The sequence below is a fragment of the Lampetra planeri genome, chromosome 76 (genome assembly GCF_965212315.1).
Source record: "Lampetra planeri chromosome 76, kcLamPlan1.2.h2, whole genome shotgun sequence".
Lineage (NCBI taxonomy): Eukaryota > Metazoa > Chordata > Hyperoartia > Petromyzontiformes > Petromyzontidae > Lampetra > Lampetra planeri.
This window is the reverse complement of record NC_136181.1, coordinates 829,322-1,117,679: the sequence shown is the minus strand read 5'-3', so window position 1 is coordinate 1,117,679 and position 288,358 is coordinate 829,322. Positions and strand designations below refer to the sequence as shown.

At 47.1% G+C, this 288,358-nt stretch overlaps 3 protein-coding genes across 6 annotated transcripts in view; 1 reads left to right on the top strand and 2 right to left on the bottom strand.

Moving 5' to 3' along the window:
• LOC144737969 (dual specificity tyrosine-phosphorylation-regulated kinase 2-like) overlaps window positions 1-16,064 on the bottom strand; it is a 21,777-nt gene extending 5,713 nt beyond the window's left edge. Inside the window, exons 1-7 of the mRNA XM_078620884.1 lie at window positions 15,995-16,064; window positions 12,127-12,281; window positions 11,323-11,459; window positions 3,511-3,657; window positions 2,251-2,389; window positions 1,373-1,428; window positions 113-269 (exon numbers count right to left, since the gene is read on the bottom strand). Of these exons, the coding sequence (XP_078477010.1) occupies window positions 113-269; window positions 1,373-1,428; window positions 2,251-2,389; window positions 3,511-3,657; window positions 11,323-11,459; window positions 12,127-12,281; window positions 15,995-16,064 (861 nt within the window). The remainder of the gene's footprint in view (window positions 1-112; window positions 270-1,372; window positions 1,429-2,250; window positions 2,390-3,510; window positions 3,658-11,322; window positions 11,460-12,126; window positions 12,282-15,994) is intronic.
• A 33,239-nt stretch (window positions 16,065-49,303) lies between these two features.
• Window positions 49,304-145,873, bottom strand: LOC144737982 (protein mono-ADP-ribosyltransferase PARP14-like). 2 transcript variants are annotated; one of them, XM_078620900.1, is made up of 19 exons: window positions 145,570-145,873; window positions 136,440-136,600; window positions 134,889-134,937; window positions 117,393-117,548; window positions 115,679-115,933; window positions 114,052-114,276; window positions 109,212-111,505; window positions 98,475-98,588; window positions 96,306-96,539; window positions 94,819-95,040; window positions 92,315-92,444; window positions 89,402-89,551; window positions 73,735-73,797; window positions 73,464-73,634; window positions 72,258-72,464; window positions 67,803-68,405; window positions 67,054-67,214; window positions 56,518-56,704; window positions 49,304-56,417 (listed from the first exon to the last, which is right to left on the bottom strand). In XM_078620900.1, exons 1-19 carry the CDS (start codon window positions 145,745-145,747, stop codon window positions 56,125-56,127), a joined length of 5,853 nt encoding a protein of 1,950 aa, XP_078477026.1. In that variant the 5' UTR covers window positions 145,748-145,873; the 3' UTR covers window positions 49,304-56,124. The 2 variants fall into 2 exon arrangements, with proteins under 2 accessions (XP_078477026.1, XP_078477027.1); XM_078620901.1 differs by lacking the exons at window positions 49,304-56,417; window positions 56,518-56,704; window positions 67,054-67,214; ... (7 more) ...; window positions 96,306-96,539; window positions 109,212-111,505 and having other exon boundaries at window positions 98,506-98,588.
• A 13,500-nt stretch (window positions 145,874-159,373) lies between these two features.
• On the top strand, window positions 159,374-284,036 carry LOC144737983 (protein mono-ADP-ribosyltransferase PARP14-like). 3 transcript variants are annotated; one of them, XM_078620904.1, is made up of 20 exons: window positions 159,374-159,735; window positions 187,662-187,789; window positions 191,643-191,691; window positions 194,649-194,804; window positions 197,852-198,106; window positions 218,900-219,124; window positions 221,979-224,236; window positions 226,583-226,693; window positions 239,936-240,169; window positions 251,244-251,465; window positions 262,313-262,442; window positions 263,687-263,836; window positions 264,559-264,621; window positions 264,718-264,885; window positions 266,157-266,363; window positions 267,081-267,211; window positions 267,566-267,689; window positions 280,611-280,771; window positions 282,435-282,621; window positions 282,831-284,036. In XM_078620904.1, exons 1-20 carry the CDS (start codon window positions 159,564-159,566, stop codon window positions 283,121-283,123), a joined length of 5,424 nt encoding a protein of 1,807 aa, XP_078477030.1. In that variant the 5' UTR covers window positions 159,374-159,563; the 3' UTR covers window positions 283,124-284,036. The 3 variants fall into 3 exon arrangements, with proteins under 3 accessions (XP_078477030.1, XP_078477031.1, XP_078477029.1); XM_078620903.1 differs by having other exon boundaries at window positions 159,383-159,410; window positions 159,513-159,735; window positions 267,081-267,689; XM_078620905.1 differs by lacking the exons at window positions 280,611-280,771; window positions 282,831-284,036 and having other exon boundaries at window positions 267,081-267,689; window positions 282,435-282,563.
• Window positions 284,037-288,358: the final 4,322 nt, after the last annotated feature.

The following is a 288,358-nucleotide window of genomic DNA, read 5'->3' as shown; positions in this document are numbered from 1 at the left end:
GGTTTAGTTAGCAGATTTTTTTTTGGGGCAAGTGCTGTTAGCAGAGAGAAATCAGACCGGACCAGACTGGACCGGACTGCCCCCGACCGCCCCGGACCGCCTGCTCCGTTACCTCGATGCAGCAGGGGAGGTGGTCGTCGTTGCTCAGTGACGGGAAGAGCTCCCTGCCGATAACCATCTCGGCCACGGTGCAGCCCAGGGCCCACATGTCTATGGCATAGGTGACAAGGTAGCCCAGCAGAAGCTCCGGGGCCACGTAGAACCGTGTCCTACCCACGTGTGGGGCTGCAGCAATAACAACTATAAATATATATACAGTGTACGTACATGTGTGTGTGTGTCATCGTATGTCTGTGGCTGGGTAGCAGTGGTGTAGCAGTTAGCAATACGCTGATCTGCGAACTCTGGCGGAGGCTCGAGTTCGATTCCCCTTCATTGCCAGTTACGGTTGTCTGAACCGATCCTGTGCCTCCCCTAGGTCGACTCAGCCTCAGATGAGTACCTGGTGTGGTGTGTAAACATCGCCACTAGGGAGATGAAGTTGGCCGGACATGGTGCTGGCTACTCACCAAATCGTGTGTCGTGTCGGCTTTCATAGGTGCTACTTGCTAACAGCACTTCGTCCTACATTCTGTTAAAGCTATACACTCATCTGTCAGTCATCTTAGTCAGTAAACCGCATGGCATCTGCGGGGTCTGTCCTGTGGCCTCCTGCCAGCGTTGCGTTCAACACTACATTTTGCCTGAAGGTGCATAGCCTGACACAGGCGCCGTGGTGACGTCACCGCCACTTAGTAGCAAATGGTCGTTGTTGTTTTCACCGTGTGTGTGTCTCTGTGTGTCTCTGTCTTTGTGTGTGTGGGCAGAGGTGGCTGTAGCGGTTTGCGCACTGCATTACGAACCCGGTGACCCGAGTTTGATTTCCGCTCATAGCCGACATCAACACTGGTGACGATTATCTGAACCGGTCCAGGGCCTCTCCTAGGTCTAATGAGCCTCAAATGAGTACCTGGTTGCGACGTGTGTAGTAAACATCGCCACTAGGAAGACAAAGGGTGCTGGCCACCCACCCCCTCGTGTGCAGTGCCGGCCTTCATAGCTGCTACTCGCTAACACCGCTTGCCTATATAGTCTGTTTTTGTGGAACTTCAAGAGCGTTGATCAACATCATCAGCACACAGTCACATGTACACACATACACTCACACATAGATATACCCACACACAGGAGACACCCACACACAGACACTCACAGACACACACAGGCACCCACACAAAGACACTCACACACAGACACCCACATACACATACAGAGTCAGAGACAAAAAACAAAGACACGCCACTCACGTTGACTGTACATAAAGAAGCTGCACCCGAAGTCTGTGACCCTCACGGTGCCAGCCACGGTGTCTTTGACCAGAACGTTGTCCTGTGCAAAGAGGAGCAGCAAGGGGATTCACACTCAATAGGTTATGGGGATAGAATTCAGCCAGCAGTGGATCGATGACGCATCATCATGAGTTATGAAATGGGCAATGTTCCTGAGACCCATTCGTAAAGTTGGATTTGTTCGTACGTCGGAACTCGCCATTTAATTGTACGTACAGTCAGTCATAAGATGTGTTGCGGTTCCACAAGTCATAAATTAGATGAAATGTTGTACATTATGCATCAAACGAACGTCAAATCCTTGAACCACCCCTCTGGCCAGTAACAGTGCAAAAATCAATTGGTGTTATTTTCACTTACATTGAGTCGGAATGGTTTCACTGTTGTTGTGGGTCACGTGGGATGCTGAGACTATTTACATCTTTGTATAGGATCGCTCCGCCGAACAAAATAGTTCCACGGTTCAGTTTGCACGTCATGAGTCAGACGTCTTAAGGCGGTCTGTTCATTAATTGCGGACGTTCGTGAGTGTGGACGTTCGTTAGTGCGGAAGTTCGCGAGTGTGGACGTGCGTGAATGCGAATGTACATATCTCGGGGGCTGATTGTACTAAACAGGGGAATCAGACGGAGATAACGCATCGACCCTGCGATCCCTGTGACTGGGATTTCTCTGCGCTACGAGTCCTCACTAGCGACTCGACTCTCCACACTGCGGTTTCGCTCGTACCAGATCATCTTCACCAGAGGTGTATCGTGACCCCTGCCACCCCTACCACCACCTCCTCATTCCAGATTAGCGATTCGACCTCTGCACCCAAGTCACATGAGCGAACCTTAGCGCCGCGTGCGTATCCACTCACCGGCTTGATGTCTGCGTGGACGATGCCCCTCGACTTGACGTGGGACAGGAAGAGGAGGATACCCCTGGTGTACGTCTTCACCATGTCCATGTCGATGAGTTGTTGGCCCGCTTCCTTAATCACCTGATGGAGGCTCGCCCTGCGAGGGGAAAGGCAGCAACGGCAACGACGGCAACGACAGAAACAATTGTGCAGCGTCACTGCCGTCCCCCTGTGGCGCTGCGTCGATTCTGATAACGACAATCTCATGGTGGTTAGGAGATGTTCACTACCTCGTCTGGTATACAGGAGGTCATGGGTTTGATCCTGACCCTGACGCCTGCTGTATATTTTGAGTTTGCCTCTCTCTCCCCATGGTGATCGCGTGGATTTTTCTCTGGGTCTTCCAGTTTTTCCATTTACCACATTTATAATCGACGTCGCATTTTTCGAGTATTTGGCTTCTGTTATGAATTCCCACGCGATGATAAGCCACTTGGCTGAGCTATCATTTGTGATAGCCAGGTCGCTTCTGAAAATGAGCTATATATAGATTCCATGTGCCTTACCTGGTGAATAAAAACAATATATACTTTTAATATATTTTGAGTTTAGGTTAGAATCTACAATACTCCACACAGAAAGGCGCCCGAGTTTTTGAATCGAACCCAGGCCCTTCCCCCTGAGAGGCTCTAGCGTGGCCACCGCGTCTGCAGGTGTGTGTGTTTGTGCGTGCGTGTGTGTGCGTGCGTGTGCATGTTTTGCGTGCGTGTGTGCGTCTGCAGGTGTGTGTGTGCGTGTGTGTGTACGTGTGTGTGCGTATGTGTGTGTGCATGTGTGTACGGGTGTGTGTGTTTGCGTGCGTCCACCGTTGAGCGATGGTGCAGCGGCTAGCACTGTGCTACGAACCTGGCAGAGACTCGCGTTCAATTCCCGCTCACCACCACTACCAGTGATAGCGAATTATCTGAACAAGCTGTCTTAGGCCTCCCCCCAGGACAACTTAGCCTAGAGGCCGTGGTGTGTGCAGTGAACATCGCCACGTGGTGCTGGCTACCCACCCCTCATCGTGTGCCACAATGCTGACCTCCATAGGCACTGCTGCTACTTGCTACAAACAGCACTTACCCCTACAGTCTGTTACAGGCGACACGGGGGTGGGGGGGGCTCCACGATATCACGACACGTGGGTGGCGCTGGGCGTCTCAAAATTATCCACGCTATGGGAGGTGGGTGGGTGGGGTGGAGAGACACGCATACACGTGGTGGTGGTGTGCATACTTCAACAGCTCCAGGACAATGTAGCTGTGCCCACGGAAGTGGAAAGTGGACAGGACTCTGATCACGCCATGGTCCACATCGCTGCGCTCGCTCTGGAGCTCCCGGGATATCCGCAGCTCCATGCTGTGTGACTTCTCGTCCATGGGGCTATGTGAGTGGCGATCACACGCAGAGAGGAAGTCCACAACATACAATGACGGGAATGTCAACGTGGGTGCTACTCGATGAAGAGATTGCCTCCCCCCATCCCTTAGCCGAGAGATACAATTCTGCTTAGGAAATGAATCAATAATTTAACATTCCACGGGATCCAATGGCTTACACCAGTTCCAAAATCGTGCACGCACGAACTCGACTCTCATTGGCCGGTTATCATCCTCGCAGTGGCAGCGGCTCTTGGCTGCTCTCCGCGGTGCTTTCAGATGCTATATACACTGCACGATACACTGCACTATACACTACTATACACTGCTATACCCTACACTATATATGAAACTAAACTACACTATACACGATAATATATGATACACTACGCAATACGCTACACGATACACTGCTATGCATAATTATACTAGACACTACACTATACACTACACTATATACTGCTATACACTACACCATACATTACACTTTTGGCTGACTGTCGAACAAATACAGTCACCGCATCATCATTGCACGGCGCTTTCAAATGTGGTGCTTCTAAGACCGTCTGGAACGCTGTTTCCCGTTCGATATTAGGAAGCCTCTGGGAGCTGTGCACTCATAAATCATCATTTAGATTGACAAACTCAAGTTTTAAGAACTGCTTCTTGAGTGTATTTTATTGTCCTCCCCCCTGCACCTCCAATTAGTAAGGTTGGCTACGTACGGTGCCAAAGAAGTTCAATGTATGTACAGTGAGGGAAAAAAGTATTTGATCCCCTGCTGATTTAGTACGTTTGCCCAATGACAAAGAAATGATCAGTCTATAATTTTAATGGTAGGTTTATTTGAACAGTGAGAGACAGAATAACAACAAAAAAATCCAGAAAAACGCATGTAAAAAATGTTATAAATTGATTTGCATTTTAATGAGGGAAATAAGTATTTGACCCCCTCTCAATCAGAAAGATTTCTGTCTCCCAAGTGTCTTTTATACAGGTAACGAGCTGAGATTAGGAGCACACTCTTAAAGAAAGTGCTCCTAATCTCAGCTTGTTACCTGTATAAAAGACACCTGTTCACAGAAGCAATCAATCAATCAGATTTCAAACTCTCCACCATGGCCAAGACCAAAGATCTCTCCAAGGATGTCAGGAACAAGATTGTAGACCTGCACAAGGCTGGAATGGGCTACACGACCATCGCCAAGCAGCTTGGTGAGAAGGTGACAACAGTTGGTGCCATTATTCGCAAATGGAAGAAACACAAAAGAACTGTCAATCTCCCTCGGCCTGGGGCTCCATGCAAGATCTCACCTCGTGGAGTTGCAATGATCATGAGAACGGTGAGGAATCAGCCCAGAACTACACGGGAGGATCTTGCCAATGATATCAAGGCAGCTGGGACCATAGTCACCAAGAAAACAGTTGGTTACACACTACGCCGTAAAGGACTGAAATTCTGCAGCACCCGCAAGGTCCCCCTGCTCAAGAAAGCACATATACATGCCCGTCTGAAGTTTGCCAATGAACATCTGAATGATTCAGAGGACTACTGGGTGAAAGTGTTGTCGTCAGATGTGACCAAAATGGAGCTCTTCGGCATCAACTCAACTCGCCGTGTTTGGAGGAGGAGGAATGCTGCCTATGACCCCAAGAACACCATCCCCACCATCAAACATGGAGGTGGAAACATTATGCTTTGGGGGTGTTTTTCTGCTAAGGGGACAGGACAACTTCACCACATCAAAGGGTAGATGGACGGGGCCATGTACCATCAAGTCTTGGGTGAGAACCTCCTTCCCTCAGCCAAGGCATTGAAAATGGGTCGTGGATGGGTATTCCAGCATGACAATGACCCAAAACACAGGGCCAAGGCAACAAAGGACTGGCTCAAGAAGAAGCACATTAAGGTCCTGGAGTGGCCTAGCCAGTCTCCAGACCTTAATCCCATAGAAAATATGTGGATGGAGCTGAAGGTTCGAGTTGCCAAACGTCAGCCTCGAAACCTTAATGACTTGGAGAAGATCTACAAAGAGGAGTGGGACAAAATCCCTCCTGAGATGTGTGCAAACCTGGTGGCCAACTACAAGAAACGTCTGACCTCTGTGATTGCCAACAAGGATTTTTGCCACCAAGTATGTTTTGCAGAGGGGTCAAATACTTATTTCCCTCATTAAAATGCAAATCAATTTATAACATTTTTGACATGCGTTTTTCTGGATTTTTTTGTTGTTATTCTGTCTCTCACTGTTCAAATAAACCTACCATTAAAATTATAGACTGATCATTTCTTTGTTAGTGGGCAAACGTACAAAATCAGCAGGGGATCAAATACTGTTTCCCTCACTGTACGTACAAACTACAGGGTGTTATAATAGAGATGGACCCGATTTGAAATCGCTATATCTCTGCAACCACGAACCGCCCATGAATGAAACTCTTACCACTTGAAAGGGCGGGGCATAGAGTTTCAAATGATTACCGCTAGATGCCTCTCCCCACGCACAAACAGCCCCTAGTCTCAGTCATTCACAAGACACACTGCCTCAACGTTGGATAGGTCGCACGGGACTCCAAGACTTGGCGCTACACTCTTGGTCCCCAAGATCCCCAGACATCACACCTTGCGACTTTTTCTTGTGGGGATACATCAAAGACCATTGTTTTTGTGCCACCATTAGCGACTAATATGGATGACCTCAAAAACAGAATCACGGCAGCGGTGACTTCAGTGGAATAAGACACTTTGAAAGGCGTTTGGGGCGAATGCAACTATCGTCCTGATGTTGTCCGTATAGCAGGTGGAGGGCAAATAGAACATTTATAAAATGGTTAGTAAAACGTGATAACTCATTAAACCGTTTGTAACTTTTTGTGTAATTGTAACATGTTGCCATCGTGAAATATACTGCTTTAACATTGGGTCCATCTTTTTGAAACACCCTGTACTATACACTGTACGTTACACAACTATAAACCACCACTATACAATACACTATACACTACACCACTTTACGACACCACTTTACACTACACTATACACTACACCAGGGGTCTCAAACTCGCGGCCCGCGGGCCAATTGCGGCCCTCGGGACGATATTTTGTGGCCCCCACCTTAATATGAAAGTTTAATGTTAGGGCGGCCCGCGAGTTTTATATTGTAGCAACCTCGCTGTTAGCTGCTGTGTGGGACAATGTTATGATGTTCTGGTTTCCTACTGTGTGCCTGTCCAGTGAATGCGGCATGCATGTGAGTGACATGGGGGGCGGGGTCGTGTGTGTGTGTGTTTGTGTACGTGTGAGAGTGAGAGAGAGAGAGCCGGGAGAGAAAAGAGTGGCTTTGGATGTGCGGAGAGCAGGAGGGTGAAATTCATAGTTTTCCGCCCTCTTTCGCGCAGGTCATGATGTATCCTGTGCTTCATTTGAAAATCACAAGGTGCCGGAACGCTAAGTACATATGACAGCGCAGGTACGACGAGCACAGGTCCCGGAACGCACGTAAAACGACGCTTAAAACAGCACACACATGCCACTTACATTGCAGTGGGACTTATTTAGGCTATACTGCAGTGACGGTATCAGTCTTTGTGTCAGTGATTAATAAAGTGGCATCTTGAGCAAAGGCGACTTCTGTGTCCAGCGGAGAAAACGAACGGAACACACACACACAATTTGTTAAATTGAAGGCAAATTCAAGGGACACCACGGCTCCTTTACGCACACGCTGCGCTGTGAGGTTTTGGGAGCTTCTTTACGCAGACGGATTATTCTAAACCGCAGCAGTTTATAACACGTCATTGAGCTAATATCTACATTTTACAGTCTGGGCTGTTTTACATTATTATTTACACCTGAAATGTGTGGATGAATTTTTATGATTTAAATTCCCTCATCCTCTGGTGGTGACATTTACGCACCGAGCCACAGACTGTACATGACGATGTGCATAATTATTTTGGTTCATCTTAGAAGTCTGCATTTGTTATTATTTTATGAAATTGTGATGCTGTTGTTAAGAAAGCTTTATATATAACTTATTAGATTATCTTGTTATTGCGTGGCCACAAATTAGTAATTCATCCACCGATGTCAACATGGGCTCCGTAATTTTCTAGTGATTACATTATATTGTTATATTTTATTTTAATCATTTGTTTAAAAACTTTTTTTAATATTCATATTTTTTTCGATACGAGAGGTACCGGATCTGCTCAAATAAGTCCCGGAACGCAGGCAAGCCAACACGCCGGCACAAAGTAAGCACAAAAATGTATAGAAAAATGTCATGATGTGACTGAAGGCAGCGAAAGCCCCGACAGTGGCCAGCAGCATTTGAACCCCGTTGTCACACAATGAAGCTGCCTCATATAGTCCTCTCCTCTCCCTCTTTCGGCTCTCCACTGTGCGCGCACCGGAGCGCGTCAAAGCGCAGATCCACAGCTCATCCCGGCTCAGATCCCCGTGCTTTGAACAGAGAAGCGTGTATAGTAGCAGCCGCTACAGCTGTGTCTGCCTGTGACTGGGGTGTGGGGACGAAATCTGATGGGAACGCATTACCCCCCCCCCCCCCCCATAATCTACGCACCTGTTGTTACCGGAAAAAGCGGAATTGACGTGCATTTGCGGAAATTACGTCTCCGTGCGTCGCTGGTTGGCTAAACACTTGACTGAAACTTTATTGCGTGAGCGACAGCAAGTGGAATGAATATATATCTTGTAACACAACCCCAATCATGTCTTTTTCAAAGCCTGCAGTGAAGAGAAAGGTTGGTGACGAGCACAGACAATTTCAGGAAAAGTGGGAGATGCAATATTTCTTTGTTGAGCACATGAGCACCCCGACGTGTCTTATTTGTACAGAAAAAGTTGCGGTGCACAAGGAATACAACCTCAAACGTCATTACTCAACTAGACATGCTGAGGAGTATGCAAAATACCAGGGAGTTGAGAGAGCCAACCAGGTTGCCAATCTTAAAACATGTCTACTGAGGCAACAAAATGTCTTCAAGAAAGCAACCAAAGAGAATAATGCAGCAGTCGAAGTAAGCTACGTAGTTAGTGAGATGATTACTAAGGCAGGAAAGCCATTCACAGAAGGCGAGTTTATCAAAAAGTGCATCTTACACGCTGCAAGTATAGTCTGTCCGGAAAAGAAAGGTCAGTTTAGCAACATCAGCCTTTCTGCTAACACCGTGGCAGAGCGCATTTCTGACCTGTCAAGTGACATTTATGATCAACTGCGTGAGAAAGCCAAATTTTTCAATGCATACTCAGTCGCTCTTGACGAGAGTTCAGACATCACTGACACTGCCCAGCACACAATATATGTCCGTGGTGTTGATGACAATTTTGAAGTGATGGAGGAGTTGCTCACAGTAATTCCAATGCATGGCCACACCACCGCTCAGGAGATATTTTTGCCAGCTGTGTGATGCCATTGTGAATGCCGGTTTGCCATGGAAGAAGTTTGTTGGAATAACAACCGACGGAGCGCCATCAATGACAGGGAGGAAAAATGGACTGGTGGCACTTGTTCAAAGAAAACTAGAAGAGGAGGGTGTGGAGGAGGCCATTGCTCTGCACTGCATCATCCATCAGCAGGCCCTTTGCAGCAAATGCCTGAAGTTTGACAATGTGATGTCTGTTGTTGTGAAATGCATCAACCAAATCAGATCCAGGGGCTTAAAGCACCGGATTTTCCGTACTTTTTTAGAGGAAATGGAGTCAGAATATGAGGATGTGCTCTACTTCACCGAGGTACGTTGGCTCAGCAGTGGAAACGTCTTGAAGAGATTTTTTGAGTTGAGAACAGAAGTGAAAGCCTTCATGGAGGAGGATGGGGTGGCTGTTCCTGTGTTAAGTGATCCCAAATGGCTCATGGACTTAGCTTTTCTTGTTGACATCACGCATGAGCTGAATGTACTGAACAAGAAGTTACAAGGCCAGGGGCAGCTCGTCAGTGCTGCCTATGACAACGTGAGAGCATTCTCCACAAAACTTGTGTTATGGAAAGCCCAGCTCTCTCAGACAAACCTTTGCCATTTCCCAGCATGCAAGGCACTCCTGAATGCAGGCACACCATTCAGTGGTGAGAAGTATGTTGATGCCATTTTGAGGCTACAGGAGGAATTTGATCACAGATTTGCAGACTTCAAGACGCACAGAGCCACTTTTCAAATTTTTGCGGATCCCTTCTCCTTTGATGTGCAAATGGAGCTCATTGACCTGCAGTGCAACTCTGACCTCAAAGCCAAGTTCAGGGAGGTGAGTGGAAAAGAAGACAAGCTTGGGCAATTTTTGCGAGAATTGAACCCCAGCTTCCCTGAGCTTTCCCGAATGTTCAAGCGGACCATGTGCCTTTTTGGGAGCACATATTTGTGTGAAAAGCTCTTCTCCACCTTGAACTTCAATAAGTCCAAGTACAGGTCCAGACTTACTGATGATCATCTTCAAGCCATACTGAGGGTCTCAACTGCTTCCTCCCTCAAGCCAAATGTGGCTCAGCTATGTGAGAGGAAGCGCTGCCAGGTCTCTGGCAGCAAGAAGTAGGCAAGAGAAGCCATGTTCAGAAGAACCGTTCATGTTCTTCAATATTCTATTCATGTTCAGAAGAACCCATTGAAGTTAAATAACTGTTAGTAATGACATTTGAGAAGTTTGGATTTTTTTAGCAAAGTTTTTTTTGTGGAATACCTGATGCGGCCCAGCCTCACCCAGATACTGCCAACAGCGGCCCCCAGGTAATTTGAGTTTGAGACCCCTGCACTACACCATACAATGGCCAGGAGCTACTGCAGGGGAAGCGGCATAGACGAACGTAGGCTGAGGTAGGCTGACGTTAGGGCACCCAATTGGATTGGAAGGTGGAGAGCTATTCAAATCTGATTGGTCATCGGGGAAAACTAAATGGTAATGGGTGGGGCGATGGGGGGGGTGCTGGTTGATTGGTTGAGCATGAGCATTTGGGACAATCTATGAACTGCTTAAAATTTTACAGTATCAACTAAAGAACTATAAACTGTTTAAACTGCAAAATATTTTAAATGATAAACTATTGAAGCAATTTTTTTTATTTTACCAGGTAAGGCCCACTGCGCTGTGTAGCTCTTTTGAGAAGCGATCTGGCCATCACAAATGATAGCTCAACGAAGTGGCTTATCATCATGTGGACATTTATAGTGGCAGCCAAACACTCTAAATGTGTGACGTCGATTCTAAATGTCTCTCTTCTCGAGGTCGTCACGTGGCTTTTTCTCCGGGTCCTCTAGTTTTTCCCTCCACATTTAGAATCAACTTCAGAGTAATTTGGCTGCTGCTGCGGCTACTGCTATATATTTCCATGCGATGATGATGATGTCAGGCACTTTGTCGGGCTATCATTTGTGATGATCACCAGGTTGCTTCTGAAAAAAAAACTACAAAGCTCAGTGAGGCCTTACCTGGTAAAATAAAAAATAAATATTTAGTTTTAGTGTGGGCTGCTGTGGGTTGCTGTGGATCCCTATGGTTCTATGCGAGTCTCTCGATCTCAAAAGGTATCTGGTTCTGTATGGTTCTATATGAATCTCTGGATCTCCGTAGGTCTTTGTGGGTCTGTGGTTCTATATGAGTCTCTATATCTCTATATGTCTTTGTGGGTGTCTATGGTTCTATAGGAGTCTCACGTACTTGTAAGGCGATGCCAGTATCTTGACGGCCACCAGGTTGTTGGTCTTGTGGTCGAGGCACTGTACCACCAAGCCCTGACCTCCCTCTCCAATCATCTTTAGCACCTGATAGCGGAAGTTGAGGTGCTCGTGCCGGACCTGCAGCGGTTACGGAGGGAGGTCACACGCAAAGGTCATGCAAAGGTCACGCAGAGGTCACATGGAGGTCATGTGGACATCAGCACCAGCTCCATTGTAAAAAAACATCACCCCCGCCCCGTTGATCCAGGGCTCGCTTGGACAGAGCTGCCACGCATGGGATCAGTCACTTACAGCGACTCTAGTAACAGCAGCAGTGCTGGGTACAGCAACCGCGCATCTGCAAACGTGATCTGTAATGTTGATCCTTACTTGTGCCATTATCGAAGGTTCAATTGTTGATGTACAATTTAATTGAGGCACTACTTCTGTGTTGTTGTTGTCTTGGTGTAGCCGGGGACTGTTTTTGTTGCTGCCTTGCTCCAAGCCTGCAATTGGTTGTTGGTACTTGGGGTGCAACAATAAGAAGCCGCGAATTCCACCACTACTACACTGCCGGGGCCCTGTGACCCCACCTTGCCCACCCCCCTCCCCCAAGCCCTCGGTGTTTGGAAGCGAGTATCATCATCTACGTTGTCGTCATCATCATCATCATCGTCATCATCGTCATCACTGTCATTTTCATCATTGTCATGATCATGATCATGTCCCCAGCTATAGATGATAGATACATGCAGCAGCAGCATCAGCGGTAGTAATCCCCTTTGTGTAAGAGCGAAGGCCTCACCGGCACGTATTGCTCCTCATCGTTGTCGTAACCGCTATTGTAAATTCCCCCTGGTCTGTCGCCGCTGTCCAGGGAAAAGTACCAAACCTCCCGCATGGCGGCAAGCTCCTTACGCTCGCGCTGGTTTAGATTAGGCCCAAAGAGGTTCAGGATTTCTGCCAGATGTGAGAATGAAAACAACAACAAACAGACAACATGATACAGGGACTCCTCTACTTACGAATAAGTTAGGTTCCAGCATTCTGATCGTAAGCCGATTTGTTCATAAGTCCAACTTTACCCCTGTCGATTCCAAACATGTTGTATGGTGTGTACACTAAACACGGGGAATGGCTTTACAAGTTGAATAATCTCCTGCAGATGTAGACGCAACTGGTTCTTCATGCTATGCAGATGTAGATGCAACTGGTTCTTCATGCATAATCCAGGTTTTTGGGTTAGATCGCGTAAATATATAAATGTGTCGTTAAAACCCGCCACCACCCGACATAGCCAACTAGTAAGGTTTGTCACGTAAACAGAACATGCCAATTCGTCACTAGTACAGCACACCGATGTTTTCGAGAGCCAAGCCACATCATTTACAAACTAAGTACGACGTTTCGCCAGTAATTACAACTAGTTAGTGCTGTACTAGTGACAAATTGGCATGTTCTGTTTACGTGGCAACCCTTACTCTTTGGCTGTTTTGGGTGGTGGCGGGTTTTAACGACAAATTTATATATTTACGCGATCTAACCCAAAAACCTCTATTATGGATGATATTGGTCGCAAAAGTCTATGTATTCATTTAGAATACAACGGATATCTATTAACATACCAGTTATTCAGTCTCCAACACACCGGTTAGTGCTGAACAAGTAACTAATTGGCCACGTTTGTGTTTACGTGACAAACCTTCACTAGCTGGCTGTGTGATGCGTGGTGGTGGTGGGTTTAACGACCCAATAGTTATACTTACACGATCTAACACAACAAAAACCTCACTAATAATATTGGTCGCGAAAGCCCAACTACTCCGTGTAAAACGGAACAACAACTAAAACTCTGGTCTGTTCTGCTCGTTCAATGTTCATGTGCAATTTAATTGGGGGGACTGCTGTGTGGTGTTGTTGTCTTGGTCGTGGCCTCGCACTGTTATTGTTGTATCCCAAAGCAGAAGATTAATTGCTTGGACACAGCAACCGCGTCTGCAAGCCGTGATCTGTAACTTTGATCCTTACCCATACGTGTATGTATTTGACCCCTCTGCATAACATGACTTAGTACTTGGTGGCAAAACCCTTGTTGGCAACCACAGAGGTCAGACGTTTCTTGTAGTTGGCCACCAGGTTTGCACACATCTCAGGAGGGATTTTGTCCCACTCCTCTTTGCAGATCTTCTCCAAGTCATTAAGGTTTCGAGGCTGACGTTTGGCGACTCGAACCTTCAGCTCCCTCCACAGATTTTCTATGGGATTAAGGTCTGGAGACTGGCTAGGCCACTCCAGGACCTTAATGTGCTTCTTCTTGAGCCACTTCTTTGTTGCCTTGGCCGTGTGTTTTGGGTCATTGTCATGCTGGAATACCCATCCACGACCCATTTTCAATGCCCTGGCTGAGGGAAGGAGGTTCTCACCCAAGATTTGATGGTACATGGCCCCGTCCATCGTCCCCTTCATGCGGTGAAGTTGTCATGTCCCCTTAGCAGAAAAGCACCCCCAAAGCATAATGTTTCCACCTCCATGTTTGACGGTGGGGGTGGTGTTCTTGGGGTCATAGGCAGCATTCCTCCTCCTCCAAACACGGCGAGTTGAGTTGATGCCAAAGAGCTCCATTTTGGTCTCATCTGACCACAACACTTTCACCCAGTTGTCCTCCAAATCATTCAGATGTTCATTGGCAAACTTCAGACGGGCATGTATATGTGCTTTTTTGAGCAGGGGGACCTTGCGGGCGCTGCAGGATTTCAGTCCTTCACGGCATAGTGTGTTACTAACTGTTTTCTTGGTGGCTATGGTCCCAGCTGCCTTGAGATCATTGACAAGATCCTCCCGTGTAGTTCTGGGATGATTCCTCACCGTTCTCATGATCATTGCAACTCCACGAGGTGAGATCTTGCATGGAGCCCCAGGCCGAGGGAGATTGACAGTTATTTTGTGTTTCTTCCATTTGCGAATAATCGCACCAAATGTTGTCACCTTCTCACTAAGCTGCTTGGCTATGGTCTTGTAGCCCATTCCAGCCTTGTGTAGGTCTACAATCTTGTCCCTGACATCCTTGGAGAGCTCTTTGGTCTTGGCCATGGTGGAGAGTTTGGAATCTGATTGATTGATTGCTTCTGTGAACAGGTGTCTTTTCTACAGGTAAGAAGCTGAGATTAGGAGCACGCCCTTTAAGAGTGTGCTCGTAATCTCAGCACGTTACCTATATAAAAGACACCTGGGAGCCAGAAATCTTTCTGATTGAGAGGGGGTCAAATACTTATTTCCCTCATTAAAATGCAAATCAATTTATACCATTTTTGACATGCGGTTTTCTGGATTTTGATGTTGTTATTCTGTCTCTCACTGTTCAAATACACCTACCATTAAATTATAGACTGATCATTTCTTTGTTAGTGGGCAAACGTACAAAATCAGCAGGGGATCAAATACTTTTTTCCCTCACTGTATGTGTGTGTGTTGAACTTCTTTGGCACCATCAGCAGCCAATCGTGCTAATCTATCAGTGTCTCTGTGGATCCCTGTGGGTCTCTATTGGTCTGGGTGTCTGTGGGTGTGTGTTTGTACATATGTTGAACACTTTTGCGCTATACAAAGCCAACTGTGCAAATCAGAGGTGCTGGAGGAAGGACACCACATTCAACACGACAAAAAGCAGTTCCTAAGAAATACAATCTCAATGTAATATAGCGATGTAGTGTATATTAATATATAATACTAGGGGTTATTCAGGGGAGCCTGCAGGGCTCCTCACAACCATTTACGGCTTTTGGCCAGGAAAGTCACAACAAAAATTGCACACAAACGACGCATTCACGCAAGCACCCTATGCTCCGTTTTGAAGTTTTAAATGAAACATCTTTGAATTGTATTATGTTTTTTTAATTAGATAATTGAATTTCTTCATTAAAAGTTTCTATCATTTTACACGTGGAAGACTTCATTGAAAAGGACATTTCGTCTGAATTTTCTCTCGTCGTTAAGTAGATGGCCTTGCTGGGGTTTCGGTTCGATGCGGAATTTCACCTGTTTGAGATTGCACGATCGAGATAAGGCGACATCGAGCTGGCCGTGCGAGAAGACCGCCGTCTACAGATCGATTCCAATGTAACCGAACGTCTGTCCCTGCGCCTCCGTCGTTCATGCAGGGGGCACGTAGGTTTGTAGCGCCCCCTGCATGAAAACGACGCAAAGTGCAGTGTTAATCACAGATAGATAAAGTTGCGCACTTATATAAGAGTATTTAGTGTATATTCGTGTAGTATATAATAGTGTAGTGTAGAGTCGCGTAGCATATAGCAGTATCATGTGTAGTCATGTAAAGTATGGTATTATTTATAGTAGTTTGTCTGTATGTACGTTGAACTTCTTTCGGACCATACATAGTCAACCACGCTAATCGAAGGGGTGGACGAAGGACAACCAAACTAAACAGAAAGCAATTCTAATGAGATAAGTTCTCAATTTACCATAGTGGTGTAGTGTATAGTGGTGTAGTGTAGTGTTTAGCAGTGTAGTGTATGTATGTTGAACTTATTTTGCAGCCAACATAGTGAACTGCACTAATCAGAAGGTACGGGGAAGGGGGGGGCAACAAACTAAACACAACAACAAACACAACACAGTTCGAAAGAAGCCAGTTTTATGATTGTCGCTGTTCTCACCTTGGGGCGATTTGCTGCGGATGGAGGCCGTGCCAGCCGAGGACAGCGCGCTCCACGTGGTGCCAGACATGGCATGGCTCAACGCCTCTCCAGCTGGGGTCGTCTACACACACATACAGTGAGGGAAAAAAGTATTTGATCCCCTGATAAATTTGTACGTTTTCCCACTGACAAAGAAATGATCAGTCTATAATTTTAATGGTAGGTTTATTTGAACAGTGAGAGACATAATAACAACAACAAAATCCAGAAAAACGCATGTCAAAAATGTTATAAATTGATTTGCATTTTAATGAGGGAAATAAGAATTTGACCCCCTCTCAATCAGAAAAATTTCTGGCTCCCAGGTGTCTTTTATACAGGTAACGAGCTGAGATTAGGAGCACACTCTTAAAGGGAGTGCTCCTAATCTCAGCTTGTTACCTATATAAAAGACACCTGTTCACAGAAACAATTAATCAAACAGATTCCAAACTCTCCACCATGGCCAAGACCAAAGAGCTCTCCAAGGATGTCAGTGACAAGATTGTAGACCTACACAAGGCTGGAATGGTCTACAAGACCATCGCCAAGCAGCTTTGTGAGAAGGTGACAACAGTTAGTGCGATTATTTGCAAATGTCAGAAGCACAAAAGAACTGTCAATCTCCCTCGGCCTGGGGCTCCATGCAAGATCTCACCTCGTGGAGTTGCAATGATCATGAGAACGGTGAGGAATCAGCCCAGAACTACACGGGAGGATCTTGTCAATGATCTCAAGGCAGCTGGGACCATAGTCACCAAGAAAACAGTTGGTAACACACTACGCCGTGAAGGACTGAAATCCTGCGCCCGCAAGGTCCCCCTGCTCAAGAAAGCACATATACATGTCCGTCTGAAGTTTGCCAATGAACATCTGAATGATTCAGAGGACAACTGGGTGAAAGTGTTGTGGTCAGATGAGACAAAAATGGAGCTCTTTGGCATCAACTCAACTCGCCGTGTTTGGAGGCGGAGGAATGCTGCCTATGACCCCAAGAACACCATCCCCACCGTCAAACATGGAGGTGGAAACATTATGTTTTGGGGGTGTTTTTCTGCTAAGGGGACAGGACAACTTCACCGCATCAAAGGGACGATGGACGGGGCCATGTACCGTCAAATCTTGGGTGAGAACCTCCTTCCCTCAGCCAGGGCATTGAAAATGAGTTGTGGATGGGTATTCCAGCATGACAATGACACAAAACACACGGCCAAGGCAACAAAGGAGTGGCTCAAGAAGAAGCACATTAAGGTCCTGGAGTGGCCTAGCCAGTCTCTAGACATTAATCCCATAGAAAATCTGTGGAGGGAGCTGAAGGTTCGAGTTGCCAAACGTCAGCCTCGAAACCTTAATGACTTGGAGAAGATCTGCAAAGAGGAGTGGGACAAAATCCCTCCTGAGATGTGTGCAAACCTGTTGGCCAACTACAAGAAACGTCTGACCTCTGTGATTGCCAACAAGGGGTTTGCCACCAAGTACTAAGTCATGTTTTGCAGAGGGGTCAAATACTTATTTCCCTCATTAAAATGCAAATCAATTTATACAATTTTTGACATGCGTTTTTCTGGATTTTGTTGTTGTTATTCTGTCTCTCACTGTTCAAATACACCTACCATTAAAATTATAGACTGATCATTTCTTCGTCAGTGGGCAAACGTACAAAATCAGTAGGGGATCAAATACTCTTTTCCCTCACTGTACACACGCACATAGACACATATGTAGCGATACTTACATGAGAGGAGGTCCCCACGAGAGGGTGACGTCATGAAGGACAAAGGAGAGAGCAGGTGGGGCAATAGAGGGAGGAGACTCCCCGGAAAGGGGTGACGTCAGCGGAAGAGGCGGGGGATCGGGCCGCTTTCTCAGCGGGAAATTGAGTTAAGAGGATGAGAATTAAGGAACATTGTGCTCACACGATCCCGGACTGGTCTACTCTTTACACATACATAGACACCTACATACACATATACACACATCACTCGATATCTTCTCCAGCCCATGCCGTGCCCATTTAGGCCCCTCTATCCGGCCGAACAAAAGCTGTTTAGGCATACGGTGGCTGGGCATGCAGGCTACATGACCCAGCCAACGCAGCCTTAATTGCCGGAGGAGCTCACTGATGGGACTTTGTCCAGATCTTTAAAGTATTTGTGAGCTCCTCGCACAATCCAGCCTGGTTAAACCCTGTTTAAACCCAGGATGAATTGTAGGCTGCCCAGCCTAAATGTTTATAACCAGTGATGTTCCATTCGGGGGGTCCACGTTTCGCAAGCATAGAGATGGGAGGGCATGACTGTGCCTGAGAAGACCCAAAGCTTCGTGTGGAGCGACAGACCAGTTAATCTCCACACAGCGTTAAGCAGCTGACGAAAAGATAATGCTGCTCGGCTGATTCGGAGTGAGACCTCTGCTGTCAAACTGGAGCCGGTCATGAGCACACTGCCCAGGTATGGAAAACTCTCCAATCTCTCCACAACTGCCCCATCACCAATTGGGAGTTGTGGGGGTGGAGTGTCTTATGGTAGAAAATACCCAGGCAGGTGCTAAGTTTTGCGTGAGCAAAAATAACCACATCATTGGCATATGTAAAATAGTTGACCAATAGGGAGCCATCCCTAGACCGCACCCGGGCATCGATTAGCCTCCCATTGTATCTGTGGAAATTCCTCAGATACAGCCATCGAAGGCTTCACAAACTCCGTGGTCAAAATAAATGTTAAATAATGTGGGAAGGAAAGGACATCCTTGTCGGCATACATAACATAGTTAACCAATACGGAGCCATCCTTTGACAGCACATACACAAAAAATTCTCCCATATAGTCTTTACAGACTTGGGGCAAGTGCTGTTAGCGAGCACCTATGAAGGTCGGCACGGCACACGAGGGGGTGGTTGGCCAGCACATCGCCCAGCCACCTTTGTCTCTCCAGTGGTGATGTTCACACACCACACCAGGTACTCATTTGAGGCTGAATCAAACTAGGAGAGGCCCATGACCGGTTCAGATAATCGTCACTGGTGTTGGCCATGAGTAGGAATCGAACTCGGGTCGCCGAGTTCGTAGTTCAGAATGGTAACCGCTACACTACCGCTCCCCATACATATGTAGGGGTGTTACGGAGGGGTTGTTATACAATGGTATCAGACGGTAAACAAACACAGTGGGTGTGGCTATGTCGGTGCACAGGGGGGTGCTCACAGCGACGTCCGCACCGGGCAGCCTGGGGGGCTGACTCGGAGCTGGGATCCCCCAGGGCCCCAACCCTCAGGGGGGAGTTGGTATATAAGGGGGTGAGCCGGAGGGCTCGAGGCAGAATGTATGAAGCTTAACCAGTGAAGAAGGAAGATCTGCCAGATAGAGCCCTGGACTCCCTTGGATCGCCGCCCTTGTCAGGGCCGACCAGGACCGAGCCAGTGGCGTGGCCCCGAGAGCCAGAGCCGGTGCTCTTGTCAGAGCTGGTCTGGGGACTCCGGGCGCCGTAAGCCCAGTTGGCCAGTGCTGGGCTAGCTAGCCTCCCCTAGCCCGATAGTGGAGGACCCAGAGGTAGGCTAGGGGTAGCCTAGAGTGTGTCTACCCAGTTAGACGGGTGAAGGGGCCGACACCCCTCCCAGTGTTGTATGTCCCGGTCTGTATCGTGCTTTGTACGGAATAAATAAGTGTGCCTCCAACACCGACGTCCAAGTCCTCCTGAACGTTATTACATCTGGCGTCAGAAGTGGTCTTCTACGAACATGGACACGCGACGGACGGCTCGTGCCAGAGAACCGGGGGCGGAGGAAAACGCTGACGACTTTGAGCCCGAGATGGCTGAAGGCGACGCCGAGCAGCCAGGGCCGGGTCCATCCACACCGCAACATCTGGACGGATGGGAGCCGTCGGCTGACGGACTACGGCAGGCTCATTCGCGACTGGCGGAGCTACTTTACGCTGCTGCCACCACACTAGAAGAAATTACGCGGCTGGGGGCTGGTGGAGCGCCGCGGAGCGACGACAGCCGACGGCCAGCGCCGGTTCCCGCCGTTTCCACGGGGCCGGATTTCGAATTTCCCACCATGACTACAGTGGGTGCTGAGGGCGGGGCCGGCCTGAGCCACGCGCCCGACATCGGGCATACAGTAGCCGCCACATCATCAGGAGCGGTCAGCGCGTCACCAGCAGAGCGACCGGCGATGCCACACGCCCTTCCCGCCAAAACCGTGCCGAGTGACGGGAGCGACGGGGGGCGACCATCGACTGCGGCCGCCGCGTTACACCAGCGCTTACCACCTCTCAAGGAGTTCGTGGGCGAAGACGGTGACTGGGGCGGTTTCCAGAGGCGTTTTCTCGCCCACCAGGAAATGGCGCAGTGGACGGATGCCGAAGCTCTCCGCGCGCTGCCGGCGATGCTCGACAGTGATGCCCTCGCTACTCTCACCTCGGCGCCGAAAGCGAAGCGCACCACACTGCAGATGGCGTTTCAACTCCTCGCTGCAGTCTATGGACCACCTTCGGACTGCAGGCAGCTGTTTTATGATCGCCAGCGGGGTGCCAAGGAGTCGCCCCTGGCGTACCGTACGGCTCTCCTGGCACTGGGGAAAACGCGGATGGATGAAGAAGGGGTGGACGCTATGGTCACGGAAAAAATCCTGCTGTTGGCTGACGAGTTGGACATTGTCGTCTTGGTGCAAGACGACACGGAGATGTGTTCCCTGAGGGCCGCGCGACACATCCATGCAAACTTGCTGTCCCAGCGTCGAAAGGCCAGCAAGGCGGCGGCCGTCCGTACCGTCGCTGCAGCCACCCTCCCAGCGGAAGAAATCTGCGCCGTGGACCGCCCGACGGAGTGGAGATCGGGAGTACGACCGGCTCGGGACGGACCGAACCGCCAGGACCAACCAAAATCATCGGGAGCACTTACGCGCTGTTACAATTGCGGCCTCCGGGGCCATGTGGCCTCGGGATGCCGCTCTCCTCGGCAGCGCGGGACGACGCCTCGACAGGACGTCGCGCCTCTTCCCAAGCCTCACCAACAAAACCCGGCGAGTCGCGGCACCCCACATGTTTGGCCCACGCACACACCCGTCGCACACTCACGCACCGCAACGGACGGGGGTCGTAAATTACCTGTCGTCGCGCCAAAACGTACCACTGTGGGGACTGCATTTCAGCCCAGCCAGTGGTCCGAGTTGGCCCATCGTGTTGTTGCCGCATCGTCGGGGTCGTCGGTCGTTGTTGGGCATATTGATGGGGTTGAGGTGCGAATCCTTGTCGATACGGGAGCATCGGCGACTATTGTTTCCGAATTGATTTATAACATTCTTCCCGTTCAAAGCCGTCCTTTGCTTCCCGTTGATGTTCCGTGCTACGCTGCTAACGGGGGCTCACTGGGCATAATTGGACAAATCCGCGCACAAATTTGTATTGGGGATATTAAATTATCTGGCCCAATATTGGTCTCCTCCTCGCTGGCGGTTCCGTGCCTGCTGGGGACGGATTTCTTGGCCAAAATGCCGATTTGTATCCTGGTCGATCAAGGTTGCATTGAGCTTCCATCGGGCCGACGTGTTTCGTTCCTGCCATCCCCCTCTACGGGTCGGATGGCGTTTGCAACAGTACCGGCGCTGGTTGCAAGGACAGTACGCGTACCGCCGGGAGCCCAGATGCTCGTGCCTCTTAGGCTACGTTGACCATTTGCTAAGGGGATTGGGGACCAGGGGGTTCTGCTAGGACCATCTAGGGTCGGGGTTAGCAGACCTGACTTATTACCGGCCCAGACCATTGTGAGAGGGGACGGGGACCCTTTCATCGCGGTCCTTAATGTGGGGTCGCGTACGGCGGTGGTTCCTCAAGGGACCGTGCTTGCGCACGCAACGCCGGTGCCCTGTGAGGAACCCGTCATTAATCACGTAACCACTGCTCCTCCACCGCGACCACATACGGACGGGGATGAAGGGTGGCTCGATGCGCTTTGTGCGGGATCGTCGGACCTGTCCGACTCACAGCGTGAAAAGCTTAGAATCCTTCTGCGTGAGTTTTCCGACGTTTTCAGTCAAAACAAATATGATTTGGGCTGTACAATTTGCTGCGACACCATATTGACACGGGTGACAGCGCGCCAATACGCCAGAATCCTTTTCGGTTGAGTCCCGCCGAAAAGGAACATGTCAAATCGGCCGTTGATGACATGTTAGCCGCCGATATCATTTCTCCTTCTACCAGCCCTTGGGGTGCGCCGATTGTCTTAGTTAAAAAACATGACAGCTCGTTGCGCTTTTGCGTCGATTTTCGTCGGCTGAACAAAATTTCTGTTGCCGACGCATACCCGCTCCCTTGGATGGACGAATCGCTTGACGCCTTGGCGGGGGCGCGATTCTTCTCCACATTGGATTTGCTTTCGGGATTCTGGCAGCTCCCTCTGGATGACGATTCAAAACCTAAAACTGCTTTCCGTACACTGCACGGCCTTTTTCAATTCAACCGGTTGCCGATGGGGCTCCACTCAGCGCCTGCAACTTTCCAGCGATTGATGGAATTGGTCTTGGCTGGGTTGCAATGGGATTCATGTTTGATTTATTTGGACGACGTCATCATCTTCAGTAAAACATTCGACGAACATCTCCAGAGGTTGCAGGCGGTTTTTCTCAAAATGTGGGCTGCTAATATGAAATTCAAACCCCAGAAATGTCATTTGTTACGCGAATCAGTGCGGTATTTGGGACATATCGTCGGACGCTCAGGTATTGCTACCGATCCCGCCAAAACGCAATGTGTCAGCTCCTGGCCGACTCCCACCTCTGTGGGAGAGGTCAGGAGTTTTGTTGGATTCGTGTCATACTACCGACGGTTTGTCGAAAATTTTGCGACGATTGCAAAGCCCTTACATGCTTTGACATCGAAGGGGGTCCGGTTTCACTGGGGACAGGAGGAGGAGGCTGCTTTTCGATCCCTCCGGGACGCTCTGGTGAGAGCTCCGCCATTGATTTATCCGGACTTTACTAAACCATTTTTGCTCGATACGGACGCGAGCAACACGGGAATTGGGGGCGTGCTTTCGCAGGTGGTTGACGGCGTGGAACGTGTGGTAGCGTACGGCAGTCGGGTGTTGTCTCTGGCGGAACAAAGATACTGTGTCACCCGTCAGGAACTATTGGAAATTGTTAACTTCATTCAACAGTATCGCCCATATCTGTACGGTCGTCATTTCACCGTCTGCACAGATCATGCGGCACTACAGTACGCCCTGCGAGTTCAACAGCCATCGGGGCAATTGTCTCAATGGTTGGAGATTCTTCAGGACTTCGATTTTGAAACCACGTATCATAAGGGCATTCGCCACACGAATGCGGACGCTCTGTCACGGCTGCCAACCACCTCCGAATGCGCGTGCCTCCTTGGGTCGGGGCGTTGCAAGCCTCCGAATGACATGTCTGATCCGGTTTTGGCGGCTGCCGCTGACGCGCCTTCAATGATGGGTCCGATTGAACAACAGGGAAAGGATTCCTTGCTGGGGTTGCCTGTTGCTGAATGGGGGCGCCTCCAGATGGAGGACACCTCCCTCCTCGCATTGCGCCGTCGCATTGGGGGAGCCGGTCGGGGGGGGGGGGGGATGTCGACTCGTGGGGGTTGGTTCAGGGTCTGTTGATGCATTGGGACGGGAGATTCCGCCGACACCGGCTGGTAGTGCCTTCGGTTTTGAGGGGTAGAGTGGTGTGGGCTGCGCATGAGCGTTTCCTCCACCTGGGATCTCAAAAGACCCTTGCCATGCTGCAGCTGGATTTTTCTTGGCCGGGCATGACAAGGGATGTCGGGGATCTGTTAGGGTCATGTCCTCAGTGCGCGCAACGGAAACCACCAGCGCGGGGGTCTAACCCACCATTGCAATCTATCAAAGTTTCCAGGGTGAACGAGCTTGTTGCGCTTGATATTCTAGGTCCATTCCCCGCTACGCCCAGGGGAAATAGATACTTATTGACCGGGGTTGAATATTTTACGCGCTGGCCTATGGCCTGGCCCCTCGCCAACCAGTCGGCAGCAGCCATCGCGGAGACCTTTGTCCAGGGATACGTCCTCGACAAAGGTGCTCCGGAGCGGCTGCTGACCGACCAGGGTAGAAATTTTTCGTGTACACTTCTCCACGAAGTCTGCGAGCTCCTGGGAACGAAAAAAATTCGTACCTCCCCATACCATCCGCAAACTGACGGGATGGTGGAGCGTCTGCATCGGACTATCTCGTCCATGCTGTCCCAACAGGTCTCTGACTCACAGACCGATTGGGACCTTCAGATTCAGGGGGTGTTGGCGGCATACAGAATGGCTCCCCATGCGGCGACGGGATTTTCGCCCTTCTTCCTAATGTACGGCCGCGAGCCTAACCCACCTGTTCCGACACAGCTGCAGATCTCCACGCCGCGGGGTAAATCTAAATTGGCCGAACATGTTAAATTCAATATCGAGAAATTAACAGAGGCACGGGAGGCGGCTATGCAGAATTCGGACCGCCGCCAGAAGGCTAATGAGAGACTCCGGCTGGGTCGGACGCATGTACTTCAGTGGAAACCAGGTGACAGGGCGTGGTTGCACTGTCCCCAAGTACCACTGGCAACCTCCTCTAAGCTGGTGCGGCCGTGGCGGGGTCCTGTGGAAGTGGTGCAGGTTTTGCGGCCACAGTGTGTGCGTATCAAATGGGGGAAGCGTCGGTGGTCCGTGCACCCCTCCAGATTGAAACCGTTCGTTGCGGTCTGTGTTCCCACTTCACACACGCATGGCTAAACATGTGAGGGGTCCGCCGACTCCCGGGGTCCGGCTTCGCTGCTCTCGCCTAACTTGCCGTCAACTGTTCCGCCTCCAGGTGCACCGGGAGTGACGGGCTCACGCCCGCCAACCCCTCCTGGGGATGTCGGGGGTCATTCAGCAGCACAGAATGACTCCCTCGAAACCGGACTGTTGACACCTACCATTGCACCAACCGGGGTTGCCCCGTGTGACGGGCCTGCTGCAAGAACGCGCGCAAAAATGCGCAGACTTTTGTGAGATCCTCTAAATTGTATATATGTTGTTTTCCTGAGATTTGTATATGTGTTGTTTTTTTTCCTGAAAATTGTATATATGTTGTTTTTACGGGATTCGGTATTTATTCGGGGGGGGGGGGGTGCGTCGGGTTGTTTTCTCTTCCTGTTGTTATTGTTCTTGTTGTTATTGTTGTTAAACATTTGTAAGGCACACACGGGTTCAAGGGGGGGATACATCTTTATTGTTATTTTGTTGCAGCCGGGACGGCTGCGAGCTGTACAGGGGGGGGGGGTGATGTAGGGGTGTTACGGAGGGGCTGTTATACAATGGTATCAGACGGTAAACAAACACAGTGGGCGTGGCTATGTCGGTGCACAGGGGGGTGCTCACAGCGACGTCCGCACCGGGCAGCCTGGGGGGCTGACTCGGAGCTGGGATCCCCCGGGGCCCCACCCCTCAGGGGGGAGTTGGTATATAAGGGGGTGAGCCGGAGGGCTCGAGGCAGAATGTATGAAGCTTAACCAGTGAAGAAGGAAGATCTGCCAGATAGAGCCCTGGACTCCCTTGGATCGCCGCCCTTGTCAGGGCCGACCAGGACCGAGCCAGTGGCGTGGCCCCGAGAGCCAGAGCCGGTGCTCTTGTCAGAGCTGGTCTGGGGACTCCGGGCGCCGTAAGCCCAGTTGGCCAGTGCTGGGCTAGCTAGCCTCCCCTAGCCCGATAGTGGAGGACCCAGAGGTAGGCTAGGGGTAGCCTAGAGTGTGTCTCCCCAGTTAGACGGGTGAAGTGAAGGGGCCAACACCCCTTCCAGTGTTGTATGTCCCGGTCTGTATCGTGCTTTGTACGGAATAAATAAGTGTGCCTCCAACACCGGCGTCCAAGTCCTTCTGAACGTTATTACACATACACATACATACAAATACAATATCCCCCGTATAGCCTTAACAAACTGTTGGGGTAAATGCTGTTAGCGAGCACCTATGAAGGCTGGAACAGTACATAAGGGCATGGGTGGCCTTTGTCTCCCAAGTGGCGATGTTTACACACCACACCAGGTACTCATTTGAGGCTGAGTTAATAATAATAATAATGCAATTTATAACGCGCGCAAATTTGCGGACGTAACTCCGCAACTCAGAGGCGCGGAGCCAAGCTCAGAGTCGCTCGAAAGCATGGTTATAGAGATGAGTTTCTAAGTGTCTCTTTAAAGAGGCGATTGAGGTGATGCTGCGAATGTGCAGAGGGATAGTGTTCCAGACTGTCGGGGCTGCCACCGAGAAGCGTGTATAGACATGACCACCCTGGATCTTGGTATCAAGAGGAGGTCGTGAGTCGCGCTGCGCAGGCATCTGCCGTGTGCTGAGCTGCAAGTCGTCAATAATGAAGAAAGATACGGTGGGCAGGCAGATGTGAAGGCATGGTGGCAGAGGCAGGCGATCTTGTACTGTATATGACCCTGCTGGCGATGGGTAGCCAATTGAGGGCACGGAGACAGGCAAGTGAGTCGAGACGGGGATGACAGCGTGTGCTAGGCTGTTTTGTAGTCTTTGGAGTTTTTTTAGGTAGGCCAGTGGAGGTCCGGACTAGGACGGAGTTGCAATAGTCAAGGCGATACCCAACTATGCAATATACCAATGTGTTGGCAATTTCAGTAGAGATGAGAGGACGTAGGTGTCTGAGAGCCTTCAGGTGAAAGTTACATGAACTGATGATATGATTTGTTTGACGGTTGAAGGATAAAGTTGAATCTAGGATGACACCGAGGTAGCTGAAGTGATCGGTGAAGCTGATGCTGTGACCAAAGATGTATATGTGTGTTGGGAGTGCTGATGAGTTGAGACATTGCTTGGTACCTAACATGATGGCCACTGACTTTTCGGATTAAGGGCTAGGTTGTATGCAGTGAACCACTATTGCAAGGCGATCGTACATTCCGAGAGCCTCTCAAATCCAGATGCATTGCGAGAATCGATGGCGGTGAATAGAATAGTGTCATCCGCGTATGAGTGGTGCTTAACACCGAAGCTTGCGATGAGTCGGCCGATCGGGGAAGTGTAGGCTGTGAAGAGCAGGGGACCTAGGACGGAGCCCTGGGGAACCCCGCATAATGCTTTTGTTTCAGGCGATGTGGGCGTGCTCACCCTGACTGAAGATTGCCGGTCAGAAAGGTATGAAACTATCCACTTGAGTGCTGAGCCACATATACCGAAGTCGGATTTCAGGATGAAAGTAAGGAGCGAGTGGTTGATGGTGTCGAAGGCTGACAAAATGTCCAGACTTGCAAGTGCAACAATGGAGCCGGAATCAATAATCGTTAAAATGTCATCGAGCACTCTAGTGAGTGCTGTTTCTGTTGAGTAGTTTTAACGGTAAGCTGACTGGAAGCAGCAGTAGTTTGCGGAGGAGGTGATGTGTGGCTTTAGCTGGGCGAGGGCTAGTCGTTCAAAGAGTTTAGAGAGGTTCGAGAGATTAGTGATGGGACGATAACTAGATGGATCATCCGGGTCTAGACTTGGTTTCTTTAACAAGGGATAAACGAGGCCAGATTTGAGGTTGGACGGAAAACACCCCATAGAGAATGAGGCTTTTGCGATGTTCCTGATCATGATGGCGAGTTCCAGAGCACATTGCTTGAACAAGGAACCTGGGAACATGTCGAGTGGAGATGACTTCAATTGAAGTGATTAATTAAAGAGAAAACGTCTTTTGTAGACACCGGTTTGAGCGTAGTTAGAAAGGTGTCTGGGTGAATGCTTACAATTTCAGGAAACTTTAGCGGGGTATAGTGGTGCGATGTGTGGGCAGACGTGCAGGAGTTTGCAATGGTGATCAGCTTGTTGGTGAAGTAAGTATTAAAAGAGGTGGTAAGTTTCAGTGAGGCCAGGGGATCGCTAAGGTGAGGGACCATGGTGCTACCAGGATGTAGAAGATCTTTGAGGGTTTTCCATAGAATGCGCGGTTTTCCGGTTGCTGTTTTGATGCGTTCTTCAACGTAGGAGGAACGTGAGACAATGATAAGTTTGTTAGTTTTCCTACAGACAACTCTGTAGGCAAGTCGATCAGCAGGTAGACCACTGCAGGATGCGATCTAGGGGAGGCCCAGGACCAGTTCCAATAATCGTCAATGGTATTGGCCGTGAGCGCGAATCATAGCACAGCGCACTAACCACTACAATACCGCTCCATACGGAGACACAAACACTCTAGCGCAGGGGTCTCAAACTCGCAGCCCGTGGGCCAATTGCGGCCCTCGGGACGATATTTTGTGGCCCCCACCTTAATATGAAAGTTTAATGTTAGTGCGGCCCGCGAGTTTTATATTGTAGCAACCCCGCTGTTAGCTGCTGTGTGGGACAATGTTATGATGTTCTGGTTTCCTACTGTGTGCCTGTCCAGTGAATGCGGCATGCATGTGAGTGACATGGGGGGCGGGGTCGTGTGTGTGTGTGTTTGTGTACGTGTGAGAGTGAGAGAGCCGGGAGAGAAAAGAGTGGCTTTGGATGTGCGGAGAGCAGGAGGGTGAAATTCATAGTTTTCCGCCCTCTTTCGCGCAGGTCATGATGTATCCTGTGCTTCATTTGTAAATCACAAGGTGCCGGAACGCTAAGTACATATGACAGCGCAGGTACGACGAGCACAGGTCCCGGAACGCACGTAAAACGACGCTTAAAACAGCACACACATGCCACTTACATTGCAGTGGGACTTATTTAGGCTATACTGCAGTGACGGTATCAGTCTTTGTGTCAGTGATTAATAAAGTGGCATCTTGAGCAAAGGCGACTTCTGTGTCCAGCGGAGAAAACGAACGGAACACACACACACAATTTGTTAAATTGAAGGCAAATTCAAGGGATACCACGGCTCCTTTAAGCACACGCTGCGCTGTGAGGTTTTGGGAGCTTCTTTACGCAGACGGATTATTCTAAACCGCAGCAGTTTATAACACGTCATTGAGCTAATATCTACATTTTACAGTCTGGGCTGTTTTACATTATTATTTACACCTGAAATGTGTGCATGAATTTTTATGATTTAAATTCCCTCATCCTCTGGTGGTGACATTTACGCACCGAGCCACAGACTGTACATGACGATGTGCATAATTATTTTGGTTCATCTTAGAAGTCTGCATTTGCTATTATTTTATGAAATTGTGATGCTGTTGTTAAGAAAGCTTTATATATAACTTATTAGATTATCTTGTTATTGCGTGGCCACAAATTAGTAATTCATCCACCGATGTCAACAGGGGCTCCGTAATTTTCTAGTGATTACATTATATTGTTATATTTTATTTTAATCATTTCTTTAAAAACTTTTTTTAATATTCATATTTTTTTCAATACGAGAGGTACCGGATCTGCTCAAATAAGTCCCGGAACGCAGGCAAGCCAACACGCCGGCACAAAGTAAGCACAAAAATGTATAGAAAAATGTGATGATGTGACTGAAGGCAGCGAAAGCCCCGACAGTGGCCAGCAGCATTTGAACCCCGTGGTCACACAATGACGCTGCCTCATATAGTCCTCTCCTCTCCCTCTTTCGGCTCTCCACTGTGCGCGCACCGGAGCACGTCAAAGCGAAGATCCACAGCTCATCCCGGCTCAGATCCCCGTGCTTTGAACAGAGAAGCGTGTATAGTAGCAGCCGCTACAGCTGTGTCTGCCTGTGACTGGGGTGTGGGGACAAAATCTGATGGGAACGCATTACCCCCCCCCCCCCCATAATCTACGCACCTGTTGTTACCGGAAAAAGCGGAATTAACGTGCATTTGCGGAAATTACGTCTCCGTGCGTCGCTGGTTGGCTAAACACTTGACTGAAACTTTATTGCGTGAGCGACAGCAAGTGGAATGAATATATATCTTGTCACACAACCACAATCATGTCTTTTTCAAAGCCTGCAGTGAAGAGAAAGGTTGGTGACGAGCACAGACAATTTCAGGAAAAGTGGGAGATTCAATATTTCTTTGTTGAGCACATGAGCACCCCGACGTGTCTTATTTGTACAGAAAAAGTTGCGGTGCACAAGGAATACAACCTCAAACGTCATGACTCAACTAGACATGCTGAGGAGTATGCAAAATACCAGGGAGTTGAGAGAGCCAACCGGGTTGCCAATCTTAAAACATGTCTACTGAGGCAACAAAATGTCTTCAAGAAAGCAACCAAAGAGAATAATGCAACAGTCGAAGTAAGCTACGTAGTTAGTGAGATGATTGCTAAGGCAGGAAAGCCATTCACAGAAGGCGAGTTTATCAAAAAGTGCATCTTACACGCTGCAAGTATAGTCTGTCCGGAGAAAAAAGGTCAGTTTAGCAACATCAGCCTTTCTGCTAACACCGTGGCAGAGCGCATTTCTGACCTGTCAAGTGACATTTATGATCAACTGCGTGAGAAAGCCAAATTTTTCAATGAATACTCAGTCGCTCTTGACGAGAGTTCAGACATCACTGACACTGCCCAGCTCACAATATATGTCCGTGGTGTTGATGACAATTTTGAAGTGATGGAGGAGTTGCTCACAGTAATTCCAATGCATGGCCACACCACCACTCAGGAGATATTTTGCCAGCTGTGTGATGCCATTGTGAATGCCGGTTTGCCATGGAAGAAGTTTGTTGGAATAACAACCGACGGAGCGCCATCAATGACAGGGAGGAAAAATGGACTGGTGGCACTTGTTCAAAGAAAACTAGAAGAGGAGGGTGTGGAGGAGGCTATTGCTCTGCACTGCATCATCCATCAGCAGGCCCTTTGCAGCAAATGCCTGAAGTTTGACAATGTGATGTCTGTTGTTGTGAAATGCATCAACCAAATCAGATCCAGGGGCTTAAAGCACCGGATTTTCCGTACTTTTTTAGAGGAAATGGAGTCAGAATATGAGGATGTGCTCTACTTCACCGAGGTACATTGGCTCAGCAGGGGAAACGTCTTGAAGATATGTTTTGAGTTGAAAACAGAAGTGAAAGCCTTCATGGAGAAGGATGGGGTGGCTGTTCCTGTGCTAAGTGATCCCAAATGGCTCATGGACTTAGCTTTTCTTGTTGACATCACGCATGAGCTGAATGTACTGAACAAGAAGTTACAAGGCCAGGGGCAGCTCGTCAGTGCTGCCTATGACAACGTGAGAGCATTCTCCACAAAACTTGTGTTATGGAAAGCCCAGCTCTCTCAGACAAACCTTTGCCATTTCCCAGCATGCAAGGCACTCCTGAATGCAGGCACACCATTCAGTGGTGAGAAGTATGTTGATGCCATTTTGAGGCTACAGGAGGAATTTGATCACAGATTTGCAGACTTCAAGACGCACAGAGCCACTTTTCAAATTTTTGCGGATCCCTTCTCCTTTGATGTGCAAGATGCCCCTCCTGTGCTTCAAATGGAGCTCATTGACCTGCAGTGCAACTCTGACCTCAAAGCCAAGTTCAGGGAGGTGAGTGGAAAAGAAGACAAGCTTGGGCAATTTTTGCGAGAATTGAACCCCAGCTTCCCTGAGCTTTCCCGAATGTTCAAGCGGACCATGTGCCTTTTTGGGAGCACATATTTGTGTGAAAAGCTCTTCTCCACCTTGAACTCAATAAGTCCAAGTACAGGTCCAGACTTACTGATGATCATCTTCAAGCCATACTGAGGGTCTCAACTGCTTCCTCCCTCAAGCCAAATGTGGCTCAGCTATGTGAGAGGAAGCGCTGCCAGGTCTCTGGCAGCAAGAAGTAGGCAAGAGAAGCCATGTTCAGAAGAACCGTTCATGTTCTTCAATATTCTATTCATGTTCAGAAGAACCCATTGAAGTTAAATAACTGTTAGTAATGACATTTGAGAAGTTTGGATTTTTTTAGCAAAGTTTTTTTTGTGGAATACCTGATGCGGCCCAGCCTCACCCAGATACTGCCTCCAGCGGCCCCCAGGTAATTTGAGTTTGAGACCCCTGCTCTAGCGTGAGTGCAGATGCACACCAACGTAGACAGGTGGGCACACGCAGAGTGGAGATCGCACGCACACCCATACTTCACCACACAAAAGGAGGGCTCCATACGTACCTCCATGGTGTTGATTGTGAGAGCGTCGTCGTCGTTGTGCTGCGTAGAGCTCATGGCGACTCTCGCGCGCTGCTCCCCAGGGTCTCTGCGTGGATGAGTGGTGGGTGGGGTGGACGGGGGTGTAGGCGAGTGGCACGTGGAGGAGTCAGGGAGAGCTCGACGACACCATTACCCATGTCACAAGGACGCGGATTCGCATCACTACACAGACTCACAGAATCAAGAGGGACTCACATAATCAACACTTACTCGCATTATTAACACAGACTCACATCCCCAGCACGAAGCCACATCCTCACCCCGGACCCACAACATGGACCCACACCATCCCCACAAACCCACAACAGGGACCCACACACTCATCACGAACCCACAACAAGGACCCACACACTCACCAAGAACCCACGAGAAGGACCCACACTCACCAAGAACCCACAACACAGACCCATACCCGCACCATGAACCCACAAGACGGACCCACACTCTCACCACGAACCCACAAAACGGATCCACGCCCTCACCAAGAAGCCATAACACAGACCCACACCCTCACCAAGAAGGCACAACACGGACCCACCCCCTCACCATAAACCCACAACACGGACCCTCACCAGAAAGGCACAACACGGACCCACACCCTCACCAAGAAGCCACAACATGGACCCAAACACTCACCATGCCCATAACACGGACCCACACCCTCCCCAAAAACCCACAACACGGATCCATTCAATAATCAAGAAGCCATAAAACGGACCCACACACTCACCACGAACCCACAACATGAACCCACACCTTCACCATGAACCCACAACACGGATCCACACAATCATTAATAAGCCATAAAACGGACCCACACACTCACCATGAACCCACAACACGGACCCACACAATCATCAAGAAGCCACAAAACGGACCCACACACTCATCAAGAAGCCACAACACGGACCCACACCCTCCCCACGAACTCATAACACGGACCCACACACTCACCTCTTCAAAAGTTTTGCTCGGATTGCTTCAGCAGAAGCTGCTCGACGATGATGAAGAAGAAGCAGCAGAAGCAGCTGCCTCCTTCACGCCTGTCTCGAACTCTGAGGATTCACGTGGCGCTGCGACGTCACCGGTGACGTAACAGATCGAGCGTCGTGGCCACGCCCCTTGTAGCTACGCCCCAAGTGTCGTTAACGCGCGTGACTACGCCCCTTTTCGCACGCCCTGAGCCCCCCCCCTGGCGTCACACCACCCCCCGCTGCTACTTCCGCTTCCGCCCGGGGCGAGCGGAGGCGGCGGGAAAATCTGAGCCGGCTCGCTGGCTGGGCCTCCTCTAGGTCGACTCAGCCTGAAGATGCGTACACGGCTCTCTGTGTGTGAGGCTATGGGTCTCTGTGTGTGAGTCTATGGGTTTGTGTGTGGTGAGTCTATGGGGTTCTGTGTGTGAGTCTATGGCTCTCTGTTTGTGAGTCGATGGGTCTCTGTGTGGTGAGCCTTTGGGTCTAATGTGGTGAGTATATGGGTGTCTGTATGTTGAATATATGGGTCTCTGTGTGTGAGTCTATGGGTTTCTGTGTGGTGAGTCTGTGTATCTCTGTGTGAGGTGTCTATGGATCTCTGTGTGTGAGTCTATGGGTCTCTGTGTGGTGAGTCTGTAGGTATCTATGTGTGAATCTACGTGTATCTGTGTGTTGAGTCTATGGGGCTCTGTGTAATGAGTATATGGGTCTCTTTGTCGTGAGTCTATGGGTATCTGTGTGGTGAGTCTGGGAATTTGTGTGGTTAGTCGATGGGTTTCTGTGTGGTGATTATGTGGGTCTCGGTGTTATGAGTCTCTGGGTCTCTATGTTGTGAGTCGACGGATCTCTGTATGGTGAGTCTATGGGTCTCTGTGTGTTTGCATGGGTCTCACTCACCCACATAACCACCCACCCACACACATCATAACTGGGGATACAAAGGCGGCCGGGCGAGTGTGGTGGTGTTTGGCTTCTCCCTCGTGTGCTAGAGTTCCGGCCTTTATATGCGCTGCTGCTGCTACTCGCTACTAACAGCACTTGCCCCATCAACCTGTGTGGGCTACACGGGGGAGCTTTGTCTCTGAACATAGCGTCCTACAGGAGGGACGGATTTGTCAATACATTGTCCCTCCACCATCTCTACGGACCATGAAGAAGGACCATTGCCCGGAACGTCGCCTGTTATATCTTTATTCTCAGTACTGCGGCCACACACGACTAGTGAGGTGTTTGAGCCCAGCGTGATCACTCTTCCTTCCCCCCCCCTGGATTGTCCTGAGTGGTACAGCCCATCGCGTTCATGCCGGGCTCTGGACAAGTCCACCTGGGAGCCTCTTGGGTTGGGGGGGGGCAAAAGGTGCAGCTCTGCAATTGCTTCCTCACTCCACTGCTGGCGGAAGAGGCCTCTGATAGAGGCCGCTATAGACAGTATTTGGTCTACTCTTCCACGTTGAGCCAGACGGAACAATGTGAGCGTCCCCACACTGTACCCCACACACCCACCTACTGACCCACACACTCAACCACCCACTCGCCCACCCATTCACCCACCCACTGACCCACACACTCCACCACCCACTCGCCCACCCACCCACTTACACACTCACCAACACACTTACCCACCCACATACCCACCGGCATCTCAGCGACTCACTCACCTACCTACTCATTCACTCACCCACTCAACTACCTACCCACTCAACCACTCCTCTTCCTCCGTCTTCCACATGAAGCCTCGGTTCTTCTCGGCCACATTCATACCCTCTGTTCGCAATGCATGCAAGATGTGGAGCCCTCTAAAGGAATATCTGCGCAGGGTTTAAACATTCAGTGCTGGCCCTGCCTATGATCCATCGTGAGTTTAACCAGACTGGATTGTTTAAGGAGCTCAAGTCTTTGAAAGATCTGGACAAAGTCCCATCGGTGAGCTCTTCCGGCAGACGAGGCTGCGTTGACTGGGTCATGTAGCCCGCATGCCCAACCACACCGCATGCCAAACCACACCACATTTGGCTGGATAGAGGGGGCTAAACAGGCACGGCACGGGCTGGAGAAGAGATTAAATTATGCGTTCCAGGGTAATGTGGAGGTGGCGATGGTAGTGGTGTTAATCCCGATGTTACTGCTACCACTCCGCACTGTCTGACTCGTCTCAGCTGCTCACTCACTCACCCACACTCACTCACCCACACTCACTCATCCACCCACTCACCCACATTCAATTGCTCACCTGCTCACTCATCCAACAACTCACTGTCCCACCAACCAATTCACTCCCTCACCCACTCATTCATCATGACACCCACCTATCACTTACCCACTCACTCACTTGATAACACACCCAATCACACACCAACCCATTCACTCACTCATGCACCCACCAACCCACTCTCCATTATGAACCCGCATGACTTTGCCATCGTAAACTTCACCCACATGGCCATTGTGAACCACACCCACAGATCCATCGTGAACTGCACCCACACGGCCATCGTGAACCCCACCCATGCGGCCATCGTGAACAGCGCCCACACGGCCATTGTGAACCCCACTGACCCGGCCATTGTGAACCCCACTGACCCTGCCATCATGAACCCCACCAACCCGGCCATTGTGAATCTCACCGACATGGCCATCGTGAACCCACTGACCCGGCCATAGTGAACCCCACTGACCCTGCCATCCTGAACCCCAACGACCCGGCCATTGTGAATCTCACCAACTCGGCCATCGTGAACCCCCACGAGCTGGGACACCATGCTCACAGTCCAGTCAAAACCCAGGCACCACTCTCATAAAACATTGCAACGTTATATTGAGTTCCTGTGGATTTATTTCAGTGAGTTAACAACAACATACAAACAATAAAACATTCTCCATTATTATATTATAATTTTTTATAGATCTCTGCTCTTAACACACCATGTGGCTAGGCAGCCTCTGGTCATTGTCTCCGGCTCCACTCTGTGGAGACAGACCCAGCATCACAGCAGCGCTCCAGCGTTCCGCTACTAAAGCCAGAAGTCCCAGTTGGTACCCACCACCCTCCCCTCCCACCCTTGTCCGTGGGTGAACTTACTGACTGACTGCGTGGGGGATTAAAACGAAACTCTAAAACTCATCCATAATAGAGGTTTTTTTGGTGGGATCACGTAAATATATAAAAGTGTCATTAAAACCCACCATCATCCATCTCAGCCAACTAGTAAGGGTTGTTCTGTAAACAGAACATGCCAATTCGTCACTAGTACAGCACACCGGTGTGTTGGAGAGCAAAGCCACAACATTTACAATCTTGAGTACGACGTTTCACCAGTAATTACAACTAGCTTCATCAGGCGACAGCCAGATTTGTGGAGAAGGCCCCACTGAGCTATGTGACTCTCTATCAGCGAAGTGACCTGGCTATCACAAGTGATAAAAGCTCAACAAAGTGACTGCTATCATCAGCATTGTCATTTGGGAATTCATAGCGGCAGCCACATCCACTCCTCTATGATCACTGCGAAACCTCTTAATATCCCTGCACCTACTGACCCCTCCATGTTCCACAGTACTACTTATTCCTTAAATGCATTCTCTGCCATTTCTGTCCTGGAGCTGTCCTAATAATCTCCAAAACCTGCCCCACCTTTTCCTCCCTCGGTCCCCTTCCATCTTCCCTTCCATCCATTCTCCCCACGATTATTCCATTTCTTTTGGATTTCTTTTAACTCTTCCCTCTCCTCTGGCATCTTCCCCAACTTTTATACAAACACCATCATCGTGCCGCTTCTCAAAAACCTCTAGATCCCTCTGTCCCTGCACACTATCGCCCTATTTCCTTGCTTCCTTATTTTTCCAAACTCCTTGAACGCTTAGTTCACTCCTGCCTCTCACCCTACATCTCTTCCCACTCACTGTATCCCCTCCATCAGTCTGGGTTCCGCCCTCTCCATTCCACTAAAACCACCCTCCACATCCACAACCACCTGGCCAACTCGCGTCACTGGCCTATCCTCCATCCTTATCTCTCTCAATCTGTCTTCTGCCTTCGACACTCTCGACCACTCCCTCCTCCCCTATCCACTCTCTCCAAACTCGGCATCTCTGACACCCCGCTTTGTTGGATTCATTCCTACCTGACTTCCTGTTCATTGACTGTCTCTTTCAACCACTGCTGTTCCTCCACCACCCCTCTCATGGTTGGTGTTCCCCAGGGCTCGGTACTTGGTCCCCTTCTGTTCTCCATACACACATCTCCCCTAGAGTCTATTCTTTATTCCTTCGATATCTCCTATCATCTCTTTTCTGATGACACTCAAGTTTTCTTCTTCCAATCATTCACCCCCGATTTTTCCCTCCGTATCTCATCCTGCCTGACAGGCATACAAGCATGAATGATCGAAAATGTCCTTTCCCTAAATTCTTCCAAAACCTCAGTGCTTTTCTTTCCATCGTCTCGCTCACCCCCTCGTGCACCCTCCATTTCTCCCCCCCCCCCCCATAATCTCTTCCCAAACTCTACCGCCCTAACTTTCAATGTTACCTTCGATTCCACTCTCTCTTTCACTTCCCACATTGCCAACACCTCTCACAAATGCCGTTACCATCTGTACAACATCAGGAAAATCTGCCCACTCATCACTACCACTGCTGCCAATCTCATACAATCCCTTGTCTTCAATCATCTGGATTACATCAACTCACTCCTGGTTGGTCTCCCTGCTTACGCCGTTATCCTTCTCCAACACATCCAAAATGCAGTTGCACGGACTGTACTCAACCTTCCATGCACATTTTACTGCTCTCCTCTCCTTCAACAACTTCACTGGCTTTCTGTCTATCACTGCTGTCTTTAAAAATTCCTCACTCTGGTATTCAAAGCCTCACCCTACCCCTCTTCTCTCATTTCTTGATATGTCCCTTCATGCTCCCCTCGATCTCAATGTTTCCGTTTACTCACTGTTCCATCATCTCCTTGCGCCCAGTCTCGCTTTCATTAATTATTTATCTCGTCTTGCCACCGTTGCACCGGAACAAACTCCCACTCCAGATTAGACTCTCATCCTCGCTTTCCACCTTTCACTTGGCCCTCAGGTCCCTTCTATTCTCGATTGCTTCTTCTCTTCCACTGCCTCCACCCCAACCGGTTCCTTCACCTACTTGCAGCCCCCCAGTCATCTTCCTCCGACGACCCTAATTCCTGACCCGGCTCTGACATCTTGCTTTTTATGTGCACCTGGCCACATCTCTCCCCCAGCTATACACTGTGCTCCTCCATCGGCTCAACTGTCTGCCTACCAGACCTCTGCCCCTACCACCCTCCACTTATCCTAATCCATGCCCATTTCACAACTTCACGCATGTGCCCCATACCCCACTTCCTCTAATCTATGTTGCACCCCGTCAGACATCCTCACTCACCATCACATTGCACCTTATTCTGCCTTACTTACCCCTGCAATATCAGCTCCATTCCCAGGCCCTGCCCCTCTATCCACCCATCACCTTCCTCACTGAATGCCGTCAGATTGAATTTTAAAGCACCCTCGAAATAGTGCGATAAAAATTCGAATTAGAGACCCACAGAGACCTATACTCACAGAGATCTATAGAGATCCAGACTCGTAGAACCATACATACTCACAGCAACCCACAGAGACCCATACTGAAAATAGAAAAAAAATATTTCACCAGGTAAGGCCCTACTTAGCTATGTTGCTCTTTTTCAGAGAATTTACCTGTCTATCACAGGTGATAGCAGCTCAATTAAGTTGCTGATATCATCACTTGGGAGTTCATAACGGCAGCCAAATATTCTAAAAGCAAGTTTCTAGAGACTCGTAGAGACTTGCAGAGACTCATACTCACAGAGCCCCATACTGACCCACAGAGACCCATACTAGCAGAGACCGATACAGACCCACAGAGACCCACACTCACAGAGACCCATACACACAGACCCATACTCAAAGAGTCCAAACATGCTCGCAGACCCATGCTCACAGAGACCCTTAATCATGGGGACCCATACAGACCCACAGAGACTCATACTCACAGAGACCGATCTTTTTCTTCGTCGTGTCTCCTGTACAACCTATATATATAGTCTCTGTCCAATATTCTGCACAGGCCACCGCTTCTGGTGTTGGCATTGCCAAATTTTGAGGAGTGCATTGTGGTGTTGCAGGGCATCTCAGGAGATGATCCATTGTTTTCTTCTCCTGACAAGCACATTGTTCGGTTGCGCAGAAGCCCCATGATTTCATGAGAGAGTTGCATCTGCTGAAACCCACTCTCAGTCTGTTTAGGCTCCGCCATGTGAGCCATTTGTAATTGGAGCCAGATGCGAGCTCCTCACTGGGGATGCTTCCTCGCTGGCTCCATTCAGAAGTTTTGTCACTTGATTTTTCCCATTATTTTTGCCAGAGGGAAGTTCTAGCAGATTCCGGTGATGTGGTCAGTACTACAGTGAAGCACAAGAAGCTGTTTCTCGATGACAGACGACGGTGTGCTGGCTGATGGCCATGTAGCGGATTAGGACGTCCCACTCTATGACTTGCTGGTCGTGGTCACCTGCTACCTTCCTGCTGATGTTAAGGGACACTATGCCAGATAGTGCATATAGGCAGGGAACAGGGGTGGCTCTCAGGCACCCTGATATTATTCTGAACGTGTCATTGAGGGCGGTGTGGACATGTTTATTGTGGATTGAGTGTCCCGAGGTAGAGAATGCATATTCAGCCACAGATAAACAAAGTGCTAAGGCAGTGGTGCGTAGAGTGGATAGATGTTGCTCCCCACTTTGAATTTGCGAGTTTTCGCAGAATGTATATGTTTCATGTGTTGAGCTTGGCTTTGGTATTTAAAGTGTGCTTTTTGTAGCTGATTATACGATCCAATGTTACTCCGAGGTAGACTGGGTGACTGATGTTCGAGGCTCTGGTCTCTCCAGGTGACATTCAGGCGTCGGTCTGCATCCCAGTTTCTCAGGTGGAAGGCACAGATTTGGATTTTACTCGGGTTGAGTTTAAGATTATTATTTAGGTAGTTTAGAAACCGATAAAGACGCACAGAGACCCATACTCATAGAGACCTGCAAAGATCCAGAGACTCATACAAAACTAAAGGACCCACAGAGACCCATACTAAATCTTAACTTTTTTTATTTTACCAGGGCTAAGGCCCTGACTGAGATACATAGCTTTTTTTCGGAAGCGACCTGGCTATCGCATACTCTAAATGCGTGACGTCGATTCTAAATGTGGAGGGGAAAAACCAGAAGACCCGGAGAAAATCCACATGACCACCATAGGGAGAGAGCGCGAGAGACACGGATTCCAAATATACAGCAGCATGCATTGTCAGGGTCGGGGTCGAACCCACGTCCTCCTGCATGCCAGGCGAGATAGTCAACATCTAGCCATGCAGCAGGTGAGAGAGAGGTTCACCGTGGCTTATCAGCTCCAGAGCCCTGGACACCGCCAGGAGTGGCGGTGATGGTGGCGCTGCTGGTGGTGGCAATGTTGGTGGTGGCGGTGTTGGTGATTGTGGTACTGGTGGTTGTGACGCTGGTGGTGGCGGCGGCGGTCGTAGCGCTGGTGGTGGTGTCACTAATGGTGGTGGTGGCATTGGTGGTGGTGGTGCTGTTGGTGGCGGCGGTGCTGTTGGTGGCGGCACTGGTGGTGGTGGCGGTGGTGGAGGTGGTGCTGGCGCTCCTGGTGGTGGTGGCGCTGGCGGTGGTGGCAGTGTTGGTAGTGGCGTTGGGGCTCCGAGTGGTGGTGGCGCTGGTGGTGGTGGCGCTGGTGGTGGTGGCGCTGGCGCTTCTAGTGGTGGTGGTGCTGGTGGCGATAGTGGCGCTGGCACTCCTGGTGGAGGTGGTGCTGGTGGTGGCGGTAGCGGCCGCGGTCTGAAGGCAGCTGTTGACGCAGCACTTGTTCGGGCGTCATGTGGATATTGGGATCCCATCTTCTTATTTTTTTCTATATAAAAGTCTCTGCGCGCTCGCGTTTGCGGGGGATTTGGCTCTCCAACGGTGGCCTATGTGTAGAAAATAATTTGCCAGGCAGCACGCCCTAAGCCCTGCGGTGGGAATAGACTATTCCGTTTTCCCATCCATAAACTTTAAAGTAGTTTAATTAACACATTTGTGCCGTTTCTATTATTAATTATTTACTTATTGCTCGACATCGACCGTACCAACTGACGCCAATTGCGGGGTGGGGGGGCGTACCCTGCCAAGTGATGCGCCTTCGCTTGAGCTCACGGGGACATTTTCTTTCACACGTTTTACAGGCAATACATACACACAACGCTGTGGATATTTCTTCACAGTGTGATGTCCTCTTTGCCCCCCCAACACGATGCGTCCAGTTTATATTACAGACTCTGTAGATAATAATTTTTTACTGCTTACATAGCATTATTCTTGCACGGGTGGGGGATGCTGGGGGGGGGGGGTAGCGGCCCAGCCCCTAGCCTGGCAACGTGCCAACTCCGCCGCCTCGCCAATGTAGGCCAGGACGGGGGGCTACGCATGCCACAAAGCCTCAACATGCCTATGGTAAGTACACATTTCCTTGCTTCTTACGCTAACAACTGAAGAGCATTGTTTACTATTGTTAAACACATTAGTTGACAAACATTACACTAATAATGTTGGTCTGCTGATTAAAAATCCGCTTCATTGCTTACTATTATGAAACAAATACGTTGCCAGATATAAAAATTTGTATATTTGTATGCACATACCAACTCTGGCTCATTGTCTACTATCATTCAACTAATCAGTTGCCAAATCTTACTATAATAATGTTTTTTTGCAGATAACAAATCTGCTTCATTGTTTACTATTAGGAAACTAATAAGTTGCCTAATATTACAATTATAATGTTCGTGTGCAGAAACTACATGTGTCCCTAAAGTCAATGTCTGTGTGTGTGAGGCCATATGTGTTTGTGTGCGTGTAAGTCGATGGGTTTCTATGTGTGTGGGTCCATGTCTTGTAAGTCCATGTGTGTGTCTTTTTTAAACGGACAACGCCCCATGTGTTTGTGTGTGTACATACAAGTGTTTGTGTATCAGTCCATTTGTGTGCGTATCAGTCGCTGTGTGTGTGTTAGTTCACATGCGTGTGTAAGTCCACACGTGTGTGTCTAAGTGAATGCGTGTGTGTGAGTCTGTGTGCATGGCTCCATCTGAGTGTGTAAGTCAATGTGCATTTGTGTGTCTATGTGTGTCAGTCGATGTGTGTGTGTTAATCCATATGTGTGTATCTAAAGTAGATGTCTGTGTGTCGCAATCCATATGTGTGTGTAGGGCAATGTGTGTGTCAGTGTATGTATGTATGTGTAAGTCCATGTGTGTGTGTCTTAGTCGATACAGTGAGGGGAAAAAAGTATTTGATCCCCTGCTGATTTTGTACGTTTGCCCACTAACAAATAAATGATCAGTCTATAATTTTAATGGTAGGTTTATTTGAACAGTGAGAGACAGAATAACAACAACAAAATCCAGAAAAAACGCATGTCAAAAATGTTATAAATTGATTTGCATTTTAATGAGGGAAATAAGTATTTGACCCCCTCTCAATCAGAAAGATTTCTGGCTCCCAGGTGTCTTTATACAGGTGTAGTGACAGAGAAAGGTCACTACTGTGTCGGCCCGTACGAAGGCTGGGGGCCCCAAGGGGGTGCCTGGGGGGTCACGTGGTGGAGGGATCCGGACCCTCCCAGAGGTGGGGGAAGTGAGGCGTGTCCTGGGAAGGGAGGCGTGGCCTGAAGAGAGCCAGCCACGCCGGGGCGGAGCCAGCCACGCCAAACCAAATATAAGCGTGGTGTGAACGCAGAGCGAGGCGGCTGTTGTACTGTACTCCAAGGTGAAGACATCTTCGGTCGTCAAGTCCCGAGTCGTCGTCCTGGGCCAGGCAGGCCGTTGCCTGCCTGGTCCAGTCTGTGTCGTGTTCCAGAGTGTTAGTGAGTTGAGGAAGGTGGTCACCACCTCATGTAGAGTGTTATATTATTTACCGTTTAATAAATAGTGTTGCCTCCAAGTTACGTGTGTGTGCACCTAATTTGAACCTACTACATTTGGCGTCAGAAGTTGGAAAAATAAATATTGCTAGGTGTTATCCTAGGGAAGTAAAATGGGCACACGAAAAACAAATATACAACTCACCTGGACGCCTTCGTACAACGGGGACGGTGTGACGACCATCCTTCGGACAGCCCCGGGGATGGCAGCCCCGGTGACAGAGAGAGAGAGAGATGGCGCTGCGCGCGGAGCGGCGGGACTGGCACCACACTGCTGCTTCGCCGCCATCGGGAATGGAGCGACGGAGCCGCGGGGAGAGGACACCATCGTCGCTGCGGGGGCTGGCAGGGGAGGCCCGGCCATGCGGGCCACGCGGTTCCCGCCATTTCGGCGGCTGGTCGGGGCGCGGTTCCCGCCAAAGCGCCGCTCCCGCCATTTCGGCGGCGGGAACGCCGCTCCTGCTGCTGAAATGCCGCTCCCGCCGACATCAACGCCTGCAGAGGGGGAGTTCCAGTCTTCAGCTCGAGCGCGAGAGGTGGATGGGTTCGCAAGAGCAGGCCGTGTTCACCATGAAAGATTCTTCGGGCCGTCCCAGTGCTCCACCTTGCCGCCCTCCACTATTCACAGTTTGCCAGGCGAGTCGTGACATGACAAGCACCCGGCCCCAAGAAAAAAAAAATAATAATAATCTTCACCCATCTTACGTGCGCCGGGTTGCGATCGCGTGTGTTTTTTTTTAACTCGCTGGGTTGCGGAGCGTGTTCGTCCGGTTGTGTGCGTGATAAATTGACGCGGCGACCATGGGGGTTTCTGCTTGTAACAAGTGTTGCTGTTAATTACGGCGTCGAGATCGGTATCTTCGGGGTGTAGTTAATGATTAATTCGTGTTGGTGTCCCGAGCTCCGTTGATATCCTGTATGTTGCCGTGTTAATGACTCGTGTTGTTACATCGTTTTGTTGCGAAATCGCCGTTGTTATTGTGTATACTGTATGGAGTTTCGCTCGTGATTGCCACGTGTAACTGTAAGAAACTTTGATCGTCATTGTTGCCAAGGTACAGACCGTATGGAGCTTTGCTTGGAATTGTTAACAGTGTATGGAATGTTGGGTACTTGCTTGTGATTATTTACTATATACGGATTGTCTGGAGTATTGATTGTGTGTGTTGCCATGTGGGGACTGGATGGAGCATTGCGCCAAATGATTCACTGTACGAATTTCATATACTGCATATACTGTATTAATCAATTTGGCGATTCTTGGGGTTTGTGTATAGTTTTTTTGCTCTCAAAATTCGAATGCCCTGAGTCCCATGGTTAATGTTGAAGGAGATTTTGAAATGACAGGTTCGATTCGTTTCAAACTCACTGGTTGGTTCCTGTCCGTTGTTGCACAGATGATGTCTTTTGTGCGAGAATGCTCCTTGTGTTCTACATGGATCGGGGGTCCGTTTCCGTTAATTGCCGTCAAATTGCGTTGCTCTCCACTCGGTTGGTACAGCTGCATGCTGCAATGCGAGTCTCGGAGATGATGTGTACGGATACGGGATGTGATGGTGTTAAATTGTGATGGTGACATGCGGCCAGGGATTTGGAATTGTGCTGCTGGCTGTCACCTATCTTGGGGCGCAGGTCCTGACCAGGATGGCCCAGTGAGTGTTGCGTGTCTAACATGAACGTTGTGGTCCCGTCATGCAATGGCTGACGGCTTGACCTGACAGCCCGGAGATTGAAACACTCCGTGGCATGTCTAGCCTAGTGGGCTGTGCGCTCACATGGCTCGGAGAGTGTGGTCCCGTCATGCAATGGCTGACGGCTTCACCTGACAGCCCGGAGATTGAAACACTCCGTGGTATGTCTAGCCTAGTGGGCTGTGTGCGCTCACAGGGCTCGGAGAGTGTGGTCCCGTCATGCAATGGCTGACGGCTTGACATGACAGCCCGGAGATTGAAACACTCCGTGGCATGTCTAGCCTAGTGGGCTGTGCGCTCACAGGGCTCGGAGAGTGTGGTCCCGTCATGCAATGGCTGACGGCTTGACCTGACAGCCCGGAGATTGAAACACTCCGTGGTATGTCTAGCCTAGTGGGCTGTGCGCTCACATGGCTCTGAGAGTGTGGTCCCGTCATGCAATGGCTGACGGCTTGACCTGACAGCCCGGAGATCGAGACACTCCGTGGCTTGTCTAGCCTAGTGGGCTGTGCGCTCACATGGCTCAGAGAGTGTGGTCCCGTCATGCTGTCTGACAGCTTGACCTGACAGCCCGGAGATCGAGACACTCCGTGGCTTGTCTAGCCTAGTGGGCTGTGCGCTCACATGGCTCAGAGAGTGTGGTCCCATCATGCTGTGTCTGATGGCTTGACCTGACGGCCCGGAGAGTGAGACACTCCGAGGTGCGTTGAAACAGTGGGCTGGAGATTCGTAAGGTTCAGGTGGAGTTGTCCTGTTACGTTGAGACTGTATCCCTCAGTTGTTAGGGTGCATGTTGTGCAGTGAGTGAACGATGGGTCGTCTCGGCTTGGTCGGTACAGCTATATGCTGCGATGCGAGTCTTGGAGAGAGACTGGGTTAAAATCCCCCCCCGATATGGCCGACGCGTGCTACTAGTTGTGACGCCACGTCGGAAAGGCGGTGGGGTGGTAACATGGAAATTCCCCCCCCGATATGGCCGACGCGTGCTACTGGTTGTGACGCCGCGTCGGAAAGGCGGTGGGGTGGTAACATGGAAATTCCCCCCCCCGATATGGCCGACGTGTGCTACTGGTTGTGACGCCGCGTCGGAAAGGCGGTGGGGTGGTAACATGGAAATCCCCCCCCGATATGGCCGACGCGTGCTACTGGTTGTGACGCCGCGTCGGAAAGGCGGTGGGGTGGTAACATGGAAATTCCCCCCCCGATATGGCCGACGCGTGCTACTGGTTGTGACGCCACGTCGGAAAGGCGAGGGGTGCTAACGGGTGACTGTCATTGCATGCGTGATTCTAACGGGGGGGGGGGGGGGGCTGTGCTGGAGCGTAAGTGGGTTAGCCAGTTTTCATGTATATTTTTTGTTAATTCCCCATTTTCTATGCGGTTCCCTTTTTACCCTCGTCGATTCTGTATATATTAAGTGATTGTATTTCTTATCGGTCGCCGGTCATTTATTGATGTTGTTGGTTCGGAGGCACACCTTTTCGATGTTTCACAGTTGTGTTACAGCCGGGGACGGCTGTGTGTTTATACAGGGGGGGGTGATGTAGTGACAGAGAAAGGTCACTACTGTGTCGGCCCGTACGAAGGCTGGGGGCCCCAAGGGGGTGCCTGGGGGGTCACGTGGTGGAGGGATCCGGACCCTCCCAGAGGTGGGGGAAGTGAGGCGTGTCCTGGGAAGGGAGGCGTGGCCTGAAGAGAGCCAGCCACGCCGGGGCGGAGCCAGCCACGCCAAACCAAATATAAGCGTGGTGTGAACGCAGAGCGAGGCGGCTGTTGTACTGTACTCCAAGGTGAAGACATCTTCGGTCGTCAAGTCCCGAGTCGTCGTCCTGGGCCAGGCAGGCCGTTGCCTGCCTGGTCCAGTCTGTGTCGTGTTCCAGAGTGTTAGTGAGTTGAGGAAGGTGGTCACCACCTCATGTAGAGTGTTATATTATTTACCGTTTAATAAATAGTGTTGCCTCCAAGTTACGTGTGTGTGCACCTAATTTGAACCTACTACACAGGTAACGAGCTGAGATTAGGAGCACACTCTTAAAGGGAGTGCTCCTAATCTCAGCTCGTTACCTGTGTAGTGGTGATACGCGCTGGGGTAGCGATCGGGTGCCAGCGCGTAGTGATTGGCTGTGTGTGTGGTGACGCGCGCTGACGGTGAAGGATCAGGGGTCAGCGCGGGGTCGTGGGTTATGTGGTGCTGATTGGCTGTGTGCCGGTGACGCGCTTGAGAGGGAGTGATCGGGTGGCAGCGCGGCGTGATTGGTTGGGTAGTGGAAACACGCGCTGGGGGAAACCGGATCGTAGAGATAGCGCGTCGTGATTGGTTAACTAAGGAGCGATGCTCACGTCGAGGTCCGCATCCGCTCCGTCTCCCGTGAGGAGGGACTATATAAGGTGATGCACACAGGCGTACGGGGAGAGTGTAACCAGCGAAGACTGAAGACGGAGAGGAAGAGATAGGGCCCTGTGGTACCCAGTCCCGCTGTCCTGTGGGGACCGGGACTCTGTGTAACCCAGAGGCGGAGTGTAGTGTGAGCATGCAGTGTGAGCATGCAGCGTGTGTAGCCAGAGGCATAGGGTCTACACGAGACGAGTGATGCGTGTGTAGCCAGAGGCATAGGGTCTACACGAGACGAGTGATGCGTGTGTAGCCAGAGGCATAGGGTCTACACGAGATGAGTGATGCGTGTGTAGCCAGAGGCATAGGGTCTACACGAGCTAAGTGAAGTGTGTAGCAAGAGGCATGGAGTCTACACGAGCTAAGTGAAGTGTGCAGTCAGAGGAATAGAGATCACACGTTGTATCGTTGTATCGTGACAGTAGTCAGAAGAATAGAGACCACACGTTGTATCGTGACAAGTCAAGATTTAATAAAAAGTGTGTTACCCGTCAAGGAGTTTCCTGCCGTCATTTCCAATACTTCAACTGGCGTCAGAAGTGAAACAGTCTTCCAAGCATGGATACGAGGAAGACCCGTCGGACCCACGGGATTGACCGCGAGGATAACCTTGACGACTCGGGCCAGCTGGCATCGGGGGGTGAGGACGAAGAATGGCCCACGCTGCAGGATCCGCCGACGGCGCCGGGCGAGCGACTGGGGACCGATGCCGTGCTCCGCGAGGCGCACTCCCGTCTGGCGGAGCTGCTGCTCGCCGCCGCGTCCATCCTGGCGGAAATCAGCTCGTCGGCAGGAGCGGGGACGGCGGCGGACATTCTACAGGGTCGCCCCGCAGATTCCCGCCAAAATGACTTGGCGATTCCCGCCATTTCATCTGCGCCGACTTTTGGTGGGAACGGCGACCGCCACGTGGCGGCGGTTCTCCAAGCGCGCCCGCTTACGTCATCAACGCGCGCTGCGGACCGCCATCAGACACCCGCCACTGGGGCCGCCATCTTACACACCGACGGGGCGGTGGAAAGGAACCACGAGGCAGAGGACGACTTCATTTTTCAACAGCGCCTTCCCGCATTGTCAGCCTTCAAGGCGGAAGGCGGGGACTGGGGCCAATTTCAGCGCAGGTTTTTGGCGCATCAGGAGATGTCCGCCTGGTCCGACGCTACGGCGCTGCGGGCACTGCCTGCCATGTTGGACGACAACGCGCTCGCGGCTTTCATATCCGCACGGAGGTCGGACCGTTCCACGCTTAAGGCAGCGCTGGGTCTCATGGCCAAGGTCTACGGACCTCCCTCGGCGTGTCGCCATCATTTTTATGCAAGGCGGAAGGCGGACACGGAGACCGCGCTCGCCTATCGCACGGCGTTGCTGGCTCTCGCCGATGCCGCATTCCCTCGTATGGACGAGGAGGGCCAAGATGCGATGGTTTTGGAGCAGCTGCTTAAGTTGGCGCAGGACCTGGGGGTCCCCATCAACACGGCCGACGAGATCGATATTTCTTCCTTGCGGGTCGCTACGAGTATACAAGCGCACGAGGTCCTTCAACGCAAACCGGGGGTCGTCTGCAACGCTGAAAATGGGTCGTGGATGGGTATTCCAGCATGACAATGACCCAAAACACACGGCCAAGGCAACAAAGGAGTGGCTCAAGAAGAAGCACATTAAGGTCCTGGAGTGGCCTAGCCAGTCTCCAGACCTTAATCCCATAGAAAATCTGTGGAGGGAGCTGAAGGTTCGAGTTGCCAAACGTCAGCCTCGAAACCTTAATGACTTGGAGAAAATCTGCAAAAAGGAGTGGGACAAAATCCCTCCTGAGATGTGTGCAAACCTGGTGGCCAACTCCAAGAAACGTCTGACCTCTGTGATTGCCAACAAGGGTTTTGCCACCAAGTACTAAGTCATGTTTTGCAGAGGGGTCAAATACTTATATCTCTCATTAAAATGCAATTACATTTATAACATTTTGACATGCGTTTTTCTGGATTTTGTTGTTATTCTGTCTCTCACTGTTCAAATAAACCTACCATTAAAATTATAGACTGATCATTTCTTTCTTAGTGGGCAAACGTACAAAATCAGCAGGGGATCAAATACTTTTTTCCCTCACTGTATGTGTTGTGTAGTAAATGACGACGCGGAGGCAGGTCTTCAAGTAAGGGTTTGCGCCGATTTATTAACAAAGAAAGTAGTTAACCAGCAGAGTTGGTGTCCTACACTCGGTCCTTCTCTTGGACCCTTAGCTCTCTCTACTGCTAGCCTACTGGCTGTCTCTTTGGGCTCTCTCACTTGAGTCGGGACGGGTGTTCAGCCAACACCGCCCAACCGAGGAGAGCAGCATTTTCTATAACTACAGCCGGCTTCTACAGACTTCTTGAGCTCTACCCCTGGCTGTCTCTTCAGCTCCCTTTAACCACTCTCCATCCCGGGCTCCCACAACGACCCCGCTTTTGTCACGGGGCCCTCCTTAAGTACCCTCAGGTTACATGACGTCCTCGTACCTCACAGCGCGTATGACGTCACGTCCCCATATTACTCCTCTACATATGTTTTGCCAGAAGTATGTGTGGTTAATGCAGACTTGATTTCTTGCAAAATGTATTCATGTGGTATTTGAACATCTTATCACCGTTCCTGTTTTATTTCCAGAAAGGGTAAAGCCTACTCTTATTTTTCATATGAGATCCGTTGTTCGGCATGATGTCCAACGTATCTCTCCAAGAACCAATTAAGTTCCTAAAACTAAACTTAAAACTATTTTTTATTTTTACAGGTAAGGCCCACTGAGCTATCGAGCTCTTTTCAGACGCAACCTGGCGATTGCAAATTATAGCTCAAAGAAGTGGCTTATTATCACGTGGAAATTTATTGCATCAGCCAATTATTCTAAACACGTGATGTTGATTGTAAATGTGGAGGGGGAAACCGGAGGACCCGGAGAAAAATCCACACGACCACTGGGAGAGAGACACGCAAACTCCAAATATACAGCAGGCGTCAGGGCCAGGATTGATCATATCCAGGGAAGCTCAAAGTAATGATAGCGATTTAAACCAAACAAAAATTCAGAAGACACGTATAGGGGAGTTCTTCAACCATCAACCTCCCTGATAATTTTAAATGAAAGCATGAAAATCAATTATGCGCAGCAGTCCAACAATTTCACATACATTGTACGTATGTGTGTGCATGTGTTGTTGAGAGCGGTGGTGTAGTGGTTCGCACGCTGTGCTATGAACCCGGCGACCCAGGTTCGATTCCTGCTCATGGCCAACAACAGGGACGATTATCTGAACCGGTTCCTGGACCTCCCCTAGGTCGACTCAGCCTAAAATGAGTACCTGATGTGGTGTTGTAAACATCGCCACTGGGGAGACAAAGGCGGCCGGGCGTGGGGCTGGCCACCCACCCCCTCGTGTACCGTTCCGGCCTTCATAGGTGCTCGCTAACAGCACTTGCCCTTACAGTCTGTTAAGGATATACGGGGGATCTTTGTGTTTTTTAAATCCTTTATAGTAAGTTCGCTTGCTTGCTTGCTTGCGTGCTTGCTTGCTTGTGTGCTTGCTTGCTTGCTTACGACCGTGCAAATCTTTCGGTCGTTTTTTAACCCACTTCCCGTGATCCAATCGAGCTGACATTTTCCACACAGACTCGTTGTGCGAGACAATTAATGTTCGTGAAAATTTTTTTCAAAAATTTTACACTTTTTAGGCAAAAAAAAATTATTTTACATATATTCAAATAGAACTCATTCATGGCTTTGGCTGAACGTCACAGTATAAGAGCCCGGAGCGTAACCCCTCCACAGGCCGTGGCGGAGTAGCGCAGTTGGTAGCGCCCTCGCTTCCCATGCCAAAGGTCGCGGGATCGATCCCCGCGTCCTCTACAGGCGAATATATTTTTAAATCCTTTATATTAATATTCTCAGGTTTTTTTTCGGTAAAGTCACGTAGGTAAAAACATTAAAATACCTACGTGACTTTACCGAAAAAACCTGAGAATATGAATCATTGCAGTCACGAAAGCTTCAAATCTAGAATCCTTTATATTAAGTTCGCTTGCTTGCTTAGGACCGTGCAAATCTTTCGCTCGTTTTTTATCCCACTTCCCGTGATCCAATCGAGCTGACATTTTGCACACAAACTCGTTGTGTGTGACAATTAATTTTCGTGAAAAATAATTTCCAAAATTTTACACTGTTTAGGGAAAACTAATTAAATATTTAATTACCAATTGCTTAATACTGGCAGACAATCATCTGACCCATAGGTGGCAGCCATCTCAAGCCAGAGGACGAGAGGACTCTAGCCGCCACGCATATAAAGGATTTAGAGTGAAAAACTTTGTTTTTACGGGTTTACTTGTTGCGTATGTATTGAACTTATTTCGCAATGTACATAGCCAACCGTGCTTGAGATGGCTGCCACCTATGGGTCAGATGATTGTCTGCCAGTATTAAGCAATTGGTAATTAAATATTTAATTTGTTTTCCCTAAACAGTGTAAAATTTTGGAAAACAATTTTCACGAACATTAATTGTCTCGCACAACGAGTCTGTGTGCAAAATGTCAGCTCGATTGGATCACGGGAAGTGGGTTAAAAAACGACCGAAAGATTTGCACGGTCGTAAGCAAGCAAGCACGCAAGCAAGCAAGCAAGCGAACTTAATATAAAGGATTTAAAAAGGAGTCTATGGGCAGTGTTGGGTCTGTGATGCAAAGTTTATTCTATGGGCACTTGAGTCTATGGTTCAGTGTTAGTCTATTGACACTGTTGAGTCTGGTGCAGTATTGAGTATGTATTATGTTGAACTTCTTTCGTACCGTACGTAACCAACCGTGTGAATCAGGTGCGGGGGGGGGGGGGACGACAACAAACTAAACTAAACAAGCAGTTCTAAAATAATTGCGTTTTCAAACTCATTCCTTTAGAACTGCTTTATAATAACTATATCATGTATTTATTGGTAAAAGTGTCTCTGTGGCACAAGACTCTGACAAGGCTCTGTTGTAAGATGTCTGGCCATCCACTGTTAAGGATGCTTCCAATATAAAACCCACACGTTATTATAACAATAATGATTACAATAATTGTACAATCTCTCCTAGAGTTATGTGAATCTGTGTTACCCTCTAAGGTGGATTTTTTTTTACAAATTTGTAATCTTTTAATGTCTTTCTGGAACATACAAGGCCAGTTCACATGGGACCTTTTTGCCAGTATCAAAGTAGGAACAATAAGAATAGGTACTCTTTGGTTCTTTCGGTAAAGACACGTAGGTATAAAATAAATCACGACGTTTCAGGCGCAACACAAGCGTCCATCAGGTGGGAAAGCATGGTCTGCTGCTGAGGCAGACTGGTTTAAAAGGTTTGAAATGGGTGAATCTCAAGGGTCATAAAGAAGTGGCCGGGGCTAGTGATGTTAATGTGATAAATTAGCATGTAACTGTAGAAAAGGAGAAGAAGAGCAGCCTCCTCGACGAGGGAGTGCAACCCAATGGGTGTAATCCAAAGGGCCTGTGAGTACGAGAGTGCAATCCAAAAGACATGTGAGCATAAGAGTGCAACAAGGACTGAATCCAGATGTACCAACTTTGGTAAGGCACTGTCTTACCAACACATACTTCACATAGAATGGTACATTCTACAGACAAAATAAGGGTACCCCAATGGGTTCTCCCTTATCGCCAGTGGTAGCGAATATTTTCATGGAAAAATTTGAGACAGATGCCATCCAGACATTCACCCTACGTCCTTCCTTGTGGAAGAGATACGTAGATGACACATTTGTCATCTGGCCACATGGCCTGCCAGCACTGAACCAATTTCTCAACCACATAAGTTCCATACACCCGTCTATCAAATTCCCCATGGAAGTAGGATGGCAAGCTACCATTCCTGGATGTTTTGATCGAGAAGAGACCTGATGGTTCGTTGGGACATTTGGTCTACAGGAAAGCCACCCACATGGATGCCTATCTAAAGTTTGACTCCCACCACCATCCAGCCCAGAAGAATTCCCTCATCAAAACACTACACCATAGGGCCCGTTGCATCTCCGAGCAGAACCACCTAGCCAGTGAGTTGGAGCACGTACACCAAGCCCTCAGGATGAACGGATGCAAAGCTGTATCCCCAGCCATGCGGAGACAACCTTCTGAGGATCCAACCAAAACCATCACTTTACCGTACATCGCTGGGTTTATCAAAAAGATTTCCAAAATCTTAAACAAACACAAGATCCAGGTTGGTTTCAATACAGTACACACAATCCGTGATTTAATCCCATCTGTAAAAAGATGTGATTCCTGAGATGCAATACCCTGGTGTCTACAAACTAAGTTGCCTCTGTGGTATCAGTTACATTGGGGAAATGAAACGACATGTCTCGGACAGCATCCGTGAGCACAAGGCAGATCTGAAACACGGTAGGACCAATACCTCTGCCGTTGCCGATAATTTTTTTAATGCTGTGGGCTCACACGAAATTGATTTTTCCAAGATGGAGGTACTCTGCAAACCTACCGGCTACCTTCAGAGATTTGTTCATGAAGCCATCCAGATATATAAACACGGACACAACTTCAACCGAGAGGATGGGTACAAACTGAGCAATCATTGGAAGGACGTTATTAACCAGGTAAAGTCTTAACTGACTGTGATGTTTTCACCCAACCTGCCTATGTCAGCTGTTATTTCGACTCTCTGTGTCTCTCTCTCTCTCTATGCCTCTCTCTTAGATCTCTCATGCTCACATGTCCATTGCATTGCACCTTAATGCATTTGGATTGCACTCTCATGCTCACATGTCTTTTGGATTGCACTCTCATACTCACAGGCCATTTGGATTACACCCGTTGGGTTGCACTTCCTCGTCGAGGAGGCCGCTCTTCTTCTTTTCTACAGTTACATGCTAATTTCTCACATTAACATCATGCTAATCTCTCACATTAACATAGCCACTTCCGTACCCTCTAATTTCTCACATTAACATCATGCTAATCCCTCACATTAACATAGCCACTTCCGTGCCCTCGTCTAGGCGGCCGCTCTCCTTTCTTACAGCTGCATGCTAATTTCTCACATTAACGTCTCTAGCCCCACCCACTTCTTTATGACCCTTGAGCTACACCTATTTCAAACCTTTTAAAACAGTGCCTCAGCAGCAGACCATGCTTTCCCACCTGATGAGGGACACTTTTGTTGCGCTTGAAACGTCGTGAATTATTTTATTTGATACCTACGTGACTTTACCGAAAGAACCAAAGAGTATGTATTCCTGCAGTCATGAAAGCTACAAATCAAGATTAATAAGAATAGGTTTTACAATTTCTGGCAATAAAACAGGTGGTAAGATGTTCAAACACCAAATAGATTCCTTTTGCAAGCAATCAACAAAGGGTAAAACTTATTCTTATTATTCACACTTTAATCCCGTAATATAGCTCCTAACCCCAAGCTATAAATGTTCTGATATGTGCATTTTCTTTGTACTGTTCACCTTTTGGCGTTATCTGGTCTGATACTGGTGAGACTAGGCCATCAAGAAGGTTGTCTCTGGTGTAGACCAATCAGTTTCAAAGACAATGGATATATTTTTGACTAAAAACTTTCGTGACTGCAGGAATTAATATTCTTTGGTTCTTTTGGTAAAGTCACGTAGATAGAAAAATTATAATAAAAAAAGAAGTGAATAAAAACAAAAAACCCACAACGTTTCAATCGCAACACAAGCGGTCTTCATCAGGAAAAAGGGGGGTTAGCCTCTAGAGGCAAACTGTTTATAAAGGTTTAGAGATGGGTGTAGCCCAAGTGGGTCAGCAGCATGGGCGGGGCAGCTAATGTTAATGTAGGAGAAAACAACTAACCGCTGGTTAGTTGTTTCTTTATAGACCGTTTGCCTTTAGAGGCTAACCCCTCTTTTCCTGATGACGACCACCTGTCTTGCGATCGAAACTTCGTGTTTTTTGTTTTTATTTTATATATTTAGTTTATTTTTCACTTTATTTTTTTTATCTAAGTGACTTTACCAAAAGAACTAAATAATAAAATGGATATATTATCAGAGCATGTTTGTTTGCATGTTCACCACGTGTGGTTAATGCAAACTTGATGCATTGCAACATCTATATCTTTCGTGCTTGACCATCTTAACACCTTCTGTTTTATTGCCAGAAAGTGTAAAACCTATTCTTATTGCTCATTCTCCAATTCACATGCTTCTGCCTATTTTGGGATTAGTTACGTCAAAATGGAGTACCCTGAAACATTTGAATTGACATAAATATGGTGTTTTAGTGATTTAATTAAATGTTATACTATTTTACTTTAATATTATACATGCCAGGTGTTTATAGTATACTATTATTTTAAAAATATTTTTTTGGTATTTGAGGCATGCATAAAAATGTGTCGTTAACCCACCATCACCCAACATAGCCAATTTGTAAGGTTTGTCACGTAAACAAAATGTGCCATACTCTGGTTCTTTCGGTAAAGTCACGTAGATAGAAAAAATAACAAAACAAAACACGACGTTTCGGTCGCAACACAAACATCCGTCTTCAGGTGAGAAAATGATCTGCTGTTGTGGCTTTAACTAAATGTGCCAATTAGTTACTAGTACAGCACACCGGTGTGTTGGAGAGTAAACCCACTACAACATTTAGAACTCCAAAACACCCTGGTATACGGAACTAATAACGAATTGGCACGTTTTGTTTACGTGACAGACCTTACTAATTGGCTGTGGCGGGTTTAACAACACATTTATATTTACAGAATCTAAACAAAAAAACCCGTCGAATATGGATATTGGTCACAAAACCTATGTGTTAAATTAGTATATTATTTTGAAAATTAAAATAAGTGAGTTTTGAGCTTCTGATTAATAAGCTAATGATTACACATATATTATGACATTCTGTGGCTGCTGGACAACGGTGTGTAGACTGTTATTGTGATCTCTATTATAACCGGAACTTAATTAGGTACTCGGGGTAGGCTTGAGCATCGTTGAAGATTACAAACATTGCTGGATTGTTAATGTTATCGGTCACACTGTCGTACAGCATTACGGAGCTCAAGCTAGCGTCTATGGGTGGAGGTTCGATCATGCCAGCCTTCCCCAACGTGTAATTCCCGGACAGGATGCGTGCGCGATAGATGGATTTGATGCCATTGGCATCGGGTGGAGAGTACGTATGGTGAGCAGAATAGGCCGCGCTCACAGCAAAGTAGACTCCTTTCCCATAGACCACAGCTGCAAATACAGAATGGAACAACTGTCATTGAGCCACATACCATCACCTCTGAATTGTGGCGATGCGTCTGTGCGTGAGTGACAGAACGGGACGTCGTACCGTTTCTACCACAGTAGCTTCTGTTGAACCCATTCGTGTTGATGGCCTCGCAGGTCTCGAGAGTTGTCCCGTGATACAGAGTCCTTTCCACCGGTGATTCCTTAAGGGGTCCCTTGTAGGCATTTTCCATCTCCGTCTTGTTTGTTGTGTACACTTTCCAAAGTGTAGGGTTTTGAATGTGGATAATCTGTAAAATAAGAGCAAACGTAGTTACGAGTGGGGACCCTTTTAGATGTAAGTGCTCAAACCCGGGCTATGGATGCTTTATATATTTGCATTGGCGTAGTGCTGTTCGATTTGTGGCGTTGTTCTCTGGTCTAACACCAGTTAGGCCATGAAGGAGGATGTAGCTCTGGTGTAGGCCAATCAGTTTCAAAGGCAACGCATACATTGTCAAAGCATGCCTCAAAGGTTTTTTGGGTTAGATTGCGTGAATGTATGTGTCGTTAACCGACCACCACCCGACAAAGCCAATTTGTAAGGTTTGTCACGTAAACAAAACATGCCAATAAGTGACTTCTTCAGCCCACCGGTGTGTTGGAGAGTAAATCCACAACATTTATAATTTGAGTACGACGGTTCGCTGGTAATTATATCCAGCATCATCAGGCGATTTGACCAATTGTGGCAAAATAAGAGCAAAATGTAATTGTGGATTTACTCTCCAGCACACCGGTGGGCTGAAGTAGTCACTTATTGGCATGTTTTGTTTACGTGACAAAGCTTACTCGGGTGTTGGCTGGTTTAACAACACATTTATATTTACGAGATCTAACCCAAAAACTTTTATTATGGATAATATTCTTTATTTTAAGCTTTCGTGACTGCAGGAATCCATACTCTTTGGTTCATTCGGTAAAGTCACCTAGGTAGAAAAAATAATAGATTACGACATTTCGATCGCAACACAAGCAATCATCATCAGGTGAGACAACTACAGCAAGAAAACTGCTGAAGTAGGCGAGAGAGCTGCCGTGACGCCGTTATTTAGGCATCGGCGGTGGGAGAGAGGGGGCGGGGCAGAAAGTGGGGCTGTGGAGCTGCGTGAGACACTGGGGGAGAGAGATTAGCATATAAATGTGAGAAGGCCCAGCCACCAGAGTTGTGCCAATGACAAACCCCTAAGAGCAAGAGGTACACATGATGAGAGAGAGACACACACAGAGAGTCGGAAATAACAGCTGACATAGGCAGGCAGGATGGAAAACATCACAGTTAAGACTTTGCTTGGTTAATAACGTCCTCCCAATGATTGCTTAGTTTGTACCCATCTTCTCGGATGAAGTTGTGTCTGTGTTTATATATCTGGATGGCTTCATGAACAAATCTCTGATCGCCGGTGGGTTTGCAGAGTACCTTAGTCTTGGAAAAATCAATTTTGTGTGAGCCCACAGCATTAAAACAATGATCAGCAATGGCAGAGGTATTGGTCCTACAGTGTTTCAGATCTGCCTTGTGTTCGCGAACACGGTCCGAGACATGTCATTTAGTTTCCCCAATGGAACAGCTGCCGCAGCCATAACTCAGTTTATAGACACCAGGGTGTTGCATGTCAGGAATCCTTTACAGATGGGATCAAATCACGGATTCTGTGTACTGTGTTGAAACCAACCTGGATCTTGTGTTTAAGATTTTGGAAATCTTTTTGGTAACCCCTGCTATGTATGGCAAAGTGATGGTTTTGGTTGGATCCTCAGATGGTTGTCGCATGGCTGGGGAGACAGCTTTGCGGATTGTACGGTCAGAATATCCGTTCATCCTGAGGGCTTCATGTAAGTGCTCCAGCTCACTGGCTAGGTGGTGCTGGTTGAAGATGCATGGTGTCGTGTTTTGATGAGGGAATTCTGGGCTGGATGGTGGTGGGAGTCTGGCTTTAGATAGGCATCCATGTGGGTGGCTTTCCTGTAGACCAAATGTCCCAACGAGCAATCAGGTCTCTTCTCAATCAAAACATCCAGGAATGGTAGCTTGCCATCCTTTTCCACTTCCATTGTGAATTTGATAGATGGGTGTATGGAATTGATGTGGTTGAGAAATTGGTACAGTGCTGGCAGGCTATGTGGCCAGATGACGAACGTGTCATCTACATGTCTCTTCCACAAGGAAGGACGTAGAGTGGATGTCTGGATGGCATCTGTCTCAAATTTCTCCATGAAAACATTCGCTACCAACTGGTGATAAGGGAGAACCCATTGGGGTACCCTCATTTTGTTTGTGGAATGTACCATTATAGGTGAAGTGTTGGTAAGGCAGTGCCTTACCAAAGTTGGTACATCTGGATTCAGTCCTTGTTGGACCAAGTCTTCAATGATTGCAATGGTGTCAGGTACAGGGACCTTGGTGAACAGGGAGACTACATCGAAACTGACAAGCAAATCATCTGGAGACTGAGATGTCCTTGATTAGAGAAACCAAGTGAGCTGTGTTATGTACAACTGAGGTGGTCTTGCCCGTGAAAGGAAGCAGGGTCTCAGACAGAAATCGAGCCAGTTTTTAGGTGGGCGAGTTAATGGTGGAGACGATAGGACGGAGCAGGGTACCTTCTTTGTGGATTTTTGGAAGGCCATAAAATCTGGGTGGTCTAGCAGCCGGAGGTTTTAGAGAGTGCTGCTTGGTCGGATCGATTAGAGAAGTCGAATTAGTGATGATATTGTTGGTTTTTGTGGCTGGGCGGTTGGTGGGATCTCTCTTGATTTTGTTATAGCTGCCATCATTAAGAAGGTCCTGAATTTTGTTGTAAGTAGTTTTATCAATGATGACAGTGGCATTGCTCTTGTCGGCTGAGAGGATGACAATGTCATATCTGTTTTTTTAATTGAGAGAGTTCAAAATGCTCGTCCTTGCTTATGCTGCTAGTGGGTTTCTTAGCGTTTTTGATAGCAGCGATTTCAAATCTTGCAACGTCTGCCGGGATGTGTCCCAAACCTTTGAGGGCTACGCCGACCTTGGCAATGATATCATCCACTGGGATGTGTTTAGGGATGACTGTGAAATTCAACCCTTTAGCTAGTACCGATTTTAGGCTGTCGGAATTATTTGTTTTTATCCGCAGTCTAGCGCAACCTGGAAATCTGTTACCTCCGTGCATTGTCTCATCTCCCAGCTCCCGCCACCGCTCTTTTGCCACCAGCAGGTGGAGCTAGCGGGTGGGCAAATCTAATCTCCTCCCCCATTACCTCATCTTCATCATCACCATATACTTGAACCCTCAGTATTGTAGTGCCATTATTAGGCGGTATGGTTATAGTCTTACCTGCAGTAGCGGACATGTATCAATAGAGTTTGAGAAGGAAGGTGTGGCTAGGGGTGGAGAGACTCTGGAACGGGTATAAAAGCCGGACCCCTGAACGGGTCCGGCAGTCCATCGTCCACTTGAAGACCTGGAGTCCTGAAGAACCGCTCGGAAGACCTGAAGCGAAGAGCCCAAAGGGTAGAACCCGAACCCTTGGCTAGGGTCGGGTTCAGAGCTTATCAGTCTAGGGTAGAGCTATAACCAGAGTGAAGGCACATTAGTCCGGATAGGCTACCTCCTTAGGGTATCGGTTGTCGGGGCCATTACCCCTTTGTGTTATGTACCCTTAGTTGTAATAAACGTGTTTCCTCCAGCAAGTCTCGTTCTCCCTGCTTACCCACTACAGTATTAGAGGTAGTTCACTGCTATACGTTTAGATTATTTTACTGCTGCTATAAATTTCCACGTGGTAAGCCACTTCATTGCGCTATCATTTGTGATAGCCAGGTCGCTTATGATAAAACAGCTACATAGTTAGGTGGACCTTACCTGCTAAACATTTTTTTAAGTAACATTAATTTTTTAAAATTATGTTATCTGTACGTTTATTGTTTTTATTTTATTTGTGTTTAGTAAAGGAATGGACAACTTAGACTTTTGACTTGAGTCGTGACTTTGAGAGTGGGGAATGCTGGCAGAATTGTTGCTACTCCTGCTCTGCTTCTCTGTTTATCTCGTGTTTATCTGTAATCTATTAATTGTTTTCATGTTTTATTTTGACTTTTAGCTTATTTATACCACTATAGGATACTCAGGGCAGATGTCATGAGCACGGCTGCACGTAGCTGACAGCAGAGCCTCACAGCTCTCCCATTAGAGCAGGGGTCCCCAACCCTCGGGCCGTGGCCTGTTAGGAACCGGGCCGCACAGCTGGAGGTGAGCGGTGAGTCCGTGCGTGGCCCGCCAATTATTTGATTTACCACTTCCGTTCACGCCTCTTTCCCGCACTGCACTCTTGTCTCCGTCACAGCTAACCCTAGCCAAAATGAGTAAATAACAAATGTCGCTGGAGAGCTTCTTTGAAAAGGGGGAAAGACCCAATGATGAACCCCCCTCCCCCAGTCCGTGAAAAAATTGTCTTCCACGAAACTGGTCCCTGGTGCTAAAAATGTTGGGGACCGCTGCATTAGAGGGACGAGCCACTGACCCCATGACGCGTTGGAGGAAAGGCCCTACGGGGGACATGATTGGAGGGGGGCGGAGATAGCCCTTCCCTTGTTGCTGCCTCATGCAGCTCACAGATATGTACATGCTTACACTCACAGTACAGTACATCTCAACATTATACAATCGTGCACTTACATTACAACACACACTATTTGTTTAGGTTTACAGTAATTTGCTCCTTTTACATTACATCAAACACATACATATTTTACATCATACACTTAGACTGTACATTCAAATACTGTATATATGTTACCACCTATATCACAACATATCGCTTGCATTTACCACATCATTTGTACACTTTATTAAACATACCCACACTTATATTCGCACCTCTACTTGAAACATATACTAACATATATTTACATATAACATATACGTTACAATCATATATACTACTAATTAACACATCTCTACATTAAAACATACTTATACATATCAATACACACATACTTACATATTCATTGAACACGAAACATATTTGTTCATTAAACCACACTTGTACACATACATTTGCATTAAAATACAAACGTTAGCAAATACATTAAAACACATGCACTTATATATACACATTTATATTCAAGTACACACATTTACATACACACACTGTTCGTGCACAAACCTGGAAACGGGCAAGTACAACAACAGCTGCTGCCCGCAATGCACAGCCTTTCTCCTACAACAACTGCCTTTATCTTGCCATGAGAACTGAAGCGAGACCAATGCAGGGTCGGGCCTACCAGTCTGCCTCCTGCTCCTGTCGTTTGGTCCTGCCTCTGACCTCTGGGTGCCTCTGCTGCAGCCTTGCTGTGTTGGCTCCTTGGGCCTGTTGGGACACGGGCCCTCGATCACCTCTGCCTGCAGTGGTCCTCTGCTGTACTGCATCTGCTGTCTTTACTCGTGACCAGCCTGCTGTGGCTTGTACCTGGCCTGCCTCGGCTTGTGACCTGCCCACTTTGGCGTGTGCTTGGTTCACCTTTGTGTATGCGTTCAGGCTGCTGCAGCTTACGTCCAGCTCGCCTTGTCTGTAGCCTAGCTTTCTGGTGCCACGGTGCTGTGTTCTACTCCATTGTATTTCGTCACTTGTGAACAGCCTGCTTTGGCTTCTGCCTGGCCTGCCTCGGCTCGTGACTTGCCGACTGTGGTGATGCCATTTCGCTTTGTCATTTTCAATCGGCCTGCTCCAGCTCGTGTCTGGCTCACCTTGGTTGTGGCCTAGCTTGTTGGTGTGATATGACATTACTCAAGTGTCTTTCTATTGTCCCTTCGCTCTACATCCTTGACTATTACTCTGAATCTGGAGGTCAAATTCTGCCAACTAAATATCTTTCTCGATTTAAAGCTTTCGTGACTGCAGGGATTCATCTTCTTGGTTCTTTCGGTAAAGTCACGTAGAAGGGAAATAATAAAATAATAAAAATAAAACATAAATAAAAGCGTCTGAACATTCAGATGCTGTCTTTCCGACAGACCTGTTCTTCACCTGAGGACTGCTGCTTGCATTGTGGCCGAAACGTTGTGAGAATTATTTTATTATATTTTATTATTTTATTATTTCCCTTCTACGTGACTTTACCGAAAGAACCAAGAAGATAAATATCTTTCGTTGGCCTCCCTGCATCCATCGGGATTTCGGGCATGTAAGAAAGCCCGTCACCTCTACACTGGTGGTCTTGTATTATGGTAATTTTTGCAAAAACCTAACTCCACTTTTCCGGTTGCCTGTCGATGATTCCTGCGGCCTCTGTCTGCGCATATTCCGCACAATACATCCCCCGATATGCCTGACAGCTTCACATGTGTTGGCCTTCTTAATGTGCACTCTCTTAGTTTTCGGCTCCTTTGGTTAGTGAGTTGATCACAGATGGCCATCTTGATTTGTTTTAACTCACAGAGATATGGCACCAACTAAATGATAATCTCCACCTTAACCAGGCATTACCCAGCTAATATGCCTTTAATGACAAGCCCCAATAATCTGGCCGCGGTGGTGGTCTTGCAATTCTCCATCGCTCATCTACTCACCTCCGCCCAACTTCTATGTTGGCCTTCCAGTAGTTCGAGCATCTAATTCTGGAATGGAAGGAAATCCAGCATGTGACAATAGTGCCCTTTAATCATCCATCTAAGGCCTCCACTTCTTTTATTGGGGAGCTAACTGAGCTACTTTCCACGCTGTGTTCAGCCTCTGACAGATTATTTCTGCTGGGTGATTTCAATATTCATATCGACTCACCCAAATGTGCTCTCTCCAGGGACTTTGTGCATACCCTGGATTATTTGAATTTAACTCAGCATGTTAATTGCCTCACCCATATTCGTGGTCACATCCTTGACCTAGTTTGTTACCAGGAATTGTCTGCCACCAAATTATCAATTGTTGATCCTGGAACATCCAAACATTGTGCGGTGCCAGATCCGATTTTAGAATCTAAAATCAATCACTCCAGACATGTTTTCGTTGACAATTCAAAAGTGAACACTGTCTGAAGTATACACATCTACTGTGGATGCCATGGCCCAAGTTTACAATACTTAATTAAACAGTATATTGTATAGTTTGGTCCCCCTGAAATCACGCTGTATCTCGGTGGTGAAATATTCACCTTGGTATAATAATGAATTACGTGCACTGAAGGCAATTGTCCACAAGGCAGAAAGGCACTCGACCATACTCACACCAGCTGTCTTTTTGCTACTCTAACCAGTGCCTGGAATAATCCAAGGATATATTTTTTTACTGTTTATAGGCTCCTTCATTCATCTTGTGCTTCTCATTTCTCTTGTACAAAATCAAATGTTGAGCAGTTCTTTCAATTCTTTTTAAAACAAAATTAACACAAATTTTGATTTAAAGCTTTCGTGACTGCAGGGATTCATATTCTTGGTTATTTCGGTAAAGTCACGTAGAAGGGAAATAATAAAACAATATAAATATAAAACAATAAAAATTCTCACGACGTTTCGACTGCAACACTAGCAATCATCATCAGGTGTGAAATCCACAGAAAGAAAATAAAAAAAAGTGGCGGTTTGGCCTAACGTCAGCACCACAGACAGCGATTTGGCAGTTTGCCAGATGGACGAGTCCATCTATGTTCGGAAAAGAGGAGGGGGGAGCAGAAAATGGAATGCGGTCTGAAAGTCACCGTAAGCGTGAACACAATCAATTAAGACCCGAAATGGTTGATCAAATCCTTCCAATGATTGCTAAGCCAGAATCCATCTTCTCGGTTGAAATTGTCTCTGTGTTTGTATTTGTGAATAGCCTCATGAACGAACCTCTCATGGTAGCTAGATGGCTTGCAAAGAACCTCTGTCTCTACAGAGGTTATTCCTATAAAATCTATTCATGATATGTTTCCATCTCTTGTCGTTTTCATTACCAATCTTCTTAACAACTCACTCCATTCTGGTACTCTCCCTTCCCTTTTTAAAAGTGCCACTGTCATTCCTGTACTAAAGAAGAATGGCGTCGATTCAGAACTCTTCAGTAATTATTGTCCAATGTCCACCATGTCATATCTCTCCAAGGTCATTTAGCTTTCAGTAGCCTTACAACTTAAACATAATTTGATCATAAATTATCATTTTGATCCTTTTTAGTCCAACTTTAGGTTTGGCCACAACATGGAAACGGCTCTGGTTAGGGTTGTCAATGACTTGTTGGTTGCTGCTGATGCAGGCAGGCCAAGCATTCTTGTCCTTTTAGACCTGGGTGCTGCCTTTGACACCATTGATCATTCCAGTTTGCCCGAGCGTTCGGAAGGCTAAATGGGGTTTCCAGCACTGTTTTGCGCTGGTTTACTTCCTGCCTGAGTATAAACAGTTTGTCAGCCAGGGAGGGATAAATTCAGAGACATGTTCTGTTCCTTTTGGTGTCCCCTAGGGTTCAGTCCTTGGCCCAGTTTATTTCTGCATATATTTGGCCCCACTTGGTCATATCATACGCCAACTTGGACTTTGTTTAAGTGTTATGCTGATGACACTTGAATTTACATTAACGTTGAATCCCCCCTCAATGCAGAAGCATCTTGAGTGTCATCTTCTCTTATGATTATTAAAGCTTGGATGCAACTTTCTTAATTTAAAAGCTGATAAGACAGAGGTGCTGTATGTTGGGTCCTGTCATTAATTGTCTCAGTCAGTGTGTTAATTGATGGCCAGTATGTCGGTGCTGCTCAGATAGTTTGCAACCTTGGTGTTGTCCTTGATCCCTCACTAACCTTGGAAGCACCCATTAACAAGGTCATTAAGGCTGTCTTCTTTCACCTCAGAAATATAGCCGGATTGCACCCCATTATCTCGTTATCGAACCTTAAGAAGCTGGTACACATGTTTGTCTTTTCACGTATCGATGTATGTAATGCATTATTAGCTGTCATCCCTCTCAGGCTGTTAAACCGCCTCCAGCACATGCAGAATGCAGCTGCCAGAGTTTTTACTCGAACACCAGTTCCTGAGCACATCACCCCTGTACCTGAGTCTCTCCATTGGTTACTGGTCAGGTTCCAAGTGGAGTTCAAGATCCTTCTCACCTACAAGGCCCTCAACCATGCCTTCCTCTCTTACATCAGTGACCTCCACCCATATGTCCCAACGTAAGTTCTTCGGTCGTCTAAGTGTGGGCTATTGTGTGTTCCGAGGGCACACTTCAATGGGTGACCGGACCTTTTCCTGTGTGGTCCCCAAGCTGTGGAATGCACTCCCATCTGATATTCGATCTGCTGAGTCCCTAGGTTTATTTAAATCCTGCTTTATTTGTATCCGTGGTTAAATTCACGAGCTTGCGTGCTTATATTAGGTTTTAGAATTGCGTAAGTTATTTACTTGCTTGCTTTTAGCTCTGTGCAATGCCTTGCGACCTCTGGGTGAAACGTGCTTAATCAGTGTAAATTATGATTACTATTGACGAGTGTTGCCCCAACGCCCTCTTTCCCCTATTTCTCATCAGACCTTGGTATTGCCAACCACGGTGGTTTTCAAGAAGGTTACTGTCGTAGTTGGCGAGGGATTGTTGTATATCCTTCGAACGACACCGTTTTGATTCGGCTCATTACCCCCCTTCCTCCTTCCTTTCCATTTCCCCACTCCTCTCCTAAACTTCTGATTCCGAACTCCTTTCCTCCATCTCGACCATATTTATTACCCCACTTATTCAATATTAACTATATATATATTTTACCAGTTAAGGCCCACTGAGCTACTATATAGCGCTTTCCAAAAGCGATCTGGCTATCACAAATGATAGCTTAACAAAGTGGCTTATTATCATGTGGAAATTTATAGCAGTCAAATACTTTAAACGAGTGATTCTAATTGTGGAGTGAAAAACCAGAGGACCCGGATAAAAATCTACGTGACCACAGGGAGAGCAACACGCAAACTCCAAATATACAGGGGTCGAGAACGAACCCACAACCTCCTGTATACCAGGCAGTTTACTAATATGAGCCAAGAATGTCTGTGTGTAATGCGCGTGACGTCCCTCCACGTCGACCAGCCCCCATCATTAATAATCATGAACAGGAGGGGTCCTCCACATGGACCCCCCCCCCTCCGTCATTAATAATCATGTCGGGGGACGTCACTCCGCATGTAGCACCCCCCCTCATTAATAATCATGAGCAGGTGACGTCACTCCACATCGAACAGCCCCCCTCATTAATAATCATGACCAGGTGACGTCCTCCAAATGGACCCCCCCCATTCATTAATAATCAGGGGGGGTGCCTCCTCCCCCCTCCTCAGCGTCAACTTATAACCCTCACTACAAAGGCAGAACCCTCACGTCACGCCATCTCCGTAACGCGATTGAGACCTACAAGTAAAAAGGACGTCATGATGAACATGGGATTATAACGTTTAAATGAAATAAGTCTGTGCCACCGCGACCTTACAAATTGCACACGAATGGATGCAATGAATATGACGTCCCGGTCTGCTTTTCGCTTGCAAGTTTCAGATTTACTGCAATACACCCATCCTTGGACGGGCTATAGGCTCGCGACCATTTACATGCACATTTTGAATCCTAAATGCGCATACATGAAGTGTTTTCTTGTTCGTTTTACCTCTTCAATCGAATACCCAGACTGTTGGCAAAGTTTCCCCAGGGATTGTTCAAATTCGCGTTTGATTTTCTGAAAGGTTCTCGATCTTCTTTTCAACTCCACAGTGATCACACGGTGGCCCTTGAACTCAGCCTCGTCTGCCCAGTCTGCGGGGATTACATCTGAAAGAGATGTAAACACAACAAACGCTTGTGTCCATGCGTCAATATGATTTGGACTTCAGATAAGTAATCCTTTTTGTATTCCATGTATAGATTATTATTATTTACAGTACAATATTCAATGAGTAAGTAATGTGATTGTTATTTTTACAAGTGATGATCTGTTTTCGAATGCAGTATTTTCCAATACAATCGCAGTATGTTGCTGACAGTATACATTGTGTAGGCACACATCACATTTTTATTTGATACAATTTTGAGATTCCAAAGGATTAAAAAACAACACACTGTGACGCAGCCCAAACAATTCTGTCAACTAAATGTTGGTACAGTCCCAACCTGAAGAGGTTACTCAATGGGCAGAATAAAATGAAGCGGGCAGATTGAAAACTAATTTCTTTAGAACTGCTTTTTGTGTTTTGTTTGTTTATCCCCCACATCTCCGATTTGCACGATTGGCTACGTACGGTGGGAAAGAAAATACACACATACAATATGCTTGATATAATGATAATCTCGATGATGACGATCGTGATGATGATTCTACACCAAAAATAATTGTGACAAATAATGCATTCATTGACTTACCCAAGGCTGTTTTCCGTTTAATTTTCCGTGTTGTGTTTTCAACTGTTAATTCATTTCTATTGAATTCGACATATGCCTTTTTGTCATCTATAGAGAAAATTTGCTGTTTCTGTAAGTAAGCCTTTTCAATAGCAATATTTTCAGACTTGGTGAATGTTACGTACTCTTCATCGCTATCCAGATACATCCATTTAACAGTCCTTGCCAATGCTTCTTCCTCCTCAGCTGTCGCCTTCCTTAGCCTCACATCATTCATTATCTTGTGGAGTTCTAATACAACGTGACTTACGTCTGCGATATTGCCTTGGATTTTTAACCCACCGCTTGCACCTATTTTGATGATAACTTGATGTTTATTTTGCAAATCGTTCATTTTATCAAATTCTTCCGGCGAGAACTCCTGAATAAGGGGATCTTCAATTTCCCTTTCAGTCTCCTCGGTGCTCAGTTTCGTTTCAATCATTTCAAATACCTTGTCAATATTCTCTTCCTTGTTTGAAAACACCTGCAACTGGACTGGCTCAATCTCAACAACCTCAAACGAGGGCTGTATTTGAGCATGCGTTCGACCAGGTATAAATGATGTGATATACTGGAAACCCTCTGTAGATCAAAATGCGTGGATATTACACAGCAGAACACAAAATGTGCATTATAAACCAACACACAAACTCTGGTCATCATCACAGCAGCGGCTTTTGGATTAACCATCAAGCAAAGATGGTCACCACATCATGCGCTTTCAGATGCGCTTCTGCGGCTGTCTGGAACGCTCTACCTTTCGATATTAGGAAACCACCAGAGTCATGCACTTGTAAATCTAGATTTAAAACAAATTTCTTTAGAACAGATTTTTGTGTTTAGTTTGTTGGCCTTCCCCCATACCTCCGATATGCAGGGTTGGCTATATTCAACATACACTCATACATACAAAATACATGCAGAAAAGTAGGCTTTACTGAGAAACTTTCATTGTATATTTTCCATTATTTTTCCGAGATTGCGCTATCAGCATCACGTTATGAGGCAAAGCATGAATTGGAATCTCTTGCAGAGCAATGAAACCCTTCGTGCTGGAGAGAACGGACCGTATAAAGATATATCAGTGAGCTGCTTCTGAGACACCATTAAGGGCCTATGTTCTAGACCAGGGGTCCTCAAACTACGGCCCATGGGCCACATGCGGCCCGCCGAGGACATTTATCCGGCCCATGGTCACTAATTGGGCTGCGCTGGTGAGCACTAATTGGGCTGCGCTGGTGAGCACTAATTGGACTGCGCTGGTGAGCACTGATTGGGCTGCGGTGGCGAGCACTGATTTGGCTGTGCTGGTGAGCACTGATTGAGCTGCGGCGGTGAGCACTGATTGAGCTGCGGCGGTGGGCACTCATTGGGCTGCGCTGGTGAATGGTTCAATGGGCCAATTGACTGGACTTGCCCCCCAGGCCTAAGGCTGCCAGCCCTCCCCTGACTGCGCTTGACTGGCTCTCCCTCCCTCAGCTCCCTCACTTGCCCGTCGGCTCCACTCCCAGTGATATTCCTGTGTGCTGCGATCTGTGAACAAAACTGCAGGTGTAATTAACTTTTTAATGGCACCCGCACCAGTGTGAGCCTGGGGTAAAAGCGGAGTTCCCCCAATCAGACTGCATTGATGGGCAGTGCAGTCTGTATGTCTCTGTGTGGGCAAAGTTATTGCTGGTATATTGTTTTTGTAGTGCTGTATATATATTGATATTTTACTAATAGCAATTTTGACTCCCTAGGAAACAATGATGTCAAGAAAGAGAAAATTTGACTCTGAGTGTAGGATATTCAAAGAACAGTGGACTTATGATTACTTTTTCATGCAGTACAAGGAAAGAGCTGTGTGTCTGATATGCCAGAATATAGTGTCTGTGTTCAAAGAATACAATTTACGTCGACACTATGAAACTCAACATAAAGATAAATATGATTGTTTGGTCGGAGAAGTGAGAAAATATAAAATATTAAAACTGAAAAATACATTAACAACTCAGCAAAATACTTTTGTGAAGCAGAAGCAGCTAAATATTATATCACTGCGAGCAAGTTTTCAAGTTTCCAAGCTAATAGCGTGCACTGGCAGACCATTGGTGGAGGGAGAATTTGTTAAAGAATGCCTTCTTTCTGTTGCCAAAGAGATGTGTCCAGAGAAGGCCGATTTATTTAGTACAGTGAGTCTTTCAGGACCTACAATTACACGGAGGATTGAAGAAATGGGAGACAATTTGCATCAGAATTTGCAAAACTCCACAAAAAAACTTTCCTATTTTTCCTCGGCACTCGACGAAAGTAATGATGTTCGTGATTCTGCACAACTTCTAATATTTATTCGTGGGACGAATGACTATTTCGAAGTTGCAGAAGAGCTTGCTGCACTGCAAAGCATCAAAGGAACAACTACAGGAGAGGATATCTAGGAAAAGGTTTGCCAAACTGTGAATGGTTTGGAGCTGAACTGGGCTAAACTAGCCAGTGTGACAACTGATGGTGCTCCTAGCATGGTGGGGTCTAAGAAAGGAGTAATTGCTCGCATTAACCAAGAGATGGACAAACATAACCATTCTCATCCAATAGCCATACACTGCCTCATCCACCAACAAGCGCTGTGTAGTAAATCACTGAAGTGGGACTCTGTTATGAAAATTGTGGTATCTAGTGTTAACTTCATTAGAGCTCATGCACTAAACCACAGACAATTTCAGGAATTTCTGTCTGAGCTAAATGTTGACTATGAAGATGTTCTGTACCACACAGAAGTCCGTTGGCTGAGTCGAGGGAGAGTTTTGAAACGTTTCTATGACTTACTTCCACAGATTACAGCTTTTCTGCTTTCAAAAAACAAAGAAGTACCAGAGCTCAATGATGCAGAATGGAAATGGCACCTTGCCTTTCTGACAGATGTAACAGAGCTACTCAACAGTTTCAATGTGCAACTTCAAGGAAAGGGGAAGCTCATCTGTGATATGAAATCACATGTCAAAGCATTTGAAGTAAAATTAGGCCTCCTCATCAAACAAGTGAAGGAGGAAAACTTCTGCCATCTCCCCACAACTCAAAATCTGTTAGCGGAAAAACCATTGGTTGCATTCCCAAACAAAACATGTATGGATTCACTGGAAAAATTGCACAAGGAGTTCCAATTTAGATTTAAAGAGCTTCATCTCCATGAACAGGACATACAGCTTTTCCGTAACCCATTTTCTATTGACGTTGAAAATGTGGATACAATTTACCAAATGGAACTGGCTGAACTGCAGAATTGTGACTCTCTGAAAGACGCATTCAAGTCAAGCAGCCTTCATAATATCTATGCATCTCTCCCCTCTGAGACATATCCTCATCTCAGGAACCATGCACTCAAAATGGCAACCATCTTTGGCAGCACTTATGTCTGTGAACAGACTTTTTCCAGAATGAAACATTTGAAATCTCCAACCAGATCTAGACTAACGGATGCACACTTGCATCACTTGTTACGACTAGCAGTGACAAATATGGAACCGGACATTGACCATCTCATTAGCCAAAAGCAGGCCCATAGTTCCCATTGAAATACTGGCAAGTTTGTTGATTTAACTTTACTTGTTCTTCATTTTAAATATTGTATTTATTCCCGTTTTGTTTCTTCACTTCAAAATAAGATATATGCATTGTGCAGAGGAATTTGTTCATAGTTTTTTTTAACTATAGTCCGGCCCTCCAACGGTCTGAGGGACAGTGAACTGGCCCCCTGTTTAAAAAGTTTGGGGACCCCTGTTCTAGACACTCGGGGTAGCACTTTCCCTGCCCACTCTTGCCACGGCAAGTGATGTTTGTCGCATGACAGTCGATCAGATACTTTAAACATTCTCACTGCGAGGCTTTATCTCAATAAAGTGCAAAAAAAATTCAATTTGATGGGTTTATTTGTTGTTTGCAGTCATTGTACAGCGTCTTACTTGAGAATAGTTTTTTTTTATACTGTACTCTTTGGTTCTTTCGGGAAAGTCACGTAGGTAGAAATAATGAAATAATAATAATAAATCACAATGTTTCGATCGCACCACAAGTGTTCGTCATCTTCGTCATCTTCCTGATGACGAACGCGTGTGTTGCGATCGAAACATCATGATATATTTTCATTTTTTTTCTACCTACGTGACTTTCCCGAAAGAACCAAAGAGTATGGATTCCTGCAGTCACGAAAGCTTAAAATCAATAGGTTTTTTCTGGCAACAAAACAGGTGTTAAGATGTTAAAACACCAAACTGAAACCTTTTTCAAGGAATCATGTCTGCATTAACCACAATACTTGTGGTCAGAATGCAAACAAAAACATACTCTGATAATATATGCATTGTCTTTGAAACTGATTGGTCCACACCAGAGACAGATTTCTTTCGACCCTAGTCTCAAATGGTGTTAGACCATAGGACGCCAAAAACGTCTTACTTGTCACTGAAGACATAAAGCCTCTCTCCACCGGTGCCGATTTCTTGCTTCTGCTCAACAACTCTTCGTGAAAATCCTTCAGCATCTCGGCCATGAAGACCACAACCTTCACTTGGAGTAGGCTCCTGGGCTTCCTCTGCACAGAGAACTCAGCCACCGCATCCAGGATGATAGCAGCAGCATTTCGAGGTGAAAGCCCATGCACACCTGTTGATTAAATTATGCATGGAAATCAATTGTATGAGTGAACCGTAATCACCATCAGAAAATGCCTACTGCTTGATTAATTCTAGCCAAAAGCATATCTTTGCTCCATATACCATATTAAACATACATACAGGTCGTATCCTTCAATTTACAAATGTTCAGCGTTACGAAATTGTGTTAATGCAATCGACAAGTTACAGACAATTCTCGATATGAAAAATCTAATTTCTTCGTTAACCAAATTTCACTACGGCCACGTGCCATGAGATCATCAAACGAGAAACACCACCCGGGAGTCTGAGTAGTCATCCATCAGCCACTACAGAGTCACAGTGACCCTGCTGGGTGGGAGTCAGTGTAGTCGGCCATCAGCCACGACAGAATCAGTGTTGTCACGGTGTCCCTGCAGTGCAGCAGCAACGCCTTCACATTGCATTAACCAGTTAATCTAACATGCAGCAGATCTTTTGGCGTGTTCCCTAAAAAGGTTAATTAATGTTGTTTTAAATTAATATTAAATCGTTTAAATATGCATATTTCTTATTTTTGAATTGTGAAAAGTGATAGAGGTGTATAAATTAGGTTAGGAGTAGAGTCGGAATAACTGTCTGAAACACATCGCTAATGTTCGGTATTAAATTAATGGGACATCGTTCCGGTTCATGAAATTTCATTTAATGCATCCCCTGCAAATATCTAGGGATACCTGCATTTAGTTTTAACTTCAAATGGGAATAAAATGTGGGGAATGTGTAAATTGCTGAATGGAAAAGGCAGACAGTTGTGTTCAAGATAAAGATGAGTTAAACTAAAGTTACATCCAAAAAAGTTTGCCAGATAGTTGAAGATATCTGAAGCTAAAAACCCAGTAAAAATGCATTTGTTTAGTGTTTTCTTTCTTTCTGTTAAGCGTTTCATTAACAGCTGATCTGTAAGGAACGTCACAGGAATACACAACATAATATCATGAACATGCAATTTTGACAATATAGTATTTACCTGTTCCAATGGCAGGCAGAGCAATAGATTTCATTTGATCCGCTTCACATGTCTCAAATGCATTGTATAGTTGTTTTGTAATATCTCTCTCGAGACTAACCAAGTGAACGATATATTTGCAATTCAACCTTCCAGGTGGAGTCACGATTATGCTGTTATTATAATTACTATCTGAAAAGGAAAAACGAAAACAACATTTCAACGAATTCTTACGTAAAATAAAATGTCAAGAAATTCAGAAAATAATGTTGACACTTTCACTGTTACCTACATTCTTTCAAAAACGCAGCCCGTACTGTTGGGCCGGCAGCGTCTATAATTGCTTTGGAAACACCTAAAGAGGGAAGACACATGTCCAGATTAGCATGACCGTCGAGAATCCATTATCATAAAGGTTGACTGAAATAATACACGTACAATGTTATATTAAATATCTTAGATAAGGGGCATTCATTCAACTGAAAATGATTGTAATTAATTCATGTGGTGAGACATGTACTGTGGTTTATCCTCATTGATTGTTAGAATTCAAATGTAATCAGTAAGCCTGAAATGGTTGATATGTTCTCCAGTTTTATTAACCCCTTTGTTTAGCAAATATATACACATTTTTGGAAAATGTATTCTAATGTGATTGTAGGCATAGCGGTCTTCAACAATAGGAGTCTTTATTTCTTCAAGCATGAGCCATGTGCGTCTTCAAAGATTCCCTTCACTCCAAGCATCCCAAACTCTCTTGCTTCACCCCGCTTTTATAGCCATCAGGTCCTATTCTCGAAGGTTCCTTGACCTTCCACTTTCCCTCCAGCCAAATTACCTTTCCACTTTTCCGAACGGATTCCAACCGTCCTCCATGTCAAGCATACTCCACTTTGTATTTCTCCTCCAATCCCTTCAATTCCCTGCCTGTGACGGAGGGTAACCAATTCTGGCGTCACATGTAATTAAGTCCATCAGGAGGAAGTATGGTGTGGGGAGGTTGGTGATTGTTGGGAGGTGAGGGCACAACAACCCAAGGCTTACACAGATGTAAGGGTTTGAGCGCTTTATTTTGCTCTCGCCTTAAATAATGGGACGTGTGGTTGTGGCGATGTCGCCACAACAATGACACACAGAAGCCCCGCCTTATTCAAAAACATCCACGGCTTTCAGCACTACCGTACTTAAAGTACATCAATAGGAGTGGCTGTTATTACACCACATGCTACTCACAGCTATATAACATGCACCCAGCCCACACACACACATTCTAGAACCACTGCATAGGCTGCCACACAGCCTCAGTCCGACGCCGAATTGAAGAAGGTTGAGAGCCAGGGTTTGTTATCTCCCCACTTGCTGCTCTCTCCTGGTCCTCCCAACACCCGCTTTGACCTACAGTCGCAGAGCTGCTGCCTCTGCACGCTGTCCCATCCGGGACCGAGCTGGGAGTAAGACCTCTCTTGCCGGTCCCCTCTCGCTGGTGCTGCTGGTGCTGATGGTGTGGTGGAGGGCTGTGGAGGTGTTGCTTTCCACCTCCTCCTTGCCCGACTAAGCTGCCTTTTATATGGAGTCCCGAACCCACCCAGACTTGTTTCCCCTCTATAACTGTTCTCAGCTGGCAGGCTTGTCACACACCACCCCCTCTCTTAAGTCACAGAGCGACTCCTCTGCACTACTGGACTGTCAACTTATAAAAGACATCCACTAGCTGCGTGACATTGTCTCCCCCCCCTCCCCGCCTAGGAAGTAAATTCTTCATTGGCTTCAACTCCGGAGTGTCGTGCTATGTTGTTTTAATTGGTAGGGTTGCGATCTCACTCCTACTGAGAAAGTCTGTCCCCACATTCTCACAAACCTTTAGTCTCCGGATTTTAGAGGGATAGGGTTGTAAGGTCAGTGCCCACCACATCACCCTTCCATTCTCTAAACGTGCACTATCGAAATGCAGAAATGGCTTGTGGTTAGTTTCCAGGGTGAATTCCCTCCCATACAGGTACATATGGAGTTTTTTGGATTCCCCAGACCAAAGCCAAGAACTCACGCTCAATAGTTGAGTAGCGTCTTTCCCGAGGAAGTTATTTGTGACTGGCGTACATCACTGTGAACAACTTCCCTTCATTTTCTTGCAAGAGCACTGCACCTAATCCTATTTTAGATGCATCAGTCCTCAGAATGAATGGTTTGCTCTCGTCCACCAGTTTCATGATAGGTTCCTGAGTTAGAGCTTGTCTCTGTGTCTCGAAGCTCACTGTTGCTCCAATGTTTTGATCGTTTTGATCGATCCGACTCGGCTCTCCCTTCTTTGTCTTGTCCGTCAATGGTTTAGTGATATCCGAAAAAGTATTTATACATTTGCGGTAGTATCCAACAAGACCCAAGAAGGACCTTAACTCCTTCTTAGTAGTAGGTCTGTCTTTTGAAATTTTCTGAATCTTCTCATCCTGGGGTCTAATTATACCTTCCCCAACCTGGTGGCCTACATAATCGATGATCGTCTTTCCAATCTCACACTTGGTTGGGCGTCCAGTCAATACAGTCTCAAAGACTTTAAAGTGCTCTTTCCATGTGGCAGTGTGTACCACTGTATCGTCAATGTAGTTTACCACCTGAGGAATGTCTTTTAGCAGCCTCCACTGGCAGGCGCATTTGCTATGCCGAATTGCATCACCCGAAAATGATATAACCCCTAATGCATGGCAAACGCCGTCTCATGCCGATCCTCGTCAGCCACATGGATTTGCCAGTAACCTTTGGTCAGGTCCAGCCGAGTGAAGTATTGAGACCGACTTAACTGTGGAAAGAGGGCCTCCTGATTTGGATCTGGGTCCACGACTGTAACTCTGTTTCGCTTACATTAGTCCACAGAACCTGACAGTTCCATCCTTTTTCCCTACGCACACCACAGTCCGATGGCTATGGTTTCTACCTGATGAGAACTGACTCCCTCAGGGCAATTTTAAACCGTGCTAGGTCTGTGTTGCCTGGTCGATTAGTCAGCACATGACTATACTGTTTCAACAAGACTCTAGCCTCCTGTGGCTGCACTGAAGTTAACTGAGGATCTACCAACACATCAGCCCATGTCTCCACTAAGTCTTGTGGTAAGGAGACCAACCTGATATCAGGCTCCCCTTCCATCTCAGAGTCCTCGGAGACATCCACCACTCGCGTTGCCTCCATCTGCAGCTGTACCACCCCTGCGCCTTGGACTTCCATGTCCTTCATATTTTCAGCAGGTTAGCGTGATACAACTTGTCTGTGCCACCAACATTCACACTATAGTCAGCCATACCACCCTTGTCGACGACGCGATACAGCCCTTTCCAACGAATTAATAACTTGTTGTGGTCTGTAGGTAGCAGCAGAAGAACGTTGTCTCTGACCTGAAAAGTCCTGTCCTTGCTTTGAGGTCAAACCGTTTATTCTGCTCCCCCGCTGCAGCCTGTAACAATTCTCTCACCAACTGACACGTCTCGTCTAACCTTCAGTTCCAAGACATACTGATATGTGGTTCTTTATATCAGTCTTAGTGTCTTCCCGCATCCAAAGCGCAATCACAATGGTCAATGCACCGAACGACCATGAAACAGTTCAAAAGGTGCAAACCACAAACTTTCTTGTGGAGCTGATCACACATTCGTGCAAGATGTCCTGGTTTCCCACACAGGAAACACTTGCTGGAATTGAACAGCTGTCCCCCTTCAGGTCGTACCAGGGGTTTAACGGGCCCTTCAACCCAGTTGTCTCCCTACTCCCTGATGTACTCCTGGGACCCAAACTTTTATCCTGTGGCCAAACTTCATATGTGCATCCATAATATGTGCGGTTCCATGCTGCTAGAAACTGTTCTGCTAGTGTGACTACAGTGTCAACACTCTTCGGGACTCTCTCCCTAAGCAATACCACCAGATCCCGTGGAGATGCTCACAAAGCATCCTCACAACAGTAGGTCATGCAGCTCCCCATATGACTTTTCCACTTCCCCCAATTTTAACCATCTCACCATAAATTGGCCAAAATGTCACCCTTCTCTGACCTAGCTTCGCAGAATTGAGTTCTTAAGCCTGTCTCAGTGAATGCATACCTCTAACCAGGCTACTTTACATTTTTTGTAATCGGAGGCCTCTTTCCGACTGTGTTGGTGATACACCATGACAACTTTACCACTTAGCAAGGCACTCAAATTAATTGCCAAATCAGATCCAGGCCAACCATGGCACTCTGCATACCTTTCAAACCTGTCCAAAAATGAGTCAATCTGATCCTTTGTCTCATCGAACTGTGGGACCTTTCATACAGTACTTTTCCCTGGAGCTGGCCCCAGTTAAATGGTTACACTCACACTAAGTTTCTTGAGTTCCAACTCAAACTTCATCTGTTCTATTTTCATTATTCTTTCTTCTTAAACCACTTCCCCCTTTAAGCGAGCATCCCTTTATAAGACTTCTTTCAAGTTCTGTGCCTTTCCCTCTCGTTCTCCCCTTTTCCGTTCCATTTTGAGCTTTTAGAGCTTTATTACCTTCCTCTGTTTTTCATCATCAAATTTCTCCCTTTAAAAATAAATTCTTATGGCCTCATTTTCCTTCCACTCTCTTTTTGCATATATTTCATCCCTGAGAAATTTCCCCAGGTCTGACCCTTGCAAACCTGCTGCCATCGCTGCATCCACGACCTCTAGTATCCATGATGCAAGAGGTTTCTTGTTGTCTCACAGCTATATACTAACCAATCACCAAACTCAACTCCACTGGCGGGCTAGGGACAGGCCTACGCCTCGGCCGGATCCCTGAGTAGTTACAAGCAATACCCAACCTATGCTCTGAGATGCATAAGCCCAAGGTATGCTCAATCCACATTCAACTCACAATTTTCCTGATCCCAGACACGAACTCCCATTAATGGGGTGGTGGGTAACCAATTCTGGCTTACATAGATGTAGGGGTTTGGGCTCTTTATTTTGCTCTCACCTTAAATCGTGGGAGGTGTGGTTGTGGCGATTTCACCACACCCCCAGCAATGATACAAGCCCTGCCTTATTTCTAAAACGTCTGCGGCCTTCAGCACCACCGTACTTAAAATACATCAATACGAGTGGCTGTTATTACACCACATGCTACTCACAGCTATATAACATGCACCCAGCCCCCATACACACATTTTGAAACCGCTGCATAGGCTGCCACAGCCTCAGGCCAATACCAACTTGAAGAAGGTTGAGAGCCAGGGTTTGTTATCTCCCCGCTTGCTGCTCTCTCCTTGTCCTCCCAACACCCGCTTTGCCTACTGTGCATTCGCAGTGCTGCTGCCTCTGCACCCTGTCCCACCCGGGACCATGCTGGAAAATAGACCTCTCCTGCTGGCGCTGCTCGCGCGGTGGAGGGCTATGGAGGTGCTGCTTTTCCGCCTCCTCCTTGCCCGACTGAGCTGCCTTTTATAGCGAGCCGCCCAGGAGAGGGGAGGCCGAGACGCCCCTCGCCTTCCGCAGCGCACTATTGGCGCTAGCAAAGGCTGCCTTCCTAAAGATGGACCACGACGGAGTCGACTCGCTGGTCCTCAAGAGATTGTTGGCGAAGGACCTCAACATCGTCCTGCCGGCCGTCAACGACGACGATCTGTCTACCCTCAAAGTTGTAAGATGCATCCAGGCGCACCTGCTCTTGCAACGACATAAGGGGTTGGCGGCGTGTACCGCACCTCGTGAGACGCGTGATACACCTGAAGACGTGGAGCCCGTCCAAGCCTGCGCTTAGGCCCAAAGCGGAGACTGGCGGGGGGACAGCATGGTGTGAACAACTTCGACGGCGAACGACCTCCCCTCGTCCTGGGAGCAGGCTCTTCGTGTGCTTCAACTGCCGCCTTCCGGGACATGTCTCGTCGGGTTGCCACGTGCCACGACAACGCCACCCCGGATCACCGCCATCATCCGCCTGACCATCCTCCACTCCACTATATCCAAAGGCGAGTCACGACACACCACACACTTGGCCCCTGAATCCACCTCACTCATCGCGTTCGGATGGTTTTCATACCTGTTGTGTGTCAGGGCGTGAGGGTTCGGATTTTGCTCCTGCTGACTGGCCGGTTCCGACTGGGTCAGTGGTCGGAGTTGGCCCATAGGGTGGTTGCCATGGTCACAGGTTCTGAGTTTAATTGTTTTTGCAGCCTATTACCGCCGTTTTGTCGCCGGATTTGCCACTATCGCCAAACCTCTCCACACCTTGATGGCAAACGGTCAGAAGTTACATTGGGGGGAGGAGGAGGCCGCATCAGGAAATTGAATCTTTATCCTCGGGGCTCCTCCAGAAACAACAAAACGCCACTACTGATGGCCACGTGGAATGTTTGAACGCTCACTGCGAAGGAGAGGCTGCCACTCCTCTGACGGGAGCTGGACCGGTTCCGCCTGGGTCTCTGGCATTCAGGAGGTCCGGTGAACAGGCTCTGGCTCCTGCCACCATGAGTGGTGGACAGTCCTCAACTCGGGGCAGGAGACTGCTAAACAACAGGGTGTGGCTCTTCTTTTGATCAAAAGAATGACGGGGGCGTGGGAGCGTGGCGGTGAGGTGTGGGAAGCTGTAAACCCCATGCTACTTTGGGCTCGCCTTCCCATCAACTGGAGGCGAGGATTGGTGATCGTGGTTACTTATGCCCCCACCGAAGACGAACATCAGTGGAGGGATGCAGGCAAGGCCGATGAGTCAGATGCCTTCTATGACCTCCTGTCACAGGTGCTGGCTAAAGTGCCCCTCGGGATAGAGTCATCTTGTTGGGTGACTTAAATGCCCGAGTTAGTCATGATGCTGGCACCTGGGCTGGAGTGATTGGAAAGCATGGGCCAGATCAGCTCAATAACAACGGTAGGAGGCTGCTAGATTGTTGTGCAGCCCATGGGCTTGTAATTACCAACACGCTGTTCGGCATCGGCGCATCCACACAACATCATGAATGCATGCCGGGTCAAGCAAGAACATCTGCTGGACTACATAGTGAAGGAGCAGCGGATGCGAGCCCATGTCCTTGACACCAGGACCTACCGTGGAGCTGATCTGCTCTCTGACCATGGAATTGTCATCTGTAAGATGCGCCTGCCATTCTTCCACTCTGGTGGTGGGTGTACACCAAGGACCCCATTCCAACCTAAGGTGGCCTGGTCTCAGCTAGCTGATGAAAGTTGCAAGCAAGAATTTCATCATCGCTTGCGACTGGGGTTGGCATCGTCACCCACTCCTCCTGATGTCGAGGGTAAATGGGCGAGGTTTAGGACTGTGACTCTTACAGCTGCAATGGCTGCTTTGGGTACGCAGTCCAGACCTCCCCAAAGACCCTGGCTGACAGAGGAGGTGTTCAGGATGGTTGAGAAAAAGCGACAGGCCCACTCTAATCGTCTACAGCATCCCACGTCAGAGAATGAGAGGCTTGCCGCAGCCTTCGCTCAAAGGTTCGGAGAGCCATGTGGCGCTGCAAGGATGGGTGGTGGTCGCTGGTTGCTGAGGAGATGGAATCTGCCTCAATGGCCCGTGATCACAAATGCCTATTTAACTCCATCAAAAAAGTAACCTGCAGCACCACATCTCTTACCATCATTAGGGGGGAAAACGGTGATCCAATCTCCGACCGCCAGGAACAGGTTTGCAGATTTGCTGAGCATTTATGTGAAGTCCTGGGGCAGGGGAAATCCATCGACATGGAAAACATCGTGGGACAAAGTGGGGATGAGGCTGTGGTGCCTCAAATATTTGAAGAAGTCACCCCCTGTGAGTGGCTGGCTGAGGTGCCATCTGTTGAGGAAGTACTAAAGGCGATCCAGAGTCTGAGACCAGGAAAGGCACCGGGCAGAGATGATCTCCCAAGCGAAATGCTGAGGGAGGGTGGCGTTTGTGCACAGACTGCCCTACATGACATAACAACAGTCTGGACCACTGGATGGGTTCCGCAGGATTGGAAGGATGCCCTTGTGATTCCCCTCTTGAAGAACGGGGACCGCACAGACTAACAACTACAGGGTCATCTCACTCCTCAGTGTGCGGGGAAGGGTCCTGGCAAGGATTATTCAACATCGCCTTGCTGGGCACGCTGAGGAGAGGCTTGCGGAGCCCCAATGCTGTTTCAGGAAAGGGCGGTCCTGCACAGATGCCATATTTTCTGTCTGTTTGCTACAGCACAGGTGTAGGGAATTCCAACAAGACCTACATCTCTGCTTTATTGACCTGGTCAAGGCCTATGATACCATCAGTAGGCCTGGGCTCTGGGTTGTTTTTCGTGCTTTCAGAGTCCCTGACCTTCTGCTCACGATCATTAAGGACCTTCATGATGGTGAGCGGGCCCGGGTAAAACTACGTGGCTGGGAGTCGGAGTCATTCCCTGTTCACCTTGGGTTGTGACAGGGATGTCCTCTGGCTCCCACATTATTTAACATCTTTTTCGACCACGTAGTCTGTGAAGCCTTTGATGGCTGTACCAGAGGAATTTCCATCTGGTACAGATACAATGGGAGGCTGATCGATGCCCGGGTGCGGTCAGGGGTTGGCTCCTTATTGGTCAACCATGTTATGTATGCCGATGATCTGGTAATTGCCGCTCACTCAGAGGAGGTGTTGGAGGCGCTGCTGCTGAACCTGGAGCGTGCCACTAAGAGGTGGGGCCTTACCATCAGCCCCACCAAAACTAAGCACCTGCCTGGGTATTTTGTACCATCGGGCAACCCACCCACACAACTCCCAATCAGTGATGGGGCAGTTGTGGAGAGAGTGGAGAGTTTCTCATACCTGGGCAGTGTGCTCATGACTGGCTCCGGTTTGACAGCAGAGGTCTCACTCAGAATCAGTCGAGCGGCATTATCTTTTCATCGGTTGCGTAACGCTGTGTGGAAGCTACCTGGTCTGTCGCTCCGCACGAAGCTTCACGTCTTCTCGGCCACGGTCATTCCATCTCTTCTCTACGATTGCGAAACGTGGACCCCCCTAATGGAGCATCTTCGCAGATTGGAAACATTTAGGCTGGCCTGCCTACGATCCATCCTGGGTTTAACCAGGCTGGATTGTGTGAGGAGCTCACGAATCCTAGAAAGATCTGGGCAAAGTCTCATCGGTGAGCTCCTCCGGCAGGTAAGGCTGTGTTGGCTGGGTCATGTAGCCCGCATGCCCAGTCACCGCATGTCCTAGACAGCTTTTGTTCGGCCGGATAGAGGGGGCTAAACAGGCACTTCACGGGCTAGAGAAGAGATGGAGTGATGTGGTACAGGAGAATGTGGAGCTAAGTGGACTTGCCGATGACTGGTACCTGCGGTGTCAAGATCGGCCTCTGTGGCGGAGGCTCATGAAGGACGCTGCTGGGCAGTTGGAGGTAGCCGCCCTCCAACAACAACGGAGGGCGGAGGAGAGATGCTCACAACAACGGCGAAAGCACAGCAAGTTGGCACAGTAGGGGGCACAGGTGGTGCATCAGCCAGTCATCTCAATCCGTTGACCCGTGGCACCTGGGTCTGCCCCGTGACCTCCTGCCAGCGGGCGTTCGACACTTCACGTGGCCTCAAGGTGCACATGGCCTGGCACAAGTGTTGTGGTGATGTCACCGCCACTTAGTGGCGAATGGCGGTTGTTGGGGTAGCAGCCGAGCCCCAGCCTGTCAAGGTGCCACCTCGGCCGGCTGGGCAATCTAGGCAAGGCCGGGGGCTCTGCACGGGACAAGGCCTCACCACTACACTCTGTTAAGTGAGTACTATTGTAGTGACATCGCTGGATGTCAACATGCTGGGTGCAGTGCCGATCCTAGAGGGGCACGGCGTGTGGTGTAGCGACATCATGGATACCAGAGTGATGTGGGTGTAGAGGGGCCTGGTGAGCGCTGATTGATAGCGCAAGATGGCACCACGCTTTGCGTGCAGTGCTGGCCTTCCAGGACAGGGCATGTGGGTGCCGGCCGAAGTATGAGGTTACATTAGGCCATGACACTCTAGTTGACCCGGGAGGACACGTGACCAGTTAAGTCTACAGAGGGGCCCCATGAGGGGTCTAGGGGTGGTCACGTGATTGGGACCCAGATCCTTCCCGAGGATTCTGGAAGGTGGACGTGGTCCCGGTCCGTAGTAGCAGTTACGTTGTAACTAGCGTAGTTAGCCTGGTGGCCACCACCATAGGTTGTTATTCTGTTAAGGGGAAGTTACCCCGTGTATTGGACTGAATAAATGTGTTGCCTCCAAGTCTACGTTTGCGACTCAGTTGAACCCACTACACAATTATAGATTTTGACTTAAAACTTTCGTGACTGCAGGAATTCCTATTCTTTGGTTCTTTCGGTAAAGTCATGTAGATAGAAAAAATAATAATAAAAATAAATAAAAATAAACATTAATGTAGACTGTAGCCTGTTTCTTTATCAGAGTGACTGTATTGGTAGTCTATAATGTATCCTGTAGCAATGGTTATTAATCTGGGTGAGTGTACTTGCAGTCTATAATGTAGACTGTAGCCTGCTTCTTAACCTCGGTGAGCATACTGGCAGTCTATAATGTAGACTGTAGCCTGGTTCTTAACCTTGGTGAGCGCACTGGCAGCCTATAATGTAGACTAGCCTGGTTTTTAAGCTTGGTGAGCGTATTGGCAGTCTATAATGTAGACTGCAGCAGCAATGGTTATTAAACTGAGTGAGCGTACTGGCAGTCTATAATGTATACTGTAGCCTGGTTTTTAACCTGAGTGAGCGTACTGGCAGTCTATAATGTAGACTTATTCTTGGTTCTTAATAACCATTGCTACAGTCGACATAGACTGTCAGTACACTCACACAACTTATTAACCAGGCTACAGTCTACATTATAGACTGCCAGTACACTCACTCCAATTAAAAACCAGGCTACAGTCTACATTAATGGTTATTTGTTTTTCTTATTATTGTTTATCTTTTTTCACAACTTTATTTTTATTATAATTTTTCTATCTACGTGACTTTACCGAAAGCAACAAAGATTACTGTTATAGAGTTAGTATAGATAGCTACTACAGCCAGTACACACTGCTATAGAGTTAGTTTCGCTATTATTACAGCAGTACACATTGCTATAGTGTTAGTATAGCTACTTCTACAGCCATTACACACTGCAATAGAGTTAGTATAGCTACGACTACAGACAGTACACACTGCTATAGAGTTTGTATAGCTACTACTACAGCCAGTACACACTGCTATAGAGTTTGTATAGCTACTACAGCCAGTACACACTGCTATAGAGTTAGTATAGCTACTACTACAGCCAGTACACACTGCTATAGAGTTTGTATAGCTACTACTACATCCAGTACACACTGCAATAGAGTTTGTATAGCTACTACTACAGCCAGTACGTACTGCTATAGAATTAGTATAGCTACTACTACATCCGGAACATACTACTGTAATGATAGTAGCTACTACTGTAGTGATAGTAGCTACTACAGCCAGTACATACTACTGTAGTGATCGTAGCGACGACTACAGCCAGTACACACTACTGTAGTGATAGTAGACACTGCTATCGAGTCGGTAGATACTACTAGAGCTATATATATTTTTTACTCTAGTCAGTATATACTATTGTAGATTTAGTCGTATACTGCTATAGAGTTCATGAGGTTCGTTCCTGAGGCTATTCACATAAAAAAACACAGAGACAATTTCAACCGAGAAGATGGATTCTGGCTTAGCAATCATTGGAAGGATTTGATAAACCATTTCGGGTCTTAATTGATTGTGTTCACGCTTACGGTGACTTTCAGACCACATTCCATTTTCAGCTCCCCCCTCCTCTTTTCCGAACATAGATGGACTCGTCCATCTGGCAAACTGCCAAATTGCTGTCCTTGGTGCTGACGTTAGGAAAAACCGTCACTTTTTCAAATTTTCTTGCTGTGGATTTAACACCTGATGATGATTGCTTGTGTTGCAGTCGAAACGTCGTGATAATTTGTATTGTTTTATATTTATATTATTTTATCTCCCTTCTACGGGACTTTACTGAAAGAACCAAGAATATCAATATATACTATTATAGAATTGGTAGATACTACTGCAGTCAGTAGAAACTACTGTACAGTCACAAGATACTACTATAGCGTCAATAGATACGACTATAGATGCAGTAGATACTACTAGTCAGTAGATACTACTGTAGAGTCGGCATATACTACTATAGAGTCAGTAGATACTACTACAGTCAGAAGATACGACTACCGTCAGTAAATACTGCTACAGTCAGTAGATACTATACAGTCCATAGATACTACTGCAGTCACTAGATACTACTATATAGTCAGTAGATACTCCTGTATAGTTAGTAGACACTACTACTGTCAGTAGATACATCTACGGTCAGTAAATACTAGTACAGTCAGTAGATACTACTATAGAGTCAGTAGATACTACTGTAGAGTTTGTAGTTACTACTATAGTCAGTGTATACTATAGTCGGTAGTTACTACTATAGAGTCGGTAGATACTACTATAGAGTCAGTAGATACTACTATAGAGTCAGTAGATAGTACCGTAGAGTCAGTAGATACCAATATAGTCAGTATATAATGCTGCAGAGTCAGTGTATTCGACTATAGTGAGTGTATACTACTATAGAGTCAATAGGTACGGCTATAAATTCAGTAGATACTACTATAGTCATTAGATACTAGTGTAGAGTCAGTATTTACTACTTTAGAGTTGGTTAATACTACTATAAAGTCGGCAGATACTACTATAGAGTAAGCAGATAATACTATAGAGTCGGTAGATACCACTGTAGAGTTAGTAGATAGTACTGTAGGGTCAGTAGATACTACTATACAGTCAATAGATACTACTGTAGAGCCAGATACTTCTGCAGAGCCAGATACTACTATAGAGTCACTAGATACGACTCACTCTATTGTATGTAGGGTGTGTAGGTAAATATGCCTAAGGGGGGGGGGGTGGTAAAATAGTTTTGTTGAGGGGGGGTCGACAATTTTCGGAAACCTTTTAGATCAACTATTTACCTGCCACTTCCTATTACTTTTGGATTCAGGACTTCTTCAAGCCTCTTATCTATCTTTGTATGATGCATATGATGAAAGCTTGCGAGAGAGAGAGAAAAGCGAGGGGAGGCCAAGGAGAGGCGGCCCACTCTTCTCTCTCTATTTGCCTTCATAATGTTCCTTAAAGATGTTTTCACTTCCAGTAACAAATTATGGACGAGGACGAATATCCCCTCGCAAAAAAAGCGTCGAAAGGCTAACGAACGAAAGCAAAGATGGTTGGCCAAGCAAAGTCAGGAGTTGCTCGAGAGAATTCGTGCAGCACATTGTGAATCTCAACAATGTTTCATCAATCGACAAGCTGCTGAGCAATCACAGTCACGGCGTGAAGCAGATGACGCAGCCCATCGACTTCGAATCGCAGCTGAAACTCATGAACAATCACAGTCACGGCGTGCAGCGGTCGTTCAGAGTCAGCGCTTAAAATTCACACGAAATGTCTTTTCAATGAAGTCTTTCAGATGTAAAATAATATAAGCTTTTAATGAAGAAATACAATTTTCTACTTCAAAACGTAATAACATTCAGAGATCTTTCATTTTAAAACTTAATAACGGAGCATCGGGTGCTTGCGAAAATGCGTCGTTCGTGTGCAAATTTTGTGACTTTCCCAGCTGAAGGCCAGAAATGCTTTTGTGAGGGGGCACCGCAGGCGCTCCTGAACAACTAGTCTTTTTATCTTCTTTTTCTTATATGTAAAAGTCTCCGCGCGCACGCGCTTGCGAAGGATTTGGCTCTCGAACGCTGAGGTTTATGGCGAAAAAAAATTGCCAGGCGGCACGCCCTATGCCCCGCGGTGGGAATAGGCTATTCCGTTTTCTCATCCGTAAACTTTTAAGTAGTTTAATTAACAAATTTGTGCCATTCTTAGTTTAATTATTTACTTATTGCGTGCCATCGACCATACCAACTGACGACAATTGCCTGGGGGGGGGCGGACCCTGCCAAATAATGCGCGTTCGGTCCAGCTCACGGGGGATTGTGTGCAGATAAGAACTCTTGCTTCATTGTTTACTATATTTAAACTCATAAGTTGGCAAATATTACAATAATAAAGTTTGTGTGCAGATAACAACTAATTTATCATTATTAGATTGCTAAATATTTCCTTTTTTTGGTGCGTTTTTATGACGCTGCGACAGTGTACTGCCAGTCTCACGTCCCGCAATTTACTGATACGTAGTACTGCGATGCTTATAGCTATGCCATCATCGGGGATTGCTATGCACGTCGATGTTTGTGTGTGAGTCCATGTGTGTGTCTGTCTTCGAACGGACAACGCCCGATGTGTGTGTCCATACATGTGTGCATGTCACTCCATGTGTGTTTAAGTCAATGCGTATATGTCAGTTGATATGTGTGTAACTCTGTGTTTATTACAAGTGGATGTCTATGTGTGTGTGAGTCCATATGTGTGTGTATCTAAGTCGATGTGTTTGTGTGTGTGAGTCCATGTGCGTGTGTTAGTCGCTGTGTGTGCGTGGCTCCATGTTAGTTAGTGTAAGTCTGTTTATTGCCATGTCTGTTGGTCCCTGTGTGTGTGTTAGTCCATGTGTGTGCTTTATTGACCTGCTCAAGGCCTATTATACCATCAGTAGGCCTGGTCTCTGGGTTGTTCTTCGTAATTTCGGAGTCCCTGACCCTCTGCTCACGATCCTTTAGGACATTCATGATGGTGAGTGGCCCAGGGTAAAACTACGTGGCTGTGAATAATGAAATATTTAAATTGAGCGGTTTCTGATGGGCATGTCTTTAAGTATAAGAAGTTGAATAAAGTTGTCAACAATTTGTATGGGTTTCTTTGCGGAAAAATTAAATTTTTTGAAGTAGTTGTTTGTGTCGGATTGTAGATAAAAATTGTTAAAAATCAAATCAACACTGCCCATGTACATGAATCAGTCCTTCTCCTTAGCCTCCTTCCATTCCTCTCTCTAAGCCTCACCACATCATCTCTATCACCTATTCTATTCCTCTTCCCTCCCCTCACCCCTCCACTCCTTCCCATCCCTCCACTATAGCCTTTCCGTGTTCCCTAAGTGCCTCTTACAGTAACTTATTCCTTGGCCCTTGCCATCTAAATCACTCATTTTTGTAACACTCTTAAACTTTGTTATCAAAAGTGCCTTGAGCCATGGTGCTCTATAAATATAAAATAAGCTACTTAACGAATTTAGGAAATTGCTTTATCCTCACAAAATATGAAAAACGTACAGTTGGTGATGCTTTTCCCTACATTATATATATCTGTAACTCAGACATTAATTTCCATTTCAAATAGTTTACTACGATGCACAGCAAACTTTCGCCCATCACAGGGGTTATGTTCTTGAAAATTGCCGCAATCCGCAAATCAGAAAAACTCAATAGAGTTTGGTTCAAGATTCGTAAAGACACCCTACGTCAACACAATCATTAAACAGGAATTATTGTGAATGTAAGATATGATTCATATATTCTAATGCTAAATATAACTTGCACGATACATTTCTATGCACGGTGCGAAAAAAGTTCAACTCGTTCTAACAAAAATCATCATTCATATTGTAATTTTGGCCGTTAAACAGCCGAGATCGAATTTGTTCATTAATCATTTAAAAAGTAAAGCAATTTGGTGGAATTTCAGAAAGTTCTACGAAGATTATCACACCTGTCCGTCGTGAATACTGTAAATCTACTGAAAAAAAATCACCAAAATGTAATATTACCTGGCCTACATAAGCCACTTGATCTACAAAGCAATGCAAAATAATCTGATCATTGGCAAAGTTCAGACTTTAATATAACGTAGTACAATCCTTAAATATTCCCCATCAGGGCCTTGGTGTTTTATGTATTCCTTCAGACTGTCAAATGCAAAGATAATGTATTGTGTGGTACATTTAAATAGCTCAGTCCGTCAATACATTTCCACAAGTGTACCTGTTTCTGCAGCAAATTTGCTGTCTGTAACATTGATGATAGCTTCCGTGTTCTCCTTGACTATGTTCCCTTGTGTTATGAGCACCTCCACTTTCCCAAAATCCATCTGCAATGATCCTAGTCCAGTCTCTCGAAAATTTGCATAAAAACCTGGAAGTACAACATCAACGAGCTTAGGATTTAAACACGCAGTAGTAGGCTTTTGCGACGAATATTTTTCATAATAAAGGTTTGTTTTGAGTTAGATCATGTAAATATAAATGTGTAGTTAACACACCACCACCCAACACAGCCAGTTAGTAAGGGTTGCCACGTGAACAAAACGTACCAATTCCTTAATACTTCAGCACTAACCGGTTGTGTTGGAGAGTAAACACACAACATTTACAATCTGAATAAACGACGTTTCGCTGGTAATTACAACAACCAGCTTCATACATTTTTAGCAAATCGCTTAATGTTGTGGATTTACTCTCCAACACACAACCGGTGTGCTGAACTAGTAACTAATTGGCAAGTTTTGTTTACGTGACAAATCTCAATAATTGGCTGAGTCGGGTTGTTGGTGGGTTAATGACACATTTATATTTACACGATCTAACCCAAAACCCTTCATTATAAACAGTTTAGAATGAATGTAAGAACATGTAAAAAAAAACTTATGTAAAATGACCAGTTCAGTTCATCCCACTCAGCCTCATCGCTTCCATTTGCTCATATCCAGCATTGCATTTTTTTTTATCAACCTTACACATTCCAAATATGACTGTTTAATGTTTTTGTCATCATTTCATATTTAAGTGTTTGGATTAACGCGTAGGCTTTCGCGACCAATATCATCCATAAGAGGTTTTTTGGGTTAGATCGCGTACATATATAAATGTGTTGTTAAACCCGCCACCACCCGACACAGCCAACTAGTAAGGATTGTCACGTAAACAGAACATGCCAATTCAACACTAGTACAGCACACCAGTGTGTTGCAGAGCCAAGCCACAACATTTACAATCTGAGTACAATGTTTCGCCAGTAATTCAAAATAGCTTCATCAGGTGACAGCCAGATTTGTGGGGAAGTCCACCTGTTTCGTTCCTTATGTAGAGGTGTAGATTTGGTGACCACACTTCTGCGCTCTTGAGTCAATGTCCATTATGCAAGCCCATTGATCTTGTCCTTCCTGTCCATTGTGTGTATTAAAATAGCCCTACCAATGGTAATCCCTATTGAAGTATGGTGGCCTGTATAGGCATGCATTTAAACAATATATAATTTCATGATTCGCTTCCATGCAGCACTAAGTCGGTAGATATCTGAACAGTTAAAATTATTTTATTTTTTTCAATTCCGATAGATTATCTCGTTAGTCTTGGCCAGTAGTATCTAGTTTTGCACAGAACTTTAACATTATTAAAATAAATTGAGTGTCCTTGTTGGCACACATTTTCTGCTACTGCTGACAGTTATATTTGGGAGCATTGAATATTTCTTTGGTGTTCGTTTAGTCTTGTGCTGTCATTTGTCCTGTTTGCCCAAAATAGCATTTGCCACAAGTGCAGCTATTTATTTTGTTTAAAAAATCTTCCATATACAAACTCGCTATCACAGGAGGCAAAAGAGAGACCATTGCTGCTCCTTCCTTTTGTTTACAGAAGTCACCTTTCCACAAGAAATGGGTGTTCTTTAGACAGTGTTCAGCTCGTCTTGGGATATCTTTGGCTAAACCTATGTTCGTTACCATTGTCGATAATTGTATTGACTCGTTGACCGGAACCCTCCTGAACAGAGAAGTCACATCAAAACTTAGGAGAATATCATTAGGGTTAAGCTTCATATCTTTAATAATATTTCGGAGATGTTCAGAGATTTTGATGAATGAAGAGGTCCTACCGATGTAGGGCTGTATTAGTTTTGTTACGTATTGTGCTAGTTTGTATGTGGCAGAGCCTATTGTACTAACTATGGGTCTTAATGGGACATGGTTTGTGAATTTTTGGTAGCCCATAAAGTTTTGGTGGTTTTGATGCCCTTGGTTTGATCAGGTATGACTTGGCAATGATTGCCGTTGTTTTACATTCCAAGGCGTTGGCTGGGTCTCGTTTAATGTCAAGGTAGGTCCCTTCATCGAGTAAATCTTTGATTTTATTATCATAGTCCTCACGGGGCATCACAACAGTTGATCGTTCTTTATCCAGCAAGAATTTGGATATCTTTGTTTGCTCTCAATTCTCTTAAGGCTTTTGCTTCACAGAAGTTAACATTTGTTTATGGCAATTTGCTGTTCTCAATAATTTTGGCAACCTCATGCCTAGTCATCTCAGCTTGATTATGATTTAGTTTTCTTTCAAGTAGCATTGTCTTCTGTTCACTGATGCCTGCTTTATTGAGGGCGATATCGATCCATAATATAAAGATTGATTAATTTATATTCGGTCACGCGATTCACAGCTATAATATAATCTGGTGTGTTTGAGGCAAGGTTATTGGACCATGCAGAAATCACGATAGGCAATGCAGCATGTGTTACCAATCGTTCCATGTTGATTTTAAGTGTACCGTTACACACGCATGACCACTCCTTCATTAATTAAATCGTTGCCTCAACATCACAGTACACGGCCCTTGTGAAGAGGCGAGCTGAGACCGAGTATTCTCGCGTTATTCGCGAGTGATACCTTCTGGTGATGTTCGTAAATAGCAGATTTTGTAGATAACAATGAGATATAAAATCACGACATTTACATATCTCTCAGATTTTTTTATCTGATCACTCTCATCACTTTATCTCTCGTCACTTTCTGTGTCTCTCTCGCTCTCGATGCAGTAGTCATGTAGAGTTCCAGATGCGATTGATTCATGGACAGCCAGAATCGCGGATAGCGAGTTAATTAATAACGAGGTGAATACCATACTCACCATCCTCATAGCTTTGGGATGTCTGTGGTTGGCTTTCTTCCTGCCCTTTCATTCTGGGTTCGTCCAAGTATTTTGACATTGGCTTCGTTGTCTTTTTGTCGTTTCTCTTTTGTAGTTCCGCATCAAAAGCCTGAGTGTATAAGTATGTGCAGTGGAAAAAAACACGCACAAACAACGGCGCTATGCTTCTGTCAATAAAATTTACGTTGAACGCCTTGTGCGTTCCAAAATTCAGCGGTGAGCGGGTCACCCATCCATTGTGCAACTTGCTGTTGTCTCAGAACGGGAACAGATGAAGAGGACAACAAAGGGCACTGCTCTATGAACTCGGCGATTTTATTTCGATTCCCAGTCGCTGATAGCATAAAGAGTGAATGAAATCTGGACTGTTCCTACTCCAAACCAATCCTTCCATTTTACCAGCCCTCACTCACCACCATGGTAAAATAACCGACACGACCTAAAATTGCCGAGAATAAATAATGAGAAACCGGGTTAATATGTACGAATGTATGTTACACTTCTTTCGCACCGTACGTAGCCAACCATGCTAATCGAAGGTGTGGGGGAAGGACAACAAACTAACCACAAAAAGCAGTTCTAAAGAAATTAGTTTTCAATCTAGATTATTTAAAAGTCCATAGCTCCAGTGGCTTCCTACTATCAGAAGGAAGAGCGTTCCAGATGGTCGCAGAAGCGCATCTGAAAGCACGCGATGTGGTGACCACCATCTTTGTTCCATGGTCAGCCAAAAGCCACTGCTACCGTGAGGATGACCGGAGTTAGCTTGATGATGGTTTATGCTCCTTGAGATTGGCAAGATATATTATAATTAAAAGCACTGGATTATTTTTAGTTTGCTTCAATCACCAACATATTGTCAGTGGTCCTATTTTTTATTGTGCAATTCCTATCCTATCCAACTTTCTCTCATTAACATTTGAAGCTTATGGCAGGACCCCAGGGTCCCATAAGCCCCCGGCTCTCGCATAAACTGCGTTGCGACGTCATTTTATGTCTGTCAAAGGCGAACGATACGGCAATCTATTCCTCTCGACGAGCTCTACATGATGCGCTAATCAAAGTTTTTCAAAGTTGTGTTTATGACTACGGCAATTTTGGCAACGATGGGTGCTCGGTGAAGAACGAGAATATTTATTTCTGGTGGGTCACATCGTTTATGTGCGAGGTGGGATGGAGTCGCCATAAATTAATTAATTACGATTTTGACTTCCGTTTATTCGGGACCCCGGGGTCCAGCAATAAGGTTAATTTGCGCATTGTCTGGACAATAGCTGGCATCGTTGCCATCACAACTTTTCAGTATTCGCAGCAGCAGCGGCTTTTGGCTAACCATCGAACAAAGACGGTCACTGCATCGCATGGTGCTTTCAGATGCGCTTCTGCAGCCGTCTTGGATTTCTTCCGATATTGAGGAAGCCACCTGAGCTATGCACTTTTAAATATAGATTGAAAACTAATTTCATTATCACTGATGTTTGTGTTTAGTTTTTTGTCCATCCCCCACACCTCCGATTAGCTACGTACGGTACGAAAGACATTAAACATATATGCATACATCATGTGACCCACCCACTAAGGCCAGTTTTATTACGTGGCTCCAGTGGGAAAATATAAAGAGCTTGGTCTACGAATGATAATAGTTTTTTGGGGGGGTTAAGTCATGTAAACTGGTGCCGTGAATCCTCCACCACCCAACGCAGCCAATTAACAATTAAAGTGTCACGTGAATCAAACTTTTCAAATGTATGACTGCTTCAGCACAGCGGTGTGTGTTGGAGAGTAAAATCACAACATTTAAATTTCAGATCTCGAACTCGAAGTCTGAGCTCCTGTTAACAAAACGAGGCTGGTTGAAATTTCTAGCAAAACGTCATTCATCCATGTTAATGCTTCGAGAGTACTCGTCAACACACTGGTGGTGCGCTGCTGAAGCAGTAATGCATTGGCATGTTTAATTCACGTGACACTTTTATTCATTGGCTGTGTCGGGTGGAGGAGGGCTTCCGAAACATTTCTAAAATACTCAGTTTAACAGTAGGCTTTCACGACCAATGTTATCCATGATAGAGTTTTTTTTGGGTTAGATCGCGTAAATATAAATGTGTCATAAAGACCGAGACAGGAGGAGGATTTCTTCACAATTTTGGCTATCGCCTGATGAAGCCTGTTGTTGTAATTACCGGCAAAATGTCACGGTGCTCGAATTATAAATGTTGAAGTAGGTTTGCTCTCCAACACACTGGTGTGCTGAAGTAGTAACTACTTGTCACGTTCTGTTTACGTGACAAACCTCACTAATTGGCTGTGTTGGGTGGTGGCGGATTTAACGACACACATTTTTACGATCTTACCCAGAACAAACTAAATTAAATTACTTAAGCCAAAAAAGTTAAGAATCATAATATTGGTCGTGAGAGCCTACGTTTAAAATTAAATTGGCCTGCATATTGCAAGAATGTAACTGTGGATTCTGCACTTACTTTGAAGGTGTCTGTGTCCTGTCCGTACACCACGATTCTGATTTCCCTCAGCGTCGACTTTGGATTGCGTTTACTGAAGCGTTTGATTTCGTCGAAAAATGTTTCGGCTGTGACGTCTCTTGGGAAATTCAAGTTGCCCGTGCCGATGGCTGGAATGGCCATGGTGTTATAGTTCGATGCATCGGCCTTCTTAAGGCAACTTGACAGGATTTGCTCGAGAATCTGAGAAAGTAAATGTTAAGTGACACAAACATACTTTGGCTTTGATAACAAGTAGCCATGCTGCATACATACAGCAAATCCTTCCCTCTCGTGGGTTTAGCTATCTCGCCATTTTGCGGTCTTTCACCAAACTGGTTGAGGCAGAGTTCAACGATCACGTGGCCTCTGTGGCTCGACCATTCGCGGTTGACCGTGAGATTCCTGCATGACCCGTAAGTGCACTGCTCTCGATGACGCTGCCATGGAAAAAATACACGCACCATCATCGCCAAGGTGGCTAGATGTTTACTACCTCACCTGGTATTCAGGAGGTTGTGGGTTCGATGCCGACCCTGACGCCTGCTGTATTTTTGGAGTTTGTGTCTCTCTCTCCCCGTGGTCGCTAGGATTTTGCTCCGGGTTCTCCGGTTTTTCCCTCCAAATTTAGAATCGACAACAAGCATTTCGAGTATTTAGCTGCTATAAATTTTCACGTGACAAGCCACTTTGTTGAGCTATCATTTCTGGCCAGGTCGCTTCTGAAAAATCACTACATAGGTCCCAGGTGACGTGGGGTTCCCAGCCTCCAGTGAGAAGGCAGTGAGTTTCAGCTGCACCATTTGTCTTCCTGTTTGTGTACAATACTGTACACGAATACGTGTACTGTACACTACGTTAATTTTGTTTATGCTATACATTCACAAGTTATTTTTAACACGAGAAAATATGAATCCTATCTTACATTCAATAGAAGTCATGTCTAATGTGTTGGATTGACACAGGTTGTCGTATTACAAACTGAGAACCAAACCCCATTGAGTTTTTTTCCATTTGCTCATTTGGTTTGCGGCGATTTTCAAGAATACAGCCCCTGTGATGGGTGAGAGTTTGCTGTGCATCGTAGTAAACTATTTGAAATGGCAATGAATATGTCTTAGCTCAGCATTGTTAAGTTTTTGAAAAGTAATATTGAAATAAAGGAATTATAGGCCAAAGACCTTGGATATATATAAAACGTTGTGAATAAGTATCACCAACTGAATGTTTTTCAATTCGTAATATTGTATTCACATTCTAGAGTGCATTTGTTGAATTTGAATACTTAAGATGAAATACCTCGTGACAAAATTACTTGACTGTATTCAAACGGATATATGTTACATAAATGTGTCGTTTTGTCATCATCCACGTAAAACCATGTTTCATTCAATTAACATAAAACATCTTGTTATGAACATTTTGCACTGCATGCAGTTCTCATGTGGTCACCGATGTCAATAATTTACCTTTTTACCCTGTGCGTTCCATTGACAGCAGACTGTGTGGTAGACCTCCTTGCAAGACAGGTTGCATTTGTGTATTTTTACCGCTATGGTATCTCCATCTAGCGCCGACTTATTTTGAGAAATCTCATTGGTGAGAGTTTGCAAGAGTGGCCCAGCCTTCTTGAGGAGGGCGCCAGAAACGGCACCTTTGGACAGGTCAAGGTCGTTGGAGACCGTGTTCACAATCACGTCCGCCTGTTAGGAACATGCACAGTTCATTTACGAATAAAGGAATGTGTATCACAGAGCTTCAGTTTCACTGTTGCTGAACACACAGTAACATGAGCCTAACATAGCAAGCAGTAAGCAACAAAACCCAGCACAAATCAAGGTGTAATGATAAGATTAATAGTGTTTCTTCATTATGTCGCGAGGGATACGTTCTGGAGATGCTCGTGAAAAGCAAATTTGGTGGATAATAATTTGGGCATTGAAGACCTATCTTTGTAATGAATGACCATGAATACATTCATAAAGAAGATATTAAATAAATGAAAAGCATCATAACACAAACAAATAATTGGTTATAATAAACATAAAGTCAATACGAATACATCTTAAAGTATTAAATCATAGTTTATAAATGAACTTACCTTGATCTCATCACTTTCTCGCAAAACATTCTCGCTCATCACTATATCTCTCATCACTTTCTCTATCTCGATGCAGCAATCGTGTAGAGTTCCAGATGCGAATCGCTAATAGCCAAAATCGCGGACAGCAAGTTCGCGAATACGAGGGGATACCGTAATACGTTCCTTGAACGTTATTATTAACAAATGGCCTCACTTCTTCTCTATCGCCCGTTCTCTTCCCTCCTCTGGCCCCTTCCACTCCTTCCTGTCCCTCCCCTATAGCCCTTTCGTGACCCCCTAAGGATCCCTCTATCGGTCACTCATTCCTAAAACCTTGTAGCACGCCCCCTGTGAATTACATCCCTCCATTCTGCGTCATCGCTTTGTAAGCTAAGTCACAGAGAACCCTGAGTGATTAAGTGCTCTATTGATGAGTATACAATTAGATATGAAAAAACAAGCTTGTGAATCGGGTCACATGATGTTGAGGCACGTGGTCTCACAGTGACTATAGTTCTGCTATTACTATAATACAATTTTTATTTACCAGGTAAGGCCCCACTGAGCTATATAGTGCTTTTTCAGAAGAGACCTGGCTATCACAAATGATCGTTCAATGGCTTATCATGTGAAAATGTATAGCAGCCAAATACTCTGAAACGTGATGTTCATTATAAATGTGTAGGGAAAAACCGGAGGACGTCTTGTAACTGAAAATAGTTAATGAAGTACGGGCCTGGGGAATTTACCTGGAGTTCACCATCAGCGTCGCGACAGTGGTGTGCAGCGTGAGGCCATAGTCTCTGGGACTGTTGTTGTCTTGGTGTGGTCTGGGACTGTTGATGTCGTTGGTTTTCTGCCTTTCCCCAAGCTTGTATTTGGTGTTGACGAATCGGCATGAATGTATGTACTTGTGTGCAATTTTAAAAGGAATTTGGCATTATTTGGACACATTTGTAAGATAAACAGGAAAATGAAAAACGGAAAGAACCAGAAAAAGAGGAAGACCTAAAATAGAATGGCTTGACAAAAGAGATTGGTGCCAGCAAGATGTGGCACAAATTATGAAATGTGCAGTGGAAACCTGATGGCTATCTGCCCATGGATCGCGATGATGATGTGCAATTTGTATTTTTATAGTTTATATTATTTAATATTTTAGAGACTTGCTTAACGTTCCTCTATTTTGCTGTTATATTGTTTTGCTTATTGTTTGTTGATGTTACTCACTGGTACCCATGCCCCTACTGTACATTTAAAGATGGTCACTGCATTTATGTGGCTGTCTGGAATGCTCTTTCTTCCTATTATTAGGAAGCCACTGGAGCTACAGACTTTTAAATTTAGATTGAAAACTAATTTACTTATGCATGCTTTTTGTGATTAGTTTGTTCTTCCTCCGCACCTCCGATTAGCACAGTTAACAACGTACAGTGCAAAATAAGTTAAACATATATACGTACATTTGTGTAACTGAGGTATCTTCAAAGTTGTCGCTAAGTAGCACATAACACATGTGTGTTAATGAAGCACACTACAGGAAACTGTTACTTACCACTTCATTTTCCAAATTCCCTTTGGCAAGTTGCACTCTCAGACCAGACTTTGTTTCGTAAACATTGGGGTCAAATTGCATCTTTGTGCCTACCTTTGAATAATCTTCTTCAGTCTGTTAAAAGAGAAAGATGCAATGTAATATTATGCAAATAAATAACTATTTAAGGAAGTGGTTACATTACGCATGTAAGGGTGTGTCATGTGTTTGCTAGCTGTCCGTGTATGCATGTGAGCATGTTTCGGCATCGGTGCATCATCATGGATGCATGCCTGGTCCAACCAAGAACATCTGCTGCACGATATAGTGACAGAACAGCGGAAGCGGGCCTGTGTCCTTGATACCATGACCTACCATAGAGCTCATCTGCCCACTGACCATCGGCTTGTCATCTGTAAGGTGCATCTGCCATTCTTCCACTCCAGTGGTGGGTGTCCATCTAGCACCCCATTCAAACCCACAGTGGCCTGGTCTCAGCTAGCTGATGAAAGTTGCAAGCAAGAATTTCATCATCGCTTGCAGCGGGGTTTGACATCGCCCCCCCCCCCTCCTCCTGATGCTGAGGAGAAATGGACGAGGTTTAGGACTGTGGCTCATGCAGCTGCAATGACTGCTTTGGGTGCATGGTCCAAACCTTCCCTTAGACCCTGGCTGACGGAGGAGGTGTTACGGATAACTGAGAAAAAAGTGACAGGTCGACTCCCACCATCTACAGCTTCCCACATCGGAGGTTAGGAAAGCGGTCCGGTGATGCAAGGATGAGTGATGGCCATGGGTTGCTGAGGAGATAGAATGTGCTTCAATAACCCAGAAATCACAAATCACTCTATAATTCCACCAAAAAAGTTATTTGCAGTGCCACACCCATCACCATCCTTAGGGGAAAGAACAGTGCTCCAATCTCCGACCTCCAGGAACAGGTTTATAGGTTTACAGAACATATCTGTGAAGTCTTGGGGGAGAGGAAATCCCTAAACCCAGAAAACATCATGGGGAAATGTGGGGATGACCCTGTTCGGCTGCGGTACTTCAATATTGGAAAATGTAGTCACCCCATGCGAGTGACTGGCTGAAGTGCCATCTGTTGAGGATGTACAGAAGGGAATCCAGTGTCTGAGACCTGGAAAAGTGCCAAACAGAGATGATCTCCCAAGAAAACTGCTGAGGCAGTGTGGCATTAGTGTGCAGTCTGCCCTATACTACATCATAATAGTCTGGACCACTGGATGGGTTCTGCAGGATTGGAACGATGCCCTGGTGGTTCCCATCTTTTAGAAGGGAGATTGCACAGACTTTAACAACTACTGCGGCATCTCCCTCCTCATTGCACCAGGAAAGGGTTTTGCAAGAATTATTCAATATCACCTTGCCAGGCACACTGAGGAGAGTATTGTGAATCCCCAATGTGTTTTCAGATCAGGGCGGTCCTATACAGACGCCATATTCTATGGTCAAGGCCTATGCTCACCGACCTTGCCAGGGTAACGGGTGGCGCCACTGGGCCGTTCGGACCTGGCCCTGACAAGGGCCGGGGGTCGGAAGGCCAGGGCGCTATCTAGATGTCTTCAGGTCTTGAGGTGAGTGCGGACTGACTCACGCTGGGAGAGCTGCCCTTTATATACTCCTCTCTCCCATCCGTCTTCTCTCGAGAGGGTCTGGGTCTGACCGTTGCCCCCCCCAGCCCCCTCCCTCAGTGGGCTCTGGCCCCCTCACCTCGGGTCAACGGTTATTATTGTAGTGGGTCGTATACCTGTCACTCGACAGCCCCCTTGGCTGTTCTGTGCCCCCTACACACTGAGGGCGCCACTCGAGGTGAGTGTGCGTGACCCATACAATACTGCTACGCAGGTAAATACACATGTTGCGCGTAACAATGCCGCTACACATTTAGCCTACATGCCCAGCCACCACATTCCCAAGCAGCTTTTGTTCATTCTAGATTTAAAGCTTTCGTGACTGCAAGGATTCATACTCTTAGGTTTTTTCGGTAAAGTCACGTAGGTAAAAAATAAAAATGTAATTAAAATGAATAAAAGTAAAATAAAAATCGACGTTTCAGAGGCAACACAAGCTTCCGTCTTCAGGTGGAACCGTCACAGCATGCTTGCTGTATCAAGTAAAAGAGACATTCCAAGAGCCCTCAGGATGAACGGATACTCTGACCGCACCATCCGCCAAGCTGTTTCTCCCACCATACAGAAACAGCCACTTGAAACTCCGATCAAAACTATCACGTTGCCATACATAGCAGGCGTGACCAAAAAGATCTCCAAAATTCTAAACAAACATAAGATCCAATTCTAGATTTGAAGCTTTCGTGACTGCAAGGATTCATATTCTTAGGTTTTTTCGGTAAAGTCACGTAGGTAAAAAATTTAAATTAATAAAAGTAAAATAAAAATAAAATAAAAATCACGACGTTTCAGAGGCAACACAAGCTTCCGTCTTCAGGTGGAACCGTCACAGTACGATAGCTGTATCAAGTGAGAGAAATTCCAAGAAAACAGTCCTTGTATATATACTGGTTGAGGGTGGGAGGAGCCAAGGTTTTCTTGGAATTTCTCTCACTTGATACAGCTATCGTGCTCTGACTGTTCCACCTGAAGACGGAAGCTTGCGTTGCCTCCGAAACGGCGTGATTTTTATTTTACTTTTATGAATTAAAATTTTTTACCTACGTGACTTTACCGAAAAAACATAAGATCCAAGTCCGATTCAGTACAGTACATAAAATCCGTGATCTAATTCCATCTGTGAAATATGTCATTCCTCACTTACAATACCATGGAGTCTACAAACTGAGTTGCAGCTGTGGTGATTGTTACATTGGAGAAACGAAACGTCATATCTCTGATCGTGTCCGCGAGCACAAGTCAGATCTGAAACACGGCAAAATTGAATCTTCCGCCGTTGCCGATCATTGCTACAACGCTGTGGGCTCTCATGAGATTGTCTTTTCCGAGACCAAGATACTCTGCAAACCTCCTAGCTACCATCAAAGGTTTGTACACGAAGCCATCCAGATATACAAACACAGACATAATTTCAACCGTGATGATGGGTACAAACTGAGTAATCATTGGAAAGATATTATTAACCATGCAAAAAAAATTTAACTACACATATTTGGACCATCTTATTTGACAGGCAACTATTCTTTAGTTACCGTACAGTTTACTGATAGACAGCCAGTTTTGTTTTATCATGTTTAGCTTCTTTTTTCACACGCTGGTTTCCTGATTTAAGTTTTACCCACCCAGCAACATAGCAAGAGGCTGCTTCTTCCTGACCTGCTTTTCTGCTTCTACCATCTACATAACAAAGGCTCAGTCCCATTAGCAGCAGCCGCACCTTAGCAACTCTGGAACCTCCCCCTCTCAACCAGTCTACATAACAAAGGCTCAGTGCTAGCAGCAGCCTCAGCCGCACCAACCTTATCATAATGAAAAACTCCTATCCAGGGGCCTACCCTGGCTCCTCCCCCCTCAACCAGTATATATATGTATTAAGGTTCCCGGAGACTTGACAACGTAGTTGGAGGCACACGCTTGTTTATTAACACCAGCGAGTAACAGGCAACTTACAGTACTTGAAGGGGTATCGGCCCCTTCACCCGTCTACGCTACGGAACACAACAACCTGACTCACATCTAGCTTACAGCTAGGTTACGGCACCCGGAATACCCAGTCCGGCTCTTAGAAGAGCGTCGGTTCTGGGCTCTTAGGGCCACGCCGCTGGCTTGCCTGGTCGGCCCTTAAAAGGGCAGCGATCCCAGGGAGTTCCAGGGCCTGTCTAGCTAGTCTTCTTTCTTCACTGGTTACAGCTTAACACTAGACCCCGAGCCGTCCGGCTCGTCACTTTAAATAGCCATCCCCCCTTGAGGGGTGGGGCTGTGGGGGATCCCAGCTCCGCAATAGCCCCCCAGGATAACAACGCGCACGTCGCAGTAAACACCGTCTTCGCGTACCGATGTAGCCACGCTCATTGTGTTTGTTTGCCATCCGCGGCAAGTCTAAATCCGGCCGTCTACAACGGCTACAACGGCTCTACATCACCCCCCCCCCTGTACAGCTCGCAGCCGTCCCAGCTGCAACAAAATCGCAATAAAGATGCATCCCCCCCTTTGAACCCGTGTGTGCCTCACAAATTTTTAACAACAACAACAACAAGAAGAACAAACCAACACGACGCACCCCGACCGAATAAATACCCCATCCTGTAAAAACAACATATATACAAGAACCGAGGGCGGTCGCCCGCAAGGGTCGCGTTGGCGGCCGGCCTCACAAAAGTCTACGCGTTCTGGCGCGCGTCCTTGCAGCGGGGCCGTCACAAGGGACCCCTCTGGTTAGGCCAGTGGCGGTTGTTAGCAGTCCGGGTGTGAGGGTGTCCGGCTCCGCTGCAGAGCGACCCCCGACCCCCCCGGGAGGGGTTGGCGGTCGTGAGCGTGTCACTCCTGGTGCGCCTGGAGGTGGAACAGACGGTGTTAAGTCAGGTGACAGCAGAGAAGTCGTACTCCTGGAGTAGGTGGACCCCTCACATGATTGGCCACGCGTGTGTGAAGTAGGAACATGGGGCGCAACGAACGGTTTTAACCTGGAGGGGTGCACAAACCACCGACGTTTCCCCCATCGGATACGCACACATTGTGGGCGCAAAACCTGCACCACCTCCACGGGCCCCCGCCACGGCCGCACCAGTTTAGACGAGGTTGCTAGCGGGACTTGGGGACAGTGCAACCACGCCTGGTCACCCGGCTTCCACTGAAGCACGTGCACCCGACCCAGCCTGAGCCTCTCATTCGCCTTCTGGCGGAGTTCAGAGTTCTGCATGGCCGCCTCCCGCGCCTCTGTCAACTTAGCGACGTTGAATTTCACATGTTCGGCCAATTTGGATTTACTATGCGGCGTGGAGATCCGCAGCTGAGTCGGAACAGGTGGGTTAGGCTCGCGGCCATACATTAGGAAAAAGGGCGAAAACCCGGTCGCCGCATGGGGAGCCATCCTGTATGCTGCCAAAACCCCCAGGATATGAAGGTCCCAATCGGTCTGGGATTCAGACACCTGCTGGGACAGCATGGACGTGATGGTCCGATGCAGCCGCTCCACCATTCCGTCCGTTTGCGGATGATATGGGGAGGTACGAATCTTTTTCGTTCCCAGGAGCTCGCACACCTCGTGGAGAAGCTTCCCCGAAAATGTTTTACCCTGATCGGTCAGCAGCCACTCCGGAGCACCTTTGTCGAGGACATAGCCCTGGACAAAGGCCTCCACGATGGCTGCTGCTGACTGATTGGCGAGGGGCCAGGCCATAGGCCATCTCGTAAAATATTCTACCCCGGTTAACAGGTATCTATTCCCCCTTGGCGTAGCGGGGAATGGGCCCAGAATATCTAGTGCGACGAGCTCGTTAACTCGGGAAACTTTTACGGACTGTAAGGGTGGGTTAGACCCCTTCGCTGGTGGCTTCCTCTGCGCGCACTGGGTGCATGACCCCAACAGGTCCTCCACATCCCTTGCCATGCCCGGCCATGACAAATCTAGTTGGAGTGTGGCAAGGGTTTTGTGGGTCCCTAAGTGGAGGAGTCGCTCGTGCGCAGCCCACACGACTCTCCCCCGCGACGCAGAAGGCACCACCAGCCGGTGTCGACGGGATTTGCCGTCCCAGTGAATGAGAAGGCCCTGGACCAACCCCCAGGAGTCGACATTTTCACCCCCCCCGCACGATTCCCCCGATGCGACGGCGCAAAGCGAGGAGGGAGGTGTCCTCCATTTGGAGGCGCCCCCACTCCGCAACCGACAACCCCAGCAAGGAATCCCTCCCTTCTTGCTCGATAGGACCGGCAACGGAAGGCGCATCGGCGGCGGCTGCTAAAACCGAATTAGAGCTGACATTCGGAGGTCTGCAACGCCCCGAACCCAGAAGGCAAGCGCACTCAGAGGTGGGTGGTAACCGGGACAGAGCGTCCGCGTTAGTGTGGCGAGTGCCCTTACGATAGGTAGTCGCAAAATCGAAATCCTGAAGGATTTCCAACCATCGAGACAATTGTCCCGATGGCTGTTGAACCCGCAAAGCATACTGCAGCGCCGCATGATCTGTTGCGGATGGTAAAACGCCGACCGTACAGATATGGGCGGTATTGTTGAATGAAGTACACGATTGCCAATAGTTCCCTACGGGTAACGCAGTATCTTTGTTCCGCCGGAGACAACACCCGACTGCTGTACACAACCACATGTTCCACGCCCCCAATAACCTGGGAGAGAATGCCCCCGATGCCCGTGTTGCTTGCGTCTGTATTGAGCAAGAAGGGTTTTGTAAAATCCGGGTAACTCAATGGCGGAGCCCCGACTAGGGCGTCCCGGAGCGAGTGAAAAGCAGCGTCTTCCTCTTTACCCCAATGAAATTTGACCCCCTTAGATGTCAAGGCATGTAAGGGTTTCGCAATGGTAGCGAAATCAGCGACAAACCGGCGGTAGTATGATGCGAATCCGATGAAACTCCTGACCTCACCCACCGAGGTGGGAGTCGGCCAGGAGCTAACACATTTCGTTTTGGCGGGATCAGTGGCAATGCCTGAACGGCCCACAATGTGACCCAAATAGCGCACCGATTTGCGGAGCAAGAAACACTTCTGGGGCTTGAACTTCAAATTAGCAGCCCGCATTTTGAGAAAAACGGCACGCAACCTCTGGAGGTGTTCATCGAATGTTCTACTAAAGACGATGACATCGTCTAGGTAAATCAGACACGAATCCCACTGCAAGCCAGTCAGAACCAATTCCATTAATCGCTGAAAAGTTGCCGGCGTGGAATGTAATCCCATCGGCAAGCGATTAAATTGGAAAAGGCCCTGCGGCGTACGGAAAGCAGTTTTCGGTTTGGATTCGTTATCCAGAGGGAGCTGCCAGAACCCGGACAATAAATCCAATGTGGAGAAGAATCGCGCCCCTGCCAGGGCATCAAGTGATTCATCCATCCGGGGAAGCGGGTATGCGTCGGCTACAGAAATTTTGTTAAGCCGACGGAAATCCACACAAAAGCGCAATGATCCGTCGTGTTTTTTAACCAGAACGATCGCCGCACCACAAGGGCTGGTGGAAGGGGATATGATATCCGCAGCTAGCATGTCGTCTACGGCCGATTTAACATGCTCCTTTTCGGCGGGACTTAACCGAAAGGGATTTTGGCGGATTGGCGCGCTGTCACCCGTGTCAATATGGTGTTTCAGCAATTTAGTACAGCCAATATCGTATTTATTTAGACTAAAAACGTCTGAAAATTCGCGAAGGAGGACTCGAAGCCTCTCACGCTGTGGACCGGACAGGTCCACCGATCCCGCGCAAAGCGCATCGAGCCACCCCTCATCACGATCCGAATGTGGTAGCGAGGGCGAACCGGCGCTCACCTGAGCAACAACCGGTTCCTCACGAGGCACCGGCGTCGCGTGCGCGAGCACGGTCCCCTGAGGAACCACGGCCGTTCGCGACCCCACATTGAGGACCGCGATGAAGGGGTCCTCGTCCCCTTTGACCAGGGTCTGGGCCGCTACCAAGTCGGGTCCGTTGACCCCGGCCCTCAATGGTCCCAACAGAACCCCCCGATCCCCGACGCCCTCCCCAAACAGTCGGCGCAGCCTAAGAGGTACGAGCATTTGAGCTCCCGGCGGTACGCGTACCGTCCTCGCGACCAGCGCCGGTACCGTAGCAAACGCCGCACGGACAGTGGTAGCGGGGGATGACAAAAAGGCCATACGTCACCCCGACGGGAGTTCAATGCATCCTTGGTCGATTAGTATACGAATGGGCATTTTGGCCAAGAAATCCGTCCCCAACAGGCACGGAACCGCCAGCGAGGAGGAGACCAATGTATGGCCGGATAATTGAATGTCCCCAATACAAATTTGCGCGCGGATCTGTCCGATAATGCCCAACGAACCCCCGTTAGCAGCGTAACATGGGACATCAACAGGGAGCAAGGGACGACTTTGAATGGGGAGAATGTTGTAAATCAAATCGGACACAATAGTCGCCGATGCTCCCGTATCAATCAAGACCCGTACCTCGACCCCATCAATATGTCCCACAACAACCGACGACCCCGACGACGCGGCAACAACACGATGAGCCAACTCGGACCACTGGGTCGGTTGGACCGCACACCCCACGGAGGTACGTTTTGGCATGACAATGGATAATTTCTGACCCCCGTTAGTTGCGGTGTGTGAGTGAGTGGCAGGTGTGTGTGTGGGCCAACCATGTGGGGTGCCACGACTCGCCGGATTTTGCTGGGGAGACTTGGGTCGAGGCGCGACGTCCTGGCGAGGCGTCGCACCACGCTGCCGAGGAGCCCGGCATCTTGAGGCCACATGGCCCCGGAGGCCACAGTTGTAGCAGCGCGTGAGTGTTGCTGATGACTTGGGCTGATCCCGGCGGCTCGGTCCGTCCCGAGCTGGCCGTACTCCGGACCTCCACTCCGTCGGGCGATCCACAGCGCAGATGTCTTCCGCTGGGAGGGCGGATGCAGCCACGGTATGGCTGGCCGTCGCTTTGCTGGCCTTCCGACGTTGAGCCAGCAGGTTGGCATGGATGTGCCGGGCGGCCCTCAACGAACACATTTCCGCGTCATCCTCAGCCAAGACGACGATGTCCAAATCATCGGCCAGCAGCAGTAGCTTTTCCACGACACCAGATGTAGTAAGGATCCCGGAGACTTGACAACGTAGTTGGAGGCACACGCTTGTTTATTAACACCAGCGAGTAACAGGCAACTTACAGTACTTGAAGGGGTATCGGCCCCTTCACCCGTCTACGCTACGGAGCACAACAGCCTGACTCACATCTAGCTTACAGCTAGGTTACGGCACCCGGAATACCCAGTCCGGCTCTTAGAAGAGCGTCGGTTCTGGGCTCTTAGGGCCACGCCACTGGCTTGCCTGGTCGGCCCTTAAAAGGACAGTGATCCCAGGGAGTTCCAGGGCCTGTCTAGCTAGTCTTCTTTCTTCACTGGTTACAGCTTAACACTAGACCCCGAGCCGTCCGGCTCGCCACCTTAAATAGCCATCCCCCCTTGAGGGGTGGGGCTGTGGGGGATCCCAGCTCCGCAATAGCCCCCCAGGATAAAAACGCGGACGTCGCAGTAAACACCGTCTTCGCGTACCGATGTAGCCACGCCCATTGTGTTTGCCATCTGCGGCAAGTCTAAATCCGGCCGTCTACAACGGCTACAACGGCTCTACATATACAAGGTCGGGTCTCTTGGAATTTCTCTTTTACTTGATACAGCAAGCGTGCTGTGACGGTTCCACCTGAAGACGGAAGCTTGTGTTGCCTCCGAAACGTGATTTTTACTTTTATTAATTTTATTTTTTATTTTAGCTTTTGTTCAGCTGGATAGAGGGGGATATATGGGCATGGCACGGGCTGGAGAATAGATGAACTGATGCGGTACAGGAGGATGTGGAGCTGAATGGACTTGCCGAAGACTGGTACCAGTGGTGTCAAGATCCTTACTCTGCCAACTTGCAGAAAGTTGGGACAGTAAGGGGCACAAGTGGTGCATCTGCCAGTCATCTCTGTCAGTGATTCCATGGAACCTGGGTCTGTCCTGTGAACTGTCAGTGAGCCTTGGAAACTTCACGTGGCCTTAGAGAACAATTGGCTTGGAACAGGTGCCGTGGTGACGTTACTACCACTTCATGGAAAATGGCGGCTGTTCTTGTGCTTGCTTAACATTAGCTATATATCTATATATATTAAAGCGAAATGTGTGGATGTGTGTGTGTGTCTGTTCGAAATGTTTAACATACTTCCCAACATGCTACAAACTTGGAATTTGGCATATGGGTATGTTCTATACTGTACACAATGTAAAACGTATAAAAATCGACTTTTGTATTTTTGGGGGGGGGGGGGGGGGGAATGACCATTAAGTGTGTGGCATCAACCCGCAACACACCTGAGTTAAGCGCTCTGCAATGCTTACCCCTACCATATGGCTCTTCGCGCGCCGTAGTTCTAGAGCTGTTAACAGCATGCCAGGAGATTTTAGATGGTGCTTCGCTCCTGGCCAATGAAGCCATTGGCTTCTCGGAGATTCAATACAAATCCGTGCGAAGAACGGGTACAACTGCTATCTTAAATATAAAGCAGAAAATACATCTGTTTGTGTGAAGCAGCAAAAGCTCTCGAACGCTGAGCTTTGACGTCATGAAATTTGCACAGCTTGTGCTGTCTGGAATTTCTAAGTGAACGCATCTATTTTAAGCTCGCCACGTCATTCCCTTCCCGAGTTGCCAAAATCAACCTTACGTATAAAGTGGGTTAGGGTTGAATTTCCTTGAGTGAAAAACATCCGATTTAGTTAAATATATTTGTTTCGGCTTTTTTCTTTCTTGCAAGCATCAATTTTGTTCAGGGTTTTTCAGTGAAATATAAGGGAATATGAAATTAATCCAAGACAAGGATCCAAGTCCCGGGCAAAGCCGGTTAGTAAAGCTAATAGCTATATATAATACAAATGATGCATTAATTAATAATGCATGAACATTTATAAAATATATACCCTAAGTCAATTCATCTCAAAAGCCTTGGTGTGATCCCTTTGTAATCGTAACAGTAATATAAGTTTGCAAAATACTAAGTTCATTTATCTTCACCATGCAGCATTAATAATAAGAGTAAGAGTATGGGACGCTTTTTTTCAACTAATTAATGGCATGTGACCATATTTCTCACCGTATTTTTTTTGCGTTGTAAGGACTCATAACGAAATGACGTATTTTCCTTTACACTGTAAGGGAAGTCACGGGGCTTTGCTTTAGCTTCATAGTGAGGTTCTTCTCGTACTCGTTCTTCATTCTCAGTAGTGAAGAATAAACTGCTACCAAATGAACGTGGATTCTCCTCACCGAGAAAGACTCTTAAATATTGCGTCATGGCCACCGCCGTATCATCATCTGTGGTAGTCAGCTGGATGTTGGTCATGGAAGTTTCCTTCCGCGCGTGGCTATCACAGAATTCCTTGACTGCCATCATAATTGTTTGACAGCATAAAGGCAACGGGAAACCAAAGTGTGCCTCGGAGCTAAGGGCAGGGATGGCGATAGATTTGCATTTGTTTTTCACGGCGATCTCAAGACTTCGAACCACTGAATTTTTCAAGGCGTTCAATTGTGGAGTTGGTGGCTGATCATCATTCCATTTGACGCCGACTACGTTGATCAGGAACTTGCAAGGCAGTGCTCCAGCGCCCGTAAGTACTGTGTCTCCCATGCGAAAGGGCCCTCTGTTTGAGGCCACCTTATTATCTCTCTCGGTCTGAATGATCTGGCCACCCACGTCCACCAGCGTCTTAGATAGGCAACCAACACTCTTCAGATGCGTGTCCACAGTATTGACCATGACGGCCACACGTTGAAGTTGCATTTTCCCTTTCTGTACGGATACTGCTATTCCATTCATATACGTCTTGTGTAGGACCTTAGCCTGGGATCTCTGCTGCTGCTGGTCTTCAGGTGGGTCTAGAATAATGATGGCCTTGTGTGTCACCTCCAAGCTGTCTAGAAATATTGTGCCCCTTTCGTGTAAAAATTTTGCACCTCCAGGTTTTTTAATGCACTTCCTTTTCGACACAATGCTCGTGGAGAGGCCTTCAAAATATTTGATAACTTCATCTTTGTCTTTCACCTTGAGAGTAACCGTGTAGCCAATTGTTTCATCGCTTTCTTCTTTGTTTATCTTAGTAATAGCTGGTATTTGATTGGAAACATCACAGAATTTCTCAACGTAATGCTGGACCCCCTTTGATTGTAACGGTATAAACACGGTTTCTGTTGAGTAATCAGAAATGAATTGTTTAATTTTTTCCCCCACGTCATCAGTGACACCTCTCAACCCTACAATGACTGCTTCCCTCCCCTCCTGCTTATCACAATGTATTTCAAACGATATATCATCTGCTCCAGCAACAGAAACATCGCCACTGTTATTCAGACTTCCCATGAAATATTTCCAATCTGTGTAGTGTTGCTTTATGTCAAAATTATGTTCAAATTTGACGACAGTTTCTGTAATTGCATGCTCAAGAGCTCTAACTGCTGCTATCAGATCTTCATCACTTGCACCAATAACCATGATATCACCTCCCAGTTCTCCAATAGTGGCCTCTATTCCCTGTTTAATGAATGTATTTTGAACGAAATCGTCATGGTTCATGCGAAGGAGGAAAGATTTACGTTTTGGAGAAGCCTCCCAAATCTTCTCAGAAAACTGCATCGTCAGCTCGACAAGCTTGTTATACATTTCTGTACAGTCATCTTTAGGCCCTTCTAGAACCACCGCTCTCTTTCCAAAGTCCAGCTGTATCTTCATGTCTGGGAATTTGTGCCCCATGTGCTTGTCAAAACCATTCTGTTTTATCAAATCAAATTGTCTCTGTTTGACAACTAGTTGCATTTGCTTATTGTTTTGGCTTTTTTCAAACTTACAAATTAATTTATCTTGTAAAGCCGGGAGTTGTTCCATCACAATGTTGACCTCTGATTTTAGACCGACAAGATGCAATTGACTGTTTAACTTGTCCAAAGTAATCTCAATTGTGTCCTTTTGGTCTTTGAGAAGACTCGATGACAAATCATCAAATATCCGTGAATCCACTTTCGCAGATAAGTGGGAATATTTATCGAAAATTTTTTTCATTTCTTCCTGTATAGTTTTTGGCCAATTTTTTTGCACAACGTAATGCAATTCACTTTCAGACATGTCTGGTTCGATTGTTAAAAGTTCCTTCGAGCCTTGGGTGGGCCAATGAAAAGTAGCTTTATTCTGCTTCAAATGTTCATTAAACTCGCCTGGATGCTTCACAACAAATTCCATCACGTGTGCGTCTACTTTGAGAGTCTGAGCATCCGGTAGCTTCATTCCCTCTCCATCCCATGGGACCACCGCCAACGCATACTTCTGATAGTAGCGATGGATGAGTAATGATCTATTTTTGTAACGCCATTTTATCTTGAGGATCTTTTCGACATCTGTATTAACAGTGAAACATACATTTGTAATCGTTAGAATTGCAATATTTATAAACTTATATCAGCAATCAGTGTCCATGTTGTATATGGCGATGATATCATCATTAAGAAATGATCAATGCCATTTATTGGATAGAGGGATCGTCTGCAAAATACACATATGACGCTTTTGAATTATACAAGCCCAAGACCAACATTGGAATTCCAAGTTAATTAAATTGTTATCAGAAAAATATTGGTCAAAGCCAAATTGGTTTTTACATTAATAAAATGCCTTCATAAAAGTCTTACTGGGGAAGATATTTGACGTGTGAAGCAATCGTGCATGTTATTGTAAACAAATTACATTTTCAACATAATGGATGTACACAGTTCCGAGAAAAAGGGTGTGAACCCCAATGATAATTAAGGAAATTCCATAGATTTTACATGATAGCCTTCTTCAATAAAAACTGGTATTTTATTAGATATCCAATAGGGTTTATATTAACCAATTCTATGTCTTTTTGTAACAAAATGATGTATGAATTAAACAAACAATGATTGAGGTTCAGGGTATGTGAAAAAGTAAGTGAAGCCCTGGTTTCATTAACTCAATTAAGGGAATAATTGGAATCAGGTGTTTAAATTATTAGGTAGATCTTTAAGGGTAAGTTTGAGAAGCCCCACCCTATATAACTATCCGAAATGTTGTGAGGTTGGTCTTCACCATACAGGTGTGTGGAAACAAGTCATGCCACGATCAAATTAAACCTCTGAGGACCTCAGAAAATGTACGCTAATCAGTCTGGAAAGGATTACAACTACCATTTTTAAGGATTTGAGGATCCACCAATCCACTGTTAGACAAATATTCAACAAATGGTGAAAGTTCAAGGCCACAGTAACTCTAGCCAGGAGCAGTCGCCCTACCAAAATCTCTCCAAGAACAAACCTGAAAATGATCAAGGAAGTAACAAAGCACCCCAGAGAAACATCCAAAGATCTGCAGGCCACTCTTGCCATGGCTAATGTGAGTGTTTATGTCTCAACTATCAGAAAAAAGATTGACCAAGAATGGTGTTCATGGAAGGATAGCAAGGAGAACACCACTGCTCTCCAAAAATAACCTTGCTGCCTGTCTGAAGTTCGCCAAAGAGCACATCGATGATCCACAAGACTTCTGGAACAATGTTCTCTGGACAGACGAGTCAAATGTAGAACTTATTGGCCTCAATGATAAACGTTATGTTTGGCGAAAACCAAACACTGCTTTTGAACAGAAACACCTCATCCCAATCGCCAAGCGTGGTGGTGGGAATGTGATGGTTTGGAGCTGCTCTGCTGCCTATGGACTTGCCATCATGGACACAACCATGAATTCTGCATTGTATAAGAATATTCTAGAGAATGTCAGGCCATCTGTTCGTAGGCTGATGCTGAACCAAAAATGAGTCTTTCAGAAAGACAATGATCCTAAACATACAAACAAATCTACAAAAGTATGGCTGCAGAAGAAGAAATTACACATTTTACAATGGCCTAGTCAAAGTCTGGACCTAAACCCCATCGAAATGTTGTGTGGCAGGACCTGAAGCGAGCTGTCCATGCAAGGCAACCCTCAAATGTCACCGAGTTGAAGGAGTTCTGTCAGAAGGAATGAGCCAAAATTCCTCAAATCCAATTTGAGACTGACCAACAGTTATTGGAAACCCTTAGTTGCAGTCATTTGCTGCTAAAGGGGGTGTCGCCAGTTACTGAATCTAAAGGTTCACATACTTTTTCACACGTGGTTATTCAATGGAGAAGCATTTGAGGATAAATAAATGTTGAAAGAGTATGCTGTTTTCGTGTAATTTTTTAAATCAGGTTATCTGTATCTATTATTAGCACTTAGATTAAGATCTAATAATATTTTAGGTTTGAAATAAGTTAAATGTTAACTTTTGATTGGCACTATGCTAAAAAAAATCTGTAAATTGCTGGTTGTCCAACTTTATGTCAGCTTGCATCAGTGATTATCCCTCATGAAGGTAGACAAGGAGGTGTCATTTGGCTCTATTTTACAATCCAGGGGGGTCGGCAACCAAAATACCAAGAAAAAAATATTTTTTTCGAATTCGATAAAAATATCCCATCAATATTTTCAAGAGTCGCAATGCACTGTATGGTGAATACGAGACGGTGGTCCATAATAAATATCGCCATGAAGCAGCAGTCCTTAAAGAGCCCCATGTTGCCCACCGCCTGATTCAGAGTTTAAAGAACCGAAATTTTTTTTTTTTTAATAGCTACCCGCAAGGGTTTCGGCAGCCAAACAGCCACAATGGGGTGGGGGGGCAGCCAAAGAGCCATAAGGGGCAGCCAAAGGTTTCCAACCCCTGACCTAGCAGGTTCACTCATTGCTCTTACCATTATCTCCTCAGCGGATTGTTATTAGAAGCTATCATTTTATTTCATATATTTTGTATGTTTTTAGTTGCGTAATGTATATAACGAAGCAGTTTGTACGTTAAGTATGCAACAGTAAGCGTGAAGGCAAAGAGGTTTTTTCTACGTATGTTTACCTGGCAAACTGCTCAAGTATATCATTGCCGTGCTGTCTGCAGTGCTAATTTCCACCCTTTCCACTTTGACATGTTTTCGATCAAAATGCATCTCGAGATCTTCCTCAGCAACCTCCTCTGGTAGATTCTCAATCCGTACGATCTTCGTGACTGGAAGTTGCACTGCCTTGATCTTAGTTTTTATATGAGCCTTTGTCTCACAGCGGCTGATGAATCGCTGTATGTCTGCAGAGAGACAGAGAAAGGGGGAGTACAACATAAATATTGTTTACACATCTCCAATAATTATTATATGCATTGTATTTAGCGTAATGTAACCAGTGTCAATTGTGAGGCTTAGCCAATCAAGGAAATACAGGCAGACCTCGCCGAACGAGGAGGATTACATTCCTGGAACATGCCATGTTGGGCAAAACCGTGTTCCACAAAAAAAAAACCTTACGGGAAAAATAAGGATGAATTCCTGGGTCGGAAATTATCAGCCCCTCCCACCTTCTTTGGTTAACTAATTCTACTAAACTTCTGCCCTTGGTATTGCGCTAAAGGATGCTGAGTCACTCTCCATTTCTTGTATGTGTGTGTACACTTTATTTTTGAATTGCACCTCAACACAAATCCATCGTGTCCATTATTCTTTCAGAACCTCGGCACTCATCTCACACATAGTGCTTGCCACAAATGGCAAGCACTATAAGGAGCATAAACCATCATCACATCTACTCCGGTCATCCTCACAGCAGGAGCTTTTTGCTAACCATCGAACAAAGACGGTCACCACATCGCACACTTTCAGATGCGCTTTTGAGGCCGTCTGGAATGTTCTTCCTGGAGTTATACACTTTTAAATCTAGATTGAAAACTCATTCCTTTAGAACTGAGGTATTTTTTTTCATAAGCGACCTGGCAACAAATGAGAGCTCAACAAAGTGGCCTATGTTGACATTTATAGCAGCAAAATCTACATAATCTCAATGCAGAGGGAAAAACTGTAAAACCCAGAGATTCATCTCGGTACCCGGCTTATATTTTCTGTGGCTTGGCCGGCTCCGCCCTTGGCCACGTCCACCTTCTAGAATTCTCGGGAAGGATCTGGGTCCCAATCACGTGACCACCCCTAGCCCCTTCTTGGGGCCCCTTTGTAGACTTTACTGGTCACGTGTCCTCCTGGGTCAACCAGAATGCCATGGCCTGTCCTGTAGGGTCAGCTCTGCACGCAAAGCATGGTGCCATCTAGCGCTATCATTCAGCACTCACCAGACCCCTCTAGGGCCGGTACTACACCCACACCAGTCGTATCCGTGATGTCGCTACACGACATGCTGTGCCCCTCTTGGGCCGGCACTGCACCCAGCATGTTGACATATAGCGATGTCACTACAAATACAATGCAAGTATCAGAGCATGTATAGCTCTGGTTGAGCAGTTATATCTATGGGATACCTTTTTGCAAAAAAGGGTAAACACCCATTATTACTTTTCCATACTTGTTGGGCAGTTTTACAGAAAATGCATGCATACGTGTCATCTTGATTTCTCTTTGATTTGATATCTAATAAAATAACTCAAATAATTCTCAATCATATCAGTGATCACAATGCACATTACTCTCTCAATATGTTTAACTTACCGATTTCAGTGAAGAAAGTTACAATTTTATAATGTTCATTGTCAGTGTCTTCTATATTGAACTCCTCTATGCCACTGCAGTTTTCAATGTACATTTTCAAGGTGTCTTTGTCCTCTGGTCCTTCAAAGCCACTGAGCAAAACCCTCCACGGGTCCAGAGATTCCACTTTTGGCTTTGCGGATGTGACCACAAATTCAGAGCACACTACTTCAGTGCCCCTGATGATGTGCTTCTGCTTTAGTACCCGTTCAGCCACTAATAAACAAAATATATAATGTTAATAGCACATTGAACATCGGCATGGCAAAGTTATTAAAATCGATAGATCATGTATGTATTTATTTTGAACTTCTTTGAAACCATACATAGCAAATCGTGCACGGGAGACAACAAACTAAACACAAAAAGCAGTTCTAAAAACATGAGTTTTTAAGTTAGTAGATTTTAAAGTTCATATCTCCAGTAGCTTCCGAATATTTGGAGGAAGAGCGGACCAGGCGGCCGCAGAAGCAGATCTGAAAGCGTACGACGCACTGACCACGGTCCTTAAAAGTTTAATATTAATATCTTGACTTAAAGCTTTCGTGACTGCAGGAATTCATATTCTTTGGGTCTTTTGGTAAAGTCACTTAGGTTCAAAATAATAAAATAAGCAAAAAACTACGACGTTTCATCGCAACACAAGCGATTGTCATCAGGAGGAAAAAAGGGGGGTCAATATTAATAGCACATTGAACACCAGCATAGCAATGTTATTAAAATTGGTAGATCACACTGGCAGAGTTAATGTGACCTGTTGATCCATTCGGTTACTATGAGGTATTTTTGTTATTACTTTAATTTGGAGCGTAATATTTATTTTAGAATGTAATTTACGACGTAATTCGATTTAAAATGGCTATACATGTGTAGTGACATATGACGTCACTACTATGTCGGGACTGTACGAGCGTAGGGACATATTACGTCACTACCGTGTCGGCTCGGTATGTGGGCTGTCGGCGGGTGTCACGGGGGTCGTGTCAGGCCGAGGCACTCCGCTTGGACCCAACAGGACACGTGACTGGATAGAGGGGGGCCAGGGGCCTCAGCGGGAAGCTTGGGGGTCACGTGGTTGGGTGCCTGGACCTTCCCGAAGGATTGAGAAGGAGGGTGTGGCCTGAGGCGGAGCCGGCCACGCCGGAGTGGTTAGAAGCGGGGTGTGAACGGGGAGCGGGGCTGTTCTACTCCGGGATGAAGAAGCCATGAGAAGTCCTCAAGTCTCTGATCGTCGTTCGTGACCAGGCAGCCGTCACCTGCCCTGGGTCACGCTGTGTAGTGTTCCCCGAGTGTTAGGAAGGTGGTCACCACCTTATGTATGGTTCTAGATTTGAAGCTTTCATGACTGCAAGGATTCATATTCTTAGGTAAAAAATTAAAATTAATCAAAGTTATGTATAGTGTTCACGTTGCTGTTATGTGTTAATAAATAGTGTTGCCTCCAAGTCGAGTGTGGCCACGTCCATCGAACCCATTACACATGTGTGGGCAATGGTTAGATTGCAGGATTAAGCCATCTTTTGTTGACAAGTGTTAGCCGAGTCTATCCAGCGATAGTATTACTGTTACAGTGTAAACGCTCTACCACTAAAAGTATAAACATGCATTTTAGAAATCTGAAACTAACCTTAGCGTATCCAAATCACTATGAATGTGCAGGACGCGTCTCAGTTACCTGATGGATCTGCAAATGTAATCACCCAGTATTTATCCTCCTCCTCGACCGTTGTGATGTCTCCTCCACCAGACCTCCTCTCACTTTCAAAATACATGGACATGAACTCCGTGTCCACGTTTGCTGTCTTTTCTACTTTGATCTTTGCGAGCAGCGCTGGACAAAGACAAAGATACATACACGCAAAACCCGTCGCATTTTAATAAATGTCAACTCTAAATTTTTTGGTGATCAAGGGTATTTTGCTTAAGCTGCTTTTGTATTTTTCAAAGAAATAAGCAAAAACATAATTTCCACCAGTGGTTCATCTGAATCCGTCGTGAATTGACGCAAGAGACGTTTTAGAAAACGCGACTTGTGCATGTGTAGCACTTGATACCGTAAAGCATACGTCCACATGAAGTGTTTAAAAATAAAGAAAATCGGTGAATTTGGATGTCAATGGGCACACAATGGACGTGGAGACTTCTTGCAGGTGGGTTTCTCTTAATCCGTGATTCCCGCTCGAACCCTCAGCTCCTGTACACAAGAAGTAACACTTTTACTGCAGCCCGTTTCTCACTGCCTCACTGCTTAGCAACAGTGCCCGATTAAGCTAGAGCGGGGCGTGTAGCATATGTTATAAAGGGGCCCTAAATAAAAAAAAACACGGAAATATTAAAACATGTTTAACTTGCATAGCGAAGTAATTGTATTTTTGCATTTGCTATACAGCCAGATACTACCACAAATCGCTAACCTTAAACACCCAGTCGTTCATAAAAGTTGAAGGCGGTCTAGTACTATAGTAATAGAGCAAGTGTAGAATCACTGAACCAGAATTTCGATTTAAAGCTTTCGTGACTGCAGGGATTCATCTTATTGGTTCTTTCGGTAAAGTCACGTAGAAGGGAAGTAATAAAATAATAAAAATAAAACATAATAAAATAATTCTCACGACGTTTCGGCCACAACGCAAGCAGCCGTCCTCAGGTGAAAACCAGGTCTGTCGGGGAGACAGCGTCTGAATGAAACAGCACATGAGCTTGCAGCATATACATAAGCTGGGTTGGAAGGGGGGGGAAAGGGCGCTTCGACAAAAGAATTTGCATATCAAGAGGAATTTAGCATATTTATGGGAAATGCAGGAATGTGATTAGTACTACATATGCCCGTGCATTATGTAGGACGAGCAGCATCAAAGGGAGGGGATAGGGGTAGCATTAATAAAGGGAAGGAGTGTTAATAGTATGTAGCTGCATGAGGCGATCCACATATACAAACACAGAGACAATTTCAACCGAGAAGATGGATTCTGGCTTAGCAATCATTGGTATGACGTAATAAACCATTTCGGATCTTAACTGATTGTGTTCACGTTTACGGTGACTTTCAGACCGCGTTCCACTCACTGGCATTGTATTCTCCGCAGGGAATGGATTTTTTGCTCCGCTGCAAGTTTCCTCCCACAACTCACCCATTGACACGACGGTCAATGGTACAATGTATAATAACAAATAGTATAACATTTATATGCTTAATACAATGTTCAAAGTCATATATAGTATCGTAATTGTATAGTGTATATATAGCAGTGCGATATACATTAGGGTGGGTAGAATAATACATAGTGTTATATTACAATGTATAAGGTTTAGGGTGGTTTATAGCAATACAGTATATAATTTAATGTTGGGTTTGTCTATGGCAGTATATAGTACGGTGTAGACTCGTGTGATGTAAGAGAATAAAGTTTAGATGGAAGCATATTATATAATTTTTACGACGTAGAATTGTAATGTATTACTTACTGTTAGTAACTCAGCTTATTGTAGAGTATAGTTAGTATACTGATGATACTATGTAGTTTATACTTTAGTTGTTTACGTGTTAGTTTTAGTTACTGCAGCTACATACTATTAACACTCCTTCCCTTTATTAATGCTACCCCTATCCCCTCCCTTTGATGCTGCTAATCCTGCATAATGCACGGGCATAATTAGTACTATTCACATACCTGCATTTCCCATATCCCCTCCCTTTGATGCTGCTAGTCCTGCATAATGCACGGGCAAATGTAGTACTAATCACATTCCTGCATTTCCCATAAATATTCTAAATTCCTCTTGATATGCAAATTATTTTGTCGAAGTGCCCTTTCCCCCCCCTTCCAACCAGCTTATATATATGCTCCAAGCTCGTGTGCTGTTTCATTCAGACGCTGTCTCCCCGACAGACCTGGTTTTCACCTGAGGACGGATGCTTGCGTTGTGGCCGAAACGTCGTGAGAATTATTTTATTATGTTTTATTTTTATTATTTTATTACTTCCCTTCTACGTGACTTTGCCGAAAGAACCAAGAAGACATAATTGATAGCTTGAAATAATTTATCGCGGGACCCTTGAGAGTGCGGGGCTCGTAGCATTTGTAACTACTTTTGCTACTAGGATAATCCGGCACTGTTTAACAACATCGCTGCTGTCAATCTGATATTGATTTATTTATCAACCCACTGTTTAATATAAATAACAACAATATAATTACTGACATTCAACACTCAACAGCATGTAACATATTAAACACTAACAATAACCTAAAATCAACACCACGTAGCACATTAATTAAACCCTTTTACAATAACTACAGTACTTTACTCTCATGGAGTAGTTAATTATGTAAATGATTACAGCAGTCACTTTTAATAAAATAAACATTTTACAAATTATTTTCTGGTCTGGTCTAATTCATTCAACTTAATGGTATATTATATTATTGTTATATATGTAGGGGTGTTACGGAGGGGCTGTATACAATGGGATCTAATGGGAAAGAAACACAGTGGGCGTGGCTATGTCGGTGCACGGGCAGGTGCTCCCAGCGACGTCCGCATCGGGCAGCCTGGGGGGCTGACTCGTAGCTGGGATCCCCCGGGGCCCCACCCCTCAGCGGGGGGTTTGGTATAAAAGGGGATGAGCCGGAGGGCTCGGGGAGATATGTTAAGCTAAACCAGTGAAGACCGAAGATCGTCTAGATAGGGCCCTGGACTCCCCTGGATCGCCGCCCTTATCAGGGCCGCACAGGACCGAGCCAGCGGCGTGGTCCCGAGAGCCAGAGCCAGTGCTCTGGGACTCCGGGTACCGTAAGCCCGACTTACCAGTGTCGGGCCAGATAGCCTCCCCTAGCCCGTTAGTGGAGGACTAGGAGGTAGGTTAGGCATAGCTAGCAAGTGTATCCCCAGCTAGCCGGGTGAGGGGGCCGATACCCCCTCCAATGTTGTATGTCCGTGATTGTGCCAACTGACGCGGAATAAATACATGTGCCTCCAACCCCGGCGTCCAAGAGTCCTCAACGATATTACATCTGGTGACAGAAGTGAACAACCACGAACATGGACACGCGCCGGACAGCTCGAGCCGGGATACCGGAGGCTGAGGACACCGATGCAGTTGTGGAGCACGAGACGGCTGAAGAAGGCATCGAGCAGCCGGGGCCGGATGCATCCACACCGCAACATTGGGATGGGGGAGATCCGTCGACAGATGGACTGCGGCAGGCTCACGCAAAACTGGCGGAGCTGCTGTACGCTGCTGCCGCCACGCTGGACCAGATCACACGGCTGGGGGCTGGTGGACCGCCACGGGGCGGCGACAGCCGACGACCAGTGCGCCTTCCTGCCATTTCGACGCTGCTAGTCCAACTTCGAATCTCCCGCCATCGCCGCAGCAGCTGCTGAGGGCGTGGCCGGCCTGAGCCTGACGTCGGACGTACAGTGGCTGCCGCGTCATCACCAGCGGACAGAGCGTCACCACTGGTGCGACCGGAGATGCCATCCGTCGTTCGCGCCGAAGCCGAGCAGAGTGACGGTGACAACGGAGAGCGACCTTCCACGGCGGCCGCTGCGTTGCACCAACGGCTACCTCCACTCAAGGAGTTTGTTGGCGAGGATGGCGACTGGGGCGGCTTCCAGCGGCGCTTCCTCGCGCACCAGGAAATGGCGCAGTGGACAGATGCCGAGGCTCTCCGCGAGCTGCCGGCGCTCCTCGACAGCGACGCCCTCGCCACTCTTACATCGGCATCGAAGGACAAACGCTCCACGCTGCAGATGGCACTGCAGCTGCTGGCTGCAGTCTACGGACCACCGTCGGACTGCAGGCAGCTCTTTTATGATCGCCAGCGAGGTGCAAAGGAGTCGCCCCTGGCGTATCGTACGAGTCTTCTGGCACTGGCAAAGACGGCCTTCCCACGAATGGACGATGAAGGCGTGGACGCTATGGTAACCGAGAAGATCCTCCTGCTGGCGGACGACTTAGACATCGTCGTCGTGGCACAGGACGACGCAGAAATGTGTTCCCTCCAGGCTGCACGACTCCTCCACGCCAACCTACTCTCGCAGCGACGGAAGGCCAGCAAGGCAGCGACCGGGCGTGCTGTGGCTGCAGCCACACTCCCGGCGGAGGAAATTTGCGCCGTCGATCGTCAACTGCAGCAGAGAACGGGGAGTACGGGCGGGCCGGGATGGGTCAAGCCGCCTCGACCATCCATCGTCGTCGCCAGTGCTCCCGCGCTGTTACAATTGCGGCATCCGGGGCCATGTCGCCTCGGGGTGCCGCTCTCCTCGGCAGCGCGGGACGACGCCTCGACAGGACGCCGGCCCTCCTCCCAAGCTCCATCAACATAACCCGGCGAGTCGCGGCACCCCTCATGTTTGGCCCACGCACACACCCGTCACACACTCGCACACCGCAGCGAACGGGGGGCCGACATTGCACACCGTCGCGCCAACACGCACCACTGTGGGGACTCATATCGAACCCAGCCAGTGGTCCGTGTTGGCCCATCGCGTTGTGGCCGCATCGTCGGGGTCGTCAGCCGTTGTGGGGCACATTGACGGGGTTGAGGTGCGCATCCTGGTCGATACGGGAGCATCGGCGACCATCATTTCAGAACTAATTTACAACATTCTTCCTGTCCAGAGCCGTCCTTTGCTGCCCGTTAACGTTCCATTCTATGCTGCTAACGGGGGCTCACTTGGCATCATTGGACAAATTCGAGCGCAAATTTGTATCGGTGATATCAAATTATCTGGCCCGATTTTTGTTTCCTCCTCGCTGGCGGTTCCGTGCCTGCTGGGGACGGACTTCCTGGGCAAAATGCCGATTCGTATTTTGATCGACCAGGGCTGCATTGAGCTCCCGTCGGGCCGACGCATGGCGTTTCTGCCGTCCCCCGCTGCGGGTCGGACGGCGTTCGCGACGGTACCGGCGTTCGTCGAGAGAACGGTACGCGTACCGCCGGGGGCACAAATGTTGGTGCCTCTTAAACTTCGTCGGCCCTTCGCTAAAGGCATTGGGGACCAGGGGGTTCTGCTGGGGCCGTCTAGGGCCGGGGTTAGCGGACCTCATTTAATTCCGGCCCAGACCATCGTTAAAGGGGACGGGGATCCTTTCATCGCGGTCCTCAATGTGGGGTCGCAGACGGTGGTGGTTCCACAGGGGACCGTGCTTGCTCACGCAACGCCGGTGCCCTGTGAGGAACCCGTCGCGAATCACGTAAGCACTGTCCCTCTGCCGCGACCACATTCGGACAGCGATGAAGGGTGGCTCGAGGCGCTTTGTGCGGGATCGACGGACCTGTCGGATTTAGAGCGTCAAAAGCTTAAAACAGTGCTGCGTGAATTTTTCGACGTTTTCAGTCGGAACAAATTCGATTTGGGCTGTACTCATCTGCTGCGTCACCATATTGATTCAGGTGACAGCGCGCCAATACGCCAAAATCCTTTTCGGTTAAGTCCCGCCGAAAAGGACCATGTCAAATTGGCCGTTGATGACATGTTTGCCGCCGACATAATTTCTCCCTCTACCAGCCCTTGGGGAGCGCCGATCGTCCTGGTTTAATAACAGGATGGCTCGTTGCGTTTTTGCGTCGATTTTCGTCGCCTCAACAAAATTTCTGTTGCCGACACATACCCGCTCCCACGGATGGACGAATCGCTTGACGCCTTGGCGGGAGCGCGATTCTTCTCCACATTGGATTTGCTTTTGGGATTCTGGCAGTTTCTTCTGGACGATGATTCAAAGCCTAAAACTGCATTCCGTACACCGCACGGCCTGTTCCAATTCAACCGGTTGCCGATGGGACTCCACTCAGCGCCGGCAACTTTCCAGCGATTGATGGAATTGGTTTTGGCTGGATTGCAATGGGACTCGTGCTTGATTTATTTGGATGACGTTATCGTCTTTAGCAAAACATTTGACGAACATCTCCAGAGGTTGCGGGCAGTTTTCCTCAAAATGCGGGCTGCTAATTTGAAATTTAAACCCCAAAAATGTCATCTGTTACGCGAATCTGTGCGTTATTTGGGACTTATCGTCGGACGCTCAGGTATTGCTACCGATCCCGCCAAAACGCAGTGCGTCAGCTCCTGGCCGACTCCCACCTCTGTGGGAGAGGTCAGGAGTTTCGTTGGATTCGCGTCGTATTACCGACGGTTTGTCGCGGATTTTGCGACAATTGCGAAGCCCCTACACGCTTTGACGTCAAAGGGGGTCCGGTTTCATTGAGGACAGGAGGAGTAGGCTGCTTTTCGCTCCCTTCGGGACGCTCTGGTAAAAGCTCCTCCCTTGGTTTACCCCGATTTTTCTGAACCCTTTTTGCTCGACACCGATGCGAGCAACACGGGTATTGGGGGCGTGCTTTCCTAGGTGGTTGACGGCGTAGAACGGGTAGTCGCGTACGGTAGTCGGGTGTTATCTCCAGCGGAGCAAAGATATTGTGTCACCCGTCCGGAACTGTTGGCAATTGTCAATTTCATCCAACAGTACCGCCCGTATCTGTACGGTCGGCGTTTCACCGTCCGTACAGATCATGCGGCACTACAGTACGCCCTGTGAGTTCAACAACCATCGGGACAATTGTCTCGATGGTTGGAGATTCTCCAGGACTTTGATTTTGAAACTACGTACCATAAGGGCGTTCGCCACACCAATGCGGATGCTCTGTCGCGCATGCCAACCACCTCCGAATGCGCATGCCTCCTGGGGTCGGGACGTTGCAGGCCTCCGGGTCAGATATCCGTTCCGGTATTGGCGGCCGCCGACGACGCAGCGTCAATGACGAATTCGATCGCACAACAGGGAAAAGATTCCCTGTTGGGGTTGCCTGCCACTGAATGGGGGCGCCTCCAGATGGAGGATACCTCCCTCCTCGCGTTGCGTCGTCGCGTCGGGGGTGCTGGGCGGGGGAGGGGTGATGCCGACTCATGGGAAATGGTCCAGGGTATGCTAATGCATTGGGACGGGAGATCCCATCGACACTGGCTGGTGGTCCCTTCTGGGTTGCGGGGTAAGGTGGTGTGGGCCGCTCATGAGCGCCTCCTCCACCTGGGGACCCAAAAGACCCTCGCCTTGCTCCAGCTTGATTTTTTTTGGCCGGGCATGACAAGGGATTTCGCGGATCTGTTGGGGTCATGCCCTCGGTGTGCGCAACGGAAACCACCAGCACAGGAGTCTAACCCGCCTTTGCAATCTATCAAAGTCTCCAGAGTCAACGAGCTTGTCGCGCTGGATATTCTGGGCCCATTCCCCGCCACCCCCAGGGGCAATAGATATTTGTTGACCGGTGTGGAGTACTTTACGCGCTGGCCTATGGCCTGGCCCCTTGCCAACCAGTCGGCAGCAGCCATCGTGGAGGCCTTTGTCCAGGGATACGTCCTGGACAAAGGTGCTCCGGAGCGGCTGCTGACCGACCAGGGCAAAAATTTTTCCGGCAAACTACTCCAACAAGTCTGTGAGCTCCTGGGCACGAAAAAAATTCGTACCTCCCCGTATCACCCGCAAACTGACGGGATGGTCGAGCGTCTGCATCGAACCATCACGTCGATGTTGTCACAGCAGGTTTCGGACTCACAGACCGATTGGGACCTGCAAATTGAAGGGGTCTTGGCAGCATGCGGCAACGGGATTTTCCCCCTTCTTCCTGATGTATGGCCGCGAACCTGACCCGCCTGTTCGGGCCCAGCTGCAGATCCCCGCGCCGCAGGGTAAATTTAATCTTGCTAAATTAACAGAGGCACGGGATGCTGCCATGCAAAATTCCTACCTCCGTCAGAAAGCTAATGAGAGACTCAGACTGGGTCGGGCGCACGTGCTGCAGTGGAAGCCGGGGGACAAGGCATGGCTGCACTGTCCACAGGTACCACTTGCAACCTCCTCTAAACTGGTGCGGCCGTGGCGGGGAAGTGGTTGAGGTTTTGCGGCCTCAGTGCGTACGCATCAAATGGAGGACGTGCCGGTGGTTTGTGCACCCGTCCAGATTAAAACCCTTCGTTGCGGTACGAATTCCCACTTCACACACGCGTGGCCAAACATGTGGGGGGTCGACTGACTCACAGGGTCCGTCTCCGCTGCTCTCACCTAATGTGTTGCCGGCTGTCCCGCCCCCAGTTGCACCAGGAGTGACGGACTCACGCCCGACAACCCCTCCTGGGGATGCCGAGGGTCTCGCGGCATCAAAAAGACACTCACTCGGAGACGGACAGTTGCCACCCGACAGTCCGCCATCCGGGGTTGCCCCATGTGACGGGCCCGCTGCAAGAACGCGCGCAAAAATGCGCAGACTTTTGTGACGGCCGGAGAAATGTACATATGTTGTGTTCATTGTGTGTTGTGTGTGTGGTGTGTTCTCCTACATATTGGATATAGGGTGCTCGTACGGTATTCGTATTTATTCGGGGGGGGGGGGGGGTGCGCCGGGTTAATTCTCTTCTTGCTGTTGCGGTTCTTGTTGGTGTTCTTGTTATTGTTGAAAAAAATTGTGAGGCACACGCGGGTTCAAGGGGTAAATACACTTTTATTGTTGTTTTTTGCAGCCGGGACGGCTGCGAGCTGTACAGGGGGGGGTGATGTAGGGGTGTTACGGAGGGGCTGTATACAATGGGATCTAATGGGAAAGAAACACAGTGGGCGTGGCTATGTCGGTGCACGGGCAGGTGCTCCCAGCGACGTCCGCATCGGGCAGCCTGGGGGGCTGACTCGAAGCTGGGATCCCCCGGGGCCCCACCCCTCAGCGGGGGGTTTGGTATAAAAGGGGATGAGCCGGAGGGCTCGGGGAGATATGTTAAGCTAAACCAGTGAAGACCGAAGATCGTCTAGATAGGGCCCTGGACTCCCCTGGATCGCCGCCCTTATCAGGGCCGCACAGGACCGAGCCAGCGGTGTGGTCCCGAGAGCCAGAGCCAGTGCTCTGGGACTCCGGGTACCGTAAGCCCGACTTACCAGTGTCGGGCCAGATAGCCTCCCCTAGCCCGTTAGTGGAGGACTAGGAGGTAGGTTAGGCATAGCTAGCAAGTGTATCCCCAGCTAGCCGGGTGAGGGGGCCGATACCCCCTCCAATGTTGTATGTCCGTGATTGTGCCAACTGACGCGGAATAAATACGTGTGCCTCCAACCCCGGCGTCCAAGAGTCCTCAACGATATTACATCTATATTATATACTATTATATATTATATGATTGTTAAAATATTATTGTGCTTTATATCTCTTTAAGGAAATTAATGATTTCCCTCAAAACGTTAATTACAGCATATATCCCCATCATATTTGCTTTCAATCATATGCAAACTTACAAACGAGTTTTTAGAATCATGTACGCTACGTAACTATGTTAAATCTGAATGCTGAAATATACCTATTCAATCTTTAATATCCTCTTATAGACTTTATAACAGTTTTCAATACTGTATGTATTCATGTCAATAATGTTAATACAAAATGTTTACCTATCATCTATTTTTTATTCTTGTCACATTTACAAACGAGTTTTGAGATTAACCTAAACGATATTACAATGAATGTTGACATAGATTTGAAGCTTTCGTGACTGCAATGATTCATATTCGTTTTTTCGGTAAAGTCACGAAGGTAAAAAATTAAAATTAAAATTAATAAAAGTAAAATAAAAGAAAAATAAAAATCACGACGTTTCAGAGGCAACACAAGCTTCTGTCTTCAGGTGGAACCGTCACAGCCACGACAGCTGTATCAAGTAAATGAGAGATTACAAGAGCTACCACTCCGTATTTATAATGGTTGAAGAGGGGGAAGGCCCAAGTACGGCACCCTTTTTTTATTAATATGGTAAGGTGAGGCTTAAGACTAAGAATAGACTGCATAACAAAAGACTGAGCCTTTGTTATGGAGAGGTGCGGTTTGTGACTACGCCTAGCCTACATAACAAAAGTGTGAAAAAATAAAATAATAAACCTGGTAAAACAAAACTGGCTGTCTATCAATAACCTGTAATAGTTGTCTGTCAAATAAGATGGTCCAAATAAGTGTAGTTAAATCTGTTTTGCATGGTTAATCACATCTTTCCAATGATTACTCAGTTTGTAACCATCATCACAGTTGAAATTATGTCTGTGTTTGTATATTTGTATGGCTTCGTGTACAAACCTTTGATGGTAGCCAGGAGGTTTGCAGAGCACCTTGGTCTCGGAAAAGACAATTTCATGAGAGCCCACAGAGTTGTAGCAATGATCGGCAACGGCCGAAGAATCAGTTCTGCCGTGTTTCAGATCTGACTTGTGCTCGCGGACACGATCAGAAACATGACGTTTCGTTTCTCCAATGTAGCAATCACCACAACTGCAACTCAGTTCGTAGACTCCAGGATACTGTAAGTCAGGAACGACATCCTTCACAGATGGAATCAGATCACGGATTTTATGCACTGTACTGAATCGGACTTGGATCTTATGTTTGTTTAGAATTTTGGAGATCTTTTTGGTCACGCCTGCTATGTATGGTAACGTGATCCATAAAGAAGGAACCCCGCTACGACCCATCGTGTCAACGATAAACTCTCCTACCTACAAACTAGCCCAGTTTCTATCAGATACTCTGCTTCCCTTCACAGGCAAGACCTCTTCGGCAATACTCAACTCAACCCAATTAGTCTCTATGGTTAAGGACATGGTACTATCTCCTGATGACATCCTCGTCAGTTTTGATGTAGTATCTTTGTTTACCAAAGTTCCAGTACCGGACACCCTAACAATAATTGAGGACTTAGTCCAACATGGATTGAATTCTGATTACCTGCGCTGGTTAGGCATTGCCTCACCAACACCTATTTTACCTGGAATGGCACCTTCTACAAACAGAATGAGGGTACCCCTATGGGCTCCCCCTTATCACCAGTTATAGCCAACATGTTCATGGAAGAAGTTTGAATCAGACGCCATCCAGACATCCACCCTGCGTCCTTCCCTGTGGAAGAGGTATGTGGATGACACTTTCGTCATCTGGCCACATGGCCTCTCAGCATTGAACCACTTCTTGGACCACATCAATTCCAGACACCCATCCATCAGATTCACCATGGAAGTGGAGAAATATGGTAAACTACCATTCTTGGATATTCTGTTTGAGAGGAGACCTGACGAATCCTTGGGACATTCTGTGTTCAGGAAAGCCACCCACACAGATTCCTACTTGAAACCGGATTCCCACCACCACCCATCTCAAAAGAATTCTCTCATCAAAACGGTATACCTCAGAGTCCATGGCATTTCTGACCAACACTACCTGGCCGGTGAATTAAGACATGTACATCGGGCCCTCAGGATGAACGGATACTCTGACCGCACCATCTACCAAGCTGTTTCTCCCACCATACAGAAACAGCCACATGAAACTCCGACCAAAACTATCATGTTACAATACATAGCAGGCGTGACCAAAAAGATGTCCAAAATTCTAAATAAACATAACATCCAAGTCCGATTCAGTACAGTGCATAACATCCGTGATCTGATTCCATCTGTGAAGGATGTCGTTCCTGACTTACAGTATCCTGGAGTCTACAAACTGAGTTGCAGTTGTGGTGATTGCTACATTGGGGAAACGAAACGTCATGTTTCTGATCGTGTCCGCGAGCACAAGTCAGATCTGAAGCACGGCAGAACTGAGACCAAGGTGCTCTGCAAACCTCATGGTTACCATCAAAGGTTTGTACACGAAGCCATACAAATATACAAACACAGACATAATTTCAACCGTGATGATGGTTACAAACTGAGTAATCATTGGAAAGATGTGATTAACCATGCAAAAAAGATTTAACTACACTTATTTGGACCATCTTATTTGACAGACAACTATTACAGGTTATTGATAGACAGCCAGTTTTGTTTTACCAAGTTTAGTTTTTTCTTTTTTCACACTTTTGTTATGTAGGCTAGGCGTAGTCACAAACAACACCTCTCCATAACAAAGGCTCAGTCTTTTGTTATGCAGTCTATTCTTAGTCTTAAGCCTCACCTTACCATATTAATAAAAAAGGGTGCCATACTTGGGCCTTCCCCCTCTTCAACCATTATAAATACGGAGTGGTAGCTCTTGTAATCTCTCATTTACTTGATACAGCTGTCGTGGCTGTGACGGTTCCACCTGAAGACGGAAGCTTGTGTTGCCTCCGAATGTCGTGATTTTTTATTTTATTTTACTTTTATTAATTTTAATTTTTTACCTACGTGACTTTACCGAAAAAACCTAAGAATATGAATGTTGACATTTACAAAAAATCCGTCGTATGTTATTTGAGATTTACCTCAGAATCCCAAAGTTATGTTAAATTCTTAATCACACAACTTTGTCCATGCAAGCTGTAACATCATCCCACTGCTCCCTGCCTCATAGTAGAGTGCATTTACTCTAACCAGTGACTTTATTTCACGTGCCTGAACACAAAGAAGTAAAACTTTTACCTCAGCCAGTCTAACCGCTGTGAATCTGATGTTGGTTTCCTGCCAAAATCCGGGGTGAGAGGGCAGGAGAATGGGGCCTGAGTGGTCTCCTGCTTTGGGTGAGCATTGGCTGGGGATGCAGTTCATAGCATCCTGATGACTATTTCATTCCTGTCAACCCATGTGGTTTACCCATATTCTTGTCCAGGGAAATTGAGTTTTCAGGTCCATACGGCATACAGCCGTTTCAGTACGGGCAAAAAAACTTTTGGCTATTTGTGTTTCTCCCTTGTTAATGGGACTGTGCAGGATTAACGTTGAGATTTATAAGGGCACTAGGTAACCAATAAGGTCTGAATTTATACTCTTTGGTTCTTTCGGTAAAGTCACGTACATAGAATAATAATGATGAAAAAGAAAAAACAATTCTATCTACGTGACTTTACCGAAATAACCAAAGAATATGAATTCCTGCAGTCACGAAAGTTTCTACACGACTTGCATCGAAATAGAAAGTGTTAAGATAAAGTGATGAGGGATAATGTGACGTGAGAAAGTGATGATATTTAGCAATGAGAGATAGTATGAAGTGATAATATGCAAGTATGTAATACCTAATAAAGCACTTATTGTAGATTATTCATTTTTAAACATGGGGGGGGGGGGTTCCGCAGGTCAATCTCATTGTCCGCGAAATGTGATATTCACGAGCATCTCTGGAACGTATTAGCGGGGGCACCACAGTGGCGAGATGTTAACTACCTCACCTGGTATACAGAAAGTCGTGAGTTCGATCTTGATCTGAACGCCTGCATATTTGGAGTTTGCATATACTCCCCATGGTCGTGTGGATTTTTCTCCGCGTCATCCGGTTTTTCCCTCCTCATTTAGAGACGTGCGTTTAGAGTATTTAGCTACCATAATTGTCTGCATGATAGCCCACTTCGTCGATATTTTATTTCTGATAGCCAGGTCGCTTCTGAAAACGACGCCTCTGTGTCGAAGCCTTAAATAGAGAGGGGGGGCAGAGAGGGAGGGGGGGGTTGAGAAATTAGCATGTCAATGAGAGACATGGTGCTATAGCAGAAAACCAAGAGCAGAGAGGGGGGCAGAGAGGGAGGGGGGGTTTAAAATTAGCATGTCAATCAGAGACATGGCACTACAGCAGGAAACCATGAGCAACAAAACGAGAGGAAAGAGAGAAACCACACTAAATCAAATAAACTTAGTAAAACATTTTTTTTCTAAGTTTGTTTGTCAGTCAGACATGGCGCTACAGCAGGAAACCAAGAGCAACAAAACGAGGGGAAAGAGAGAAACCACACTAAATCAAACAAACTACGTAAAACATTTTTTTTTACAGAGGCGTCGTTTTTCTGTGTGCCTATGTGTTTGTCTCTCTCTGTGTGTCTCTGTGTTATCTCTCTCTGCTGACGTGACTGTCTATGTGTCTCCTGTTCTGTTTAATCTCTTTCTTAAATTTAGCAAGAGTAAATCGTTTAAACTTTGTTTAGCGCATCGTGTAGAGCTCGTGGAGAGGAATATATTGCCGTGTCGTTCGCCTTCAACAGACATAAAATGACATCGCAACGCAGTTTATGTGAGAGCCCGGGGGCTTATGGGACCCCGGGGTCCCGCCATGAGGTTCAAATGTAAAAAGAGGGAAATGGAGGATGATTGACAGGGGGGTAGGTTGGGATCTGTTAGGAAAAGTGGAAGGTGACTGGCTGAAGGGAAAGTGGGTCAAGGAACCTTCGAGAAAGGAGCTTGAGGGATATATAAGAGGGGAGAAACGCGAGAGGTCGACACGCTTGGAGTGAAGGGAATCCGTGAAGACCCGTGTCTCCTGCATAAAGAAACAAAGACTCCTATTTGTTGATTACTGCTTTGTGGGGTGTCACTACAGATTCACCTGGGGCTACCTCCTGAGCAGGTGTTGACTGATCATGGCCACATTTTCTCCTCTAAATCGATCCAGGTGTATTCAAATACACATTCCTGCGGAGGGAGCTGGTAGTAACGTTGGGTTGCTCGGTCAATGGCCAGGGTCAACGGCGGCGTGGTGTATTCTGCAAATATGCCCGACTGTGAGGGCGGGCACAAGCTGGCGTAAGTAGGTTAAACATTGATACAGGTGTAGGGGTGTTAGAGAGAGAGCCCGTTATGCATGGCAGCTTATGGCAAACAAACACAGTGGGCGGGGCTACGTGAGTGCACGGGGAGGTGCTCTCTACGACGTCCGCGCCAGGCACCCCGGGGGGGCTGATTCGGAGTTATGATCCCCCGGGGCCCCACCCCTCAAGGGGGGGGGGGGGGGTTGGGTATAAAAGGGGATGTGTCGGAGGGCTCGAGAAAAATGTTAAGCTAACCAGTGAAGACTGAAGACGTCTTAGCTAGAGCCCTGGACTCACCTGGTTCGCCGTCCTTATCAGGGCCGAACAGGACCGAGCCAGCGGCGTGGTCCCGAGATCCAGAGCCGGTGCTCTTGTCAGAGCTGGTCTGGGACTCAGGGTACCGGGCCCGACTTACCAGTGTCGGGCCAGATAGCCTCCCCTAGCCCGTTAGTGGAGGACTAGGAGGCAGGCTAGGAGTATCTAGCGCGTGTATCCCCAGCTAGCCGGGTGAGGGGGCCGATACCCCCTCTAGTGTTGTATTTCACAACTGTGCTGTGTGAAATAAACCCGTGTGCCTCCAACTCCGGCGTCCAAGAGTCGTGAACTCTACTACACAGGTAGGAGCAACAGGTTCCACACTGCCCACCAGGGATTATTTGTCTGTCGTGCATCGGAATGCAGCCCACCCATGCCCCCCCCCACCGACCGCCGAGCAGGGCCACGATTGGTTGAGGATGTCGGGGAGGGTGGGGGGGGAAGGTAAACACGCCCAATCATCCAACTTCCCCCCCAAACGCCGAGCGGGGCCGCCATTGGTAGAGGTGGGGTGTAAACATGCCCACTCATGCAATCCCCTCCCCACCGAACACCGAGCAACGCCGCGATTGGTTGACAACGTCGGGGAGGGTGGTGGGGGAAGGGTAAACATGCCCACTCATCCAACCGCCCCCCCCCCCCCCTGAACGCCGCGCTGTGTGTGTGTGTGAGTCTGAGAGTGTGAGAGTCTGAGAGTGTGAGAGTGAGTGTATGTGTGTGTGAGTCTGAGAGTGTGAGAGTGAGTGTGTGTGAGTCTGAGAGTGAGTGTATGTGTGTGTTAATCTGAGAGTGTGAGTGTGTGTGAGTCTGAGAGTGAGTGTATCTGTGTGTGAGTTTGAGAGTGTGTGAGTGAGTGTATCTGTGTGTGAGTCTGAGAGTGTGAGAGTGAGTGTTTGTGTGTGTGAGTCTGAGAGTGTTAGGGTGAGTGTTTGTGTGTGTGAGTCTGAGAGTGAGAGTGAGTGTATGTGTGTGTGAGTCTGAGAGTGTGTGTATGTGAGTCTGAAAGTATGAGTGTGAGTGTGTGAGTCTGAGAGTGTGAGAGTGAGTGTTTGTGTGTGTGAGGGTGTGAGAGTGAGTGTTTTTTGTGTGAGTCTGAGAGTGTGAGAGTGAGTGTATGTGTGTGTGAGTCTGAGAGTGTGAGAGTGAGTGTGTGTGTGAGTCTGAGAGTGTGAGAGTGAGTGTGTGTGTGAGTCTGAGAGTGTGTGTGCGAGTCTGAGAGTGTGAGAGTGAGTGTGTGTGTGAGTCTGAGAGTGTGTGTGTGAGTCTGAGAGTGTGAGAGTGAGTGTATGTGTGTGATTCTGAGAGTGTGAGATGTGAGTGTGTGTGAGTCTGAGAGTGAGTGTGTGTGTGTGTGAGTCTGAGAGGGTGAGTGTGTGTGTGAGTCTGAGAGTGTGAGCATGAGTGTGTGTGTCTGAGAGTGTGAGAGTGTGTGTGTGAGTCTGAGACTGTGAGAGTGAGTGTGTGTGTGTGAGTCTGAGAGTGTGAGAGTGTGTGTGTGTGAGTCTGAGAGTGTGTGTGTGTGAGTCTGAGAGTGAGTGTATGTGTGTGTGAGTCTTAGTTACCTAGAGTGGTATACAGGTAGGAATAACAGGTTCCACACTGCCCACCAGGGATTATTTGTCTGTCTGTCGTGCATATCCGGAATTCCGCCCACCCATGCACCTCCCCACCGAACACCGAGCTACACCGCGATTGGTTGACGATGTCGGGGAGGGTGGGGGGGAAGGGTAAACATGCCCACTCATTCAACTGCCCCCCCCTCCCCACCCTCCCCTCCCCACCAAGCCCCACCCTCCGCACCCAGCTCCTCTCTGCACGACGGACGGACAAAATAATCCCCTGTGGGCTGGTGTAACCAGGAGGTTATTACCAGTACTAAACTACTAAAGAACGTTTTTATTTTACCAGGTTAGGTCCCACTGAGCTGCATAACTCTTTTTTTTCAGAAGTGACCTGGCTATCACAAATTATAGCTCAACGAAGTGTCTTATTGCGTGGACATTTGTAGCAGCCAAATACTCTGAACACATGTTTCAAGGCATTATTAAGTTACATTATTACACTTAACCCGCAGATTCTCTGTCATGCTGTCACTGGAAACTTACATTATCACACGAAAACATACGCATGAAAAGAAAGCACACACGCACAAGAACATGTGTGGGTAAAATAAATCGTCATCACAGTCACTTTATTCACACCTTAAATGGATGTAGTACTCTGACACCGCTACTTTTCGACGTGGAGATGAAAATCTTAGCAGCGTCAAAACCGCATGTAGCCAAAACATGCGCATTAAATACGCGTTACGGAGGCTTTCCTGTACTACACATTCACTCACGTTTAGAAGAGCCCTCGGTCGATGCTGGTTCCTGGGAAGATGGCTCGTCCTGAAGGGAAAATATGAATCATTATTTATGCCATCAAATTTACATTTTACAATGAAAGCATCCTGTTTTTATGTATGCTGAACTTTTTTCGCATCGTACGTAGCCCACCGTGCTAATCATGCAGCCTGTAGCAGCATCTGTTCTGTTAACTGTTTACTGCCTGCTGCATTTATTTGATTCTATGCTTTCATCTCCTTAAATCAGTCGGTTAGCAGCTCATGTTGGAAGCACTCCCCTATGTACGGAATTGGGATTACTTGTTATTCGACGTCTTTGTTCATTTTTAAGAGTCGGTGCATTTGCTGGAATTTGTCTCGGCCTGTTCTGATTATAGGTCACTTATTTTGTCTTTCTCTTCCTCCTCAGGTCCCACTTCCCTCCTGTAAAGACCTCACCCCTTCCTCCTTATGACCCAACCCGTTCCTGTTTAGGCCCCATATCCTTCCCATTCAGGCCCCACATTTCCCTCTTGGCCCTATCCCCTTTGTATTGAGGTCTCACGACATCCGTTCAGATGCCTGGCTTCGACCTCCCAAGGTGCCAGTGGGTGCATTGGTGCCTTAAAAACCGTTTCTAGTGTAACCAGGGTGTGGCCAGGGAGTGTGTGCTACTTACGAACATTGATAGGGCGTGCTACGACGTGACAGCCCACTACTGGGTGAATGCGGGGGAGCCAGGAGACCATAGCGCACATCGTATTGGCTGTGAAGTGCATCAGGGCGTGCCGAGCGGACTGGTTGCCCTGCACCTGCTGGAGGCTGTAAAGTGGCTATGTGGGGCTGACGTCCGCTCAAAGAACATTCATTTATCTATATATTATAAATTGATCTGGTGTCTTGACTGTGGTAAGTCGTGTGAAATAGCATTCGCCAAATAAATAAAACCCCTTTCATTGCTGAAGCCCTGCACCCTTCCTGTTTTTACCACACCCCTCCCTATTTAGACCCTGCCCCCTTTCTGCTCAGGCCACCACCTTCTCAGGCCCTGCTCTGTCCTCTTTAAGCCCCTCATGGTCCCCTCTAGACCCAGGGGGGTCGGCAACCCACACCTCCGGAGCCGCACGTGGTGGCTCTTTAAGGATTGGCTCTTGTTATTTTGGTTGCCGACCCCTAACCATCGCAGTCCAGTTCACCATGGAAGCCCAGTTTACCATGGAAGTCCAGTTCACCATGTAAGTCCAATTCAACGTGGGTGTCCACTTCATCATGAGAGTCCAGTTTACCATGGGAGTCCAGTTTACTACCATGGGCAGGGGTCAGCAACTTGCAGCTCCAGAGCCGCATGCAGCTCTTTAAGGTCTACTTTATGTTATTTATGAATACCACCGTCTCATACTCACATTTCATTGTGAGGCTCTTGAAATATTGAGGTTTATGACTAAATTGGTTGCCGACTCCCCCTGCTATAGACCCCGCCCTCTCTCTCAAGGCTCCACCTCCTCTTACACTGGTCCCTCCCGTTTCTATTTAGGCTCAGCCTAACATGTGCCTCTGGTGACGTACCAATTTCGGACACTCGTTGCTTTCATCGCCTTTCACAGCTGAATGCTTCACAGGTTCCGGCTTCACCAACTCCTCGTGCCCAGCTCGACGAACTGCCAGCTCATATCGCTGTGCGCCGATGTCCAGGACATGCTCCCGTTTCACCAGCACCCGGTCCATTGCTTGAGCCACAAGGGTCACGCAGAGTAACAGAGAAAGAGAGACATAATTTTTTTTATGGTTATTGCTTCACGATAGCTTGATTAAATTAAATGCATGGTTAGGATCGCAATGCTCTTTGGTGTAAACAGGGAACCGAAGAGCACCTTTATGCTGTCAAAGCCATCACCATCTCTCACGGTATTGAAACTGTATAGTCCACCTAGCATTTGAGGGTGCCATGGTGGCTAGGAGATGTTAGCTAGCTCGCCTGCCATACAAGGGGTTGTGGGTTTGATTCCGGCTCCAAAGATTGCATATTTGGAGTTTGCATGTCTCTCTCCCCGTGGTCGCATGTATTTTTCTCCGGGTTCTCTGGCTTTTCCCCTCCACATTCAGAATAACATGCGTTTAAAGTATTTGGTTGCAATACATTTCCATGTGATAAGCCACTTCGTTGAGCTATCATTTGTGGCCAGGCAGCTTCTGAAAAAGAGATACATAGCTCAGTGAGCCTTACCTGATTTTTATTTTATTTGCACAGATACTCATTTGGGAACTATCTCATCTGCATGTGTCCTCTCAGATGCGTTCTATTGCTTTGCTAACACTCCGTCAATATTGTTGACTATCTGCTATCATCAATTCTAGCGAGGTGTCCTACCTAAGTCCAATTACTTTCATGAACAGTTTGAATTATGTATTTAACCTGGGCATTTAAGCACCATATTAATGCTAATGTCACTACTAGTACATTATTAACTGTAACTATGATATTGTTTTACGACATAAGGCCCACTGAGCTATATAGTTATGTTTCAGAAGCGACCTGGTCACAAATGATAAGCCAATGAAGTGGACATTTAAAGCAACCAAATATTCTAAATTAGCGTTTCTAAATGTGGAAGGGAAAAAAACGGAGGACCCGGAGAAAAATCCACGCGACCACGGGGAGAGAGACATGCAGACTCCAAATATACAGCCACGTCAGGATGAGTATTCAACCCGCGACCTTCTGTATACCAGTTGATGTAGTGAACATCTCATAGCCACCACGGTACATGGAGAGACAGAACGAGGAACATGTTGACTGGTGAACATATTTAGATTAACAATTATAACTGTTAATAAAGGTAAGTGTGCTTGGGCAGGACAAGTCCTGGCAAGAAAGGACAACGGCCTATGGTCACAAATTATGTACGTATGTTTACATTCTTTCACACCTTATGTAGCCAACGGCGCTAATTAGGAGGTGCAGCGGAAGGACAACTAACACGCAAAAAATTGTTCTAAAGAAATGCGTTTACAACATGGTATAGTGTAGTTTGTAGTATTGTAGTGTATAGTAGTGTAGTCTATAGCATAGTGTACAGTGTAGTATGTACTGTATGTTGAACTTCTTTCACAATGTACGTATCCAACCGTGCTAATCGGTGATGCAGGAGGGAAGGACAAAAAACTCATACAACAACAAGCAGTTCTAAAGAAATTCTAATGCACGGGCAGCCAAGGGATGGAACACGTCCAGAAGGATGGAGTGATGAGATCAATTCTTAAGCACTATAGTAAGTTTTCTGTTGAATGCTGCAGATAACTTTGTTCCGGACACGAGACGAGAGTTGCAGCTATCAGTTGAGTTGGCAGTTGAAAGATCTATATGGAAGAACAGACTGTTTTTTATTTGACTATTTTAATTCTCGTTTATTATATAAGGTTTTGTATCACCTTACACACATTCTCCTATTGTATTTGTGTAATAATACTAATTTAATTTCACATAGCGTCATGCATGCAATTGCATCCCACAACCCTGCACATCAATTATCCAGTTCTGTACAAAAATAAAACCCTACTACTTAGAAAAAGAATACATGAATAACGAGAAAAATGCACATCACAAGAAAAATAATCTCAGAGAAGATAAATTAGAATAAATCAAGTCTTGATTTGAAGCTTTTGTGACTGCAGGAATCCATAATCTCTGGTTCTTTCGGTAAAGTCACGTAGATAAAAATAATAATAATAAAAGAGAACACGACGTTTCTGTCGCAACACAAGCGTCCGTCTTCAGGTGAGAAAATGATCTGCTATTGTGGCTTTATATAGGAACGGGAGGGGGGGAAGGAGTTTTGTCGAGTCGTGGCTGTAGGAGTTCACGGGGGAGAGGGGGGGGTTATGGCGTGCAGGGACGGATGTTGCTTGGAGAAATTAGCAAGTAAAGGAGCTCGAACTAGTAATCGGACGACGACAACCGGGTGGGTGAGTGAAAAGCATAGCAGTAAAGACCGGGTTTGCGAACGCAAAGCGGATTTGAAACACGGCAGAACCAACACCTCGGCGGTGGCGGATCATTGTTTCAACGCTGTGGGCACACATGACATTGTTTTCTCCGAGACCAAGGTGCTCTGCAAACCCTCGGGCCACCATCAGAGATTTGCTCATGAAGCCATCCAGATATAAAAACACAGACAAAACTTTCATCGAGAAGATGGATTCAGATTGAGCAATCATTGGAAGCAGTGGCGGCTCCTGCAAAATCTCTCAGGGGGGGAAAATGTCTGGATGATTTATAAGGATAAGGTCCACCCATGCAAAGGATAAATTAATAGCTTAAGCATGTAAAGGCAACTTCACTTCTTTAATATTAATGAAAAATAAAGTGACTCTTACAATACATCTTGTTTGTTTCTATACTCACTATTAATACAATCCACTCAAGTTTCTTTTATTAAAGATTCCACTAGGTGGCGACAAATAAAATTGTTGACTGAAACGTGCTTACGTATGATGACGTAAGCACGTTAGTGCGAGCCCTCCCGGAAGCCATAGAGAATGCATTGCAGCGCCCCCCGTTCGAAAAAAAACATCTTTGAATGTGAGTCTATGGGAACACTCTGGGCGATTCTCAGCCGGAGTGAAATCGCCCAAAAAGAGGCGGTACTCCACAGAACGTGACATGACGCTGATTGGACTATATCCAGAGGCACAGTGACGGCTAGCGTGACTCTGTGGTTGAATGACATTGGTGGTGCGTCGCCCAATCGCCCTAATGAAGAAACCGCCCCTGATTGGAAGGATGTGATAAACCGCGCCAAGTTTTAACTGCTATGATTTTCACTCACCCACCCGGTTGTCGTCGTCCGGTTACTAATTCGAGCTCCTTTACTTGCCAATTTCTCCAGCCCCACCCGTCCCTGCACGCCACAAACCCTCCCCCCTCTCCCCCCTGTGCCAGCCCCCACCCTTCCCTGCACGCCACAAACCCCCCCTCCCCCCCGTGAACTCCTACAGCTACGACTCGACAAAACTCCTTCACTCTTCCCCCCCCGTTCCTATATAAAGCCACAACAGCAGATCATTTTCTCACCTGAAGACGGACGCTTGTATTACGACCGAAACGTCGTGTGCTCTTTTATTACTTTTTCTATCTACGTGACTTTACCGAAAGAACCAGAGAGTATAAAATAAATTCGTCCGGTCTCCATTCCCCAGACTACAATCCCAACATTTCGCCGGATTTTGGAGAACCTTTACTGGAGGGGTGGTGGAGTGGCCAAAAGGTTAAGAGCCGTTTGGACAATAATGTAAATGCATATTTTCCAGCGTGTCAAGACAAATGAATAAGCCATTAGTTCAGATTTGAATAAGTTAATTAATTTTATTTGAACGATGCGTAGCGGGAGGGTCTTCCAGACTGTGGAGGCTGCACATGTGAACGCTCGTCCACCAATCGATTTGTGTTTAATTTTTGGGGTGGACAGCAAACCTCTCTTGAAGCAGAGCAGAGAACCGGAGGTGGGAAATAAACTGGAACGAGAGGGGAAAGATAGACAGGGGCTAGCCCATGAATAATTTTTTAAACAGTAAAAAGTTTTAAAAAGTTATTCTGGACTGAATAGGTAGCTAGTGGTGGGTTCGTAAGATGGGTGCATATGATTACGCTCATGGGGATGAGTGAGTACTCTTGCAGCTGCATTCTGCACATTGCACACGTTGGATGAGAGACTTGGGAAGACCATATAACAGAGAATTGCAATAGTCTAGCCTGTCGGTAACAAATGCATGAATTATTGTTTCTGTAGCCGTATTGCAGAGACAGTTATGAATAAGATAAATTTTACGAAGATGGAAATAAGCAGTTTTGCACATAAAGCAAATGTGAGAAGAAAGGGAGAGGTTAGAGTCAAGAATGAAACCGAGATTCTGTGCCTGTTGACTGCTATGGAAATTAGAGTCAAGCAGACGTACAGTAGAGTGACGATGCTTAGAGGTAAGTGACCTTTTTCCAACTAAGAGAACTTCAATTTTAGCGTTATTCATTGAAAGAAAATTGGTTGCGAGCCAGTCAGCAACTGCGGTCAGATAGGAAGACAGAGTGGAAGTTGGATTTACATCAGACTGATTGAAACTAATAATAATCTGTGTATCATCTGCATAGAAATGGTGTTTTATACCAAAACTGGAGATTAGTTTGTCTAAAGGAAGAATAATGTAGTGAATAGAAGAGGACTTAGAATAGACCTTTGTGGAAGACCATGAAGCAGAGGTTTTTGAGAGGACGAGATGCCGTTTATAACGACATGATACACCTGATCAGAGAGATAAGAAGAAAACCAAGTTCGAAAGGCATCAGAGCAGCCGACAAGGCTGTAAAGGCGCTCGATAATAGAATGATCGATAGTATGAAATGCAAAAGATCAATCAAGGACAACCACGTAAGAAGGAGACCCAGAGTCAGTAAACAAGAGAAGATCGTTAGAAACAAGAAATAAAGCAGTTTCAGTTGAGTAATTTTTCCGAAAACCTGATTGAATCTGATCATAGAGATTAAACTGAACAAGATGATGAATCACCATTACACTTCCTCTGAACGATAATCAGGATCACTGAAAGAGGAATGTGTAACCCTGGATTTCACCAGTGATGCCATTACTTGGGAGCTGTATAAGAAAATGTCTAGAGAGTATGCCAGGTGGTCAGAATCAGAATCGGTATTTATGTAGTGGTGATACGCGCTGGCAGTAGGGATCGTGTGGCAGCGCGTGGTGATTGGCTGTGTGTCGGTGACGCGCGCTGACGGTGAGGGATCATAGGGCAGCGCGGGGTCATGGGTTATGTGGTGGTGATTGGCTGTGTGTTGGTGACGCGCGCTGACAGGGAGTGATCGTGTGGCAGCGCGGGGTGATTGGTTGTGTGGTGATAACACGCGCTGGGAAAACGGATCGTATGGCAGCGCGTCGTGATTGGTCGACTAGGGTGGGTGCTCACATCGCGGTCTGCATAGACTCCGTCTCCTCGGGAGCGGAGGGCTATATAAGGCGGTGCGCGCGGGCGCTCGTGGAGTTGGTGACCAGTGAAGACAGAAGACGGAGGAGGAAGAGGTAGGGCCCTGAGACCCCTAGTCCCGCTGTCCTTGTAAGGGCCGGGACCCTGTGTGGCTCAGAGGCGGGACCTTGGGACCCGGGGCCGGACGTCCGTGTGAGGGCCGGGCCACGGGACCCAGTGGTCGTGACCCATACCCAAGCTGGGGTGGGTCTGTAGGTTCCCCTGGGAGCTACGGGGCTGGAGAGCCCGTGTGTGTGTAGCCGGGTGGAACGTGTAGCGTGAGCTGTAGTGTCCACACGTGTTATTGTGCCCAAGAGAAGAGTTAATAAAGTGTGCTACCCGTCAAGTGGTCTCCCGCTGTAATTTACAATACTACATTGAGATTGGAGGAGAAATCCAATGCGCAATGAAACTCATCGAAGTTACGAGATGTTATCTCCCTCGTCTGGTATACAGGAGGTCGTGGGCTCGATCCCGACCCTAACGCCTGCTGTCTATTTGGAGTTTGCATATAATCTAGATTTGAAGTTTCCGTGACTGCAGTGATCTATACTCTTTGGTTCTTTCGGTAAAGTCACGTAGGTATAAAATAAAATTATGATGATTGCTTGTGTTGCAATCGAAACGTCGTGATTAAATGTATTTTATTTTATACCTACGTGACTTTACCGAAAGCACCAAAGAGTATAGTTTGCATATACTCCCCGTGGTCGCGTGGATTTGTATCCAGGTCCTCCGGTTTTCCCTCCACATTTAGAAACAACATCACGCATTTAGATTATTTAGCTGCAATAAAATTCCACATGCGAAGCCACTTCGTTCAGCTGTCATTTGTGATAGCCAGGTCGCTTCTGAAAAAGAGCTACATAGCTCAGTGAGCCTTACCTGGTAACAATAAAACATTCTTTGGAATTAATATTCTTAGGTTTTTTTGGTAAAGTTACGTAGGTAAAAAATTAAAATTAATAAAAGTAAAATAAAAATAAAAATCACGACGTTTCGGAGGCAACACAAGCTTCTGTCTTCAGGTGGAACCGTCACAGCCCGACAGCTGTATCAAGTAAATGAGAGATTACAAGAGATACCACTCCGTATATATAATGGTTGAGGGGGGAAGGGCCAGGAACGGTACACTTTTTATGAATATGGTAAGGTGAGGCTTACGACTAAGAATAGACTGCATAACAAATGACTGATTAATTTAAATTTAAATATTTTTACCTACGTGACTTTACCGAAAATCCTAAGAATATAAATTCTTTGGAATACAAAAACACGATTGGAGTGCAATTATTTAGAAAAGGTGTAATAAATGACTCTTTCACTGGGTCTGTCTCCGTTGTCCTTTATTGTGGTTCGTACAACTTTGCCCGCACGGCGTCTCGCTCAGAGTCTCCTCCGTCTCCCGCTCGGCAGCCCCACTGCTGCCGTCGCTCTTGCAGACTTGCTGCTGGCTCACTATGCAGCCCCGCTGCTGGCTCTTCCCTCAGCCTCTCTGTCCCCGACCTGCAGCCCCAAGGCTGCTCTCTATGCAGCCCCGCTGCTGGCTCTCCGCCTCCTCCGTGCCCGGACACCGCTGGCCAATGGTGCCGAGTCCCGACCTGTGGCGATCACGCCACTTTCCACCTCCTGCCCTGCGTGGCCTGCTCCTGTCTTTATTCCCACCCTCTCCTCCAGCCCTTCCGGTTCCTGCCCTTAAAAGCTCTCCTCTTCCCCCACGTGACCCAACTCCTCCCCCCTGTTACGTCATATCCGCGAGGCCATTTACGCTCGCATTACAAAGGTAAGCAAGTATATATGCATGAATATAAATAAAGTATATCAGTATAAATTGCATAAGTTGAAAGAGGTGAGAGTACCCACACTTTAACCCACCACGCGCCACCTGCAGATCATCCGTGGTATACCCTTGTATCCTCTCTTACTGATGTTGGGCATGGGAGGGGAAACACAGGCAGTCCTCGACGTGTGTGTGACTGTGTGCGTGTGTATTGTGGGGAGCGGTAGTGGAATGGTTAGCGCTACCAACCCGGGGACCTAAGTTTAATTCCCTCTCACGACCAATACCGGTGACGATTATCTGAATGGGTCCTAGGAATCCCCGAGGTCGAATCAGCCTCAAATGAGCACCTGGTGTGGTGTGTAAATATCGGCACTGGGGAGACAAAGGCAGCCGGGCGTGGTGTTGGCCACCCACCACCTCGTGCCGCGCCGGCCTTCATAGGTCCTCGCTAACAGCACTTGCCCCAACAGTATGTTCCAGGCTATACGGGGGATCTTTGTCTTTGGAAAGTAGGGGGTAGAGCTGGTGCATCTACAAGTCATCTCAGTCAATCAACCCACGGCACCTGGGTCTGTCCCGAGACCACCTGTCAGCGAGCCTTCGACACTTCACGTGGCCTAAAAGTGCACGTGGCCTGACACAGGCGCCGTGGTGACGTCACCGTCACTTAGTGGCGAATGGCCGGGGTGTTGGTATTGGTGTGTCTGTGTGTGCATTGTGGGGCCTCATTACGCCCCTTCTGACAAGGAAGTCAGCATCGGGACTCAAGTGAAAATAAAACTGATTTATTTTCTAAAAAACATTATTTTAATTATCTATGAATGTTACTTTTATTTTTTTGTTTTATTTCTAATACAATATTAATTATAGTATTACATGAAAATATAAAATGTTTTTCTTATTTATTAGTTTAACAAAGCTTCTATTTTGTGTTGAACCGTGACACATTTTATAACACCGACCGGTATGTGAATTTAAAGACAGTGTATTATTGTGTTCCGACTTACGAACAGGGCTCGGGAACGGATCCCGTTCGTAAGTCGAGGTCTGCCATATATATATATATATATAACACATCATTGTCCACCTTTGGCTGACACTCCTTCAATACTCCACCAGTCAAATTCCATTATTGCAACATTCCTTGCGCAACATTTCTCTTCACAGTCATAAGGAAACCTCGACATTACTGTATAGCCTTAATAACACAGTGCAAAAAGGCTGAACTAATTTATTTTTTTTATTTTGCCAGACCAGGTAAGGCCCACTGAGCGATGTGGCTCTTTTTCAGAAGCCACCTGGCCACAAATAATAGCTGAATGAAGTGGCTTATCATCAAGTGGAAATGTATAGCAGCCAAATACTATAAAACGCGTCATGTTTTTTTAAATGTGGAGGGAAAACACGGAGGACCCGGAGAAAGAAAAAAAAACATCTACGTGACCACGTGAACAGAAACATCGCTAACTCCAAATATACAGCACGCGTCATGGGTCGGGATCCAACACCACACTTGCTGTATACCAGGCGAGGGAGTTAACATCTCCTAGCCATCGTGGCGTCAGGGTTCAGGATCGAACCCACGACCTCCTATATACCAGGCGACGTAGTTAACATCTTCTCGCCACCGTAGCGTCAGGGTTCAGGATCGAACCCACGACCTCCTATATACCAGGCGACGTAGTTAACATCTTCTCGCCACCGTAGCGTCAGGGTTCAGGATCGAACCCACGACCTCCTGCATACCAGGCGAGGGAGTTAACATCTCCTAGCCACCGTGGCGTCAGGGATTCGGGATCGAACCCACGACCTTCTGCATACCAGGCGCGGGAGTTAACATCTCCGTGCCACCGTGGCTCGAGTGAGAGACAATGGAGTGGTCACCTTCTCTCTCCTTGAAGCGCAGGCGGACTCCTCCGCCAGGTAGCCGCGTGAGTTCCTCGCATTCGCCTCCCCCTGACAGCCGCTTGCTCTGGAAGTATTTGAAGAGCTTCACCTCCACGGCTTTGTCTAGGGCTGGGAGGCCGCTCACGTCCACCTCGTTGCCGCTGCTGCCTTCCATCGTAGCAGCAGCACCTCCGACTAGCACGGTAGGCTACGCACGGTGCAAAAGAAGTTCAACGTACACACATATAGCAGCAGCAGCAGTAGCAGCAGCCCGGTCGCCAGTCGTGTGCTGGCTAAATGCGACAATGGAATGCGGCTGCGCAGGTTGTAGCTGGGTTCAAAGTAACAGAATGCGCATTGGCGATATGATCACTACCCAAGAGCAAATACGAAACTCAAAATGTAGAAGTTCTGTCGAAAGGTGTGCAACAGGCAATACAACACAAGACAACCACTGCATGACTGCATAAATACGTTATTTGGTTTATTATACAGCTTTAGGGTTATTTTCACACAATCGATTTTCATCCCTCGGGGATTATTATATTTACGATTATATTAAACTTCATAAGAATGCTGCCACGGTGTAATGATTAGCACACTGGACTTTTTATGACCACGTTAGTCAATGCGGGTTGGTGAAGGAGTGAGGCAGGACCAGTCTAAACTCCAAATGTACAGCAGGTGTCAGGGTCGGGATGGAACCCACGACCTCCTGTATACCAGGCGAGGTAGTTAACATATCCTAGCCACGTCGTTCTAAAGTCGACGTGGCAAAGTGGATCCACAGACCACGCGTCGACCTCGCAAGTTCAAAGCGAGGTCACGGACATCGCCAATACCCGCACAATGGCAGCACCACAGCCAGCCCTGGCCGGTCCAAGCAGCCACCTCCCACCACACAGTCATCCTTCCACAATGCCCTCACGGCCTTGACGTAAACATACGAAATGCACGCTCCTTGAAACGCTTATTGTAGACTAAAGATGCGCCTGTTGCTGCAACAGAACGTGTGGTGGGTTATACGACCTGTTTAGAGGCAATGTACACCGTTGTTAAACACAACGTATAGTGGAACAGCGCTGGTCATCAGCAGCCACTTTCCTCATTCGAACGTGCGGTGGCGATGGTGGTGACACCCAATTATGATCTTAGTGATGGTCACCGTCCGCCAGGAAATGGTTCTGGGAAATATAATGGAGGAGGAACCGTCCCGACCAAGTCTCCAGGGGGGCACGAGGAGTCCAAATTTGCCTTTTTAACCCGGAGCCAGCCCAATCGTCATTGGGGGCTGGGTTGCTGCTACACGACAACAGTGTGTGAAGCTTCGTGTTCAGCTGCTCATTAACTTTCACCTTCTGACTGCTTCGACGTCACGAGAAGTTATTTTTGACGCAGAACCCAGGGCTGCGAATCGCGGGAAAAATAATGTTTGCGAAAATGTTGATGTAATATTTTTTGTAAATATATTACGTACACCGCCGGTGTGTTACCGCCAACACGCTCACATTGTGCCTGCGTGATGCGGTGCTGCTAAGCGGAACCAAAGAAAAGCTGGCGCTGAAAACAAAAATCACGCCCAACGCATTGTCTGAGAGCGTGTGGGGAGTCTGTTACCATGACAGAAACACACAAGAGGCACTTAACTCTGAAAAACACAATAACATACCTCTTCAACACACCGGTGGGCTAAAGAAGTGAATTATTTTGTCCTTTGTAAACTTGACACATTTTTTACTGTTTGGCCATATCGGGTGGTGGAGGGTTACGACACATTTATAAATAACGCGATCTAACCCAAAAACCTTTATTATGAATAATATACCTGTCAACCCCTTATCAGTGCCTACCTTATTACAGACCAATTCAGAACTTATTGGTCACCCCGTGGCCCTTATAAATCTCAGCGTCCATCCTACAAAGTCCTATCACAAGGGAAAAACACAAACAAATAGGCTTTTTTTTTAGCCCGTATTGAAATTGCTGTACGCCGTATGGACCTAAAAACTAAATTTCCCTGTACAAGAATTCGGGGTAAACCGTATGGGTTGACAGGTATGCTATAAAACATCCACGTAAACAATGAGCACACCTTGTTCTCTACCTATGCTTTTATGGCCAATACGACTCGTGCATCGGTTTCCATTGGGTTAGGTTGAGTAAAAATGTGCGTTGGTAAACTCTCCACCACCCGACATAGCCACTAAACAGAAGTGTCACATGAATCAAGCATGCCAAACGTAATTACTTTTCCAGCAGTGGAAAGCAATGGCACAGCATTATCTGATTGAAAGTGGTTGTGTAGTTACGGTGACAGTTATGTCTCTACGTATGTTGTATGTATATACGCTGAACTTCTTTCGCACCGTTCGTAGCCAACCGAACCGCGATAATCGGAGGTGAGGGGGAAGAACAACAAACTAAACACGAGAAGCAGTTCAAAATAAATTAGTTGTCAATCGAGGTGATTTAAAGTGTATAGTTCCAGTGCCCCCGTAACTTCTTTGGCACCTTACGTAGCCAACCGCGCTAATCGGGGATGGCATGATGCGCCTGATTGCTTGCGTGTCCCTACACCACAAAATATGGCTTTGACAACCCCTTTGTGGGCTCTTGGCACGCGTGTGGACGTGACGATGTCACCATCGTAACGATGCCACTCTGCAGCCCGTGCCCTACGATTTCTGGGTGGATGCGCTGAGTCTGCTTTGTATGTTCGAAATTAACGAGGGTTGGGGGAGCCTTTTGCTCGGTGTCACACAAGATACGCTGATTGGTGTGAATTGTGCTCCAAACGTCTTCACCCACATTCTAAACTCCCTAATCTATTTGTCGAGCTGGGGTTGATTGTCATGCATATTCTTAAACCTTTGAGTTCACGATTCCTATATTACCAGTAGCTGCTTTCATGTATTTGATTCTTGATAATAGGGTTTTTACCATTTTTCACATCTTTTGGCGTCCTCTGGTCTAACACCGTTTGAGACGAGGCTCAAAAGAAAGCTGTCTCTGGTGTGGACCAATCAGTTTCAAGGACAATGCATATATTATCAGAGTATGTTTTCTGTCTGACCACAAGCATTGTGGTTAATGCAGACATGATTCCTCGTGTAGTTTCTTGTAAAATCACTCAGTCGGACACGTTATAAGTCACCTGCTTACACTTTATTACTCTCTCTCGCACCAGTTGTAGGCACTCCTGTCTCTGTCTATACGGCCACTTTTGTTAACCAACTTCCCCGATCTACTTTACACCTCGCTGACCTGCCTGCGGCAGCTCTTCCTTTCAGCAGCTCCGCACTCACAGCTCCGCACACAGACAGCAGCTCACACAGGGCTTGCACGCAGCTGTGCTCACACAGAGCTTGCACACAGCAGTGGTCATACATAGGCTCGCACCCAGCTTCGCTCACACAGAGGCTTCGCTCACAGAGCTTGCACACAGCTGCGCTCACACAGAGCTTGCGCACAGCATCTCTCCCTCTGCGCCGCTGCCCTTGCCTACGTTCCTTCAGACCCACTCACTCGTCCGATCCTGGCAGAGGGATCAATCATCACCCACGACTCGTGAGGGTTGAGGTACGTCCCTGGCTTGAGCGGCAGCGGCAAAATGTTTTCACCTTGGTCCCAGCAACCCGAACTCCCGCTCTGCTCTCACGGACCTTCTTATATCATCCTCCCAATTATCCAACTCCTTCCTTGTGTCTCTTGAGGGCCAGACAGGCTGGCGCCTGTCAGGCCATCAATCACCTCTTATTGCACGTCTCCAAGGTTACACCTCAGGTGCCAACGGACAACCCCGGGCCGACCCCGTCTGCACCTGATTCTCCCGTTAATGAGGTGGAGGTTTGCTCGTGCAACCTTACGTTGCACACGCGCACCTGCCTGCCCTCGGTTTCCCTCGGCCAGCAGTGTGCACCGCCTATTTTACCACACTACACTTGTAAAAGGTTTCAGTTTGGTGTTTTAACATCTTAACACCTGTTTTGTTGCCAGAAAAAAAAGGGAAAAACCTATTATATTTTGGTATTGGCAAAGGAGGTCCCATGATATTTGATTCTTATTTTGGGCAAAGGTTAAACTGCTTAAAGTCATACATATTTATAACTAGCGGTATGTACCCAGCATTGCCCGGGCGAAAGAGACAGAGACACAGGTCGACCTACACGCACAGACATTGACCCACACACACAAAGACATCGACTTACACAGACACACATATGGACTCACACACACATACGTAGACTCTCACGCACATATCGACCGAAGCAGACATATGGACTTATACACACACATATCGACTAAGAGACACCCACATGGGCTTACATACACACATGGACCCATGCGCACACATCGACTTATTCACACACACATTGGCCTACACACACATACACATATGGACTCACACACACACAGACATGGACTTTAGATACACACACATGAAGTTACACACACACATGTAGTGGGGCATGTATGACGTCAGAGACGGTTGAACTTGAGGCAACATGGATTTGTTTTAATCTCAACTTGACAGCTCACACTTGAAGAGGTAACGGCCTCTTCACCCATTCTATCGAGGGAAGTATTCCCAAGCTAACTCTTCTACTTCCCTCTACTCTACGATCCTCCTCTCAAGGAGACTAACTGACCTGGCCCAGCTTCGGCACAGTTCTCGACCACCATCCACACGAATCCGGCCCTTAAAAGGACATCAGCCTTCGCGGCTCTGGGGTCGTACCACTGGCTTGCTCTGCCAGGCCCTTAGAAGGGCAGCGGGTCAGAGGAGAGTCAGGGTTTATCTAGCTGGACTTCAGTCTTCAGCTGGTTTTTCGTCTTCAGCTTGATCGAACTGCCCTTCTGCTCTCAGGGTTATGTGGGATCACACACACCCCACAGCCCCCTCCCCTCAGGAGGGGCTCTGGTCATGGGTAACACAACCGCCCCGCACCGGTTTATACCATTCCCCACCAAGGGACGGGGTTCTGTGGGATCACACACACCCCACAGCCCCATCCCCTTAGGAGGGGCCCCGGTCAGGGATAACACAACCACCCCGCACCGGTAAGTACTGTGATTCACTCGGGTTTGGTGTGCGCGCGTTCCAGCATCACCACCACACAAATATCGACTCACACACACACATTGACTTACACACACATGGACTAACACACATACATATGGACTCATATATCGACTGACACACATAGACACACACAAAGTGACTTACACACTCACATGGAGCCATGCACACACATCGACTAACACACATACAGCGACTTACACACACACATGGACTGACAATCACACTTGGACTTACACACACACATCGACTGACACAGCAATCCACGATGATGTTACAGCTAGAGCAATTTTCTCTCTCTGGCGAGCCTTAGCGAGGAGCAGTTTGAAAACAACGGTCTTCCCAGTACTGGCAGATGCATCAAGGGAAAAAAGACTCGATTTGTAGTCTCAATTAGTTGCAATAATTTAGTGTAGGCTTCAATTTGTGCATGCATGAGCTTTGGTTAATGTCCTAAATAATTGTACGAAGTTGCAAAGCATAATAGCATATTTAACGTAGGATCTCTTGAGCAAGGGTATGCAGGTTGTCCGTGTAGGGCGTTGGTAGGCCCATATACGCGAGGTATTTAGCACGAATGGAGTGCAATTTGTCCTGAAGGAGGATGAGGGCCTGTTTGAAGATTACATCAGAAAGGTTGATGTAGATGTTTGTATTTTGTCATTGAGCTCCGTGGAGGATGTCCTCACTCATGCCCTCTTTGTATTTTTGGCAGAGTCCTATGGGGTTAGATGGGCAGCAAACTTGAAGATGTATGCAGAAGAGCAATGTCAATTGGAAAGGGGATTGACCAACAGAAGCTTCTGTCATAGCTTTATGAAGATGGTGATCATGCGCAAAAATTGCACGAAGATTGCAAGCTATATGTTTGGTAGACAACTCCTTCGACTGTTTAGAGGTCTTGGAAAGATTTGTGCCCTTTGACAACATGGAGAAACATTGGGAGAAAGTAGCACTGCTGATTGTTGGGATGAACTGTGTAGACTCATCCTAAGGCATCCGATTAACTGTCAGCAGCACGTCGCTTCAAATTGTTTTAGCAGTCCATGTATAGTAGGAGGGAACTTAATGGTAGAGCAGGTTGGCAGCAAATGGGTAACTTTGAGCCAGGGTCTGTTGTTGGGCATTTCCTTTAGTGACGTATATGCGTTGACCATTTAGAAGGTGAAGTGGCAAATATACGACTGTGGGGGAACGTCATGGATGTAGAAGCCAATAATTCAGCAAATGGTCCCAATGTTGCTGATGTATGTTCCTTGGAACAAAGTTTGAGCTCATGCAGACTTTGTCCCTCTGTTTTGTAAGGCAAAGACTGGCATGTCAGAGCCTTTGCTGATGTATTGTCAAAGATATTTGATGGATTTTTTTAGAATAGCAGAATTTCACATTAAAGTGGGCCTGGAAGATCTTGTACAGGAGAGGGCAGTAGAGGACGATCCACCAGTTATTAACCTTAATTAGCGAGTTAGTGGCAGGTCTGAGCGTAATTTGAAATCCATCATGCTCAGTAGTTCTGTGACGATATTAACGATAGCCATCATGGGCCGACTGAGTGTGTTTCAAGTAGTTGCATTGATACCTCTTGGAACACCTGTGGTCTTGCATACATGACGCATTTGGATAGAACAGGCCACATGGGCCATGGACCATTTGGTTGAAGACCACATAGGAAAAGGGCAGGGTCTTGATGAGGGTGAGGTAGCTCAGCACTGATAAATGTGTCAATGTGACTTGCATGAATTGTTTCCCTCATCCATCGGGAAATGTGAGCATGAGAAAGATGACGTTTTTGCCACCCAATGGTGTGCAAGGTATTGCTTGTCTATGCCAAGACGCTGCCTTCGTTGGCCGTAATAAGCATCATGAGGTCATAAACTGTGAGTTTAAGACCCTCGCTAAGATGTCATGTGTGTCTGTTGGCTTTTGGTTTGGATAAAGGTAAACCTGGATCTCCTTTAATGTGGGATTGCAAGTGAAGGTGATGAAGAGATGAGGCGTGGCATATTAGCTAATGTACATCATGGCAGTCTTCTCATGCATGTATCTTGGTGGAGCTGTGAAGGATGAAGGCAAAATAACTAATCAGGCCACATTGTGACCGTTTGCATCTCCTTCGGCATTGATGGCATCCCAGAGATGAGCATACTGTTTACATGCAGACAGTTTTGATTCAGTTGAATGTAAAGAAGGCGCTCACTCTCAATGTTGGCAACATACTGGTGAAAGAGGTTGGCGCACAACAATATGCGGTTTCCTCCTCTGTCCATGATCACGAAGGAATATAAGTGTTGTAGAGGAGAGAGTTTTGTGAGCATGTCTTTGTCCTGCAGCTTTGTAATTGGAGGAATCTTGACGTGGTACCCATCTTGGGCTTGCGACAGGAAAATGTGTTATTGTAGGGTATCGTATGCTCTGTTAGTGTCAGGAAATCGTGCAATGGTGTTTTCTTGGTATGGCAGAACAATGTCTCGCTCACAATGTTCCTCACCCACCGTAAGAAAGCAAGGTCAACAATATTTGGGGCATTTAACCTCCCTGCGTGCTCCCCGCTTTGGTGAACAGTAAAGGTGCGGTACGGCAAAATTTGAATAGTTTATGTTCCCACCAATGTAACAAAACGATAGACAAAATGCAATGGGCTGTAGCTAAGAAAGTCTAACGTATTTAGCAGTATAACATATTAATCAGCATCGCAGTACTAAGTATGAGTAAATAGCGTGACGGGAGCAATCGAAGCAATATAAATTCATTGAAGAAATAAGCTGAAATAAGTATAAATGAAAGAACAACAGTATGCACAGGTAAGTTGAGAAGCAGGCTACATTCTAGATTATAGACTGCCAGTACGCCGACTCAATGACATAAGCATTGCTACAGTGTACATAAAGAGCTGGCAATAAGGACAGCAGCTGAAAAAGCAAAATACAGTCGACCTGAAAGGCTGGCAGTACACTGAGTGAGGTAAAGAAGCAGGCAACAGATTATAGACTGCATACACTCATAATTGGCTAAAGCAAAATTGGCAGTGTAGATAATAGAGTGGCAGAAAACTGACGTTAATTAATCAGCAGGCAGCAGGCCACATGACAGACTGGCAGTAGACCATCTGTCAACGTATTAGTTTAATAATAGTAAACCATGAGCCTGAGGTCTTATCTGCACACAAACAGTTATTAGTTCCATAATAGTAAACAATGAACCTGAGTTTTTATCTGCACACAAACATATTTATTGTAATATCAGCCAACTTATTAGTTTCATAATACTAAACAATGAACCTGAGTTGTTATCTGCACACAAACATTATTATTATTATTATTATAATATCTTCCAACTGATTAGTTTTACAATAGTATCAATGCAGCAGAGTTGTTATGTGTGTTAATGTGAAGGATTAGCATGATGTTAATGTAAGAAATTAGCATGTAAAAGTAAGCTCGGAGAGCGACCTCCTAGACGATGGCACGGAAGTGGCTATGTTAATGTAAGGGATTAGCATGATGTTAATGTGAGAAATTAGCATGTAACTGTAGAAAAGAAGAAGAGCGGCCTCCTCGACGAGGAAGTGCAACCCAATGGGTGTAATCCGAAGAGCCTGTGAGTATGAGAGTGCAATCCAAAAGACATGTGCGCATGAGAGTGCAATCCAAAGGCATGAGAATGCAATGCAATGGACATGTGAGCAGGAGAGATCTAAGACAGAGGCATAGAGTGAGAGAGACACAGAGAGTCGAAATAACAACTGACATATGCAGGTTGGATAGAAACATCACAGTCAGTTAAGACTTTACCTGGTTAACAACGTCCTTCCAATGATTGCTCAGTTTGTACCCATACTCTCGGTTGAAGTTGTGTCTGTGTTTATATATCTGGATGGCTTCATTAACAAATCTCTGAAGGTAGCCAGGAGGTTTGCACAGTGCCTCCGTCTTGGAAAAATCTATTTCGTGTGAGCCCACAGCGTTAAAACAATGATCGGCAAAGGCAGAATTATTGGTCCTACCGTGTTTCAGATCGGCCTTGTGTTCACGGACGCGGTCCGAAACATGCCGTTTCATGTCCCCAATGTAACTGCTGCCACAACCACAGATCAGTTTGTAGACACCAGGGTATTGCATGTCACGAATCATATATTTTACAGATGGGATTAAATCACAGATTTTGTGTACTTTATTGAAACGAACCTGGATCTTGTGTTTGTTTAAGATTTTGCAATAAGTTTTGATAACCCCTGCTATGTACGGTAAAGTGATGTTTTTTGTTGGATCCTCAGAAGGTTGTCTCCACATGGCTGAGGAGACAGCTTTGCGGATTGTGTGGTCTGAGTATCCATTCATCTTGAGGGCTTGGTGTACGTGCTCCAGTTCACTGGCTAGGTGGTGCTGGTCGGAGATGCAGCAGGCCCTATGGTGTAGTGTTTTGATGAGGGAATTTTTCTGGGCTGGATGCTGGTGGGAGTCAGGCTTTAGATAGGCATTCGTGTGGGTGGCTTTCCTGTAGAACAATGTCCCAACGAGCCATTAGATCTCTTTTCGCTCAAAATATCCAGGAATGGTAGCTTGCCATCCTTTTCTACTCCCATGGTGAATTTAATAGACATGTGTATGGAATTGATGTGGTTAAGAAATTGGTTCAGTGCTGGTAGGCCATGTGGCCAGATAACAAACGTGTCATCTACGTATCTCTTCCACAAGGAAGGACGTAGGGTGGATGTCTGGATGGCATCTGTCTCAAATTTTTCCATGAAAACATTCGCTACCACTGGCGATAAGGGAGAACCCATTGGGGTACCCTCATTTTGTCTGTAGAATGTACCATTCCAGGTGAAGTATGTGTTGGTAAGACAATGCCTTACCAAAGTTGGTACATCTGGATTCAGTCCTTGTTGGACTAAGTCTTCAAAGATTACAATGGTGTCATGTACAGGTACATTGGTAATTTCCAGTCTCGGGTTACTTTCTTAAATCATGAAAAAGCCAGTGCGTTAAGTGATGTCTTGAGTTTAAGCAATCTGATCGACAAATGGAGGCAATTAAATTGTTTATATCTATTGTGTTTGCAAAATGTATAAACACAGAATTTAAATTTAAATATGTGAAAGGTTGTTTCTACATTTCGTCCACAACAAACCGTTGCAATAAAATTAATCGGCCCTGATTAGGAGTCGATTTTGCTGCATTGCCCTCTGCTAACTCCCAGGTAACAATTATACATTCCAACAACGTTGGCACAATGTCGCAGAATGCTTACGGTCACATTGTACTTCTCAGCAATTTTCATTTCTACGTTTTGATAAACACCTTCCCGTTACATTGGAAAAGTGTGTTGTAAATAGATTGCCAAAACCTTGTCACATCATCGTTACAGAATTGTAATGATGTCGTACTTTTACATTCAACATAAACGTAATATGTACGTGCACGTATGTAACAGTTATGGAAGGAAATTGGAGGAGCCAGAGGAAATCCGTGCACAGTAGGGGGAGAACAGAGACTCCACACAGAAAGGCACCCGAGTGGGTATCCAACCGAGGAAATCTAACTCTGAGGCACGAGTGTCACCAATGCGCCACTCTGATGCCCATAATGAGAGCCATTTTCAAGCTCTCTCTCAGAATCAAGTTGCTGCCATATTGAGAGAGTGAGGCAGTAATATATCTTTATTTGGGGGCTTGTTTCTGGTCTCGTGGTGTGAGTTTTCACGTGACACTGTAGTTCAATTCTGGACAAGCAGAAACGATAAAATTCCAGACATTTCAGACCCGCGCATGCACTCGTGACAAATCAACACATCTTGCAAATCAATGTTTCTTTTGGGCTGCTACAGTATATGTACATATGTTCAACTTCTTTCGCACTGTACGTAGCCAGCCGTGCTAATCGGAGGTGTGGCAGAAAGGACAACAAACTAAACACGTAAAATATTTTTCAAAAGTCAGTTTATCAATCTAGATGGTTTAAAAGTGCATAGCTCAAGTGGCTACCAAATATCGGAAGGAAGAGCGTTGCAGACGGCCGCAGAAGCGCACCTGAAAGCGCCGTGCGATGCGGTGACCACCGTCTTTGTTTGATGCTTAGCCAAAATCCGCACGTGCCACGAAGGCTCAATTATCGGCTACTAGCTGTTTGTAAACCAGCATCTCGACGGACTTGAGCCTTTTCAAATCGACCAACTTTCCATTGGTGATGTACTGAATGTACATCTCCGAGATCATTTGCACAGGTAACAGCGTCTAAACATTAAATATTCAAAGTAGAAATAATGGGGGGTTATTTCAGCGTGGAGGAATTTATATTTGTCTCACCCAGTTAACATCCATATTCTCCCAGGGTGCGTTTTTTTCCTACTCAACATCATCTCATCACACGTATGGCATCTGCGGGTATATTTACTCCCACGTCAGGATGTGTCCTTAGCACCCTCTCATCAGTCTATGCAGCGATACACAGTCAACCAGACTGGCAACACAACAGCGATTATACTTCGCTTCGTGTGAGCGATCTCACGTCCCTGGTCTCATTGTTCGCTTTCCAGTCTCAACTCCATGCTCTTCCAGACTCTGGAGAACCGCTTGGCTCCGGGAAGACGAGTCTGCTTTTGTCCACCCGCTACCAACCCTCCTTGGTGTCCACAAACATTCATACACCCGAAATCTAAAATTAAATACGGATATATTTCTAATACCATACGTCATTACAATCAGTCACTGCAATATTCAATGCGAGGGTAATACGTTCAGGCGACGTTCCATAGAACTTGCGCTCATTCAGCCCCTGCCAGCCCTTTGAAGAGATGCCCACCAAATGCTGCCGAACTGCCTTGGGATGTTCCTCCTCTGCAACGTGGCTCCGGCTTCGATCACCCCGTGCAGAATGTGAGGCACTGATTTAAAACGTTTACCTGTTATAAAAAGAGCTTCATAGCTCATCGGATTCCTCCTGCAGTCTAAATAAAAATTCCGAGCCCTTGCCGCTGCCGCTTGATCCTTTCTTTCTCTGCTTTCCCCCTTTCCAATCGACTCGTGACCCCTTGTTGAGTCTGTGGGTCTCTGCGTGTTGGGTCTGTGGGTCAGCAAACTTTATGACTTTGTGTTTAACAACGGTGTACATTGCCCCTAAACAGGTCGTATAACCCACCACACACCCTGTTTCAGCAACCTGGTGCAACCTTAGTCTACAATAAGCGTTTCAATGAATGTCCATTTTGTGTTTTTACGTCAAATTATATTGGGGTCTGCAAGGCCGTGAGGGCATTGTGGGAGAATGACTGTGTAGTGGGCGGTGGCTGCTTGGACCGGCTAGGGCCGGTAGTGATGCTGCAATTGTGCGGGTATTGGCGATGTCCGTGACCTCGCTTTGAACTTGCGAGGTCGACGCGTGGTTTGTGGCTGCATTGTGCACGTCGCCTTTAGAACGACGTGGCGAGATGTTAACTACCTCGCCTGGTATACAGGAGGTCGTTAGTTCCATCGAGACCATGACGCCTGTTGTATATTTGGAGTTTGCGTGTCTCTCTCTCTTCCCGTGGTCACGTGGATTTTTCCCCGGGTCCTCCGATTTTCCCTCCCAATCGAGAATCAACATCGCGGATTTATCTGGCTGCTATAAATGTCCACGCCATAAGACACAGTGGGCCTTACCTGGTAAAATAAAATAAAAATAATAAACATAAATAATATAAGGAATGTCGTGTTCGTTGTTGTTATCCACATTATACGTTGGTATCATTGTCTTTAGTTCATCATCTCCAGTTTCGTTGTCGTGAGTGAATATACTCCGCACTACCGATTAGCGCGGTCGACTACGTACGGTCTACAGGAGTCCGGGGAACTGTTGCAGATACGTTTTTATTCTTCACAACAGACTACAGTGTACACTGCTGCACTGTGGCCCACGACATCTCTCTGATCCTCAAACAATCGGCAATTTATATTTTTTGGCACTAAACCAAAATAAAAAATGGTCAATGTTGAAAGTGATCGTAATGGCTGCAATGGATCCGCAACATCGGCAACGCCCCCATTTTATATCAGTGGAATTCAGTCTCACTGACCCATGGCTAACTGACCCATGGGTACTTGACCCATGGCTAACTGACCCATGGCTAACTGACCCATGGCTAACTGACTGACCCATGGCTGACTTACCCATGGCTAACTCACCCATGGCTGACTGACCCATGGCTAACTAACCCTTGGATAACTCACCCATGGCCAAACGGAGCCATGGCTAACAGCAGTGGTGATTGATACGGTGTCGGGAGGCATTCACCGAGCAGGGGATTGTCAAATGCACTGTGTATTATTATAGATGTATAGGGTGTGTGGGAATATAAATAAACCATTCATCCGAGTTCGAATCCCATTCACAGCTACAATGCGATAAATGGACTGGGCCTGCCTGCTTGACTAACGTGGTGAGAAAAAAAAAGTCCAGTGGCAGCATTCTCATGAAGTTTAATATAAACGTAAATATAATAATCCCCGAGGGATGAAAAGAGATTGTTTGAAAATAACCTAAAGCTGTATAATAAACAATTTAACTTATTTATACAGTCACGCAGTGGTTGCCTTGTGTTGTACTGCCTTTCACACACCTTTCAACTGAACTTCTACTTTTCGAGTTTCGTATTTGCTCTTGGGTAGTGATCCTATCACCAATGTGCATTCTGTTACTTTGAACCCAGCCACGACCTGCGCATCCGCATTCCGTTTGTCGCATTTAGCCAGCACACGACTGGCGACCGGGCTGCTGCTGCTGTATGTGGATACGTTGAACTTCTTTTGCACCGTACGTAATCAACTGTGATAGTTGAAGGTGCTACTGCTGCTCTATGTATGTACGTTGAACTTCTTTCGCAGCGTACGTAGCCTACCGTGCAAGTCAGAGGTGCTGCTACTGCTGCTGCTGCGATGGAAGGCAGCAGCAGCAGCAACGAGGTGGACGTGAGCGCCCTCCCAGCCCTGAACAATTCGAAGATCCTCAAATACTTCCAGAGCAAGCGGCAGTCTGAGGGAGGCGAGTGCGAGGAATCCACGCGGCTGCCTGGCGGAGGAGTCCGCCTGCGCTTCAAGGAGAGAGAAGGTGTGATAACGACTAACCTCCGGCTTCGTCTCGCACTCAATAAGTGCAGCGGTAGATGCTATTCCCACACCGTATGCAAGCCAAAAGGCATCATCATGGACTGAAGAAAAGTAATTGGGATTATGGCAGGGCATTGAGAGTATTGATAGATATACCTACCTGTATGTATACACTAGCTCACCCTATATTCAGCCATTAGTTTGAAAGAGTCCACCCAAGTACACCCGTGCCTATTTAAAGACGGCTGGCCAGCGTCAAAGTGTCAGCCAGAACACATTCTCTAGATGGCTTTCCCAGAGCTCCCTTTAGTTGCATGACCAATTAATTTACCAAAATTGTCAGAATTGTGGCTAGGAGATGTGAAATACCTTGCCTGGTATGCAGGTTGACCCTGACGCCTGCTGTATATTTGGAGTTTGCATGTCTCTCTCCCCGTGGTCAAGTACATTTTTCTCCAGGTCCTCCGGTTTTTCCTTCCACATTAAGAATCAACGCGCATTTAGAGGAGTTGCTGCAATCAATTTCCACATGAGAAGCCACTTCGTTGAAGTTTCATTTATGGCCAAGTCGCTTCTGATTAACACAGTTTGCGACAGAAATTTATCAGACATACAAAATAGAGCTTTATAGCTCAGTGGGCCTTACCTGAGAAAATAAAAATAGTTGTAGTTTCATTGCAGGGTTACACCTCTGTCGTTTAAGTACTGTAATGTTGATTATTGCTTAGAGGACATGGGATACTGGGCAGTGGTGGTGGTTTTGTAATGCAATTAAAATCAGACACGTGATGGATCACGGATCGTGGATCACGGATCTGCCCATATGTGGAAGAAAGTGGGCGTGGCGTTGCCCGAATGGGGCGTGACTTTGCCCATGTACGGTCTTGTGGATCGATGTGTCTATCGTTATCGATTCTGTTCTGTCCATCGGGCAGCCGTTTTGCAATTGTCAATTTTATCTAACATTTTGCGGTTGAGAGTGCATAAAAAACATTGGTGTCAGATTTAATGTTAGTTTATGTTCAACTGTTATGTTAATATGATATGTAAGTCTAAAACAATACTATGCTGATGTCTGATTTCATCATAGCCTCGATTCTGAGTTCATACAAGACCATTGTATTCTGATGTCCTATTTCATTTTAAATATATTCTGTGACTATACATATTTATGTTAACTTGTATTTGTAAGTCTATATAAGACAGTGGTATTCTGATGTCAGTTTTTATTTTGACATAGGTTATGTGAGTGCACACAAACCCATGGTATTCTGATATCCGATGTGATATGAACATTAATTCTGTAATGTCGGCCACACTCCTAGGTGCTGTGATGTTCAGCGCGTTCACACGGGTGTCCGATTTAATGTGAGGCTGCTTATGTGGCCGCATTCTATTGTACCAGATGAACGATGCCCATTTTTTAAATCCTTTATATTAAGTTCGCATGCTTGCTTGCTTGCGTGCTTGCTTGCTTGCTTACGACCGTGCAAATCTTTCGGTCGTTTTTTAACCCACTTCCCGTGATCCAATCGAGCTGACATTTTCCACACAGACTCGTTGTGCCAGACAATTAATGTTCGTGAAAAAAAAATTCCCAAAATTTTACACTTTTTAGGCAAAAAATTTTTATTTTACATATATTCAAATAGAACTCATTCATCGCTTTGGCTGAACGTCACAGTATAAGAGCCCAGAGCGTAACCCCTCCACAGGCCGTGGCGGAGTAGCGCAGTTGGTAGCGCCCTCGCTTCCCATGCCAAAGGTCGCGGTATCGATCCCCGCGTCCTCCACAGGCGAATATATTTTTAAACCCTTTATATTAAGTTCGCTGCCACGCATATGAAGGATTTATAGTGAAAAACTTTGTTTTTACGGGTTATACTTATAAATCCTGTATATTAAGTTCGCTTGCTTGCTTGCGTGCTTGCGTGCTTGCTTGCTTAGGACCGTGCAAATCTTTCGGTCGTTTTTTAACCCACTTCCCGTGATCCAATCGAGCTGACATTTTGCACACAGACTCGTTGTGCGAGACAATTAATGTTCGTGAATTTTTTTCTCCAAAATGTTACACTGTTTAGGGAAAACAAATTAAATATTTAATTACCAATTGTTTAATACTGCAGACAATCATCTGACCCATAGGTGGCAGCCATCTCAAGCCAGAGGACGAGAGGACTCTAGCCGCCACGCATATAAAGGATTTAGAGTGAAAAACTTTGTTTTTACGGGTTATACTTATTATTGACTGTATTCCTGAGTATGCAATCCAGTGGGAGCGCCAGAACCATGTGAAGATGCCCGAATTCATGTCCCGGTGCACTACGTGACAGAGTCCGTGCAATGCACAAACAAGACGATATCATATTAGACCACAACTTTGTTTCATGCGGTGTCTCAGGGGGTACGTGAGGTGATTTATAAATGTGTGAAATTATATTATACGTGAGAGTTATTGGTGAATAATCACGTATGCATCTGCCAATATAAAATAACGATGATAAGATTGAAATCCATATAGTAACCTAAAACGATATAAAAACCTTGCTAAACTCACTGATAGTAAACAATGTGGTTTACAAGAGTAACCAGCACATTACATCACGAGGACACCTCGCAAAATGGACAATTGGCTAAAATATTGATGGTAATTATTTTATTAATTTATTTCTCAGAAACTCGTTGGGTCAGGCAAGGGGGTTACTTGTTTGGAACAAGGGGGATACAACAGTAGCAAACAAGGTTAATATAAACACTCACTGATGTAGTGTATTCTTGGCACTGCATTGTTAGTGTGTTCCACAATATACGTTTGAAACTGCATTCTGGGATTGAGTCCACACTCACCATGAATATGTTTGTCCCTTTCCTTTTAGAACAGACTGTGTGAATAAGCCACGTATTGGCACTAAAGTCGTTGGTTCGTATTTTCCAAGCTGCATGGCAGCTTGGAAAAGCAAGCAATCCGCATGATGAACATGGTGGACATTCGGAGGTTAACCTGATTTCTGGAAGCAAATAAATAAATAACGGAAGGAAAAAAGTATTTTGATTCGGTCAACAGACATAGTGCAACACAACCCCGAGAAATACAAAGATAAAGATTCCCCGTGTAGCCTTAACATACCGTTGGGGCAAGTGCTGTTAACGAGTAGTAGCACCTATGAAGGCTGGCACTGTGCCACACAAGGGGGTGGGGTGGCCCATCACCACACCCGATCGCCTTTGTCTCCCCAGTGGCGATGTTTCCACACCGCACCATGTACTCATTTTAGGCTGAGTCGACCTATGGGGAGGCCCAGGATCGGTTCAGATAATCGTCACTTGTGTTAGCCATGAGCGGGAATCGAACTCGGGTTCGCCAGGTCCGTAAATCAGCATACAAACCGCTACACCACCGCTCCATTCCCCCAGGGCTGGATGAAAGTTCTTGTAGGCCTTAGGCACTTCTGTTTCGTAAGCCTTCAGTGATAGCTCTGTTCAGCTGGTCCTGCTATCCATGCTACTACGACCCTGTTACTCGCTAAAGCGGATTAAACAAAAAACTGTCTCCCATCAACCATAGGACAACAATACCGCATGTTTTCCCTTGTACTGTTCTTTATTGAGAATGAGATTGTGTGGAAAACACCATTAGAAGATGTTTTTGTTAATTTGGCAATGACAAAAATCTCGAAAAGTTAATCGTGACTGCAGAAATCCAAACTCTTTGGTTTTTTCGGTAAAGTCACGTAGGTAGAAAAATAATAGATTACGACATTTCGATCGCAACACAAGCAATCATCATCAGGTGGGACAACCACAGCAAGACCACACTGCTGAAGTAGGCAGTAGGGGTGGAGAGTAAAGTGGGCCACCGCGGCAGCACTGGAGAGGTCGGCTGCAGTGACCCGGGTGCTGCGGTCGGGTCTACTTTCTGCCCTGCCTCATCTCCCCCCCCTCACTTCTCTATATAACCTCGTGCCACAGCAGCTCTCTCGCCTACTTCAGCAGTTTTTTCTTGCCGTAGTTGTCCCACCTGATGACGATTGCTTGTGTTGCGATCGAAACGTCGTGATCTATTATTTTTCTACCTACGTGACTTTACCGAAAGAACCAAATAGTATTAATCTCCAGTGTTAATATCTCTCTCCTTATGAAAAAAAAAAACACGATTGATATGACTGCCTCTTTGTATATACACTGTTGCCTATCCTTGCTATATATAAATACATTTATTCAAGGATATTTCTTGGTTAAAAATAATGTATCATACAAACAAATAAGTATGGTCAACATTTATTTCCTAGGCCCTTTTAGTTTTCGTAGGCCCTATGCACAGTAGCCTATTGTTTGATATGGCCCTGGTGATTAGGCGAGTGGGTGTGTGAGTGGGTGGGTGAGTGATTTGGCCCTAAGCACAGTGCCTACTGTGGGTCTGTTGAATAATACGGCCCTACCTACAAGTCTGAACTTCACTTACGCCTGTGGCTCCACGCAATCCTGACACACACAGACGATTCACATAGTCCAAGACTGCACAGCACATCCGCTCCACCGGACATCAGCTGGCAGGCCAGCCACTCAAGTTTCAGCTCGCAGCAGTCCTGGTGAGGGTAGAAGCCTGGGTTAGATCCCCACTCCTGCTTGCTCCCTCCAGTCCGCACAAGACGCCGCTCTAAGCCTTGCTTCTGGCTTTTGTGGCTGCACACGACCAGGAGGAACGCTACGCATCGTTAGGAACAAGGCAGAGGGAGGAAGCCTCACTGACATCTTCCACGGCCAACATTCCATTCACTCCACTTCAAAAGCTGAACGTAGTGACGTAAGCGTAGACTGCAGGTTTACTGCTCTTATAGCTGGCTCCAAAGTTCGGCTCGCTGCTGCTGTGGTTCTGCTGGTGTATGTGTGTATGTTGAACTTCTTTCCCACCGTACGTAGCCAACTGTGCTAATCAGAGGTGCCGGGGGGGGGGGGGGGGAAGGATAACAAACCAAGCTCTAATGAAATGAGTTCGTCAATCTGCTGCTTGTACCCAATGGCTGAAACGTGGTGTGGCGTGCCTCTTTCAGCCAGCCATGTCTCATTCGCAAACCTCTCATGATTACAGTCATTAAACAACTTCACACACACACACACATCGGTACGATCAATATAGCAATTCTACACTGCGCAGTACCCCTACACGCCTGCCTTAGAATCGGACATCAGGATAACCATCGTCTTGTACACACTCAGACTACAGTCAGACTACATACATTTCGATTTAAAGCTTTCGTGACTGCAGGGATTCATCTTCTTGGTTCTTTCGGTAAAGTCACGTAGAAGGGAAGTAATAAAATAATAAAAATAAAACATAATAAAACAATTCTCACGACGTTTCGGCCACAACGCAAGCAGCCGTCCTCAGGCGAAGAATGAGAACATTATCAAGCTAGGAGCTTATATAGGTGTAGCGAGGAGGAGCGCCTTAACAAAAGAATGTGCATATGAAGAGGAATTTAGCATACCAATGGACAATGCGTAGGGGGTGGGCGGAGGGGTTTCAAAGTCCCATTATGCCCATGCATTATGCAGGATCAACAGCACCACGGGGGGGCGCAAGGAACAGCGTTGTAACAGTGGTCTGCCACGGCTGAGGTGTTTGTCCTACCGTGTTTTAGATCAGCTTTATGTTCACGAATGCGGTCTGAGACGTGTCGTTTGGTTTCCCCAATGTAACTGCTACCACAGAGGCAACTTAGTTTGTAGACGCCAGGGTACTGTATGTCTGGAATCACATCTTTTACAGATGGTACCAGATCACGGATTTTATGTACTGTGTTGAATCGGACCTGGATCTTGTGTTTAATCAGGATTTTGGAGATCTTTTTTGTGACCCCAGCAATGTAGGGTAAGGTGATGGTCTTGAAAGGCTCCTCAACAGGATCTTTCTTGATGGTTGGAGTGATGGCTTTGCGGATTGTGTAGTCGGAGTAACCATTAGCCTTAAGAGCTTGGCGTACGTGTTTGAGTTCACTGGAAATGTGTTCATAGTCGGAGATGCATTGGGCTCTATGATATAGAGTCTTGATGAGGGAATTCTTCTGGGATGGATGGTGGTGGGAATCCGGTTTTAGATAAGCATCCGTGTGGGTGGCTTTCCTGTAGACAGAGTGGCTCATTGAACCATCAGGTCTCCTTTTGATTAGGACATCCAAAAAGGGTAGCTTGCCATCATTTTCGACTTCCATGGTGAATCTGATGGCTGGGTGTATGGAATTGATGTGGTCGAGAAATTGGTCTAGAGCAGGCCGGCCATGTGGCCAGATGACAAAAGTGTCGTCTACGTACCTCTTCCATAAGGTCGGGCGTAGAGTGGCAGTCTGGATGGCGTCCGTCTCAAATTTTTCCATGAAGATGTTGGCTACAACCGGAGATAGGGGGGAGCCCATTGGGGTGCCCTCAATTTGCTTGTAGAAGGTTCCATTCCAGGTGAAGTATGTATTGGTTAACCAGTGTCTCACCAGGGGGGGTACCCCAGCATTTAATCCTTGATGAACCAAGTCTTCAATGATTGCGATGGTGTCAGGCACAGGCACCTTGGTGAACAAGGAAACCACATCAAAACTGACAAGCAGGTCCTCTGGGGACAGGGCAATCCCCTTGATTGTCGATACCAGGTCAGTAGAGTTTAGTACTGCAGAGGTGGTTTTTCCAGTGAAAGGCCGTAGGATTTCGGACAAAAAACGAGCCAGTTTGTAAGTGGGGGAGTTGATAGTAGAGACAATGGGACGAAGAGGTGTATCTTCTTTATGTATCTTTGGCAAGCCGTACAATCTTGGTGGCCTGGCTGCAGAAGGTTTCAACGAGAACTGTTTGGTCTGATCAATTAATGCGGTTGAAGCAGAAATGATGTTGTTGGTTTTGGAGACGAGGCTGTTGGTGGGGTCTCTTTTTATTTTTGTGTAGCTGCCATCGTTGAGTAGTTCTTGAATTTTGTTGTTGTATTCTATTTTGTCCATGATGACAGTGGCATTGCCTTTGTCGGCTGAGAGGATGACAATGTCATCCCTCTTTTTTAATTGAGCTAATTCAAAACGCTCATCTTTGCTGATGTTGCTAGCTGGCATCTTAGCGTTTTTGAGGGTTACAGAGATTTCAGATCTTGCTACGTCTGCAGCGATGTGACTCAAGCCCTTGAGAGCTACATCTACTCGAGCAATTATATCATTAACTGGTATGTGTCTAGGTGTGACTGCAAAGTTTAGTCCTTTAGCTAAGACGGATTTCAAACCTTCAGAAATAGGACTGTTACTGCGATTAATTACGACTTTGTTAGACAAGACACTCTACAAATCACACTTATCTTTGAGTGCAACAATGTCCACATCGGATTGGGAACACGTGGAAAAAATGACTGCCTCTTCAGCTGCCGCTATGTCGACTAAATGTAAGGACAACTTGATTTCCAAATTCAACCGCCTCTCAAACAAGAAACCGGACCCACACATTGAAAAGCTAGATGTTAACAAAGTCGTAATTAAAGATGAGCGTTTTGAATTAGCTCAATTAAAAAAGAGGGATGACATTGTCATCCTCTCAGCCGACAAAGGCAATGCCACTGTCATCATGGACAAAATAGAATACAACAACAAAATTCAAGAACTACTCAACGATGGCAGCTACACAAAAATAAAAAGAGACCCCACCAACAGCCTCGTCTCCAAAACCAACAACATCATTTCTGCTTCAACCGCATTAATTGATCAGACCAAACAGTTCTCGTTGAAACCTTCTGCAGCCAGGCCACCAAGATTGTACGGCTTGCCAAAGATACATAAAGAAGATACACCTCTTCGTCCCATTGTCTCTACTATCAACTCCCCCACTTACAAACTGGCTCGTTTTTTGTCCGAAATCCTACGGCCTTTCACTGGAAAAACCACCTCTGCAGTACTAAACTCTACTGACCTGGTATCGACAATCAAGGGGATTGCCCTGTCCCCAGAGGACCTGCTTGTCAGTTTTGATGTGGTTTCCTTGTTCACCAAGGTGCCTGTGCCTGACACCATCGCAATCATTGAAGACTTGGTTCATCAAGGATTAAATGCTGGGGTACCCCCCCTGGTGAGACACTGCTTAACCAATACATACTTCACCTGGAATGGAACCTTCTACAAGCAAATTGAGGGCACCCCAATGGGCTCCCCCCTATCTCCGGTTGTAGCCAACATCTTCATGGAAAAATTTGAGACGGACGCCATCCAGACTGCCACTCTACGCCCGACCTTATGGAAGAGGTACGTAGACGACACTTTTGTCATCTGGCCACATGGCCGGCCTGCTCTAGACCAATTTCTCGACCACATCAATTCCATACACCCAGCCATCAGATTCACCATGGAAGTCGAAAATGATGGCAAGCTACCCTTTTTGGATGTCCTAATCAAAAGGAGACCTGATGGTTCAATGAGCCACTCTGTCTACAGGAAAGCCACCCACACGGATGCTTATCTAAAACCGGATTCCCACCACCATCCATCCCAGAAGAATTCCCTCATCAAGACTCTATATCATAGAGCCCAATGCATCTCCGACCATGAACACATTTCCAGTGAACTCAAACACGTACGCGAAGCTCTTAAGGCTAATGGTTACTCCGACTACACAATCCGCAAAGCCATCACTCCAACCATCAAGAAAGATCCTGTTGAGGAGCCTTTCAAGACCATCACCTTACCCTACATTGCTGGGGTCACAAAAAAGATCTCCAAAATCCTGATTAAACACAAGATCCAGGTCCGATTCAACACAGTACATAAAATCCGTGATCTGGTACCATCTGTAAAAGATGTGATTCCAGACATACAGTACCCTGGCGTCTACAAACTAAGTTGCCTCTGTGGTAGCAGTTACATTGGGGAAACCAAACGACACGTCTCAGACCGCATTCGTGAACATAAAGCTGATCTAAAACACGGTAGGACAAACACCTCAGCCGTGGCAGACCACTGTTACAACTCAGTGGGCTCACATGACATTGACTTCTCCAAGACGGAGGTTCTCTGCAAGCCATCTGGCTATCATGAGAGATTCGTTCATGAGGTGATCCACATATACAAACACAGAGACAATTTTAACCGAGAAGATGGATTCAGGCTTAGCAATCATTGGAAGGACGTAATAAACCATTTCGATACACATTAGGGTGAGTTGAATAATACATAGTGTTATATTAAAATGTATAAAGTATAGGGTGGTTTACAGCAATACAGTATATAATTTAATGTTGGGTTTATCTATGGCAGTACTGTATATGCTAAGAGAATAAAGTTTAGATGGAAGTATATTATATACTTCTTACGACGTAGAATTGTAATTTTATTATTTGTTGTTAGTAACTCAGCTTATTGTAGAGTATAGTAAGTATCAGTTTATATTTTAGTTTTTTTTTTTATGTAGTTTTCACTTCGGTTTTCTACGTGGTTGTTTGGTAAATGCAGCTACATATCACTAACATTCCTGTCCTTTATTAACGCTGTTCCTTGCGCCCCCCCGTGGTGCTGTTGATCCTGCATAATGCATGGGCATAATGGGACTTTGAAACCCCTCCGCCCACCCCCTACGCATTGTCCATTGGTATGCTAAATTCCTCTTCATATGCACATTCTTTTGTTAAGGCGCTCCTCCTCGCTACACCTATATAAGCTCCTAGCTTGATAATGTTCTCATTCTTCGCCTGAGGACGGCTGCTTGCGTTGTGGCCGAAACGTCGTGAGAATTGTTTTATTATGTTTTATTTTTATTATTTTATTACTTCCCTTCTACGTGACTTTACCGAAAGAACCAAGAAGAAGACTACATACAGTTGGATATCAAATCGGACGTGTGAATACCATTGCTTTGTATAAACTCACTGACACATCTGTGAAAAAAAGCTTCATAGCTCATTGAATTCCTCCAGTATGAATACATATTTTGATTCTGAATGGAGTTCAATATGAAATCGGACACTTACGGTATCAAGTGTAATGTAAAGGCAGACATGAATACCTTTGCTTTGTACGCCCTCACAAGAAGAACAACATAATATTATGAAAGCCGGGCGTTCCGTGTGTCCGTCAACTAAATAATGAGAGCCTTTCAGATGGCCTGAATAAAATAGTTACAGAAAGCAGGATGTGGGGGTAAAAAGTTGATTGATCAAGTTTACAATAATGTTCGACCTCCCCTGCAAAACAAAAACAAATCACTCTCCCCCCCCCACATCCCAATTTTGTATTTATTTTGGAGGAATACAGTGAGGGAAAAACGTATTTGATCCCCTGCTGATTTCGTATGTTTGCCCACTGACTAAGAAATGATCAGTCTATAATTTTAATGGTTGGTTTATTTGAACAGTGAGAGACAGAATAACAACAACAAAATCCAGAAAAACGCATGCCAAAAATGTTATAAATTGATTTGCATTTTAATGAGGGAAATAAGTATTTGACCCCTCTGCAAAACATGACTTAGTACTTGGTGGCAAAACCCTTGTTGGCAATCACAGAGGTCAGACGTTTCTTGTAGTTGGCCACCAGGTTTGCACACATCTCAGGAGGGATTTTGTCCCACTCCTCTTTTGCAGATCTTCTCCAAGTCATTAAGGTTTCGAGGCTGACGTTTGGTAACTCGAACCTTCAGCTGCCTCCACAGATTTTCTATGGGATTAAGGTCTGGAGACTGGCTAGGCCACTCCAGGACCTTAATGTGCTTCTTCTTGAGCCACTGCTTTGTTGCCTTGGCCGTGTGTTTTGGGTCATTGTCATGCTGGAATACCCATCCACGACCCATTTTCAATTCCCTGGCTGAGGGAAGGAGGTTCTCATCCAAGATTTGACGGTACATGGCCCCGTCCATCGTCCATTTGATGCGGTGAAGTTGTCCTGTCCCCTTAGCAGAAAAACACCCCCAAAGCATAATGTTTCCACCTCCATGTTTGACGGTGGGGATGGTGTTCTTGGGGTCATAGGCAGCATTCCTCCTCCTCCAAACACGGAGAGTTGAGTTGATGCCAAAGAGCTCCATTTTGGTCTCATTTGACCACAACACTTTCACCCAGTTGTCCTCTGAATCATTCAGATGTTCATTGGCAAACTTCAGACGGGCATGTATATGTGCTTTCTTGAGCAGTGGGACCTTGCGGGCACTGCAGGATTTCAGTCCTTCACGGTGTAGTGTGTTACCAACTGTTTTCTTGGTGACTATGGTCCCAGCTGCCTTGAGATCATTGACAAGATCTTCCCGTGTAGTTCTGGGCCGATTCCTCACCGTTCTCATGATCATTGCAACTCCACGAGGTGAAATCTTGCATGGAGCCCCAGGCAGAGGGAGATTGACAGTTTTTTTTGTGTTTCTTCCATTTGCGAATAATCGCACCAACTGTTGTCACTTTCTCACCAAGGTGCTTGGCGATGGTCTTGTAGCCCATTCCAGCCTTGTGTAGGTCTACAATCTTGTCCCTGACATCCTTGGAGAGCTCTTTGGTCTTGGCCATGGTGAAGAGTTTGAAATCTGATTGATTGCTTCTGTGAACAGGTGTCTTTTATACAGGTAACAAAGCTGAGATTAGGAGCACTCCCTTTAAGAGTATGGTCCTAATCTCAGCTCGTTACCTGTATAAAAGACACCTGGGAGCCAGAAATCTTTCTGATTGAGAGGGGGTCAAATACTTATTTCCCTCATTAAAATGCAAATCAATTTATAACATTTTTGACATGCGTCTTTCTGGATTTTGTTGTTGTTATTCTGTCTCTCACTGTTCAAATAAACCTACCATTAAAATTATAAACTGATCATTTCTTTGTCAGTGGGCAAAAGTACAAAATCAGCAGGGGATCAAATACTTTTTCCGTCACTGTATATGTCTACACATACTACATTCAATAGAGTCAGTATTATCTACTATCTGCTAACTTTATAGATGCCTACACATCCTACATACAATAGTTAGTAGTATCTACTAACTTTATAAATACCTACACACCCTATGTACAATAGTTAGTAGTATCTACTATCTACTGACTTAAAATATGCCTATGTGGGGGCTACTGCCTCCCGATTCCTCTCTGTGAGACATAACTCTCGGCTGGTCCCTTAGCCACCTTGTTCATTCAAACACCCTCCATGTACCTTCCCTCAAACATTGGTAATAACTACCCGCACGCTACTGCTCAACTCCGTGCACGCTCTAGAAATCGCATGGCAGCTGGGGGTCGGAGGTCGGAGGGCCATGGCGTGGCTCGCACACGCGCGGCCGCTCGTCTAAAGGGGCCGTGGAACAGGTATTTGCGGTGGGTGTGAGCCCTCACGCAGAACGCGTCTCAACACCGACCACCCACGTTACGAGCGCACCCCCGTAGAGCACTGACTACACATGCTGTGAGCATACGTACACACAGCACCGACAATCCAAATGCGATACCTCCCCTCGCACAGCCCCGCGCAGCACTCACACGCTGTGAGCGTACGTACACACAGCACCGACAATCCAAACGTGATACCTCCCCTCGCCCGGCCCCGCGCAGCACTCGCACGCTGTGAGCGTATGTACACACAGCACCGCGCGCGTTCACACTTCTCGTCGAAACCACACGAGGCTACGATTAGTTGTTAATGATTTATTATTGGCTGCCTGCGATTTGCTGTTAAATCAGTGTGGATCGACAAGGCTGACCTACGCTAATGCCCGAGGGTCTATTCCCGGTTTATCTAATTCGATACGCTCTAAGCGGATTTGGATACTCCTTTACCTCTTTACTCACGGTTGGATGCGCTCGGCGTTGTGTTGGTCTCCTCGCCGCTCACCTCGACGCGTCGCACGGACGTTCAGGTGGCCGAGCTGGTAGCCATCTCGAGCGCTGACTTTTTCGAGTAAGAGAGAGTTTTACCTCTCTGCGTCCTCTTTTTATCCCCCATCTACATCAAAGAATGCCGACCCGAGTGCCTTCTCGGCCAATCAGGTCGCCACGCTCGTTCAGCCCCATTCCCGATTGCTCTAACAATGGGACCCCCGCCGATTGCGGCGCCGATCCACGGGCACCTTTCTTATGCCAATCAGCCGCGGTTTCCGTAACAAAGGCTCGCCGCGGCTGCTGCGCTACGGCGGTCCCTGCGCACACCATCCCTGCTAATCAGCCGCATTCCAAGGTTTCCCTAACAATGGGTCTGCTGGCTTGACTGCGGTGCTGGCGGCGGTCCACGGCGCCTTTGTTCTGCCAATCAGCCCCCCCCCCCCCCTGGCTTCTCCCTTCGTTCGTGGCTGTGGCCCCCCCCCTGCCGGCCTTGTCGATACGTGTGTGTGGGGGGTGCGTTTCAACCGTGGTGGCTGGACAGCCCCCATCGTGACCATGCGATCTCAACCCGGGTCACAGCGCCGCAGTGCGAACCAGCATCGGGGGAGGTCGCCCAATTCCCTGGCCATAGGAAACCGTGAAGATTATCCCTATGAGGGCTTTCGGGTAAAAACCTGCCAGCCAGGAGACCTCCCCTCGGCGCTCTATGTGGGAAAATGTGTGAGGGTGTGTTTATGTGGGGGGCGGTGAGGGGGAAGCGGGGTCGGCCCCGTCGCTTGGTGGTGACGAGGTCGTAGATGGGGCGCCCGCCGAGCGGCTTCGCGGCGGTGGCATCACACCTACACACCCTACATACAATAGTTAGTAGTATCTACTATATACTAACTTTATAAATACCTACACACCCTATGTACAATAGTTAGTAGTATCTACTATCTGCTGACTTTATATATACCTACACACCCTACATACAATAGTCAGTAGTATCTACTATTTAGTGACTTTATATTTGCCTACACACCCTACATACAATAGTCAGTAGTAACTACAATCTACTGACTATATATGCCTACACACCCTACATACAACAGTCAGTAGTATCTACTATCTACTGACTTAAAATATGCCTCCACACCCTACATACAATAGAGTCAGTATTATCACTAACTACTAACTTTATATATGCCTACACACCCTACGTACAATAGTCAGTAGTGTATACTATCTACCGACTTTATTTCTACCTACACATCCTACATACAATAGTAGTATCTGCAAACATTGGGAGATTTGGGGGGGAGAAGAGGACATCTTTGGGGGACGACAGGCGAGGCGTTAGGCCCCCAGAAGCCCTCCGCAGGAGCTAGGATAAGCCGGCCACTGGCCGCCGAAATTTTCGTATTATAAAGTCAGACAATCAGAATACAGTTTAAAATCAAATCGAACGTAAGAATATAATACAACTAACATGAAGAAATACGTGTGGTTTGCATGAACTCAATGCACATGCTGTAGCTCGTTGGCACAACAATCGAGAATCCATGAATGACATTTATCGTATCATAGATGTATTAGTATTGGTTCATATTTCGCGGGCGAATCACTGCGTCGATGCATTGCTAATTGATCCACATATAGAGTCATCCCATTGGTTAGTATAGGATCACTTAAAACGCATTCCTTTTCATGATTGGCACGTTCGGCGATTCGCTCGCAGACCGTTTTGATTGGATCACAGCAGCATGGCTGCTGTAATCCAGCACCGTGGAGGCAAGGGTTGGTGGATCACCACACACATGTTGAGACATTCCCTTCCCGTGAGCGAGATGTTAACTCCCTCGCCTGGTATGCAGGAGATCGTGGATTTGATCCCGACCTGACGCCTGTATATTTAGATTTTTCACGTGTCTCTCCTCGTGGTCACGTGGATTTTTCTCCGGGTCCTCCAGTTTTCCCTTCCATATTTAGAAACACGCGTTTAGAGTATTTGGCTGCGATAAATGTTCACATGGTAAGCCACTACCTCAGGTGTCATTTGTGGCCAAGTTGCTTCTGAATAAAGCTACATAGCTCAGTGGGGCTTACCTGAATTTTTTTTTCAGGTACTCCGGTTTCCTGCCAGATGCAAACACGCATTAATTAAACAATAACATTCATAATACAGTTTTTGGGTTAGATCACGTAAATATAAACGTGTTGTTAACCCACCACCACCCGACACAGCCAATTAGTAAGGTTTGTTACCTAAACAAAACGTTCCGATTAATTACTAGTTCAGCACTAACCAGTTGTGTGTTGGAGAATAAACCCACTACAACATTCACAATTTGAGTTAATGACGTTTCGCTGGTTATTACAACAGCCAGCTTCATCAGTCGATTTGCCAGAATTGTGGTGGATGTATATTTCTGCGATCGAACACAAAAAAGCCTTTATTATGAAGAATAATAAGTCGCGAAAGCGTCTGTCTTATTGTTATTGTCTTGTTGTCCCGGTCTGTATCTCTATCTCTCCTTGAGTGCTCTTCCTTGTCTCTGTGGTTTGTCTCTCGGTCTCGCTGCTATAACACTGTCTCCTTGTTTTATTTCTCTCTCTTTAGAACTGCCGCTTTTTGTTGTGTTTAGTTTGTTATACTTCCCCTGTACCTCCAATTAGCACGGTTGGCTACGCAAGGTGCCAAATAAGTTCAATATACATGCATACTACGCTTTCTGCTATGATACATACTATACACGACACTAATCACTACTATAGGCGCCATCCATGTATTCCGTACGCATGGAGTTTGGGGAGTTAACCCAAATGCGTACGCTTGCGTATGGGGGGGGGGGGTCTACTGACAATGTGCGTACGCATAGGAAACGTTGGGGGGGGGGCGGTGAAGCCTCGATAATAATTTGTCTACATTGGCCTTCAAATGAGTTAGATAGTCCGGCGGTGGGCTATCTGTTTGCTTAAACACGTTAATATTATTAATCCTTGATTGTTTCTGCGTGGATTAAATATCGGCCGTTCTATAGGATTCGGGGGGGGGGGGGGGGTCAAGCATATGTACGCAGTTGCGGGGGGGGGGGGGGGGTTGTAAAAAGTACGCGTGCGTACAGGGAGGGGGGGAGGGGTCAGGTTTTGACAGATTTTTGCGTACATACAAAATGGATGGCCCCATACACTTCACAACTATAGACTACTAGCGGTAAGTACCCGGCGTTGCCCGGGCGAAGAAGGCAGACACACATGTAGTGACACACACAAATGGACTCGCACACACACACATAAAGCTACACACACAAATGCACTCACACATACATACATAGACTGAATAACAACAACCGCCATTCGCCACTAAGTGGCGGTGACATCACAACAACGCTTGTGCCAGGCTATGTGCACCTTGAGGCCACGTGAAGTGTCGAACGCCCGCTGGCAAGAGGTCACGGGGCAAACCCAGATGGCACAGGTCGACTGACGAAGACGACTGGCTGATGCAGCACCTGTGGCCCCTACTGTGGCAACTTTCTGTGCTTTAGCCACCCGGCGCTCCGCTCGTTGTTGTGAGCGTCGCTCCTCCGCCTTCCGTTGTTGTTGGAGGGTGACTGCCTCCAACTGCCAGTAGCGTCTTTCAGGAGCCTCCTCCAGTGGCCGATCTTGACACGGCTGGTACCAGTCATCCGCAAGTGGACTCAGCTCCAAGTCTTCCTGTAGCACATAACTCCATGTCTTCTCCAGCCCGTGCCGCATCCATTTAGCCCCCTCGATCCGGCGGAACAAAAGCTGTTTAGGCATGCGGTGGCTGGCCATGCGGGCTACATGACTCAGGCAACGCAGCCTTGCCTGCCGGAGGTCACCGATGGGACTTTGTCCACATCTTTCAAGGATTTGTGAGCTCCTCACACAATGCAGCCTGGTTAAAGACAGGATGGATCGTAGGCAGGCCAGCCTAAATGTTTATAACCGGCGAAGATGTTCCATTAGGGGGGTCCAAGTTTTGCAAGCATAGAGAAGGGAGGGAATGACCGTGGCTGAGAATACCTGAAGCTTCGTACGGAGTGATAGACCAGGTAGCGTCCACACAGCGTTACGCAGCCAATGAAAAGATACTGCAGCTCGACTGATTCGGAGTGAGACCTCTGCTGTTATACCGGAGCCGGTCATTAGCACACTGCCCAGGGAAACTCTCCACTGTCTCCACAACTGGCCCATCAGCAATTGGGAGTTGTGGAGTTGGAGTGTCCGATGGTACAAAATAGCCAGGCAGGTGCTTAGCTTTGGTTGGGCTGATGGTAAGGCCCCACCTGTTGGTGGCAAGCTCCAGGTTCAGCAGCAGCACCTGGAACTCCTCCTCTGAGTGAGCAGCCATTAGCAGATCATCGGCATACATAACGTGGTTGAGCAATAGGGAGCCATCCCTTGACCGCACCCGGGCATTGATCAGCCTCCCATTGTATCTGTAGCAGATGGGAATTCTTCCGGTACAGGCATTGAAGGCTCGACGAACTACGTGGCCCAATGTGGGAGCCAGAGGACATCCCTGTTGCACCCCAAGGTGTAAAGGGAATGGCTCTGACTCACGGCCACGTAGTTAAGACGCGGGGCCGCTCACCATCAAGAAGGTCCTTAAGGATGGTGATAAGTGGGTTCGGGACTCGGAAAGTACGAAGAGCAACCCAGAGGCCAGACCTACTGATGGTATCATAGGCCTTGAGCAGGTCAATAAAGCACACACATGGACTAAGATGCATACATGGACCTATAGACACGCAAAGAAATGGAGTTACACTGACTAACATGGAGGCATGCACACACAGCGACTAACACACACGCACATGGACTGAGACACACACAAATATGGACTGACACACACAAACACATCGACTTACAGACACACACACATATGGACTCACACACACATAGACATGTACTTGAGATACGCACACATGGAGTTACACACATATCGACGTATACACATACAGCGACACACACACATACATAGAGTGCCACACACATTGCCGTACACACACATACACATGTGGACTGTCACACAGACATCCACTTGAGATATACACACATGGAGTTGCACACATATATGGACGTACACACATTCAGCGACTGACACACACACACACCGACTCGCACACAGCAATACGTGGACTAAAACACACATTGACGTAAACACACATATGTACTCACACACACACATATGGACTAAGACACACACACATGAACTTACACATACATAGACTGACACACACATAGCCCTACACACACATACACATATGGACTGTGACACACAGATATCTACTTTAGATACACAGACATGGATTAACACACATATGGACTCACACACAGACGCAATGACTTACACACACACATCGAGTGACACACACATGTATAGACTTAAACACACATGTGGACTAACACACACACATATGGACTGACATACACATCGACGTACACGCACACAGATCGACTGACACACACACATGGACTAACACACACACATAAACACTTTGACGTTGTCCGTTCGAAAAAGACACCCACATGGAGTGAAAGACACGCATGGCTCTACACGCACACACATATGGACTCAAAGACACAGACATGAACTCGCACACACACATCAACGGGCACAGCAATCCCCGATGATGGCACAGCTATCAGTATCGCAGTACTACGTATGAGTAAATAGCGTGACCTGAGCGATGGAAACAGTAGAAATGCATTGAAGAAATAAGCAGAAATCACAGACTGGCAGTAGACCATGGCAGCGTTATAAAAGCGCAGCAAAAAAGGGGAAATTGAGCAACCTAAAAATCCAAAAAGAGTTTTGTGTACACAAACATAATTATTGTAACATGTCAACTTGTTTCATGATGGTAAACAATGAAACTGAGTTGTTATCTTCACAAAACCATAATTATTGGAACATCTGTGAACTTGTTTCATAATACTGAACAATGAAGCTGAGTTTTAATCTGCACACAAACATTATTATTGTAATGTTTGCCAACTAATGTGTTTAACAATAGTAAACAATGGGCTTGAGTTGTTAGCGTAAGAAGCTTGGAAATTTGTACTTACCAAAGGCATGTTGAGGCCTTGTGCCATGCGTAGTCCCCGGCCTGGCCTACATTGGCGAGGCGGCGGAGTTGGCACGTTGGCAGGCTAGGGGCTGGGCCGCTACCCCCCCCCCCCCTCCCCAGCATCCCCTGCCTGTGCAAGAATAATGGTATGTAAGCAGTAAAATATTATTATCTAGGGAGTCAGTAGTATAAACTGGACACATCGTGTTGCGGGGGGCGAAGAGGACATGACACTGTGAAGAAATATCCGCAGCGTCATGTGTGTATGTGTTGGCTTTAAACGCGTAAAAGGAAATGTCCCCGTGAGCTCGAGTGAACGCACAACTTGGTAGGGTCCCCCCCCCCCACGCAATTGTCGTCAGTTGGTACGGTCGATGTCGCGCAATAAGTAAATAATGAATAATAGAAACGGCACAAATGTGTTAATTAAACTACTTAAAAGTTTATGGACGGGAAAACGGAATAGCCTATTCCCACCACGGGGCTTAGGGCGTGCCGGCTGGCAAATTATTTCAGTCTTAAACCCCACCGTCCGAGAGCCAAATCCCCCGCAAGCGCGAGCGCGCGGAGAATCTAACCTATATAATTCATTTTTTGTCTGTCTGTCTGTCTGTCCGTCCGTCCGTCCGTCTGCGTACGCTCCCTTGCGGGGGATGAAGCTCTCGGACCGTGGGGTTCGCCGAGATAAAATTTTGCAGGTGGGCACGCCCCCGGCCCCGCGGTAAACTTAAGCATTTCCGATTTTTCGTTTCTAAACTTTAAATCGGACCGATTATCGATTTAGTGCGATTTCTCTTTAATTAGTTATTTAAATCTTTATTTATTTATTTAATATCGGCGACCGGCGCGGACCACGGCGGTTGCCCCTGGCAACGGGTAGCAACAACTTCGCTGCGGGGTGGACGCCATTTTTAATTCCCGTTAAAAATATGCGCACGCATTAACACGCGACTCTGAGGTAAATTCATCAAAGTTTCACGTCCTCTTCAATCCCCCCCCACCCCAATGTGTGCAATTACTATTATAGGGTCGGTAGATAATAAAATTATAGCGATTAGACAGTATTATTGTAGCGCGGGGGGGGGGGGGGGTAACGGCCCCAGTACCCAGCCTCAGCCGGATGGGCAATCTAGGCGAGGCCGGAGGCTCTGCATGGTACTAGGCCTCGACACGCAACTCTGTCAGGCGACGACTTTGTGGAATAAACTCGATATACCCAGCGTTGCCCGGGGGAAAAATAAATTTAAAATCTTCTGAAAACTTTAAAACATAACATCCCAATGAAAATACAACTGTGCAATTAAAACTCTAAACCCGACCGTGCCAAGAATGGATTCTATGAATCGCGAAAAGGAATCGAAGGTTGTAGATTCATTTAGAATCGCCTTATTTCCGTTTAATATAAGTTGGTTATAGAGTTGATATAAACTGCTACGAATGGGAAATATCCGGCGTTGACCGGGGCTAAAATATAATTAAAAACTCCTGAAAACTTTAAAACATAACATAACAATGAAAATAAAATTCTGTAATTAAAAATGGAAACCTCCGATGCACCAGGAATCGATTATTTGAATCGCGCAAAGGAAACATAGAAGGTTGTAGATTCCTTTAGGATCGCCCTTAACGAGTGGTGAGGGCGAGTGGTGAGGGAGAGTGGTGAGGGAGAGTGGTGAGGGAGAGTGGTGAGGGAGAGTGGTGAGGGAGAGTGGTGAGGGAGAGTGGTGAGTGGGGAGGGTGAGTGGGGAGGGTGAGTGGCGGTTGTTAGTGGTGATTAGTGAGGGGTGAGTGGTGAGGGTGAGCGTGAGTGGTGAGGTTGAGTGGTGAGCAGTGAGGGTGAGTGGTGATTGGTGAGGGTGTGATGAGGGTGAGTGGTTGTTGTGAGGGTGAGTGGTTGTTGTGAGGGTGAGTGGTGAGGGTGAGTGGTAAGAGTGAGTGGTGAGGGTGAGTGACGGTTGTGAAAGGTGATTAGTGAGTGGTGAGGGTGAGTGGTGAGGGTTAGTGGTGATTAGTGAGGGGTGAGTGGTGAGGGTGAGTGGCGGTTGTGAGTGGTGATTAGTGAGGGGTGAGTGGTGAGGGTGAGCGTGAGTGGTGAGGGTGAGTGGTGAGGGTGAGCGGTGAGGGTGAGCAGTGAGGGTGAGTGGTGATTGGTGAGGATGTGATTGGTGAGGATGAGTGGTGAGTGGTCAGGGTGAGTGGTGAGCGGTGAGGGTGAGTGTTGAGGGTGAGTGGTGAGGGTGAGTGTTGAGAGTGAGTGGTGAGTAGTGAGGGTGAGTGGTGAGCGTGACTGGTGAGTGGTGAGGGAGAGTGGTGAGGGAAAGTGGTGAGGGTGAATGGTGAGGGTGAATGGTGAGGGTGAGTGGTGAGGGTGAATGGTGAGGTGAGTGGTGAGGGTGAGTGGTGATTGGTGAGGGTGAGTGGTGAGGGTGAGTGGCAGTTGTGAGTGGTGATTAGTGAGAGGTGAGTGGTGAGGGTGAGCATGAGTGGTGAGGGTGAGGTTGAGTGGTGAGCGGTGAGGGTGCGATTGGTGAGGATGAGTAGTGAGGGTGAGTGGTTGTTGTGAGGGTGAGTGGTGAGGGTGAGTGATGAGGGTGAGTGGTAAGAGTGAGTGGTGAGGGTGAGTGACGGTTGTGAGAGGTGATTAGTGAGTGGTGAGGGTGAGTGGTGAGGTTTAGTGGTGAGCATGAGTGGTGAGGGTGAGTGTTGAGCGTGAGTGGTGAGGGTGAGTGGTGAGGGTGAGTGGCGGTTGTGAGTGGTGATTAGTGAGGGGTGTGTGGTGAGGGTGAGCGTGAGTGGTGAATGGTGAGGGTGAGTGGTGAGGGTGAGTGGTGAGGGTGAGCAGTGAGGGTGAGCAGTGAGGGTGAGTGGTGATTAGTGAGGGTGAGTGGTGATTGGTGAGGGTGTGATTGGTGAGGATGAGTGGTGAGTGGTCAGGGTGAGTGGTGAAGGTGAGTGGTGAGGGTGAGTGGTGAGAGGTGAGGGTGAGTGTTGAGGGTGAGTGGTGAGTAGTGAGGGTGAGTGGTGAGCTTGACTGGTGAGTGGTGAGGGAGAGTGGTGAGGGAGAGTGGTGAGGGTGAATGGTGAGGGTGAATGGTGAGGGTGAGTGCTGAGCGTTGAGGGTGAGTGGTTGTTGTGAGGGTGAGTGGTCAGAGTGAATGGTGAGGGTGAGTGGTGAGGGTGAGTGGTGATTGTTGAGGGTGTGATTGGTGAGGATGAGTGGTGAGGGTGAGTAGTGAGGGTGAGTGCTGAGCGTTGAGGGTGAGTGGTTGTTGTGAGGGTGAGTGGTCAGAGTGAATGGTGAGGGTGAGTGGTGAGGGTGAGTGGTGATTGTTGAGGGTGTGATTGGTGAGGATGAGTGGTGAGTAGTGAGGGTGAGTGGTGACGGTGAGTGGTGAGGGTGAGTGTTGAGGGTGAGTGGTGAGGGTGAGTGGCGGTTATGAGTGGTGATTAGTGAGGGGTGAGTGGTGAGGGTGAGCGTGAGTGGTGAGGGTGAGCAGTGCGGGTGAGTGGTGATTGGTGAGGGTGTGATTGGTGAGGATGAGTGGTGAGTGGTCAGGGTGAGTGGTGAGGGTGAGTGGTTGTTGTGAGGGTGAGTGGTGAGGATGAGTGGTGAGGGTGAGTGGCGGTTGTGAGTGGTGATGGGTGAGTGGTGAGCGGTGAGGGGTGAGTGGTGAGCGTGAGTGGTGAGGGTGAGTGGTGAGGGTGAGTGGTGAGGGTGAGTGCTGAGTGGTGAGGGTGAGTGGTGAGAGAGTGGTTAGTTTTGAGGGTGAGTGGTGAGGTTGAGTGGTGAGGGTTAGTGGAGAGTGGTGAGTGGTGATTGGTCAGTGGTGATTGGTGAGGATGAATGGTGAGTAGTGAGGGTGAAGTTGAGTGGTGAGGGTGAGTGGTGGTTGTGACGGTGAGTGGTGAGGGTGAGTGGTGAGGGTGAGTGGTGAGGCTGAATGGTGAGGGTGAATGGTGAGAGTGAGTGGTGAGTGGTGAGGGAGAGTGGTGAGTGAGAGTGGTGAGGGTTAGTGGTGAGGGTTAGTGGTGAGGGTTAGTGGTGAGAGTGAGTGGTGAGGGTGAGTGGTGATTGGTGAGTGGTGAGGGTGAGTGGTGAGGGTGAGTGGTGAGTGGTGAGGGTGAGTGGTGAGGGTGAGTGGTGAGGGAGATTGGTGAGGGAGGTTGGTGAGGGTGAATGGTGAATAGTAAGTGGGAGTGGTGAGTGGTGAGGATGAGTGGTAAGGGTGAGTTGTGAGTGGTGAATGGTGAGGGTGAATGATGAGTACAGTCAATATGCACTGCTGTTATCATACCAGGTACCACCACCACAATATGTACTCCTCTCATCATAGCAGATACCACCACAGCAGTATGCACTGCTGTAGTGATAGCAGGTACGACCTCAGTCGGTATACACTGCTGCAGTGATAGTAGATACTGCTATCGAGTTGGTAGATACCGCTATAGTAAATACTAAAACAGTCAGTATATACCACTACAGTCAGTCAATACTGCTACAGTCAGTATATACTACTATACAGTCAGTACATACTGCTACGGTGAGTAGCTACTAGAGTCAGTAGATACTATTATAGAGTGAGTAGATACTGCTATAGATTTTGTAGTTACTACTATAGTCAGTGGATACAACTATAGAGTCAGCAGATACTATACAGTTAGTCGTTACGAGTATATAGTCGGTAGATACTACTGTAGGCCCAGTAAATACTACTATGGTCAGTAGTTATTACAGTCACTAAATACTACTACACAGTCAGTAGCTACTACTGGCTCAGTAGATACTACGGTACAGTCAGTAGATACTACTACAGAGTCAATAGATACCACTTCCTCTGTTGTATGTAAGGTGTTGTTAGTATATATACCTACGAGGGGTAAAGATATTTTTTGTGGGGCGGGGGGGGGAGACCACAATTTTCGGAAACATTTTGACATCAACTATTTACCCCACACTTTCTACAACTTTTTGGACTTGTGAAAGCCTCTTATATATTTGTTGGTGGAGAAATGTACAAACAGCCCACCGGGCTTTGACAATACCTTAGTATCTGTGTATATATATGCACGGTTTTTAAGAAATATATTTTTCACCCGGGCAAAGCCGGGTACTTCCGCTAGTTTTTTATATAAGAAGAAGAATAAGAAAGAAAGACACTACGATACACTACAATATACAATCCGATACACTAAATTATACAATACACCATTATACAATTTTTTCTTAAATAATATTATTTGAACAGTTTTGTGTGTGTTTAGTTTGTTGTCCTTCCCCCGCACCCTCGATTAGGAGGCTCAACAGAGTACACACTTACTATACGATAGACTACAACATAGTACACCCACACACTTGTCTGCGTTTCTCCGTGTCATGTCGCGTCTCTCTTGCACGTTCAGACTGACGACTGCTTCCCCGCAACCCTTCAAGGGATCTCAGTACCGTCCCTCCTCCAGCACATTTCCAGCACGGACACCTCCCTCTCTCTGGCTGCGACTTTGGTTAATGTTGAGCCTCAAGAAAATGGAAATGAGTGACCCCCCACCCCTCCCAGAGGCAATGCGGTGCTGTACTGCCACCTGTTGGCACATGCTAGAATGTGTAGCTTTGTCGAGAGTGATAAAATAATCCAATGGGCCGGACACTTTTCGTCATTTCCTCCAGTTCAATAGATTACCTATCCAATACATGTATTGGCCAATACCGGTATGAGTATTATATGCTATCAAGAAGGAGCATTGCCTGAAACGTCGACGATTATATATTTTATTATTTCAAGGCAGTGTTATTTAGGAGTACGTTGAGTTGTTTTCTTTGTCATTGTGCACCACTGCCAACACAGAGAACTGGGCATCCCATTCTAAACTAAACTGCTTTATTACAACTTTATTATTATGAGTTCTGTTACTATTTTGCTCCTCTTTTTGTCTCTTGATATAATTATTTGCACTTTTTATACTCTACATTATTGAATGTATGTTTAACTTCATTCGCACCGTACGTACCCAGTGTCGGATTATCCTAGTAGCAAAAGTATCTATATATGCTCTTTGGTTCTTTCGGTAAAGTCACGTAGAAATAAATAAAATAAAATAATAATAGAATACGATGTTTCGATTGCAACACAAAAAACCATCATCACGTACAAATGAATGAGAAAACAAACATAGTAAACTTGGAAATATAATGCAATACAACACAGATAGTCGGCCAACACAAGCCAACACCCGATCTGGTTGATTCAGTTCCTCCAAAGATTTCTAAATTTGAGAGAGAGACAAAACATAGACACACAGACAGACACACAAGCAGAGAGAGACTCGCAGAGATAAACATTAACTGTGTGCTAACTGACTCTGTGTTGCATTGCATTACATTTCTTAATTTTACTAAATTTGATTTCTACCGTGCTTGTTCTGTGCTTGTTTATTGGTCCATTCTCTCCTCCAGCCGCTATGGGCAGAAATTCCACACAACGCTCCGTGCTTGTTGTTTAGATGTCCAGTGCCCAGCTCGTCCATCTGCTTTGGGCAGGAATTCCACACAACTCCCCCTCTGCCCCCCCCCTCTCTCTCTATTTAAGGCCTCTCTCAAATTTCTCTCTCTCTAAGTCTCTCTCTGCTTGTGTGTCTGTCTGTGTGTCTATGTTTTGTCTATCTCTCAAATTTAGCAATCTTTGGAGGAACGTAATCAACCATGTGGGGTGTTGACTTGTGTTGGCCGACTCTCTGTGTTGTATTGCATTATATTTCCAAGTTTACTATGTTTGTTTTCTCATTCATTGTACCTGATAATGGTTGCTTGTGTAGTTAGTCCAACTGAGTCGCAGACGTTGTCTTGGGAGCAACACGTTTTATTGAACTAGCACCACATACTCCAGGCTATTAACACAACACACTCTCGGGTGGTGACCACCTAACTCACCACGATATGGTGGAACTAGACACGGTTCCACTATCCCGGTCCGGACCACAAGCTGGGTCCCGGACCGCGTGGCTGGAGGCTTCTTCAAGCTTGACGTGGATCTCCTGCCTCTCCAACAGTAAGAACCCCGAGCCCCTCACAGGGCCTCCCTTATATCGGGCCGGGCAGGGACTGGCTCCACCTCTCGCCCCACCCACCTTCTCGATCTCTCTCGCCCTTGCCCGAAGGCTCTCGATATTTCTTCTTGGACCATGTGACCACCCATTGGCCCCCTCCACTGGTGGCCCCCCTCCAGTATAATCCGTTCACGTGTCCCCAGGTCAGCCAGAGTATCATGCCCCCAACGTAACCCCAGCTGTCCGACACTCTCTTGCTCTCGCAACGGGAGCCCGCATGTTGCCTGCATTGGTATTTGCATGTCCATGCACGGTTACCCTTCTCTTCCCCCACCTCTACAGCCTATATAAGTCCCTGTACCTTATCCCTCCGGGCGTCTTTCTGTGTGTGCCTCTCCATGTGTGTATGTCTCTTGGTGTGGTGTTGCTCGTTGTTTCCCTCTGTACTGCCCAAACACCTTTCCCTGTGTGTCTTCTCTGTGTATGTATCTCTGCTACCTAGTACCTCGTGTCTGTTCACGAGTACTTATCTTCTGTTTATGTTGGTGTGTTCAACCTAGAAGATGAACACAAGATTGAGCAGTCTTTTGAAATACGTGGTCAACCTGGTTTAGTGTCTGTGTTGTTGGCCCACTGGGTTACATCGCATTATATTTCAAAGGTTTGCTGAGTTCATTCTCCCATCTTCTTGCTGTATTTGCCTCCGTGCAGTTTGCCGTTCTCGGTGTGCTCTGTGTGTGATGTCCCTCTGTGTGTTCCCTCGCTGTGTGTTTTACGCCATTTTCACCTGAGGATGAGCGCTTGTGTTGCGTTCAAAACGTCGTGATTTATTTTAAAAAAAAATATTATTTCTACATACGTAACTTTACCGAAAGAACCAATGAATATAGTAATTCCTGCAGTCACGAAAAACACGTAATTGAAACTGGTGGACACATTAAGTGGGTGTAAGCTGGACACCGGGATGCGCCTGATTTAGGCCGAAGCTGAGTAAGCTACAGCTTAGGGACTCACATTATGAGGGGCCTATAAATCTGAAAATAATATATAATACCAAGAAAATAAAGGAGATAGAGAGAAAAAATACTCGCTAAACGTTCATTCCGATGTGACAAATATACACACACACACACATTCATGGATGGGGTCTCTTAAGCTTGGCCTAGCTTCGGGGCCCCAGCAATGTCACTAGAATTGATGGTGTCAGTTCGTGAAGATTGGTGACGGAGAGTCAGCCAAGGAATAGAATGCATCGGATAGGACGCAAACGGAGGAGATGGAGCGACTAAATGAGCACGTGTGCAGGAACTAGTGGAATTGTTGCATCGCAGAAGAGTGAGAGATCAGAATCATCAGAATATGTATACTACAGTAGGAATCCGATGAGCTGTGAAGCTATTTTTGTCCAGTAGGAGCACCGGGTCAGAACGTTACAACAACAAACACAATACTCACAAACACGATAGGAGTGCAAAGTATAAGAAAAGTAAAAACATAACTTCAAAATATACACAAATACAACTACGCTATGTTTTATCTTACCAGGTAAGGCCCACTGAGCTATTAGCTTTTTTTCAGAAGTGACCTGGCCACAAATGATAGCTCAAAGAAGTGGCTTATCACGTGTAAATTTACAGCAGAAAAATACTCCAAATAATCGAAACGCGTGATGTTGTTTCTAACGTGGAGGAAATCCCGAAGGACCCGGAGAAAAAAAATCCACGCGACCAGGGGGAGAGAGACATGCAAACTCCAAATATACAGCAGATATCAGGGTCGGGATCGACCCGCCGACTTCCAGCATAGAAGGCCGTGGCAACAACGTGGGGGAGGCCTTCATCCGGCACTGGAATGAATCACGGCTGATGATAACGATTGTTAATTCGCTGCCATCCTACGATCCCTCCCATGGCATCTCTTATCACCATCAGTCTCTTGCGGAACAGTCGCCATCGGTTAAACCAAATTCTCTCTGTTTCTGTTATCCTGCGTGACCCTTGTGTCTCAAGCAATGGACCGGGTGCTGGCGAAACAGGAGCACGTCCTGGACATCGGCCCGCAGCGTTACGAGTTGACGGTTCGTCGAGCCAGGCACGAACAGATCAAGCAACCCGAACCCGCTAATCCGCTTTTACAGGTAAAGCATTTACATACATTCTTTTTTTATACCAGTTAAGGCCCACTGAGCTGTATAGCTATTTTTCAGAAGTGACCTGGCTATCACAAATGATAGCTCAACGAAGACGCTTATCACGTGGACATTTATAGCAGCTGAATACTCTAAACGCGTGATATTGATTCGAAATGTGAAGGGAAAACCCGGAGGACCTGGAGATAAAAATCCACGCCACCACGGGGAGAGAGAGAGACACGTAAACTTCACATATACAGCAGGCGTCAGGTTCGGGATCGAAACCACGACCTCCTGTATACCAGGCGAGGTAGTTAACATCTCCTAGCCAACGTGATGATTATGAGAGAGACATACAAGCTTCAAATATACAGCAGGCGTCAGGGTCTGGATCAAATCGACGACCTCCTGTATACCAGGAAGAGTAGTTACCATCTCCTAGCCACCGTGATGATGATGAGAGATAGACAGAAACGCGAACTCTAAATTTACAGCAGACATCAGTTGGGATCGACCCACGGCCTCCTGTATACCAGACGAGGTAGTTAACATCCCCTAGCCACCGTGATGGTGATGATGAGAGAGAGACAGAAACCCAAACCCCAAATATACAGACATCAGGGTCGGGATCGAACCCAGGAACTCCTGTATACCATACTCTTAGGTTTTTTCGGAAAAGCCACGTAGGTAAAAAATAAAATAAAAAATTAATAACAATTTATAAACGTAATAATAGAAATAAAACAAAATAATAAATCACGACGTTTTGGAGGCAACACAAGTCTCCGTCATCAGGTGGGACCGTCACAGCTAAAATTACTGCATCAAGTGAGGAAAGATTCTAAAAGACCAGCCCTTAAATACAAGTTGAGGGGGGAGGGGCTTATCTGAATGTGGTAACCAGGGAATGGAACGTGGGGGTGGTGGGCGGGGCTACAAGAGAAATTGGTCAACGTCAAGTGCAAGAAAACGGGGCTACAGGAGAAATTGGTCAACGTCGTCAAGTGCAAGAAAACAATCGGTGTACCTCGAACTAAACCGATGTTGGTTGAGAATCCAAATACAAACAAGTAAACCCGTAAAAACAAAGTTTTTCACTATAAATCCTTTATATACTTGGCGGCTAGAGTCTTCTCGTCCTCTGGCTTGAGATGGCTGCCACCTATGGGTCAGATGATTGTCTGCCACCATTAAGCAATTGGTAATTAAATATTTAATTTGTTTTCCCTAAACAGTGTAAAATTTTGGAATTTTTTTTCACGAAAATTATTTGTCACACACAACGAGTCTGTGTGGAAAATGTCAGCTCGATTGGATCACGGGAAGTGGGTTAAAAAACGAGCGAAAGATTTGCATGGTCCTAAGCAAGCAAGCGACCTTAATATAAAGGATTTAAAAATATATTCGCCTGTGGAGGACGCGGGGATCGATCCCGCGACCTTTGGCATGGGAAGTGAGGGCGCTACCAACTGCGCTACTTCGCCACGGCCCGTGGAGGGGTTACGCTCTGGGCTCTTACACTGTGACGTTCAGCCAAAGCCATGAATGAGTTCTATTTGAATATATGTAAAATAATGTTTTTTGCCTAAAAAGTGTACAATTTTGGGAATTTTTTTCCACGAACATTAATTGTCTAGCACAACGAGTGTGTGTGGAAAATGTCAGCTCGATTGGATCACGGGAAGTGGGTTAAAAAACGACCGAAAGATTTGCACGGTCGTAAGCAAGCAAGCACGCAAGCAAGCAAGCAATCATGCAAGCAAGCAAGCAAGCGAACTTAATATAAAGGATTTAAAAAGAAGTACTGTTAAACGCTGGGGATGTCAACACTCGGTAAAGTAGAAAAGTACCTGTCAAATACTACCAGGCGAGGTAGTTAACATACCCTAGCCACGCGGTGTCCTAAAGCCTCGCAGCAGCGACAGCGATCCGAGTTCACTTGACTGCCATACACTTAGAGCGCCGGATGTGCAAGAAACAAAAATAAACACGTAAATATCCATAATAGAGATTTTTGGGTTAGATCGCGTAAATATATAAATGTGTCGTTTAAACCCGCCACCACCCAACACAGCCAACTGGTAGGGGTTGTCACGTAAACAGAACATGTCAATTCGTCACTAGTACACCACACCGGTGTGTTAGAGAGCCAAGCCACAACATTTACAATCTGAGTACGAAGTTTCGCCAGTAATGACAACTAGCTTCATCAGGCGACAGTTACTGTTTCGTTCCTTATATAGAGGTGTAGATGTGTTGACCACGCTTCTGCGCTCTTGCACAATCTGTGTGTGTGGGGGGGGTTACTGAGGCAACGCACATTATGCATGTGCGTTATGCGAGCCCTTTGAACTTGTCCTTCCTGTCTATTGTGTTTATTAAAATAGCCCTACCAACGGTAATCCCTATTGAACATAAACACGTAAATATGTTTGTCAATGTTATATGATGTGTGTGAGTAGACATTAGCCTCACGTAGCCTCATAACTACGCGACAGTCTCCTTGCACCTCTTCCTCCACCACCTCCTCCTCCAGCAGAGCATCAACCGGTCCACCCAAGGTGCCGTGACGGACTTCACAGCCGGAGTCGATGTCTTAGCCACTTCCGCCTGGCTCCCTGCATTCACTCAGTGGCCTGTCGCGTAGTACTATGAGTAGTAGGAGTACAATGCCCCATCGATGTTTGGAAGCGGAGTCAGAACATGCCATGAGACCCGAGCCCCACGATCGCCTCTTCCTGGATACAAACCACATTTGCAAAAGCTATTTGGCTGTAGTATTAATTAAAGTGTCAATTTCATTCCCATGTGAAATTTAAATGGAAAAGGAATAGGTGACAAAGCCTTTGCCTTTGCAGCACTACAAACTTTTGGAACAACCTTGTTTGCTTCCTTAATATCGTAAATCTTTCTGCAAAGCATATTCTGAAGCAGAAGATTAACCCTGGCTACAAACACATTTGTATCATAGATATTTGAATTTGCAATTTAATTGAGGGGCTACTGTGTTGTTGTCTTGTCGTGGTCTGGGATCACACCACATGGCCCTGTTCATACAATCCCTCTTGGCAATTCTGTGCCATACTGAGCTTATTCATTAACCCATTGTCAAACCAAAGAAACCTAAGACGCCCATATAATTGCGATTGAACTATCCCTATTGCACAGTCTGGGACTGTTGTTGTCTTGGTGTGGCCTATGTCTGTTGTGTTTGTTGTCTTAGTGTGGTCTTGGACTTTCGTTGTTGTTCTGGTGTGGTCTGGGACTGTTGTTGTTGTCTTGGTGTGATCCTGTACTGTTGTTGTCTTAGTGTGCTCTGGGACTGCTGTTGTTGTCTTGGTGTGGTATGGGACTGGTGTTGTTTTTGTGTCATCTGGGACTGTTGTTGTCTTGGTGTGATCTAGGCCTGTTGCTATTGTCTTGGTGTGGTCTGGGACTGTTGTTGTTGTTGTTGTCTTGGTGTGGTCTGGGACTGTTGTTGTTTATGTTTTGCTGCCTTGCACCAAATCTTGCATTTAGTGTTTAAAATCAGCATGGAATGTCTCTACTTATGCAATTTGTACCTTATATACTTGATTTATTCTTAGTGACTTTCTTACCTTTTCTCTATTTCACACTCCTATCGTGTTGTTGTGTGTGATGTTTGTTGTTGTAACTTTCTGACCGCATGCCCCTACTGGACATCTGTGATAATAAATCTCCAGGTTCCTCTGCCTCCTTCAGTCTAAACATCGATTCTGATTCTGACCTCACGAAATATCAAAGTTTACACTTTTCGATGTTCGTATGCCTCGATTGTGATACGTAACTTCGAATACCTAAATAAATGGCGAATGGTTTTTGTTTTTTCTCACTTGAGGACGAGCCGTCATCCGAGGCACGTGCACAATCCGGGGGATCTTCTAAACGTGAGTAAATCCGCAGGGAATTCTTGAGGATTTGTTTCCATTCACTACCCAGAAGCACGTTGTTTTTAGGCACTAGGGAGTGTTGCAATCTCCAGTTGTGGTGTTCGCTGATTAGAGTCCATAATTAGGAGTTTGGCCAACATTCTGTGGATTTTTTTTGTCCCGCTCAGACCAATCCGCGAACACAATGCACAGCCAAGCAGAGCAGCCTGAAAACACATCGTTATTAAATGATGTTCCCAATGACGTTTACCGGAATATCATCAAATATTGCTTCATCATCTTCTTCTTCCTAGCGTTGTTCCCGCTGTGGCGCAGGGTCCGCCTTTCGGCATTGTCTTCTCCATTTGGCTCGGTCCAGGGCATCATCATCATAACCCTTAAGTAGAATAATTATGACACTCAGAAATCTATCATTTAATATGATAATTAAACAACTTGACATTTTTCTGAATAACCACTCGAATATTTGCAAATATTGCTTAAATAAGATGTTTAAGTTTAAACATTAAGCCTTGTCAATCACACGGAGACTTTCATCACCAATATTATCCGTACAAGATTTGTTTTTGTTTGGTTAGATCGCATAAATATACATGTGTTGTTAAACCACCATCACCCGATACAGAACATTAATAAGGTTTGTCACTTAAATTCAACGTGCCAATGAGTTAGTAGTTCAGCACTAAGCAGTTGTGTGTTGGAGAGTAAACCCTCGACAACATTTACAATTCGAGGACCGTGACGTTTCGCCGGTAATTACAAGCAGCTTCATCGAGAAATCCTCCTCCTGTTTCGGTCTTAAATAGAGGGGTTAAGGTGATGTTGTTACTTTAGAGCCAATCAGGTGCGAAGACCAGAGGAGGCCAAGTTAATGTTTTCATATAAATATATATTATTAATTGGGTTATTCACAATCAAGCAACATACATAATGTACATAATGTATGTACATAATGAATATGCATTATGTATGTACGTTATGCTGAACCGGATCTAATTTAATAGATCTGGTTAACCTGCAAGGCTGTAGTGATGACGTCATGGTGGCTACTAAAGGACCTGTAACAATAGGTGCATTCACTCCAGATCTGAGCTCTGGTTAATACCTGATGATGCTGGTTATGATCTCCAGCAAAACAGCATACATCACGTGCCAGATTAAAAACTTGCTTTATCAACGTGCCAGTCTGTTGAAAAACAAAAATCAACTGGCATATTATCTGGGTGGCAACTTTGACTGATTCGGCCATGTTGGGTGGTGAATGATTGAATTGCACTCATTCGACATTACACCGACACGATCTAGACCAACAATTGCACATCATGCAAGGGATGTTAACTCCCTTGCCACGTATGCAGGAGGGTTCGATCCCGACCCTGACACCTGCTGTATATTTGGAGTTTGCGTGTGTCTCTCCCCTGTGGTTGCATGGATTTTTCTCCGATTTATCTGGTTTTATACACTACCATACACTACACTACTATACACTACTCTACACTACTATACACTCCTCTATACACGACTATACACTCCACTATACACTACTATATACTCCAATATACACTGCACTACTATACACTGCGCTACTATACAGTACACTACACTATACACTACACTATATACTCCACTGTTATAGACTACACTATACACTACTATAAACTACACTACTATACACTACACTATACACTGCACTACGATACACTACATTACTATACATTACACTATACACTACACTACTATACACTACTCTACACTAATATACACTCCACTATACACTCCAATATACACTGCACTACTATACACTGCGCTACTATACAGTACAATACACTATGCACTACACTATATACTCCACTATTATAGACTACACTATACACTACTAGAAACTACACTACTATACAGTACACTATACACTAGACTATAAACTACTATAAACTACACTATAGACTACATTACTATACATTACACGATACGCGACTATACACTACACTATATACTACACTACTATACACTACACTATACACGATACTACTGTAATGAGAGCAAGGATTGAGGGGGGCGGAGTCTGGGTCACGTGAGAAGAGGGAGAAGTTAGAGTCACGTGGGGGAGAGGATTTAGAGAGAGAACCGGAAGGGGATCGAGGAGTTGGGAAGGAGTGAAACAGGAGGAGGCCACGCTGGGCAGTACGGGGAGAGTGGCGCAGTTGCCACGCGGTGGGAGACGTCGACACCGTCAGCCATTGGTGTCAGATGCAGAGAGCTGGCGGGCTGTGGGAGGCCAGCTGTATACGGGGCAGCAGTGAAGCTGGAGAGACGGAGCAGCGGTGTGGCTGCAAGGCGGAGCAGCATGGAGACTGCATATCGGAGCAGCAGAGTGGCTGTGGAGTGATCGTCGGGAGAGACGGAGCAGCAGTGTGGCTGTGGGGTGATCGTCGGGAGAGACGCGGGCCTGAGCGAGGACGCCGTGGTAACGATATTCTACGAACCCAATAAAGGACAACGGAGATCATCATATGAAAAAGAGTCCTTTATTACACTACTATACATACACTATACACTACTATACACGACTACACTATACAATGTTACAGCCTCACGTCGGTTCACTGCTGTCACCCCCTCGGTGTGGAACTCTCTACCCTCTATCCATTTGCACATCCGCAGCATTAAATGCACTGACTACTTTAAATAAACATGTAAAGGCCTCCTATATATGTGTGGGCCAGGCTTTTGAGCAGCCCTGAGCTTGGCTCTGCGTCTCTGAGTTGTTGACTTGTATGCAAAATCTGGCGAGTTATAAATGTAATTCTTATTCTTACAAAGCCAGATACATTATTGCTGAAAATGTGTGTTGCCTGCAGTGGGCCACCAATAGCAATCGCCATTCTTGCTGTAAATGAGCTCAAGTTAGAGCTTGTTGGGCTTTTTTATGAGCGATGTTTTTTCGTGTGTTTCAGAACCATTTTCCACAATCAAAGTGGAAAAGATGGAAAACGCGGACACGGAGTTCGTGTCGATGTATTTTGAAAGTGAGAGGAGGTCTGGTGGAGGAGACATCGCAACGGTCGAGGAGGAGAAGAAATATTGGGTGATTACCTTTGCAGACCCAGCAGGTAATTGAAACACATCCTGCACATTCGATGATATACTAATTTCAATATTCTAATATTGTTTACTTTTATTAGTTCATGTCAAGGCGATCAGTACAAAGACAATGCAAGTATCAGAGCATTTATAGCTCGGGTTGAGCAGCTTTATCATGGGATACATTTTTTGCATTGTCTTTCTACTGTTCGCCTTTTGGCGTTCTCTGGTCTGGCACTGGTAGTGAGACTAGGCCATAAAGAAAGGCTGTCTTTGGTGTAGGCCAATCGTTTTCAAAGACAATGCATATATTATCAGAGCTTGTTTGCATGTTCACCACAAGTACGTATGGTGAATGCAGTAAATGATTCCTTGCAAAATCTGTATATTTGGTGTTTGAACATCTTAACACCTCCTGTTTTTTTCCAGAAAGAGTAAAACACCTATTCTTATTTTTCATATTTTTATCAGTCTAGCTTACTTTATCTTGATTTGTCACATGGATGATCCCTTTTAGTCAGTTTGAGCAGCGCTCCAATTTATTGGCTAAACCGGTATAACATTTGGCAATGATAGGACATCTGTGTAAATGCTGCAAATCTGACCATCGCAAAAACATGTCTATCCCATTCCAATAAAAATTAGTGGTAATATAAATTATTAAATACATGCTATGCTATGCAATTATTATCATTGTGAAAGATAGCTATATATATCACAGTAACGTTATAAATCAACAATTGAATCTAACTGAAAACCAGAGCTAATAACCAAGTTTCAACCACTATTTTTATAGAATGAAAAACCCCAAAACAGGTTAATAAAGAAATATATACTGCCATTTGGGGGTCTAGAATAAAACCGTCCAAAAAGGATGTAGTGAACGGTCTAAACCCGTTTTAAATACATAGTGATGCTTGCGACTTGGATGGTAAATATATTCAAATCCCTGAGCCAATGATGTTCCATGGCACATTGAGCACGGTTTGTCAGTCACTGGGTGACAGTGCAGCGTGAAGTCTACATTCAGTCAGTTGGCACGGCTGGCTACATACGGTGCGAAAGAAGTCCCACATACGTGTATACAAGGATCAGAGTGATAGGGTCACACTCACTAGGACGCGGGATATAAACATAAATACAGTGCAACGACAAAACCCCATATAGCCTTAACATATTGTTGGGGCAAGTGCTGTTAGCGAATAGCATCCATGAAGGTCGGCACTGTGGCACACTAGGTGGTGGGTGCCCGGCACCACGCCCGGCCGCCTTTGTCTCCCCAGTGGTGATGTTTACTACACATCGCACCAGGTACTCATTCGAGGCTGAGTCGACCTAGAGGAGGAGGCCCATGACCGGTTCAGGTAACCGCCACTGGCGTTAGCCACCACATTACCGCTCCCCATAATAATAATAATAATACAGTACTCGCATAGATACACACACGTAGAACGATAACCTTAGGGCTAAGTGCAAAAATGTGCGATATTTAACAGAACATTTGAATATTAAGGGGTTTACCAGGAGTATTCTAGTGGGTTCGAATAAGGTGCACACACACAGCTCGGAGGCAACACTATTTATTAGAACGGTAAGTAATATAACACTGCACATAAAGTGGTGACCACCTTCCTTAACTCACTAACACTCTAGAACACTATACAGCATGACCAAGGCAGGCAACGGGCTGCCTGGTCACGGACGACGACCCAGAACTTGAGGACCGATGATGTCGTCTTCACTTCGGGGTTCAACAGCCCCGCTCCGCGTTCACACCCCGCTTATAACCGCTCCGGCGTGGCCGGCTCCGCCCAGCCCACGCCTCCCTTCCCGAACCTCCGGGAAGGTCCGGATCTTCCACCACGCGACCCCCAGGCTCCCCCTGGGGCCCCTAGCCCTCGTACGGGCCGATACAGTAGTGACGTCCTATGTCACGACAGTATGATTTACAGTCGACTATATACAACCATTCAATTAGTAATTTCAGTATACTTGAAAAATTCTAGGAAGTGTTTTATTTCTGTGTTTCTTGCTTATCACGTTCTATTTTTGCAATGTCTATCAAAACAAAGACCTTCTGTGGAGCCTATATTATATCCTGTAATGTAAGCCTGTTCTCTGTTAAGTTTGAGCCATCTGGCCAAGACTGGGCTCACCCAAGCCATACTTTCACCCAGACAAATGGACAACAGCACAGACTAACTCAGTCTTACTAACCTTACCATTACAACTACACGATAACATACAGTATTTAAGACATCACAATTAATAGACAAACACCATATATAACTATAATTTTTTTGTTAAGTTGAAATATCAACCCGCACCTCTGATTAGCACAGTTGACTAAGTAGGGTGCGAAAGAAGTTCAACATACATACTATAGTCCTCAAACTCTACCCAGTACACTGTTCTGGTACACAACCAGGCTATTATTATGATTATTTAATGCAATTTATTAGCAGTTACTTGAATGCCATCGACTTGTGCAAGTAGTTCGTAAGTGTACATTTAACCTTCAAAACCAATGTTTGCCTATTAAACTGTAACCAGTTAAAAACCGTTTTGGTGCATCTGACCTGCACCCTAAAAAACGAATCAGTTCGATTCACTGGAATTAACACTATACAGATATCCCTCGACTTACGAATGTTCGGTTTCACAAAATTTTGCATCAAGGCAATTGACAAATTGCGGACACTTTCTGATGAACGAAATCGCGAATTTGCGCGCTAACTAATTTTAATTATGGTACCACGCACCGAGAGATCATCAAACGAGAAAACACCACCTGAGAGTCTGGGTAGTCAGCCATCGGCCACTATAGAGTCACGGTGTTCCTGCTGGGTGTGTGTCTGCATAGTCAGCCATCAGCCACTATGCTATCGTTTTCCCTGTGTGTTTTTAAAGAACGCATCCCTTTCATAAATAGAGGGATACCTGGACACAAAATGAAAAGCACTTCATAAAATATAGGTTATTATTATATATAAATCTGCCAATTTGGTTTACCGATGTTAACATTGCCATGCCGATGCTCAATGTGATGTCAACATTACAACTTTGTGTTTATTAGTGGCTGAGCGGGTACTAAAGCAGAAGCACATCATCAAGGGTACTGAAGTGGTGTGTTCTGAGTTCATCATCACATCTGCAAAGCCAAGAGAGGAATCTCTGGACCCACGGCGGATTCTGCTCAGTGGCTTCGCAGGACCAGAGGACAAAGACACCCTGAAAATGTTTATTGAAAACTGCAGTAAAACGGAGGAGTTCGACATTGAAGACACTGACAATATAAGTTATAAAGTTGTAACTTTCGTCACTGATATCGGTAAGTTAAATCCGTTACATTCTATAATTGAGAAAGCAAAGCAAAAGGCGCATTTTCACAGCCACAAGACATTGGACTTTAATATTCTTAGGTTTTTTTTCGGTAAAGTCATGTAGGTAAAAAATTTAATTTATAATAAAAGTAAAATAAAATAAAAATCACGACGTTTCGGAGGCAACGCAAGCTTCCGTCTTCAGGTGGAACCGTCACAGCACGATAGCTGTATCAAGTGAGAGAAATTCCAAGAACACAGTATTTGTATATATACTGGTTGAGGGTGGGAGGAGCCAAGGTAGGCCCTGAATATTATTTTGTGAAGTTCGGTGCAGCTGAAGCACGCTGTTAGGAATGAGCCTTTGTTGTGTAAACTAGGTGCGGATGATGTAAAGGTGCGTGTAAAAAGGACTGAGCCTTTTTGTTATGTAGAGATGATGCGGCTGAAATCCCTGCCAGGAAATGAGTCTTTGTTGTGTAGAATGGTTGACTGAGCCTATTATTATGTAGAGGTGTTGCGGCTTAAATCGCTGCCAGGAGATGAGTCTTTGTTGTGTAGAATGGTTGACTGAGCCTATTATTATGTAGGGGTGGTGCGGCTGAAATCGCTGTCAGGAATGCTCCAAATATGTGTAGTTAAATCTTTTTTGCATGGTTAATAACATCTTTCCAATGATTACTAAGTTTGTACCCATCATCACGGTTGAAATTATGTCTGTGTTTGTATATTTGGATGGCCTCGTGTACAAACCTTTGATGGTAGCCAGGAGGCTTGCAGAGCACCTTAGTCTCGGAAAAGACAATTTCATGAGAGCCCACAGCGTTGTAGCAATGATCGGCAACGGCGGAAGAATCAGTTTTGCCGTGTTTCAGATCTGACTTGTGCTCGCGGACACGATCAGAGATATGACGTTTCGTTTCTCCAATGTAGCAATCACCACAACTGCAACTCAGTTTGTAGACTCCAGGGTATTGTAAGTCAGGAATGACATCTTTCACAGATGGAATTAGATCACGGATTTTATGTACTGTACTGAATCGGACTTGAATCTTATGTTTGTTTAGAATTTTGGAGATCTTTTTGGTCACGCCTGCTATGTATGGTAACGTGATAGTTTTGATCGGAGTTTCATGTGGCTGTTTCTGTATGGTGGGAGAAACAGCTTGGCGGATGGTACGGTCAGAGTATCCGTTCATCCTGAGGGCCCGATGTACATGTCTTAATTCACTGGCCAGGTGGTGTTGGTCAGAAATGCCATGAGCTCTGTTGTATAGCGTTTTGATGAGAGAATTCTTTTGAGATGGGTGGTGGTGGGAATCGGGTTTCAAGTAGGAATCTTTGTGGGTGGCTTTCCTGTAGACAGAATGTCCCAAGGATCCGTCAGGTCTCCTCTCAAACAGAATATCTAAGAATGGCAGTTTACCATCTTTCTCCACTTCCATGGTGAATCGGATGGATGGGTGTCTGGAATTGATGTGGTCCAAGAAGTGGTTCAATGCTGGGAGGCCATGTGGCCAAATGACGAAAGTGTCATCCACATACCTCTTCCACAGGGAAGGACGCAGGGTGGATGTCTGGATGGCGTCTGATTCAAACTTTTCCATGAACATGTTGGCTATCACTGGTGACAAGGGGGAGCCCATAGGGGTACCCTCATTCTGTTTGTAGAAGGTGCCATTCCAGGTAAAATAAGTGTTGGTGAGGCAATGCCTAACCAGCGCAGGTACATCCGAATTAAATCCATGTTGGACCAAATCCTCAATTATTGTTAGGGTGTCAGGTACTGGGACCTTGATAAACAGAGATACTACATCAAAACTGACGAGGATATCATCAGGAGATAGTACCATGTCCTTTACCATAGAGACTAATTGGGTTGAATTGAGTACTGCCGAAGAAGTCTTGCCTGTGAAGGGAGGCAGAGTATCTGATAGAAACCGGGCCAGTTTGTACGTAGGAGAGTTGATCGTCGACACGATCGGTCGTAGCGGGTTCCTTCTTTATGGATCTTGGGAAGACCATAGAGTCTGGGAGGTCTTGCCGCCGATGGTTTTAGAGAGGGACGTTTGGATGGTTCGATTAGGGAAGTCGAACTCGTGATGATTTTGTTAGTTTTTGTCGTTAGGCTGTTAGTAGGATCGTTTTTGATTTTGGAGTAACTCCCATCATTAAGTAGGTCCAGGATTTTGTTGTATGAATCTTTATCCATGATGACCGTGGCATTGCCCTTGTCTGCTGAGAGGATGACAATATCATCTCTCTTTTTTAGGTCCGCGAGTTCAGAGCGTTTGTTTTTGCAAATTTTACTAGTGGGTTTCTTAGCATTCTTAAGAATAGTGGCTATTTCAGCTCTTGCTACATCCACATGGATGTGTCCTATGCCTCTGAGGGCTACATCAATCTGAGAAATCACATCCTCTACTGGTATATATTTAGGGGTGACAGCGAAATTTAGTCCTCTGGCTAGTACCGTTTTCAGATTGTCAGAAATTGGGATGTTACTCTGATTAATAACGGTCTTGTTGATATCCAAGGTCCCAGTACCTGACAACCTAACAATAATTTAGGACTTGGTCCAACATGGATTGAATTCGGATGTACCTGCGCTGGTTAGGCATTGCCTCACCAACACTTATTTTACCTGGGATGGGACCTTCTACAAACAGAATGAGGGTACCCCTATGGGCTCCCCCTTGTCACCAGTGATAGCCAACATGTTCATGGAAAAGTTTGAATCAGACGCCATCCAGACATCCACCCTGCGTCCTTCCCTGTGGAAGAGGTATGTGGATGACACTTTCGTCATTTGGCCACATGGCCTCCCAGCATTGAACCACTTCTTGGACCACATCAATTCCAGACACCCATCCATCAGATTCACCATGGAAGTGGAGAAAGATGGTAAACTGCCATTCTTAGATATTCTGTTTGAGAGGAGACCTGACGGATCCTTGGGACATTCTGTCTACAGGAAAGCCACCCACACAGATTCCTACTTGAAACCCGATTCCCACCACCACCCATCTCAAAAGAATTATCTCATCAAAACGCTATACCACAGAGCTCATGGCATTTCTGACCAACACCACCTGGCCAGTGAATTAAGACATGTACATCGGGCCCTCAGGATGAACGGATACTCTGACCGCACCATCCGCCAAGCTGTTTCTCCCACCATACAGAAACAGCCACATGAAACTCCGATCAAAACTATCACGTTACCATACATAGCAGGCGTGACCAAAAGGATCTCCAAAATTCTAAACAAACATAAGATTCAAGTCCGATTCAGTACAGTACATAAAATACGTGATCTAATTCCATCTGTGAAAGATGTCATTCCTGACTTACAATACCCTGGAGTCTACAAACTGAGTTGCAGTTGTGGTGATTGCTACATTGGAGAAACGAAACGTCATATCTCTGATCGTGTCCGCGAGCACAAGTCAGATCTGAAACACGACAAAACTGATTCTTCCGCCGTTGCCGATCATTGCTACATTGCTGTGGGCTCTCATGAAATTGTCTTTTCCGAGACTAAGGTGCTCTGCAAGCCCCCTGGCTACCATCAAAGGTTTGTACACGAGGCCATCCAAATATACAAACACAGACATAATTTCAACCGTGATGATGGGTACAAACTTAGTAATCATTGGAAAGATGTTATTAACCATGCAAAACAGATTTAACTACACATATTTGGAGCATTCCTGGCAGCGATTTCAGCCGCACCACCCCTACATAATAATAGGCTCAGTCAACCATTCTACACAACAAAGACTCATCTCCTGGCAGCGATTTAAGCCGCACCACCTCTACATAATAATAGGCTCAGTCAACCATTCTACACAACAAAGACTCATTTCCTGACAGCGATTTAAGCCGCACCACCTCTACATAATAATAGGCTCAGTCAACCATTCTACACAACAAAGACTCATTTCCTGGCAGGGATTTTAGCCGCATCATCTCTACATAACAAAAAGGCTCAGTCCCTTTTACACGCACCTTTACATCATCCGCACCTAGTTTACACAACAAAGGCTCATTCCTAACAGCGTGCTTCAGCTGCACCGAACTTCACAAAATAATATTCAGGGCCTACCTTGGCTCCTCCCACCCTCAACCAGTATATATACAAATACTGTGTTCTTGGAATTTCTCTCACTTGATACAGCTATCATGCTGTGACGGTTCCACCTGAAGACGGAAGCTTGCGTTGCCTCTGAAACTTCGTGATTTTTATTTTATTTTTATTTTACTTTCATGAATTTAAATTTTTTACCTACGTGACTTTACCGAAACAAACCTAAGAATATGAATCCTTGCAGTCACGAAAGCTTCAAATCTAGAATTGGACTTTAAGTCATAATCGTTTCCCCGTACACCAAAGAAGACGATATCTTTCATAATATACATGTATTCTGAATCAATCCTTCTTAGGACAACATGTGCTTATCCTAGGAAGGATTGAATTAGAAAAATTAACATAAGGACATGCATATCAGGTCAAGGCCGGATGAAGGTTCTGTTAGGCCCGAGGCAATTCTGTTTCATATGGCCTTCAGTGACAACTCTCTACAGTTCGTACTGCTGCCCATGTTACTACCCTTGCACTATTCTTTCATTATTGAGAATAAGATTGTGCGAAAAACACCATTTGTATATGTTATTTGCTAATTTTGCAATGACATTTATTTCTAAAAAAAAATTCAAAAGTTTCATCCCCGGTGTTAATTTTTCGCTCACCTTTGAAAAAAACGATCGACATGACTCTGCTTCTTTGGATATACACTGTGCCTATCCTTGCTATATAAATACATTTATTTATTCAAGAAGATATCTTGGTTACATTTGTTTTATCACACAAAAACACGGTAATTTTTCTCGTATGCCTTTAGTTTTTGTGGCCCTAGGCATTGCCTATTGTGGCCTATTGAATAATACGGCCTTGGTGGGTGGGTGAGTGTTTGGGCAGTGAGTGGATACATGAGTGGGTGAATTAGTGAGAAAGTGGGTGGCTGGGTGAGTGAATAGGCGAGGGAGTGAGTCGGCGAGTGAGTGGGTGAATGAGTGAGAGAGTGGGTGGCCTGGTGAGTGAGTAGGCCCCAGGCACAGTGCCTATTGTGGGCCTATTGGATAATACGGCCCTTTACCAGGTGTGTGGGAAACAGCAAGTCCAGAGGCCCGCATTGACAATCCGGGCTTCTTATATCGCGGCTCTGCCATGGAAGGTGCAACTAGCTGTGTTGTGGTGGTGCACACCTCTAAGCCAGCGATGTATAATGCGACGGTTGGTGGATTACCGCATGGATGTTGCAAAACTCCCTTCCCACGGACGTGCATGAGGTACAGTACCCTCGCTCACCAAGAGATGGCAGTACAGCAACAAAGTTAAAACTTTAACCAAGTAATGCCCACTGATCTATTTTCAGAAGCAACCTGGTCACAAATGATATCTCAATGATGTGACCTACAACCTGCGGCACAGCAAAACCGTGGTCTTTACCTGTTCCACCTGTATGGGATAGGGTGCTTCCCCCTCGTATGCTTGTGTATCTTCTTTTAGTGCTCAGTTTTCCGGTCACATGTAAACACTCGTTAATTGTCCAATAACACCTTCATATGTAGAGGGCCACAGAGCTTAGTGCCGGCTGCTCACGTGGCTGCCTTATAACTCGTCTTGTGACACCTCGTGGCTCTGAGGATCTCTGTGCAATTCGTAAAAAAGTTGAAATTATTATCGTTGTGAGGCCTTATGAGCTCACGTGTAGAAGAGAGAAATGATACATGTTTATTGTGCATGTAGAACCTTACTCTTTGGTTCTTTCGGTAAAAATGAAACAAAAATAATATATCACGACGTTTCAATCGCAACACAAGCGGTCGTCCTCAGGCGGAAAAAAATAATCCAGCAGTGGAACTGCTGAACCAGTGAGAGAGCTGTTACAACAAGGTGATATATGTGACGATAGGCACGCAAGCGGGGTCTGAGCTGGAAAGGAATTCCATCCCCGGACGCAAGCACTTCAGTTGTGTTAATGGGGGAGATTAGGGAGAGAGAGATTGGGGAGAGAGATTAGCATGAAATGAGCTTCCGTTGCTGCATAAGAGTATCATCCCCACATATGTGCACAACAGCAGTAGTAATGGGAGATTAGCACTGTTGATTGAGAGATTAGGCAGGGAGATTAGGGGGATTAGTAAGTTAATGTCATTTCTATGTGTAACACAAGCTGCGGCACTGCCAACTACTCTGTGAAGCAAGCGCATCCATGTAAGAGAACCATCGCAACGGTGGTCGCGCCAGTGAGACACAAAGCCCATCACAGCCAGAACCATCGATACATCGAGGCTAAGGGAGCAGAGGTGGCCATGTTAGTGAGACCCCAGCCCGTTAACGCAGATGCACCTAACAGGGCAATGCAACTCAGAGAGTCGGAGATAACAGCCAAACTGCAGGGAAGAATGGAAGCACCACAGTAAGTTACGACTTTGCTTGGTTAATGACGTCCTTCCAATGATTGCTCAGCTTATACCCATCTTCTCGGTTGAAATTGTCTCTGTGTTTATATATCTGGATGGCTTCATGGACAAATCTTTGATGGTAGCCCGAATGTTTGCAGAGTACCTTGATCTCGGTAAAAACAATTTCGTGCGAGCCCACTGCGTTATAACAATGATCAGCCACTGCAGAGGTATTGGTTCTGCCGTGTTTCAAATCTGCCTTGTGTTCACGAACACGGTCTGAGACATGTCGTTTCATTTCTCCAATGTAACTGCTACCGCAGACACAACTTAGTTTGTAGACACCAGGGTATTGCATGTCAGGAATTACATCCTTCACAGATGGGATCAAATCACGGATTTTGTGTACTGTATTTAATTGGACCTGGATCTTGCATTTGTTTAAGATTTTGGAAATCTTTTTGGTAACACCTGCTATGTATGGCAAGGTGATGGTTTTGATTGGGTCCTCAGATGGTTGTTTCCCCATGGTTGGGGCTACAGCTTTGTGGATTGTGTGGTCTGAGTATCCATTCATCTTGAGGGCTTTGGTGTACGTGCTCCAGTTCACTGGCTAGGTGGTGCTGGTCGGAGATGCAGCGGGCCCTATGGTGTAGTGTTTTGATGAGGGAGTTATTCTGGGCCGGATAGTGGTGGGAGTGAGGCTTTAGATATGAATCCATGTGGGTGGCTTTCCTGTAGATGGAATGTCCCAACGAGCCATTAGGCCTCTTCTCGATCAAAACATCCAGGAATGGTAGCTGGCCATCATTTTGCACTTCCATGGTGAATTTTATGGATGGGTGTATGGAATTGATATGGTTGAAAAACTGGTTCAGTGCTGGCTGGCCATGTGGCCAGATGATGAAAGTGTCATCTAAGTATCTCTTCCAAGGGGAAGGACGTAGGGTGGATGTCAGGATGGCATCAAATTTCTCCATGAAAACATTCACGACCACTGGTGATAAGGGAGAACCCATAGAGGGGTACCTTCATTCTGTTTATAAAATATACCATTCCAGATGAAGTAAGTGTTGGTAAGGCAGTACCTCATCAAAGTTGGTACATCAGGATTCAGTCCCTGTTGGACTAAGTCTTCAATGATTGCTATGGTGTCAGGTACAGGTACCTTGGTGACCAGAGAGACTACATCGAAGCTGACAAGAAAATCATCTGGAGACAGTGAAATGTCCTTGATTATAGAAACCAAGTGAGCTGAATTAAGTACTGCTGAGGTGATCTTGCCCGTGAATTGAAGCAGGGTCTTAGCCAGAAATCGGGCCAGTTTGTCGGGAGGTGAGTTGATGGTAAAAACGATAGGATGGAGTGGAGTACCTTCAGCTCAGGCCCCGCTTGCTTGCCCATCGCCACATATATAACCTTGTTGTAACAGCTCTCTCACTGGTTCAGCAGTTCCACTGCTGGATTATTTTTTTCCGCCTGATGACGACCGCTTGTGTTGCGATCGAAACGTCGTGATATATTATAATTTTTTTTTACCTACGTGACTTTACTGAAAGAACCAAAGAGTATGGATTCCTGCAGCCATGAAAGCTTGAAATCAAGATTCATGTAGAGCCTCTTTGGAGCTGTACATAGCCAAGCATGCTAACCGGAGGTTGTGGGGGTAAAAGACAACAAACTAAACATAAAAAGCAGTTATAAATGAATGAGTTTGTCAATATAGACGATTTAACAGTACATAGCTCGAGTGGCTTCGTTACCCAGCTCTGCTAATAAAGTTGGGAGGACCTTCATATCACGGAAAAAGAGCAAAAAATCATGGATTGTGATGACAGGAAGGACGTTTTACATCGTAAAGGGACACTTAATGACGTGTTTGGGGAGGAAGGGGTTGCATGGTGAAAGGGTGGTTATCTCTCATGCTGGGTGGTGTTGTTTGTTTGTCTACAAGTTTTGAGAAACAGTTTGATACATTTATATTTTTTAAGATAGGATAAGGCCATAAAAGTGTAGACACCCGACACAGCAGTCTTCAACATTAAGAGTCTTTATTTTTTCCAGGACTAGGCAAACGCAGGTCTTCAAAGACCCCCTTAACACCAAGCGTCCCAAACTCCCTCACTTCCCCTTTTATGTATCCTTCAAGTCCCCCTTTCCCGAAGGTTCCTCGACCTTCCATTTTCCCTCTAGCCAATCGCCTTCCCACTTTTCTTAACGGATTTCAACCGTCCATGTTGTCAATAACATCCTTCATTTTGTATTTCTCGCTCCAATCTTCTTCATTCCCTGCCTCTTAACCAATCCCGTTTCAGTTCAGGTCCATTAAGTAACCAATCAGACGGCTTTGATTTTTACTTCCTGCCTCTCCGCGTCATCATGCACGCCGCGTTCATAACGTCCGGCGAGTATTTTCAGGTGTGATTGAATTACTACAATAGTAAAGCGACTTTATGCATATGTAATGTAGTAACTCGGCGGGAGACGACTCCACGGGTAACACACTCTTTATTTTACCAAACTCGTTCACAGGTGACTAACACCTACTTTGTATCTCGGGTGACAAACACCCACTTAGTATCTCGGGTGACAACCACCCACTTAGTATCTCGGGTGACAAACATCCACTTAGCTACCCTGGCGACTAACGCCCACTGAGCTACTCGGGTGACCAACACCCACTTAGCTACTCGGCGACTAACGCCTCTGAGCTACTCGGGACACTCCCTGCCCGGGGTGTCCGTCTTGACTGTGGGTCCCCAGCCCGACCCACGTGGGCGTCGGACCCTGGGTCCCACAGTCTCGCCTCCGAGCCACACAGGGCCCCGGTCCCCACAAGGACGGCGGGACTAGGGGTCTCGGGGCACTAGGTCTTCAGCTCCGTCTTCTGGTCTTCAACTGGGTAACTTCTCCCCGAGTGCTCTCGCGCGTCCTCCTTTATAATACCTGCGGACGTCGCTGCGAGCACCCATCCTATTCGACCAATCACTGGGCGCTGGCTACGATCCTGTTTTCCCACATCTCAGCGTGCCTCACCACCCACGCCGCGCCGCCCCGTCATCTGTCACTCCCGGCGCGCGCGTCCACACCGTGTCCACAACGCGTGCCCAACCCCGCACCCCGCGCCGCCCCGTGATCCATCACTGTCACAGTCGGCGCACGTCAACACCACCACTACATCACCCCCTACCACATAGCTCGCAGCCGACCCGGCTGCTATAAAAATATACAAACCCCCCTGTGTGCCCCGTAACACAACACAACAACAAGAACAACAACTAACGCAACAACACAACACGACGCGAACACTACCATCCGCAACCATCAACCAATGCCACCGCGACAATAGAACAATATATACAATCCGGCGAGTGACAATAGCAATGTGTACGCAGAAATAAAAATAAATGGAATTTTTTTTTTTCTTCCTTCTCGACTCGTGCAGCGTCCCATTCTTTTCGAGCGTCCCTACAACGGGACATTACCCCGGCAGAGGGGAACACCGGGCGAGCTCGGTGTCGAGAAAAAAATGTCGTCACGAAAATTGTTGTGCCCTAGCCCGAGTCCTCCTTGCCGGTCCGTCGTACGGCACCAGACGCGGTTGAACGTCCGGTGGTGCCGGCAGATCAGGAAGACCTCGGCCAGGCATCGAGGACCCGTGCTTGCCGCGGGTTTCAGGTTCCCGACGGTCAGCAGCCGCCAAGCCTGAGGCACCTGGGGGTGGGTCAGGTGGAGACACGTGAGGATCAGCCTGCGACACCTCCCTCCCCGAGTCGACGGTCACATCACACGCCCGGTCGTTACGGCACAGAACGGGGTCACACGGTGCCGCATAGGGCTTCAGTCGGGAGGGGTGCACGTACCAACGGCGTTTTTCCCATTTAATCTGTATACTCTGGGGTCGTGCAACCCGCACAATTTCCACCGGTCCCCTCCAAGGTCTCAACAACTTGGGGGACGTAGCCAACGGTGCATGTGGACAATGCAGCCAGGCCTTATCGCCTGGTTTCCAATCATGCGTATGCACCCTCCGCCCATGCAATCTCTCGTTCGCGATTTGCCGAGACCGCGAATTCAACCGCGCCGCCTCCCGCGCTTCAGTCAATTTGGCGATATTAAATTTGATGTGGTCTGCCAATTTAGATTTTGCACGTGGCTGGGAAATCCCCAGTTGGACGTCCATGGCCGGATCGGCCTCCCGCCCATACATAAGAAAAAATGGGGAAAACCCCGTCGCCGCATGAGGGGCCATTCGATAGGCCGCGAGTACACCCGGCACCTGTAAGTCCCAATCAACCTGATCGTCGCAGACCTGTTGGCACAACATAGACGTAATCGTCCTGTTCAGACGCTCAACCATCCCGTCAGTCTGCGGGTGGTAGGGGGAAGTACGCACTTTCTTTGTACCCAACAGGTCGCACACCTCGCGCAACAAAACGCTCGAAAAATTCTTTCCTTGATCCGTCAGCAAGCGTTCGGGGGCGCCTTTGTCCAAAACATAACCCTGGACGAAGGCGTCCGCCACCGCTGCAGCCGACTGGTTGGCGAGTGGCCATGCCATGGGCCATCGGGTGAAGTATTCTACGCCAACCAGCAGGAACCTATTTCCCCTTGGTGTAGCAGGAAAGGGCCCCAAGATGTCCAACGCAACCAATTCGTTTATGCGCGAAACTTGAATGGATTGCAGCGGTGGATTAGCTGCCAATGGTGGCGGTTTTCTTTTGGCGCACCCTACGCATCCCTTAAGAATATTCGCCACGTCGTTACCCATCCCCGGCCAATAATAGTCTCGCTGGATTAGGGCGAGCGTTTTGTGAAAACCCAGATGCATGAGCCGTTCATGAGCTGCCAGAACGACCCTACCCCGCATAGCAACAGGCACAACGAGCACGTGACGCCGGGACATGTTGTCCCACTTCATCAAAAGGCCCTGTCTGCACACCCAGGAACCAACCCGCGCATCCCCTACCTCGGGAGCGCCAACTTTTCGACGTAGCGTAAGTAGGGAGCTGTCGGACATTTGGAGACGGCCCCACTCAATGAGGGGCAATGACAACAGCGAATCCCTCCCCGTGGGGGCGTCGACTCCCGGGGTGTCAGTGGCGGCGAGCGCAACTCCCGGGGTGCCGGCGACCGGGGGTTTGCACCGCGCCGATCCCAACAAACATGTGCAGTCCGTGCACGGTGGCAACCGCGACAAGGCGTCCGCATTTGAGTGTCGCAATCCCTTGCGGTAAATCGTCGTGAATTGGTAGTCCTGAAGGACCTCCAACCATCGGGACAATTGGCCCGATGGCTGTGCCACGCGCATAGCGTATTGTAGAGCCGCATGGTCCGTACGGACCGTAAAATGACGGCCGTAAAGATACGGCCTGAATTGCTGTGTAAAAAACACAATCGCTAACAATTCACGACGAGTTACGCAATAGCGTTGTTCGGCGGGGGAAAGAACTCTACTACCGTAGGCGACCACCCGTTCAACCCCCCCGACCACCTGTGAGAGCACCCCCCCGATACCCGTGTTGCTGGCATCTGTGTCAAGCAAAAACGGTTGTGTGAAATCGGGGTAACACAAGGGGGGAGCCTGCACCAAGGCGTCACGAAGGGAGCAGAACGCAGCCTCCTCTTCCGCCCCCCAGTGAAACCGCACACCCTTAGCCATCAAAGCGTGCAGGGGCCTGGCTATGGTGGCAAACTGCTTGACAAAACGACGGTAATAGGAGGCGAAACCAATGAAACTGCGAACCTCCGTGACCGAGGTTGGCGTTGGCCATGAGCTGACGCAGTGCGTCTTAGCAGGGTCCGTCGAGATCCCTGAACGACTCACGATATGGCCCAAATACCTGACCGATTCCCGAAGCAGAAAACATTTAGCCGGTTTAAATTTAAGCTTAGCGGAACGCATCCTGAGGAACACCGCTCTCAGTCGCTGGAGGTGCTCCTCAAAAGTCCGACTGAAGACGATGATATCGTCGAGATAAATCAAACAGGTATCCCATTGGAGGCCCGACAAAACCAATTCCATGAGTCTCTGGAACGTGGCGGTAGCGGAATGTAAGCCCATGAGCAAACGGTTGAATTCAAATAGGCCACCAGGTGTCCGGAAAGCGGTTTTAGGTTTAGACTCGTTATCGAGTGGCAATTGCCAAAATCCGGAAAGCAGATCGAGTGTGGAAAAAAACTGTGCTCCCGCCAAGGCATCCAGCGACTCATCCATCCTGGGGAGCGGATACGCATCCGCCATCGAGATTTTGTTTAAGCGGCGGAAATCGACACAAAACCGCAAGGACCCGTCCTGTTTTTTTACTAGGACAATAGGAGCACCCCACGGACTAGAAGAGGGCGAAATGATATCGGCCGCCAACATATCATTAACCGCCGATTGCACATGCTCCTTCTCGGCTGGGCTGAGCCGGAAGGGATTCTGACGAATAGGGGCCGCGTCCCCTGTAGCTATGTGGTGGCGCAACAGGTCAGTGCAGCCGATATCGTACTTATGTTTGCTGAACACGTCAGCAAACTCGAGTAGCAAACCCCTCAATGCTCCCAATTGCACCTTGGACAAGTTAGCAGAACCGGCACACAACGAGTCCAACCACTCAGTCCCCTCATCACTTGGAGGATGCGACTCGACAGTGAAATCTGCTTGAGCCACGAGCCGTTCCTCAACGGGTAGCGGCGCGGCGTGAGCCAGCACCGTTCCCTGCGCAATTACGGCCGGCCGCGAGCCCGTATTCAGGACCATTACGAACGGCTCACTGTCCCCTCTCACCATGGTTTGAGCAACCGCTAAGTCGAGGCCCCTTCTGGCCCTGTTAGACGGCCCCAACAGCACCCCCTGTGCCTCCGCACCCACCTCGAGTGGTTTCCTCAACCGAAGGGGTACCAACATTTGCGATCCCGGGGGCACCCGTACAGTGTGAGTTGCCAGCGCCTGCACCGTCGCACAAACTGTGCGTATTTTGGTAGGGCTCGACAAGAACGCAACCCGCCGACCTGACGGAAGCTCAATGCAGGCCTGATCTATAAGAATTTTGATGGGCATTTTGGACAAAAAGTCCGTACCTAGCAAACAGGGAACGGCCAGCGATGATGATACAAAAATAGGGCCCGCCAATTTGATGTCACCAATGCAAATAGTCGCCCGAATCTGGCCGATGATCCCCAGGGATCCCCCATTCGCCGCATAAAATGGCACGTCTACTGGCAGAAGGGGTCTACTTTGGACGGGAAGAATGTTATAAATAAGGTCCGAGATGATAGTGGCCGACGCACCCGTGTCCACAAGCACCCGGACCTCAACCCCGTCAATAAACCCCGTTACCACGGACGACCCGGCCGACGCAGCCACTATCCTGTGGGCCAATTCGGACCACTTGACTGCTTGCGGGCCGTGTACGGACCCCCCTCGCCGAAGTGAACCCCCGGCACCCAGCCGCGAACCCCCCACCGCCAAGCGGCGACCCGAATGTGCCGTGTTTGTGGACCGAACGTGTGAGGTGCCGCGACTTGCCGGGTTTTGTTGGGATGACTTGTGGGCCTGGTCGTCGTCCCGACGTGGTCCTGTGGCGCGCTGACGCGGGGCCCGGCACCCGGCTGCGACGTGACCCCGAAGGCCGCAGTTGTAGCAGACGACGAGGGACGTCGTAGGTTTCGGTTGCTCCAGCTTGCGGGATGAACGTGTGGGCGAACGACCTCCCGTTCTCCACTCCCCCGGACGCGATGCAGCGAAGGCCTGCTCCTGATCCGCAGCTGGCCGAGGTTCGGCGATCGTGGCGGCCAGTGCCGCGTTCCCCGCCCATTTGCAGACAACCCCCGGCTTGCGTTTGAGGACCTCGTACGCGTGAATGCTCGTGGCGATCGCCAGGGAGCAGATATCCATCTCGTCCGCCACATTGATGGGGACCCCCAACTCGTGGGCCAACGCCAGCAGCTGCTCCGTCACCATTGCGTCCTTCCCCTCCTTATCCATGCGGGGAAAAGCTGCGTCCGCCAAGGCGAGCAGTGCCGTGCGATAGGCGAGCGTCGTTTCTCCAGCCACCTTCCGCCGATCGTAGAACTGGTGGCGACACGTGGAGGGCGGTCCGAACACCTTCGCCATCAGGTGTAGTGCAGCCTGGAGCGTAGAGCGGGACGACCTTGCAGCAGATGTGAAGGCTGCAAGCGCGTCGTCGTCGAGCATCGCTGGCAACGCACGCAGGGCAGTGGTGTCGGACCACCCCGACATCTCCTGATGAGCGAGGAACCTTCGTTGGAAGGCTCCCCAGTCGCCCCCATCCGCCTTGAACGCCGACAGCGCGGGCAATCTTTGCTGGAGGACCCGATCGTCGTCGACGTCGGAGAGATTTTCCCGCGCTCCGCTGTAGTTGTGTAAAATGTCGGCTCGGTTGTCAGGCGCAAAATGGAGAGCTCCGGCGCGCGCTGATGACGTGGGCTGCGCTGAGCGGAGGTCTCCGGCCACGTGGTGTCCGTGTTTCCCGCCAATCGATGGCGGCCCCTCAAAAACGGCGGCAACTTCCAGACTTTTGGCGCGAAGCGCCTGTTGGCGGGATCCCTCCAACGTCGCCTTCTCCGCCAACCCCGCAGCCGTTTTTCCGCTCGCCGGAACGGAGATGTCCGCCAAGACAGCGGCGGCGGCGAGTAGCAACTCCGCCAACCGGGAGTGCGCGTCTTGGAGGCTGGTGTCGGAGGCAAGCGGAGCGTCGGCCATCACCGCGAAGTGCTGCATCGGCGGCAACTCCTCGTCCTCTCCTCCCGAGGTTGGTGTCCCCGGTACGCCGTCGTCGTCCCGACCTCGCTCGTGGGTACGGGTAGTCTTCCTCGTGTCCATACTTCTTGAAGACAGGTTTACTTCTGACGCCAGTTGTAATGTAGTAACTCGGCGGGAGACGACTTCACGGGTAACACACTCTTTATTTTACCAAACTCGTTCACAGGTGACTAACACCTACTTTGTATCTCGGGTGACAAACACCCACTTAGTATCTCGGGTGACAACCACCCACTTAGTATCTCGGGTGACAAACACCCACTTAGCTACCCTGGCGACTAACGCCCACTGAGCTACTCGGGTGACCAGCACCCACTTAGCTACTCGGCGACTAACGCCTCTGAGCTACTCGGGACACTCCCTGCCCGGGGTGTCCGTCTTGACTGTGGGTCCCCAGCCCGACCCACGTGGGCGTCGGACCCTGGGTCCCACAGTCTCGCCTCCGAGCCACACAGGGCCCCGGTCCCCACAAGGACGGCGGGACTAGGGGTCTTCAGCTCCGTCTTCTGGTCTTCAACTGGGTAACTTCTCCCCGAGTGCTCTCGCGCGTCCTCCTTTATACCCCACCTGCGGACGTCGCTGCGAGCACCCATCCTATTCGACCAATCACTGGGCGCTGGCTACGATCCTGTTTTCCCACATCTCAGCGTGCCTCACCACCCACGCCGCACCGCCCCATCATCTGTCACTCCCGGCGCGCGCGTCCACACCACGCCCACAACGCGTGCCCAACCCCGCACCCCGCGCCGCCCCGTGATCCATCACTGTCACAGTCGGCGCACGTCAACACCACCACTACACATACAATAAAAATGTTGTTTATGTATTGGATGAATGTTCCAAACCCCCAGTAGTTGTTCCTTTAAGTAGCTCCACGTTTCCCAAGCATAGATAAGGGAAGGGCATAACTGTAGCCAAGAAGACCCGGAGCTTCGTAAAGAGCGACAGGCCAGGTAGCTTCCACACAGCATTAAGCAGCTAATGAGAATATAATACCACACTCAATAGAGTTGGAGTGAGATATGTTTTTTCCAGACTGTGATCACACTTATTATCAACCGCCGATGTCTTTAGACCCATTGCCCCTGAGGCTATGTGCTCTTTGTGTGTATGTTGAACTTCTTTCGCACCATACGTAGCCAACCATGGTAATCGGAGGTGCGGGTGGAAGGACAACACTCATGGCCTCTTGCCATGTCAACAGGCCATGAGAATCCGGTGACACCCTCGCATCTCCTTCGCTATATTTGACTACCCCGATTGTATGGGGAGCGGTAGTATAGCAGTCGGCTCACTGCGTTACCAGGGTTCGATTTAGTGCTGACGGCCACCATCAGTGATAATTATCTGAACCGGTCTTGGGCCCCCCCTAGGATGACTTAAAATGAGTACCTGGTGCGGTATGGAGTAAACATTGCCACTGGGGAGACAAAGGCGGCCGGGCGTGGCGATGGCCACCCACCCTTTTTCAACACCAACAATTACGATACTGTATATTACCTTATACATTGTATTAAACATTACAATTTTATACTATTTATACAATCTGCTATACACTATACCATTGACCGTCGCGTGAAAGATACTAAGAGGAAGCAACGAAATATGTCAATGGGAGAGTGGTGAAAGGAGACTTACAGCGGAGCAAAGAATCCATTCCCTGGAGTCAATGCCAGTGAGTGGACTGCGGTCTGAAAGTCACCGTAAACGTGAACACAATCAGTTAAGATCTTAACTGATTGTGTTCACGTTTACGGTGACTTTCAGACGGCAGTCCACACACTGGCATTGACTATATATCTTGTATAAATAGTATAAAATTGTAATATTTAATACAATGTATAAGGTAATATACAGTATCGTAATTGTATAGTGAATATACAGCAGTGTGGTATACAGTAGGGTGGGTAGAATAATACTTAGGATAATATTATAGACGAAGGTATAGAATGGTGTATAGTAATACAGTATATAATTTAATGTTGGGTTTGTCTATGGTAGTATATAGTACGGGGTAGACCAGTGTGATGTAAGAGAAAAAAGTTTAGCTGGAAGCATATTATATTTTTTGCTACGTAGAATTGTAATGTATTACTTACTGTTAGTAGCTCAGCTTATTGGAAAGTATATTTAGTATACTGATGATACTATGTAGTTTATACTTTAATTTTTACGTGGTTGTTTAGTAACTGCAGCTACTTACTATTAACATTCCTTCCCTTTGTTAATGCTACCCCCATCCCCCTCCCTTTGATTGCTGCTAATCCTGCATAATGCACAGGCATAATATGACTTTGAAACCCCCTGCCCACCTCCTACGATATGCAAAATTCCTCTTGATATGCAAATTATTTTGTCAAGGCGCTCTTCTTCCCCCCTCCAACCCAGCTTAAATATACGCTCCAAGCTTGGTGGTGTTTCATTCTTCACCTGAGGACGGCTGCTTGCATTGTGGCCGAAACGTCGTGAGAATTATTTTATTATGTTTTATTTGTATTATTTTATTACTTCCCTTCTACGTGACTTTACCGAAAGAACCAAGAAGATGAATCCCTGCAGTCACAAAAGCTTTAAATCGAAATTTAGGCCACCCACCCTTTCGTGTTCCATAGTGCCGGCCTTCATATGTGCTACATCTCGCTGCAAACAGCACTTGCCCCAACCGTCTGTTAAGGCTACACGGGGGATCTTTGTCTTTAATGTGGGGCTGGCTGCACACTCTCCTCGTCGTTGTGTGACCCAGATCTCCACCTAATCCTGTTCCTCCCATACCGTCCCCACATGCGCTCGTACCGCTAACGCGTTGGGTCATTGCCTAAACGGTGTGGCTGTCTCTTCAAATGCTACCCGTTATTAATCAGAGTAACATCCCAATTTCTGACATTTTGAAAAAGGTGCTGGCCAAAGGACTAAATTTCGCTGTCACCCCTAAACATATACCAGTAGAGGATGTGATTTCTCAGGTTGATGTAGCCCTCAGAGGCATAGGACACATCCATATGGACGTAGCAAGAGCTGAAATAGCCACTATTCTTAAGAATGCTAAGAAACCCACTAGCAACATTAGCAAACACGAACGCTCTGAACTCGCGAACTTAAAAAAAGACATGATATAGCCATCCTCTCGGCCGACAAGGGAATTGCCACGGTTATCATGGATAAAGGCTCATATAACAACAAAATCCTGGACCTACTCAATGATGGTAGTTACTCCAAAATTAAAAGTGATCCTACTAACAGCCTAACGACAAAAACCAACAAGATCATCACGTTCGACTTCCCTAATCGAACCAACCAAACGTCCCTCCTTAAAACCCTCGGCTGCAAGACCTCCCAGATTCTATGGTCTTCCCAAGATCCATAAAGAAGGCACCCCACTACGACCCAGTGTATACGATCAACTCTTCTACCTACAAACTAGCCTGTTTTCTATCAGATACTCTGCTCCCCTTCACTGGCAAGACCTCTTCAGCAGTACTTAACTCAACCCAATTGGTCTCAATGGTCAAGGACATGGTTCTGTCTCCTGACGATAACCTCGTCAGTTATGATGTGGTATCTCTGTTTACCAAAGTCCCAGTGCCTGACACCTTAACAATATTTGAAGACTTGGTCCAACATGGACTGAACTCGGATGTACCTGCACTGGTTAGGCATTGCCTCACCAACACTTACTTTACCTGGAATGGCACCTTCTACAAATAGAATGAGGGTACACCTATGGGCTCCCCCTTGTCACCAGTGATAGCCAATGTGTTCATGATAAAGTTTGAATCAGACGCCATCCAGACGTCCACCCTGCGTCCTTCCCTGTGGAAGAGATATGTGGATGACACTTTCGTAATTTGGCCACATGGCCTCCCAGCATTGAACCATTTCCTGGACCACATCAATTCCAGACACCCATCCATCAGATTCACCATGGAAGTGGAGAAAGATGGCAAACTACCATTCTTGGATGTTCTGTTTGAGAGGAGACCTGATGGATCCTTGGGGCATTCTGCCTACATGAAGGCCACCCATACAGATTCCTACTTGAAACCTGATTCCCACCACCACCCGGCTCAAAATAATTCTCTCATCAAAACACTATACCACAGAGCTCATTGCATCTCTGACCAACACCACCTGACCAATGAATTGAAACACGTACATCTGGCCCTCAAGATGAACGGATACTCTGACCATACTATCTGCCAAGCTGTTTCTCCCACCATACAGAAACAACCACCTGAAACTTCGATAAAAACCATCACGTTGCCATACGTGACCAAAAAGAACTCCAAAATTCTAAACAAACATAAGATCCAGGTCCGATTCAGTACAGTAAATAAAATCCGTGATCTGATCCCATCCGTAAAAGATGTCATTCCTGACTTACAGTACCCCGATGTTTACAAATTGAGTTGTACCTGCGGTGACTGCTATATCGGGGAGACGAAACAACATATTTCGGACCGAATTCGCGACCACAAATCAGATTTGAAACATGGCAGAACAAATTATTCAGCCGTTGCTGATCATTGTTACAACGCTGTGGGTGATCATGATATCGTTTTCTCCGATACAAAGGTGTTCTGCAAGCCATCTGGATACCACCAAAGATTTGTCCATGAAGCCATACAGATATACAAACACAGACATAACTTCAACCGAGAAGATGGATTCAAATTGAGCAATCATTGGAAAGATGTGATTAACCATGTTTAACCTCAACCGCCACTCTCCCCCGCTCTGCGTCCCCCCTCCACCATCCGTGACGCCGTGTTTTAGGACCACCTTCACCTTCCTGGCTCCCCCCCCCATCCTGCACCTCGTCCACCCTCCAACGTCCATTTCGCCGCCCTTTATTACCACCTTCACCTTCCTGGCTCCACCCACACCCTAAACCCCCCGCTCCATCCTGCACCCGTCCCCCTTGGCTCCTCCCCCCTCCACTTACTCTATAAATGCCCCATCACAAATAACTCCCACTACAGTTATTTTGCTGTTCCTTTTTACACCTGATGAAGGAAGCTTGTGTTGCCTCCGAAACGTCGTTATTTATTATTTTATTTCTATTATTATTTCTATTATTTATTTTTATTTTTTCCTACGTGACTTTACCGAAAAAAACCTAAGAGTATGAATCCTTGCAGTCACGAAAGCTTCAAATCTAGAAATAAAATGTTGCCATCACATGACCCACAAGTGTGGCCCATTCGTCACGAAGCTGTCTGATCATCTCAAGCGGTCGCTTAATGTGGAAGGGCACACGGACACAAGAACGCAACACAGGGTAACATCGATTGTCTCCGAATTGTTTTTTTTTCCGGCTTCTCGTTATGGTTACGGGACGTTTCATATTCGATGTGTGTCCATTTACACAGCATCTGTAAAAAAAAAAACTCCCTCATCGCGTGTTTCACATATTATGCTTACATTGTATTTATTTATTTAATTGGCTAAGCCTCATAGTGATACAAGTTGTGTAAACTACATGCAATGCACACAATAATAATTATTGGAGATCTGTAAACGATATTTATGTTGTACTCCCCCTTTCTCTGTCTCTCTGCAGACGTACATCTATTCATCAGCCGCTGTGAGACAAAGTCTCATAGAAAAACTAAGATCAAGGCAGTGCAACTTCCAGTCACGAAGATCGTGCAGATTGAGAATCTGCCAGAGCTGGTTGCTGATGAAGATCTCGAGATTTATTTTGATCGAAAACATGTCAAAGTAGAAAAGGTGGAAGTTAGCACTGCAGACAGCACTGCAATGATACACTTGAGCAGTTTTGAAGGTAAGAGTACTTTTACAAAAAGGCTCCTATTTTTGTCTTTACAATTACTTTTGCATATGTACACAATAATGAAACGGTTCTGAGCCTTCTAATACAGAGGCGTTACCGTGGCGAGATGTTAAATACCTCGCCTGGTATACAGGAGTTTGTGGGTTCGATTCTAACCCTGACGCCTGCTGTATTTGTGGAGTTTGCGTGTCTCTCTCTCCTCCCATGGTCGCGTGGATGTTTCTCCAGGTCCTCCAGTTTTTCCCTCAACATTTAGAATCAACGTATTAGATTATTCGGCTGCAATACATGTCCACGTGATAAGCCACTTCGTTGAGCTATCGCTTGTGGTAGGCAGGTTGCTTCTGAAAAAGAGCTACGTAGCTCAGTGGACCGTTCCTGGTAAAGTAAAAAAATAATTTCAAAATACAATTTATAACAGGACTTTGTTAATCTTCAACTTATTGCCCTAAAACTGGTGTTCCAAAGCTAACAAGGCCAAAGTTATGTTATTTTTCAGCTATATAGCTCCGTGGGCATTACCTGGTAATTTTAAAATAGTTTTTTTTAGTTTAATACCAATCCACTGAGGAGATAAAAGCATGAGTGCACGTGCTAGGTCAATGATATGTCACTTAGAGAGGCCTTCATCCAGCTGTGAATTGATCATGAATGATGCTCATATGCATTTTAATATCGTATCTGCTCAAATAAATGTCCCTTTTGTTGCACAGCGAGGACTGAGTTTACTCTATGGTCATGTCACATATAACTTTTTTTAGAAAGGCTCTTAATTTTAGTTTTCGCTTTAACTTGTATATGTTTTACATATCAACGGCTTTATTCTGTAAATTACACAACACCCCAAAGGCCCAGAGAGACATGTAGGCTTTTAAAAATCAGCATATATGTGCACGTGCTATGTGGATTACGATATCACTTGAAGATGCCTTCATCTGGTTGTGGATCCATTGTAGGTGAAGATGATGATGCCGCATTTGTTTCTCATCCATATAATCACAAAATGCCCATTTTCCACACAGCGAGGACAGAGTTTATGGTTTGAAGTGATGCGTATATAACTTCCTCCTCTACATCAGAGACGGTGTCATTTTGATGACGTAACTTTGCACATTGTCAACAAAGCGGGACCAATTGTTGGAACAACATGATACAGGCATGACTAAATTCTTACACAGAAATCAAAGACCGCGATCATGGAAGGATGCCTCCGTTATTTAATATTCTCTTCAAAAAAAGTCGCTAAAATGTGTAATAAAGAATGACTACTGGAAGGCAACCAAATAAATCTCTCCCCCCCCCTTGCCTTTTTTCTACCCCTCTCCGTCATGGGCCAATAGATCCTCAATTACCCGATACGTTCTTCTATATATTGGCAACCTGCAGCTCCAGGGCCGTATGCAGTGGCTCTTTTAAGGCCTGCTTCGTGACGTTATTTATTACGGACCACCGTGTCGTATTAACCACGTACATTATGGCTGGTTGAATATATCGGACATGTGGCGGAAGGACAACAGACTAAACCCAAAAAGCAGTTTTAAAGAAATGAAAGATAACAAGAGTTATCTCTCTAAACAAAATATATAACAACAGTTATATATTTTACAAGAGTTATCTATCTTATTGAAAATGCAATGCGTTTAGAATACAATGCACACTACTCTGACTCTCTGACCCTACAAGCATCTGCTCAGTCATGTCAGGATTCAATCTTAGGCAGTTCTGCTGCATCAATGCAGCTACCTATGCCAGACAGTCTGTTAAGCTGGCAAGAGCTGCGTCTGGGTCTCCTGAGAAGTAGTCATATATTTGGGTGTCATCGGTGTACTGGTGGCACTGTAACCCGTGCCTCTGGATGAAAGCACCCAGCGGCCTAACATAGATATTGAATAAAATGTGAGATAAGACTGACCCCTGAGGGGGATACCGGAAGGGGGAGGGTCCAGCAGGGGACACATAGGAACCCAAGGCCACCTGCTGAGTCTTGCCCTGCAGAAAATATCAATTTCACTGTAAGGCAGTGCCTCCAATTCCTGTAGGCACCACAATAAAACCCCATGATCAATTGTATCAAAGGCCGCTGACAGGTCCATCGCCATGATGAGATCGTCTGCTATGCAAACCAAGGAGTACTCAGTTCCATTATGGGCCCTGAAACCTGAATCCAAATGGCTACCCTTTCTATAATATTCCCTAAAAAGGGAAGATCGGAGATCGGACGATAGCCAGGATATCAACATCCAGTACCATTTTCTTTAGAAGTGGTCACACTAAAGCCTTTTTCAGGGGTCCCGCGAACACTCCTTCTGAAAGAGAAGAGTTGACCAATTCGGTCACTATCGGGATCACTTGCTGAAAGGATTCCTTAAGAAGCCAAGAGGGACAGGGATCTAAATCACAAGTGGTCCATTTCATCCCCGCAGTAGTCTGTATGAGGTCTGCAGGCAGGACCGGTATAAAAGCCTCAAAGAAGAGAGGTGCCCTTGGGTACAAGATAGGATCAGGACTAATTTCTGGGCAGATACCCTCTCTCATGTGATCGATATTTTTAGCAAGGAACTGATGGAAATATTTGCAGTGCTCTTCAGAAGGAGCAACCTTTGTGGACGTAGAGTCGCGGTTAATGAAACTGTTCATCATCCTAAACAGCTCAGCAGTGCAGATGAGCCCTCTGTCCAATAAATTGTGTTGCTCATTCCTTGGCAATGATATAATTTCCAATATATAGCATTGACACCGCGTGCTTGTATTATACATCTTTAAATATTGTAATTATAACGTATATATAAATGTATGTTGCCAACCATGCTAACGATTCCAAATGCATGTTTCACTGTTGATATAGATGTCGAAAAGATCCTGCAAGAAAAATGGCGTTTAAAAAATAGATCATTACTCATCCATCGCTACTATCAGAAGTATGCTTTGGCAGTGGTCCCATGGGATGGAGAAGCAATGAAGTTACCGGATGCTCAGACTCTCAAAGTAGACGCACACGTGATGGGATTTGTTGTGAAGCATCCAGGCGAGTTTAAGGAACACTTGAAGCAGAATAAAGCAACTTTTCAGTGGCCCGCCCAAGACTCTAAGGAACTTTTAATGATCGAACCAGACATCTCTAAAAGTGAATCACATTATGTTGTGCTAAAAAATTGGCCAAAAACTATACAAGAAGAAATGAAATTATTTTTTGATAAATATTCCTACTCATCTGAGAAAGTGGATTCACAGATATTTGATGTTCTTGCATCAAGACTTCTCAAATACGAAAAGGACACAATTGAGATTACTTCAGACAGGTTAAACAATCAAGTACATATTGTCGGTCTAAAATCAGACGTCAATGTTGCCATGGAACAACTCTCTGCTTTAAATGAGAAACTTACGTCTGAGGTTGAAATAAGTAAAAACAATAAACAAATGGAATTAGTTGTGAAACAGAGACAATTTGATTTGATAAAACAGAATGGTTTTGACAAACGGATAGGGCAAATATTCCCGGATGTTACGATACAGCTGGACTTGGGAAAGAAATCGGTGGTCCTAGAAGGGCCCAAGGATGACTGTGCAGAAATGTATAGCAAGCTTGTCCAGCTGACGATGCAGTTTTCTGAGAAGTATTGGAAGGCTTCCTCAAAACGTAAATCCTTCCTCCTCCACATGAACCATGAAGATTTCGTTCAAAATACATTCATTAAACATGGAATAGAGGCCACTATTGGAGAAATTGGAGGTGATATCATGGTTATTGGTGCAAGTGATGAAAATCTGATTACAGCAGTTAGCGCTCTTGAGAATGCAATTACTGAAACTGTAGTCAAATTTGAACATAATTTTGACATAAAGCAACACTCCACAGATTGGGAAAATTTCGTAGGAAATCTAAATAACAGTGGCGATGTTTCCATTGCTGGAGCAGAGGATGTGTCGTTCAAAATACATTGTGATAAGCAGGAGGGGAAGGAAGTAGTCATAGTAGGGTTGAGAGGTGTCACTAATGACGTGGGGGGGAAAATAAAGCAATTCATTTCTGATTTCTCAACAGAAACCGTGTTTATACCGTTACGATCAAACGGGGTCCTGAATTACATTGATAAATTCTGTGATTTATCCAATCAACTTCCAGCTATCAGCAAGATAAAAAAAGGGGAAAGTGATCAAACGATTGGCTACACGGTTACTCTGAAGGCTAAAGACAAAGATGAAGTCATCAAACATTTTGACGACCTCTCCACGAGCATTGTGTCTAAAATGAAGTGCATTAAAAAACCTGGAGGTGCAAAATTTTTACATGAAAGGGGCACAATATTTCTGGACAGCTTGGAAGTGACGCACAAGGTCATCATTATTTTAGACCCAGCTGAAGAGCAGCAGGAGGAGGAATCCCAAAAGGCCAACCATGCTGAAGTCGTACACAAGACATCCATGAATGGAATATCGGTGTCCATACAGAAAGGGAAAATGCAGCTTCAATGCGCGGACGCGATGGTCATTACTGTGGATGAGCACCTGCAGAGCGTCGGTTACCTGGCCAAGATGCTGGTGGACGTGGGCGGCCCAGCCATTCAGAGTGAGAGAGATCGCAAGGTCGCCTCGAACGGAGGCCCTTTCAACGCGGGAGATGCGGTACTCACGGGCGCGGGGATGTTGCCTTGCAAGTTCCTGATCAACATGGTCGGCGTCAAATGGGATGATCAATTGGCAATGGAAAAGATGGACAAGTTTAAACAAGCGGTGACTAAAAGTATTGAGCGCAGCGTGGAAAAGCAATGCAAGTCGATTGCTATCCCTACCCTCAACTCTGAGGCACACTTTGAATTCTCACAGTCCGTATATTGCCAGATGATCATAAAAGCAGTCAAAGCATTTTGTCATATGCACGCAGAGGGAACCTCAATGCGCGACATCCGGCTGATCACAGCAGATGACACAACGGCGATAAAAATTAAAGAATTTTTCCTCGTCTTATTTGGCAAAGAGGATGTGCCTGCATCTGGGAGCGGTTTATTTTGCACCACCGAGAGTGAAAAACCGGCACGAGAAGAAGCTCGCTATCAACCTAAACCAATGCCACTTGACTTCCCTTACCTCATAAATAAATCGGTGAGAAATGCTTTTTACGTGTAATCACTTTTGAATACAAAGTGAAACAGCAATAACAACAACAGGGTAACTGCAACGGTGTTCCATGGAAAACGTAATCAACTAACATTACCTTATTATTGATTGGGCTGCCCAGGTGTTCAGGAAAATGAATCACTTGCAGGTGATATTTAATATTAACTCCACTGTCCCAAACGTCATCATCATCGTCACGATCCATGGACAGATAGCCTGTAGATGTCCACTGCACATTTTGTCAGTTTACACTTTCCTCTCTGTCTTGTGCCAATATACTCAAGTAGTGCCACATCTTTCTGGCACCAATCTCTTATGTCGGTGTCAAGCCATTCTCTTTTAGGTCTTCCTCTTTTTTCGGTTCCTTTCATTTTTCCGAACAACACACTTTTAATTTTTCTGTTGTCCAAATATTGGCAGCTTCCTTCTCATCACTGCCTGCATCCGGTCTTCGTCGGATGCCACAGTTCTTCACAGGGTGGCTGGCTAAATCACACAGAAGCCCAAACCCATTGATAACTTTTTGGAAGACTGCCTCATCAGCAGGCGTATGATTAGACGTAAATGATTGGGATGGGCTGTGCACCTGTTGATACACCTGCTAAATACACCTGCTCAGCTGAAATCCAGTCCATTTGGCTCTCAGAGTTTTTCAGCGTAAACAGATTGGCTTCTTGTACACAAACAAGCCTTGTCTTCCAATTCACAGACGGACCATTGAAGCTGCAGCCATTCTGTTATTTGATTACTATGATGTAGCAAATAGGGTTGCTTCAGTATACACTGAAACAAAATGAACTTGGTTTACGAGTGCTGCATGCTATTCACAGTGGATGCTCCATTTGGGCAAGGTCATATTATCCAATAGGCCACAGTAAGCACTGTGCCTAGGGCCTACGAAAACTAAAGAGTCTACGAAAAATTTTTATTTTGTGTGTATGATAAAAAAAAATGTAACCAAGATATCTGCTTGAATAAATATATTTATTTATAGCAAGGATATGCACAGTGTATATACAAAGAGGCAGTCATGTCAATGTCAATCGTTTTTTTTTCATAAGGTGACATAAATGAACAGCAGAGATTAACTTTTCAAGATCTTTTTTCATTGCAAAAATATAAAATAACATCTTCAAATGGTGTTTTTTTACACAATCAAGTGAGTTGCAGCAGTGGCAGTAGTAACATGGGCAGTAGTACCAACTGTAGAAAGGTATTACTGAAGTTCTACGAAACAACTGCCTAGGGCCTACAAGAACTTTCATCCGGCCTGTGTGACCACCTCTATGCCATGACTGTCAAAAAGTCCTTGGACTGGAGAAGACATTTTTCATTACCAGGCTTTTTTCATTTACAAGGCTACTGTCTATATATCTTTATTTGCCTGGCCTGTTATAACAATTGGATAATCCAAAACATCTGCGATGGGCCTCGAATTGTCTACAAATAGTTCCCAGATATCGCGACCAATTTGGATCAAGTTAATTGAATATAGCAGCCCCAAAGTGTTTGGAAGCACCTGGTTTCGTCTCTTGACATCTCCATTCCACTATCTCTGTCCTCATTTAGACGGACTCGATTAAAATATTTAAAGTTTAAGTGTGAATTTAATTTGATAACAATCGCAATTATAAAGAGTTTTTTTTTCAACCTATAATTTTTTACGTGACAACCCTTACTAATTGGCTGTGTCGGTGGTGGCAGTGTTAACGACGCATTTATATTTACGCGATCTAACAAAAAAACTCTTCATTATGGATAATATTGGTCGTGAAAACCTTCGTGTTCAACTGATTTCTTTATCTTATGATATTGTGCCGATAGTGTAATTGAAGTACATTGGAGGAAAGATAAAGCAATTTAAAGTGAGTGACAAAATGTTGAGAAAACAAGAGGTGTTTTTTTCAGAGAAACCTGGAAAATGTATAATGTGAATGTGTAGTAACAATAACAAGGTGCCACATTTGTCTGATAGAACACCTCTCAAGGTCAAAGTAAGTATCATTAAATGTAGGTGAGTGACCATACTATTCAATGGGAAACAGTTATATTAAGCATATAATTTTAGCATTATCACATGGTGATGAAAGGTGAACTTAGTTTTTTACATTTGCATGTTAATATTATGATTTTTAAAGACTACACCCGGGCTTTGGAAATATATTGACTTGTTATACATACAAAATTATATGCTTTTAATTCATGCATTGGTTAAGATTGTATTTGTTTATAGCCGATGAAATGTAAAAACACTGCACAGTTATGCACATTATTTAAAAACACCTTATCATTATTTTAGTAGAATGTTACGTTACTTCTTTCTGTTAACAGGCAGAAAGCTATTTAGAATTCGACACGAATGTGGCAATGGACCCCAATGTTTATGAAACAAAGTCCGGTCTGAGAGTGAAACTTGTGAAAGGGAATCTGGAAAACGAATTGGTAAGAAACAATTTAATCTCGTGTGCTTTATTAACTTGCATGTGTTGTAAATATTAATTAATTTCTCAATCCGCTTGTCCTGGTTTTGGTCACAGCGGCAGTATGTTGAGTAGGGTTGTCCAGACCTCCCTTTCCCTGGTGACGGACTCTAGCTCTTCCTGGGGAATTCCCAGGTGTTCCCTGGCCAGCTGCGCGACATAGTCCTGCCAGCATGTCCTGGGCCGGCCCGAGGTCTTTGCCCAGTGGGACATGCCCAGTAGAGTTCTAGGGGGAGTCTACTTGGGGGCATCTTTACCAGGTGCACGAACCACCTCAACTGGCTCCTCTCGATCCGGAGTAACAGCGGCTCGACTCTGAGGCTCTTCTGGTTTACCGAGCTTCTCAACCGATCATGGACAGTGAGCCTGGGAACCCTGCGGAGGAACCTTATTTTTGGCTTTGTACCCACGATCTCAACCTTTCAGTCATTACCCAAAGCTCATGACCATAGGTGAGAATGATAATGTAGATCGACCTGTAAACCGAGAGCTTTGTTCGAGAACTCAGCTTCCGCTTTACTACCATGGAACGGTACAGCACCCACATCACTGCAGATGCCGCATCTGCAAAACCTTTTGCTTGGTTTAGATATGTGGATGACACATTTGTGGTCTGGTCACACGGCAAAGGTACACCTACATTTCTAAATCATCTCAACTCGCAAAACCCATCCACCCAGTTCACCATGGAAGTGGAAGCTGACAGAACTCTACCATTTCTGGATATTCTGCTCGGACAGGGTCGAAATGGTAAAATAACACACATCGTTTATTGAAATAAAACGCATACTGACGCTTATCTGAATGCAGAGACCATCACCCCACACACAGAAATCTGCTCTTATCAATACGCTCATTCATCGAGCTAAGAAAGTGTCAGATTTTGACAGTCTGAGAAGTGAAATTCAACATGTAATAGAAGCACTGAAAATGAACGGTTACAATGATGCACAAATCAACAGGGCATTGAATGCCATAACCAAATCAATAACATGAGCATTGAAACTGCCCAAGTAATTAAAACGATCAAAATACCGTACATTGTGGGAGTAACTGATAAACTAGCAGATGTTTGGAACACCAAAACATCAGTCAGATTTGGCATGGTACATAAAATACAGATTAATATATGGTACAAAACATGTATTACTGAAGCTATCAACAGAATGTGTGTACAGGGTTAACTGCACGTGTGACAAATGTTATGTTGGGCAAACAGAATGAATGATCAGGATGAGAATGAAAGAACATCAGATAAATATTAAATGCTCCCAAATACAACTGTCAGCAGTAGCAGAACACACGCGCCAACAAGGACACTCAATTGATTTTGATAATATTGACGTTCTGTGCAAAACTAGCGACTACTGGCCAAGGCTAATTAGAGAATCTTTCGAATTTGAAAGAAAAAAAATAATTTTAACCGTTCGGATAACTACCGCCTTAGTGCTGCGTGGAAGCGAATTAATCAAATAATACATTGTTTAAATGCATGCCTATAAAGGGCACCATACATCAATAGGGATTGCCGTTGGTTCGACTACTTTTAATATACACAATGGAGAGGAAGGACAAGATCAAAGGGTTTTAAACGGTCATATGCCTTCTCAAAGTCTACAAAGCAGAGGTAGACTGGAGAAACATACTCATATGACCCCTCAAATATATGTGAGAGAGAAAAGAGCTGATCCAGTGTTCCACGACCCTGACATTGTCCTGCTGAATCTAAGGCTCAACCACTGGGCATAGCCTCCTCTCCAGCACTGGCATAGGCTTTACCTGGGAAGCTGAGGAGTGTATTCCCTCTGTAGTTGGAGCACGCTCTCCCCTTTCTGAAAAATGGGGACCACAACCCCAGTTTGCCAATCCAGAGGTACTGTACCCGCCTTCCATGCAACATTGAAGAGGCGTGTTAACCACGACACTTCGACACTGTCCAGCTTTTTCAACATCTCTGGGAAAACCTCATCCACCCCAGCAGCATTTCTGCTACGAAGGCCCTCAACCACTGCAGCAACTTCAGCAGCTGTGATGGATTCAACTCCCTCATTTGTTTCCAAGGCTGCCTCTTTAGAGGAGATTATGTCCACCAGGTTGAAGGGCTCCTCAAAGTGTTGCTTCCACTTCTCGACTATCTCCTTATATGAGTGCAACGTTACACCACCCTTACTGAGATCAGCCTGGGCCACGTCCCGTCGACCCCTCCAAAAGCATCGGATGCCAGAACATTTTGAGGCTACCCAGTAGTCCTTCTTCCATGGCTTCTCCAAACTCCTTCCACGCCCGGGATTTCGCTTGAACGACTGCTACCACTGCCGCCCTCTTGGCAAACCGGCACCTCTCAATTGAGTCTGGAGACCTCTTTCCGAGCATTGCTCGGAAAGCCACCTTCTTCAACTTTACAGTTTACCTCACCACTGGTGTCCGTCAGTGTGTCCTAGGGTTGCCGTCATAACAGGCTACAACTGCCTTCAGGCCACAGATTTCCGCAGCTGCATCGATAATTATCTAGGTCCTGAACATCATCCACTCGGACTCAATGGGGTATTTCACCAGATGTTCCCAAAAAACCCACACTATTCGTTTGGGCCTTCCAATTCTATTTGGTCAGTCCCCCAAGCATCGCGTCCAACTGAACACCAGGTGGTGATCAGTTGACAGCTCTGCCTCTATAACATTCGGCCTTAGGTCCGAGAATACAGCTATCAAGTCAATCATTGACCTTCGGCCCAAGGTGCTCTGGTACCAAGTATGCTTATGAGCATCCTTGTGTTCGAACATGGTGTTTGTTATTGACATTCTGTGACTAGCGCAGAATTACAATAACATCTTCCCATTCGGGATCAGATCAGGGGGGGGGGCATTCCTCCCAATCATGCCTCCAGGTATTTCCATCGTTTCCCACATAAGCATTGAAGTCCCCCAGTAAGACTGTGGAGTCGGTAGGTGGCACTCTTATTGAGGACTGCACCCACCGTCTCCAAGAAGGCCGAATGCTCTCAACAGCTGTTTGGTACATAAGCACAGACAACAGTTACGGTTTTCCTTTCTGAGCCTAAAGTCTCATTGAGGCGACTCTCTCTTCCACTGGGACAAACTCCAACTGAACAGCACCCAGCCAAGGTCTTATCAGTAACCCCCAGAGGTGTGGACTCGAGTCATGTGACTTGGACTCGAGTCAGACTCGAGTCATGAATTTGATGACTTGCGACTCGACTTGGACTTGCATAACAATGACTTTGTCCCACCTATGAGATGTGGACTCGAGTCATGTGACTTGGACTCGAGTCAGACTCGAGTCATGAATTTGATGACTTGCGACTCGACTTGGACTTGCATAACAATGACTTTGTCCCACCTCTGGTAACCCCACACCCATCCGGGGCCTCTCACCAGGGGTTACTTGGGAGGTTGTAAATATTTCGGCTAAAAACATTCCTCAGCTACAGTCACCATCCTCTATGATCCTGTGCTTACATCCGATTAGCGCGGTTGGCTACGTACGGTGAAAAATAAGTTTAACATACATATTACTGCACAAATAATCATAATTTTACTTTATATAGAATAATGTATGAAAATTCTCTAAAGGCTTAACCTTGCAAACTATATCTATTATATTGCTCTAAGGGTTATATTTATCATTGTTACTGCTGCGTACGCACGCTCCACCATCACTACCCAAACTAGCCCAAACCTGTGTCTGGAGGAAGGAGTAGGGCATAAATATGAAGGCCTGGGTCCTAAAGAGGTAGGAGTGGATCCTAAATAGGAAGGCCTGGATTATAAAGAGGAAGGGGCAAAGCCTAAATAGGGAAGGCCTGAGTCCTAAAGGGGTGGGGCCTAAAAGTTGAACTCCCCTATTGATCTCAGGATAATAAAAATAAAGCAAATACGTGCAGTGGGCAGCGTAGCTTTAGTGCCACAGATGGGGCCACAGGCCAATTAGTTATACAAAAAAATTGTACGAGAAATGTAGGTAACTCTGCATACTCTCCTCTACCATATTTTCTCCCACTCATTCACTTTGTTACGATGGGTACTGACTAGGGTTGTTTAAACGATAATTTGGTAAACTTTTGACCCTTTTCAGATTGAATTACTGGTTCCAAAATCAGAATCTTGTCATTATTTCCCGTGGAATTTTAGTAAAAATGAAGATACCGATTGACATGTGCAAACGTAAAAATAGTACGGTGGCCAAAACCGATGCATGGTTACATTTACTCTTGTTTAGCATTTAAAATGTTAAGTTCAACCATGCTTTTGCTTGCTTGCTTACTCAAGCCTCTGCTGGCAGAAGAGTCCTTTAGGACAATTTGGTCACCTCTTCTATGCTGTCCAGACATATTGGAAGACCTCACAAACACATACGACCTATCGTTCAACTAATTGGGATGAAACAATTGATACTGCTGGGCACACAGAGGCAATTAGCATGGTTGGCTATGTATGGTGCGAAATCAGTTCAACATTATTTAAAAGGCTTCCCCGGGAGATGTAATAAAACCAGTGTGCTCTCTGTATTGCAAGTGTAGTGTGCTAAACACTACACCATGGCAGGTCCAGTCGTTTCTCAGCTGAAAAGATCAAACTATTGTTTATTGCTGTAGATAGGTGCAGAAAAAACGGTAAAAGTTTCCTTTACATTTTTTTAGAAGTTGTTACTGTTAATAAAAATGGTTTTAACAATCCTAGTACTAATACCATGTGTCCCTCCCGTTAAGCTCACACTGTTTGTAACCCATCCAGTCACACAGACCAAGTTCATGCCTATCTAGAAAATATTCCTTGACAGTAAACCGCTTTGTCTTTAATGTAGTTTTAATCTTCAAGCTGGCAAACATTTGAAATTCCACAGATTTTAAAACATGTGTAGCGACATAGTCGCGTGTCACCGGGTGTGCAACTTACCGGGCCAAGGCACGCCACGCGACATACTGCCAGGGTGGGGTGCGTACGGTACCCGCCCTGTCAGGGTGGGGTGCGGACAGTACCTGCCCCAGGGCAAAGGGACCCCATGCCGGGGGATGAGCGGGACTCGGGAGCCCGAATAGGGACACGGGGCTGAGGGCGGGGCCCGGAGGGGAGAGAAGCAGTGTGGACTGCGGTGGAGACTCAACACCCGAGCCGGAAGAGACTCTACATGGGGACCCGGACTCGAGTAGGGGGGTAGTAGGACTTATGCGGTAGCGTGTGTTAGGTTAGCAAGGTCCGGTGGGTTACCACCTAGCTAACCGGGTGAAGGGGCCGTTACCCCTTTTGTGTGTTAGTAATACACGTGTTGTCTCCAATACTTGGCTGAGAGTGTATTTATACCCACTACACATGTAAGCATTCATTAGTGGTGTCACAAGTGAATAATTATTAATATATGCGTGATAAAAATATGCTTCTCCGTTCTTTTACAATGGCTTTATATATACAATTTAGATGTATTGTTAACTCGTAGTGTTATTCAAATTAGCGTATGCGTATTCCAGTTAATTTAGATTCGGGCAAATTATGAAATGCCCTGCTAGACACTACATGTGTCCTAAACTATGGTATCGCGCTGCGCACCACTCGCCTGGCAACAATGTTGCTCTACACCGAGTACCTTAATTCGAGAACCCTAGAGCCAAAGTGATTTATCCTTCCACTTGAATTATAGTTAACACATTCCTGCGGAGGGAGCTGGTAGTAACGTTGGGTTGCTCGGTCAATGGCCAGGGTCAACGGCGGCGTGGTGTATTCCGCAAAAATGCCCGACTGTGAGGGCGGGCACAAGCCGGTGTGAGTAGGTTACACGTTCCTTCGGAGTGGGCAGGTAGGAACTTGGTTGGACAGCGCGGCGTTCAGGGGGGGGGGGGCAGTTGGATGAGTGGGCATGTTTACTCCCCACCCTTCCCGACATCGTCAACCAATCGCGGCGTAGCTCGGTGTTCGGTGGGAAGGTGCATGGGTGGGCGGAATTCCGGATATGCACGACAGACAGACAAATAATCCCTGGTGGGCAGTGTGGTACTTGTTGTTCCTACCTGTATAACACTCTAGGTAACTAAGACTCACACACACATACACTCACTCTCACACTCCCAGACTCACACACACACTCTCTCACACTCTCAGACTCACACACTCACAGTCTCAGACTCATAAACACACACACACACACACACTCTCACACTCTCAGACACTCACACTCCCAGACTCACACACTCACAGCCTCAGACTCACACACACACTCACTCAACAACCGCCATTCGCCACTAAGTGGCGGTGACGTCACCACGACGCTTGTGCTAGGCCATGTGCACCCTGAGGCCACGTGAAGTGTCGAACGCCCGCTGGCAGGAGGTCACGGGGCAGACCCAGGTGCCACGGGTCGACTGACCGAGATGACCGAGATGACTGGCTGATGCACCACCTGTGCCCCCTACTGTGCCAACTTGCTGTGCTTTAGCCACCCGGCGCTCCGCTCGTTGTTGTGAGCGTCGCTCCTCCGCCCTCCGTTGTTGTTGGAGGGCGACTGCCTCCAACTGCCCAGTAGCGTCCTTCACGAGCCTCCTCCACTGAGGCCGATCTTGACACCGCTGGTACCAGTCATAGGCAAGTCCACTCAGCTCCACGTCCTCCTGTACCACATAACTCCATCTCTTCTCTAGCCCGTGCCGCGCCCGTTTAGCCCCCTGGATCCGGCCGAACAAAAGCTGTTTAGGCATGCGGTGGCTGGGCATGCGGGCTACATGACCCAGCCAACGCAGCCTTGCCTGCCGGAGGAGCTCACTGATGGGACTTTGCCCAGATCTTTCAAGGACTTGTGAGCTCCTCACACAATCCAGCCTGGTTAAACCCAGGATGGATCGTAGGCAGGCCAGCCTAAATGTTTCCAACCGGCGAAGATGCTCCACTAGGGGGGTCCACGTTTCGCAAGCGTAGAGAAGGGAGGGAATGACCGTGGCCGAGAAGACCTGAAGCTTCGTGCGGAGCGACAGACCAGGTAGCTTCCACACAGCGTTACGCAACCGATGAAAAGATATTGCCGCTCGACTGATTCGGAGTGAGACCTCTGCTGATAAACTGGAGCCGGTCATGAGCACACTGCCCAGGTATGGGAAACTCTCCACTCTCTCCACTACTGCCCCATCACCGATTGGGAGTTGTGGGGGTGGAGTGCCCGATGGTACAAAATACCCAGGCAGGTGCTTAGTTTTGGTGGGGCTGATGGTAAGGCCCCACCTCTTAGTGGCACACTCCAGTCTCAGCAGCAGCGTCTCCAACTCCTCTTCTGAATGAGCAGCTATTACCAAATCATCGGCATACATAACGTGGTTGACCAATAGTTGACCAATAGGGAGCCATCCCTTGATCGCACCCGGGCGTCGATCAGCCTCCCATTATATCTGTACCAAATGGTAATTCCCCCGGTACAATGTTCGAACGCTCACTGCGGAGGAGAGGCTGCCACTCCTCTGTCGGGAGCTGGACCGGTACCGCCTGGATCTCTGTGGCATTCAGGAGGTCCGGTGGACCGGTTCTGGCTCCTGCCACCATGAGGGGTGGACAGTCCTCTACTCGGGGCAGGAGACTGCCAAACAACAGGGTGTGGCTCTTCTTCTGAACAAAAGAATGAAGGGGGCGTGGGAGCGTGGCGGTGAGGTGTGGGAAGCTGTAAGCCCCAGGATACTTTGGGCTCGCCTTCCCATCAACCAGAGGCGAGGAGTGGTGGTCGTGGTTACTTATGCCCCCACCGAAGACGAACATCCGTGGAGGGATGCAGGCAAAGCCGATGAGTCGGACGCTTTCTATGACCTCCTGTCACAGGTGCTGGCTAAAGTGGCCACTCGGGACAGAGTCATCTTGTTGGGTGACTTCAATGCCCGAGTTGGTCATGATGCTGGCACCTGGTCTGGAGTGATTGGAAGGCATGGGCCAGATCAGCTCAATAATAACGGTAGGAGGCTGCTAGATTTTTGTGCAGCCCATGGGCTTGTAATTACCAACACGCTCTTCCGGCATCGGCGCATCCACACAACATCATGGATGCATGCCGGGTCCAAGCAAGAACATCTGCTGGACTACATAGTGACGGACCAGCGGATGCGAGCCCATGTCCTTGACACCAGGACCTACCGTGGAGCTGATCTGCCCTCTGACCATCGACTAGTCATCTGTAAGATGCGCCTGCCATTCTTCCACTCCGGTGGTGGGTGTACACCCAGGATCCCATTCCAACCAAAAGTGGCCTGGTCTAAGTTAGCTGATGAAAGTTGCAAGCGAGAATTTCATCATCGCTTGCAGCTGGGGTTGGCATCGTCCCCCACTCCACCTGATGTCGAGGGTAAATGGGCGAGGTTTAAGACTGTGACTCATGCAGCTGCAATGGCTGCTTTGGGTACGTGGTCCAGACCTCCCCGGGAACCCTGGCTGACGGAGGAGGTGTTCAGGTTAATTGAGAAAAAGCGACAGGCCCACTCTCTTCGCCTACAGCATCCCACGTCAGAGAATGAGGAGGTTTACCGCAGTCTTCGCTCGGAGGTTCGGAGAGCCGTGATGCGCTGCAAGGATGGGTGGTGGTCGCGGGTTGCTGAGGAGATGGAGTCTGCCTCAGTAGCCCGCGATCACAAATCACTATTTAACTCCATCAAAAAAGTAACCTGTAGCGCCACACCTATTACCATCATTAGAGGAAAAAACGGTGATCCAATCTCCGACCCCCAGGAACAGGTTTGCAGATTTGCTGAGCATTTCTGTGAGGTCCTGGGGGAGGGAAAATCTCTCAGCCAGGAAAACATCATGGCACAAAGTGGGGATAACCCTGCTGAGGCTGCGGTGCCTCAAATATTGGAAGAGGTCACCCCCTGTGAGTGGCTGGCTGAGGTACCAGCTGTTGAGGAAGTACTGAGGGCGATCCGGAGTCTGAGACCAGGGAAGGCACCGGGCAGAGATGATCTCCCAAGCGAAATGCTGAGGGAGGGTGGCGTTTGTGCACAGACTGCCCTATATGACATCATAACAACAGTCTGGACCACTGGACGGGTTCCGCAGGACTGGAAGGATGCCCTGGTGGTCCCCCTCTTTAAGAAGGGGGACCGTACCGACTGTAACAACTACAGGGGCATCTCACTCCTCAGTGTGCCGGGTAAGGTCCTGGCAAGGATTATTCAACATCGCCTTGCTAGGCATGCTGAGGAGAGGCTTGCGGAGCCCCAATGCGGTTTCAGGAAAGGGCGGTCCTGCACAGATGCCATATTTTCTGTCCGTTTGCTACAGCAGAGGTGTAGGGAATTCCAAAAAGACCTACATCTCTGCTTTATTGACCTGGTCAAGGCCTATGATACCATCAGTAGGACTGGGCTCTGGGTTGTTCTTCGTGCTTTCGGAGTCCCTGACCCTCTGCTCACGATCATTAAGGACCTTCATGATGGTGAGCGGGCCCGGGTAAAACTACGTGGCCGGGGGTCGGAGCCTTTCCCTGTACACCTTGGGGTGCGACAGGGATGTCCTCTGGCTCCCACATTATTTAACATCTATTTCGACTGCGTAGTTCGTGAAGCCTTCACACACTCACTCTCACACTCTCAGACACACAGACACACACTCACGCTCACACTCTCAGACTCACACACACAGACTCTCACTCTCACACTCTCAGACTCACACACACATACATTCACCCTCAAACTCTCAGACTCACACACACAGACTCACTCTCACACTCTCAGACACACACACTCACTCTCAGACTCACACGCTCACACCCTCAAACTCCCACAAACATACACTCAATCTCACACACTCAGACCCACACACACATACACTCAAGTTCAAGTTCATTTATTAGGTATATCCCTGTGAGCCATTCGGCTCTTGAATCGGGTGCAACCACAATAAACAAAAACATGAACAAGAAAAATCTTAAAGTGAATATGTGACTAAGTGCAAACAGAAAATCCAAGAAAAGACAGCAAAATATTGCAGAAAAAACACCGTACACCAACGCTGTGTGCAAAAATCCAAGTGGGATGCAAGTCAAACAACAACAACCACAAGGCAACTTAGATTAAGGCCATAAGTCTTACTCCGTACTACAACAAACAAACATGGCCAAACCAAAAACTTTTCGAAATCACCAAAATAAAGCCATGAAAGCAATGAAACAGTGATCATATGAACTGTGACGGAATTTTCACAATAAACGACAAACAACATGTACTAACCAAACTCTGCAGCCATAGCTGGCTGCATTAGTCACTCACCCTCACACTCTCAGACTCACACACACACACTCACCCTCACACTGTCAGACTCACACACTCACTCTCACACTCAGACTCACACACACTCACTCTCACACTCTCAGACTCACACACTCTCACACTCAGACTCACACACACACGCTCACACTCTCAGACTCACACACACACTCATCCTCACTCTTTCAGACTCACACACACACTCACACTCTCAGACTCACACACACTCACTCTCAGACTCACACACACATACACTCACTCTCAGACTCACACACACACTCTCACATTCTCCAACTTACACACACTCACACTCACTCATTCAGACTCACACAAACACACTCACACTCTCACACACACATACACTCACTCTCAGACTCACACACACACACTCACTCTCACACTCTCAGCCTCACACACACTCACACACACATACATTCACTCTCATACTCTCAGATTCACACACACATACACTCACTCTCACACTCTCAGACTCACACACTCACACTTTCAGACTCACACACACACACTCAGACTCACACTCACTCTCACACTCTCAGACTCACGCACACACACTCTCAGACTCTCACACAGATACAACAACCGCCATTCGCCACTAAGTGGCGGTGACGTCACCACGACGCTTGTGCCAGGCCATGTGTACATTGAGGCCACGTGAAGTGTCGAACTCCCGTTGGCAGGAGGTCACGGGGCAGACCCAGGTGCCGACTGACCGAGATGCCCGAGATGACTGGCTGATGCACCACCTGTGCCCCCTACTGTGCCAACTTGCTGAGCTTTAGCTACCCGGCGCTCCGCTCGTTGTTGTGAGCGTCGCTCCTCCGCCCTCCGTTGTTGTTGGAGGGCGACTGCCTCCAACTGCCCAGTAGCGTCCTTCACGAGCCTCCTCCACAGAGGCTGATCTTGACACCGCTGGTACCATTCATCGGCAAGTCCACTCAGCTCCACGTCCTCCTGTACCACATCAATCCATCTCTTCTCTAGCCCGTGCCGTGCCCATTTAGCCCCCTCGATCCGGCCGAACAAAAGCTGTTTAGGAATGCGGTGGCTGGGCATGCGGGCTACATGACCCAGCCAATGCAGCCTTGCCTGCCGGAGGAGCTCACCGATGGGACTTTGCCCAGACACAGATACACTCACTCTCAGACTCACACACACATACACTCACTCTTAGACTCACACATACTCACTCTCGCACTCTCATACTCACACACACATACACTCACTCTCAGACTCGTACACACACACTCAGCGCGGCGTTCAGGGGGGGGGGGCAGTTGGATGAGTGGGCATGATTACCCTTTTCCCCACCCTCCCCGACATCGTCAACCAATCGCGGCGTTGCTCGGTGTTCGGTGGGGAGGGGATTGCATGAGTGGGCGTGTTTACACCCCACCTCTACCAATGGCGGCCCCGCTCGGCGTTTGGGGTGGGAGGGGGGGTTGGATGATTGGGCGTGTTTACCTTTTCCCCACCCTCTCCGACATCAATCAATCGTGGCCCTGCTCGGCGGTCGGTGGGATGGGGGGGTGCATGGGTGGGCTGCATTCCGGTGCACGACAGACACATAATCCCTGGTGGGCAGTGTGGAACCTGTTGTTCCTACCTGTAAAACGTTGAGTTTTATAAGGGCACCACGGGGTGACCAGCCCCTCCCCACCAAGCCCCTCCCCACCCTCCCCACCCAGCCCCTCCCCACCCTCCCCACCCAGCCCCTCCCCACCCTCCCCACCCAGCCCCTCCCCACCCTCCCCTCTCCACGCAGCCCCACCCTCCCCACCACTGGCCCCTCCCCACCCTACCCTCCCAACCAAGCCCCTCCCTCCCCACCCTCCCCTCTCCACCCAGCCCCACCCACCCCTCCCATATTTGGAATGCACGACGGACAGAATAATCCCCCGTGGGCTGGTTTAACCAGGAGGTTACTACCAGTATCAACTTCAAGTACTATATTAATATCATCAAACTCATGGTCGTCCATAGCTACATCACCTTGGGTTCCTCAAATAGCTCCCCACACCAGGAAACTAAACTTAAAAAAATATGTTTACCAGGTAAGGTCCACTGAGTGATATAGCGTCTTTTTCAGAAGCGACATAGCTTTCACAAATGATTGCTCAACGAAGTGGCTGATCATGTGGAAATTTATATCAGTCAGATACCCTTAAATGCATGTTTCTAAAATATGGAGTGAAAAAAAACAGAAGATCCGGAGGAAAATCCACATGACCATGGGGAGAGAGACACGCACACTCCAAATATACAGCAGGCGTCGTGGTCGGGATCGAACCCACGACCTCCTATATACCAGTTGAGGTAGTTAACATCTCGCCACCATGGCACCCCAGAAACCGATTGCACCCATCCTCGGTGAGATCACACCCCTCAAAATCACGTGGCCCAATCTACAACCGTATTCGCTGTTATATATTGCACCTTTGATTGTGCTGTTTTGGGCATTTGGCCCTCTGCTCAGCACCTGTGGTAAATTGATGCACAGTATGTTCTCCTATAACGTGTAGTTTTCATAATGCTAATTGTATATCACGATGATTGTATTAAGGAGCACATTTTTTTTAACACGGATGCGAATTTGATATAAGGCGATCGAGTAAACGGAACTACGTTACGCAAAAAGGAATACGCGGTTGTAGTGGCTGCCTCGGTGTAGCATCATTTCACAAGGCATTGAATGTTGCTGGATGCTTCTAGATGCTTTCCACGCTTCTCAGTCTTTGTTCAGCCTGCATACATATGTCATGTGTTATCACGTACTGATATTTACCCTATATTATATATTATAATGTGATTTTTGCATAACGCGGTGTTGTTCATGAACGCAATTACTACCACGTTCCAAGAGAAGAGACTGGAAACACTATAGGAGTATAAGAAGCTCTGTGATAATATTAATTTACTCATTAGTGAACTGAGCATGTTCTGAACAGGCGGACGTGATCGTGAACACCGTCTCCAAAGACCTCGACTTGTCAAAAGGAGCCGTTTCTGGTGCCCTCCTCAAAAAGGCTGGGCCACTCCTGCAAACTCTCACCAATGAAATTTCTCAAAAAAAGTCAGTGATAGATGGAGACATCATCACGGTCAAAATCAGCAAATGCAACCTGTCTTGCAAGGAGGTCTACCACACCGTCTGCTGTCAATGGAACGCACAGGGCAAAAAGGTAAATTCTTGACATCAGTGATCACATGAAAACTGCATACAGTGAAATATTTTCCTTTATTTGTTACCTTCGTGGAACGAGATGTTTCCATCTTAACACGTAGTAGGTTTTCATCGGCATACATAACGTGGTTGAGCAATAGGGAGCCATCCCTTGACCGCACCCGGGCATCGATCAGCCTCCCATTGTATCTGTAGCAGATGGGAATTCTTCCGGTACAGGCATTGAAGGCTCGACGAACTACGTGGCCCAATGTGGGAGCCAGAGGACATCCCTGTTGCACCCCAAGGTGTAAAGGGAATGGCTCTGACTCATGGCCACGTAGTTAAGACGCGGGGCCGCTCACCATCATGAAGGTCCTTAAGGATGGTGATAAGTGGGTTCGGGACTCGGAAAGCACGAAGAGCAACCCAGAGGCCAGGCCTACTGATGGTATCATAGGCCTTGAGCAGGTCAATAAAGCACACACATGGACTAAGATGCATACATGGACCTACAGACACGCAAAGAAATGGAGTTACACTGACTAACATGGAGGCATGCACACACAGCGACTAACACACACGCACATGGACTGACACACACAAACACATCGACTTACAGACACACACACATATGGACTCACACACACATAGACATGTACTTGAGATACGCACACATGGAATTACACACACATATCGACGTACACACATACAGCGACTCACACACATACATAGAGTGACACACACATTGCCGTACACACACATACACATGTGGACTGAAACACAAAGATAACTTTTTGGAACAATCTTATTAGTCCCGATATGTGTGTTGTGTGCGTGTGTCTTCTTTGATCAATTCTTTGCGTAAATCAGACGCCGAGGTTGGGCATTCCTTGTACCAAAAATTTAGTTTGTTTCCTGAGGAACGGTGAGTGTGTGAGGGTGGGCGTATCATACAAACGGCTTCGTTGCTCCCTGTATCGCTCCAGGGCGTTGTCTGCAGCTGTTTGTCCGCTGCTGGATGACGAGTCAGCACGACGCTCGCCGTCGTGGTGTGCGATGATTGTGTCATCAAATAGCGCACGCAGCTCGTCCGCTGCTGGCGCTCCTCACTCTTGTCTTGGTCCCAGCTGGTGCTTGTCGGTGTGTGTGTGAGTCGAACCCACGGCGCTCTCGCTAGCGCTGACACTCTTGCTCACCGGCGGCTGGTCAGGCTCTTTCCACTGCTCCGTGTTCTCTCCTTGATCGTGCAGCTGCCAGCTTCACCCGGACACCCGACCTTACTTCAGGGCTGCGCTGGCTCAGGCTTTTTTCTCCTGCTGGATGAGCTGAGTCGGCATGACACTTGTAGCTTGTCCACTGGCAGCTGACACACTTTGCTCGGTGGCGCTCGGTGGCGCTGCTGCGTGCTGGCTTGGTTGATGCTTGGCGCTTTCCGCCCTTTCTCGACGTTGATTGCCTGACGTTGCTCGTCTGTCTTCTTGGTTCTTTCGGTAAAGTCACGTAGAAGGGAAGTAATAAAATAATAAAAATAAAACGTAATAAAATAATTCTCACGACGTTTCGGCCATAATGCAAGCAGCCGTCCTCAGGTGAAAACCAGGTCTGTCGAGGCGACAGCGTCTGAATGAAACAGCACACGTGCTTGGAGCATATATATAAGCTGGGTTGGAAGGGGGGGAAAGGGCGCCTTGACAAAAGAATTTGCATATCAACAGGAATTTAGCATATTTATGGAAATGCAGGTATGTGATTAGTACTACTTATGCCCGAGCATTATGCAGGATTAGCAGCATCAAAGGGAGGGGATATGGGAAATGCAGGTAAGTGATTAATACTACTTATGTCCGTGCATCATGCAGGATTAGCAGCATCAAAGGGAGGGGATATGGGAAATGCAGGTATGTGATTAGTACTACTTATGCCCGTGCATTATGCAGGATTAGCAGCATCAAAGGGAGGGGATAGGGGTAGCATTAATAAAGGGAAGAAGTGTTAATAGTATGTGGCTACGTCGTGATAATCATTTTATTATGTTTTATTTTTATTATTTTATTACTTCCCTTCTACGTGACTTTACCGAAAGAACCAAGAAGATGAATCCCTGCATACATTCCCCCAGAATCTCATTAGAAAGCCCCCCCTCCCTTTCTTTTCTTTGTTTTTTTTATTACCCTTTATGGCTCACCTCCGGCTCTCTGGTCCCGAGTGTGAAAGGCGGCTGCTCATGAGGGGAGGGTTTTGCATCACCCCCTTTTGCTCCAAGCGACCCCGCGATTGATTATTAAAAATATATTGGCAGAAATATTCTTAATATAATTTTTTTGGAAAAAGGCCTATATATATACAACAAGGTGGAGGGTGAGGAAAGAGGGGCAAGCCTCCAATTGCAACTGCTTCTAAGGGCTTTCAGAGTGAGCAAAGCTGTGCTGCGTCAACAGCATGGGCGGGGCAGCCAGCGCAAATGTAGGAGACAATGGGGGGATGGAGGGGGCAGAGACAGGAGGAGAGGGGTAGAGATAGAGGTGGAGCTGAAGGCGAGGGCGCAGTCCAAGTGTCTTCGACAATTGGGGGAGGAAGAGGGTAGAGATAGGGGGAGAGAGGGGGGTGTAGGGGGAGAGAGGGGGATAAAAATGGGGGGGAGGGGAATTGCACCTCGCTACACCCATCCACACTGCTGACGGTAGAGGTTGACAAGAAAACACAAATTCAGTCATGACCCAAGTGGTTGATGACATGTTTCCAATGATTGCTGAGTTTAAAAGTGTCGTCTTGGTTGAAATTGTGTCTGTGTCTGTATATATGGATGGCTTCGTGAACAAATCTTTGTTGATAGCCAGTCGGCTTGCAAAGTACCATCGTCTTATAGAAATCAATTTCATGTGAGCCAGCCGCATTAAAGTAATGATTAGCTACGGCAGAAGTATTGGTCCTGCCGTGTTTCAAATCTGCCTTTTGTTCACGAACACGGTCCGAGACATGTCGTTTAGTTTCCACAATGTAACTGCTGCCGCAGATGCAGCTTAGTTTGTACACGCCGGGATATTGCATGTCAGGAATCTTGTCCTTGCTTCTCAAAATCTACGTGACTTTACCGAAAGAACCAAGAATATAAGATGGGATCAGATCACAAATTTTATGTGTAGTGGTGGTGTTGACGTGCGCCGACTGTGACAGGGATGGATCACGGGGCGGCGCGGGGTGCGGGGTTGGGCACGCGTTGTGGGCGTGGTGTGGACGCGCGCGCCGGGAGTGACAGATGACGGGGCGGCGCGGCATGGGTGGTGAGGCACGCTGAGATGTGGGAAAACAGGATCGTAGCCAGCGCCCAGTGATTGGTCGAATAAGATGGGTGCTCGCAGCGACGTCCGCAGGTGGGGTATAAAGGGGGACGCGCGAGAGCACTCGGGGAGAAGTTACCCAGTTGAAGACCAGAAGACGGAGCTGAAGACCTAGTGCCCCGAGACCCCTAGTCCCGCCGTCCTTGTGGGGACCGGGGCCCTGTGTGGCTCGGAGGCGAGACTGTGGGACCCAGGGTCCGACGCCCACGTGGGTCGGGCTGGGGACCCACAGTCAAGACGGACACCCCGGGCAGGGAGTGTCCCGAGTAGCTCAGAGGCGTTAGTCGCCGAGTAGCTAAGTGGGTGTTGGTCACCCGAGTAGCTCAGTGGGCGTTAGTCGCCAGGGTAGCTAAGTGGGTGGTTGTCACCCGAGATACTAAGTGGGTGGTTGTCACCCGAGATACTAAGTGGGTGTTTGTCACCCGAGATACAAAGTAGGTGTTAGTCACCTGTGAACGAGTTTGGTAAAATAAAGAGTGTGTTACCCGTGAAGTCGTCTCCCGCCGAGTTACTACATTACAACTGGCGTCAGAAGTAAACCTGTCTTCAAGAAGTATGGACACGAGGAAGACTACCCGTACCCACGAGCGAGGTCGGGACGACGACGGCGTACCGGGGACACCAACCTCGGGAGGAGAGGACGAGGAGTTGCCGCCGATGCAGCACTTCGCGGTGATGGCCGACGCTCCGCTTGCCTCCGACACCAGCCTCCAAGACGCGCACTCCCGGTTGGCGGAGTTGCTACTCGCCGCCGCCGCTGTCTTGGCGGACATCTCCGTTCCGGCGAGCGGAAAAACGGCTGCGGGGTTGGCGGAGAAGGCGACGTTGGAGGGATCCCGCCAACAGGCGCTTCGCGCCAAAAGTCTGGAAGTTGCCGCCGTTATTGAGGAGCCGCCATCGATTGGCGGGAAACACGGACACCACGTGGCCGGAGACCTCCGCTCAGCGCAGCCCACGTCATCAGCGCGCGCCGGAGCTCTCCATTTTGCGCCTGACAACCGAGCCGACATTTTACACAACTACAGCGGAGCGCGGGAAAATCTCCCCGACGTCGACGACGATCGGGTCCTCCAGCAAAGATTGCCCGCGCTGTCGGCGTTCAAGGCGGATGGGGGCGACTTGGGAGCCTTCCAACGAAGGTTCCTCGCTCATCAGGAGATGTCGGGGTGGTCCGACACCACTGCCCTGCGTGCGTTGCCAGCGATGCTCGACGACGACGCGCTTGCAGCCTTCACATCTGCTGCAAGGTCGTCCCGCTCTACGCTCCAGGCCGCACTACACCTGATGGCGAAGGTGTTCGGACCGCCCTCCACGTGTCGCCACCAGTTCTACGATCGGCGGAAGGTGGCTGGAGAAACGACGCTCGCCTATCGCACGGCACTGCTCGCCTTGGCGGACGCAGCTTTTCCCCGCATGGATAAGGAGGGGAAGGACGCCATGGTGACGGAGCAGCTGCTGGCGTTGGCCCACGAGTTGGGGGTCCCCATCAATGTGGCGGACGAGATGGATATCTGCTCCCTGGCGATCGCCACGAGCATTCACGCGTACGAGGTCCTCAAACGCAAGCCGGGGGTCGTCTGCAAATGGGCGGGGAACGCGGCACTGGCCGCCACGATCGCCGAACCTCGGCCAGCTGCGGATCAGGAGCAGGCCTTCGCTGCATCGCGTCCGGGGGAGTGGAGAACGGGAGGTCGTTCGCCCACACGTTCATCCCGCAAGCTGGAGCAACCGAAACCTACGACGTCCCTCGTCGTCTGCTACAACTGCGGCCTTCGGGGTCACGTCGCAGCCGGGTGCCGGGCCCCGCGTCAGCGCGCCACAGGACCACGTCGGGACGACGACCAGGCCCACAAGTCATCCCAACAAAACCTGGCAAATCGCGGCACCTCACACGTTCGGTCCACAAACACGGCACATTCGGGTCGCCGCTTGGCGGTGGGGGGTTCGCGGCTGGGTGCCGGGGGTTCACTTCGGCGTGGGGGGTCCGTACACGGCCCGCAAGCAGTCGAGTGGTCCGAATTGGCCCACAGGATAGTGGCTGCGTCGGCCGGGTCGTCCGTGGTAACGGGGTTTATTGACGGGGTTGAGGTCCGGGTGCTTGTGGACACGGGTGCGTCGGCCACTATCATCTCGGACCTTATTTATAACATTCTTCCCGTCCAAAGTGGACCCCTTCTGCCAGTAGACGTGCCATTTTATGCGGCGAATGGGGGATCCCTGGGGATCATCGGCCAGATTCGGGCGACTATTTGCATTGGTGACATCAAATTGGCGGGCCCTATTTTTGTATCATCATCGCTGGCCGTTCCCTGTTTGCTAGGTACGGACTTTTTGTCCAAAATGCCCATCAAAATTCTTATAGATCAGGCCTGCATTGAGCTTCCGTCAGGTCGGCGGGTTGCGTTCTTGTCGAGCCCTACCAAAATACGCACGGTTTGTGCGACGGTGCAGGCGCTGGCAACTCACACTGTACGGGTGCCCCCGGGATCGCAAATGTTGGTACCCCTTCGGTTGAGGAAACCACTCGAGGTGGGTGCGGAGGCACAGGGGGTGCTGTTGGGGCCGTCTAACAGGGCCAGAAGGGGCCTCGACTTAGCGGTTGCTCAAACCATGGTGAGAGGGGACAGTGAGCCGTTCGTAATGGTCCTGAATACGGGCTCGCGGCCGGCCGTAATTGCGCAGGGAACGGTGCTGGCTCACGCTGCGCCGCTACCCGTTGAGGAACGGCTCGTGGCTCAAGCAGATTTCACTGTCGAGTCGCATCCTCCAAGTGATGAGGGGACTGAGTGGTTGGACTCGTTGTGTGCCGGTTCTGCTAACTTGTCCATGGTGCAATTGGGAGCATTGAGGGGTTTGCTACTCGAGTTTGCTGACGTGTTCAGCAAACATAAGTACGATATCGGCTGCACTGACCTGTTGCGCCACCACATAGCTACAGGGGACGCGGCCCCTATTCGTCAGAATCCCTTCCGGCTCAGCCCAGCCGAGAAGGAGCATGTGCAATCGGCGGTTAATGATATGTTGGCGGCCGATATCATTTCGCCCTCTTCTAGTCCGTGGGGTGCTCCTATTGTCCTAGTAAAAAAACAGGACGGGTCCTTGCGGTTTTGTGTCGATTTCCGCCGCTTAAACAAAATCTCGATGGCGGATGCGTATCCGCTCCCCAGGATGGATGAGTCGCTGGATGCCTTGGCGGGAGCACAGTTTTTTTCCACACTCGATCTGCTTTCCGGATTTTGGCAATTGCCACTCGATAACGAGTCTAAACCTAAAACCGCTTTCCGGACACCTGGTGGCCTATTTGAATTCAACCGTTTGCCCATGGGCTTACATTCCGCTCCCGCCACGTTCCAGAGACTCATGGAATTGGTTTTGTCGGGCCTCCAATGGGATACCTGTTTGATTTATCTCGACGATATCATCGTCTTCAGTCGGACTTTTGAGGAGCACCTCCAGCGACTGAGAGCGGTGTTCCTCAGGATGCGTTCCGCTAAGCTTAAATTTAAACCGGCTAAATGTTTTCTGCTTCGGGAATCGGTCAGGTATTTGGGCCACATCGTGAGTCGTTCAGGGATCTCGACGGACCCTGCTAAGACGCACTGCGTCAGCTCATGGCCAACGCCAACCTCGGTCACGGAGGTTCGCAGTTTCATTGGTTTCGCCTCCTATTACCGTCGTTTTGTCAAGCAGTTTGCCACCATAGCCAGGCCCCTGCACGCTTTGATGGCTAAGGGTGTGCGGTTTCACTGGGGGGCGGAAGAGGAGGCTGCGTTCTGCTCCCTTCGTGACGCCTTGGTGCAGGCTCCCCCCTTGTGTTACCCCGATTTCACACAACCGTTTTTGCTTGACACAGATGCCAGCAACACGGGTATCGGGGGGGTGCTCTCACAGGTGGTCGGGGGGGTTGAACGGGTGGTCGCCCACGGTAGTAGAGTTCTTTCCCTCGCCGAACAACGCTATTGCGTAACTCGTCGTGAATTGTTAGCGATTGTGTTTTTTACACAGCAATTCAGGCCGTATCTTTACGGCCGTCATTTTACGGTCCGTACGGACCATGCGGCTCTACAATACGCTATGCGCGTGGCACAGCCATCGGGCCAATTGTCCCGATGGTTGGAGGTCCTTCAGGACTACCAATTCACGACGATTTACCGCAAGGGATTGCGACACTCAAATGCGGACGCCTTGTCGCGGTTGCCACCGTGCACGGACTGCACATGTTTGTTGGGATCGGCGCGGTGCAAACCCCCGGTCGCCGGCACCCCGGGAGTTGCGCTCGCCGCCACTGACACCCCGGGAGTCGATGCCCCCACGGGGAGGGATTCGCTGTTGTCATTGCCCCTCATTGAGTGGGGCCGTCTCCAAATGTCCGACAGCTCCCTACTTACGCTACGTCGAAAAGTTGGCGCTCCCGAGGTAGGGGATGCGCGGGTTGGTTCCTGGGTGTGCAGACAGGGCCTTTTGATGAAGTGGGACAACATGTCCCGGCGTCACGTGCTCGTTGTGCCTGTTGCTATGCGGGGTAGGGTCGTTCTGGCAGCTCATGAACGGCTCATGCATCTGGGTTTTCACAAAACGCTCGCCCTAATCCAGCGAGACTATTATTGGCCGGGGATGGGTAACGACGTGGCGAATATTCTTAAGGGATGCGTAGGGTGCGCCAAAAGAAAACCGCCACCATTGGCAGCTAATCCACCGCTGCAATCCATTCAAGTTTCGCGCATAAACGAATTGGTTGCGTTGGACATCTTGGGGCCCTTTCCTGCTACACCAAGGGGAAATAGGTTCCTGCTGGTTGGCGTAGAATACTTCACCCGATGGCCCATGGCATGGCCACTCGCCAACCAGTCGGCTGCAGCGGTGGCGGACGCCTTCGTCCAGGGTTATGTTTTGGACAAAGGCGCCCCCGAACGCTTGCTGACGGATCAAGGAAAGAATTTTTCGAGCGTTTTGTTGCGCGAGGTGTGCGACCTGTTGGGTACAAAGAAAGTGCGTACTTCCCCCTACCACCCGCAGACTGACGGGATGGTTGAGCATCTGAACAGGACGATTACGTCTATGTTGTGCCAACAGGTCTGCGACGATCAGGTTGATTGGGACTTACAGGTGCCGGGGGTACTCGCGGCCTATCGAATGGCCCCTCATGCGGCGACGGGGTTTTCCCCATTTTTTCTTATGTATGGGCGGGAGGCCGATCCGGCCATGGACGTCCAACTGGGGATTTCCCAGCCACGTGCAAAATCTAAATTGGCAGACCACATCAAATTTAATATCGCCAAATTGACTGAAGTGCGGGAGGCGGCGCGGTTTAATTCGCGGTCTCGGCAAATCGCGAACGAGAGATTGCATGGGCGGAGGGTGCATACGCATGATTGGAAACCAGGCGATAAGGCCTGGCTGCATTGTCCACATGCACCATTGGCTACGTCCCCCAAGTTGTTGAGACCTTGGAGGGGACCGGTGGAAATTGTGCGGGTTGCACGACCCCAGAGTATACAGATTAAATGGGAAAAACGGCGTTGGTACGTGCACCCCTCCCGACTGAAGCCCTATGCGGCACCGTGTGACCCCGTTCTGTGCCGTAACGACCGGGCGTGTGATGTGACCGTCGACTCGGGGAGGGAGGTGTCGCAGGCTGATCCTCACGTGTCTCCACCTGACCCACCCCCAGGTGCCTCAGGCTTGGCGGCTGCTGACCGTCGGGAACCTGAAACCCGCGGCAAGCACGGGTCCTCGATGCCTGGCCGAGGTCTTCCTGATCTGCCGGCACCACCGGACGTTCAACCGCGTCTGGTGCCGTACGACGGACCGGCAAGGAGGACTCGGGCTAGGGCACAACAATTTTCGTGACGACATTTTTTTCTCGACACCGAGCTCGCCCGGTGTTCCCCTCTGCCGGGGTAATGTCCCGTTGTAGGGACGCTCGAAAAGAATGGGACGCTGCACGAGTCGAGAAGGAAAAAAAAAAAAAAAATTTCCATTTATTTTTCTTTCTGCGTACACATTGCTATTGTCACTCGCCGGATTGTATATATTGTTCTATTGTCGCGGTGGCATTGGTTGATGGTTGCGGATGGTAGTGTTCGCGTCGTGTTGTGTTGTTGCGTTAGTTGTTGTTCTTGTTGTTGTGTTGTGTTACGGGGCACACAGGGGGGTTTGTATATTTTTATAGCAGCCGGGTCGGCTGCGAGCTATGTGGTAGGGGGTGATGTAGTGGTGGTGTTGACGTGCGCCGACTGTGACAGTGATGGATCACGGGGCGGCGCGGGGTGCGGGGTTGGGCACGCGTTGTGGGCGTGGTGTGGACGCGCGCGCCGGGAGTGACAGATGACGGGGCGGCGCGGCGTGGGTGGTGAGGCACGCTGAGATGTGGGAAAACAGGATCGTAGCCAGCGCCCAGTGATTGGTCGAATAAGATGGGTGCTCGCAGCGACGTCCGCAGGTGGGGTATAAAGGGGGACGCGCGAGAGCACTCGGGGAGAAGTTACCCAGTTGAAGACCAGAAGACGGAGCTGAAGACCTAGTGCCCCGAGACCCCTAGTCCCGCCGTCCTTGTGGGGACCGGGGCCCTGTGTGGCTCGGAGGCGAGACTGTGGGACCCAGGGTCCGACGCCCACGTGGGTCGGGCTGGGGACCCACAGTCAAGACGGACACCCCGGGCAGGGAGTGTCCCGAGTAGCTCAGAGGCGTTAGTCGCCGAGTAGCTAAGTGGGTGTTGGTCACCCTAGTAGCTCAGTGGGCGTTAGTCGCCAGGGTAGCTAAGTGGGTGGTTGTCACCCGAGATACTAAGTGGGTGGTTGTCACCCGAGATACTAAGTGGGTGTTTGTCACCCGAGATACAAAGTAGGTGTTAGTCACCTGTGAACGAGTTTGGTAAAATAAAGAGTGTGTTACCCGTGAAGTCGTCTCCCGCCGAGTTACTACATTACATATGCACTGTGTTAAATCGGACCTGGATTTTGTGTTTGTTCAAGATTTTGGAAATATTTTTTTTCTGCTATGCAAGGCAAGGTGATGGTTTTGATTGGATCTTCAGATGGCTCCTTCCTCACGGTTGGGGTGATGGCTTTGCGGATTGTGTCGTCAGAATATCCATTTGCCTTGAGAGCCTTGTGTACGTGTTTGAGTTCACTGGTCAGGTGTTCATGGTCGGAGATACGTTACAAAATATTTTAACGTCAGAACTTAAAACGTTAAGAGTTGTTAATGACATTTTCCCTATATGGTAGAACCCCTCTTAACGACCACCCCTGTTAACAACTAATCGCTTAACAACGGGTCTTCATAGAACCCAATGTGTTTGCTTAGCGACCATTCCCCTGTTAACGATGGGCTTACACCGAGCATGCAACCGCCAAATTTGGCCAATCGGCGAGCTCTAAAGTGATCTGACCGGACCTCGGCCAATCAGCGATGTCCATTCTTGGGCATTGGAAGCATTGTTCAATTCAGTGTCTGCTGTGCTTTGAAGTGAAAACATCTACTCGCTTAACGTCTAAATCACTTAACGACCAGTATCATAGAACCAATTACCGTTGTTAAGAGAGGTTCTACAGTATTATATATCTGTTAAGTCTTTGACCTAAAATGATTCCCATTTCTGTATTGCTTCTCAAAATCTAAAAACGCTAAGCTAATTTGACGTAATCCTTCCCGTTTCAAATAATTGAATGTGATGCACAACATTGTCACGTGCCTTTTTTTTGTTAAGCCAAAGTACAGTTTGTTTTACTTATGGTTTTGCCTTCTTAGACTCTCGAGCATATCCTGGAAAGTTGCTTCAAGAAGGCCGACGCGTCGAACTATGCCACCATGGCCATCCCGGCCATTGGCACGGGCAACTTGAACTATCCGAAAAACGTCACGGCCGAAATATTTTTCAAGGAAATGAAACGCTTCAGTAAACGCAACCCCAAGTCGCCGCTGAAGGACATCAGCATTGTGGTGTATGGACAGGACACGGACACCTTCGAAGTGAGAGTGCAACCCACAGTTACATGCTTGCACAATGTAGACCAATGTATAATTATTAACGTGGGCAATCAGATTCGTGGTGTACGGACAAGACTATGACACCTTCAAAATGGGCGCGGAACCCACAGATAAATTCTGCACCTTAAAGGCCAATTCTCTTAATGTATTCCGATGGAGTCACAGAATAGTATTGGCCTTTACAGGCACGCCGCGTGATGTAACTTGCTGTGATGTCACGGAGCATTGTGAAGTCACAGCAGATGTACATGTGACCTCTGAGCCAGTGGTTCTCAATGGGGGTGGTACACGGAGCCCTGGGGGTACACGGGAATGTCCCAGGGGGCACGTAGTTATTTATAAATGTGAGAAATGATATGGTACGTGAAAGTCTTTACATATATACTCCACTATACACTCCTATACATTACACTATACACACGACTATGATACACTACTATACATACACTACACTATACACTACCTAACACCACCAGTGGTTCTCAACTGGGGGTACGCGGACCCTTGGGGGTATGTGACAATGTCCCATGGAGGTACGTGGGGTGCATTTATAAATGTGTGAAATTATGTAATCCGTAAGAGTCATTTGTGAATAATCATGTATGAATCTGCCAATATAAATAACTACGATGACATTTAAATCCATATGGTAACCTAGAACGATATAAAATACCTTTCTTAACTCACTGATAGTAAACAATGTGATCCATAATAGAGGTTTTTGGGTTAGATCGCGTAAATATATAAATGTGTTGTTAAAACCCGCCACCACCCGACACAGCCAACTAGTAAAGTATACAATGTGGTTTACAAGAAAAATCAGCGAGCACGAATACATTACATCACGCATGCAGAGCGTTCGTTGAATTGTTTTCATTCGCTTGCATTTGTAATAATTCTCCGGAGACGGATTCGGAATCGGTCTTCTTTATTTTCACTTCACGGTACACTTGTTCCCACACGCTCCGTTGCTGGCAGACAACGGAGAGCGGCAGACTCCCACAACTCCCACCGCGCACGTGGCACCCGGAGCCCCGTTCGCGCGTGGCTCTCACCCCGTTCAGTTCCCCGTCTCCTCTCGATCATCCCTCTCTCCTCCCTCTTAATCCCTTCGTCACGTGGTCCCCCCAGCCAATCCTCCATGGGCAATCTCGACCGTTCTCGATGGTTCCCTGTCACTCCCGGGACCACGCCTCTTATCCGGATCCCCATTAGCTGGGGCCCCAATGGCTGGGCCAATCACCCCTGATGACATGCCGTGATCACGCCGGCCCCACGCTCCCTATCTCGACCCTTATTGGCTACAAGCAGGACCGGCAAGCCAATCCCCCACGTGAACCCACTATAGCTGTTATTACATCACCCCCCCCCCCCCCCCCGGTGAAAAAAAGTAGCCGTCTCGGCTGGGAAAGGGTGATAAACCAATTCCGAACACATTATTAGGGCACCAAGGTGCATTTAACGATACGAGGGTGAACCGGCGTCCCTGCGCCCAACAACATTTAAAAAAAAGTCACCCATACAACAAGAATCACCACATACATTAGGGCACCCCTGCAGCGCAGTAACAACAGGGAAATAAACGAACGATCACACGTTAACGAAACGGAAGAGATTTCGACCGCGTACGCGACGCGGGACCCCCTCCGCTTCCAGCGCATGATCCCCTTGCTTCCGGATGGACAGGAGGTGGTAGGCTCGAAGAAGAAGTAGGTTGTTGATGCTCGGTCACGTCCAGGGCAGGTCTCATTGGAGGGGGGGCGGCTGGGGCCGCCTCAGCCCTCAGAACCTGTTCATCTGTAGGAGGCACAACACAGTCCCCCTTGGGATCAATGGATGTGACAATCGGCGTGGTCGGCTCGACGGAACCCGGCAGGTCAACTAGTGGGGATGAAGGGCCGACACGCGCGTCAACATAGGGTTTAAGCCGTGAGGAGTGGACATACCACCGCCGATTTTCGTACTGAACACGGATACTCTGCAAGTTCCGAACATCCACTAGTGTCACAGGCCCTCGCCACGGCCTGTGCAGCTTGGGGGATGTGCCCGCCGGTACCTGGGGGCAGTGGAGCCACGCCCGGTCCCCCACTGACCAAGACATGTGAGTATGCGATTGACGCGCATAACGTTCGTTCCTTGCCTGAGCACGGGCCGTCGCACACCGGGCAGCCTCTCGCGCCTCCGTCACTCGTTCAAGCGAGTCACGCACGTGGTCAGGCAAGGAACGGGACGGTCGCTTACTCGGCTCACCCAATTGCACATCGATGGGTGGAACATTTTCACGGCCATACATCAAAAAGAATGGTGAGTATCCCGTGGACGTGTGTGGAACCATGCGGTAAGCCGCTAAGACGCCTGGTATGTGCAGGTCCCAATCGGTTTGCTTTTCACTGACCGTGTGACAAAGCATAGCCGAGAGGGTGCGGTTGAATCGTTCCACCATACCATCTGTTTGTGGGTGGTAAGGAGAAGTGCGAATTTTCTTCGTACCCAACGCGTCACAAACTTCCTTAAGCAATTTGGAAGAGAAATTCCGCCCTTGATCTGTGAGCAGCCTCTCAGGTGCCCCCTTGTCCATGACATACCCGTTCAAGAAAGCGTCGGTAATGGATGCTGCCGTCTGGTCGGGCAGAGGCCAGGCCATCGGCCATCGAGAAAAATATTCCACCCCGACGAGAAGGTATTTATTGCCCCTCGCCGACGGGGGAAACGGGCCCAGAATATCGAGAGCAACCAATTCGTTAATGCGGGACACCTCAATGGAACGTAACGGTGGTACATAGGGGTTCCGAGGCGGCTTCCTCTTTGCACAGTCCTGGCATGAGCGAATAAAGTCCTTGACGTCTGCCGTCATACCGGCCCAAAAGAAATCCTTCTGCAGCGCGGCCAAAGTCTTTTGGACACCGAGGTGCATCAACTTATCAGCGTGCAGAGCACGAAGCAGGTCGTAGCGAAGCGAAGTAGGCACCACCAAGCGTGGTCGGTCAGACAACCCGTCAGTACACATTAACAATCCCGACTTGCCTCGGAACATCTGCCATTTCCAACCCGCCAATTGAGATTTTTGTTTCCCTATCAATTTCCGTAGCGGAGACAGCGAGGCATCAGCCTCCTGCTCACGTAGCCAGACCGCGTGTGGTAGCCGTAAGATATCATCCGTGTCCACCGACCCTTGCTGGTCGTCCTCCTTCGCTTTCGCCCCTGCATCCTCATCCGCTATCGCCCCCATAACCGGACAAGGCGAGGTGGCTGGTGCCGCACAGCGGTGCGTGCCCGTCAGGCAAGTGCACTGAGGAAGGGGCGGCAGCCGTGAGAGCGCGTCAGCGTTCGTGTGACGGGTCCCCTTCCTGTATGTAATATCAAAGGAAAATTCCTGTAGCGATTTCAACCACCTAGCCAGTTGGCCTGACGGTTGATCTAATTTCAAGGAGTATTGTAAAGCCGCATGATCTGAGCGAACTAGGAATTTCCGTCCATACAGGTACGGCCGGTACAATCGGACAAAGTGAACAATTGCCAAAAGTTCCCGTCTTGTCACACAATAGCGTGTTTCCGCAGGGGACAAAACCCGGATGCCGTACGCCACTACTCGCTCTACCCCGTCCTTACGTTGCGACAAAACGGCCCCAATGCCGATATCACTAGCATCCGTATCGAGGATGAACGGCTGTGAGAAATCTGGGTAATCCAGCGTTGGCGCCGTGGCGAGGTGGTCCCGAAGTGCCATAAAATATTTTTCCTCTTCCGCTCCCCATTTAAACCTTTGATTTTTGCCAGTCAGAACGTGTAATGGCTTTGCCAACGTCGCAAAATTTTTAACGAAGCGGCGATAATAGGAAGCGAACCCAATAAACCGCCGAACATCTCCCACCGAAGTGGGTGTGGGCCACTCTCGTACACATTTCGTTTTCAGAGGGTCAGTGGATACGCCGTCCGAACTGACAATATGACCCAAGTAACGGACAGAGTGTTGCAGAAGGTGGCATTTTTTAGGTTTAAATTTAAGGTCAGCCGTACGCATTCTTTGAAAAACCGCCTCTAGACGTTGGAGGTGTTCTTCGAACGTGCGGCTGAAAACAATTATATCGTCAAGATATATGAGGCACGTTTCCCACTGCAGTCCCGTCAACACCAATTCCATGAGCCGCTGAAACGTCGCCGGTGCCGCATTCAAGCCCATAGGCAACCAATTAAATTCAAAGAGACCTTGCGGCGTGCGGAACGCCGTTTTCGCCTTCGACTCATCGTCGAGGGGAAGCTGCCAGAACCCCGAGGACAGGTCAAGGGTGGAAAAAAACTTAGCACCCGATAAAGCGTCCAACGAATCATCCATCCTCGGTAAGGGGTATGCATCTGCCACCGAAACTTTGTTTAACCGGCGGAAATCAACACAAAATCTTGTACCACCATCTTTCTTCTTTACCAGAACGACGGGCGCGGCCCAAGGGCTGTTGGACGGCGAAATGATGTCCGCCGCCAACAATTCATTTACCGCTCCGCGCACGTGATCCCTTTCCGCCGGGCTCATGCGATGAGGGTGCATACAGATGGGAGGCGTCGCACCGGTGTCAATATGGTGCGACAAAAACGACGTGCGGCCGAGGTCCAAATCATTTTTACTGAAAACATCAGTGTACTGTATCAATAATGAACGCAGGGCGTTCCTTTGTTCGTTCGACAAGGAAGAATTTTCTCCGCACAAATCAGCGATCCAACATTCTTGAGAGCGATCGTGTGGGGGCCTACCAGCGGGCATTCGTGCGCGCGGCGCTGCGTTGCAAGAGGCGAAGTCGGTAGTGGCGTGAGCCAACACCGACCCCTCCGGAACAATAACGCGGTCAGGTCCCCCATTTAACACCTGTATAAAAGGTGCTTGACCCGGTCGCACGATCGTTTGTGCCGCCGCTAAAGAAAATGATTTAGATGCCGAATTCGATGGGGATAGCAGCACGCCTTCTGCACCCTTCCCCATTCGAAGGGGTTTACGATAACGCAACGGTATTAGCATCTGTGCTCCCGGTGGTACTTCTACCGTAGCAGCAACAACGGCAGTAACTGCGTTACTTGCAGGCGCGCTGGCCAGCAAGGAAGGCAGGAACGCCATTCGACGACCCCCCGGCATTTCCAAACAGTCCTGGTCGACTCGTATTTTCAGCGTCATCCGACGCAGGAAATCAGTACCGAGTAAGCATGGAACAGCTAGCGAGCGAGAGATCAATACAGGTCCTGCGGCGGTAATATTCCCGATAGTGATGCTCACATCTGCCTGGCCACAGATACCCATGCTTCCCCCATTCGCGGCGACACACGCATCATTAACCTTACGTATCTGCGACGCAGGGATGGACAACAAATGAAAAATAACATCAGAAATGATGGTGGCCGACGCGCCCGTGTCCACCAAGATGCGCACATCAACGCCGTCGATGGTACCGCGTACCGTCGACGAGCCCGAAGCCGCAGCTACAACCCTGCGAGCCAATTTTTTCCACTGCGTAGCAGAGCGCGTAACTGTAGCTGGGGAAGTAAATTTTTCCTGAGGAGTGTGAGAATGAGTGCGAATGGATGGGTGATGTGACAGGACCTGCCGGGTGTCCGATGTGTGCCGACTCGCCCGAGGTTGTTGCGGCTCCGCAGTAGGTGGAGGAGATGGAGGTCCCCTCGTCGGAGGAGGCGACAGTAGAGGTCGACAGCGGCAGTCACGGGCGAAATGGCCCCGTCTGCCGCACTTGAAGCACGCCGCCGACGTCGGCCGGTGGTCGGACGACCCGGCCCTTGCACGCGGACGGCCCATGTAGTTGCCACGCTGGTCGCGCAGCCGCCGTCCCGGAATCCCGTGCGAAACAGAAGCAGCCAGCATGTCGTCGTCGCCCGAGTCGTCGGAGCAGTGGACCACCAGTCGTGGAGACCACCCCAAAGGTGGCCCGTCCATCTCTGGTTTCCCCGTCCACGCCGCCATCTGGTCCCAACGCCTGATATTCAATTTTGCGTCCAGGCAGCGCGCCACCCATCGCGATGTAAGTGGTTCGTGGCCGCAAACTGGCAGCAAAATCTTGAGTTCCTGAGCCAACTCCAGCATACGGGAGAGGATGAGAGGATCCAAATGGTCGGCTGTCGCGTCGGGGTAGGCAGCCATGGCCAGCGCCATCAACGCCCCACGATAGGCCAACGGCGATTCCTCCGATGCTCGGCGACGTAACATAAATTTTCTGGTGGCCGACGTCGGTGGGTCAAAGAATTCCGCCATCTCCGCGAACGCGTCCCGCAGTGTCTTCTTCTTGGCCGCCGGGATGGAACGGAAGACCCCCAGAGAAACATCGTCGAGCAGTGTAGGTAGCGCTCCCAGCGCTTCATCCTCCGTCCAATTGACGGATCTAAAAGCCGATTCAAAGCGCCATGTGAAAGCACTCCAATCACCCTCGGCGATGAATTCTTTGATTTGTGGAAGGCGATGCCCACGGTGGCAAGCGCGCGCCGCGGGTGTCTCCGACTGACGTTCCCGCTCTCCACCCGTATCAGGCAAAATGGCGGCCGGCGGCCGCGTGGCGGTAGGCGCGCCCAAAATGGCGGCCGACGGCTCCGGCGCAGCCGCTCCACCCAGAATGACGGCATCCTCCCGCGTAGCAGAAGGAATGGCGGACGCAGGTTCTTTCACCGGACTCCTTCCCGCGGCATCCAGTTGATCGGCAATCTGGCGGCCCGCGGCTGGTGAGGATGCCACCGCGGTCACCAGACTAAGCAGAATGGCGCGTAATGACTCGATCTGCTCCGCCATCAGCCGCCACTCGCCTTTTGTTCCTGCAGCGGTCGCATCTTCCGTCGTTCGACGCTGTGAGACGTCGAGAAGTACATTTTCAGCAGGCGGCATAGGGGCTGTAGCTCCCAACAGCTCATCTTCATCCGTCTCGACCTCCTCCTCCGATAGAGGCACAGGTAGGTTCTTTTTTCTGGGGTGCTTGGACATCTTGACGATCGTCCAAACAGTCGCAGAAGTACTTCTGACACCAATGTAATAATTCTCCGGAGACGGATTCGGAATCGGTCTTCTTTATTTTCACTTCACGGTACACTTGTTCCCACACGCTCCGTTGCTGGCAGACAACGGAGAGCGGCAGACTCCCACAACTCCCACCGCGCACGTGGCACCCGGAGCCCCGTTCGCGCGTGGCTCTCACCCCGTTCAGTTCCCCGTCTCCTCTCGATCATCCCTCTCTCCTCCCTCTTAATCCCTTCGTCACGTGGTCCCCCCAGCCAATCCTCCATGGGCAATCTCGACCGTTCTCGATGGTTCCCTGTCACTCCCGGGACCACGCCTCTTATCCGGATCCCCATTAGCTGGGGCCCCAATGGCTGGGCCAATCACCCCTGATGACATGTCGTGATCACGCCGGCCCCACGCTCCCTATCTCGACCCTTATTGGCTACAAGCAGGACCGGCAAGCCAATCCCCCACGTGAACCCACTATAGCTGTTATTACACATTTACTAGCAGCTAGTTAAGATACATCACAAAAGGAGAATTAGTTCAAATATTGATGTTCATTATTCATACATTTATTTCTCAGAAACACCAAAGAATTGGAGAATCCTTATATAGTTTTTTTGCATGATAAAAAAGTAATTACTATTTAGGGTATGTTTTTTAAGTTGTTGTATATGTCGGGTTTTAAAAAATTAATAAATATAATTAAAATCAAATGATGATTGAAAAAATGCGTAATTATCGGAAATTATGCTAATTTATTTAAGTATGTGCATAAAATAATGCTAATTGGAGCCAATCTTTTTAATTTATGCGAACGCATACGATTATTCTAATGTGGGCAGTTATGATAATTAAGCTTAGCTTCGTTGTCTAGGGTCATATTATCAATCGGGACAATACAATGAGTTGTATGAAGTTATCCAAGTGTGATGTAATTATACTAAATTAAGCTCAGCTTCGTTGTTTAGGGGCGTATTATATTATCAATCGGGACAATATCATTATTCTCGCTTTAACATTTACTGATTATGTCAGGTCTCCAAATTCAAATCTCAACGCAGGATACAGTTCTTATAAATAAGATTATTTTGCATGAACTCAGGAAGGAACCACTCATACACTTGTGTTAAGCAATTTTAATTTCTAAACCAAAACATAACACTCTAATACGCGAACTCTCATGCTTGGAATTATCCACAGTATCACCGGAGAAATTTCCCTCATTCTTCCGTACATTTAACCATCAATGATTGCGTTGTTAAACTGGGCAACCGAACAATTGATTAATTCCACCGAGTAACGCGAGCATATACGGCGATAGCAAAACATCCTTAAACATGCATGCGACGATATTCATACGAAAGGCAATAAAAAGCAAATGATTACATCCCGAAGGCAAAAGTATACGTCAATAGATTAATCGGCAAGATTATATAATTAACGAAATGTCTTGGGACAATGTGTGGGTCCGTGTACGCCTGCTTATGCAAGATGCTTATCTTTTGGCTAAGCTTAAATTAATTTGTGGGCAAGATTCTGTGAACCAATAAAAGGTTTAACACAATATAATACCTGTGAGTGTGTAGATTCGTAACGAAGGTTTCAAACGTTTAGTTTACCTCGATGAATCTATTGGTAATTTTGATGCGATTAAAAATAAATTATTGACTAATGTACTTATAGACGACCGTGTTCATATAACTCGATGAGCAGCGATGCCTTCACGACCAGCTAATGTTTCGATTTAAAGCTTTCGTGACTGCAGGGATTCATCTTCTTGGTTCTTTCGGTAAAGTCACGTAAAAGGTAAATAATAAAATAATAAAAATAAAACATAAAATAAAATTCTCACGGAAAGACAGCCCTGTTCTTCACATGAGGACGGCTGCTTGCGTTGTGGCCGAAACGTCGTGAGAATTGTATTTTATTATGTTTTATTTTTATTATTTTATTATTTCCCTTCTACGTGACTTTACCGAAAGAACCAAGAAGACCAGCTAATGGGTCATGTGTGTGTGTGTATTGTCTCCTTGATAAATTATTTGTATTAAGCAGACGCCGGGCGCTGCGTCGTGAGCTTGTGAGGGTGGGGGAGGGGCATACAAACAGCTGCTTGCTCTCTCTCTCGTGTCCATTGCTGGATGACGAGTCGGCACGACGCTCGCCGTCGGCGGTGCGCGATGATTCCGTCGTCAGATAGCGCGCACAGCTCGTCCGCTGCTGGATGTCTTGGTTCCCAGCTGGTGCCGGTCGGTGTGTGTGGTCGAACACACGGCGCTCTTGCTGGTGCTGATACTCTTGCTCACGGGCGGCTGGTGCTGTGATGCTGGCTTGGTCGATGTTTGGCGCTTTCCGCCCTTTCTCGAGGATGATTGCTGGAATTCTCGTCAGCTCAACTCGAATTGCAGCAGCTCGTGGGAGCAGGCACTTAGGGTAGAATGGCTTTCGAGCGATACTTCTTCAGTCAGCGCTGAATTCGCACTGGGTAGCACATCGCTACTCAGCGAGCCTCGCCATTCCGGTTGATTGCTGGCCCTTCTTCTGTTGCTGGAGTCTTCTTCTGCTGGCAAGCTTCTTCTCTCTCAAGACTTCTCTGTGTTGGTGGTGTGTGTGGTCGAGCCCACGGCGCTCTCGCTGGCACTCACTCTCAAAATTTGTGAGGTGTATTCGCACACCTCTTAAACAACTGTGAAAGCTTAGTACAATACAACTTGTCGCAATCCTTGACTTTGCGAGCGACTCAACACATCAGGATAAATGTAGAATAAAACTTTCAGCGATACTGTCGGCTCATGCCGAACTCAGCTCTTAACAACACATCGGCCCTTCTCTCTGCGAGACACGACACCCATGGTTGATGTCGGTGCCTGCTCCCTCGCGAGACTGAGTCCGCACGATCTGTGTTCGTGCTTAATAATATATAATTCCCTCCCCTCTTTCTCTCACTTCTCACAAAGGACCCGAATTTCCTTTGATGTCGCTTTGCTGTGGGGGGGGGGGGTTGTACGTGTGTCTGTGTGTATTTGTTTTACTTTATTGGGGGTGATGATTTGCTTCCTCAAGCGATCTTTTCATCCGTGGAAAACAGATGCCCAACTTCAATAAAACCCTCTGTGAGAGCCACTTTCTTTGCCCAGAGTTTATTATTTCATTGCATTTTACGACCTCCAGATGCTTGGTGTGGCTTGTGCGGGGTAGCAGGGTTAAATCTTTTGGTTTTATTATTTATTATTAAAAAATATATATATTGGCCGAATTATTCTTAATATAAATTTTGGAAAAAGGCCCATATATACAACAAAGTACATTTAAAATAATCCGGTGCTTTTGTTCATAATATTTTCACCTGGATGATAATGATTTATTCTATCCAAGGTACCCTTTTTTGCCGGTATCAAGATAAAAAAAAATAGGCTTTACTCTTTATGGTAATAATGCAAATTTTCAAACACCAAATAGATACACTTCTGCATTAACCACAGATACTTGTGGTAAAGCATGCAAACAAACATGCTTTGATGTCTGCATTGTCCTTGAAACTGATTGGCCTACACCAGAGACAGCCTCCTTTATGGCCTTGTCTTAGAGGTGTTAGGCCAGAGAATGCCAAAAGGCGAACCTCATAAATGCAATGCAAATATGTAAACATGAACTTATTGGGCACTGTACATAGCCAACTATGCGAATCGGAGGTGCAGGGGAAGGACAACAAACTAAACACAAAAAGCAGTTCTCAAGAAATTAGTTTTCAATCTAGATTTGAGAGTGTATAGCTCCAGTGGCTTCCTAATTTATCGGATTGAGCACCAATAGTCTTTGTGCTGTTCACCTTTCTCCACACCAGACTTTTCATGCAGAACTGCAAAAGAAAAATGCAAAAAAAATGAAGAAGTCAGTGTCAGAAGTCGTGAAAGAAACCAGAAGGAAAGGGCATGAAGAAGGCCAACCACAAAAGCACCAAAGATACAACGATGGTGAGTGTTTTACACGGGACGCGTGCCGTTAGACTGCAAAAACTTTGTACTGAACAAATGTTAGCAAATGCAATTGTGTCTGAGGCTACGGATGGAGTCAGAAGAACTAAGTGATCCATTAGTTAATTGTCAGATTTGTTTTACAGGTTAATGTCAGAAGGCAGATTGGAGATGCCTTTTTTTAGTTGACACCCAGACAAAAGAAGATAGGGCCAAGCACAGAGGCACTGAGGTGGTAATATCAGTAAGGTCAGCTCTGGGCCCATCAGGTATCGTTTCTTATGAATTGAGAAGTGAATATTTGCACATGAATCGTGTATGTTTGAATCGTACAAGTTTGATTACACCACAGTCGTTTGTAACAGTGAGATCATTTATCACCTTCGATTGGCACGGTTGACTACGCACGGTGCGAAAAAAGTTTACCATACATTCATACATAAAGACAGTTCAAATCGTTATCAGTGAAAGAGTCCCTTTGCTCATTAGAATGTGCTAATTTAATGTATTTTTGTAAATCTATGCTCAGCCCTGAGGTGCTGGCTTGCACTATCAGGTCTAATGACATTTTAAAACGTGGCTTCTGGTGTGCTTCATGATGCATTGAAGAACATTGATGTTAGGCTTTCAAGCCAATCCGAGTGTTTGTGTAAAAGGGGCTTATACAAGAGAGGGCATAATTGTGACTTAGAGGTCCAAAAGCTGTGGGTGCGAGACATGGCCAGATTTTTTTAGAAGGTAAATCATCGAAATACAAGTTATGCACGGGCACATAAGTACAACTACTTTGTTTTTATCAAACCCATGTATTTGTTAATATTATTTTTTTACGATTTACAACCAAAGCGGTGCAAGGCTGCAGTAAAGGTTAAAAGCCACTGGGTTAGAGGATGATAGATATGTTGTGCGTATATCATGGTTACTGAGCGAGGTATGAGAGTGGTACCCATTGGTCAGTGATGAAGCGAAGACCCAAGGTCGAGTGCTGTAAGAACAGACGTAAGATGGCAGGCGTTGACTGTGGAACAGTTATTGTATATCAGTAAATCCGAGTGACAAGGCAGTGACGTTAATATAACTCCATAATACAGGTTTAATATAACTTATAATGAACTGTTCCTCTTAGATGTGATGCGATAACATTACATCACTCACTCAAGTGGGGTGATTGTGTTCACTGGGCATGGAACAAAAATAAAATCAACATTCATTCTCAAAGTGTTGATGTGTTTTTTTCTGTACAGGTTTTTATTACAATTTGCAAGAGACTGCACTGGGATCGTTACAGATGAACTTTGGGAAAGTGGAGGTGCTCATAACGCAGGGAAACATTGTCAAGGAGCACACGGATGCTATAATTAATGTTACAACTCGTGAATTTTATTCAAAAACAGGTACATTTGGGAAATGGATTTACCGACTGACCGATCTAAATGTATCATTCAATAATATGCCTAGTATTCTACAGTCTTACCTTACCATGAATACATTTTTAAAATATATTCTTCTGTTGTCCTTCCCCCTGCACCTCCGATGAGCACGGCTGGCTACATATGGTGCAAAAGAAGTTCATACATACAAAAACACCTAAGCCCTGATATAGAATTTCTTGATTGTGCAGGCATCAAGTATCAGCTTTTACGCTCGGCAATATTATGGATCAAATGGCTTATTAATAGTAGCAAATACCTATTTTATTTAAAGTCAGCCTTTTAGTATAGTTAAAATATATATTGTTGGCACCAGCAAAATGAATGGCAATTGGCATCGGAAGATTTCTACTGTAACACGCATTATAGCAAACGTCGTACATTTACAAGACTTGTCACGCACACGGTGCCGATCGCTGGACTGGGTTACAGCCTTTCGAGCTGTTTTGCTGTTTTGCCACCGGATAATGTTGGAAGCCGGATAATCGCGGGGTGCCAGATAATTGATGATAAACTGTCTTTGGTGTTTGAACATCTTAACACCTGTTTTTTTTACCAGAAAGGGTAAAACCTATCTTTACTTTCATACTTTGATACTGGCAAAAAAGGTATCCTGTAGGATCACCCTGCCTCACAACGTCATGCCACAGTTACAGCCGTGCTAATATTAACGTCTCTTTTTGTAGGTGTTTGCAGTGCGATTATAAACGCTGCCGGACCAACAGTGCAGGACATGTTTTCTAAACAAGGTAAGTTAAAGTTAAGCGTCAGCTTGATTTTTCACTTTATTTATGGGGTTTTTTTCTGAGAAATGCATTAACTTGTTTTCTTCTTTTTCTCTCCAGTTACTGATTCGGATGACATCGTTGTCACTGAATCTGGAAATTTGAATTTCAAATATATTATTCACATCGTTAATTTTAAAGAAGATTTTACAAAACAACTATGCAACACATTGTACCGATGTGAAATGCTTAAAATTACATCTATTGCTCTGCCTGCCATTGGAACAGGTAAATACTTTATTGTCAAAATGTTTGTTCATATTGTATTGTATATTCCTATGATGCTGCTTACATATCAGCTACTAATGAAACATTAAACAGACAGAAATCCGCTTTATCATTCTGCATCTTCGATTTTTACTGGACGTACCATACAGGACTCACCATTGTGACTTATACTTAAAATCCAATCTCACATCACTTGATTCAAAACAATCAACATTAGGCCCTGTTGATCCATAAAATCACTCTTGGAAAATATGTGCTATGCTTAGCCAATTCAATAACCTCATTGTCAAACCAAAGAAACCTAAGAAAGCCATATAATGGCAATTTAACTATCCATAGAACAATAATTGGAATAGGTGATAAAGCCTTTTGCGTTTACAGCACCAACTGTTTGGAACGACCTTGTTTCCTCGCTTAACATTTAAGATTTGCCTTCTAAAAACATCCTGAAGCAGAAGATTGGCGACAGATATGGACACATTTTAAAATGTTATTTGTAACTTTGAACCTGCCCCCATGTACCGATATAGTTATTTTTTTATTTGCAATATAATTGAGGATATGTGTGTTGTTGTCTTTGTGTGTTTTGGTGCTATTTGTTTTGCTGCCTTTTCCAAGCTTCTGCAATTTGTACTTCTATATTTTAGATAAATATATTTATTTAAATCTTGACCTAAAGCTTTCGTGACTGCAGGAATTCACATTCTTTGGGTCTTTCGATAAAGCCACGTAGATAGAAAAATAATAAAAAATATCACGACATTTCGATCGCAACACCTGATGACGATTGTTTGTGCTGCGATCGAAACGTCGTGATATTTTTTTTCTAATTATTTTTCTATCTACGTGGCTTTACCGAAAGACCCAAAGAATATATTTATTTAGGTGACCTGCTCACCTTTTCTCTATGTTGCTCTAATACCTTTTTTTTATTGTCTGTTGATCTGACTCGATGACCCGTCCCTACTGGACATTAAAAAAAGAGCTCCATAGATCATCAGATTCCTCCAGGATATATACAGATTGTGACTCTATATACATAACCAGCAGTAAACAAAGACAATGCATATATTAGCAGAGCATGTTTGGTTGCATGTTCACCCAAGTACATGTTGTTAATGTGAACTTGATTCCTTGCAAAAGGTTTCTATTTGGTGTTTGAACATCTTAATACCTGTTTTATTGCCAGAAAGGGTAAAACGTATTCTTATTTTTTCATATAACCAGCAGCAGTTCATTTGAACTAATTATGAACATTACAATATCACCAGGCAATCATGGGCTTTCACCTCGAGGTGCTGCTGCTATCATCCTGGACGCGGTGGCTGAGTTCTCTGTGCAGAGGAAGCCCAGGAGCCTACTGCAAGTGAAGGTTGTGGTCTTCATGGCCGAGATGGTGCAGGATTTTCATGAAGAGTTGTTGAGCAGAAGCAAGAAATCGGCACCAGTGGAGAGAGGAATCATGCCCGCCGTCACAAGTAAGACGCTCTACAATGACCGCACACAATAAAACCCCATCAAACTCAATTTTATTTAGCGCTTTATTGGGATATCACCTAGCGGTGAACATTAAAAACTATCTGGTCGACTATCATGCGACATACATCACTTGCCGTGGCAAGAGTGGGCAGGGAAAGTGCTGCGCTGAATGTCTAGAACAGAGGCAGCTCACTGATAAATCTTTATACAGTCCGTTCTCTCGAGCACGAAGGGTTGCATTGCCCTGCAAGATATTCCAATTCATGCTTTGCCTCATGATGCGATGGTGAAAGCGCAATCTGGGAAAAATAATGGCAAACGGTGTCAAAATCTGAAATGGTAGTTTCTCAGTAAAGCCTGTTTTGCTGTGTAATTTTGTATGTATGTTGAACTTCTTTCATGTCATACATAGCCAACCGTGCTAATCAGAGGTGCGAGGGAAGGACAAACTAAACACAAAAAGTTGTTCTAAAAAAATAGTTTGTCAATCTAAATGATTTAAAAGTGCATAGCTCCAGTGGTTTCGTAATATCAGAAATAAGGGTGTTCCAGACAGTCACAAAAGCGCATCTGAAAGCGCCGTACGATGCAGTGACTGTCTTTGTTTGATAATTAGCCAAAAGCCGCTGCTGCGAGGATGACCGGAGTTTGCGTGATTGGTTTGTAAAGCACACTTCGTGTTCTACTGTGTAATGTCCACGAATTTTGACCTACAGGGAAGTTCCAGAGTTTTCCATCATGGGTGCGTAATCGAAGGCATTCTCAAACGCATCCCTCGTTTGAGGTTGTTGAGATTGAGCCAGTCCAGTTGCAGGTGTTTTCAAACAAGGAAGAGAACATTGACAAGGTATTTGAAATGATTGAAACGAAACTGAGCACCGAGGAGACTGAAAGGGAAATTAAAGATCCCCTTATTCAGGAGTTCTCCCCCGAAGAATTTGATGAAATAAACGCTTTGCAAAACAAATATCAAGTTATCATCAAAATAGATGCAAGCGTTGGGTTAAAAATCCAAGGCAATATCGCAGACGTGAGTCACGTTGTAGTGGAACTCCACAAGATAATGAATGATGTGAGGTTAAGGTTAGCAACAGCTAAGGAGGAAGAATTATTGGCAAAGACTGTTAAATGGGTGTATCTGGATAGGGATAACGAAGAGTATGTAGCATTCTCCAAGTCTGCTAATATTGTTATCGAAAAGGCTTACTTACAGAAACAGAAAACGATCTCTATCAAGGACAGGAAAGCATTCGTCGAATTCAATAGAAATGAATTGTCATATGAAGATGGACCAACACTGAAAATTAAACGGAAAAACACCTTAGGTAAGTCAATGAATGCATGTTTTGTCACAAATATTAATGCTGTCGAATCATTGCCACCATCATCATCATTATATCAAGCAAAAAATAATCCAAACACGCTACATTTTCATAAACGTGCCCGATGCTGATGGATTTTGCAATGCAAGCAAGATTAATACTACAACACCTGGCAAGACCATCAGGGCTTACCAGGTCTTGTAGGGACACAGTCACATGGTGAGAGCCCCTGGCTTCTCTGGTTTCATCGCAGAAGAAATAAAATAAACATTGAACCCTCGCTTATGCGCGAGTTCTGGATTCGCGATTTTCTCATTTTAATGCATTTCATCTGGCCACTGTGGGGTGTCTGGTATACAAGAGCTCATGGGCTCGATACCAACCCTCACACTTGCTGTATATTTGGAGTTTGCATGTCTCTCTCCCCGTGGTCGTGTGGATTTTTCTACTGGTTCTCCGATTTTCCCTCTACATTTAGAAGCATGCCTGTAAAAGTATTTTTTATAGGCTGCTATAAATTTACACATCATAAGTCTCTTCGCCATCTTTTGTCATTTGTGGCGAGATACTTCTGAAAAATAGCTTTTAGCTCAGTGGGCCTTACCCGGTAAACATATAATAGTTAAAGAGTTACTAAATGTACACTAATTTGCTATTTGCGACAACGGTATTCGCGAGTGCACATAGTGCCAGACCACCAATACCAGGGAGGTGAGCGCAGAATGTTGTTACATTTGAAATGGTCTACCAAGATTAGACACGCACCCTCGGCTGTCCGCTTTGTTCTCAGTCTCGCAGTAATCCCGCTCCGAACTCGCTATTGTGCATTTTTACATTTACACAGTAATTAGACGACTCGTTTATACGTTTTTGCATAAACGGGTCGACTGTTAGGTCCGTTAAAAAGAACACGAATGCAATCAGGGAAGTGTTGTGGTGAGTGCTCCCCTCAGTGACAAAGTTATAACGTCTGTGCAGCGTTATTATGAAACGCCTGCATCTCCCGAAGAGTCATGCTCCTGAATTCCTCACCATCACCACCACCTCATCCATGGTCATAAAACCATCATCACCACCATCATCAAAGGTAATACAACAAACAGTGTAATTTTATACGTTATTATTGATTATCGTCATTGTTATTGAACATTTACCATTTCTCCCCTATGTTCACTCATACCAGGAACGTACCCCCATTGTTCCAATGGGAACGAGGTTTGTGCATTCACAAGCGTTTTCAAGAACGTAGCTCTCACGGATGGAGAGGCTTTACTGTATTGAATGCAATTGGCAAAATGCCTCATTGCAGCAACACCATCTTACAAAAAAAGTCTTCAGAATTACTGGGGCTTTCCCGTAAATAATTGTTACCACCAACATCTGCATCAACATATTTGATATATTTACAATTGCTGACCACAGGCTCAAAGGCCCAAAAACTTATTTTTAAATTGAGCCAGTTCATGCCCACTTTGGAGGAACAAAAAATAGTCAATGGGAGGTAATTACATAGTCGAGCAGTGCGAGGCAAAGGGCAGAATGAGTATTTCGATCTGTAGTTAGGTGGCTGAACTCGGTAAAGACTCCACAGTCCTGAGATGATCCCTGCGATCTTTGGATCTCCTTCTAAGTCAGTGGTTCTTAACCTGTGGTGTATGCACCCCTCGGAGCCAGATTTTTTTACAAGGTAATCATTGTAAACACAAGTTAAGCATGTGCATGCAAGTCAACTACTTTGTTTCATCAAAGCTATGTATTTATTAGCTTGAGACATGTTTGTAATGATTGAGAACCAAAGGGGTGCAAGGCTGCAGTTAAGGTTAAGAACCACTGATCTGAGTACTCCAAGGTCAAGGCTCATTCCCTGCAGGGGTGATCATGCTTTTTCAGCTTCCAAGTTTTGTAACGCCTTGCCTTTGCTGATGTAGTAACGCTCACGACTCGTTCACACCGGAGTTGGAGGCACACTGGTTTATTTAACACCAACGTTGTGACATACACATTTGAGGGGGTATCGGCCCCCTCACCCGTCTATCTGAGGACACACCTCTCTAGCTAACCCTAGCCTGCCTCTGAGTCCTCCACTAATGGGCTAGGGGAGGCTATCTTGGCCCGACACTGGTCAGTCGGGCCCGGTACCCAGAGTCCAGACCAGCACTGGCTCTGGCTCTGGTACCACGCCACTGGCTCGAGCCTGCGCGGTCCTGATAAGGACGGCGTACCAGGGGGAGTCCAGGGCTCTATCTCAGACGTCTTCCGCCTCCTCTTCTTTAGCTAAACATCACTCCCGAGCCCTTCGATACAATCCCCTTTTATACCCAACCCCTCCCTGAGGGGTGGGGCCCCGGGGGATCATAACGACCGAATCGACCCCCCAGGGTGTCTGGCGCGGACGTCGCAGAGGGCACCTGCTTGTGCACACATGTAGCCCCGCCTACTGTGTTTGTTTACCATAGGCTGCCATGCATAACGGGCTCTCTCTCTAACACCCCTACATCACTCCCCCCCGCATAGCATGCAGCCGTCCCGGCTGCCAACATACAAAAATTTGACAATAAAGGTGCCTTCACCCCCTGACCGCGCGTGTGCCTCACTATTTTTGAACAATAACAGGAACCAGAACAAGAACGCAACAGCAAGATGAGAAACAACCCGACGCACCCCCCCGAATAAATACGAATTCCGTAAAAAAAACAGCTTATATACAACCAGCAGGGAACCCACCCCGCACACACAACAAACGGTGAACCCAGCATATGTACATCCGAGGAGCGGGAAACACACCATCCACACAACACCCAATAAACACAACAGCTATGTACACATTTTCCGGCCTCACAACAGTTTGCGCATTTTAGCGCGCGTCCTTGCAGCGGGCCCCTCACACGGGGTAACCCCGCGTGGCGGACAATCAGGTGGCGACTGTCCGTCTTGAGGTGAGCATTCCTCTGACTCCGCGTGACCCTCGGCATCCGCAGGAGGGGTGATCGGGCGTGCTCCTGAAGGTGGCACAGCCGGCAAGGCATTAGGTGAGAGCGACGGAGACGGACCCAGCAAGTCGGCCGACCCCCCACATGTTTGGCCACGCGCGTGTGAAGTGGGGTTGTGAACCGCAGCGAAGGGTTTTAATCTGGAGGGGTGCACGAACCATCGCCGCTTCCCCCACTTGATGCGCACGCACTGCGGACGTAACACCTCCACCACTTCCACAGGGCCCCGCCACGGCCGCACAAGTTTAGAGGAGGTTGCCAGTGGCACCTGGGGGCAGTGCAACCATGCCTTGTCCCCCGGCTTCCACTGCAGCATGTGCGCTCGACTCAATCTGAGGCGCTCATTTGCCTTCTGACGGAGGTCAGAGTTTTGCATTGCAGCATCCCGTGCCTCGGTCAATTTGTCCAGATTAAATTTAACGTGGTCAGCCAGATTAGTTTTTCCCTGCGGCACGGGGATCCGCAACTGGGCACGAACAGGCGGGTCTGGTTCTCGGCCGTACATAAGGTAAAAGGGAGAAAACCCCGTAGCCGCATGGGGTGCCATCCGGTACGCCGCCAAGACCCCCTGAATTTGTAGGTCCCAATCCGTTTGCGAGTCCGAAACTTGTTGTGATAACATGGACGAGATGGTGCGATGCAAACGTTCGACCATCCCGTCAGTTTGTGGGTGATATGGGGAGGTCCGAATTTTCTTTGTGCCCAGGAGATCGCAGACTTGTCTGAGTAGTTTACCGGAAAAATTTCTGCCCTGGTCGGTCAGCAGCCTCTCCGGAGCACCTTTGTCCAGGACATAACCCTGAACAAAGGCCTCCACGATGGCTGCTGCCGACTGGTTGGCCAAAGGCCAGGCCATAGGCCAACGTGTAAAATACTCGACACCCGTCAACAAATATCTATTCCCTCTGGGGGTGGCGGGGAATGGTCCCAAAATGTCCAGAGCGACCAGCTCGTTTATCCTGGACACTTTGATCGATTGCAAGGGCGGGTTAGACTCCCGTGCCGGCGGTTTGCGTTGTGCACATTGAGGGCACGATCCCAACAAATCCCCCACATCCCTCGTCATGCCAGGCCAGTAAAAATCAAGTTGCAGCAAGGCGAGAGTCTTTTGGGTCCCCAGGTGTAGGAGGCGCTCATGAGCGGCCCATACCACCCTACCCCGCAACCCAGTAGGGACAACCAGCCGATGTCGACGTGACTTCCCGTCCCAATGCATTAGCAGACCTTGGCACATTTCCCATGCGTCGGAACCACCACTTTTTCCCCCCGCCGCACCGCCAACGCGACGTCGCCACCCGAGGAGGGAGACATCCTCCATCTGGAGGCGCCCCCATTCAATGACGGGCAACCCCAACAGGGAATCTTTGCCCTGCTGTTCGATCGAATTAGGAACCATTGCATCGTCGTCGTTGGCGGCCGCCAAGACAGGTACCGATGTGTCCCCTGGAGGCCTGCAACGTCCAGACCCCAGGAGGCATGCACACTCGGAGGTGGTTGGCAAGCGTGACAGAGCGTCCGCGTTGGTGTGGCGAACGCCCTTACGGTATGTGGTTTGGAAATCGTAATCCTGGAGGACCTCCAACCATCGGGACAATTGTCCCGATGGCTGTTGAACCCTCAGGGCGTACTGCAGTGCCGCATGATCTGTGCGGACGGTGAAATGCCGACCGTACAGATATGGGCGATACTGTTGGACGAAATGGACAATTGCCAACAGTTCCCTACGGGTGACACAATACCGTTGCTCCGCTGGAGACAACACCCGACTGCCGTACGCAACCACATGTTCCACGCCGTCAACCACCTGGGAGAGCACGCCCCCAATACCCGTGTTGCTCGCATCGGTGTCGAGCAAGAACGGTTTTGAAAAATCAGGGTAAATCAGGGGAGGAGCGTTTACCAAAGCATCCCGAAGGGAGCAAAAAGCAGCCTCCTCCTCCTGACCCCAGCAAAACCGAACCCCTTTAGATGTTAAAGCATGTAGGGGTTTGGCGATAGTCGCAAAATTAGCGACGAAGCGTCTATAATACGACGCAAACCCAATAAAACTCCTAACCTCTCCCACTGAGGTGGGAGTCGGCCAGGAGCTTACACACTGCGTTTTGGCGGGATCGGTAGAAATACCTGAGCGCCCCACGATGTGCCCCAAATAACGCACCGACTCGCGTAACAAATGGCATTTTTGGGGCTTAAATTTCAAATTAGCAGCCCGCATCTTTAGGAAAACCGCCCGCAACCTCTGGAGATGTTCCTCAAAAGTTTTGCCAAAGACAATGACGTCATCCAAATAAATCAGGCACGACTCCCATTGCAATCCAGCCAAAACCAATTCCATCAACCGCTGGAAAGTTGCCGGCGCTGAGTGTAAGCCCATCGGCAACCGGTTGAATTGAAACAGGCCGTGCGGAGTACGGAAAGCAGTTTTAGGCTTTGAATCATCGTCCAGAGGAAGCTGCCAGAATCCCGAAAGTAAGTCCAATGTGGAGAAGAATCGCGCTCCCGCCAAGGCGTCAAGCGATTCGTCCATCCGTGGGAGCGGGTATGCGTCGGCAACCGTAATTTTATTAAGGCGCCGAAAGTCAACGCAAAACCGCAACGAACCGTCCTGCTTCTTAACCAGGACGATCGGCGCTCCCCAAGGGCTGTTGGAGGGAGAAATTATGTCGGCGGCTAGCATGTCATCAACAGCCGATTTGACATGGTCCTTTTCGGCGGGACTCAACCGAAAAGGATTTTGGCGTATTGGCGCGCTGTCACCCGTATCAATATGGTGACGCAGCAGATGAGTGCAGCCCAAATCGTATTTATCCCGACTGAAAACGTCGGAAAATTCCCTCAGTAGTGTCTTAAGACGTTGGCGCTCTAAATTTGACAGGTCCGTCGATCCCGCGCAAAGCGCCTCGAGCCACCCTTCATCGCTGTCTGAATGTGGTCGCGGTGCAGGGGCAGCGCCGACATGACTCGCGACGGGTTCCTCACAGGGCACCGGCGTTGCGTGAGCAAGCACGGTCCCCTGTGGGACCACCACCGTCTGCGAGCCCACATTGAGGACCGCGATGAAGGGTTCTCCATCCCCTCTCACTATGGTCTGGGCCGGGAGTAAATTAGGTCCACTGACCCCGGCCCTAGACGGTCCCAGCAAAACCCCTTGAGCCCCAATGCCCTTAGCGAAGGGCCGCCGAAGTCTCAAAGGAATTAACATTTGCGCCCCCGGAGGAACGCGCACCGTTCTATCTACGAACGCCGGCACCGTCGCGAACGCCGTCCGGCTCGTAGCGGGGGATGGCAAAAACGCCATGCGTCGGCCCGATGGGAGCTCAATGCATCCCTGGTCGATTAATATCCTAATCGGCATTTTGGCCAGGAAATCCGTCCCCAGCAGGCACGGAACCGCCAGCGAGGAGGAAACAAAAATCGGCCCAGATAATTTAATATCCCCGACACAAATTTGGGCTCGAATTTGTCCGATGATGCCAAGTGAACCCCCGTTAGCAGCAAAGAATGGCACATTAACAGGCATCAAAGGACGGCTCTGGGCAGGGAGAATGTTATAAATCAACTCCGAAATAATGGTCGCCGATGCTCCTGTATCGACCAGGATGCGCACCTTGACCCCATCGATGTGACCCACAACGGCCGACGACCCCGATGACGCGGCTACAACCCGATGGGCCAACACGGACCACTGGCTGGGTTCAATGTGAGTACCCAGAGCGGTGCGTGTTGGTGCCATGGTACGCGATATTTGCCCCCCCTTCGCTGCGGTGTTCGAGTGTGTGACGGGCGTGTGCGTGGGCCAAACATGAGGGGTGCCGCGACTCGCCGGATTATGATGGTGGAGCTTGTGACGAGGGCCGGCGTCCCGTTGAGGTGTCGTTCCGCGCTGCCGAGGAGAGCGGCACCCCGAGGCGACGTGGCCCCGGATGCCGCAGTTATAACAGCGTGGAAGCGCTGGTGGCGACGATGGACGTTGTAGACGGCTTGAACCGGCCCGGTCCTCCCGCGCTCCCGCTCCGTGCTGCCGTTGATGGTTGATGGCGCAAACCTCTTCCGCCGGGAGGGTGGCCGCAGCGACGGCGCGCCCGCTCGCCGCCTTGCTGGCCTTCCGTCGTTGAGAGGACAGGTTTGCGTGGAGGAGACGGGCCGCTTGGAGGGAGCACATCTCTGCATCGTCCTGTGCGACAATGACGATGTCTAAGTCGTCCGCCAGCAAAAGTATCTTCTCTGTCACCATGGCGTCGACACCCTCGTCATCCATTCGTGGAAAGGCCTCCTTCGCCAGTGCCAGGAGGCTTGTGCGGTACGCCAGGGGCGACTCCTTCGTCCCCCGCTGGCGATCGTAAAAGAGTTGGCGACAGTCCGATGGTGGACCATATACCGCCGACAGCACCTGCATCGCCTTCCGCAGCGTGGAGCGCCTCTCCTTCGAAGCCGATGTTAGAGTGGCGAGGGCGTCGCTGTCGAGAAGTGCTGGCAGCGCGCGGAGAGCCTCGGCGTCTGTCCACTGTGCCATCTCCTGGTGAGCGAGGAAGCGCCGCTGGAAGCCGCCCCAGTCGCCATCCTCGCCCACAAATTCCTTGAGTGGAGGTAGCCGCTGATGTAAGGCAGCGGCTGCAGAGGAAGAACGCACTCCCTCGTCCGCCTCACTCAACTCAGCGTCGGCACGAACCAGCGATGGCATCGCCGGTCGCACCCGTGGTGACGCGGCAGGCACTGTACTCCCGCCGTTGGACGCGATGCTTAGAGCGGCCACGCCCTCAACAGCAGCTGCGGCGATGGCGGGAGTTTCAAAATGTTGCTCCGTTGAAATGGCGGGAAGGCGCTGTGGTCGTTGGCTGCTGTCGCCTCGTGGCGGTCCCGCAGCCCCCAGCCGCGTGATGTTGTCGAGCATGGCGGCTGCGGCGTACAGCAGCTCGGCCAGCTTCGCGTGCGCCTGCCTCAGCCCCTCCGTCGACGGCTCCCCTTCCTCCAGCTGCTGTGGCGTGGATGCACCCAGCCCCGGCTGCTCGATGGCATCTTCAGCCATCTCGGGCCCTCCGACTGCAGCGGTGTCCTCCGCCCCTGGTACTCCGACTCGAGTCGTCCGGCGTGTATCCATGTTCGTACTTTGTTTCACTTCTGACGCCAGATGTAGTAACGCTCACGACTCGTTCACACCGGAGTTGGAGGCACACTGGTTTATTTAACACCAACGTTGTGACATACACATTTGAGGGGGTATCGGCCCCCTCACCCGTCTATCTGAGGACACACCTCTCTAGCTAACCCTAGCCTGCCTCTGAGTCCTCCACTAATGGGCTAGGGGAGGCTATCTTGGCCCGACACTGGTCAGTCGGGCCCGGTACCCAGAGTCCAGACCAGCACTGGCTCTGGCTCTGGTACCACGCCACTGGCTCGAGCCTGCGCGGTCCTGATAAGGACGGCGTACCAGGGGGAGTCCAGGGCTCTATCTCAGACGTCTTCCGCCTCCTCTTCTTTAGCTAAACATCACTCCCGAGCCCTTCGATACAATCCCCTTTTATACCCAACCCCTCCCTGAGGGGTGGGGCCCCGGGGGATCATAACGACCGAATCGACCCCCCAGGGTGTCTGGCGCGGACGTCGCAGAGGGCACCTGCTTGTGCACACATGTAGCCCCGCCTACTGTGTTTGTTTACCATAGGCTGCCATGCATAACGGGCTCTCTCTCTAACACCCCTACACTAATAAGACAATCAGAATAGTTAGATGTGTTTAAGTCTGTTTTGAAAACTCAGCTCTTTAAACTGGCCTTCAGACCCTGACTAGTTCTATTCAATTACCCTGCAGGTTCTGTTAATTTCCTGCCTTCCACACACGGTGATGCATAGGGATTTACCATGTGAAAAGCGCCTTGCAAACGTAAATGATTTATTATATGAGGAGGAATCAGAGTGAAGTTCCTGGGAATAGTAACCATGGTGATAGCGATAGAAGAGTGCCAAAGGGAACGAGTGCCTGTTTGTTTCAGTTGCACCCGACTCAAGAGCCGCATGGCTCACAGGGCTATACCTAATAAAGGAAACTTGAACTTACTCTTTAATTTTTTCGGTAAAGTCACGTAGGTGAAAAAAAAAGAAAAGAAAAATTTAATCACGACGTTTCGGAAGCAACACAAGTTTCCGTCTTCAGGTGGAACTGTTACAGCCAAAATTACTGTAGTAAGTGAAGAGAGCTAATAGAGATATCGGATTATATAGGATAAGAGGGGGGGAGGAGCCAATGTAGGGGGGGGGGGCGGCGCCGTGTGGAGTCAGGGGGGGGGGGTTATAAGCTGAGTTAAGCCAGTGTGTGAACACGGGGGTGGAAGTTAAGCTGATAAATAGGAACGCTAAGTTAAGCCGATTGATAACATCTATTTATTATGCAGGAGAGAGGGGGGAGGGTGAGTATTGGGGCACGGAAATTAGAGAGGCTTCGGGGGCGCCGTGTGGAGTCGGGGGGTGGATAAGCTGCCTGTACCACGGAGGGGGGGGGGGGGAGAGTGGGATGGGAACAATTTTACACGATTGAAAACACTGTACGTCAAATTTCTTAGTGATGGTAGAGTGCAAAGCTGGGAGTAAAAGACTGAAAATATGGATATGAATATTAACTATAAGGCAGCTAAAGTTTAGCTTGGTTGATGACATCCTTCCAATAATTGCTCAATTTGAATCCATCCTCTCGGTTGAAGTTACGTCTATGTTTGTATATCTGTATGGCTTCATGGACAAATCTTTGGTAGTATCCAGATGGCTTACAGAGTACCTTGGTATCGGAGAAAACAATAGCACGAGAACCCACCGCGTTGTAACAATGGTCAGCTATGGCAGAAGAATTCGTCCTACCGTGTTTCAAACCTGACTTGTGCTCGAGAATGCGGTCAGATACATGTTTCGTTTCCCCGATATAACAATCACCACAAATGCAACTCAGTTTGTAGATACCAGGGTACTGTAAGTCAGGAATGACATCCTTTACGGATGGGATCAGATCACGGATATTGTGTACTGTACTGAATCGGACCTGGATCTTGTGTTTGTTTAGGATTTTGGAAATCTTTTTGGTCACGCCTGCTATGTATGGCAACGTTATGGTTTTGATCGGAGTCTCGGGGGGTTGTTTCTGCACGGTAGAAGAAACAGCTTTGCGGATAGTACGGTCCGAGTATCCATTCATCTTAAGGGCCAGGTGTACATGTTCTAATTCACTGGCCAGGTGGTGTTGGTCAGAGATGCAGTGGGCCCTATGGTGGTGTTTTGATGAGGGAATTATTTTGTGCCGGATGGTGGTGGGAATCAGGCTTCAGATAGGAATCTATGTGGGTGGCCTTCCTGTAGACAGAATGTCCCAAAGAGCCATTGGACCTCCTCTCAAACAGAACATCCAAGAATGGTAGTTTGCCATCCTTCTCTACTTACATTGTGAATTTGATGGATGGGTGTATAGAGTTAATGTGGTCGAGAAATTGGTTCAATGCTGGTAGGCCATGTGGCCAAATGACGAAAGTGTCATCCACATATCTCTTCCATAAAAGGATGCAGGGTGGATGTCTGGATGGGGTCTGTTTCAAATTTCTCCATGAAAACATTGGCTATCACTGGTGAATATGGGGAGCCCATAGGGGTACCCTCATTTTGTTTGTAGAAGGTACCATTCCAGGTGAAGTACATGTTGGTGAGGCAGTGCCTAAGCAGCGCAGGGACATCAGGGTTCAGTCCATGTTGGACTAAGTCTTCAATTATTGTTATGGTGTCAGGCACTGGAACCTTAGTGAATAGAGAGACCACATCAAAGCTGACGAGGACATCATCAGGAGACAGTGAAATGTATTTGACTAGAGAGACCAAGTGAGTTGAGTTAAGTACTGCTGAAGTGGTCTTGCTAGTAAAGGGAAGCAGAGTATCCTTCTTCATGGTTGGAGTAATGGCTTTGCGGATTGTGTAGTCAGAGTAACCATTAGCCTTGAGAGCTTGGTGTACGTGCTTGAGTTCACTGGCATTGTGTTTCTGGTCGGAGATGCATTGGGCTCTATGTTGTAGAGTCTTGATGAGGGAATTCTTCTGGGATGGATGGTGGTGGGAATCCGGTTTCAGGTAAGCATCCGCATGGGTAGCTTTCCTGTGGACAGAGTGGCTCATTGAACCATCAGGTCTCTTTTTTATTAGGACATCCAAAAAGGGTAGTTTGCCATCTTTTTCGACTTCCATGGTAAATCTGATGGCTGGGTGTATAGAATTGATGTGGTCGAGGAATTGGTCTAGATCAGACCAGCCATGTGGCCAGATGCCAAAAGTGTCATCCACGTACCTCTTCCATAAGGTCGGGCTTAGAGTGGCAGTCTGGATGGCGTCAGTCTCAAATTTATTGTTACTAGCTCAGCTTATTGGGGAGTATATTGAGTACATTGATTATATTGATGTAGTAGTAGGTTTTTACCCTTTAAACTGGTATAAAACTGACACCTTTATACAAGGCATCATGTTTGCAATAACCGCAAAACAAGCAGTCAAAATGCAAACAAAAAGAAACAACTCTGAAAATGGTAATGATATGCACTGTCCTTGAAGTTGATTGGTCCACACCCGAGACAGCTTTCCTTAGAGCCTAGTCTCCATTGGTGTTGGACCAGATCACGCGAAAAGGCATACAACTCAAAAACAGTGCACTATCAGAGTATTGAGGGCTCGGGGTAAGCATTTACACTATGAGACCTCCTTTACCAGTGGAAAAATATAGTAGTAGGTTTTTACCCTTTAAACTGGTACAAAACTGACACCTTTATACAAGGCATCATGTTTGCAATAACCGCAAAACAAGCAGTCAAAATGCAAACAAAAAGAAACAACTCTGAAAATGGTAATGATATGCACTGTCCTTGAAGTTGATTGGTCCACACCCGAGACAGCTTTCCTTAGAGCCTAGTCTCCATTGGTGTTGGACCAGATGACAAGTATGCCTTTTGGCGTCTGCTATATAAGAACGGGAGACACAGCAGAGCCTCACCATTCTGGCGAATTGCCCGATGATGCTGGATGCAATTACCAGCGAAACGTCGTACTCATATTGTAAATGTTGTGGTTTCACGCTTCAACACACCGGTGGGCTAAAGCAGTGAACTAATTGTCTTTTGTCAACGTGACACTTTTTTACTGATTGGCCGTGTCGGGTGGTGGAGGGTTACGACACATTTATAAATAACGCGATCTAAACCCAAAAACGTTGATTATGAGCCTATTCTTTATTGATCATTTTGATCCCGGCACAAAGGGTCCGACCCATAGAAATGATCGGTTTAGATCGGGTTTACGTTTATCGAAAACACGACTAAAACTGATACGACATAAACCCATCAGATATTCCCCATTAGAATTAACTCGGATACAGGAGATACGTTCCAGCACTCCAATACTCCATATGTAAAGTCTTAATAAATCATGAATGATACAATTGAGTGACAATTGCTTGCACGTTCCTAGATTCAGTGGTGAACGGGACACCCACCCTGCAACTTGCAGATGTTTCGGAATGGGAAACGGTTAGACTTATCATAATGTTCCATATTTGCCAACAATGTTAAAATGATAAGATGTACACCGATACGACTTAATCTGATCATCGCCGGTATTGCCAGAGTTCATTTAGGCTGCATTAATTGTTGTAACAGATTATGTAGTGGCAATATCAAGTCTGTATCAAACTAAATATGTAACTTGTGTCTATAAAATATATAATTGCAAAAATATCAGTATTGCAAAATACTGCTTTGGAAAAAAAGTCGAGTGCAAATATAAATATAACGTCATGTACTTATTGCATATTGTAATTGTGAATAATTACAACCAAACATTGAATATATATTTTATCACTTGTTTGAAATCCTGTCGTATTGACGTACTGACATGAGCGTTTGTTGTGTTCTCCTCTCTGCCAGATGTAATCCCCTCAGACTGGGTAGATGAGGCTGAATTCAGGGGTCACCGTATGATCACTGTAGAGTTGAAAAGCAGATCTAGAAATTATCAGGAGGTTGAACGCCACTTTAAACAATCCCTCGGGAAATATTCTCACAATCCTGGATTTACTATTGAAGAGGTAAAACTAAGAAGCTACATTTTGTTCACGTGTGTTTAGGATAAAAAAAATGGGCATGGATGCACAACGTTGAAAGTTGGGGTGCTAAATCAGATTAGTGACGCCAATATGAGATTCCTAGTTGGGAAACGTCAAGAGGTGGTCAGAGAACAAGAGGAGGATGTAGAAGAGAAGGAGCAGATTCACAGAGCAGAATTCCATTCATGCTTTACTCAGATGTGTCACCGTTCGTTCTAATAACATTCAATATTTTTACATCTGCCAACTGACGGGGTAATTGGAGGTTCTGGGGATGCAAGCTTAAATCGTAAGGGGAAAAGGGTGATATTTAAAAAGTTGATCAATCACTGTACAGTGATGGGCAAATCAAAGCCAAACATGTTAACAGTTTTCCATTGGCTCTGAGGGTGCGATGGAAAGGTGTGATAATGGGAAAGTGTACAGGTAAAATAAAATGTTACAATTTATTGGAGTTGCAAATTCGCTAAGGCCATACACAATGTGGTGCTCTTACCATATTCAGCCGAATTCAATCGAGGACCTGTCGTTAGAAAAACTTGGGAAAGAGGAAATTATGGGGTGTCCAGTAAAAAATGCAGTTTCCATAGTGGTTGACCAAATGTTATAAGATAACATGATTGAGGTTCAGGCAGTGAGTGTGAGTTGAAGATTATACCACTTCATAAATATCCTTGCATTTCAAAAATAATATGGAAGTCATTTAATTTGGACTTTGATGGGTTGGTAATAAGGATATTAATATATCAGCTATGTATTTATGTATGTTGACGTTCTTTCGTTCCGTACATAGGTAATCAGAGGTGTGGGGGAACAGCAACAATCTAAACATAAATAAACTCCTTAAAAAAGTTTTTTTAAACAACGGGTTTATTAACAACTTCGTTTAACTCACGGTCGAGAAGTACGTCAATGGCGCCTGAGACACGTGGCGCCTGCTTTTTGTGCGAGCCGATTCTATAGTTTAGGGACCGCAGCATTTTTGACGTACACAAAAATATATTATTAATAAGCCGTCCATACAAAAATTGTAATTGCTTGAAAGGAGGCAATTCATTGATGAATTTATGCCGATTTTCCCTACAGGCATGCATTGTCACCGGATCTGAGTACGTGTGCAAAATTTGGACTTGATTGGACAACAGGAAGTAGACTAACTTTTGATTACAAGATTTGATCACGACAAACACAAGTAAAGTTAAATAAAACCGTTGAAAAGTACTTTGAGGTGGTGGTGCTCATATAACTGGTCAATCCGAGATATGATTGCTCAATACGAGCTATCCATGCTTTGATAATTACATTGTCTTTATGCTGTTCATCCTTTGCCATTCTCTGGTCTCAAACTGATTAGACTAGGCCAGAAAGAAGGTGGTCTCTGGTGTAGGCCAATCAGTTTCAAAGACAATTCTACATTATCAGAGCATGTCTGTATGCGTATTTTTCCACCAAAATTTTAGAGTTAATTTAGACTTGATGCTTTGTGATAGGTGCCTGTTGTTTGAACATCTTAACACCTCCTGTGTTATTGCCAAGAAGGGCAAAGTATAATTTTTTTTATCTAAATTCCTGTACTTTTGCATACGCACGCATATGGGTATCTTCAATCATTTACCTTATACTTTGGTATGCCTTAATTTTACAGATCATCCAAATTCAGAATCCCGTGCTTTGGAAATTGTATGCGACTAAAAAAAGTGAAATGGATATTGCAAACAAAGGAAGCCGAATGGAAGCACTTGTGGAAAGAATTCTGTATCATGGCACAGCTCATGGGACCTGTGAGACCATCAACACAAACGGGTTCAACAGAAGCTACTGTGGTAAAAACGGTACGATGTTCCACTCCACCCATTTACACAGAGCATTGGCAACAGAATATGGATTGACAACAATTCAGGGGTATGCGTGATACGTTTATAACTTTGCTTGTTGCTAATTGGCTGTGTCGGGTGGTGGCGGGTTTTAACGACACATTATGTATTTACGTGATATAACCCAAAAACCTCTCATGTTTCTTGTTTCATCGGTATATTTGCAGCTGTGGTCTATGGAAATGGAGTCTACTTCGCAGTGAATGCCTCCTATTCTGCACATAACAAATACTCTCCGCCCGATGCGAATGGTAGCAAATGGATCTACCGGGCGCGCGTACTGACGGGGGATTACACGTTGGGGACCAAGGGTATGATTGAGCCTCCGCCTAGGGATCGGAGCGTGAGCTCCGCGCTGCTGTACGACAGTGTGACCGATGACAAAAATCCAGAAGTATTCGTCATCTTCAATGATACTCAAGCCTACCCCGAATACCTCATAAAGTTTAAGTTGGCATAGGCAATGCAACATTAATATGTGTGTGTGTATATGTAAATATGTATGGGGAGCGGGAGTGCAGCGGTTAGCGCACTGTGCTATGAACCCTGACGCTCCTAGTTCAATTCCCGCTCACGGCCAACACCAGCGACGATTATCTGAACCAGTCCTAGGCCTCCCCAAGGTCGACTCAGCCTCAAATTAATACATGGTGCGGTGTGTAAACTTCGCCACTAGGGAGACAAAGGCGGCCGGGCGTGATGCTAGCCACCCACCCCCTCATGTATGGCAGCACTATAATTTAATCAAAGATTATTTTTCTCAATTATATAATTGCATTTTTTTTATCTTATTCTGATTATTTCACTCATTGCACTTAACAATGTAGTCTGTTGTCCTTCCCCACACGTCCGATTAGCACGGTTGGCTACGTATGGCGTGAAAGAAGTTCAAAATGCACACATGCATGCAAAATCTACATGCAACTATTACTTGAATTACATGTACTTGTATATGAAACGTACATTATTCTTACATTACTGAAACAATATTCATAATTAGTTATTTTTGAGTAAGATCACATAGTGTGCAATGACAATTTTCATCTGTGCTCTCTGCCACCCGAAAGAGTCAATCAAATCAACTTGTCACGTCATGGGCAAATATACCATTTGATTTTATTTGTCAGCAAACTGGAATGTTGAAAAGTAAGCGACATTTTGACGTTTGTGTAAGAGACTTGGAGGCACCTTGCCAGTTAGTCATCACCTGGGGAAAAGCTATCGTCAATGACTGACTGGCAAGGATGGCAGAACAGGAAGAGAGAGTGAGAGCAGGAGGGGAGTTATGAGTCCGGATTTGCTGGACCGTGTGTTACTTGCTATATGACCTGTTCTGTTACCTGTGGGTCATCAATAAAGATACCTTTTCTGAACACTGCATAAGCTGAATCCCTTCATCTGGTGGCAGTGGTGGGATCATGTCTCAAGGACATCGCACAAATTGTTTATCGAAAGCCTCTAGGCGAAAGGAGGAACTGGAGCAGGTGGAGATTCAGAATCTCGAGGAACCCCACCAACTGACCTCTCCATGCCACAGAGGGACAGAGGAAGACGGCCCTGCATCAAGGACAGGGTCGACCGGTTGGCTGAGACGATGGCGATCATCGTGCCACAGCTGGTGGGAAGGAGCCTGGTTGAGATGTCGTTCCAGGGGTCTCCATAGAGGCCAATGCCTCGGCGGGGAGCTGCACAGTCCCCCTACCGAGTTCAGCACATCTCCGTCCGGTGCCATCCTGGTCAGGAGTCGCACTGCAGACTCCGGGAGCCGCGGCCTAGTAGGAGGAGACTGTGGAAGGCCAGCAGCCACTCCCGTTGCCCCAAAAGCAGCCAAGCACCTGCTACAGCAGCGACCCTCAGCAAGGGGCTCTCACGCCTGGGCCACCGAATTCAATTCACAGTAGACTGTGCAACCACAGATGGAGGTCACCGCGGACCCACGAGGGTGGAAACACTTTCCACTGCTGCTCCTACAGCGGCGGGAGGGATGTGCCTCTTATAGAGGATCCTCTGACTGCAGCATCGTTGGCGACGCTCCAGCCAGAGGGCACCTGGGACCAGAGGTCAGATTGGCGAGGCCGGCGTGCGACTTCAAGCCGCCGGGACAGCACGCAGCAGGAGAGCGGCCGCCATGGCGAGGCCTCGCCTCAGTCACCACCTCTTCAGCTGCCGTCAGGGATCGGGGTGCAACCGCCGGGGCCACCACCACCGCTGCTGCTGCATCAGCAGGCGAGAGCCTTGCTGCTACTGGTGATGCCGCCAGTGGCCGAGCCGCCACCAACAGGGTGTGATGTCTGAAGTCGGAGGCCAGAGGGAGCTCGCGCAACCGCAGTCGAGCCAAGGGGGCAGGGTTACTCTGTCGGTGAACTCCAGTTCGCTGGAATGGGGGCAAGATGGCACCGACGGCTGGGAAATGTGGAACATTTTTACTTCAGAGGGGGGTTTAGATACATTTTGTCAGGCAATTCAGAGCCACTGATCAAGCCCAGGACTCGAGGGAAGAGGATTCTTAGAAATCGCTTCCCACTATCCTTGACGAAGAAGTCCTGAGCATCTCCCCAGCGAGCAAGGCCACTTTAAAGGGTGCATTGGAAGAGTTGGCCTGTGTCTACGATTATCAAAAACGATCACAAAACAATCAACCCGTTCACGTCACCCCAAAAGTCACCCAAACGTGCAAAAGAGTCTTGACTCTGGTAACTCTTCCAGGCTTCATGCAGGAAAGGCTTGCAGCCTCAGGCCCCTGGGCTCTCAAGCAGAAGTAGCTGGTTGCCTCAAACCCCTGAGGTAAACTCAGGAGCAGCGTGCAGCCTCTAACTCCTGGGCTCTGGTAGAGAGTGCAGAGCTGGTTGCCTCAGACCCCTGAGATAGATTCAGGAGCAGCTTGCTCGTGAATAAAACATTTCGCGGATAATTATATTGGCCTAAAAAACACCTATCTTTGTTATCTATTACCTTAAATAAATACTAAATAAGCCGTTAAATACATGTAAAATATCATGCTAACACAATGAAATTTAAATTGGTTATAATAAACATAACGTAACAAATACATAAAGGTATTGAATAATAGTTTATAAATTAACTTAGCTTAAATTATGATGATGTTACGCATCATCACTTTATCTCATCACTTTCTCGATGCGAGTCGTGTAGAGTTCCCAATGCGATTCGCGGATAGCCAAAATCACGGATAGTAAGTTAGTGAATAACAAGGGAATTATCGTATGAGGAATTAGTGATTAAAGATATTGTCAGTGTTGCATTATTATCATCAATGATCGGTTGATGAAGTCTACATTGCCATCCTCGTTTGCTGTCATACATTTAGTCCGGTTTGTTATTTCATATACGATGCATTTAAACAGCTCTGAATGGGCATTGTTTGTCTTGTCTATTGAAACCTGGCCCGGAAAAAAATTAATATGAAAGTAATTTCAAATATTTAAAATGTAACTAATGGCAACATGTGGAAATACACAGGCTTCAATTCACATCTCACTACTCAGCCGAACATTGGCTACGATAAAAAAAACTAATTTCTATAGAACTTCTTGTTGTGTTTAGTGTGTTGTCCTTCTCCAGCAGCTCTAATTAGCACGGTTGGCTATGTACGGTGCGAAAGAAATTCAACATACATAATGCTACACTATACACTACAATGCACACTTTACAATACACTGAACACGATACAACTACACTACAATAAACTTGATTTGAAGCTTTCGTGACTACAGGAATTGTAAAGTCACGTAGAAGTAAAATAAATTAAATAATAGAATACGACGTTTTGATTGCAACACAAGCAATCGTCATCAGGTAGCAAACAAACCTAGTAAACTTAGAAATACAATGCAATACAACACAGAGAGTCGGCTAACACAACAGTCAACACCCTACCTGGTTGATTACGTTCTTCCAAAGATTGCTAAATTTGAGAGAGAGACAAACACAGACACGGAGACACACAGACAGACACACAAGCAGAGAGAGACAACACAGAGACAGAGACACACACCTAGACACAGAGACCCAATGCCTCTGTGTCGAAGCCTTAAATAGAAAGAGAGGTGGGGCAGAGAGAGAGAGAGGTGGCGGTGCTGGAGCAGAGAAATTAGTATGTCAACGAGAGCTGTGTGGCAATACACCCCGCGGCGGCCGTCGTATTCTACTATTTAATTTATTTCCTTTCTACGTGACTTTACACTACAATACACACGATACAACTACCCTACACACACTAAGCTACATACTATACTACTATACACGACACTATACACTACCATACACTACGATACACTACACTAACACACGACAACACACAACTATATACATCACTATCCACTACTTTACACTAACGATACACTTCACCATTATATTAAATTTAGAACTAATTTCACACGAACCGTGTGTTTAGTTCATTGTCCTTCCCCCACACATCGAATTAGCACGGTTGGCTACATACGGTGCGTAACAAGTTCAACCTACTCACGCGTACAGGTGTGTCCTTACTGAGCCCAAGAGATTAAGGAGGGAGCTTAGGATGGCAGGCATCTCATATATATTTTATAAATGTCCATCCACCTGTCATGCTATGTATTTGCCGAGGACATTCCTGGGAAATTGTATAAAAGGTGTGTGCATATATAATGAACTAGCAGTAAGTACCCGGCGTTGCCCGGGCGAAAAAGACACACACACACATCGACTGACACACACAGACATTGATCCACACACACAAAGACATCGACTTACACACACATACGGACTCACACACACAAACATCCACTTTAGATACACACACGTGGAGTTACACACGCAAATCGACGTACACACATGGAGTTACACACGCAAATCGACGTACACACATACAGCGAGTCACACACACACACATACGTAGACTCTCACACACACATCGACCTAAGCACACATATGCACTTACACACACACACATTACATTTCGATTTAAAGCTTTCGTGACTGCAGGGATTCATCTTCTTGGTTCTTTCGGTAAAGTCACGTAGAAGGGAAGTAATAAAATAATAAAAATAAAACATAATAAAACAATTCTCACGACGTTTCGGCCACAACGCAAGCAGCCGTCCTCAGGCGAAGAATGAGAACATTATCAAGCTAGGAGCTTATATAGGTGTAGCGAGGAGGAGCGCCTTAACAAAAGAATGTGCATATGAAGAGGAATTTAGCATACCAATGGACAATGCGTAGGGGGTGGGCGGAGGGGTTTCAAATTCCCATTATGCCCATGCATTATGCAGGATCAACAGCACCACGGGGGGGCGCAAGGAACAGCGTTAATAAAGGAAAGGAATGTTAGTGATATGTAGCTGCATTTACCAAACAACCACGTAGAAAACCGAAGTGAAAACTACATAAAAAACTAAAATATAAACTGATACTTACTATACTCTACAATAAGCTGAGTTACTAACAACAATAATAAAATTACAATTCTACGTCGTAAGAAGTATATAATATACTTCCATCTAAACTTTATTCTCTTAGCATATACAGTACTATATACTGCCATAGATAAACCCAACATTAAATTATATACTGTATTGCTGTAAACCACCCTATACTTTATACATTTTAATATAACACTATGTATTATTCAACTCACCCTAATGTGTGTCGAAATGGTTTATTACGTCCTTCCAATGATTGCTAAGCCTGAATC

Bases quoted from the DNA above. Each gene is read 5' to 3' on its own strand.
- LOC144737982 (XM_078620900.1), bottom strand. From the start codon at position 145,747: ATGGAAGGCAGCAGCGGCAACGAGGTGGACGTGAGCGGCCTCCCAGCC. The intron at 98,589-109,211 runs GTGAGAAATATG...CTCTTTTAACAG, and splicing joins TACAACGCAAAAAAAATACG to ACTGAAGAAGATTATTCAAA. The intron at 68,406-72,257 runs GTAAGACGTTTT...TTTGATCTACAG, and splicing joins CTTTATGTCTTCAGTGACAA to AGGGTTTCCAGTATATCACA.
- LOC144737983 (XM_078620903.1), top strand. From the start codon at position 159,564: ATGGAAGGCAGCAGCAGCAGCAACGAGGTGGACGTGAGCGCCCTCCCA. The intron at 219,125-221,978 runs GTAAGAGTACTT...CTGTTGATATAG, and splicing joins ACACTTGAGCAGTTTTGAAG to ATGTCGAAAAGATCCTGCAA. The intron at 267,690-280,610 runs GTAAGTCAATGA...CCTCTCTGCCAG, and splicing joins TAAACGGAAAAACACCTTAG to ATGTAATCCCCTCAGACTGG.